Source organism: Mixophyes fleayi, chromosome 3 (assembly GCF_038048845.1).
Source record: "Mixophyes fleayi isolate aMixFle1 chromosome 3, aMixFle1.hap1, whole genome shotgun sequence".
Taxonomy (NCBI): domain Eukaryota; kingdom Metazoa; phylum Chordata; class Amphibia; order Anura; family Limnodynastidae; genus Mixophyes; species Mixophyes fleayi.
Genome location: NC_134404.1, coordinates 66,797,111 through 67,047,736, shown reverse-complemented (window position 1 = coordinate 67,047,736; position 250,626 = coordinate 66,797,111). Strand labels below are relative to the sequence as shown.

Here is a 250,626-nt window from a genome sequence, read left to right as displayed (position 1 = left end):
ATTTACTGTGGGTAGCTCTTCTTTTGTTTGCAACATAAATTTAATTTAATCATGCTGCTTTATATAATTAGACTTCATAGTTGGATTCAACATAATACACTTTTGATTTTTGTCTTTCATGTGTGGTTCTTGAATACATTTATGTTCATGTTGTTGTTGGTGCAGAAGAGATTGGCTTCTTTATCGGAAATCACAAGGCCAGACTGGGGCTATAACCTGAGCATCTTGGACTTACACCCATGCGTGTTGAATTCAGGCATTCAACAACAATGTTCTCCAATGCTGGGGCTCCAAATACTAATGTATATATGTATGCATAGACCTGTACAAACACACCTTCTGACAGGCTTTTATTAACATGGCATACATTATTACATTTCCTGCTGACTTCACACTCTGTAAAATGTAATGGCGTTATTGGGGAACACCTGATAAAACACGATGTAAAATTAGCACATTATGCTGAAGAGCAGTTATGACGCATTACTGAAGGTGTCTCAATGCTCCCCTGATGTGATGTGAAATTACCTGCCCTTCAACAAGCATGGTTTTGTTTTTGCTTTATTTGTTAAAACCCATGTGTACGTAACCTAGTGGTTGAGAAATATATTTAAATGAACCAAAAGGTAACAATTAATTGCTATAAATTATCTAAATATAGAATGATTATTGCTATAAAATAAAGCTATGCAGACTTTCTAATACTACTACTTTAGTAAGTGGTTTAAAAAGGAGTATACAGCCATATAACCACAGGCAACTGCACATTTACCAATTCACATTATAAAAGTTATTTGGATCCTGTTTAAGACAACTAGAGACATTACAAATTCAGTTTGAATATGATTTATTATAACCAGAATGCAGTAGAATCATCAAATCAATTCACTGATGCGATTTTTTAAAAAACAATATGGATGGTCTACTCTACTACAATGGGATGGGCAATCCGTTACATTTTACCCACACATATGCCACCCCAGCAAAACATTTTTATTTCCAAATTAGTTAACGACACACTTACCATACATACCTTTTAAAATGTCTAGCTGCACCCATCAGGATGTGGCTGTTTTCTGCCCAATCTCAGACTTCGGTCTCTCAAATCAGCCGTCCTTGGTGCAACAAGAAGCAGCTCCCAAGCCATCTGACATGCTTCCAGTGTTCTCTGTCTTCTTCTCAAAGCTCTCTCTCACCTCTCACCCTCTTTTTAATAATTTAGTGGAGTTGGAGAATATTATGAAGGAACAGTTAGCAATTAATTTTGACATTACTTTATATATTGAAAATAGTTGATTCCTTGGAACATTAGGAGAAACGCGATTCTCTCAGAACGACACCTGTGTCAACTAGTTAGGCTCAAAAACATGAGTCTTCTTTTTCTGTTCAGAGAAGGATGGCAGAAAGCTCTAATATACTGTGGTAATGAATGCAAGCCCTGGTTCTAGATGTGCATTTTAAGAAAATAAAACAAAAGCATGCTAGTTTTATGGCAAGGCTGCTCTTGGTATATTATATAGCCCTCTTGCACAGTGTAAGGCTATTTCAACCCACTATCATTTTTGAGAACAACTTCATTATGGTAATAATAGTACAAGGGCTGGAACATCGATAGACACACTACTCCACTCATTTGCCGTGATGTATGCAGAAATGTTCTTATATATTCTTAATTAATTGTTCTTATTTATCATAAGGTTTTCCTGTCTCCCTATCGTCACTACAGAATGGGATTGACGAACAACCATCCATGCATTGTGGCTCTCCAAGAGCGGATCTTATTCATTGCCTATGGAACTGCCCATTGATCAGAGTTCTGGACCCAGCTCTGCAGATTTACTACTGATTTCTGGTAAAAAAAAAACAAAAAAAAAAACCTCCCTTTGACCCCGGAATGAGCCATATTGGAAATCTTACCGAGAGCTATCAAAAGGAAGAAAAAAAAAACCTCTTACTGGCAGTTTCAAGAGGAAAGGAAAAGTGTTCCCACAATACCTCCCCTTCTCTATCCTTGTTTAGGGAAAAGCTCTCTTACATATTCAGCATGGATCGTTTATAGCTTTATTATAAAAAAAAAAAAAAAACAAGAACTCTACTATCTGGTATGAAACCCATTTGTGTGCACAAGACTCAACAGTCCCTCTTTGAACCCCTTGGAGGGAGTCTCTGAGCCCCATGGTGATTCCTGCGCATCGTTACCTACGATAACATGCTGCTGGTATTCTTTCGCTTTGCACTAGTGTTTCTCTCTGTCCAATCATTTTTGATGCCACTTTGATTAAACGTTTATGTCCAGCACTGCTGACGTTTATTAAGCACCGATTTACCTAGCTGAACCATTACTATTATGTATTGTGCAATGCACATGTACACTGGGAAACCCTTTAGAATCTCTGCATAAAATGCGACTTTAAATGTGTTCACCGCAAACTCTATAGAAATCGTTTTGTAACCGTTTCAAGCCTGATGAGCCTCAACAACTTTTTCTCCTCAGAAATCTCCTATAAGCGAGGCATGGCAAACGTTCCCAAACGAGTGTTGTGAAACCATTTATGTGGTTTTAAATACGGCCCGGCCCCTCAAACTCACACTTGTCATCCATTTACACCCCCGACTTTAATTAAGCCTTTACCTGAACCAATAATCCTAGGAGGTTCACATACTTCAGTGTTGGATCATTTTGATCAATAAATAAACGATTAAGTAGATCCTTTTACGTGTAATTTGATTGATTAGGTTCTCTGTCTATTTTTAGGAGTTGGATGAAGATCTGAACACATTTAAGGTTAGGTGCAGAAAACTCTAAAGGGTTCACAAACTTTCTAGCGCTACAGTATCTTATACTGAATGCTTAAAAAAAAATAAAAAAAAAAATGGGACCCCCTCCTCTCCATACCTTATTGTTCCTTGCTCACTTTAGTGTTAGTCCCTCTCCTAACATTTCAGACTGTAACGAATCTGTTGTCTTGCCAGTATCGCTACTGACGTGATTTAACACATTCCAATAATTGCGTCTATTGAGTTTCAAACAGACAGATCATCGATCCAAATGAAGAACCACCTGTCCATGCAGCTGCAGGTTAAAGAATTCATGCATGATAATAGAAGGGTTTATACTTTACGCATCTTTTATTTACCTCAAGAAGACAAATTTTTAGTAAGGGAAAGCCCTTCGGTATTTTAAAAATGAATGGGCCTGTGAGAACGAAAAGCAGCAGAGTCTTTACTACGTTCTGCGCAGTCACCATATTTTCATCGCTCTCTTCGGAGGCGATCAGGGAACTCAGACCAGACATATGGCGCCTGATGTCCCTGCTGTGAGTATTGGTGGGTGACCTTGCCCACCCGTTATACCACTGGTAAAACCTGTCTCACAGAACACTAGAAGAGTATAACTAATGCTCACTTTATATTCAAAGTACTGCTCTGCTTACGTATAACCACTGCTGCCTCCACCATCACAACATCCATCCGACAGCAGGACATTGAAACGGTGCTGACTGGTCCATTATTTGGGGCACATTTATCATTATTCACATAAGGATTGAAAACTACTTTTCACTTTATCGCAATGATAAGGATTGAACTACTTCTCACATTTATGTACAGCCCTGCACAGAAACAGCAGTTCCCAAAAACTGCTGTTTCAGTGATAAAAAAAAAATCATACTTACCCCCCTCTTCGGAAGCGCTGTCTCCAGGTCTTCTCTTCACTCTTCAATTGCGCATGTCCAGTTCCAAGAACTGGACATGCGCACACAGATCCCCCCTCTGTCTCTGCAACGATATCCATGATATGTGCTGCGATGCCCCCTTAATAAATTTGCGGAGGACACTGTGGGACCTTAATGACCCGTTAAAAGCACTATCGTGCTTTATTAAATATGCCCCTTTGGAGTTTCTATGGGGCATATTTAATAAAGCACAATAGTGCTTTTAGCGGGTCATTAAGGTCCCACAGTGTCCTCCGCAAATTTATTAAGGGGGCATCGCAGCACATATCATGGATATCTGCTGCTTTGCATTCCTCTTCGTTTTTGGGAGCAGTCACCATTCAACAGAATGGTGACTGCTCCTGGCCGCAATCTAACAAGTCCCGAAAAAACATTTTTATCGGTAACTTGTTATGTTAATGTACGCCAGCTGCAGCTGGCGTACATCGTCCGAATTGAGGAAATCTAATGCTGTCAGCTCTGCTCCGAAGAGCAGAGCTGGACAGCGCATGTGTGGAGGGATCACATGATCCCTCCCTGTCACTCAGTGCACTCTCTCTGCAACTATCGTTGCAGAGACAGAGGGGGGATCTGTGTGCGCATGTCCAGTTCTTGGACCTGGACATGCGCAATTGAAGAGTGAAGAGAAGACCCGGAGACAGCGCTTCCGAAGATGGGGGTAAGTATGATTTTTTTTTATCACTGAAACAGCAGTTTTTGGGAACTGCTGTTTCTGTGCAGGGCTGTACATAAATGTGAGAAGTAGTTCAATCCTTATCATTGCGATAAAGTGAAAAGTAGTTTTCAATCCTTATGTGAATATTGATAAATGTGCCCCTAAGTTCTCACGTCTTTGCATGGGTTTCCTCCCACAGTTGGGTTAATGTTTGTGTGGCAGAGCGTGTATGTACACCGTACGCTCCAGAGACGCACGTCTATGATTAAAACTGTGTAAAGTGCTGTATTATATGCATTGATGCTATATAAAGCATCAACATATAATAATACCCAGTGCTCTTTCGTCACTTAGAAAAGGTCTCCTTTCACCAAAGACACTATTTCTGAAAGCTAAAGCTACTTCTGTTGCACTAAACCTTTGACGTTTTAAATGATGGAAAAGACTGAACAATGTATTAGCTTCATATATGAAAAACCCAGTTTTACTTAACCTTTTAAATTTCGGCCACTGGCCATTAGACATATTTTTAGAAATGTTTTGTTTTTTTAAAAAAAACAGGGTAAACTGTATTGAGGCTTTGTTACAAAATGAAACTTTAAATTCTTCTCAATATACACTATATGGCTAAAAGTATTTAGCCACACCTGTTAATTATTGAACTGTTGAGTGTTTCAATCAGACCTTTTGCCGAGGTGTATAAAGCCAAGCACCTAGTCATGCAGATTCCATTTACAAACATGTGTGATACAAAATGGGTCGTCCTGAAGAGCTCAGTGACTGCAAGCGTGGTACTGTGATAGGATGCCACCTTTGCAATAAGACGGTTCGTGAAATTTCATCCATGCCGACTATTCCACTTTCAACTTTAAGTGATATTAGAAAGTGAAAGCATTTGGGAACAGCAGCAACTCAGCCACAAAGCTGATGACAACGTAAAATCACAGAGCGGGGTCAACGACTGCTAAGGTGCATAGTGCGTAAAAATCGTCAACTCTCTGCTGAGTCCATAGCTGAAAAGTTCCAAACTTCCACTGGCATTAACTTAAGCACATAAACTGTGTGGCAGGAGCTTAATAAAGTGTGTTGCCATGGCCGAGCAGCTGCATTGCAAGCTTCACATCACCAAGACCAATGCCAAGTGTCGGATGGAGTGGTGTAAACCACACCAAAAGTAAATAGTAAATAGTACCGTTGAAGGCCTTGATGGGTCCAGCCCCAGTAGCCCAAGACTTAAGGCTGTGGCTAAGTCAATTATGTAATGATATAGATGCTTTAATGTCCACAGACTGCATATTATAATCTTAAATGTATTTATAGTGGCGCAAAAGAACCCCTAACGATGCACAAATATAGATGACTGCTCCCCATCTCTCAATAATGCCCTTTAGTTAACCATTGGTTTTAAGAGGTTGTAATCGTTTGTCAGCTAGCCCCAGGACAGAGGTCACATCATATTACACCTAGACAATTTATTGATCAAGGAACAAATATAACATGTTTCCAGGACCACTGCATTACTTCAATGTCATGAGGACACTGAAGTCAATTCTACAACCATTTTAAAGGATAACTTATATTTATTTTTTTAAAGACTGGTTCTAAAAACCTCAGAAGAGAAGACCAAGAACCTCACGTAACTGGTTACGGTCATTATGAATGCTGAATAAGTACGACAAGCCATGCGACGTTTAGGCTGGATGAAATCTACAGAGGAAGTTCCATGACCATCATACTCACTTTATTTTTAGACACCAACAGATACAGGATTGCTTGAAGGCATGGTAGCATGAAACCGGGACGCAGTTTTTTATTTTTATCCGAGGAGTAGCTGAAGGTTTACATATTGCAAGCATGGGCCCAACAAAGATTGCTAAGCATTGAGCTACCTTATTAAAGTGGAAATATGGAAACTAGCCTCCAAGATCTTCCACAAGGGAATGTCTGTTAGACAAAACTCTGTCCAAAGAGAGACAAACAGACTGTGATGCCATTGGAGTAAGGGTTATCATAAGCAGCCAATACATGTATCATGAAACTTCCAAAGTTTACACCTAACAGTAATATTTGAGAGAGTAATGGAAACAATATTTCAAACATTAACGTCTTTGTTTCTTTAACTCATCTCTTGGTAGACAGACTTTTAACAATTTTATTTATTCAAGGCTCAACGCCACAATGTAGAGACAACATAAAAGGACATGGTATGTCCAAACATTCAAAAACTAGAGCACGAATACAAAACAACTGTAATCAATAGGAGTGGAGACATCCAATAAACAATAGAGGGCACTCTACTAGAAGGTTATGAACAACAGGTATGAACCTGGCGTACATTAACATAACAACAGGTGATTTACCAATTGTTCAGGAGAAAGATAGAAAAAAATAGAGAGAAAGAATCGTGGAGAGAGAGGCAGTGTGGAGTGCCTGAAAGGAGGGACAGAAGAGAAAAAATAATAAAAATGGAAGAGGGATAGTAACCAGGAGGTCAAGACGGAAGGATTAAGTAGCTATAATGATAAGGGAAGTGGACATGGAAGTAGGAAGCCCATGGTGCCCATACTTTATTAAACGATTTAGATGTATTGTGAATAATGCTAGTCATGTATTCTATTTTATATGTATACCAGATTGTGCCAATGATCGTCTGTAGTGTAGGGGCAGAGGGCTGTTTCCAGTCAGCAGCGATTTGACATAGGGCCGCTAAACATTTCCATCTGATTGGTAGTAGTGGAAGGTAGGAGAAGCATACTTGCCAACTTTTGAAAATTCATTTCAGGGAAATTGTAAAAACCATTGTGGGCGTGACCAGCTCCACCCACTGGGCATGACCAGCTCCGCCCACTGGGCATGACCAGCTCTGTAATAAAGGCCAATCTCTATTTCTCTCTATGATTTCTGCAATAAAAGCACTGCTCGCTCTCCCTTCACTGTAATAAAAGCCAATCTCTCAGTTTCTCTTTGCTGTACTTAAGGTCTCTCACTTTCTCCCCACTTTATCGTTCTCCCATGTCTATAATAAAACTGCCCCCCCTTATGTCTCTCCCCCTCTCTCTGCAATAAAGACCCCCCCCCTCTGTAATTAAGGCCCCTCTGTCTCTCCACCCTCTGAAATAAAGGCCCCTCTCTCCTCTGTATAATAAAGGCCCCCTCCTCTCTTCCCTATCTATAATAAAGGCCCCTCTTTCTCCCCCCCTCTCTGTAATAAAGGCCCCCCTCTCTCTCCCCTCTCTGTAATAAAGGCCCCTCTCACTCTCCTCTATCTATAATAAAGGCCCCTCTCACTCTCCTCTATCTATAATAAAGGCCCCTCTCATCCCTCACGGCCCCCTAACTACAATAAGCATTCCTACCCCATTAAAAAGTATTAATTAATTTAAAATAAATCATCAAACAAGACAGCTTGCAGAAAAATATTGATTAATGTTTTATAGTGCTTCAAACTTACAACTGAGTTATCTGCCACCTCCGTATATGGTCCAGGTAACTCAGCTGTAAGTTTGAAGCACTATACAACATTAATCAAAATTTTTCTGCAAGCTGTCTTGTTGGAAAGCAGTATTAGATAGTAATTACCTGTTGGCTTTGTTATATATGCCTCCGAGCGCCGAGTCCTCACTTACTGGTCTCCACTCTCCAGCTGTATATATTTTATCCAGAGGGCATGTGCGTGGGAGCTCCGCGCTCCGCAATGGCCGGGGTGTTCTGGGGGAGAGGCCGCGCGTCGCGTCATCCCGTCGTCATCGGCACATGTGCAGTTTTCAATCACCGCTCCGCTGCGAAATTCGGGATTTTAGAGTACTCTCCCGGGAGTCCGGGAGATTTTCCAGTGTTCCGGGAGTCTCCCGGACGTTCCGGGAGAGTTGGCAACCATGAGGAGAAGGGGATATCAATTGCAATAACTGGGATGCAAAAATCGCACAGTTCCATCCAAAAAGGGGTCAGCTTAGGGCATTGCCATCATATATGGAGAAAGGATCCATCAGAGGAGTAACACCTGCTGGAAGAGTCCGGAAATTGTTTTTGTAATTTGGTAGGAACCAGCGATAGAAGCTTGTAAGCGTTTTATTCCAGTGTTACAGATTGAACTGGAGGCAGTGTTTGCTCTAATCTCCTCCCAGTCATTGCTATCCAGTCTCCCCTAGACCCCACGCCCGTTGGGGTTGATAGCCACATGGTAAGCATTTCTTGTTTAGAGCCATACATAGAAATCTTTTTAGATAATATTCTTCACAGATAACTTCCTTAATTAGATATTAACCAGGAAATGTCTATCTGCTGTTGATATTCAGATCCAAAGGATCCCACTCAGAAATGTATTCACTACATAAAATGAGACTTATCTACCTAGATCTAATGGTTTCAGATAACCACAAATATGACAAGTTGGTATTTGAGATAATTCTATGTAAACCAGATTTCCTAGGCATAACTCTACTGCATGACACAGTGGGAGCTTTCAGAGTTTAAAAATTATTGAAAATCAAACACTTCTGTTTGGCCATGTTAGCAGGGCACACAACATTTAGACCTTCTTGGAGCTTGTGTAATAAAAAGTGAACTGTAGAGAGCAATACATATATAGTATACATAGTATAAAGATGACAGCTACAATCAGAATTGTCGCTATATAACCCCTTTGATCTACGATAGGCCAACGTGTAGTCAGTCAGTTTAAAGGGCTATAAAGAATACAAAAAAGAAAATGGAACAGGATGGGGGAAAAAAAACCAAAACAAAAACGTGAAACAAACTTTTTTCGGTTTTATTTATATTCAGGTAAAAACATGAACCTGATTAAGTAGATTATTGCAGATCTGAGAAATCAGCACATAGAACAGGACATTGAGAACATTTGCTTTCATTTGTGTCAAAACATTTCCAACCCCCCCCCCCCCCTCCCCTCCCAAACTAGAACCAGAAAACAAAAAAAAACAAAAACCTTAAAAAAAAAATATAATAATAATCTGAAAAGAATTAAACAGGGCATTAAACTGTATTTTTATAGTCGTTTGCTTTTTTAAAATATACATTAAATTGAAATGCTATGGCTGTATTAATAGAAATACAGACCAGCCAGATTTTGTTTTTTTTATTTTATTTTTTTTAAGTTTTACATTTTAAACAAATCAAAAGAAACAAAAACACCACTCAGTTCTTTATATACTGTGTAAACAGTTTTAAAGTATCCTGTAAAAAGGCCGGTACAAACCATCCAATGTCTGCTGCCTCAGGACCGTAGCGCCATGCACTTCTGGAACCCCCTCCGGTCTCTCGCTATGCTCAGCGCCAGGGTTGCGGCTTTTAGGAAAACTAACACCGAGACTTCTTGCCATAAAGTCTGCACACGCAGGAAACTAAATTGCACATAACAGGTAATCAGGGAGGCGGTGTCAAGTGAGAAAAATACACTCAACTACATAACTAGATTTATCAAAAGAACAGGCTTTGCGTTTTCATGTACTTGTATGCAGAATCTGCTTTTGGATGGGTACAAGTGGTGGAGGGTGGCGACTTGTATATTTAGCTTGATGGATACACACAGACTGGGAATTTTAAACCGCACATCAATATTTATTTTTTTCCAGCTTCAGAAACATCCCTTTCCTTTTTTTTTTTAGACTAGTTTTGTTTAATAGCCTCCTCTTTTAAAGTCACACGGCAAAGCAATTTAAAAACTTCACTCTTCAAATAAAGTTTAAATTAAGCGAAAAACTTTCTAAACAAACTTATCGTACGAATCATTCAAGCCTGATCGGTTTTAGACGTCCGGGGGGCTGTTTAATGGATCTAGCGGTTCTCTTTTTTTGTTTTGTTATTTTTTTGTGTTTGTAATAATCTGCATCAGTTTTTTTTTCTACAATAAGGCGGAGTTTGTCGCCTTGACTCTGGTGATACATTTAGAAAAGAAAGCATGATCTGTTATCCTTTTTAAATGGGCTCCGTGGCAAGTTCCTTGAGATCAAGAAAGGTGGAATGACTGTTGTCCTTCGCGGGCAGCAATTAACAGTTTCTCACGCATAATCTCAATACTAGAATAGTCTGGCAGTTTAAGGTAGTTGACGCAAGTCATAACGGAGGGCAAGAAATCGTCCGGGTTTTCGGTAGATTCAAAAGTCTTGCGCACAATGGTGAGCGGAGGGTTCAGGCTCCGGAAGCCTACGTTAAATAAAGAAGGAAAACAGGAACATAATTGTTCGTAGCCTGCACCAACATGAAATACTTTAATATATGTTTTATTTGCCTGGAGGATCCAGCTATCAATAAACACCCCCCCCCCCTCCTCCCAATGGTAGATCCAAACCCACTGGTTCTGGAGCAACTCAACAACGCTGGTGCCATGAGTTGTCAGAAGAGTTTGAAAAGTACACAGCCGGGGCCAAATGTTGGCAATCCTGCCGGCCGATTGAGCGCGAGTTATAATCAGCTGCATTAATGCATCTTGTCCTTTCAAACTTCTCCAACATGGATGAGCAACTCCTGAATCACACAGTATCAAATACTTGGGGGAAGGGTGTGGTTAGTAATACCTTTAATGGCCTACAGTTTTCCTTTAATTAAGCACTGTCTATGCCACACAGTCTGCAGTAATAAATCCCCAAGAATACAAAAAAATGGGTCCAGCAGAGATCATGCCAATTAAAACCCCAATACTTCCTCTTTTCATACACTGTAAACAATAAGTCTGTACAACAAGCTGAGAATTTTCATGTGTTACATACTGGACCCACTCAAAATTTTCAGCTGGTGAAACAGGTATGTACAAAAGAAAAAAAATATTTTTTTTTTAGGATTTTAAAATATTAAAGAGACAAGCAGGTGACTTTGGTTGTGGGTTAACAGACTACTTTTGAAAGTAAAAGTTTTTAAAAGGAGAAAGTGACCAACAATAAGTTCTTCTACTGCTTAACACACGTGGTCTCCATTGGATACTATTGGTGGGCTGGCATAGAGGAAAGGTAGTACTCACCTCCAACAGGCAGTCGTGGGCTCCCTGTGACAAACTGGAGGAATAGTCTCTGCTGTTCGTTGTCAAAACTGCTGAGGATTTCAAAGAGGAATTTCACGGCTCGACTGCAAGAATGGAGGTTATATATTAGTTCAGCACACATCTGTGCATCTAAAGCATAGGAGTGGGATTGTGACCACTGAAATGTTCATGTTTGTATAATAAAAAAATAAATAAAAAAAAAAGTGTTGATAAACAAATACAGAAACAATGAAACTGTAAATAAAACATTCCACCTACTGACCTGTCATGGGTGTAACCATGGTCTGGTCTACAGCACTCCATCAGTGTCTTCACATCCCAAGGGTCGGCCTTGCTGCCACAAAGTAGTTGATCCAGCTGAATAGGTAAAAATAAAGATTGTGACATTTGTATTGAATAGATCACTCTCTCCATCATTTAACACACTGAATGATGGCTATAATCTAGACATTACAACAAGTTCCTTGGACACTGTTTGACCAAGTAATGACAAAAATACCAGGAGATTCAAAACAAATTATTAAAATAATCTAAGATTGAAGTATCACAGTAAGGAAAAAAACGTTTTAAATGTATTCATAGTTGAATCGTACAAAGTTTAATATGAAATTGAATTGAAACCTTAAACATACTTTGTATCTGAACATCTGACAATATTTTCATATGAACAACATAGAATAGCATGAAAAAAAATGGAGACATTACAAACCTCTTCGGGATAAAAATACTGCAGGTGATTAAGTGGGAAGACTGATTCAAAGCCATCTCTGAAGGAGTCAAACTGCCTGGAAACGCCTTCATTCAGTGCCCAATAAATTACAAGCTGCAAACAAAAATACACACAAATGATTCATATAATCCATTACAAGATTCCCAAGTCCAAGGTTCCCAAGTTACAGCTGCAACTTAATGCTAGCCGTGCCGTTATGTACATTACATCACTGACAGGTAGAGCACACATGCCTCCCAAAACTCCAGATTTGGAAGCTGGGACATGTCAGGGTACGCCCAGATCTGCTCAGACAAAAGGAATTCACACTCTTACTCAATTTTGGCTTGCAGAAAATCGGGATTGCCCCTTCTAAACTGTGTCTATTGGCAGGTATGGGATATAGCTTTTAGGATGCCGGCCCCCAAGTTCTTTAATACCGTTTCTTTGCTTTTATGTAGTTTGACTTGTTGCACTCTTTTTAGGGTATACCTTTTTGTTGCCATTTTGGCTTACATCTGTATTTTGTTGTGAAGATTTTGCTTTTAAGATATGAGAAGCACCCCCACCAATTGTTATGTACAAATGTATAATTATGCAGTTTGCAGGTATAACAAAAACTGGCACACCTGCTCATCGCCAGTTCACAATCCAATGATCACGGTTTCAAATCAAGTATACGTTTGACCGTGTCAAGATATACTTTACCTTTAAAAAGGGACCCATTACTTACTCACAGTGAAGGCAGCCATTGTGGGCGCAGTCACTAGCCATGAAAATACAGCCTATTAATTTACATTGTGCCTCATACCTCAAATATCTCTCACAAGACCCTAGTAATGCACCTTAACCATAGAATATATGGATCTATTTACCCTAGAATTGTCCGACACTAACGTTACAACAACGTCGTCACTAAAAAAACTTACCTGAACATACTGATCTAGATTTTGAATGGTGACCTGTGTGTCTTTTCCCCCCTTCTTCAGTTCAATATTGGGAAACCCCGGCAGTGTGAAGTCCAGTCCCAGATCGTCTATAGAGCAGCCACTCATATTCAGACTTTGAAGTGCAAATTGCAGAGACTCTTTGGTCTGTAAATATAGAAAACAGTGTGGGGGAGAGTGGGAAGAGCGCAAAATGCTCTCTGTGGTCAATAGGATAACATTATGGTATATACATTTGTGTGTTCACAGAAATTAGGTGTGTTTAGAAATAGACCTTATGTAACAATTTCCATCTGTTTACAATATTTAATTATAGTGAGACGTGCGCCATCTGGTGGTGGCTCTGTGTACAGTCTTCATCAATCTCTTTCCCATTACATCAGATACCGTGTCCCCTGAATGATTTATTAGCTGAACTGATGCTCCTTAAGGTCTCAGGTAGAAAAATAGAACACAAACGACAGACTAAGTCAAACCCGAATTCCAATATACAGCTATTAACACACAGACCATTGTGAACAGCAATTCGCTTTAAGCATGATTTAAATTAGCTAAATGAGCTGAAGTGATCATTGAGAGTCAATGTACTGGAAGCAGCTTCATGACATCCCATTACGTTTCTCAATGATCATGCTCCTGCCAGCACATGCTTTACCACTCTCTCATCAACACTCACAGCTGTCCAAGGATTGCCAACTCCATGCAGATGTAAAAGGATGAATACAACTGACAGTATACAGTAACATATAGTGAATGTAACATATTTAGTTCCATGTGCAGCTGTGTGTAGGTGTCAGGTCACGTATAATTTGAGCAAGGTTAAAGGGAAGTAAGAAACACACAAGTACAAATCAATGTGATGCTGAAATTGCAAAGTCCAACAATCTGACCAGTCTAAAGTTGTGTAGGAACATAGTTCACTGTGTTACAAACTAAGTTAACAGCGTTGGACTATTTCTATTGTGATGGGACGGACTGACTGAGCATCCAAAGCTTAAAGTTCCCAAAATCTGACCACAGAAATGCTGCACCATCCACATAATTGGTCAAACCATGAACCGCGTGCATCCTATGTAAAGTAATTACCTGTGCCTTATCCTGTTGCAGTCTCTTTTTCTGCCTCACAATTTCTTCTAGATGATACACAGACTTTGCCACAACTGGATCAATATTGACCAAATCATGGGAGGTCAGAGAGGATTCTTGCCGTAACATCCACTTGTAGAATGGGAGTCCAAGAGGTATGTCCACCTACGGAAACCACCACATTAGTTCAGCAGATACCAACACCAGACAGTCCAGGGATTTAGCCGATAGAACAAAAATAAGGAAACCAAAACCTCCAAAATTATTTTGTATGTGTATTTCCAAAGAATTTTACTTTTCTAATTGTCACGCTTTTCCTTTTTTTTTTTTTTTTTTTGAGAAAAAAAAAACAATGTAGTTTTTCTTAGTTAGGCCTCACTAGTACTAGCCTGTTTTTTTACATTTCAATGTTTATTATCTTAATGAGAACATGTCAATGTCTTGTGCTTGGGAGAATACATAGAAAACAGCGCTTCAAATGCAGTGACTCAGCTAGAGAGTCATGCCACACATTGCTCTACAGTTACTGCTGATTGGCCGACTCCTTATGCCGTAACCCAATGAGCACTCACAAGGCAGAAAAACGGATTAAGAGAGGATTGTCAGATTATTAGGTCGCACACAATGTGGCATACTGTCACTTTGGCATTATCACTACTGATATCCAGAGTGTGTGGCCACATTAATGTGTGAGCTATTGTATGCATGAACTAATTCAGTTAAGACAAAATAAATTGTCCAAAATACGACATGTCATTGTGTGAAATAAGCTGAAAGTCAGTAAGCACTCACCAATCTGAAGTCCATGATCGCTTTAGCCATTAATTTGCCAAGAAACCGAAACTTCATTTTAACCTTCGCAATATGTGCTGGTTTAGCCGTCCGACCAAAGGGAAGAGCAAATAGACCTTGCAGGTTATGAATGTACTTAGTCCCTTCTTGACTTCCTGGAAAGAAATAGGATTGTCAGCGGGTTTATTCATGGCTGTCCAGATACCATGGCCAGAGATTACATAATCTAGTATTTTAAATAAAAAATGCTGCTGCCATCTTTTACAGTAATCTCTAAATCGAGAACGGTTGTTTTCTAAATCTGACTAGCTAGACCTGAACTGTCAACAAACCACCACATGCAATACCCAGATGTGGACGTATTTACCTTTTGGATTAACGAGTGTGATCTCTTCACCTCTCCACAGTCCGAGGTCAGCTCTTTGTAATTCCTGAGATACAAGTGCATAAAACTCCAGCGTGGGCCCCAATCCAGTCCCAACCTAAAGAGAATACATACTCTATAATAAAACCCAGAAACAAGGGTCCAAAGAAATGGATAATCATGCAGTTCTTTTACCAATTCCATCACCAATACATAGAGAAGCAAATAAACAGAACAAAGAAACATATGGTAATAGGACTTACTTCATTCTCATACTGAATCTCCAGCATGGCTCGAGAGCTTCCCAGATCCTGCATTACAGATTCTGCCTGCTTCAGAAGCTCATCTCTATTCACAGTGCGCTGTAAGAGAAGACACATGAGTGCGGTGCTCCGGCAGCTGAAGAACTGTTAACATTAACCAGACTGGGGTTACACTACTAATCCACTTCTCACTTTTTTTCTGTCCAGCCTTGGGGCCACTCTGCTGTCCTGAGAATCTGATTGGTTGATCTCTGGGTTTGTGTCCAGCAGCCTCTGCATTGCCCGGTCTCTGTCAAATGCAGTCACGTAGAACAACATTTGCCGGGTGTCAAATGGGAAGAAAAATGGACTGGAAAGAAACAAAATAATGGATAATGTGCATCTTATTTTGCAACTTGTTCACGTTCTCATCACCATCAGATATACAATTTTGGACGGTTGGAGAATGGTTTAAAACTAAATGACAAGAAATGGGCATTCTAATATCAAGCTGTGCACCAAACAAAATGTATGTGTGCAAAACCTACTCCATAATCCATTTAGGTCTGAATGGCCCAGAATAAAAAGTAACAGCTGTTTACCAGATTAGAGTTACACATACAAGTAAACCACACGTTTTTCCTGTACAAAGAAACATCCTACTTTCCTATCTGCAGCTTTCAGAACGCATCTCCCCACCATTATAAAAGACCTGATGTTATGTAGAATTTGGCCACTGCTGGTCAGTGGAGATGGCAACTATAAGATTAACTGAGCTGCCTTCAGCTAAACAGATGATCCACAACCAAGGGATTCACCAAATACTAGATTCAGCCAAATACCAGGTGTTTTAGCACGATCTGACCAACCAAATCAGATCCATGCTTGGTAATCTGCATTGGTAGACTTGAGTTAGTACTTGGGGCACTGCGGCTTTATTTAAATTTAAAAATCAGGTTTGTATTCAGTTAGGCCTTGGCAAGATTCAGTCAAATCACATGATTTATCTTTGCACATGTGATCTTACATGCAGCTGTCACAGTAAGTGACACACAGAGAAAAGATTCTGTCATACAATTTAAGGCATCAACATTAAGTATGCGATGGCAGCCAACTCTTTGCATTGTTTCTTACCAGCTTTTCCCAAGCTCCGTTAACCAGGTGGGAATGTTCCCCGTCATAATCACCAAGGGATCTTGCAGCTGCCTGTTCGCCTTTGCGGTCAATTTGCTATTGATAAACTCAGCTGTGGGAATTATCTCTTTGCAGACCGCATTCTGAGGGGCATTAAGAAAGAAACATGTTAGATCTTAACAAAGCAGCACAGAGGGCGAGTGAACACAACACACGGAAAACTGAAGGCCGAGACACATTTGAATAATCTTTCAGTCACATCTATCCTACAAGCAGCTTTGTTTATTCTTGTTGCCTAGGTAACAGATCAGGTCTGTGCATTGTACAAACAAAGCAGCTCTGTTGTCTAACTTAAGGGAAAATAAAATAAACCACCTTATAGGGAAGATTGGCATCCACTTCCCCTTTCCATGTTCAGGACACAGTCCAGCAAGTTTAAATTAATTTTACACATACATTATACATACACACAGACACACTGGGAAGAAGGGTGTGATCAGGAGGACCAATAACGAGCTGCGATCTTATTGGTGTGTGCAGCCACACCGCCAGCCATGTGTAGTGAGCTACGGAGCCCTGGAAACCATGGAGCAGCCTCAGGGGCTCCTGTGAGGGCAGTGCTGGGTAGGGATATTTTTTTTAATTTAGCCGGAATTCTGCTTTAAGCCTTCAGCTAAGACTCTTCCTGTGAATCACCTCTTGCAACAAGAAAGATGGTCTACAAACATACAGGTCTGTACTCACAAAGCAAGCTTAGACTGGTAACAAGCAGTCAATAGGGCACTTACGTCATACAAATAAAACCAGTATCTGCTAATTGCATGGAGAACTCTCAGAAGAATCACCACATCAAGGGATGGGTCATCAAAGGTGATATTTTCAGGTGGGGAAGATATGAGGTAATTTTCTAAAGGATTTGAAATTTTTGGGCAGGCTCCATCTACATATGAAGGAAAAAATACCATCACAATGATGAAAATGACAGCAATAACAGATGAGAAGATTACGGTCACCCTTTGCATGGCTGTTCCTGTACAGGTAAACACTGCTGCCCTCATTTTACAGTGGCTTTTGTTTGTTCATGATGGAGTTAGTTTGTCTCGCACAGTTCATTCAGTACAGCGGCCACTGTGACCCTTTTCTTCCTAAAACATCCTTTAGATACTCCCAGAGATGTCCTGTCAATCTTATTGAGATGTGATAATCCTCATATACAATAGATTCTAGGCATGGCCTAATGGTAGGGACTGATGAGGTGTGATGTTACTGGAGGTGGGGTAGGACGTCATTAGGGGCATTGCCAGATCTTTAAAGGGAGGTTAGGCAAACTGATGGACAACTAAGTGTGGCCTGCAGAAGGATTACCTAACACTGTGCACAGCATATAAAATCATTTATGCAGCCACAATGAAAGACCACCCCCTGCCCCCTCTGCTATTACTATACTCACTACTAAACAGTCAGCTCTACGTGGTCAATACCCTGGAAACATTTTAATAAATAAAGGGATTGGTGCAAGTGTATCCAGTATGCCGATTGGATGGCACAAACACTGCAGTTATGCCAGGTAGGTGATGGAGAGAGACTAGAATTCATTTTGAAGCAAAGACTAGGTTTGAGGTTATAGCCCCTTTTAACATTTCAGTGCAATTTAAAGCAATACAAATACTCCAAAGCTTGTTTAAAGGGCCTGGTCACACATCAGCAAATGTGTTGTTGATGGGTAACATGCTTTCAGTGTATGGTATACAGGTGTAAAGTGCAAGATGAACCATATGGGATCATTAGAATGAACCAGCAAGTGGGGATCACACATTTCACCTGCACTAATAAATAGGGAACAGTAGAACAACAGTTTGATTTCCCCAGCTACAAGTGTAACTGAACCCTAATGCAGACATATCCCATCCTTACCATGCCACAACTCATCATGTTTCTTTGAATTCCTAGGAGATGTTTTGGTTGGTGCAGTTTGGGCACGACCTCGTTTGCCCCCTACGGTGTCCTTTGTGCTCTCTTCCTCTTCTCTAACTGGTTTATACCTATATAGAACAGAGTTATTGAATAGGTCTTTAACTTGAAAAATGAACAGCAATTTTAAAGTAACACATCTTATACATACCAGATAGTGTGGGTCTTGGTCCAGATGCCAGCTCTTCCTAGAGGATTACTTTCATCATCTGTAGACTCTCTCTCCTCCTCCGTCTGTATGCTATACTGTCTCACAGCCTGGTACACCGTCATGTTGTACGGGAGCAGGTGATCTCCTATGTAAAACTGTAGCCGGTGCCGTACATTTCCCGAATTCAAGAACTGAGCAGCCTGTGGAGAGATTGAAACGGGCAAAACACTGATAAAAGCATATAATGGAACATATCACCCAGAGGTAAATAATTGTATAGACGCATGGATAAAGAGTACAACAATTTGCCGAAATGCAAATAATTATTTTTTTTATCAGTACAAAACATTTTCTGTACAGGAGTCAAGATAACCACATATTCCCAGAAACACAAAAAAAACAAAACAGAAAACATCTAGAAAGTAACATACATTCAGGATGGATCACTCTGCTGGGTATTCTTTTTGCTCAAATGTTGTAGTTTGGATGGATTTTGCCCCTTCTTCTGATTTAGCCACTAAAGACATTATTCAATTGCAATCTACAGTTGATCTATTGTATTTTACATCAGCAGAGCAATCAATATGGCAGCTCCCACCAATATGATAAAATGCAAATGTGCAAAAAAATAAAAATAAAGCTTTGTACAGAACATGTCCACATGATAGGATTTTTAAACCAAACAGGGCCCACCAGTGTCCTCTTACCAAGGATTCATCAATCTCTTCATCAGAGCCATCATCATCACTGTCCTCATCATCTTCTCTCACTCTGCCATAGCCTAAAAACACCCGAGATTCAGAACACATTCCAAAGTACAGCTCAACAGGAACTGATCACTATACGTTAGATTACAAACTGGTGCATCTCAAAATACATTACCATATGATAAGCACTCAAGGGCTCCCACTAAGCAAATAGCGACAATAGGTCTATTTGGAGGAACACATTTACGGATAGAAGCTATTTTAGCTCCGCAGTTTAAGCAGCGTTCGGGCACTGCATGGGCCAAGGATGGTCTGATCACTGCCCGTGAATACATACTCTTACATATTCTGTTCTTAAGAAAGGTCCTACAGTTTTAGCAGTATTTATAACAAATCTGCGCAACAGACCTCTTGGGGGAAACTTTCAGTGCTAGGTGTTCCAAATTGCAATAGAAAACTGTAGTATTTGGTAATCATTTATAACAGCGAGGTATAGAAGCCATAGTACCTCCAGACAATGACCTCCGTAGAGTGCCGCTCATATCACTGGTGCAGCCACATAGGGGTCGTCAGGACACAGTTTTGTTGCCATAGTGCCCAATATTTGTCTAGCCCTGATGTACAGTATTGTTACCCAGTCTTTAGTAACCCAATGTGTAAGGGAAGGAAACCCCTAAGTTCACTGAGGTCATAAGCAATTACTAGTAAGATAATGTACACACACAAGAGAACACCATATAATCTCTGCCAACATGTATTAAGATAGACAAAAAATATTTGTATGCGAAAACAGAGCAATGTTTTCAGACAGATCTGCGATTGAGACTTACCTCTGACCACTAGATATCTCTCAATTGCTTGTACAAGAGCCAGAGGATCTATTTTAACAGGTCCGCCTTTCCATTGTTTTACATTGGTGCAGTCAGGATGTCTCTGTAGCTGACACTTAAGCTGATGAGTATTGAAAAACTTTAGAGCCTGTGACCCCCTTAAAAGAAATCGAAAGAGATTTAGACACCCCCTCGCCATGTGTCATCCATATATACCTGCACACACATATGGCCTCACATACCTGCTCCCTGTACCATTTCCACTTGGAAAATCATGTACTTTGACTGGGAACTGCTCCATCTGACTGAGGCAGTTGTTCATCTTGTGGACCAGTGCCAGCAAATGACCATTTCCTGTGGGATCTATCCTCCCAAGTGGCTCATCTCCGGGAAGCTGCGAAAAACATGTTTATTAATGGAGGCCCGTCTCACATGGACATTTGTATGTGCACCAAAATTAACAAAGTTCAACATGCTATTAAGACAAGGACGGACATTCACAATAGCCGGTTTTGGCACAGTTACATAGTGCCATTTGTGGCGATTACATCTGCGTTATTACAAAGGTATCGAAGACGTTTGTTAAATTAGAAATCCTTGGGTGAGGTAGAGCATTCTATAAAAACACTTTTTATGGCCCTCAAAATATTGAGTGTGGCCTGCAGGTAAATCCGCAGTCCGTATTATAGGTCAGTATTCTATTATCCCCAAAAAATGTATAAAAATGCTTAAATCACCCAAAAAAGTAAAAAGTATGTTGCCCAATACTTGAGCAGGAGCTCAAAAATTTTTACTGAGTCTTGTCTTAAAATGTAACTATAAAAACCTGTTTTATCTGTGTTATATTACTTATTCAATGTATAGCAATTAACAGCCACAGACTCATATACAGGATAACAATTACCACACAAGTCTAATCATTAAATCACTAAATTGTTATTTTATCACTGAACCAGACCGCAAGTCTTACAAGTTTAATAAAAGATGAAACAAGATATACAAAAGGGATAGCAGGAAACCGGAGTATTAAGTTATATATCCGATTTTTACACTCCATTGAAAAGTGAATTTAAAATTAGATACTAGATTTGATGGAATAAACCAGCTTAGCCATGAAAGCGGCAAATATTTGTTTTTAACAGTTCGATATATGTTGCAAAACATTTGTGCTGTACATACCGGGGAGCCAAAGAAGACATGTAAGAATCTTTTCAGTCGGATGTCTCGGCTCACAATGTCTTTCTCACTTTTGGAAGTCAGATATAAGAGCAGTTGTTTCACAAAACCACTGTGTTGGATTTCAAATGAGGAGACGTCAGACTCCGAGACGATGCTACGGATTTCTACAAGGCACTCAACTCCGCCATCCACCTGGGCATGTAGAGAATCACATTAGGACAGAACGTAAAAAGGCAATAAAAATAAAATTCATATATACCTACTAATTTAAAAAAAAATAAAAAAACATTAACATGTACATAGCATGGACTGCCATACATTGTTGAACAGTCAATTTATTTTCTGTGGTGGTTATATTATCTGTGATCACTAAGGGGAACCACTGTTTAAAAGTGGGGACTCTCCTCTTTCAGACAAGCCAGGATGAGAGAGACTGAGGACCATTCATGGACTCTCCATTTCCCAGCTAGTGCTGGGGGCAGTCTGGAAGCTCAGACGTCCCAGTAGTGACATCATTGTCCCCACCCTCTTGCGGAGGAAAGACACACACACTGATCCGCTGCCAAGTGATGAGTGTCCTCTCTCCCCTGAACACTACTTATTAAGAGTAGGAATCACTCTTCAGTCAAGGGGTTTATCTGCATGGACAGTCCCGCTTGCCTTAGTGAAAGTGTTAATAACCTTCAAATCACAATAATGCATTTTCCAATTTCAAAGAACACACACAGCTCCCATGTGCTTTCAGAAAAAAAAAAAAAAGCAATATTTTTCATTAGTTTGTTAACCATATCTAAAGTAGATTATTGTAATAAATGAAGTGGATATTAGAAGTCGCAAAATAGTTCCTTCCCAGTAAAAAAAGTATTGTGCATATTAGACAGGAGCCATAAAAATATTGTTGTAATGAATGAAAGAATATATAACATCATCTCTGCCTGCTTCAGCCACAAGTCCAACTGTTGGACATGGCCCAAGGCATTGACTAATTAACATAAGTATGTGTGCGTAATATATTACAGTGTTCCTATTGAAAATAGTGATTAGGCTGCTAAGCACTGACTGTACGGAAAAACATGCACCACCCCCCATCTTCCCCCAGCAAAGTAGAGTACAAGAACAAGAATTGTTAATGCAGGCTTTTCTATGTTCACGAAATTACTAATGCATTATCAAAAGACGAAGGGTTCTATTTATGAAAGTGCGGCGACAAGGCCAAGTTCTTAACGCCACTTATTGCTGCAATTTACCATTACATACACACAGACAGATGATCGATACTCCGCTGCCTCAGAGACTAGCCCGGAGTAGTAAGGGTTAAATTATCTCGTCCGGCCAGTCTGAAGAGGCATGCAGACACGTGAAACAAGATCATGCATTCAAAGTGCAACTGAAAGCCCTAACCGCCGGCGAGACCCAGCGAATTCTACCGCACTAATGTCGGAGACCAGGCTTTTCACCCTTTAAACTGTGGCTTGATGGAATGTATTGGTGTTTAAACAATTTTTATTTATTTTTTAAATAAAGAAGTGTTATTACAGCTGATTTGTTTAGGTTTCTGCACCTGAAGGTTGAGCTGCTCTGTGGCATTGCAGAGTCTCTGTAGTACATTAAGTGCAGGATTGCTGCCGTCCATGTTTTCGGAGCTGAAATATCGCTCCACAAACTTATGTGCCTGTTCCTTTATCCATCCACGGATTCTCTCTCTGATTAAGGTGGAGAGAAAAAGAAAGAAAAATGAAAACAAATACCAGAGCTGGAATTAAAAACAGATATTTAGAAGAGTTCTTACACCAAATAAAAAAATAAACAAAGTCTAGACATCCTACCTGCTTGCTGCAATACGAAATAGCTAAAACACTGCAAAGTGTACATAAGGAGAATAATAAACTGATCTTTTATAAGCTATTATACCTGTTGTTTGAGATGGTATCCTTGGAAGCGGTTCTCGCTAACCCGCTCACGCCCGCTGTTCGTGCTGGCTCTATGTTGTTGCTATTAGACTGTGTGCTCAACCTGCCCCAGGTTTTGGGGTTTAAGCTGGCCAAAAATGAGGATTTCGGGGACTGTGTGGCTGTTGGGCTTTTTGCTGGGAAAAAAAAATAGGACATGGGGGAGACAAATCAATATAGATTACATAGATGTTAAGTAAACAATGGAATGAAATAATGATAACAGAGGCAACAAACATACAAAAATTGTGGGTTTTTTTTGGTTTTTTTTTAACGCTACCTACATTTGTTACATATTGTTTATGCAAAAATGTCTAACCACTGTCCTTGGTCTATGATGCCAAATCAATGAATCAGATATGCTACTTACAAAGTGTGGGGTACCTAGGTCAGTTAGTAAATCAGTGATTTCCTAATACCAGTGTGTAAATCATGAGTGTGTGTTCATTTAAGTGACTCAGTAGGGCAGTAATGGGTATTTATAAACATAATAATTTCAGCACATAGGTCATAGAAATAGACAGAGATAGAGATAGAGATAGAGAACTGCAATAACAATAAACAAAGAGCTAGTTGTCAACTATCTCTGCCAGACTTTAAATAATCATCAACCAAGGGTAAACAAATCAAGTAAACATTATGTTAGTATTATTATTAATTTTTATTTATAGGGCGCCACTAGGTATCCGTAGCGCCGTACAGGGACAGACAGAAACACGATACAGGGTGAGACAGCACAGTACAGTTAACAGAAATCACAGTAACTCAGAAGCTCAATGAACAGCTAGATGAACAGCTAGATTAGAGGTGAGCGCCCCCAGCGGGGTAGAGACAGGGGCTGGAGGACCTCACGGAGGAGACAAGGAGCTGGAGAGCAGAGTTAAGGTGGTGGAGAACAGAAGGAGAGGAGGCCCTGCTCGGAGGAGCATACAATCTAAGGGGAGGGTAGGACGGACAGAGACACAATGGTAGGAGGAGGGAATGGGGAGAACGGAGGCAGAGACGGAGAGGGGGGGGGAGGGGGGGAGAGGAGAATGAAAAGGAGGGAAGGAGGGGGACAGGAGAGGGAGGGGGGTAGGGGGAGACTGGGAGGAGGTCAATGGGTGGGGGACGGAAGGGCTTTAAGGAAGAGGTGGGTTTTTAAGGCCCGTTTGAAGCTGGACAAGTTAGGGGAAGTTCTGATGGAGCGGGGGAGCTGGTTCCAGTGGAGGGGGGCAGCGCGGGAGAAGTCTTGGATGCGAGCATGGGAGGAGGTAACCAGGGGGGGAAGAGAGGCGGCGGTCGTTAGCCGAACGAAGAGGGCGGGATAGTACAATGATAAGTTATTTTCTCCTTTAAATGAGGTACCTAAACATGTACCTTGATTGTCTGCTTTATCTTCATCCCGAGGAGGAGAGTATTTTGGCCTTCTTGGCCCACGTTTTGGCAGTCTTTTCCTCTTCAAAACATCACTAAGCCGCCTACAGCATAGAAAAAGTACTCAATTAAGGGTTATTTTTATTGTATACAAAGTCCACACTAAACCTAGAATGTAAAACACTGCTCAGCATCATTAGACAACACCACTGTCAGGCAAACCGTGTAGAGATTTACAGTCGTGGCCAGAAATACTGGGTTCCTTTGCACTTTTTTCAAATGACTCACAATTTCCTCTAAACACAAGAAGAAATGATCAAGAGCATTTGGTCTCCATAATGGTCTCTTAATATTAGAGAACTGTTTTTTATGCTGAATTTAATAGTGTATATCCATTTAAATCAGAAAATGAAAGAATAAAAATAAAATAAATAATGTCATTTACAAAATTATTGACCTGGACTTCATCTTAGGTAGCGCAGTCAAAAAAACTGCAATCAACCGCTTTTTATAGCCATGGATGAACTTCCTGCACCTCTACTGCCAGTTTGGGCCTGCAGTGGTGCGCATGAATCTCCAGGAGAGCATCAAGAGCTCCCTGCAATGAAAGAAGCCTGGAGGGGGGGGGGGGGGGGGGGGCGTCATGCACTGGGGAGGAACTCCAATGGGGCCTCGGTGATCAGCTGTGCTAAGCGGCCACCTCGTCTTCGAGCCATAAATTTCCAGGTGCCATATCTTTGCTTCAAAGCATACCAAAGGTATTGCTTTCTGCAACCTCAGAGTGTTACCCTCATAGGGCCAGCTTTGTGATGTCCCCGTGAATGTTAGAAAACATTTTATTTTTTTATTTTTTTGTACTTGCGTTAAATACTTTTCTCAGAAGTTGTTTGGTGGACACTGGATGCCGACCCACTTGGTGTGGCTTAGATTGTTTATCTATTTTGGTCTTTCTCCCTCGTATCTTCCCTATATCTCACTCTTGTACAGGGACTGTGTTAGAAAAATAGTTGCCAGGGGATAGAGAGGGAGGAGCAGAAACTTCATTTAGAATTTCTTAAAATGCCCAAGGTCCGACACGCACCCCCATACCCCATGCTTCCAGTGTCCTTAAAATGGATGTAAAATTGAATGCATGGTGGAAACTGGAACATCAAGGTCTCTGGAAATGGATCTGTAGCCTTGAGATTGTCCATGCTTGTCTAATCATTGGACCACCTCAGACAATTCTCTGGCTTTCTTTCTGCACAGCAACACAAAACCTTCTCTATATTAAAGTTTGTTTAATGAGTGATATTTACATTGCAGGCACCTGCTACTCACCAGAGGCAAGTTCAGTTCCAACATGAAGGAGAACTACCTGCTTGAAATCTTATTATATTTAACAATTTCTAAAATTTGCCAATAATTTTGTCTGACTCGTTGAAGGATTTCTGTGTTTGATAAGCTACAACTTTTTCTGCTTTTTGTGTTTTATTCCACTGCAGACCAAAAAAAAAAAAAAAAGAAAAGATACATATGTAGATACCAAAATATTTCTCAATGTTTAAAAATTTCGGAAAGAAATGTGGTACATTAGAAAAAAACTGCAAGAGTGACAATATTTTTAGCCACTACTGTATTACCAGCCATAATGAACCCAACTCCGCTATAGAACCCTTCACATTATACCAGCTACCCCATATCAATCACATGCCTACATTAAACAACATACATGTGCCCACAGGGAGCGCAGTGCAATGTTATCAACCCTCTATCTAATACACTTTATACAGTCATGGTCAAAAGTTTGGAAAATGACACAAGTATTGGTTTCACAAAGTTTGCTGCTTCAGTGTTTTTAGATCTTTTTGTCAGATGTTACTATGGTATATTGAAGTAAAATTACAAGCATTTCATAAGTGTCAAAGGCTTTTATTGACAATTACATTAAGTTTATGCAGAGAATCAATATTTGCAGTGTTGACCCTTCTTTTTGAAGACCTCTGTAATTCGCTCTGGCATGCCTTCAATCAACTTCTGGACCACATACTGACTGATGGCCGCCCATTCTTGCCTAATCAATGCTTGGAGTGTATCAGAATTTGTGAGTTTTTGTTTGTCCACCCGTCTCTTGAGGATTGACCACAAGTTCTCAATGGGATTAAGGTCTGGGCAGTTTCCTGGCCATGGACCCAAAATTTTGATGTTTTGCTCTCTGAGCCACTAAGTTATCACTTTTGCCTTATGGTAAGGTGCTCCATCATGCTGGAAAAGGCATTGTTCAACACCAAACTGTTCTTGGATGGTTGGGAGAAGTTGCTCTTGGAGGATGTTTTGGTACCATTCTTTATTCATGGCTGTGTTCTTAGGCAAAATTGTGAGCGAGTCCACTCCCTTGGCTGAGAAGCAACCCCACACTTGAATGGTCTCAGGATGCTTTACTGTTGGCATGACACAGGACTGACCTTTCCTTCTCCAGACAAGAGTTTTTCTAAATGCCCCAAACAATCTGAATGGGGATTCATCAAATAAAATTACTTTTTTCCAGTCCTCAGCAGTCCAACCCCTGTACCTTTTGCAGATTATCAGTCTGTTCCTGGTGTATTTCCTGGAGAGAAGTGGCTTCTTGCTGGTCTTCTTGACACCAAGCCATCAACTTTAGGCGACTGTCCTGGCGCCTGCTGGACGTTCTTGGGTGCCCTGAAGCCTTCGTCACAACTATTGAAGTTCTTGATGATCCGATAAATGGCTGTTTTAGGTGCAAAACAATGATGACTGCACGTGTTTCCTTGCAGATAACCATGGTTAACAGAGGAAGAACAATGATTTCAAGCACCACCCTCCTTTTAAAGCTTCCAGTCTATTATTCTAACGCAATCAGCATGACAAAGTGATCTCCAGAGTTGTCCTTGTCAACACTCTCACCTGTGTTTAGGAGAGAATCACTGACCTCATGTCAGCTGGTACTTTTGTGGCAGAGTTGGAATAAATCATTGTCATGGCAAAGAGGGACTTTGCATATAATCCAGAATGTCATGAAGAGTAATCAGATGAATTGCAATTAATTTAAAAGTGCCATCATAATAACTGAAGTAGCAGACTGTGAAAAAAAATATTTGTGTCATTCTCAAAACTTTTGGCCATCATTGTACACTTCTGCAGTGCCATTTCCAAGTAATGGAGCAGAGAGTTGGGGAGTAAATTGGGCAGGGAAGCAGCGAGAGAAAATAAAGAAAACACAGAGCCAGGTGGAGCCACCTCCCCACAGGATGAAAATAAATAAAAGTTAAGCAGGGCACCCCATCTACCCTTAGCCGCCATTCTGCAACACACCAGACTATATAGCCTTAGTGGCCATATGAACCTTTCCTGCAGCTGCTGTGCTCGCTGCAATTTTCACTGCAGAAACACAACAGACTGAATGAACAGAGGGCTAGCATCCACTGTGGGACTGTGCCATGGCCAACTGAAGCCACGTGCCAACCGTCACACTGAGATGGACTGTCACTGTGATGTAGGAGGAGTGACGGGAAATCAGGCGCTATAGGCAAAGCGAAAATTAGGGAAGTTTTAGGTTGTTATGAGGTGTATATGTAGGCGAGGTGCGTCATTACATGTGTTATGTTGTACTGGCCGTACGTGAATGATTACAGGAGTTTCCATAGACTAAGTGGTGTCTGACATAATATGCACTTTAATTTTTGCAGTTTATATAGATCAAACAATAGATTAACAATATCTCTTATCCTGCTATCTAAACACAAACATGTACTTTCATGTGAATTAAGGTCATACGATGAACACAGAACAGTCTCAATTTCTTTTAAAAGATTTGATAAGGCGTCAAATACCACGTCCTCTTTCCTTTCCTTAGACAACCCCTTTTCCAGCCAATGCATGGATAGAGAATGTTACTTATTCATCATCTATAGCTTTACTCAAAATTCAATATCCGTATCACCCACTCTGGTTAACATTTGCTTTTGAGAGCAGATTTATTGACATTTCGTTTCGCTCACCCTTGTGGGCTAAGGTCCAAGGAGTCGTCTCGGTGCTGCAGGCTGGGTGAACCTAGGTCAGCAGCAGCATTCCCAGCTGCGGTGCCAATGCCAGTGTTTATGGTGGCTGCACCCGCAAGAGAACCAGAGCCATTGGTGCAGACCTTTGGTGGGCTTGTTAAGAGAGTCTCAGATTCAGCCAAATTCTTCACTTGGTGCATCACACCTGGGAGAAGACAGACAGACAGACAGACCTCAATACATGTATTTACATTTATTTATATGTATCACATAGTGTACACACAAAAGGAGCAAGCTTAGTATGAAGCAACAGACAGCAAACATTATCTTCACGGTCCAACAGGGCACAAGTAAATGCTATCACACACATGTAACAGGCAAAAAACACACAACATTACAAGATCATGCAGAGGAGACGCTTAGATATATTACCTTCCCTTCTGAAGTACACACTGAATATGTCCGGCAATTTCTGCATCAATATCTCTGCCATCTGCAGAGCTCCCACCACTATTTTGAGGTCCTGACTTGACAACATAGAAGCGATGTGACTAAAGGGGGGCAAAAAGAAAAAGATAAAAAAAAAAAAAGTTGTTTTCCTTTTTCTGTTGTGTACCTATCCCCTTCACACGATGGGGGCAGCCATTCTGTAGCCTCCGGCAATATTCAGTGCAGTGATAGGGCTGCATGCTCAGGACTACTGCTGGAGCACATAAAGTGGTCGCTTCCACTGTGTGTAGGCAACAGGCACATTAAAAATATAGCTAGAATAATGAAATGTGAATGTATCGTGATAATGGGCAGGGGTCTGTGGCATATTAATACATGAGGGGCGGGAGACTACCTAAATTGTATAACATATTCATTGGTTTCCTTTCTAATGTTTCAGCATCATGTACAAGCATGTGTATGGTAACTGCATGGTTACTAACAGGCCAATAAGTATATTGCTACATGAGGGCAGCAATACTAAAAGCAACGACTGGTTTTAAGGCCACATATTTCATATGATGGTGGTCATTCATCTAAAAGGCTCTTACACGTGATCAAAACTACAAGAACAGTTATACATTCATGTACTAGCTTCTTATTTGGGAGTAGTAACCCACATGATGCCAAAACAACGGAGCACAGCCTTGGCACAACTCTGGGATCTTTGCAAACGTAAGATCTGAATGATTAGCAAAGTGATCTGCCCTACCTGGACACAGCATGGTTCTTTAACACATCTTTTAGGAGCTCAGCATCAGCAAAATAAATGATCCTAAGGATTGCTCTAAGGCACTTGTGTCTGACAGCGGGCCCCGCAGAGGAGCTATACACTTCATAAAGCACTCCAAACAGGGTCTTAATAAAAGACTTGGCCAGCTCAGGGTCCTCCTTCATCAGCTGCGCCCTGGCGTCCTCTCTCTTTAGCTCAGAATGCCCACCTAGAAATATAAATAGCAGACAGTCAGGATACCTGGCTGCATGACAGACACCAAGAATGACCTGCAGAATACAGATGTTACACTCTATACATAACCAAGAAAACCATGAAAGAGTTTGATTAAAATAAAAAGAAATTGTACCATATTTCCACCCGACCAGCATATACCAACACAAATTTACAGTTTGTACCAGCTGAAGCAGGAAAATGAAAAATAAAAAAATTATAGTAGAGTAAAATCATAACTCATTACCAATTCCGCGAAGGCACGTAAAATAGCAAAATCATATTGGAGAAATACCAGAAACAAACAGAAAAAAAGTGTCTGATCTAAGTATGTATGAAATGCATATGTTTGTTTTACTCCTAAGCACAAGACAAAAACTTGGGTGTGTGTACCACTACTAAAGGGAAGACGACATGCGGCTTCAGTCTCCAACAAATAAGAAAACATTAAGACCTGGACTGGGCGTAGGATACTTACTAGTGTTCGCATTGGCTAAAGGGTTAGGTTTTCTCTGAATGGCGCGTGCAGTTCCGGTATCCTCGTTGATTTGCTGCATAGAATTAAAATCAATAGTATAAACACGCCCCAGTGTAGACAAACTTATCTCATCCTCACCAACCTGATGGGCTGCCTGAGAACACAGATATAAAACAGAGAGATAATCCTTGAATAGAAAACACAAAACTGTATCATGCACAATGTAGACCATGTTTTGTCCTCTCTGGGTGACCCAAATGGGTTCTGTATTGCAGACCCAATTTTAGTGCCAAAAAGGTTTTAAATGGATGATAAAAATGAGATAAACCAAATATATTTTGTTAAGAAACAGATGTTTCTGTGGTATCCTATGCAGATAAGCACCTATTAGCTGCATGCAAAGGATCAGAACATTAAGAATAGTGATAACTTACCTAGGCTTTTCATGGCATTTTTCCCTTTATAATAGTAGTAAATGTCGGTCATACAAGAGTAAAAATAACTGCTTAGGGGCGACTGTGGAGTTTCTCTTGTGTAATGTTAACACAAATGTTATTAATGGGTATGAGCAAAACATTGCAAGAGAAGACAAAGAAACTAAAAAAGGTGCTCTGATTAGTCTTCAAGCCCTTTATTCTTATATTAGTGGAAACTCCTAAAGCTCAGAATATGTTGAGTAGATAGTAAAGTATTACGCAGGGTTTGTGTTACTTGGATGAAACGTGGTACAGTAACGGCAAGGATTAGATATTACTGAAAGGGGACAGATATTAATCAGCACCCATAAAGGACAATACATGGCCTAATGTCATAAGAACTGCTGAACATCTACACACCTGCTTAACCAAGGCTGCATTAAAAAGATAGCTACTATGGTCATTCATTCACATACATAACACACACACACACACACACCTTGGGGACCATTTATGAAAACTGGTCCACATAAAACTCAGAGCATCCAGTTAAACAAGTATTTGCATCAAGTGGCTACAAAGTTTGGTTGCTCTGGGTTACAGCACTTTTCTTTTTTCATGGTTACTTGTGCAGCAGTTTCCATAAATGCCACCATAGTCTGTATGCATACAACGTTATACAGCATTTAACATGCATCCATCTATGGTAGGACACAAGCAAACAAAATACATTTCTGGCAGGGAAGTAGGAGCACCTACAACAAGTGGCAAATTCTAGTGGCTATCATTCCGCAAATGGACACAAACCATAATCTATATATACACAGTAACACAAATGTACAGGCCCACAAATAGATACACACTACACAAGAAACACAAAACTACAGGACAAAACAGTTACCTCTATGATACGACTGTCAATTCGACTGTATGGGTGCCAGAGACCACGATCATCCCTCCACTGCCAAATCGCCCCATCTGTGTTTTGGGCATTTCCTTTCTTTAACATTGTGTCAACAGCAAATATACCTTCCTTCGGTAAACATGGCATCAGCTCACTAGAACAGGAATGGGGAACAAATACTGAATTTTGCATCCAAAAAGAGAGATCTCTGAATCTGCACATACAGAACAATGAATAGATATCCATCTATGCATAAAAAATAACTGAAGAACTATACTGCTCTCAGTCTGCTAATATATGGGCAACTGCATCTATACAAATATATTAAACATTAGTGTTGATAAACATAAAGAAACAGTGCTCCATGAAAATAATAGAATCACAGGCAGACACATACCATATAAGAGAGGTCAGTTCATACAGCTCCTGGGGACTCCGTGGGACCAGGTCAATTTGCTCCAGGCAACTACCATTTGAGGCCCCGCACAAGAGGAAGTGAAGGGTTTCCGCTATGTCTAAAAAAGAACAATTAGTATCAGAATCATCTTTAGTGTAGCGGATACCAGTGCATGCTGGGAATTATTGTTCCACAAAAGCTGGACAGCCACATGGTGCCCAAACCTGATCTATAAACGGCAATCTCTCCTTCCACCCCTTTTATAAAACCTGTCCCATTGAATGTTTTCTAAACATATGAAAAATATATTGTATATATGGATCATCATATGCCACTTTTCTTTTATCAAGACCGCTCAGTCTTTACGACAGATTGGTATAATTAAGTGACAATATATAAAGTCTCATAAGAACCATAGGTAAAGAACATACTCTGTTTCATGAGCTGCACGGCCAGCGTGGGGCAGTTGGAACACATCAAGGAGAACATTCTGACCACCATGATGAACATGCCCGAGCTCAGGATTGGAGGAGTCACTACCAAAAGCTGTTGGATGTTGGTAAGCAGGTCTCTAGAAGCCACTTGCTGGAGCAGGTTCTGTAGAACGTGGAGAGAGCAAACATCAGCCATCTGCCTATTTATAATGAACAAGACCAATCTCAACATAATACAAATCTGGACCGACATAAATATTACTCTATCTTTAAGGAGTACCCAGGTGCACAAAGTGGAGGCCGCTATCTCCTCAGGTGAACCAATATTCATAAGACTGAAGCACAAAGTCTCATGACTGAGTGATGTCACAAGTTCCTGATGAATCAATATGCTACGGTCTCATGAATATTGGCTGGGATCCCCTGTGTAGGTAACAGAAGTATAAACACGTTTAGATTACTTCTCACAGAAGATTCAGCCGTTTACAAATGCATTAAATACAATGTAAACATGTACCAGAAGGGAGACCAGTATCTCTCTGAATGGGAAACATTACCTCTTCATGCTGAAAATTATCTACTAGACGTGCAAAACAGAGGCAAGTGCTTTCCACGGATTTCTTATCCTATAGAGGAGAAAAGAACAAATAACGGCAGATATTAGGAATCATCTCTAAAGACATCACAAGACTGTATGAATCCAACAGATGGCCTAGACAGCAGCCTCTCATAAAATATGTACCAGCAGCCCAATTCTACCACTGCCTGTTGCTGCAGGGATCACGTAAACATACGAAGGTTTTTCAAAAACAAGGTGAGAACAACGTAAATGTGACCTGTACACCATAGCAACCCAGCAAATATCAGCTTTCAGCAATCTTCTTCCAGTGCAGATAAATACATAAATGTCCGATTATCACCCAATGACTAATGCTATCATTAAGGGGTGACAAGATGTCTGTAGGGAAGGTTAGAAGTTTACATCAAGTGACAGCTCTCTATCAAAGTCATCAGGATTCTCACATACTGCGCTCACAGAAAAACGTGACATCTCTACTACAAATACACAGCAATGCTGCCATGAAAGTCTCACCTGATGGGTTAGTCTCTGTGTCAGCAGCGGAAGAGAATCAGCAACAAAGTGAAACTCGTCTGGACTGATGCTCTGGCAGCAGTTGGCTGCTATGGCTAAAGCGTTCCTCTGAGCATTGATGCTGAAGAACTCTAGATATAAGAGGCAGTCGGCAAGTCCTCCCTGTGAATGAAGAGTGCATCAATGAATTTGGATCCCTGTCTATTCCCAAGCTCAGCTAGAACATAACCGTAGGGTGGAAACAATACAGAGGACATGAGTGACAGAGTTTATAGCTTTCAGTTATACTTACAGCCTGGAGAATGGCTTTACTGTGCCTGCGGGATAACATTTCCAGAGCAGTGAGAGCCTGTTCCGCTACATCTATGCACTGAATGACCTGCAGCTGGAGGAAAGATTCACAACAGAAATTAATTTACCAGCCTGGATTCCACCGGGCACTTTATACCACAGACGCATAAAGCCAAAGGCTGACACAAATGTCTCTTACCTTCTCTAAGAACACAGGGATAGCATCAACCACCACTGCTGAGGACCGCGGAAGTGCTTCCATCATATAGGTTAAAGCTCGACATGCATGATTCATCTAAAAACAAAAATTGACTTTATTTCTGATTACTATATGGAGAATGTATGTATTATATTAAAATAAGTCCACAGCACTATCATTTTATCTTCATCATTGGTCTTAATCCGCTGACAGCTTGGCATTTACTATATTGGGATATAAAAATCAGCTATTCATTCTAGATGAAAGGATCAAGACCAGGCAACAGGAGACATCAGATAGATATACTGTATATCATAGGTTTGGAAATTATATCACTTACAATGTCAAAGTTGTGCTCCATCTGCAGCAAAGTTATCTGAAATGAGATTATAAAATTATAATGATAGATGCCAGGAGCATGGAATTACATATAGGTATACGTCTAACCCCTACACCCAGCTAGATGCTGTGTAACACAACATTATAGCACAAGGTTCATCTTGGGCCTTCGGGTTGTATCTTACCAGTGCGGGCACTACATTCTTCACTGGGAAGCCTCCAAGCGTCTCTTCATTTCCCATCACTAGCAGTTGGCACATCTCAATGACAGCTTGAAGTTGCTGACTCTCGTCTGTGGCTTGAAGACCTTGCAGCAGCTGCTGGGCCTTGGAGCCTACAGGAAGAGTGATGCGATTTGTTAAATCCTTTCCCATATACCAAGACGCTGTGTTGGCTTGCTCGACCATTAAAACACATTCAACACCGCCCTAACTATCAGTAACTGGGAAACGTTTACTTACTCGCTCCACTTCCAATTGTCCGATGGAAGAGCTGGGACATGCGAGGTCCAAGGGGTCCAAATAGGTGAGGAGGAAGACCTCGGGCCTCCAGGAGAGCTGTGCATTACACACAAAGTATAGTATAAATTGCCATGAGGTACACAGTGTAATGTATATATACGTAAGCTGCATGTATGTTTTGGTCATCTTGGCCCACTTGGTGACACTAGTCTAGATATGAGCGATGCCAAGACATAGTTTCATGGGTCACTTTCCCATAAAGTCATACATACCAGAGATGTACACATTTTAGGTTGCATTAGAATAATCCATTACTGTTGTGTGTCACAGTAAAATGGACCATTGGGTTAGCCCATTACCTCCTACTAATAAAAATGTAACTTAACGTTTATATTTAGCTTTATGCACTTCTTATCCGTTAATTGTGATCAGAGGTGCACGCAGGGTCTGTCATGTGTTACCTTGTAGCCGTCCCATTTCAGAGTCATCACTCTCACTTTCTCCAGATGTAGTCATCCCCACAGCACCAGCTACAGAGCTAGAGGCTGGAGGGGAGAGAAGAGATGAAGATCTTTCGCCTGTTGCTCCTGTTAAAGTTGTAAGTCATGCTATTACAATATAATTAAAAGCTTTGTTAGCTTATCCCAATATCCATCTATATATCTCTATCTCAATACAAATATCATGTGTATAAAGCAAGCATTTTATCGTGGTATCGAACAGGCGTTTTTCACATCAGCTCTTTCCCAGGTTCAGAATCGGATAGGCTTCATTTTTACAGCACTTAAATTGCAGCTGGAAAAGCATTTTTAAATCTCTCCACTTATAATGGGTACTTAACGCACTGCCAAAATCTACTCAAATATAATTTCGAGAGCTTTTTACTGCTTCTGTTTTAAAAACAGCTCATGAGGCCTCCTCTCTGCTTTACTCGCAGAAATGAAGGATTCAGTCTGTAGCAATTAGACGCTGCACTTTAAACGCAGGTTGACAGCGCCCAGGTGACATCACCCTCAATGTAATGTATTCTAAGTATTCAGCAATGTGTCCTTGGTAGGCAACATCACACCCGATACTTGTAACACTGTATCAAGTACATTTAATACATTTCATATCAACACAGAAGATCTGCAGCAGAAAGTTCACTTACTCTGGCTAATGTAGGACACTCAGTCAGGTGAGCGAAAAAAACACCACCTCCGATGTCCTTTTCAACACAAACCACACTTGTTTTTTAAAATGAACATTAGTATGACCAAATAATCACATGGGCATCTTCACAACTCCTGATAATGCTGAGGGATGGGGGGGGGGGGGGGCTTGTTTTGTTTCTTACACAGGTCTCTTATGTCATAAGATGATTCTTATATGTATGGTGTGAAAAACAGGTCCACTCAACTGTTATCTAAAACAGCAACATTGTTTCAAAAAAGTAAAAAGCATTATTCCTGCCTGCCAGACAATTCCTAAAGTAACAAATAGCATATGGAAGAGATGTGAAAGCTCAGACCGCTGTCTCAATGCACAAATCTGTTGAGGTCTTTGTCTCAAACAGATCGATGATAAAATAAAATAGAAAATAGCTCTGTTTTTCCAGCAGAAAGATGCAGACTAGTTACCAATGTCTTGGAGCACCTTACGACAGACTGAACAAGGAATACAGTAATACATATCACTAGATGTTACCTGCTGCTCCCTGGGCGGTCTCATCAGTGCGTGCAGCCGAAGAATTGGCGCCCTCCTGGTTATCAGGATCAGCCATCTTCTCCTGTCGGCGAGCTTCAGCTGCTGCTCGCTTGCCCAGGCCAGAGCCTCGCCGACTAAGCCAAACAAAAAGAAAACATGAGTGTAAAAGCTTTAAAACTTACAAACTGTTTGGAATGGGGAAAACATTGACAACATTTAGTAGGGCCATTGGATTGAGCAGTGAACACACACCAACCTATGCAGTACCAGAGAAAAACCTCTAACAGAGTCTGGTTCTATAGTATTATGTAAGCTGTAATGCTATAACAATTTGCCATAAATGAAAGATTAGTACTGTTCCTGCATGCTACCAATTTCTCCATGTTGTCCTGTATTTACTCAGCTACATGGCGCTGGTTAAACCCATTTGGCACAAGCTCTAACTCCGTGCACATTAAGACATCTCAGTTACAACTGTGGACCTCTTGAAAACCTACCATACTTCATTCATTCACCAGTGTCCAAATCGGCAACCTCTGTTCCTTCTACGGGTGGGGTACATTATAATTACAGTGATGAATCGGACAACACTTACCCCGACATGACGACTCTGAAGGGCTCCTTTCCGATGAGGAGCGACGACGACTGCAACCAATCCAGATGACTGAAGAATCTGCCGCGACTTGATGACGTCATTTACATTCACGACGCTGTTACCGACGCTGTTAAGGGGGTAATGTAAGTATGCGGGCATGGACAATGTACTTTACAAAGCATTTTTTATATTGTCCATGGGCATATACCTACATTACCCCCTTAACAGCGTTGTGGATGTAAGCGACGTCATCAGGTCGCGGCTGATTCTTCAGTCATCGGGATTGGTTGCAGTCGCTTCCCACAGCAGCAATCGATCCTCGTCAGAAAGGAGTCCTTCGGAGTCATCATGTCGGGTTAAGTGTTGTCGTGGTAATCAGCATCGATATGCAGACTACCACCACCTTCTACCTCTCCCTCATCTCCCACTGTTCTACTGACATAAAATGAATGGGCAGACTATTTAGCCATAAGAAACATGGCTTGTACATATGAGAAAGCTGCAACAGTTACCACACGGACATTTAAATGCTTATGCTATCAAGTTTCACAAACTCAGTCAATTATCCTCATAGGCATAAACGATCTTACTCTTTCTGCCATCAATTCTACCGCCAGCACTTCCTGCAGTTAATGAATGTTCTCCGTATTGCATACCTGGTGCTAGCACAGGAGCCCGTGGTCTTTTGTCGTGTGCTCCGCCGCAGGCTGGGGAGCTCAGCAGGTGGCGACTCACTGCGCTTCTTCGTGGACTTTCTTAAGTCTGGAATAACATGACAAGATGGGCCTTAGAGAATCTACAGTGTGGCATTAGTAGGAAAGATTATCACTGGAAATTTTCTAGTAGCGTTTAGAAAATAAAATATCGGATAAGTTGCTATCATCGTCTGCATTTATTTTTAGGGCGCCGCAAACCCTGCAGCAACGGATTGTTGGCATACAAGTAGCATGACTGCTGATTAAACATAATAGCAAATCATGAGAGATAAAGAAAGTATAACACACACAGATAAATATGCATACATATGGGAATTGTACTTGTAGCTGTGCTACAAGTTAAACATATCAAAACACACAACTCAGCAACAGAAACAAAAGGGACATTCTGTTATGACGGGTAGGACACTTGCACTGAGGTTTTCTTATCAAAAAAGAGGCTCTCATATTATGAAGTATATTTACATTACTATGGTAGCTTACATACAGTGTGCATGGTAGCTATTTGCCCCGTTCGGTATGGCGCTACCGATTTTCAAACTTGCATCACGGGTGGGACAGAACGTAGACATACCTTCTCATATAGGGAGCTATTTTATACAATCTCTGTGAATGTACAAGGTGGGCTACAATTTATAATTTACCCATTGTGAAGTAAGAACTCGGTGTAGAATATGTTATATAAAAAAAAAAAAGTATTAGTTTTATGCAAAATAATGTTTTTTTTTTTATTTTGTCACGGGTGTGACAGTGCAAAATTATTCTGAGTAACTTATTTGTTTGTAAAACAAAAACAGTGCACTTTTATTGCTATATAATCACTTTGTTATTTAACATGTTAATCTTATTACAAATATTATTGTTTAGAGTACAATTTTTTGAACTTCTAACCCTTTTCAAAACACATCTACCACAGCAGGAAACCCATAAAAAAATTCTGCCTCTCACTTTTTTTTGAGACCTGATGTAGGCAACAGCAAGAATCTAATGATTTACAAAATTAATATCATTTTCATTTGTTCTGAAAGTTTTCCATTTTCCCCAACAACCTTCAAAAACATTATTTTCACTGAACAGTCATCTTCACAGGAGCTCTGTGCACATCTCTGTGCATATCTGTAGTGAGCAGCCTTTCCGGAAAATGTTTTGAACTGTCCCTGCTGTTATATCTGCAACCTCAGGTGGCTGTATCTGAATAACTTCCAGTGGGGAGGTGCAGTCTTCAGGACTCAGGTTCAGAACCAGAGAGTCGCAGTTTGAAAACTTTGAACATTTTGTGCTCAGACTGAAAAGTGTGTCCAACAATCAGTCTGTTTGTCATGGCCCTGTAGATAGTGTAATGATGGTAAACTGTAATTGGTACTGGTGGGTTACAATCTTTAATCTAGCAGTCCCTTATTTCTTCAGAAGGGACACGTATGATCTCAACATGTATAACGATGACCGTGCTGCTGGAATAAAGTCTTTAGAATTCTCAGCCTGAAATATGCGCTGTTTTACTCTGCTCCTCACAGCACGTTTTACTACAGCTCCTGTCCCATGAACAATCCCCTCACAATGGCATGTGGAAAAGTAGCACCACATAAAAAAAAAAAAAAAAAAAAAAGATTGAACATTGTAAACCTTTTCTTAAATTAGGCTACTGCCCGATCGGAAGATAACTTGACATTTAGTAAATTTAACTCATTTGTCAATGAAGTTACAATTCTTTTCAGGTAGAAAAATACAGCATACTGGTCGTGGGCAAGATGATCAATGACCGTTACAAAGGAGCATTTTTCTTCCCTTGAAAACCATTGCACAAGCAGTACATATAGTGACCGGATTGTGGTTCCAATGCACTGACTGTATTTCATCTTGGGTCACTGCAGAGAAGTTTTCCACAATATCAATTTGGAGTACAGCCTCACCTTCCTTCAGAATTTTGACCATTCACAGACATGATTGAAAATCTAAAGGACTGAATTCTTTTAACATAAACATGAATTTTGAATTTAAGTAACTATGAAGTTTACGCAGCAATATCCATCTTCATGTGAGCCTTCAGTCTCAACTAGTTTGGGGTAACACTTTTTTTTCCATTGCTTCCAGCTAATGTTACTATAAGTGTCTATATCATCAGAAATGAATGTTCTGAGATCTGTAGTGCAGTCTTCAAATTTACCGGTCACGCAATCTTCATTTTTTTGGATCACAACTGTGACTGAATCACTTATAAATAACTTATTAATGGCTGGATCATGTAGAATTAATTTATTGTAGAAATGTATTTCAATCAGAGGTGCAGGCACCAATGTATGAATTGAAATGCACTTATGTTACATTGGGATGTGTTTTGTATAGAAGTGTCATTGTTTGAGTTTGTAACGTTGCTAGAGGAATTCTGTTTGCTGATAGCAGGAAATGCTAAGCAAGTCTTTATGTGAAGTGAAACACCCATTTGGCCTGTGTACCCAGCAGGGGGCCCGCTGCCTGGCGCGGCTGCATTTCAGATAATGCAAGCATCAAGTTTTAGCACATAACAGAATAGTGTAAATATTGTTAGCTTTGCATTGTATGTAAAGCTATGTTTGGGAAACATATATCGCATCCTGATACTAAAAATAACTCCGATCTCAGGGGGCTGGCTTACCCTGAGAGGCTGTGTCCAAACTGTATAAAGAGAGACCTTGTACACTGAAATGTATCATAATTCTTGCTCCATCTGACCTGATCACTGGTACCTTCAATCAGTGTGACTGCAAATAAACATTACTTGCTTCAAAGACCTGCTTGAAAATGTCATCCATGCTGAAAATCCTGTGACCTACAGATTAGACACAAAATCTAATCCGTCTCCAGCTTTCTGAAGTTTGGACCCAGCTTCCCAGCACCACCGCTCTAGGGTGGTGCGGGCGGTGCCGTCGCCCCGGGCGCAAACCCAAGGGGGCGCAGCAGCCGCCCGCTACCTTCCCCTCTGTGGCACTTAGTTAAAAAAAAAAAAAAAAAAAAAAATTTCAAAAAATTGTGGGGGGTGCCGCGAGTCGGGGGGAGGGGGGCAGGGGCGGATTTAAATCTATTTTCTATTTTTTTTTTTTGTAGGATAAGGACCATCATCAGCCCGAGCCAATCAGGGCCGCCCTGACTAACTAGTGGCCAGCCCCGGCATTGGTCCGCTTTCTTCTTCGTCCCTCCCCTTCCTGCTTCTTACCACTCTATTGCTACTCACTCAGCATGGGCTGTCAGTGTCTGGAGTAGCATGTTGGTTTTTTTCACTTTCCAAAGTGCTGCAGACGCTGGAAGCTCTTATCAGTGTCTGAGCAGGGAGGTCATAAAAACAAAACAGAATAGAGAGGGGGGAGAAAAAAAAAAATCACTGTTACACATCATTTTTGCCTGCACCGCCAGGGAATAGCAGGATATGCAAAGTGGGAATTGCCAGACATCCTTTTTTTCTCCTTCCCCTGCACACTGCTATGGATGACAGGTCACAGGGAACTGCAAAGTCTGTGAACAGTTCTACATGATTGACAGGGTATATGCACAGACAGCAGTGTGTTGAGAGAGCAAACAGTATACATTCAGTGGAGAAGAGGTGGATGTTATACTTAACCCTATCTTTTTAGTCTGAGTGTATGTAAGTACGTGGATTATTTACACTAAATATCTATTTTGAACTAATGTTTGTTTTCTGAGATGTTCTGGTACCAGATATTGTATGTTGAATCTGAAATCACTAGTAAAACAGATGGGGGGGGGGTCATTTATGGTTTAAAATTCAGCAGAAGAGTTGAAATATTGAGTACAAAATGTAATGCACCTGCCCTTGAACACATAGGAAGATAAAATTAGCACTGAGGATCTTCATTACTTAACCATCCGTCCATTAATAAGCCACCAGTAGAAGTAATTCCCAACAAGATGCCACCAGCAGTAGAATTATTTATTAATAAAGTTGAAGTAGTAGTAATTGCCACAATACTGAGGGAACCCTCGGGCTACTGAACTAAACCAAATGGCAGACAGTGTACCTGGTGTGCCACTAGATGTTGGTGTGTGTGCTGTGCATATATTTTTTTAAACCAGGAAGGTGGTTAGTACCCTTTCCCTGGACCAGCCACCTTCCTTCTAGTGGTCACGAATCAGTTCCTCCTCCCCCTATATGTGGCCAATCCCATAAGAACTAGATGTCACACGGGACGCACACCATGCGGCAAAAACGCGCGCGCACCACACACCCCCCGGAACCCCTGCAGCCGATCCGGGTACCGCTCACGCGCTCCGCTCCCCGTACGGGGGGAGGCGCGTAAGGTTTAGAAGTCCCGATGCGCCAAGGACCCCGCCGGAGGCGCCGGGGGGCCGAGCTGGGGATGGGGGACAGGTTCCGCCCCGGAGTCGGTCTGCCGACGCCACGCGAAGGTGTCCCCTCCGCGGGACCGAACCAAACCTGACGACTCTTAGCGGTGGATCACTCTGCTCGCGCGTCGATGAAGAACGCAGCTAGCTGCGAGAATTAGTGTGAATTGCAGGACACATTGTTCATCGACACTTCGAACGCACCTTGTGGCCCCAGGTTTCTCCCGGGGCTACGCCTGTCACCCCACCTCCCCCGCCCGCCTCCCCACCTTCCTTCTAGTGGTCACAAATCCGTTCCTCCTCCCCCTATATGTGGCCAATCCCATAAGAACTAGATGTCACACAGGACGCACACCATGTGACAGGTGCCATCGTTCCATGTGAGCAGAGAAGACAGCGCGGCTGCAAGGTAAGTGTGATGACAAGGGGTCTGGTGTCAGTGTTGTGTGTGTGTTGACAAAAGGGGCTGGTGTCAGTGTTGTGTGTGTGTGTGTGTGATGACAAGGGGTCTGGTGTCAGTGTTGTGTATGTGTGATGGCAAAGGGACTTTTAATTGAATGTGGGGCTGAGTTTGGGAAAGATGGCTATTTATTAAATGTGAATATTAATTATTTAATGCCTGGATGGTTGTGGGAAATGGTTATATTTATTAAACGTAAATGCTATTAATTTGTTGCTGGTGCTGTTTGGAGGGAGGGAAATAGGTTTATTTATTAAATGTGAACACTAGCATTTAAATGTTGGGGCTGGAGAGAGACCTAATTTTTAAATGTGGGTGCTATTTATTTAATGCCGGGAATGGTTGGAGTTTTCTAAATGTCATGTACCCATTTTTTTTTCTCTAAATAGGGCCTCCAGCATTCCAGGATCCAGACAAGTGGCAACTGAGCAAGAGACACCAGCAGCCACAGGTAGGGAAAGCAACAAGAACAGGTAGGAGAGAGCAGGACAGTCTGCCAACTGTATATTTCTACATTAGCAGTTCTTCTGCACCATGTTATTAAATAAACACGAATATGTATATATTGTTACTGGCTCACTACTGCTAAATTTATTTGCTCATTTGTCCTACTTTTTTACCCAGAGAAAAACAAAAAGCAAGGGGAGAAAAAGCATCATAAAGGGGCACAGCAATAGAGGGAAGACTCAAAGGGGAGGAAATGTATCATAAATGGAGCAGCAAAAAAAGGGAGAGAAACAGCATGATGGGCACAGTGTTATACCACTGTGTGTGTATTATGTGTGTGTGAGGGGCCACTGTGTGTGTGAGGGGCCACTGTGTGTGTGAAGGGGGGGCCCAAACCAATGTCTTGCCTAGGGCCCCATGAGGTGTAAATCCGGCTCTGATAGATATATAGATCATGCATTTGCAAATATGTGTAGCAGAATTATTTCAGTAAAGTGCTAGCCACACACCCACATTAGGTTGGCCACAGCCACTTGGCAAATGTCCCTCCCACTTCGATGGGGGGTGCCGGTGCCCTGTCTCGCCCAGGGCACTGAAATGTCTAGTTACGGCACTTGCAGGGGGGATCCATCCACAGCAACCCTGATCTATAGGAAGAGGTCAGGAGTACCAGCCCAGGCGTACCAGCGAGGGGGTACCCTAGCAGTGACAATTACCCAGAAGAAACTTGCTACTGGATGCCAGTAAGGAGTCCAGTGGTGGAAGCATTTGTAAGCCCCTCCTACTGCAGTTAGAGGGCGCAGTTGGGATAACGAAAGGGAACGGTGGCAAAGTAAGCCAAGCCAGATCCCAGCAACAACAGACAGGTGGCATAGGCGGTCCATCCTGTCACAACAAACAAATTCCAGCAGTTAACTTGTTTCTTTGGGAAAGTTCATATCTTGTTTGCCGATTGCTTTGATATTGTGCACGAAGTTTGCATGTGAAATACCACACAACATTTGTGTGTGTAAGCACACACAATATTTGGGACGCAGCTCATAGAGCTTGGAAAGTTTGACTGGACAGTTTAAAAAAGGTTAACATCCAAATAATGCAACTGTATAATTCAACTTCTAACCAATTGTACACCTAACCTGAAAACCATTATCTCATTACAAAAACTTTTGTATGTTTTTGTCACTGGCAGAACAATTAAAGCACTGTTTTTGCAAGTTAAATACTATACATAACCTTACCTTTTCAAACAAAAAAGTAAACACATTAAATAGCAACCAGACTCCCTAAGAACTCGCAGAACATAAACAGCTGATGCACATGGTAGCTACTTTGGAAACAAAACTCCTCCAGTAGGCAGCTACCAACATATGTATTTCTACCATGATTTAAGACCATAAATGGTGCTGCAAAATTATTTTTCTTTTATGGAATATTAAGTTTGAGGTATTTACTAACAAAATAATTTAAAATTGAACCTTAATAATGATTCTGAAAAAATAATGGTCATGTTCATCTTCTCATGGAATGCCCCAAAAAGAAAACGGCTGCATATGGGGTGGACAAAGAGGGTACAGTCACGAGACATAGGGTGCAATTCGTTTTATAGTCTCCAGTTTTGTTTTCTGCCCCATTATACTTTGACCAAAGCGTAGTGATTGATAAAATCAAGCAATATATAGTCTGATTGCACTTCAGTCTATGACCGATACAATATTACTTTGCCTTAGAAAATATTGTAGCTTACAAGCCACGAAAGGCAGTGATGAACTCAGACCACATATTTATATGAACATAAAATCTATGAAGATGTGTGAAGGGGGGCCCACTGTGCGCATGCGTGATGAGCATGTATGCACACACATAGTTGAACTGTGCATAAGCGACTCGCGCATGCGCAGTGCATACAGAGATCGGCGCATTCAGAGCCGCACTGCACCTGCGCCGTTACATAACAGAACCCCCACTGTGTGTGCCGACTCAAGTCAGCACACACAGTGGGGAAGAGACGTCAGGGGTGATGACATCACCACCCCTGGCCACACACACACACGTTGCCGCTGGGAAGGATGGGAATTTCCAGGTCTAGACTATAAAAGCCAGACCCGGGACTCCCCCTCGCTCTCTCTACTGCCTACCTGCCCCTGGACAACGAGTACACTACTATAGGCATACACTATTCTATAGGGAGACACTACACTACAAAAAATATATATTACAGGGATCTATAGGGATACACTACAGAAAATATATATTATACTACACTACAGGAAATATACATTACGCCCCAGAAAAAATACACTACGCTACAGAAAAGGATTCTATACTACAGGAACGTTCCCTACACTGCAAACAAAGAATTGGATACAGGATACAAGGATTCGATAATAAATATCTATAAAGCTGTATGTGTTTGTAATCCTGATTTAACTATTTATATACATATAACTGTAGCTATTGTTTCATCTTTTATCTGCAATATTTAAATAAATATTACAAATACTAATGCTTATTCAAGATACATATGTGTAAAGAAAATAGTGCAAGATACCGTCAGGAATAACTGATGAACTTAGGGTTAGTTTTATATTGATATACTAGGTTATATTGATATACTAGGTTATGTTGATATACTATGTTATGCTGTACAATGTTATGATATATGTGTGAACTGTGAATGCAGGGTTTTCGGTGTCAACAGTAACATACTTTGATTTAAATACATACATATATTGTGAGCATTGGCTATTTATAACGAATATTTATTGTGAAGTAACGCTGAGGTACAGTGGTTATTGGATAAATAATTCTGTAAAGCTAAAGGGTTATTTAGTGTGGTTAAAAGACTGAGTAAGGCAAATTGTTTTATAATGAGTGCATCTGAGAACAGAATAAGAGGATAGTGTGCGCAACGAAGGCGCCAACACAGATCCTTTTACAAGAGGCAAGACCAATATCCGCTAGGAAAAATACGAAAAATACATATTTCATTGTGTACAACTTCCTTCTGCGTGGTGGTGCACTGAAACCATATTAACCTTAAGAGTCACATCTTTCAAGTTTACGCCAGTTATTAAGGTGCAAAGTGTATAACCAACATGGTTCAAGAAGGTCTATTTGACAGACGACTCCTTATTGTATTTCATCTATGGACAGTTAAAAATACATTTAGGGAGGAAATGCTACTGTATAACCAGAGCTCAATTTGTAGATAAAAAAAAATAAGTGTAAATCAAAAACTTAGGACATATACTGGATGGAGGGGGGACGGGACAGGACACTAAAGACTATGGAGCCAAGAGAAGTTTTGCAACTACATTCCTACGTGATCAGGCAGATCATTCTGTACATATAACGGATAACGGGAGGAAACCTTTGTTAGGGAGATTTCAAGGTGTGATGAGCAGGATTTCAATAAGACTCAGTTCCCAGGATTGTCCCGGACACGACTACTGTTACGGCTTTCCTTAGAAAAGACCAATGTTCCCCAAATCCAGCCATCAGGGCCCCCTAACATTGCAGGTTTTCCAGGTCACATGTGACAGTGTTACAGATCCACATATAGGGTATAAAACTCTATCAGTCAGTAATAACTGCACCTGGGATCCAGCAAGGCGATCTGGAAAACCTGTACTGTTAGAGGGATTCTGAGGACTTGATTTGGGAAATCATGCCCTAGATGCTTTGTTATTAAAATAATTCATACGGTTTTAACTGCAGACACCTGAAAGGGTCACATAAAAGGTATCGATAATTCCTCAATTATTTTTGGGTAAATTTAGGGTACAGATAAGTGAGGGGGGGGTGAGGCGGACGATTGCCTACTTTTGGTCCTTTTCACATTACTTGTTGTTAAATGGTATTCATGACAGGCCTTAAGGTGAATCCACAATATCTAGATTATCTGAAAGTGAATAGCACAGAAAATGCTGTATGCAGACCGAGTGCACAAGAGACACAGAAAGGTCTGTAATATGTATAAAATACATGTGACAAGTGGAGAGGGCAAAAATGAGCTAACTAGAACCCAGTTTTCTATCCTTCCAAAGACTTTCTTTTAAACAAATCTATTGCTTGGCCCTTAAGAGTTAATTTTATTTTTTTAAATCATCCCCCCCCCCCCCCCCCCACAAATGCATTGAGAACTGAATGTTCTAATAAAGTGGCCTTGGTACCTTTGTGCACATATCACTGCTTTATCACACACTGTGATAACAGGTTTGGTTTAACTTTCTGAACGACATTAGAAATGACAATCTGATTTGTTACTACAAGTAACAGCATCTCTCTACACGTGACACCATGTTAATAAGGGACTACTTACTCTACTCCATAACCATATCCTTACTGAGGGAACGGCATTCTCATCCTGGAGGATTCTCAGCTATGTAAAGGATAATTACATGCTTACCATAAGTATCCAGAATTAAGCGTATGCTTAGAGTTATTGATAGCCATGTGACATACTAACCCATCTATAAAGAATGTGACTCCCCAGTCAAAATATTCTAACTGGTCTGACCGGATTTCCATCTATAAAAAGTGTTTGTTACAAATACATTAAATAACCTCATTAAAAGAAGCCAAACCTTTCCTAGCACACGTAACCAGTTAAACAGCAGGAAAATGAAATGAGTGCCACCAGACATTGGAGATGTAATACCAAGATCACCCATACTCGTAGAAATAGTAGGACTTTTGACAAAATCAAGACACCTTTGTAAAAAGCTTCCAGATCTCTTGTAAATGTATAAATAACGATCAGAAGCATTTTAAAACTCTGCACTTTTACCATCCTGTGTTGGTTGTCTCCGCTAGCAGCATAAAAGTCACAAAACCGTGCAGAAATAGAATACTACTGGCAGCAGAATTAGAATGGACCATTAGCAACCCCATGTTACCACAAACATGCTCTTTAGCCAAGACAAAACAAAAACCACATAAAATGGTTTTAATCTGAAAGACATATAAAAGTTACTCTCATCACACTGCCATTTTTTCTTTGGAAGTGCATTCCATAACCCAAATACTCTGCATCAACAAACTGCCTGTAACCAGCAATGTATAGCCCAACATGGAATCCAGAGTTATAACAGTGTTTTCTGTTGGCATAGGCTGTGTTTATACAGCAAGTACCACCAAGATTATGGCAGCTCCAATTCAGCAAAAGACGAGGTGAACATTCTCTGACTGTACAGGATCAAAAATATGTTGATACCATATAAACGGATACTAATAAAACGAACATACAAACAACTTGGAAATTCACATGTACTTTACCTAGTCTTAAAATCAGATTTATTCAGTCTCAAGAACTGGTAACACCTTGTGCAATAGATTCAGATTTTCACAACAGAGAGAACAAAATGAAAAATGTTCTACACTCATACAATCTGTGTGGAGTTTGCCTCCGGGTGCTCCCACAGTACAAAAACAAACTGGTAGGTTAGTTGGCAGCTGACTATATTAACCCTAGTGTGTGTGTCTGTCTGGTAGGGAATAAAGACTGGAAGCACCACTGGAGCAGGGATTTATATGAATGAGCTGCATAATAAGTATAAAACAAATGTTTAATAAGTAAATAATGAACATATCAATGGGGAAGGGGGAACGGGGACTCAACACTTGCAAGTGAACAGCCAGAAAATAACAAATGTATATTAAATACGAGTCTCACTTCAAGTCTCAGCTTGTCATCAAACAGACTAATATTTCACAAATGACAACACTATTCAGGCACTCTAAATACAATGTTTACTTCCAACATGCCTACAACTGTATTGTCCATGAGTAATTAGTGGATGTTGGCATTATTGCCTCTAATCCGGCAGTCATTATCCCCTTCCTCCAAATAAATCTCTGCCAGTAAAGGAAAGGTTATTAACATAACCAAACGTAACATTGTAAGAATCAAGAGATCATTCAAAAGCTGAATTTTTACCATGTAATTCCTGTACCGCTGCATGGCTTGTACACTAGACAGGATCGCTGCCGCGGAGTGTCTTGGGATGGATGTTACAGGAGCCTGTAATCCGTTCTAGTGATCTAGTTGTACAGGTTACTGTATGCAGTGTAAATGCCACATACCAGAGAGAGAGTGTGAGTCATGAACAGCTCAGATCCTCAGCAAAGTGTTTAGGCTGCACATGGGACATGAGGAGATTCATCCTCTGACAATTTATATTCCACCCTCTTTTGTACGATTAATGATCTTCAATGCCTCCACCCTAAACTCTGGCTACTCACATCTGCTGATAAATACTTTGTGTTCTTCAGATGCAGCTTCGAACACTTAGACCATGCCCCATCTGTAAGCTTACACTAATCAGTCCACTAAGCCAGGCCTAAAATAAGCTCCTGACTGCTAAATACACACACATACATACACCCTACCCACCGCCAAGCCTAATAAATCAATGTACTCTCAAATACTCCCAGGGTAAACACAGGACATAAAATGGAAAATCCTCTTCCTTCTGGCAGTAACAACTGACCTGAAAAGTTGCCAAACATGCAACACTTTTATACAGATATTAATGTAAAATACTTATATAAACAAATGCAGGTGAACAATTTTATATACTAAAATATGTTCTTCCCATCAGACAAATAGTTATACTACTTTGTAAGTTAGGAAACTTGCTACTAAAAAAGGAGGCTAGCAGGAAATGAACAACAGCTCAGGTTTGAGCAACCAACCATAGACATCGCCATCTAGTGGACAAATCACAATAAAACTTTTAAAACACTTGTCCTGCAAAAAACACCACAGCTGTCTCCACAGAATAAACATGTCCAAGCTTAAATACACAGTGTTTGTATTGAGATTTCCCCCATGGGAAACAGTGGTGGTTTAAGTTTGCTTTTATGGAAAAGAGCCATTAACTACATAGAGTAAAGGACAATTAATTATTTTATACATTTCTGGGAATTGCCATAATACTGTTGCTCAGAGCAGTGTGGATAAGTACTATGCATACCAAGAGTAAAGAAAATTGAATCTACTATACTGTTACTCTTAAAGGGTATGGCGGAAATAAAAAGCAATAATGGTATCAATAGTCTAAAGCTTATCTACACTAAATATTTTATTGCTAGGTTTCCATAGAGCATAACTGTCCACAAGTGGGTATGTAGCATCTCAAAATCCATTTGGCCAAGCTGTATATTTACAGTATCAACCTATATTTAGCATTATTTCATAACAAAATAAACAACAAACTTACTTGCTAGTTTTGCCTGTAATCCTGAGGGTCCAGGTTTTGATGTCTCAGCCTTGGAAGATCCTGGGAGGGAAAGTTTGGTTTTGGGAAGGCTGACTTTTGGGCTGAAGCGAGCCGCCCAATCAAACTTTGAGGAGCTGCTGGCTTTGGCCTGTTCTTTCTCCCGGCTGCTCCTCCGAGGGCTGGGACTGGAGGCAGAGCGGGATCGCCTGGCCTTGTTCTGGTCCTTGCCTTGTTTCACTCTCGCTCCTGGAGGGGCAGCAGAGGAGACAGAGGCGACAGCTGAGGAGGAAGAAGAGGAGGTGGAGGCAGAAGAGGACGAATCTGTAATGGTGCTACACCCAGCTTTGGCTGAGGTGGCCGATTTTGAAGCCAGCTTGGTGGGTTTTGGAGGCCTGTCTTCTGCACCAGTCGCTACTACGGCTGCGCTGCTGCTCTTCACACAAGAGGAGTTATCTGTCCTTTTCCTTTTCTGCAGCGGGGCGGTGCCGGGGACTCCACCCTTCCTGCCGTGTGCTTTGCTTGTGGATGGCAATGATGCGGGTGGAGCTGAATGCTCCTGGTCAGTCTGTCTCTTCTTAGGTTTATTATTTGGTCGCCTCGTCCCAACGGAGGGCTCAGCGTGCTGAAGTGCTTTGGGTTTCTTAGCAGAGTTAGGGGAGTTGGTCCGGCTGTAATCGGGGCTAGCACTACGTTTAACTCCACGGGAGGTTTCTTTCTTCGGCCTTTGACTTTCTGATGAGTTACTCTGTTCTGGATCCTCAGATTGTAGTATTGGATTAGAAGATGAGCTACAGCCCCTAGGGGAAATAGAAGAGGATGAATGCATGTCTGCAAAACACACAACAGAGGTACATACAGAATCAGGAACTATTCATCTTCCTAAGGTGATTATCACCTCATTCACCTTGAACAAAGTGACAGAGGCTCCGACATATTTTGAGGAGAGATTAGATTTCTGTAACCAAAAAGAATGTAAATCATTTTTAAATTAAAACAATCTATTCAGTGATTATAATGCAATGATTGTGTTTTGTTACACTCCAGGTATGAAACAATAATGACAGCTATACCTTTATCTGGCAGCAGAACGGCTATCAATGCTGTCGTACTACACTAATCCAGTGTCCACCAAAACCTAGGATCACCCAATAAAAGTAACCAAGATGTGAGATGGTAAGAGGAGACTACAATGCACAGTCACTAACATGTACTGGCTCATTGCTCCTTTGTGTTCAAAAGGAGCTCTTAACTTCACAATATCATTTAAATGGAAAGTTATGAAGTTGTTTTACCTCCAGAACAAATGGACAGTGCCATAGCCAATTTATTCAGTTTTAAAATGATAAACTCACTTAATGCAGATAATTAACTGTCTTGAAAACAGGTCCTCAGATACCAGATAACTGCCCAGGAGGCGATAATGAATCTTTTTCAAAGCCAAACATCTGACTGGTAATAGCAGCCAAATACAAAAACACAGACTAATGTTGCCTCCAACGCGTCATTTAAATTAGCATTTCACGGTTTAATGTGAAATGCTAAATCTGTGTATACATTTCCTACACCCCAGCACAGGTAACAATACAGCACAGATAATGTCCAGCCAATATATTCCGAGCAGCAAAGTACAAGGGGAGACTAGAATTTATATAGCACAAATAGAAGCTTCCCAAAGCCATCAATGGACTGGCTCAAAATCCAACCAACTAATTATATTGTAAACGCATTCATCTCAAGCTTACAACACTTGTGTATGTTTGTTTCATCTCCAAACAATGCTAATACTTTTTAACACACATTAAATTTAGCCCACAGGTTCACTATTTGTGAAGTGAAAAATATAGATGGCAGACAACCATAGTGAATTATCCAGAACATTTGACAGAAAACTGAGAAAATGTTTAGTGCATTACTCAGAAGTAAAATCCGGGTAGAAACGCAGATGGTAAGACTAACATTTCTGTGTACATGCACTGCTCACCTGACCCCTGACAGAGTCCTACGGGTCTACGTGTTGGGGGATTCTTCTCCCAGGGAACTAGCAATATTCTGTGCTACCAATATGACAACTAATACAAGTTCAAAAAGTGGTTAGTAAAGTTACCTTTTAGAGCCGAGTCCCCTGGACTGGGCAGAAGCTGTATTAGACTGCACTTTGGGGGTCTTAGAAAGTGACTTTCTGCTCTCAGGAAGGCTAAGGGTCTTATGTTCTGCCTGCTCTAACTGGGACCTGTTGCTGAAAAACCAAGAGAGAACTGCATCAGAGCATACAGGAAACAGCTCCCTCTGTTCATGTTACAGTATACACAGGAGACTGAGACATGGCCATCACAACAGGACTATTACACTAGGAATAAAATGCAACAATCCCTCATGACAATTGCTCAGCTATAGGGTCAACTTCCATCATAAGCGGTCCCAGCGGTAATGATATGTTAAAGATATGAGCTATTGCAGCGATTAAAGGGTTTGGGTTTGTAGACTCTCATAAGAGCAACAGTGTTATATTGTAAGAGTAAAGAGGTACAAGGGACACAGTGAGAAACAAGCCAGACGAGAAGATGTTCTTGGCTGTATTTTAGTATGGTTAGTATACCACTACATTATATACAAAGGTCTCCATTATGTTCACTAGCTGGAAGTGTCTTGATTGTAGAGATTCCTGGCTGTGAGGGGACAGTCTCCTTACCTTCCTCCTGCAGTGTCCTCTTGCGGCTGGGCCCCAGCAGTGTTCCTCTGTGAACGTCGCAGTGACCCCCCTGGATTGTTATTAGGCCGGCTGGACATTGGCACCTCTCTCCTGAAGGGACATACCCTTTCTAGACACTACCATTCACTGCAAAAGAAGAAAAGCTGGTTACAACAGTGCACATTACATTAAACACATTAGAGAAGAGACTTACTAGTAAGGAAACAGGTTAGATTCAGCAGCGGTTTAACGATACAAGAAGAGTGTGTAGATGTAACATTACATTAATACAGCAAACTGGATAACTACTAAACACAAAAACATTAATCTATACATAGAAATTTATCGTGTCCAACAGAAGTGCTATAGCACATACATAATATAAAGAACTCTCCCGATATCTGCAGCAGGTAGTGTAGATGCTGATTAATGTGACAATACCACAGATATGCTCTAGGATAGTGTAAACTCTGGCTCCATTCACACTACTGTAAGTACTGACTGCAGTGTGCAGGAGTAGGGCTCCAGGGCCGTCATCACATTCATGGTATAGATCTCCGTGCAGCTAGCACAATTTGGTGCCTAATTATTTGGCAGCGGGAGATTATGTAACTCAGTTTATTCTGATCACCTATTTTATGCGGATTATGGAGGCTGTACATAACTGCTTATATAATGGTTTACTTATGGCTGGGTAGATGTTCCTGGGAACGGAGATGTTGCTTTGTGTATAGATGTCTAAGCCATGTTTGTGCTCCAGTCTCTTCTATTATCACTTACTGGAACACAGTGAGCGCACTCCTGCCACTACCTGGGCAGATCATTCTGTCACTAATGCTCATGACTATTTACAGCTGCCCAGAAGTAGAACTGAATTAGAAGTACAATGCATATACGTGCTGTCTGTTTAATATGCAGTTGTGTGCAAGTCACAGATCCTCTTATGGCATATTACTTAACGGTTTGTAGGCTTAGATCATTCAAAATACATCAAACTGTCAACAAAAGTTGCCTAATGTTCCCACTAATGGTTTACTTTCGGTATAAAAATCAAACATGTGTGTCCAACATCAGCTTCCTTAATCAGGTCCTCCTGGTGTAGCATTCACAGGTAATAGGTAAATACCAGAGCTTTTAGAAAAAAAAAATGTAAGAAGGGTATCCAGTTTAATTATCAGTTTTAGTAAAATTGATTTTTAAACTGGATAACCTCTTTAGTATTGTGCTAGATATGTACAGATCCACAGGCGAGCACAAGAGCAGTGTATCATTTCCACAAAGAAAACTTCTACACTGCTGTGCAGATTGCAGCCTAAAGAGATAGGAATATGTCGTCGATAGTTTTCACCTATCTGTCACTATGCCATAGAACTGTTTTTACATAAGCGGTGAGCAGGTCTGTACCGTATAAATATGGGACTACTGATCCCTATGCTATATGTACACTGTGGACACATCCGATATACACAATTTTTAGGAGTAAATTCAAATGGGAGGTCAGCCAGTGCTGCCCTAGTCTATGCCCGAGCTGCACTCTGTTTAAATAGTATTAAACAGGGCAGAATCTACTCTGTGTAATACTATCCTTTTTAAAGCTCCAATGGATCTTTAAAACGTAATCATTGATTACTATGAGAATCCATACATGTCCACATGGTGCAATACAAGCAGAATGCTTGGCCAATGCAAGAGATAAATGTCCACAACTGACTATAGGCTGCACTGTCCCCAATACTTGCTATCTGACCACATGCCAGCTCTTCAGCGTTAAGGACACTTCATTAACAATGTAGGCTGCCCAAAGTGACAGAAAAGGATTTTACACATCAACCGAAATAGGGACATTATACAGAAATCCATAAGACCAAACCTGCAAGCTGTGTATAAATGAAATTTAGCATGAATGAGATGGGACAGACAATGTCCTGCATTGAATAAAACTGTTCTCAATATTCCATTACTGTAGCATTATACAACAAGCTGTAAACAGGTGACATCAGTATGGAACCATGGAAAAGCCCTGAAACTTCTGATTTCCAGCACACCCCAATATAGGAAATACCCTATATCTAGAAGTATGGAAATTTCTAGTATTCACAATTGAGTAAACAATATTTAAGCAGAACTCTAAATGTACAAAAATCAAATAATCACTAACAGTAAATGCAGCTTTCATTACAAGATTGGGGGAAAAAAAAAAAAAAAAAAAAAAAAGTTAAACAGGATATAAAAAAACAGTGCTAATAATTTCATGAGGGAACCCTTTAGGTAAGCACAGTACAAGGTGCAAACGTTCTTACTGCTCAGTGCAAGCAGACAACGGACCACTGGGAGGGTAATGACGACCATGGGGATACAATTAGAAGAAAGCAAAGTGACTGCCTCTCTCTTAAAAATATAAATTTTACAAACAAATTAAAACAGGCCAAAAGGCTTCTGGAAAACAATTAAATTTGTGTCAGGATTTGTGTTTATGGCTGTGATCTGCCAATTTAATTTCTTTTATTTTTATCTATTTTTTTTTTTTACAGGTGGATGTACCATAGAATTAAGGGACTATATTTTCTGTTTTAAACCCAACATTAAGAAACAATGTATTTACATCATTATTTAAAAACAAACAAAACAAAAGAGAACACCCCCAACAACCCAGGCATACAGTCTCTGCATCATCCCATCGGTATCAAACACCGTAAGCCAGGCATTAGTAGTATGGGAACGAATATTATAGCGTGCAGGACCTTGGTGGTAAAGAGCTGTTTCCCCACAATGATGTAGAAAATTAAATACTAAATGTCTATACCGTAAACCCCCTGTAGGCTTAATAAAATAATCAGACAAGGTAATTAGATAATAAGAGTAACACCCGTCCACAAATTGAAAAAAAAAAAAAAACAAACACCGAAGTTTTGTTAATATATTTGCTGGAAGGATAATTGGGAAATAGTGGGTGTACTTCCCAAACCACTATGTTGTTTTTAGAACAAGAACAGTATGTGTTCTCTTTTCAACATATGTAAAGGGGGCTTTTTAAGGTTGAAAAAAAGGTCAATATTCTAGGTAAATAAACTGCAGGAAAGTGTGCCTGTACAAGGTCACAGCAGGCCAATAAGCCCCCATTTAGATATACCTGGGTTAGACCAAAACTCACCACAATACAATACATGCCAAACAATCCATCCCCCCAGGATATTAAACATTTTACTTCTAGAAGGGTGGAGTTGAAGCACTTAATATTCATCAATTTCTGTCTGAACTAAAGCAGTTTTCTACTTCTGTTTAAAAACAACGGAGAGAGTGCAGAGGAACGTCTGCATAGGACAGCCAGTCCTCCTGGCTGGACTGCCCCAGTCAGGATTTGGAAATTAGAGCCAGTTCCAGTGCTGCCTGTTTAAAACAGGAACTTCCTGAAAAGTCCATGGCTGGGTGCAGGGAGGGAACAAGGAAGAAAGAGTCAGTCACACCCACAATGCACTGCTCTCGCAAAATGACAGAGACATGTTCCTATCACACAAAGCTCCGGCCATAATCACTACACAAGTCTGCAGCCACACCTCCGCCAAGCTGACTAATGTCAGTTTCCTTTGGCAATTACACTGCACAGCCAACAATAGCAGGGACTAGTTTAAACAAGGTCAGTCACACTATGCATGTGCATATTGGCACAGATAGTCTAAAGATACAAAATTCAATATTTGCTTTTTAAATTTATATTGGTGAGTTTTGTCAAAGACAAGAAGCCCATTTTGTGCTCATTTTACAATGTCTGATAACTACCTGAATAAGACATTTTTGAGTTTGATTTTTTTTTTTTGTTAACTACAAAATAAAACTGTCTAAGTGGACTAGTAGACCAGCAAGTTGAACTGTATTCCCCAGGGTCTTGTACAAAAAAAATAATTGTGTGTTTGTAGGCGTGTACAGATAGTTTGTAGGGTGCTCAAGTGGCTTAATCAATTACATTGTCTTGTAGACACATAGCCAACCACATTAGTACAATCATTGTGCGATACAGAAGACAGGATAACCAGCATACTGTAAATGGGTAAAGCAAAGTGGAAGATAACCATGGGCTTTACCGCTGAAAACTAAAAGTCGACTATATATAATTATCTTACAGGACTCATGTACGTTTTAAACACAACTTTAGGTGCAATGTCTAACTCTCTCTATATGTAGGTGTGTATGTATAACCACCTCGGGACACAAAGCATGTTGAATGCGTGACTCACGTGTTACTTAAACAAACAACATCCCAGCATAATCAGGACTGCACTGTTTCCTATAATTATAGCTAATATGCCTCCAAAAGGAGACTACATGGACTCAGAAAAAGGGGATTGGTCAGGAGCATCAGTGACCAAGACAGCTCACCTTGCTAAGGCCTCACAAGCAATGGCATCTAATGAAAAGTCAGCCAAGAAAGTGCAGATCAAATGACTGCAAATGTCAACCTGTGGCTGGAAAGGAAGTTTAATCAGAAAGATATGATGATGATGAGGATGAAAGATAGCTGAATGGAGCAAGGTATCATAATCAGGTTGCAACAGATCACCACAGTTGGCAATGTACATTTGTGTGTGCAAAGAGCACAGACAATGGATAATCAAAGGAGTGGAGGAAGGCAAAACGGTCAGATGAACCATTCTTCACCATGTTCTCAACAAAACATATTAGAGCACATGTGCTACAGGCCCGAGTGCTTGTTTCCAATAGTGAAGGGTTCTGCTGGTTGTCTAATGCTGTGCTGCTAATTTCCCTGGCATGGTTAAGGTACAGTCTTTTCCTTAGAACAAATGATCAATGCTAAAGGTTACTTATTGGCACTGAGTGGTCTTCCACCCATGTTATATCAGTTCTTACAGCAAGACAATGGCTCCATTTACCGAGACTGTGCGCTCACCCAATTGTATAATGTGCACGACACCAATGTTACCCATGTCATAGGTCTCTGTCACCAGATATGGGATAATCTGGAACATCTGAGACAGCTTTTTCCACGCATCCGTTAAGCAACTGCCTTGAGAATGAGTGGTGCAGGATCCCACAGACACGGCTAGCCATAATGACAGGGAGCATACAGATTATACGTGGTGGCTGTATGCCCTATTATATGATGTAAATATTTCCATTTATATGCCAAATAAGTAACACTTGAAGTCTGGGAGTCATTTCTATTGATGTCAATGGCTATACATCATCTGTGGCTCCTATATATGTGCAGGAATCACTGCATAAAATAAACCACAGGGGTCAAATTGATGTGCACACAATATTGAGACTCAAACATCTAATGATGATTTCTCATTTTGAGTTAGGAGTAAATCCAGCTTAAGGGTGAAATTTTGCACCTCGGCAAAAGGGGGGCAAATTTACAGAATATAAATTAAATGCATTTCCACCCCTTGAATCGCAATGTATTTTGTCCAGGTGCAAATTTACACCATTTACCTAGATTTCCTCCCAACTCAATTAATTTGTCTCATTACCTTCCACATTTACTGTACGTCAGGATAGGTGCATTCCCTCACAACACCACATACGCAGGTCAGTCTTCCTCAAAACCCAGATGGTATAAATGCCAGGTGAATATCAGGGGATAAATTTATCAAACCTTCCAAAAAGGAAACGTGGATGTGTTGCCCAATCATTTTCTAGACTGTACTAGATAAATAATAGGATTGGATAGAATGTTATGGGCAACAACTCCACTGTTTCTTTTAAGAAGGTTTGATAAATCTACCCATAAGTCTTCATTAACAAAACTACATGTTGTGTAGCAGTTTTCATAACATTTCAAACAAGTACTAGAAAAATGGTTCACATCTCCGCTATTGCCCAGTTTCAAAATGGGCAGAAGATTGCAGTGTTCCATAACCTATAGCAAACAGATGTACTAGGTTTGTAGAAAATGCCCTATACCTTACATTTACAGTTAGTGACAAGGGGAAAAATAGCAACAGGTGTTCCCTGCACTAAACTACACTACAAAACGTAAGTCAGAATCTTGTTTTCAAAAGCACGAGACACAGTCAGAGATTACCAATGAGAAAATGCTAACAAAAGTTGCTTTATTGTCAGGCTTGATTTTCATAGCTTATAAAATGCCCACTGATATGTTATCACAGATGTCTCTTTCTTTGATTAAATGTACTGTTTAAACTTATTACCGAGGTGAAGGGTAATGTGCGTCCCTTTTGAAGGCTATAAGGTCGCCCATGTAAATCCTGACCTCTAGCAGACTGCCTATCACTACTTTATTTTATATACAAGATAACACATCAGTCTGTAGCACAAATCTATGCTCTGTGAGCTTACTGGTTATCTTCACTTCTAGCTAGACAAAAATGAATACGGACACTGGCTTTAACTATAATGCAGCCTCAAACAAACTACAGCCTGAAAGCCCAACCCAAAATATTCCACTTGGTTTAGGTGTATCACTTCACATGTAGAGCTCGTTAAATCATGCTGTCATACATTTCCTTAGGCAGCACTATGTAATACTATGGTGTCTGTAGTTGAAAGAGTTTGTATACTGCAGAGGATCTTGCACTGTGTGTGTGAAGGAAGAGGAATGGCAGGTAGCTGGTATATCAAAGCTGTAACTAATGTATATTGCATAAATAAGAATACTGGATGATGTTCATAGCTGCCGCGTAACCTTGCAGTACTGTATTTTCATCCACTGTCCCTGGCATATATAATACTTCTCTAATTATATTGGGACGGATAGTCGTGTTTTCTAATAGGAGATCCGAACTGGAGTGAAGCCACGCTGATCAGGACGGACATAGTATTGGGCTGTGAAAAACGGTTTAATCTACTTTATGCCATTTTGCAACTTGTAGAACTGGTTATTAATTTAAGAACATTGATTTTTGTAAAATAAGCTTTACATTTTGTATTTTAAATTAAAATGTGGCTTGTTCTTTTTATTTCAACACAGTAATTTCAGTGCTGCATTATTGTGTTATATACCATCAACACTGGGTGATCCAACCTGATCACTCCTGGGACAGCAAACTGTTCAGCCATCACTAACAGATAACCCTATCTGTCCTAATAATTAACTCTCCTCCTACCAATAACTGTTTGCCCTGCACTACACTCCTGGGGCCATCTTTGGTACAGTAGTCATCCTTGTGGTTGCTAACGGAAGTGTCCAGTGTAGCTACGATATTCCTGTATAGACATCTCAAGATCAGGACCAAACTCCCTCACACTCTTCCCTCTACACCTTATCCTAACGTTACCCTGAGGTTCTGCGGAAACTTTTATATTCATAGCAAGTGCACATCAGAAAGTATTTGACCTGCGTTTCACCACAATGCACGCTGCAGGGAGTCTTTGAGATGCATTCTGTAGCACATTATATTTCAAATGCACAGTGAAAAGGAGGACTAATTGCAGGATTTTATCTACGATTTTAGCCAAAAATGTTTTAAAAAGTCCATGTGTTACGGTTTAATGGCAGCTTTTTCCCTCTTGTGGAATTCCCCCAGCAAACAGCGATTCCAGTATGAGTAATACATGTCATAATGGGCATCTCCCTCCACAGGTTTCAGTGTATAAAGCAATAGGGATAGTTCATTTACTTACTGATGTGAAGGGGAAAATAGGGAACAGGAAAAAATAAGGCAACACTTCAGAATATGCGCAATCTATTCTGTTCTATTGAATAGGATTGTATTGTTGTATTCTCCAGCAAATTAGAACAAGCCACTCAAAAGAAAAAAAAAAAAAAAAAAATCAAACGAAAAGCATATATAAAAAGTATGTACTACATAAAAGAACCCTTTCAAAACATGCAGTGTACCAACAGATTACTCTGAGCAAATCAAATACATACATACACACACATACAGTATACGACCTCTCCATGATCTTGGCATTTGTTACATGAGGGTTTGAAAGTGCTAATCAAAACAAAACCACCTTGTCTCTCTAAGCAGGACTAAAATCCCCCAAACTCTCTCTCACTCTAAACATAAAGCTCTGCCAAAACTAAAATTTGGTTTAAGAGCTGACACTCTTAGATTCCAAAATGTAATCGCAACCTGTCATTATCTGAAGACTTCCTAATTTAATCTGGGTTACAGTCAACCAAACAATTCCCTTCGTAAATGTAGTGTTCTAAAAACCATGCACATTGGACAATAAATCCTTTAAAAACACAGAACATGGAGTTTAATATGAGAATGAATACACATACACATATACATATACATATATATATATATATTTCAGATTGACATACAGAAATGTAAATGTAATAGTTTTCTTAAAATGAAACAAACAGTCACGGCACATTTGCATACTATTTGTGTAATCTATCCCCATGCAATCATTTCAGCACTTTTTAAACCTTGTTCTTTCTTGCCCAAAACTCCAATCTGTGCGACATCTTGTCAAGAGGTGTGCTGGTATGCTAATCTGTTTAATTTTCTTTTGTTCAAGAGTTCTAGTAATGACTTCTATAAATATTAACTCTCTTCTGAGCATAGAGATAGAACATTAAATCCACTAAACATGGTATGCTTTTCCACACTTACGCATATGAAACAGGATTATGTTATACAGTATCTCTATAGTTTTCTTATGGAGCCGTTATATGTAGAGGACACATTTCATGCAGCTGGTTCCAATGATTACAAGTGTATAGAGAGGACTTCTCAAACATGGATTGTGTAAAATAATGCTTTGATGTATAATGTTTCCTATAAGAAACTTTATCCATACTTGGAGTGACCCCAAATCTGTGTTTTCTAGCCAAAGAAATTTCCAAATCTTTTAACATCTGTGGGTTGGGCAATGAACACATGGTTGACTGACTGAGACCAGGGGGTATATTTACTAAACTGTCTATACAAAATGACAGCTAGAATCAGATTGGTTGCTATAGGCAACATCTCCACTTATTCAAACCCGCAGTTTAGTAAATATACCCCCAGGTATCTATGAATAAGTAATCAAAGCAATGTGACAAGCCAGCCCTATGCAGCATATATCCAAATACCTTAACCCTTTGCTTGCTTGCTTACACAGTGATTTCCCAGAAGCCATGTTAGCAAAAACATTTTTTGTGAGCCATCATGACCATATTTATATACTTTGCTAATTATACTGATTAAGTCATAATCATAACATATGATAAACATAATGCAATATATTTTTTTTCCAATTCTTTCAGTTTACTTTCAATTGCTTGTCATAGGTTTCCATAAATTGTTCTCATCCATATTGAGTATACCAGATGATCGTTTGTCAATCCTTACATTTTAGTGCAAATGTGTACAATATTTTTTTTTTAACAATACAATGAAAGCTGCACAACATGAATACATTTCCAGACCATATCATTCTTTAGAAGAGCAAAGGTTAATTCACAACAGCATGGGCCTACCATACGACAGTATCCAATGATCAAGACAGATCTGCTGCAAGTTCACACGTGGAGCATAAATATTGAATGCAGATTGTGGCTAGCTGCTCTATTTATAACACTGCAAACACCAAGGGCTTCACAGGGATTAAAGGGACAGTGGTTGAAGTGGAAACATTCCCTATTCTAAACTATGCTTTGACCAGGAAGCCACTGTGCCAAATGGGGAAAAAACTGCCAGCACCCCGTTTTGGTATTGATATTAATTAATCTCTCCTAGTTCTCTGACTTTCCAAATCATGCATGCTGCATTATTTTGTACACCCGAATCCATTCTACAAATGAAATATGCTTGGTGTAGGAAAAAAAAAAAAAATAAATAAAAAAAAAAAATCATACTATATCGACTCTAACTCTTAGTTAGTCTAGGTATTGAGTGTAGTCACACAAACACTGCTGACTTTAGAAATAAAACATCAAAATATGTATACATCATAAAGAGGCAGGAGGAATGATATGCTAAATGGAGTTAATGAAGTCAAATGTGTTTGTGTACTAGTATCTGAAACCACTACACAGTGGTGACAACAACTTTGTGGGTTGCACCAAGCACTTTAAATAAATAATAAAAAAAACAAAAAAAACAACAGCCTATCAATACACACAAAATGAGTGATATCACTGTAGCATGAAGTGATGTCACTGGTCTATAGTAAACTGATAGGTAACAGTCTTGAATACTGGATCAGCACACAAAACATCTTTCACTGTATGTAGATGACAGGTAGACTTTAATTACTACTATTCTTAAGCCAAATAAAAAATTTACTAGGCAACGCAAACTATTTTACAGTTTGATGTTGACGGAAATGAGAACGGCCTTTATTCTCAGGGTAAAATCACTGATTTGCTCTATTGGGGGCGTTCCTATTTTTCAACAAATCTCTGTAGAGATAATTTAAAAAAAAAAAAATAGTTAGCTTGTAACGTTAAATGCTTGCATTCCACTGGAGTCAGGACGGAGGTGTGTTTTTAAGAGAGTGATGCAAGAACAAGATTGATGGAAAATGTAATCCCTTTTGTAATAAAATGAAAGCACAACTTTAAAATGTATAAACAAAGATATAAAATATGTTATAAAAATGTATCATAGTAGTTACGTAGTCTAAGGTTAATTTTTTTTTTTTTTTTTACAACGTAGTTTGTGCAATAGACTGGTCTCCGGACATGGTAAGGACATGTATAATCTAATTATTGCCTGTCATTCACATCTGAGTGATAATTAAGGAGGACATGTACTTTTGGACAACCTCCCCTTATAATACCCTTGTCTGTCCCAGTGTAGCAAATGAAGGGGGAAGGGTGGTAGAATGCTATTGAAGTGGATGGACACATACTGAGATCAAAGTAGTACGAAAATTAGGATAAGTTGAGGAAACAGTTACGATAATAGGAAATTCCAAATAGTGTACAACCCCTTTCACTCACCGTTTCCTGACCGATTAAAGAAATGTCCAATCAAAATAACTTTTTAAATTCTAGATCTACTGAATTACTGATGGGTTCGCTACCGCACATATTGTATCAGTCTCCTACCTCTCTGCTGAGCCAGATATACAGCGCCTATATTCCTTTAAGTTATTGTGAATGGAAGCAAATCCTCCAAGGCTCCTTAAAAGAACTTGCTTGTGTCAAGATCTGACCAACTGCTTCCCGAGTTCTACATTATTCTGTCCTCCCCAGGATTGCTGAGCTATGCCATCCCTCGTAGCATGTATATAGCATGTGAGCCCACCTTTATGGAACATGGAGTTATAGAACCATTAAAAGCAATTGTTAGACCCACATTCTAACACTACCATCACTTCACCATGTTTTATAGGGCTTCAAAGAAAAGCCCTACAGAGGAAACACTTATACCATATCAACAGAGTGCTTCTCTTCAGCAGATCAGCCAAGCATGTAAATGCAGTTGGCTGACCAGGTTGGAATGACCCCTGATCCACTGTTTTATATCAGACTTTGGACAACTTGACCTCTTCAGATGGAGTCCAGCAGTGTTTAATGACAGCCAGATGCAGAGCACTGTTTATTCCCCCCAGTAGGGTGTTTCCTGGGTTAATCACCAAGTTGCTATATTTTGAAAAATGAACGAGCAAATTTATAAAACCTGTTTCTTGAATGATTATGACTGGGCTTGTTTATGTTCATGGAAAGTCTAAAAGAAAAGCAACCAGATAGTAGAATGCACCTCTACTGTCAGGGTAAAGCCATTCTAGCAAGGAAAGTAAACGGAAGTGATTCTGATACTAAAATGGTCCATGTGACAGACACCAGGCAATTAACTGGTTTCCAGATACAATAGGAACTACTTGCCTCAGGAGTTTTGCTTTCTACAAAAAGTAGAAAGCAAAAGATGGAACTTTGGTTTGTAATTACTCAACAGTGTAGAATGAGAATGCTTTAGAAAAAGATTGGATTACTGAACAGTTAGTATAGGCAGTGGCCGAAATTTCCAGCAATCCCAATCAAATGTTGAAGAGGATTTGTCTTAAATGTTAGCAGTCCAAATGGAGGCTTTCATACAGAGGTCGCATATACAGGGGTCTGACGCCTGTACATGCCTGGCTCTCCTCCAGATCAGTATTTGAACACATGATACTGATTTGACAAAGAAAGAAAAAGAGAAGCAGCAAATAAAATGATAAAATGAATGCGTTAAACAAAGCTTGTTTTCTGCTGTAAGAACAATAAAGTGTTGTTGAAACATGAACGTTAACAGAAGCTGTTGTTAAAGTGACAGTCAGCCAACATGCAGCTCATGTGACTTAGGTGTGCAGCTGGATGTCATGCAGGGGACTGATCTGCGAGTGGAACAACTGGAAGAGTAATAGCACAGGACACTGGTGAGGTTTAGCAGGGAGATAACCATACAGGAGTGAGGATCAGTAATTGTGTTGCATTCGTTACTGTAGTAAATAAATCAGTGCAATGTTTTCACCAAGGATCCAAATGTAGTCCAGATCAGAATTTAGTGGGGTAATTTGCAATGTGTAATAGCAGTATGTGGTATTTATTATGTGTGTATTGTGTAGAATGACCACTGCTAGTGGGCAGCTCAGCCTGAAAGCTAAACCACCACCACTCCTTACCATCTGCTCCAAATACTGATGTTGCTCATCGTTCATTAATATATATATATATATATATATAAACTGTGCAAAGCCATATTTTATACAAACAATCCATTTTTTTATTTTATAAAACCAATGGGATGGAGGGGTGGACATAAATAAAAGAAATAGTTTTGGCGCTGCCTAGTTTTTTGAGAAGGCAAACCAAGCGACACAAAGGACATTGGGAAACCCCATAATAAAGAGCTAAAATTACTACAGGGGCAATGGATCCCTATTTGCATAGATCTTCTTCTGTTATATAGTCCTGCCCCCTTTACAAATTCAATGGTCATCAGCTGTATCCCGTATCATTGGGGTCTCAGAAAAGGACCCCCACAGCATTCCACTAGTTTGGAGACACTAATCAACATCAGACCGATACAGAATTCCCCTTTAAAGAAGTTATGCTGCACATTTTTTTCTCTTCTTGTTCAGCACCTTTCCCACTGGTAGAAATGAGGGGTGCCCATGTTTGACACCCTAGAGAATGTTAAATAAATGTACAATTTAGTGCAAGATGTATCAATTATGCTGACTGGACAGCTACCATTACTCAGAGTCAAAAATTGTATACAAGTTTATAATATTATAATTATGCCCAATGCCTTCAAAAATAGCATGGTACCGCAAAAAATAGATTTAACAAATTGTTTTCTTAGGTTTAATACGTACTTTTCTCTGGTAGTTACATTCACTCACCTCACTCATACGTTCACATATAGCAAATAATGAATCTGATATATAGTACTTCACCATAGTCATACGTTGTTGTAGTTATCACATTAACACAAGTATATACATTCATCTATTAATTGTTCAACTGGCAAAAGGAGTCAGAAAAATAAACCAAAACAAGATATTCAAATCAAATGAAAACCGATGTGACATTTCCATTGTGTCACATTTGTGCGAGTGCTTTGTCTATCAGTAATACTCACCTTCTGTCAGGGCTTGTCACACAATAGCTGTGTTTACCTGAATGAAGGTATCTTTTAGCATTGCGGTGTGCCTGGGTAGGCTAACCCCAAGGACTCTTCTACTGCGCCTGTGTGCACCAGTCCTAATTAGAAAAACACCGGAAGATAGAGAGCTATGTGGTGTAGATTCTAACATGACACTGTTATAAACTGCAGCCTGACAGCATCTTTCATATCCAAGACATACAGACACCATGTCATACCATATCTGTGTCTGCTATTACAGTACACAATGCAAAAATAACCAAATAACTCTCATAACCAGCAAACTCCACACACTAAACACATCTCCATAAATCAACATAATGATGTCAGTGGCAAATACACTGTCCTGACCCCTATGACACATCAGGAACAGTCTCTTCTCTAAACCTCAGTCACCTTATAAACACTGCAAGCAAAGCTCAGCAGTGAGGAGATTGAAAAGTGGGATTTAATCAGGTACAGCACCTATAACGTCACTAGGCCAAATCCTCCAGCAAGAACAATAACAGGAAGCTGGATGTGACAAAGAACCCAGCTCCAGAGATACCCCTTAGAGGGGCACAAGATTAGGATAGGGAGAAATATGACAAATAAATCATAACTGACCACATCAAAAACTCAGAAAGATTTTATTGATGTCATGTATAACCATGACCAGTGTGGGAAAGGAAAAAATCAGTGTAATCCCATCAATTTCACATACTGTTCTAGCAAAACCATTAAATTAATACTTGGGGATCTAAACATAGACTGTCTCTTTGTTTTCAAATGTGACCAACCATAAAAGACAATATGCAATCCTTGAATTCCTATAGGAAATATTAAAACATTATGTAGAATACCGAACAAAAGACAGCCCCTGCGCTATAACCAATTTCATAATAACATGAAAATACTAAAGGCAAATATAAACTGTACTACTGGTCTGGTCCAGACTATAGATTTAAATATTTATATTAATAAAAATAGGGACACAATGATAAATAATAAAACATGCCCCTATATTAACACTCAAATAAATAACTTGTAAATATACAAACTCCTCACCCTTTAAGAAAATACCAAAAAAACAGACTAGTTACAGATTATCATCAGAATTGCAGGCCATGCTAATAGGATTTGTATATTAATCCCAATACAACATCCATACAGAGGCATTCTGTGTGTACACACGGGTTTAATTGCAACATATATGTATAGTAACATAGGCCTCTAGTTCAAACAGTTTTATCATCCCATTCCTGGGCCCAGCAATGACCTCATATGAGGCTGATACAGATAACATGGACTGTGTGCCCACACAAGGCCCCAGCACACACACAGGCAGCTGTGTATAATGATTCCTATATGGCAGCAGTGTCCTATCCTACATGTGTTATTATCCCATAAGCCAGGCTGGCGTCCCTGACTCACATTAACACGGATGTCTGAATACTTCCTAGCAGTATAACTATTACTCTCTCTTTTACGTTCATTAGGAGTCCCTGGACAGCCCAGTGATGCCCGCCCCGTATACCTCTGTCTCCGCCGCACTCCCCCCGGTGTCTCCGCTTCTTTCCGGCTCCTTCTTACCGATCAGCTGAGGACGCGAGGCCCAGATCCCTCCGCGCACTACTTTATCGCTCTGGATCTTTCCGCTACCGCACTATTTCATAATGTCAGCGTAGGCCTCGCCAGTATCCCTCCGCGAGAACTACTTTACAAAAAGGGGAAACGCAGATCCCGGGGAGAACTAACGTGTTCCTCTCCCCTCATGAGAAGGTTAATGGTGCCTTTCTCACTCTCTGGATGTTGGGATAAACCTGCTGTCCGCTCGCTGAGGGTATTTTTCTTTTATAAACCGTCTTTATTTCCGTCGGTTTCTCTAACAAAAGGATTTCTGGTACAGTTGGTTGTTCCAACAGAACCCCTCCGGTGGTTCAAACTCGGTTTATTTTCGCCAGGGTCACCCTGCCGAGTAGGCAGTTACAACACGGTGTGTCGCTCTGTGAGTCCCCCAGTCGAAGTGTTGTGTCCAGGGCTTATTGTTCGGGATGTATGCGAGGCGTAGGGATCTTAGGAGAGATTCGCCGCCTCTGCGCGCACGGATCCCTGTGGGAAGGGGGTAATCCGCCCTGGTTCCCCTAGCAACCGCGCGAGCGTCTAAGATGGCGGCTCTGTTGCCGGTGATTCTGTTCGAGTGTAACGGGCAAGCCCCGGCGCCGAGCAAAGACTTCTACCAGCTGGTCGTCTGCCGCAGCGAGGTCAGTGGCGGGGTGGGGGCCGTTCTGCGGGGGAGCAATGCAGGAGGCAAGCAATGAATGGGCCGCAGCCTGGAGAGAAATAGGACGGTGTATGTGCGTGTATAGAGGAGCAACGTGATGTGTGAGGGCGGGGGCGGAGCAACGGGCGAGGGCGGGGCTGGAGCATAGGGGTAATACAACTACAGTCAGACAGCTTGTTCCTGGCCAGCTGCTGCTGACTGTGGCACTACAAGTCCCAGCTTGTCAGTTTACTGACATATTGTGCTGTGCTTAGGGTTATGACTTGTGCTGCTGTGTATGTATATGTGACTGAGTAACAGTGGTATAACCACCACCCCTTCATCTCCATGGTGCAAGGCCAGGGTTAGGCACAAAATGGGTCCATTGTCAAAAACAAGCTAGGGGGCAGACCATTCAGATAGAAGAAATGTAAAAAAAAATTGAAACTGGGGCCCAGGGCAAAGGTACACTCTGCCCTGTGGAAAAAAAAAACCATCCATGAGTATATAAGACTTATTTTCTGGTACTTTAATAACTAGCACATGTATTGAAAAAGTCCTTAAAGTTCCAGAAAGCTATCTTCTCTCTTAAATAGTTTTATATATGTGATATTTGTATAGGTGTGTGCAGGCCTGGATTTTAATTTTCTGACTCTGTACTTGACTAACTCTGTTCATGACCACCAGTTCACTGCAGATTTACATTGTTCCAACCAACAACATATCCTGTCTGTATAAAATACATATATGTATTGTACTTGTAATTTCAAAATTAAAATGGATTTTTTTGTATACTGTAGGCAATTGAAATGTAGATCTATAAAATTAAAAAAACAAACTCAGTGAATTAAACCTAAGGTTTGAACCCTTTTTTTCTTTCCTGTAAAAATCTGGTCAGCCTATAAGTAAGGCAGTCTCATGTTCTGCTGCACCACCCACAAGTGTTCCTACCCCTGGATTATTTTTCCTGTCTTAGATGAAAAAGCTGTAAGTATAGTGTAGTACAGTAGTTTCCAAACTGTGCGCCTAGACTCCCTGGGGTGCCTCGGCGATCTCACAGGGGTGCCTCGGCCAGGGCCAGTGGTATGCAAGGCAGGGGACTACTTGGTAATTATTTTGGCTTAGCGGTGCCTTGAAAAAATTTTGGAGATCCTAAGGGTGCCTTGAACTGAAAAAGTTTGGAAACCACTGGTGTAGTAGCTTGTTGGGCCTTCTCAATTGGGAGCTAACCTTTTTCCAGGTGGTTTCGGATGGTCCCTGTGACGCACCTCTGGGAGAGCAAGAAGGGGTGGCTCCCCAGGGCACTCTAATAGCTACAGCAGTATAGCAAACACTGGGCCTGCCTTCTCTTTGGGTGTGTGGCATGGATTCCAGTTCAGAGGTCATGGGCAGGACTGAGGCCTAAAACAGCATGGGGAAACTTCAGAACTGCTTATTGTGACTTGCACCTTCAGGATATTGTCTGTAATATACTGCTGTTTGCAGGTAAGCCCCTTATTTACCTGGATGCTTTCTGCCTTTTTATTAGTCAGTTATTCTTCCTTTTCAGTGCCATTTGACAGGCTGTTGAAGGAGAGAGAAGCAATAAGTCTCATCACCGTTTTTGTGGAACATGCAGCAAACCTTTGAGAAATGTGAAGGGGCTTTCTGGTCAAACAGTAATCCTCAGATCAAAAGGTCCACTGTTCATCCTCCTGAACGGTTTGCAGAAATAATTTCCTGACTGATGTGGCCAATGAAGGAATTTTTTGTCATAAAGTAGGATTTATATGTCATGCAAGGGCTTAAAAGACCCACAAAACAGATGTGTGGATCTGGAGGATGTTGGGCCTGGTATATCTGTCCGGTATCATTGAATTCTCTGAGTGATCATGAAGGGTAATCAGATTGTGTGTCAGGGGAATTGGGATAAGATCCCAGGTTATTTAACCCTGAAATTGTAAATGTCTTCCTCAAACCTATTTATTGAACCATGGTATTGATGACCAGCTAATTCCTCTCTCCAAGATTACATTTTTTGAGGGTTATCTGCATAAAGGCAGAATGTTCCAAGTGCACAGAGTTATTATGGATCTCATCCATAAAGAATGGGAACAGCTGGACAGATTTCGCCCAGTGAAATGAAACTTGGTCAAATTATTCTTTTCAGGATAAAAGGCTGTAGTCCTGGCTGAAAGACTGGCTACTATTTCATTCGTCGATCCTGTGGATAGGAAAATGGAAAGCTGTTTCAAGAAACTCTCATATTTCCCCAGGTACCATGCTAAAGACTGACGTTCCTGCGGCCTCCGTTTACAGTGCACTCTGAGCATGGGCTGATACCCTGCACAAGGCTGTACAAGAAAAAAGCTAACATAAAATCTACTCAAAAGCCTTGATGTCATAAGAAACGTTGAGTTCCTATGTGAAGCTTCACTAGACACGTTTACCCTTTCTGCCAGAAACATGGCTTCATCTGTAAACGCTAGGAGGCTCTCTGGCTGAGTCCTTGGGTGGTGGACCCACAATTTAAAAATCTCTTTTCAAAGCCCTTTTCTCTTCAGGGATCTACTTTATTCATTAGATTATGGAGACAAATCTTATAATTTACCTCAAGTCCAGAGAACAAGAGGTTTCAGTTTCTCTTCTCAACAGCACTTCAAGGAAATGCAAAGCTATCGGACGGGAAAGCAGTAGTCTTGGCAGTATGGTGCCAGTTTGTTTGGTCATCCTTTCCGTCCTTCAGCATAGAGGCATTGGCTTAAGCACTCTCAATGACTCTTTCCTGACTCAACCTTCGAGTCCTGTGGGTGGCATAATTTCAAATTATGCAGAGGTTTAGACACTTGCCACTCAAGACTGTATGGAACCATTGAATGCCATTCTCCATGCACTGAAATCGCAAGATCTAAGTCTGCAAGATGTTAATCTTCAGTTCACCCTGTCTACATGTTCAAGATCCTTCATCATGGTGCTAGTAGTTTGCATGACTGCTCTGAAATAAACGAGAGTCTCTCACTCACTCTCTTGCTCTCGCTCGCTCCCATGGGTAAGGGGACATGTGAGGAACCTTTAGCTGGGTCTGCTTGCAGGACTACAGAGCAAAAAGCAGCTGCATGCAAACATTCAGGATATGAAGGTAGAAGATAACGTGATACACAAAGGCAATCTTAGATCGTTTTCGTCCTTTTCCCAGCTTGGTATGTTCATTTGCATATTACCTCTGTGTTCTGGTACATCTTGGTTGTTTTATTGACATCTGGGAGTGATCAGTTACTGTTGGATGTGTGTCCTCTACCTAATCCTACTGGGGGTCTCTGACATATGTCTTCGTCTGCCCAGCTCCATATTGTTGTGATAGGGTTTACATGCTAGCTTCCTGGTCCTGTACCTTCTGCTCCAGTTGGATCCTGGCCTCTGGCTCTGTATTATAGTGGCCTACGGTGTAAGGAGCCATTTCTGAATATCTATACAGACAGTGTTGGCTTTTTAATGTAAATTAATTGGTGTATTAAAGAGGGCATACACGGTGACCAATGTTTGTTGTTTTCCCCTTTTTAATTTATTTTGAGATCGCCTTAATTTCCCCACTAAAGCAGATCAAAGTGATAATCTTGCGAATGGCATGTCAAACATCTCAATATTCTGTAACTATATATGTATATCTTTGTACATACTACAAAGTCCTAAAATATGACACTAATGGTTTCATGTAACGGCACATAACAGACTACTTTTCTGTTACGTATTCAAGAAAATAAGCCAACATGAATAAGCCACATGATTGCACATGGTTCAGTAGCTTGTCTTACCACCTTTTAGAAGCAATCATTCTCTGCATCAGTTTTATTCTCTTACAAAGTATTTGAGGAATTTTGTCCCTCTCCTCTTTTGTCAACGCTGCTTTAGTGTATTGGTATTTGAGGACATTACTTTTGCCAAACATGAAGTTGTGCATTAAGATTAAGCAACTCCTCATCAGTCTTGTGTGTCCCAAAAACTTTATTTCAGAGGTCTTGTGTTTTGTTTTGATGCAGCTTACTAATTACTTTGTTGGGTTTTTGGTTTTTATTTGTTTGTTTTTATTTATTTTTGTGGTGGGGGAGACATCTACTTTCTTCTGGCTATCCTTTCATGAAAGCCATGTGGTATACTCCTGGATTTTAATACTTGTGTTGAGAGAGGCATATAGTAAGATGGCTTTCACATTGGCCTTCTCACCCCTTCAGCCTCAACAAGTGCTGCTCTGAGGCCATTGTGGATGTCTTTACACCTTGGCAAGGTATGAACACAAACCTGATGGCTCCAGACCAAACTGACAGTTTTTCTGCTTTTATATAGATGTGTATCTGTTTCTGATGATCAAATGATGAAGTGCGCTTGTTTAGCAGCTCCTGACTTCATACATATTTAAGCAGTAAGGATGTACTTTTTGACACATGACTACTTTGTGTTGGATTATTTTTGTTGAATAAATAATGACAAACTTATTTGTCACATGACATGGGATTTATATAAGTTTAGGAGTTCACGAGATGATGGTTGGATTTGTCCTGATATATTTTAGAGGGTGCACTTTCTTTTCTCTTGAACCTGTGGCGCGGATGTAGAGTCTGAAGGAAGTGATGCCGAACTCATAGGCGTAAATTACTTCCATTAGAATTATACAACTTGCATAGTATACAGAGGCACACCTATGTTAAGATAGGAGTTTGCATAGTGCTGAAATTGCCCACACCCACACTCAAAAGTAAAACTAGTGCTACCAGCCTAGGCTGGTATAGGCAAAAATGAGAGCCGGGGTTGAAAAGCAAGGGGTCCTCCTAAAAATGTCAATACCAGCACTAAGCTATGCTAGCCCGTGGCACTGTAGCAGGAAAACCTGCAGCATGGTGTCACCCTGCCATAGTACAGTGGCGCACGCAGGGGGGGTTTCTGAGTCTCTAGAAACCCCCCCCCAGCGCTAACTAAGTGGCCACTGTCCTATACAGCAGCCGCGGCACTGTCAAAGAAGCGTCCGCGGCAGTGCTGTATTGTATACAGCACCGCCGCAGACGCTTCTTAGACAGCGCCGCGGCTGCTGTATAGGACAGCGCTGGCGAAAACGGAGCTGCACAGCAGCTCTCTCTCGTTTTTTTTTTTTGGTTTTTTTTTTGGGTCGGCGGGGAGAAACCCCCCCGACAATCCTCCGTTCGCCCCTGTAGTACCAACCAAACATTAGGCCATTTTACTGTGCATGCACAGTACAGAAAAGTGCATTTTGTGCTTATGAGTTGTACTTGGTCCAAATTTACAGTAGTCTGTGTATAAATAAAAGCCTAATAATGTAGAAGGGCACTCATAAGACTTCCTAATAGTGACGTATAGTGTTTTATTACAACAATCAGATACAGGATGAATGTTTTGGTCTTAAAGGACCTTCATACATTTGTTGTATTGATTAAGGTCCTCTAAGGGGACCAAAACATCGATCCCCTTTCTTTCTGTTATAAGAAAACACTGTACTTCAGCATTAGTCACTCTCCAGGCTTCTTTTTTATGTTACGGTATATTTTGTTTTCTGTTTTGGGATTGTTGATGTGAGTGACAAATATTCTCTGTACTGTGCTGAAGAATTGGTGGAGCTATACAAGTTAAAGAGAACTAATGCTGAAGTTTGGAGGTGCACCCCAGCAACTGGATTGCATTTCTGTGAGTGCTTTCACCAACTCTGTATTTATATATTGTACATTATGCTTGGCTTTTCCTACAGGTTATCCTGAGATGGTGGAAAATCTCCCTAAGAAGTGAATTTCGCGACACGAAACCTGGGGAGCTGAAAGAATCTCACCTGGACTTTGTGGATGACACGACATTGCAAGGTAGTGGAATCTATAAATATTATAGCCAGGTGTTGTCACGTAGTTTTTAGTGGAGGATTATAAGAGTAGTTGTGGCAGGTTGATAAGACGGAACGTCCGGGAGACTCCCGAATTCCAACCTAGTGAAGTGGGTAGGACGGGAGCCTCCATCTGCGGACGCATGACCAAAATGCCGTGTTTCGCCCCACCGCTTTCTGTCTGTCCCCATGCTTTGGGATCTCCCAGAAAGTATAAAAAGTTGGTAAGTGTTCAACACACAAATATCTATGTATCCATTGTTATTCACCCCTGTTCCTTGTAAAAGCCAATAAAAAAAAAATGAAACAAAAAAAAAAAGAAAAGTAAAGTATGTGATAAGATTGGTAGTAATAGTCCTATTTCTGACGGAAGAAATACCGACACCTTTCCTGCCGACAGGCTAAATGTTGGTATATCAATTGCCCCGACACAGATAAAATGCCGACATTGTGATTGCCGTCAGTGGAAGTGCCGTCGGTCACAATGCTGATATTAAAATGACAATGCCAGCAGTAAACTATGTTAAAAATAAAGAAATGTTTAAAAAAACAAAACAAAAGAAAAACATATTTTTTCTTCTTTAACCGCCTGGCCAGGGGCGTGGGAAGAGCCCTGGTGCTGTCAGCGGGGGCCTGCATTTTTTTTTTTTTTTAACAGACCCCAACTGCATAGGGAACCGAGCCTGTGCTGACCTGGGGCTAGTTGACATTATGGCAATTGCACCCCCCTGCTGCGGGTTCCCCTACTATAATGCCACCAGCCCTGGCTGGCTAAGTTGAAGGATAAACAGGGGGACCCCACACTGTTTATCCCAACCCCTCCCTGATTTTCCTCCAACCAGCACTATGGTTAATATGACCTGGGGGAGGGATGGCACTTGTGTGTTTTTTTTTTGTTTTTTTTTAACTTTTATTTTTGCCACTGTTTACTGCCGGCGAGTCCAGCTGCATTGTGAGTTTCGGCATTTTTCTTGTCGTCAATCACAATGTCTGGGAAATTTAAATATCGTATTTAGCCTGTTGGCATTTTCATGTCAGCAGGATAAGTGTCGGTATTTCTTCCGTTGGAATTTCATACCCAATCTATAAGATGGTATTCTGGATTGCAGGAAGTCATTTATACTTGATTTAGACTTTTAGCACATGTGCTGTACAAGCATGTCGTTAGTGACCAGTTAAATATTTCCTCAGCTTATTTCACATTTTATACCATAAAATCTAATGTGTCTTTGATTCCGTTTCAATGTATATGGAAGTTACAGCACCAACTTCCTTAAACTGAATTTGTGCTAGACTGAACTCCCCATCATTCCTCCCATACTCAAACCTAAACACTCCGTATCAAAAGCACTCTGTCTGCCTTACACGCCTCCCTGCTCACATCAACAAAGTCTTTGAAAACCTATTTTCCCAGAAACATTGCCAAATACCTCCTTTCCTCTTGCAGAAATAACACCAGCCCTGACTATTACACTATAAACTTGTGACAGATTCCAAATAACTCCTTTCTCAATGACCTTTCCTTATTTGTGTAATTACAATCATTTGCCTCCTATAGATCCGATTTATAACAAAATACACCATATTTACAGGAATGAGTGTGTTTTTCGCTTTAATTTATGTATTCTTTCAGTAAAAATATGGACTGCAAAAATCTTTATATTTTTGCATATTTGGGGGTAAATGTATCAAGCTGAGAGTTTTGCGGCGGGTTTGAAAAGTGGAGATGTTGCCTTTAGCAACCAATCAGATTCTAGCTATTATTTTGTAGAATATACTAAATAAATGATAGCTAGAATCCGATTGGTTTTTCAAACCCACTGGAAAACTCTCAGCTTGATACATTTACCCCTTGGTGTTATTAATATCGTGGGAGATGCTATTTTGTGTTTGAAGCAGAATAAAGAGCTTTAGGTTGTCACCAGGAGGTAGAGATGTATGAGAATGCTGCCTACTTACCGTGATGTGACATCACTGAGCCTTGAGTCTGTTTGTGCCTCATGTCTAAGTGATTACCAGTTTCTGATAAATTCATTGGCTGGATATGAGATTATCCCACATCAAGGCTGTCCTCATACAGGGTAGGCAACAGTTACACTTCAGTAAGATAATGCAAATGTGATGTGCTGTAACCCGTGTGGTCGGACTTGTAACCTATGTGATTGGCTGCTATTTGTTACAACGCATGTGTGTTGTGAAATTTTAGAAAGTAATGATATATTGTATGACACTTGATTACCATTAAATTCATTGTGATCGTCAAAGTGCCCATACACTGGGCCGTTTTTATGTTCATTGAATACCCCCATAGTCTGTTTTTTTTGTGTGAATTTAGAGCGTCCTACCTCAATTCTAAATTGCAATGTGGAAATAAAATTGCCCAGTATTTGTCTGCTACATGCAAAAGCAGGAAGTATTAACCCTGCATTTTCCCCCACTACATCGCAGCATGGTCACTGCAGGACTAAATTTGTACCTTTCACCTGGATTTGCTCCTAACTGTATATGCATACTTTTCCTCGTTGGCTTCAGGGAGATCCCGGGGGAGGTGGGCGTGCAGGGATTGACAAATCGCATCATTTTGGCCCAGCCCTCTAAGCAATTGTCACAATTTTGGCCAATTACAGCAGGGGCCGGGTCTAAGATGACACAATATTTACGTCATTAAGCCCCGCCCCCATCATCTATTGCAGGGGCGAGAACCGGGAGGTTGCCCTGCTCTCCCAGGAGTCCTCCCAGAAATCCGGGAGTATCGGCAACTATGCGTTAAAGAAAAGCAGCTAATGAATCTCTAGAGACTGATGTATCTTTTACATTTCTGTCTCCATTACTGAAGTCATGTTGTCTTTGTCATGTTGTCAGTATTTGGTTAAATCTTGGTCTCCATGAAAATGGCCACATGCATAGGCATCGATACATGATCATAGGACACAATTTCTGAACTGTGTCATCATGCTACAGATGGCAAAGCCAACCTCGTCTTGTACTGGCTCAGCATCAGGGAAAATGCCAGACTCTTCAGGGAGTGAGGGAGATCACCCCTAGTTCAGGGAGTCTCCCTGACATACAGGGAGAGTTGGCAAGGATGTGTATATGAGGATCCATATGTATAGATGACATGCCCATAAATTCTAAAAGTTTAGTACGTTTAATCTTAAGTGTGTATTAGTAGTTACTGCATACAAAATGCCATCATACTCTACCTCATGCAGGACAGCTGGAGCATCACAGGTTACCGAAGCATGATAATAGTGGGTATGAAAAATAAAAAGCTTTATTTAAAAGGGTCTATTGTCATTATTGTTGGCAACGGTCGGACGCCTCCTCAGCGCCGCGTCCTGGCAGCCAGGCGCGCATGCGCCCTAGGGACAATCAGGCAGATTCAGCCTGTGGCTGAATTAGCAGGCATTAGCCTGCAAGTGTGGATTTCAGGGCTAAGCCCTGATTGGTCTTGCCAGCTGCTGGCAATTAGCCTGCAAGTGTGGCTATGTCTAGGGGCAGGTTCTGATTGGTTGTGGGTTGTATTTAAGGCAATGAGGTCTGCTGCCTCATTGCCGGTTATAGTCTCTGTATCCAGTCTGCTGTACCTGCTCTCTGCCTTGTTCCTGTCTATTGGACTTGCTGTTGTTTACCCGTATATGACCCTTGGCTTGGATTTGGACTTTGCTTGTGTATTCCGTGACCCTGACCTCTGGCTTGAATACCGACCTCCCTGTCTGCTCGTGACCCTTTGACCTCAGCTTGTATACTGGTATTGTTGTCTGCTGCCGGCCCCTGACCTCTGCTTGGATTCCACTCCGCTTGCTTGGGTTCTCCCTAGCCGGTACACACTTCACGACCCTTTGTCAGTCTGCAGTCCAGTCTGTCCCCACCATCAGGGGCTCCAGTGAACACCTGACTGGCAGAGTAGATTCCGGGTTGTGTCGTGCCGGCTGGAGGGGTTCCTAACATTTGTGTGCATATATTTATTATTGTTTTAATAAGTGTTGTTTGGTAATTGTTTTCTGTTATAGTACAAATAATTGACTCCTATCCAGGAGAAGTGACTTCTGGAAGCCCTTTGAGTCCGTCCCATTGGGTATTCAGAACATGACACAGGCCCGTGCTGAGCCAGAATTCCCCCTTACAACTAAAACAAAGTTGCCAGGACAAGAGCTTGCCCCTTTTTCTGTTCCCACATCTCTCACCACCTGATATCTTTCTCCTGCCTTCTCTCATCTTCCATCCCAGCACTTACCTCTGCTGTCCCACAGCCACCATTTAATAGTGGCAGGGGCAAAAATGGCTCTTTACTCTGACACTACTCTGACTGCAGAGTACACAGTCATTTAAGCCTCATGGTGTATACGGTTATCCTTGCACTTCCCCCTCTGTGACCCCTCCACCTATCATCTCTGCTCTTGTTACTCACCAGCTCCTGAAAGCTTGAAGTAGCAGCTTGAGCTTGCTGGGTTAGATATAGCTAGTCCTGCAGCCAAGGTCCCTATATTATGTAGGGTGAGCTAGCCGCATCTTGAATACTGCAACCAGTACATGTTGTCCGTTTAGCCCAGGACTTGGATCTACTCGATACAGCCATAGCTTATTTTACCAGTGAAGTTGCAGGACTGTTTGATGGGAGCTGGAATAGGTCAAAAAGATTAGTTACAGTGACATCACTCGCCCTGCCCTTGTGTATAAATCCACCAATCCACAATTCTGTAATCCTGTCAGTCACTGTGTCTGATATTGGTGAAGAACCTCCCCCCTGACATGGTAACCTGTTGCAGATGGGTGAGAGGGCATTATGGACTTTCTAGCTAGGTCTCAACACTTTAGTTGTGTCAGATGTATCCTTAAGTTCAATAATACAAACATTTTAACATATGATGTTGTGAAGGAGTTGCTTGGTTTGCTGTTTTTTTGGGGGGGGGGGGGGGGGGGTTTTATCGGAAGCTGTCATTAATTTAAAACAAGGGAATGTGTGTGAGTACACTACGCACAAATTTTCTATATACATAATATGCCATAGAAATATTCAACAGTTGAAAGTATACAGTTAATAATATGATGAAATCCCTGTAACAGAACTGGAGAATAAGAAACTAAGGAAATATTGGCTGTACACTGTAGTAACTAATGCCCAGGTCAGCAGTGACAATAAGGCACCTTTAGAATACATTACATATATCTACAGTCACTTCTCGTCACATTAATGTTTGAGTTATAGACTCCAGTTAAAAACAAACTTAGATTTGGAGACCCAGGATATCTGCTAAAGCCACTGGCATACAATAGCCTAGAGCATGGGTATTAATGTGGGTGGATGGTTGAGTCAGGGTTGCCATATATTGTAAAACTTATTTGGACAGACACTGGTGATTATTACCTTGGTCGTCTAGTTCTAGTAGAGAGCCATCGCAATGCATGCTGTGTTGGGCAGGTATAATGGCTCATGTTATGTGGTTTGTGAGTGACAAAATGGGTAAGCACCTCGCTAACCACCAGGAACATACCTGAGGGGAGATGAGTCCTGGACAGCCCATGACATTGTGTATTTAACTGTAATAGGGCCAAATAAGTAGCTAAAAAAGAGGATAGAAAGCAGCATATCCCTATGAGGTGGGCACTAGGAATGTGTTTAAAAACAAAAAAACAAAAGAAAAACAGACCAACTTCGTGCACTGTAGGGGCAGATTAACAGGATTAACATAATACCCTTCACCCCAGCCTCCATGAGCTGGTCTCATTCTCTGCCAATGAATGTCTCACATTTGCTGGTTACAGTGGAAAATATATCGCATACATCCACTAGGTGGTGCCAGCAAGCAATCTTGAGAAGCTGTCTTTGCAAGTGGAGTATTATCTTCTGTTTATAAGGCGACACAAGGCTTACGCAGCGCTGTACATAGGGGGTAGAACATACAAGTAAGAACAATGGGTACAGAATATTAAATGCATGAATTGAATTAACAGAACAAATTGGATAGTATAAAAAAAAAAAAACAGGCGAACCGTGAGGGGGGAGATAGAGCACAGACATGAGACATGGGGGTAAAGGACCCTGCCCGTGAGAGTTTATATTCCAAAAGTGACGGGGTAAGAGATGGGAGGAAATAGGAACAATAGGCAGAGTGGGGCTCACTATAGTGCCGTGGTCTGCGAGATATGAGGCCATGATGCTGCAGGGGCCAAGGTGGTCCAGAGTCCTGGAGGGTCCAGGTGGTTCCAAGGCATATTTGGGTAATGTCCAGGATAGTGCAGGGGTCACTATGGTGTCTGGGCTTTTACTGAACACAGCTGCACAGATGTGAAGCATAAGTTACAATGAGATGAGGTTCAGATTAGGAGAGGATAAGAGTTGTAGCAGCTGATGTACATACTTTTAAAACATATATTTATACAGTGTCTGTTTCACTGGTTTTAAATAGTACTCTTTTAAATATATTTGTCATCTTATTGATTGAGAGAGATTAGTTGAAAAGGAAATTAAAGCGGGCTTTAGAGCTCCTATTAAAGCTCTGTACTGTAAATAAATGTATCTGGCTATTTATTTTCTTATATTGCAGTTTCAGTAAAGTATCTCACAAGCCCTGATTTTGTAATGTCCTTACTTGACCTTGATAGAGATTTCCCAGCCTTGCAATCTGATAAGGACAGTGGGAGCGTAGACCGTTAGTGGGTGTTTGCCAGCAATCATGCTAATGAGAAAGCGATTTGACATTCACTAACATTATTTAATAGTTGTCCAGGAGACACAAGACGCATTAAAATTAAAACATGAGCCATAAGACCCTGCAGCTGTATTCTTGAGCAGATGTCACACATTTATATAGCACCAACATATTACACAGTGCTGAACACAGAATGCTTAATCACTCACATCAGTCCCTGCCCCAATAACGCTTACAGTCTAAATTCTCTACCACATAAACTCTATGATCAGTTTGTTACAAATCCAATTTGGATTACTGGAAGAAACCTACACAAACACACAAATAGAGCCATGCTTGGAATCCATCCATGATGCCTGCGGTGTGCAGAAACAATGCTAATCACTGTGCCACCATCCACCCAAGTATGTCACTGTTGTCTGGCAGAATTTACATTTGTCAATGGACAGTTTAAGGTCTTCCTTCTTTGACCAAGCTAAGACATTCATTAGTCTCTCCTCGTGCTTCCCAAGTACTATGAGGTCATCTAGGTACACTAGAAATTTTGCAGGTTCATGTCTGCTGTTGTGCATTTTATTAATCTCTGGAAGGTGGCAGGTGCACCCAACACTTCTTTCAAGATGGAAAAACCATAACGGACAGAAAAGGCCTGTCTGCTTTATCGTCTAGTCTTATACCTATCTGATAATATCTGCTCCTCAAGCCTAGGACAGAGAACCTCGTACGTCCAGTCAGATAGTGCAACATATCTACTATTCAGGATGTACTGAAACAGTCCATCAGTTTAGAGTGTGGAAGTAAATAGACATCTGCACTGACAATTTCTTTTTCGTCCCTCACCTCCACTATTGGGGCTACATCTGGGCTCTAAGACTGATATATAGCCCCTGGCCACAACTGTTTCTGTAGGGTTTCCTTGTGACTTCAAAGTTTTCTTGAAGTCTCCTGGAACTCTCTCAAACGTTTTGTGTTTGCTCAGCTGAAACTGACGCTGTCCACTTTTAGCACGTCCAACATCCCATTTATAACTGGAAAATACTGAGCAGTTCAACACCTTTTACACAATTGTGTCTCCCATTAATAGGGAACATTTGAGTCTGTTAAAATTTAACAGCTCTGCTGTTAAAGGAGTCTGCTTTGTGTCAGACTGGTTTACAGTAGACATGCATGTACTTCAGCCACATTGTCTATCAAGTTTCATAAATCTACCGGGGAGAACTTCTTAAATGTTGACTTGGGAATAGCCACTGGCCAAACCAGCAATCCTCATATAGAGTGCTCTCTCCACCCCTTCACCAAAAGGATCTCCCTCTTGCTCCATGCTGTGCCTCTTCCCATCATCAATTGTTTTGGCACTCTCCCCCATAACACTCACTTGATGCAGTTATGGGGTATCTGGATAGACTATAGCTTGGACCAATAGCTCAGGCAAGAAATCCCCTTGTGCAGAACCATTCTCACCTGAACATATAGGGACTTCTTATCACTCATTACCCACAACCCCAGGCCTTCTAATGGATACAGAAGCAGGTGAGACAAATACTTCTCATAAAAACTTTAATAGATCATTATGACTTCTTAGCCAGTAGTCATCAATGCAAGGTACTGCTCTACTGAACTTCTGTCATTTCCCACCAGCTGCCTCTGACCGTCATAAAACAACTGTTTCCTAAATCCATTTTTTCAGCAAAGTAAGGTCTTCCGTTTAGCTACTGTATTAGAAATAAGGCGATGGGCTTCAATCTGCTATGTCCACAGTGAGCATTGTGTATTGTATTGTATTGTAAACTGCTCTTCCCCTACTGTGTATATCACAAGGTATGTGAGAGTATTAAGATGTTTCCGGGGGAATAAAATGATAATCACTACATCTGATGATCACTGCACCTGTGTTATGGTGCAACAATCTTACATAAAGATATCAGCAGTGCTAACCAGTAATTAAAATATTGTCAATATCTCTATATGATAATGTCCTAAGCTCGGTAGCTTAGTGGTTAGCACTCCTGCCTCACAGCACTAGGGTCTTGAGTTTGATGGCCTTATCTGTGTGGAGTTTGTATGTTCTCCCCGTGTTTGCGTGGATTTCCTCCGTTTGCTCTGGTTTCCTCCCACACTCCAAAAACATACTAATAGGTTAATTGGCTGCGATTAAATTGACCTAAGTGTCTGTCTGTGTGTGTATGTTAGGGAATTTTGACTGTAAGCGCCAATGGGGCAGGGACTGATGTGAATGAGTTCTCTGTACAGCGCTGCGGAATTAGTGGCGCTATATAAAATAACATGATGATGATGAAACCTGATACTATTGTGAAGATCATTATCTGTATAGATTGGAAACATGAATGATGTTTCCTTGGAATAATGCAGAATAGGAGCTGCTCAGACAAAATTTACTAGAGAACCAAAGCCATTAATAGGAAAATGCATATAAAACACATTTAAATAACCCTTACTGCTAAGAATTTAGCTGTAACAGGTAACAAATGAAGAAGGGATGACGCAAAAAATATATGAATGAATATATAACTAAGATTTAGAAAATGCACAAGTTGAATTTGAATGATATTGCCTATATATTTTATATTACTTGAATATTTCTCTCTCTCTTTTTCTAATTTTATTGGGTTATCCTTCACCAGTGGGCATCTCTCACACGTGCCTTCATGGACTAGCTTCTCTTGCTTCCTTGTTATTTCTATGATACTAATTATTCAAGAGATCACCCGGCAGGAAAGTTCACACTTGCAAGTCCTCCCTTTTGGTTAAGTTGTAACCAAGCCACACTAGCTACCCAAAATGGCTGTAGTAAACCAACAGGTGGAAAAATCTATACATGTGCAAAAAAAATAAATTTAAGCCGGCAGTGCAATCCATAACACCCCCCAAAGTGTAACCCTTTATGTGATGTCCAGCTACCTCTGAGATGATGGAGCAATGGTGTTGCACTTTGTGGTAACAAATCTGGACACATAACAGGCTTCATAAAATTAATTCAATGTTATTTATGAACAATTTATTCTTAGACTTATCTGCATGAAACACAGACATAGTAAGTATGATGTATTAGTACATGTTGTCCCAAAATTTCCACTGCAGTATGTTCTGGATCATCAAAAACAGTCCTCTTTATTGCTGATGGGCATCAGGCAGCCCACTGGCACTTCACTTGTGGCCCGCAGCTCTTTTCAGCTTTGTGACCTGCCCATTCCTTTCTCTGCTTTATGCCCTCTCACCTCAGCTGTGGGTTTAAAAAAAATGGAGATGTTGCCTACCACAACCAATCAGATTCTAGCTGTCATTTTGTAGAATGTACTAAATAAATGATAACTAGAATCTGATTGGTTGCTATAGGCAAAATTTCCACCCGCAAACCAGCAGCTTGATAAATTTACCACTTAGTCTCTCTTCTATACCACACTGCACTTCCACCCCCACAGCCACTACTTTTATGAAAAAGAAATAGGGTATGCAGGTGAAGCTCGGTGGGTAATAAACTAAAGAATAATCGTCAACTTGATTTCTGTTAATTTCCTGGACATTCTTCACATCACATGACCTCCTCCGCATCACATGACCTCCTCCGCATCACATGACCACCTCCGCACAATACAGGGAGGTCACACAGCTCAAGCAGCACACCTTAGATCAGAGGAGAAAGGACATGCAGTATTGGATTGCCTATTGTTGTTCTAATAGCTCCCTTTAGGGCTCATTCCCACAGATATGCTGGGAGAACAGGATAAAAAAGACATAACAAATTATGTGCACTTTACACACATTTTACTGATACACCTTTTCATGCATTTTTTTTCCCGTTGCTCTTTCCCTAATTGTACTGGCAGTGTGCATAAACATATTAGAAATTACGCAGCTTTAATCTTTTATATCACAGTGACAGAACAAGCCCATAAGAAACCATTATTACTTTTTTAATGTGGTTTTCATTCTATGGGGTACTAAAAAGCACATTAACAGCAGATAGGTGTGAGTATTATGCTGCTCCTTATATCCATCTAGCTAAGTAAATAACCTAAAACAGCAACAGCCTCCACATCCTTCTGATCCTCATACCAGTATACTGTGCATCATCAGGTCCTTCAGAAGACAGGCCTTAGTTCTGAGAACAGGACGAATGGCTCTTGTCTGCTCTCCTCACACCCTACCAGAACACAAATACAATGGTCTTCACCCTCTAACTTGTTCAAAGTTACCTACTCTCCTGCAATGTCCAGGAGACTTCCAAATTAGGAGGAGACCTTTCTGGACTCCTGGATAGCAAGCTGAGCGGGGTCATGGCGTAAGGAAGTCCTCCAGTCTCACCCACCTCTTCTTCTCATATCTACCCTCTGCCTTTCCCAATGTAAGCTATGAATAGTCAGTATGATTGTGTGCCTCCCAATCCTGTCTACAGTGCTAAGAATATGTAACTGGCCGAAATGGGCCTGGGCAAGTTTGGACTTGTCCTGTCCTGTTATGCTGCTTGCTCAGACTTGTCTAGTTTCACTGAGTCTTTTCCTTTGGTGAATTTAATATTTTCTGGGCCAGTGATTGACCTATTTAGATTTTGTCTTGACAAATGTAGGATGTTGTTTGCTGAATACACTTGTGAGAGCACTGAAAGAGCCAAAAGATCCTCAATATGTGAAAACTAGATGCACCATCCACCAGGCAGTCCATAGAAATTAAAACAAGAACTTTCTGAGACTAAATAAAATACAACCTACTGGTTGAATTGAAAATGCTAGTTTTCTCCTCTCTCTAATATGTTCACCGGGACATACCAAATACTTAATGGGTTTCTGTATAGCAATTTTAGACTACTTACACAGTGACACTTGCAATGCGCTTTTTTTTTTTTTAAACTAATTAGTAAAGTGTGTAAACTAAACTGCTGAATGTTATTTATGTATGCCATTAATAGGTCTTTGATATGAGTTTAGGATGCATTTACAAGTGGTTCAGTTTGCGTTTTTTTAAGTATGCACCTTGATCATGTCAAACACAGATTGAAACCGCTACCTAACCTCATCCCATTGCATAGCTTTTACTGTTATGATGTGTGTCAGACACACAGAAATGGAACAAGGAGAGTTAAACAAATAAAAACATTGCAGTCAAAGCAAGTTAAATGCACAGAAATGTAACTATGTAAAAAATGTTACTTGCACATCCATTTACAAGCACTAAACAGTATAAAAAAAACTATTATTCACAATCCTATCATTGAGATTTTGTGTCTCCCTAGAACCTAACTGGAAAAGAGAATTTCATTTTTTATTTTTCATCAATACATTTTTATTGAGAAAAATAAAATTTATTTTAAATAATTATATTGGTTACTTCCTAGTACCCTGGGGATGTTTTAAGAACTGTAAGAAAATATGTTCTATTAGCTGCTAGTGACATTATGTCACTGACATACAAATCTTCTTAAAAAGTGGTGTTTAAGCATACGTACTCTGTTAGCTGCCATTTTAGGCTTTTTTTGTGGCTGCCTGTTCAGTCTTTTGTTTGTTACAAATTGCTGTTGTTTCAAATATATTTAGTTCTGACAAGTTCCCCAATTTTTTTTATATATGCATAATGGTGATTCCATCTCCAATGGACAATTTATTTTTTTTCATACTTCTCCAACCCATCATTCGGTTCCACTTGGTATACGGACATTGGATCATAAATATTTTTTTAATTCAGTGCATATTTTCAACTTGCACAAAATGGTCAAAGTTTGATCTTATACGATTTTCCACAATATCAGACGTACTGATTTTGCCAATACACAATTTATGTTAAGAATATGCATTATAAATATTTCTATTAATGCTGTAGAATTGCAGGAACAAATAGAAGTGAACATTCATAACCTAATGCACTGCAGTCATGTCAATGAGTGATAATTTGGGAGATATTCAGTATCCATGAAGTTTCCAAATCTCCAAACATGGAGCTTTTCGTTCACGTCCGAGAATTTTGGCCTAGAATCGATCAAGCTTCATTCAGCACAGCAAGATGAAAAGACATCAGCTGTGGTCGCTCCCTGGAAAGATGACGTCATTAAGTTTTCAGTTGCTCATTTGGAGAAATTCCAACCGAGAGATGATTACCATGAGCTATTGGAACTCACCATAATTTTCTTGGGAGGCATTCCTTCACGTGGAGTACATTTCATATTTCCTGGAGCTATCCATTGGGCTCGCTGGATGGCTCGGGCCATTTACTCCATCAAGATGTGGCTGTTCCGCAACTAGTACAATCCACAGCAGCCAGGGTTCAGCGAGTCATGGAAGACTCGCAGGATATCGTACTGTGACAAAGTTTGGCATCATCTGCAGGAAGTTTGTCTGTTCATTACTGCCATTTATGTGGGATACTGGTTCCAGAGCTCATCACCAACTGCAGCTCCAAGGAATCCAAACATAGAAGTTGCAACGGTAACCAAAAAGGCATTTTAACAACCATCAATGGTATCTTTCAGGAATACTGGTTGGTTTCAATTTCTTTGATGATTAAGTGTCAACAGAAAAAAACAAAACTTATTGCTGCTGCTATCAAACACTCAGATGGATCTGACAATCCTCTGAAACGTATTCCACCAGTTCTTCAGGGAGCAACAACGGATTTACATAACTTCGTCACAAGATCAACGGTGAGTTTTTCAAAATTCTTGGTCTGTCTGATGAATTCTTGGAGTATGACCCGACGGAATGGCAAAACCTTGAATCACACCAAAACAGTCAGAAGATTGCAGTGAACGTAGTAAATGATCTTGCTGAGAGAGGTATGGTGCTAATCCAAGAATTCAATGCTCCGATAACACGGAACGAGGAACAGAAGTAGTTCCCTTTGGATCATGGAGGAGCATCGCAGTAAGTTCTGCTCGCCAACAATGATCAAGAGATCATTATCAAAGTGACTAACGTAATCTTGGTGATTGTATAAAATATTTGATGAACAAACTTTGGTTGAGTTGTGCAAGTTCTAAATATAATCTGATTTCAACATAAAAATTACTGTCATGTGTTTTCACATAACGGCACATTTTGGGGGTTGGTGGTTGTCATTTTCAAACAAAGATTTTTTGGAATCACCCTAACATGTATATATTGTGAATATTAGTAGTATGTAAAAGATGAAGCGCTTGTCAGTAGAATATTGGACTGTGAAAAGTACACATACTGGTTTAATTATTCTACCAACTACCCTAGATGTAACTGTATTTTCAGTTCTGCTTCCTCAACAGGACCTGTCCCATTATGTGTTGTGATGATATTTCTAGTAGACTGTCATGCTAGGTTACATTTGATATTTACACTAGTAGTCTGAGTGTCACATAAGGGCATTTGTGCATCATAAGTTTGCTTGTATTTTAAGATGGTTACAACCTAATTCGCACCAGGGGGCTAAAAAATTCTGGAGCTCTCAAGGAGGACATAATAAATATAAATATATATATATATATATATATATATATATATATATATATATATATATATATATATATATATATATATATATATATATATATATAAAAATATATATATTAATCAGTCAATAATACATGAAGTACATTCAAAATAACATTGTTATAACAATGACTATTACAGACTTAAAAAAAGCAAGTGGGGGTGTATACGCTGTTATACCATACCGCCACTTCTCTTACTGCCTTCATTGTGGAACTACCAGATTCCATTCACTTACATTCCTGTTATATTTTTCCTAATTGTCCACTTCTACCATTGCATACAATTATGATGAGTTTTTCCAGTTTGTATTATCACTATTGCAGCATGTTCGGGACACTTCTATAATAAGTGTTTTTGACAACTGTGGGCCTGTAACTTTATAGCAATGTTGTCTTCTCTCCAGCTCAGGTTGGCATAATCTTTGGACAGAAAACCTTGCAGTATGTGATTAACCTGTGCCGAGGGCAATATGATTTCTTGGAGCGACTTCCTGAGCCATTGATATTGTACATCCTGACCTTCCTGGACCTAGAGGACATTGCTCAGCTCTCCCAGGTCTCTCATACATTTCAAAAGGTAAATATTTCATATAGGTCTTTTACTGAACGAAGTCTATTGACAAGAACAATTGGCAGAACTACGGCAAAGTACTCCATATATGCAAATGGGAGAAAATCATCCAGTTTAGCAGCGCTAAACATATGAAAAATGAATGAACAGTTCATTCTCTGTTAAACCTTAAAAGATCCTTAAAAGGTTTAGCGCAAGAGCAGAGCAATGTCTGCGTTCCTCTCTGATCTCCTGCAGCCGGAGGTGGGACTTCACAGCTGGGTAATGTTAGATTATTTTTAGCTTTATTTGCATTTTTATATGTAATTTCTATTTAATTTCCATTACATATTTAAAAATGTCTCTATAGCGCTGTAAGGTATGGTCTTTACCACTTACTCTAAGTGTTAACGCTAACTGAAAAACATACATTTCTTTATTTGTGTTGTGTATAGCAAAGTGGACATAAAAACAGACCATAACTAATTAATTGTTTGTGAAAATGACCTTGCTACAGGAGGCTGCGTGGTCCTCGGTGGTTCCTTCTCTCCCTCCTCTTTCTACTGCCAAAATTGGGACAGTTGGGAGGTATGTGTTAGGAATCTAAGAGCAGTCAGATTATTAGTTCCAATTTGCAGTGAATCTATTTGTGCTGATAATGGATAACACATATAGGGGTTATTCAATTGACGGCGGGATCGCCGAAAATCCAGCGCTCTAAAAATATTACCGTTAATACGGTAATCTGCGCGTAAATACCGTTAATACGGCAATTTACTCGCTGGATTTCACCTGAGCTGCGAGCTGTAATACAGCGAGATATTACCGTATTAACGGTAATATTTTTAGAGCGCAGGATTTGCGGCGATCCCGCCGTCAATTGAATACCCCCCCCCATAGGATTCTTCATGGCTCTTTAAATTCTTGTTAAAAACAAAAATGTAATAATAATAAATGTAATTGTACCTTGTTTCTGTCCCTCGTAATGTGTGATATTTACCGAATTTACTTCTACTCGGGCGAAGTAACTGCTTACAGATTTGGGTAAATTAACAGGATTGAACAAATTGCATGAAAGTCATTTATAGTCCTCATTTTTGAGAAAGTGATTATTTGTCTTATGTTGGTCTATTTCTACATATAATACACTCAGAGTTAAATAGTTATTAGTGGTATGGTTGAGCTCCCTTTGACATGGTATCGGAGACCCAACATAACTATCTACTTAGTCCTTTTATAATACTGCTTTATTGTCATGTTTAACATTCACAATTATCTTTGGCAATGGTAAAAATGCTACTTAGAGACCAGGGCCGTGCACCGGGGCCCATATATATATATATATATATATATATATATATATATATATGATAGATATAGATAGATATAGATAGATGTACTTGCTCAGTGACCCTTGAAGGTTTTTTTTGCAGGTTTTTTCTTTTGCAGGATTATTTATTCTAATTAAGAGCCCTGCCTATGGGGCCCCCGGGCACCTGCCCATCGTGCCCAATGGAAAAGATGGCCCTGTTAGAGACTACTAATCAGTGCTTTGGGTTAATAACCTCCTGAGACTAGAACTGTATGACACTCCTCAGTGGAGAGTGAGGTCAGCTTCAAATACCTGCGATGGCATCCTAGTAAGCACATGCTGAATGTGTGCAGTACTGTGAAATCCCTGAGCAAACTGCAGAGGAGATTGTATGAGTGAAGGCCTCTAAAGACCGTTGTGTGTTTGTGCGACTTATGATGCAAACATCCAAAAACGTCATCTTGAAAAGTCATCGATTGCTTGCATAATAATGGGCCATTATCCCTGAGTAACAGCAAACTTCCCTAATTCCGCCCTCTTTTAAGCTTAATTCCAGGAAATAACATCTGTAACATTCTGTATGGAAATCTTTGGGGATTGTCTGTTTAACTCTTCACTCCACTTGTGTGTATGCAAAGGCTACTCTGTGTAACACCATCTTGCAACACCTACTTGTATGTCAGTAGATATATCTGTGAAAACAGCTTCAGCTACTGGATGCTCCCAGGGATCCTATTGCAGTTAATGTGCTGACTGCAGGCCTCCTGCACAACGGGACACTTTGCATTTGCATTAACAGAATTGTGGAGCCACCACTGAATGATGTAATTGGTTATATTATTGCATACTATAGTAGTCCCACATCTCGACAACTGAGACCCACTTATCAGTTCTGATGGCTGGTGACAACAGCATTAAGTGTAGAACCACTGCCGATTCCCAAATGCCAGAGAAGATTTAGATATTTTCATGAATTGATTCTGAGGGCAGTACAACATTAGTGGCCTCTCGACTACTAAGGCCTAACCCAGGTTGAATGTCAGGGATCCTGACAAAACCTTAGAGTATACCTGCGGAGGACCCAGAACCTACTGTAAAAGAAGTTTTATAAATAGGGCTCCTAATTGCCTGCTCTCCCAGAATGTCTTGGAGATTCACCCAGACTTCTGTTAGAGTATCTTCATCATCATCATTTATATAGAGCCACTAATTCCGCCACACTGTATATAGAATATTTGTCATTCTCGTCAGTCCCTTACAGTTTTAATTCCCTAACACACGCACAAACTAGGGTTAATTTTGTCAGCAGCCAATTAACTTACTGGTAAGCTTTTGGAGTGTGGGAGGAAACCCACATTTAGGCCCTGTTGGGGAATCAAACTCGTGACCACAGCGCTGTGAGGCAGAAGTACTAACCACTAAGCCACTATGCTGCCCTGTAGGCCACCATCATGAGTCCTGCCCACTTCCCTAATGAATTTGGCAGTTGGGTGCTTGAAGATGTGAATCACATTATACCACCTTCTCTATTGTGCGGTGATGCGAATCACGTTGTCACATCCTCTGCATTTTCCACTGGGACCTCACCTCGGGGAATCCTGGAATTTTGTGGCACCTTTAAGCTTGTGGAACTTGGTTATCACCTTACTCTTTACTTTTCATGTTAAACATGTTGCACCTGGTTGTACTTTGAAGTAGTGAATTTCCGAGTGCACTTTGCCCAGTGTAAGAAAATAAGCACTAAACACACAAACGTGACAGGTTATAAACACAGTTCTGATGTCTCCCTCACTATCCTGATTCATTGAAAGCTGTAAATACGACTAAATTGAGCAGAGCTTAAGGAGAAAGTTTAATAATAGAAGAGGTTCTAAAGTGGTAGGAGGTTGGGCTCCTCTTCAGATATTTGTCCTTCCCCACAAACCTAGGTGCAATTCTAGTTTATTAAGGCGTCTCCCAAGCAGGGCCTGATCAACCAATAGGCTGATCAGGCTGCAGCCTGGAGCGCTGGAGTCTGGGGGGCACAGCATCCCCGAGGTTAATTTTTTTTCCCTTTCATATTTTTTTTTTTTTTTAATGGGCAGCGTTGGTGCTGAATCATCGGGACCGCCCCTTGTCTAAAGGGGGCGGCCCGACTACTAGATGACAGGCAGTCTGGCAGCGATCACTGCTAGCTGCCTGCCAGCGCGGCCGCGGGAGCTTCTTACTGTGGTCACATGAGATCAGGACTTCCACATCTCACGTGACCACAGTAAGAAGCGCCCACGGCCGCGCTGACAGGCAGCTAGCAGCGACCGCTTCCAGACTGCCTGTCATGTATAGCTCTGGAGAGAAGACTGCTGCCCAGGAACAACAGGTAAGTCCTAATGTCTGGGGGCAGAGGGGCTGGTAACAAAGCTAAAGGGGCAAGTAAAGAGGCTAATGGTGGCAGGTGACATTGCTAATGGGGGCAGATAATGCTAAAGGGGCAGGTGAAGAGGCTAATGGGGGCAGGTAACAATGCTAATGGGGCAGATAACACTGCTAATGGGGGCAGGAAAAGAGGCTAATGGGGGCAGGTAACAATGCTAATGGGGGCAGATAACAATGCTAATGGGGGCAGGAGAAGAGGCTAATGGGGGCAGGTAACAATGATAATGGGGCAGATAACACTGCTAATGGGGGCAGGAAAAGAGGCTAATGGGGGCAGATAACAATGCTAATGGGGGCAGGAGAAGAGGCTAATGGGGGCAGGTAACAATGCTAATTGGGGCAGATAATTCTAAAGGGGCAGGTGAAGAAGCTAATGGGGCAAGTAACAATGATAATAGGGGCAGATAGCAATGCTAATGGCTAAAGAGGCTAATGGGGGCAGGTAACAATGCTAATGGGGGCAGATAATTCTAAAGGGGCAGGTGAAGAGGCTAAAGGGGGCAGTTGACAATGCTAATGGGGTCAGTTGAAGAGGCTGAACGGGGCTGATGAAATGGTTGAGGGGACTATTTAAAAAAATAGAGCAGCTTTGGGGGGGCATAATCTTTGTATTGTGTGACGGTTATGAGGATGGTCTCTGTGGTTCTAGGGTCATTAGAATGCAAAATCAGATGGGGCTGATAGAGGTTTATATTTGATTATAGCTCTTTGACAACAATTTTCATATATTTTATTGCCTACATATGCCTGTGCTATGGGGTAGTTTTATATATCCATAATGGACTGTTGTGTTTTGGAGCCTAATCATTCAGGCTTTGTTAACATTTAGCATTATAATACAATTGCTGCATATTTTCAAAACAGGACCCCAACTTTCCAGAAGCAGCTAGAAGACAACAAAGCTGCAAGAACAGGGAAGAGAGAAGAGCAAGAACAGGGAAGAGAGAATGCACAATCTGTCTAATTTTGAATGCTGGCCAATTCTCCTGAATATACATATTCAGGAGTATTCCTACACACTTATATTGGGGGGGGCGCTGCAGCGGTAATAGCCTAGGGCGGCTGGAACCCTTAATCGGGCCCTGCTCCCAAGGGTGAAGAATAGGCGTGCACCTTGACGTGAGCTGGGATTTCCATTGAGCATCCAATGCTCTTCATATATTAGGTTCCCTGTGTCTGCTTTATTATACAGTGATGGACCAAACTGAATGATATTTGAATATAATAGGCATTTGTTAATATGCTACATAGGGTAATAGTCACCATCACTTTTACATTGTACCTGGTGGTTGTATTGTAAAATGGAATTAGATGGAACAAAATATATTTGTTTCATTCTAATATTTCACCAAAAGAAAGCCCAATAAAATGTAATTGGGTAGAGAACAAAGTTATTTCCGTTGTACACAAAGCATAAAAAATACATGAAAATTGGTCTGGTCGTTCAGATACAAAACACCTCCAGCTTTTGAGAGGTTTTAGTGCTGGTTGTGCACAGCTGCATAGACCTATGACTCCACCTTTTGTTACACTTTTACCAGCTTGTTTGCTTTCTGTGTTCCACCTGCCGCACTATCTGCTGTATACAGGGGGTTATTAACAGCTGTTAGTCCCTTGCTGTTATAAGGCTGGGTACACACTACAGTGATTTCAGCTGAATGTCGGGCCAGTGAAACGATAAACGACCGCTTGGCCCGATATCATATTGGTGTGTACGTCCCAACAAAGAACGTTTATTGTTCCAAAGCCCATCCCATCATTTCGTATGATTTTTAAAACCGGACTAAAATTGTTGTTCAACGATGGAACAATGTCGTTCCAATTCTGCATTGTGCATGCACTCAGGATCAGCATTGTCCATAGATCTCTATGGAGTGTGCAGTGTCACAATCGTTTCAGCCAGTGGTTATGACAGATGAAGAGCACAGATCTGAGAGTACATGGTGTAAAACATGTTTAGTGTGTACATATGAATCGGCATGCTGGTCGGAACTTTTTTTGTTTTCTATCGTTTATAAAATCGTTAAAGATGTTGCATCGGGAGAAATTGTGTGTAGTGTGTATTAATTAATTTAGCCTCTGGTATTTTCACACAAGCTATACATTTTCACTTGAGTAGTTGATTTCGCATTAGATAACCTTGAAGAGTGCTAAACTGAATGCTTCATCAAGGTTGTCCCATGCTAGCATTTGTATCTTGCTCCGAAAAAAATAAATTTTATATGTATTACAAAGCAGGCTCAGTGATGCACCATTGTTGTACTTTGCAAGGTATACCCTTGCTCCGACCAAATCTTCCCATTGATCAGTGCAATAACCTGTTTCTAAACAAACCCTTGTTTGGAGATCTAAGCACACCTGCTTCTTAGCTGTTTTGCAGGTAGTAAATGAGTCCTGCGGGTTTATTTAATAAAATTGTCGTTTTAAAAAGATGACAGAAAGGCATCAAGAAGCGGCGGTTCATTGGAGCTGCCGCTTAGTAAATATACCCCCTAGTGTCTCTTTGCCAATACTGCTATGTGGCAATAGTCCACACTAAGATATCTATAAAGGTGCAGCTGGAAAAGAGATTTGATTAATACATTGGCCTTATTGAAAAGGGGCCATTTCCAAAATTACACACTGGAATACCCACAAATGAGTTTCCACTTGGGAGCATTTCTTAAAGAAAATAGGCTTGTAAAGATGCTTTATTGATTTAGAGCAAGACGCTAGAGGACAAATATAAAACGTCTTGCTCTAAAGACACTTATATTGAGCTGGAGACAACTCTTATTTATTATGACTAGAAAACAAAACTAGCTTTTCAAAGTGCAAAAACAGGTATTTCCAAAGGGGAAACAGAACTTACCCAAAGCCCTTTGAGCGTAAAGATCTCTGACTTTCATATATACACTTAACGATGACAAAAGCAGGTCCCTTCACAGAGAGAGAGAAATTCCCAGAGCTCTTGAAATACTTAGACGATTTCGCTAAAGCGATCACTTTTGTTCAATGGAAATCACCCGATGGTAGGGGAATTGTTCAAGTGAGTTCATTGTTATGACAGTGGATGACATTCTAGTTGCGTCTGACAGATACCTTGAGTTCCCCTCCACATGGGTGAGGCGACTGGAATCTAAGGCTCTAACTCCTACGGTACTCGTGTCATCTCCAGCCTCTGATTCTTGACCTTCCCCTCAATGGATGGATAAAGAAGGTCACACTCGATCCTCCTTCTGTACATAGTATTTCCCGGGGACCCTAAACAGGGTATCCTGCTGAAATACAGTATGACCTAATATGAACTACTTGGGAAAAATCCTTCTTAATCTCCCCTACATCCTTTCCCCCTTTAAAGTTCAAAGTTCTTCCCTTCCCTGCCCAGGATACCTATGAGCTATCAGAGTTCTGATGAAATATATTGAATATAGTGATGATTATTATTTGCCCTGATCTTTGTACTTTCCATATTTTATATAAAACTGTATAATGGAAATTATTATATTGGATTACACTTCAAATTTTTCATCTTCATCAGTATTGATAAAGAATATATTTTAAAAAAATAGTCCATACTAGTGGAAGCTGAGTGATGGCCACACCTCTGGTAATTTATGTCAAAATTGGTCAGCGCACCCTTTCTTCTGGCCGTGGTGCCAGTCTCCAACTCGCAGCATTCCTGATCGCAAAACCGGCACATTCCAGATTATACCATGTACACTGTGAGTGCCTGAGCTTGTTCCTTACATTACAGAAGCTGTTGTGCTGTGAAATAGTGACTATCTGCAGTCAACACAACCTGACATAGCCGTCCTTTGTGTGCCCCGTACAAGACCTGGCAGCTGCTAACAGCATAGCGTATGCTTTATGTCATGATGTAAACTTTTCATTGTGTTTAATTCCACACTCCTGCTGGACTCACCTGTCACTGTTAGCAGTTTGCTTCCTCCAACACTAACAAACCCAGACTTGTCTCCAAGCTAGAAAATATCTGCAAGATTTTGAAGCATATTTCCATGTCGCTGTTAGAGAAGCTTAAGAAGTTGTCTTTAATATAATAGATTGATATTCCTGTTATATACAAATGTTTACCATGGTACAACAAGGATACAATATTCTAATGACCTGTTTAGCCCAAGACAACCTAGTATGTAAAACATAATCCATGTTAAAATTATTAAACCTGAACCCTGGGAGATATTACACAACTGCAGAGAACAATGCAAATTTAAATGAAAATATCTAGAGAGACCAAAACATTTCTTGATTGAATGTATAATCAGGCGAAAGCGGTAGATACATTAAATAGAAAATAAATACCTTCAAAATCAAATACTTGATAACTAAATTCTAAGGTGATCAGTAAAAATAGCCAATCCCCAAAAATAGAAAGATATGATGAAGATATTCGAGGATATAAAACTGCCCATATATGCAGCTATTCCTATAGCCAGCTTGGCCTTGGCTGCAAATTAGTGCATGTCTGGGTCCGAAACAAGACATGGTCATCAACTGGTGATCTGGGCCAAGCAGACTTTGAATGTGACTAATGGAAAATGTAGGCAGGCGATAATAATGATATGTTGGTATGATCATTGTTCCACTATACAAACTTTGTCCCCTGTGTATGGACACCTTAAATTATTAACTGCCATACACAGAAACTTTATGTTGAATGGATTGTTTACACTACAGTAACCTTTTAACGTGGTCGTATGCAGTGGACCTGAAGAAAGTGTTTGTTTCTTCTGTTGTCCAGTAGGGGGAGCAGAATTCCATGACATGCACAATTGTGTGACTTTTTCTCCTGCTTCCAGGTTACACTGAAATGAATGGGTGTTGCTAGGCTTCCTGCTACATCAAAACCGAATGTTTACATCAGCAGGTAGCAACATGCACACAATCAAAACTTTTGGCTCAGAATGTGTTAAAGAGATTACTGCCAATACTGCTGTAGCTGAGAAATACGTCCAATCCCAGGGTTTAGTTCTGGATCAGACAGCTAAAGGACTTTTGGGGTGAAATGACTAAACAGAGCTTTGTTCTGCCTCCATAAACATAATCAGTAGCTTTGAGTCATGAGTTAGGCAATCCAAAAAACCAGCCTGGCCAAGGATCCATGTCTTAGGAAACTGTTATGTTAAAGACAGAGCAGCCCAGCATCCAAGCTAGAAAAGCTGGACACTTTGATTACTCCTATTCCTTATAACATGTATTTACACTCGGCATATGGAAGGATACTTTTCACATACATCACATATGAAACAGATCTCTTTCTAAACGGAAAACACACTGCACCCAGGAGAATATTATATTCGCATAACATCCTCAAATAATTCTAATGACTAAATAATCACAAAAAAAAGTGGGCGTTTGGCATCAGAAAATTACTTTATCACTCTATGCAAAAAAAAAAAAAAAAAAGAAGTCCCCAAACAATAACTCTGGGGGGAAAATATGTTGTTAATTGTTTAAGATTAAATATAAATGAATTTCCTGGAAAGAAACTTGGAAAAGTCAGCCTTCTAGCCCATGTGCAATAAACCCAACACAATTATCTGATCCTGTATGAAAGCTAATCATAAAACACATAAGTAAATTAAAATAGCAAGTGCTACTAGCTTCCCTCAGTTCTACAGTCCAACTGTTGCTAACTGTGAGGACTGGGTGAGAGTTATTTACTAACATTGTTCAAATCTCCACTAAGAAGAAAGCTTGAAACCAGAAAGACTCTGGTTTCCTGCATATAGAGAAAGTGCCTACTTAGCCATGTACCCATGCCAGGAGGAGAGGAGGTCCTGGGCTCCCCTGGCACACCGCCGAGAGGATGCATAGCATCTGCCATGTGGGACAAGTTCATTTGCATGGGGAAAGAAGCCCCATGTGGCTGCAGAGAGGAGAGTCCCTGGATTAGGGGATGGATATTGCATAGCAGAGTCCTTGGACTGAATGAGATGACGGTTTTTTCAAAGGAGAAAAGTACCTGTATGAGGGGATGGTTATATCACAGAGGAGGACAGTCCCTGGATGAGGGGATGGTTACTTCACAGAGGAGGACAGTCCATGGATGAGGAGATGGTTAAATCACAGAGGAGGACAATCCCTGGATGAGGGGATGGTTATATCGCAGAGAAGGATAGTCCCTGGATGAGGGGATGGTTATATCACATAGGAGGACAGTCCCTGGATGAGGAGATGGTTAAATCACAGAGGAGGACAATCCCTGGATGAGGGGATGGTTATATCACAGAGGAGGACTGTCCCTGGATGCGGGGATGGTTATATCGCAGAGAAGGATAGTCCCTGGATGAGGGGATGGTTATATCACAGAGGAGGACAGTCCCTGGATGAGGGGATGGTTATATCACAGAGGAGGACAATCCCTGGATGCGGGGATGGTTATATCACAGAGGAGGACAATCCCTGGATGAGGAGATGGTTATATTACAGAGGAGGATGATCCCTGGATAAGGAGATGGTTATATCACATAGGAGGACTGTCCCTGGATGCGGGGATGGTTATATCACAGAGGAGGACAGTCCCTGGATGAGGGGATGGTTATATCACAGAGGAGGACAGTCCCTGGATGCGGGGATGGTTATATCACAGAGGAGGACAGTCCCTGGATGAGGGGATGGTTATATCACAGAGGAGGACAATCCCTGGATGCGGGGATGGTTATATCACAGAGGAGGACAATCCCTGGATGAGGAGATGGTTATATTACAGAGCAGGATGATCCCTGGATAAGGAGATGGTTATATCACATAGGAGGACTGTCCCTGGATGCGGGAATGGTTATATCACAGAGGAGGACAGTCCCTGGATGAGGGGATGGTTATATCACAGAGGAGGACAATCCCTGGATGCGGGAATGGTTATATCACAGAGGAGGACTGTCCCCTTAGAAGCTATAAAAGGGTCTGTAGCGTTGGTGAGCTGAGCGAGACAGCAAAACTGTGAGTGGTTGTAGAACTGCTGCTCCCAGCATGAAAAGTGGTCTGTAAATGTCCGCTATGTAATTTGTGTTGATAAAGTACTGTGCAGGAGGAGAATGCAATTTAACATCTGCTTAAAGAACTGCTGGGGGAGTTTGGAGACCTTGCAATGTGCATGTAACCGCTATGAATTGTGCCAGAGTATACTGGTGTTATGTACATATTTGATGTTGCACTGCAGCCATTAAGATTTGTGCTGGAGGAGAAGATATGTAAATAAAGTTGTTTAATCGACGTAAGAGATGGTATAACACACTACTTTTACACACTTGTGTATTTGGGGGCCATCTGGTACTTTAATGCACACACCCATCTGATAGCCGGGACGAAGGCGAGCAAAAGGAAGGGTGGAGAGTGTCACGATTATATCCTGACACCCCAAAACCTGCACACAGTACCAGTGATACTGGGAATAAAAAGGGCTCCGCCCCCTGTATTAGACCTCGTCACCAAACACCACTCTGTGACCGCCATGTTTATTAGCCTGGACAACTCTACGTTTATATGCAGTTTCCTGCCACACAAACACTGATTAGCTCAGTGTTCATAGAGTAAAGCAGTGCTTTCTTGTCAGGAATTTCACACTTCTGTTGTCTGCTATGTGCAGGAAAACATAGCAAACAAGTGCAGCATTCCCTATGCTAATACAAATACCAATGTAAAGTTCCCATATACTGGAGGTGTTAAGGGCCAGAATCTCACCGGGCATCCTGTGCCTCCAGGCCCGGTAGCAGCTGCAAGGGCTTCTATGGCTATTCTTATGCCCTGAGTCTAACCCTATATACCCCCCATCCTCAGTTTGTGTAATTCATATACTATCATTGTCTTGGGATCAGGCCTCATTGGCAAAGGATATATGGGGCATACTTGGGGTATTGTGTCATTAGGGGAATAGTCATTTCCAGAAGGGACCTAAAATATGACAACAGAGGCTGCACATCTACATTTGTTCAGTGCCTGCTTAGAGGGATAACCATTCATTTAACCTTTACTGAGCCTGCACTGCAGAGACTTGCAGATTAAGCAGAATTTCTTGTTTGATGCTCTGCAGCTGAATTCTCTGCTGCGGTAGATAGTCTTATTTGGCTGTGTTCCACCTCACTCAAGGTTTCGCTGGGAGTTTCCAGGCATTAGCTCACAACCCAGTTACAGAAAATCTGTCCCATTTAGTAGGAAGAGATTTCACCCTTGCTGCCTTAAGGAAAATTTCAGCTTAACACACAATACCTAAGTAACTCCTATACTGCTAATAAATACTGGAAGTAGTTGTAAGCATTTCTCTAAATGTTACATAATGCTTCATGCCTGTTTCTCATAACTTCTCATGTAGCTGTGTAGTTGACATCTTCTAAATCTCTCACCTGAAATGCTATTTTCTTGCCTCTGGCATGTCTTCAGGTGCTGCAAGTCAGAGCTTGATGAAAATACTAATTGTCCCAGAATGCCTTCCTTTTACAGGCTCTGCTACATATGTTCAGGTATGAAAGCGTGGTTCTCCTGCACAGGGACTGCTATGAATTAGGGGGAAGATGCTTTAGGGGAACCAAGAAGTAGTCACTGTATTCAAGCAAGTTTGGTTGGATAGTGTGCCTGTGCATTTCGGTGTGGGCATGCTTAGCACATGCTCTTTATCAGGTATAGAGCAAAACCAAGCAGGGGGAGAGTTATTAATTCAGTACAATAAGGGCTTGTACACATAAGTTAGCACAGCACCTGGAGATAGTCCGAATGAGGCATGAACACATCCCTAGGATTCTTTGGAGGTGTATTTTTGTGAGTACTGCAGTCTTGATATAAATATACATGATGATGACACCAGCAACACTATGAAGCCACTACTTATCTGGGTACTTGCACGTTGTTGTTATTATTATTATGGTAGATATGTAAGGAGCCACAGTGTTCCGCTGCGCCGTACAGTAGGGAAAACAGGACATACATAAAAGAAGGACATCCAAGGTAGACAAAATAAATGCAGACAAAGGGTATGGAGGACCCTGCTCATTAGAGAGCTTACATTCTAAGTGGAAGTGGGCACAGCTAAAACAAGAGGAGCGAGTGTGGCTTAGGGTGGAGATTGGGACAGATAAGTTTTTAAAAAAAGAGATGAGTTTTTAGAGAACGTCTAAAGATTTGAAGGCTGTGGCAAAGCCTAATTGGCTGTTGACACCTTTAAGATGACAGTATTTCATTCATTAGCGTAGCGGCTATAATCTGTCTCTGTTCTTATGTCATTTCTATTTGTGGCTACTGCAAGAAAGGAGATTCCTACTGGATATTTATACAGTATGTTTATAAAATGGAAAACAACGGATGTGCTGGTCTTTAATTAGTTAATATGGAAATTGCTAATATTTTCTCTTGTTTATGACACTTCATTATACTGTATACAAATAGGGTACTGCAACTTTTACATTTATAACAAACTGTCAAGTCACATCTCTAGTCTATCATTGGTAATATTGTGGTAGTTTGAGTTGGACATATCTGGAGATATAAGCGATTCAACATACACACTTGAGTGCTGAGTTTTTGTGACACAATAATGTTTGTCAGTTGCGGAGCCCTGATCTAGAGGATTGTAACACAGAAAATAGACCTGCAGAACCATCTCTTATGGGCAGTGATTGTGCTAAATTGGGCACAAGTGTCTGTTTAGCAGAAAAAAACAACCTTGTTGCATCATGACATTAAATGTGTACATTTCAGTCCATATGTGTAATTTATGTAGAATTTTGTCTGTAGTCCTCATAGGTTAATGTGGGGGGAAGTAGCAGTTCTTGGCAGTATTTTATTGGAGCTATCCACCTTTATGATCTTACTACATTCAATCAGCTAACTTGCTCACTAACTTCTTACTCTCTGTAACTTTAATATGGTTCTGCTGTTGTAGACATTCCCCTATTTAACCATTGCATGCTGCTGATATTGGAGTTGTCTGTGAAGCAGCTATCTGCTTTGCTATTGTTTTCACTCTAGCTAACTGGTAAAACAGTCTGTCACAAACCAGGGATTTTAAAATACTCCTCTCAACCCACCTTCTAAATTGTCATACCCTGAGATGTTATGATTGACAGTCCCAGCACTATTGCAGGTTATTACTGAGATGGTTTATCATGAATATTAGGCACATTCAACACACTATTTCATAAAGTTTGACATCTTTAATTCATGAAAACCAAGCCAGAAATAGTAAGATATTTAAGATCTGCAGTGTGTTGTCTGTCTCAATGCAGCAAGTGCTGTATAAGCAGGACATACCGACACCCATATTCAACAAAAGACGTTTCTTAGGATCCGCTTGTAGTTGACTATGGATGTGCCTGAATTATGTACTTTTTTTTGTAAAAACAAAACAAAACAAAACGCACAATATGTTAATTTTGTGTGTGTAACAGGAAAGACTCACTCTGTATTCTTATCTCATAAATTAAAACCTTAACCTATACTGAAAATTATTAAAAGAGAAAGAGATTCCCATTGGTTTCCTAAATATCACTAGTAGCAAAATAATAAAAAAAATGAGTGTTGCGAGAATGGTGTGTGATAGAATTGTGAATTAAAATGGCAGCTTACCTGCAATGCCTCGCTATATTGTATATTTTGTGATTATATCTTATGTTGTCTCATTCTAATAATAATCAAAACACTGTATTTTTGCTGATATTTTATTCAGAGCTTGTGTTTTTTACAATCACGTTTAATAAACATGTTTCAACCACCTGTGTCCATTCAAATACATGGATGTTACAGGAGTTTATCTAATAAGGTCATCAAGTAGTTAAAACTTTGTCCTCTATGCTTTACATTGGATTTAAATAAATTGTTGTATCCTGAATTGTATGAGTCTCACAGTAATTATATCACTTAATTCTGGCGGACCAGTATTACCTATAATATTGGTTCTACTGGTTCCTTCTCATTGCTACAGTTATGGAAACGTAATTCACATACAAGAGTTGTTTATAATAAATGTTTTTCCCTTATTGTTCCATTAGAAAAACTGCCCAGTAATTTATAGATATTGGCAGGAGGATAGCTGCAAATTATAATATCAGCTGATATCAACATATATCAGCTTAACTGTTATATTACGTTCCTAGCAGTCTGTGGACTATGCCCTTCAAGGGGATTATATTTGTCAAAGAAGTTTTATCCCCTTTCTTTTAATTTCAAACTAATTTGTAGGGGAATTCTGCTCTATATAGTTTCAGGAACAAGGTGGTTTCTTAATAATAAAATTGAAGAGCAATAATTTCACATAACGCTGATGCGCGTTTCGCATACTCGCTTTAATGTATTAGACATTTTCCTCTAAAGGTATACGGCAGTCTTGTTTTTTCTGTCACGTCCTGGCAGTAAAATTACACCTGGTTCTATACAGTGCACAATAAATGTTCACAGGCAACATTAACATCTCACCTACTGGAAGAAAGAAACGATGGGCATGTCAAATTTTGCATAAATGGGATATCATTAACTATATGGTTTAATAGCCACGTAGGTGGATTTCTAAGCATATTGTTCAGAGGCCTTCCCTCCTGTATCTGTGATATGAGGTATAATACTAGTAGTAGATCATGCAGCTGAGAAGGCTTAACAGTAGACACCGTGGGCGTTCTGTATCTATAAATGAGGGCTGGTACTTCAGTGCTGCACCGTGCACTCACCATTATACTTACACTGCAGAATGTAGCCACATACAGGCAAATTGTGCTGCTGATCAGTTTGGACAGATACATGTCCCAACACACCTCTACTCCCACTTCCAGCAGAAGGACTGATATGTGCCCTAATACGTCTCTTTCCACACTTCTAGCAGAATATATTAATGCTCCAATGTGCAACTTCCCCAACTTCCAACAAATGGATTTATACATTCTCTAACATGCCTCATCTCCCCACCTCCAGCAGGAGAACACATACATTCCCCAACACTCCTCTTTCCACACTTCCATCAGAATAACATACATTCCCCAATACACCTCTTTCCACACTTCCATCAGAATAACACATACATTCCCCAATACACCTCTTTCCACACTTCCATCAGAATAACACATACATTCCCCAATACACCTCTTTCCACACTTCCATCAGAATAACACATACATTCCCCAATACACCTCTTTCCACACTTCCATCAGAATAACACATACATTCCCCAATACGACTCTTTCCATACTTCCGGCAGAATGCATAAATGCCCCAATGTGCCTCGTCCCCCACTTCCAACAAATGGACTTATACATTCTCTAACATGCCTCATTCCCCCCACCTCCAGCAGGAGAACATATAAATACCCCAACACGCCTTTTTCACCACTTCCCGCAGAAGGACTGAAACATGCCTCTTTCCCCCCCCTTCCATCAGAATAACACATACATTCCCCAATACGCCTCTTTCCACACTTCCGGCAGAACGCATAAATGCCCCATGACGCTTCAACCCCCACTTCCAAGGACAGATTCATTCCACAGTACGCTCCTTCCCCCACTTCCAGCAGAAGGACTGATACATTCTCCAACACGCCTCTTCTCCCACTTCCACCAGGAGACCATAAAAATGCCCCAACACGTCTCTTCCAGCAAGAGAACACATACATTCCCCAACACGCCTCTTCCAGCAAGAGAACACATACATTCCCCAACATGCCTCTTTCCCCCACTTTCATCAGAATAACACATACATTCCCCAACATGCCTCTTTCCCCCACTTCCATCAGAATAACACATACATTACCCAATACGCCTCTCTCCACACTTCCATCAGAATAACACATACATTCCCCAATACACCTCTTTCCACACTTCCGGCAGCATGCATAAATGCCCCAATGTGCTTCTTCCTCCACTTCCAACAAATGGACTTATACATTCTTCAACATGCCTCATTCCCCCACCTCCAGCAGGAGAACATATAAATACCATAACGTGCCTTTTTTCACCACTTCCCGCTGAAGGACTGATACATTCTTCAACATGCCTCTCTCCACACTTCCATCAGAATAACACATGCATTACCCAAAACGCCTTTTCCGCCACTTCCACCAAGAGAACACATACATTTCCCAATACGCCTCTTCCGCCACTTCCAGCAAAACGCATACATTCCCCAACACGATTCTTCCACCACTTCCAGCAGAACACATACATTCCCCAACACGATTCTTCTACCACTTCCAGCAGAACACATACATTCCCCAACACGATTCTTCCACCACTTCCAGCAGAACACATACATTCCCCAACACGATTCTTCCACCACTTCCAGCAAAACACATACATTCCCCAACACGACTCTTCCACCACTTCCAGCAGAACACATACATTCCCCAACACGACTTTTCCACCACTTCCAGCAGAACACATACATTCCCCAACACGATTCTTCCACCACTTCCAGCAGAACACATACATTACCCAACACGATTCTTCCACCACTTCCAGCAGAACACATACATTCCCCAACACGATTCTTCCACCACTTCCAGCAAAACACATACATTCCCCAACACGACTCTTCCACCACTTCCAGCAGAACACATACATTCCCCAACACGATTTTTCCACCACTTCCAGCAGAACACACACATTCCCCAACACGATTCTTCCACCACTTCCAGCAGAACACATACATTCCCCAACACGATTCTTCCACCACTTCTAGCAGAACACATACATTCCCCAACACGACTCTTCCACCACTTCCAGCAGAACACATACATTCCCCAACACGATTCTTCTACCACTTCCAGCAGAACACATACATTCCCCAACACGCCTCTTCCGCCACTTTCAGCAGAACACATACATTCCCCAACACGATTCTTCCACCACTTCCAGCAGAACACATACATTCCCCAACACGATTCTTCCACCACTTCCAGCAGAACACATACATTCCCCAACACGATTCTTCCACCACTTCCAGCAGAACACATACATTCCCCAACACGATTCTTCCACCACTTCCAGCAGAACACATACATTCCCCAACACGATTCTTCCACCACTTCCAGCAAAACACATACATTCCCCAACACGACTCTTCCACCACTTCCAGCAGAACACATACATTCCCCAACACGACTTTTCCACCACTTCCAGCAGAACACATACATTCCCCAACACGATTCTTCCACCACTTCCAGCAGAACACATACATTACCCAACACGATTCTTCCACCACTTCCAGCAGAACACATACATTCCCCAACACGATTCTTCCACCACTTCCAGCAAAACACATACATTCCCCAACACGACTCTTCCACCACTTCCAGCAGAACACATACATTCCCCAACACGATTTTTCCACCACTTCCAGCAGAACACACACATTCCCCAACACGATTCTTCCACCACTTCCAGCAGAACACACACATTCCCCAACACGATTCTTCCACCACTTCTAGCAGAACACATACATTCCCCAACACGACTCTTCCACCACTTCCAGCAGAACACATACATTCCCCAACACGATTCTTCTACCACTTCCAGCAGAACACATACATTCCCCAACACGCCTCTTCCGCCACTTTCAGCAGAACACATACATTCCCCAACACGATTCTTCCACCACTTCCAGCAGAACACATACATTCCCCAACACGATTCTTCCACCACTTCCAGCAGAACACATACATTCCCCAACACGATTCTTCCACCACTTCCAGCAGAACACATACATTCCCCAACACGACTCTTCCACCACTTCCAGCAGAACACATACATTCCCCAACACGACTCTTCCACCACTTCCAGCAGAACACATACATTCCCCAACACGCCTCTTCCACCACTTCCAGCAGAACACATACATTCCCCAACACGATTCTTCCACCACTTCTAGCAGAACACATACATTCCCCAACACGACTCTTCCACCACTTCCAGCAGAACACAAGATGCAAGATGAGGAAACTGCAAAACCACCTTGACAAGCTACCACTAAATTCCTTCTCATAATGACGATTTATTGTGGATGGTGATATGGTACCACTTACATCCATTTGCCCCCTAGACCCTGCATTGTGGCTGTGTGCCACCATCTTTGGACATACACCTAGGTATTAAAAAAAACAACAGGGTTTTCGGGCACTAGCATTAGTGTGTGTGTGTGTGTGTGTGTGTGTGTGTGTGTTAGGGAATTTAGACTGTAAGCCCCAGTGGGGCAGGGACTGATGTGAATGAGTTCTCTGTACAGCTCTGTGGAATCAGTGGTGCTATATAAATAAATGGTGATGATGGTGATGTACATCTATTGCTAATATTGTTCACAGGGAATTGAAAGAACAGCCATTATACAGTGTTAATATTATTATTTTTTTCTAACAGATCTGCAATTCCGAAAAACTATGGGAACACATTGTGGAGAGGTCCTGTGACAGGGTTACCCCCGAGATGAGGTCTCTTGCACAGGACATTGGCTGGAAACAGTTCTTCTTCACCAACAAATTGCAACTTCAGCTCCAGCTCCGGAGATGGAGAAAGAGACAGGAAGACGGTCAGAATATCCTCTTCCGCTCAGAGGATGAGCCTTTGGCAGAGGGCTGGTAGAGCAATAGGGTAATAGACCTTGGTAACAAGAAGATATGAACTGTGCAAGTGGATGATGACTCCAGCCCATTTTCCTACTTCCCCATCTAGGAATTATTTATAAAAACAATGGGCAGTATACAATAAGTGACCAAACCCGGCAGCCCTCTTACATAACCAGCTGGGAAATCCTAACAGACTTGGGTGCTAAGTGAAATGTAAAGTGTCTTTAAGTTTAGCAATAGAGTGCCAAATCTTCACCATACATAAACCATTTGTGTCCTGTTGCATTAGGTTGTTACTTAGTTAAATTTAGCATATATATATATATATATATATATATAAATGTATTGCAATCCAATTAATGAGGAATTAAAAAAAACTGATTAGTTACTAAATGTGTATAGCCAATGCCAATTGTTAGTACCATATTTTTTCTTCGGGGAAGAAGCACAGAACTGTCTTCTACCTAACAGCATGATTGGAGGTTACAGTTGATATTTCCCATATGCTCTGCTTCCAGTTAAAAGAAAATGTTTTTGTAGTATTTCATTTTGATGCAATAAAATATTTCTTTATAACGATATCTGGAATATGATTGTAAAACCAAGTTAAATCTTTCGCTGCTGATGTCACATTCCAACATCAATATCAGCAATTTGTTTCTGCAGTACCCACACAAATTATACCTTGTTTTTTTTTTTCAGAAGGATTTCTTTAAAACACTATTAGTGTTCTTATACGTCTTGATATGGCAAAGAAAATTTACCCAAAATAGCCAAAAAAGGTTGTTTTTTTTATTGAAATTGCAAGAAAGTGAACTAAAGGCAAATTCTTTTTTTCGAAACACTATCTAGGAAAACTTTGTGGTTCTTGCTTTAGCATCAATCCCCTCATTCGAATGAGGATATCCCTGATTTTATCCCAGATTATTTATTGAAGCCAAGATGGGGGATTTATTGATGCCAATAATCAGTGCTCTCCTCCCCCATCCCTGGATTTCTTGGTGATTTCTGTAGTGTAGGGTACTGGTTCCCAAACTGTGCTCCATGGCTCCCTGTGGTGCCGCACCGATCTCACAGGGGTCTCACCTTATGACTAGTCATAAACAAAGCAAGGAACTATTTGGTAATTATTTTGGTTTAGGGCTGTCTTGAAAAATATATGGAGACCCTAAGGGTGCCTTGAACTGAGAAAGTTTGGGATCCACTGCTGTAGGCCGTTATTGTCTGGTAATTACACATGAGTGGGACTCGTCCCTACTACTATAGTGGTATATGTGCAGCTTCCACTCTTCCGTACCGATGAAGGGGTTACAGAGAAGCTTACTTTTATATGCTTTTGGACTATTTTACTTGAGATGAACGTAAATAGAGCCATGCTAGTTTTAAGTATGTCTATAATGTATAATGAAAAAAGAGACTGCACAATCTAGTAGTTTTTTTAAAAAAAACATATAGCCAGGCTTGGGCATGGTGGAAGCCCCGTATCTGTAGGATGACAGGCATTGTCCCCTCCGAAACCAGCAACTGGTACACTGTCGCCGGCCAGGGGACCGTGTCTTCAGGCTACATGTCAGTCTCTTTGGATTGTCTGATGCTGAGATTGTCCACCGCTATCGGCTACCACCTCATGTCATCATGGACACCCTGCGCAACATCCCGACAGCAATACCACTGCTTACAAACTCTTGGCGGTATTGCACTTGTGTGTGTCTAGATCTTTCCAGATCACAGTGGGTGTAACGGCAGGAATTTCCCAAGCCACCTTCAGTTGTGTGCTGAAGGTTGTACTACAGGCTTTCCCTTTTGCGTATCTGGCACTTCATCCATCTGACACTCGATGAGGACTCCCTTCTGCCCATAAAGTGTCAGTTTTCCATCATGGCTGGCTTCCTGCAAGTTATGGGAGCAGTAGATGGTACACATGTAGCCCTGGTCACGCTGGGTGGGAATGTTTCTATTTATTAGAATAGAAAGCATTTCCAGTTGATCAGTGTCCAGGCTATATGTGATGGCATCTCTCCAGATTCCATACTTTGCCTTCAGGTTCTCCTGCCTTGACTGGTCTGGTGAAGCTCTTATGAAACCTTCAGCTAGTTCCAACCCATCAAATAGCACCATCCTTCCAGAGCACCAAATGGTAATGATCTGTAGTAAGCTTTCTTAAGCTATGTGAAAGGCATAAAATTATCACAAATGTTTTAAATATTTCAGTATTTAACGTAATGTGTCATTGTACATAATATGCATCAAAGGGATTGTTTAAGGAGATGCATTAAAAGTATTGAACAGGAATAGATGGTTCTCATTTTCATTATTTTAACAAGTCCAAAATGAAAGCTCCTGTAGCAGATGATTCCATCATGATCCCAAAATAAAACTTTGGGGATTTATTAACAACAGTGTGAACAATTTTTGAGATGTTTTTCCAAAAATTAAAAAATGTCTTTTTGAGAAAATCAAAATTTTGATTACGAAAATTTTACATTCTTAATTTTTATTGAAACAAGATGCTCAATCAGGTGAGCTACAAATGCAATTTAAAAAAAAAAATGTTAAAAGCAAGTTTTTTGTTAAAACAGTGCTACTTTAAAGGTGTACAACTTCAAAACCAGTGCACATTTCAGCCTAAGACTTGGGGTCTTTCTTTACATCCATCATCATCATCATCATCATCATTTATTTATATAGCGCCACTAATTCCGCAGCGCTGTACAGAGAACTCATTCACATCAGTCCCTGCCCCATTGGAGCTTACAGTCTAAATTCCCTAATGTAGACACACATAGACACAGACAGACAGAGAGGGAGACAAACAGACAGGGAGGGAGACAGACAGGGAGAGACTAGGGTCAATTTTGATAGCAGCCAATTAACCTACCAGTATGTTTTTTGGCACCATTTATTATACCAAATCTAATTGAAACTAGAGAATGTAAGGTAGATTTTTTTCTAAAATTGTGTTAATTTGATGTGGAATGACCCTAAACAAAACATTAGTCTTTGGAATTCTTTATGCAGGTATTTTGATCTGCAATTTACTTCTGGGGGATAGTGGTCTGGTTAAGGGGGGGCTTTTGTCGGTGTCTATGTGGCCCACATCCTTCAACAACTGATCAACTATGCAGGCCATTGCCGTGGTTTCCAGGGGACTAAGGTCCAAGGAAGCTGGGGGACACCACCTGATCCCCCCTAGCATGACTGTGGTGGTCTCGGAGTTTGTCCTTGAAGTCCTGTCACCAGTGTGAAATGTTCAAAGTTAATATTGTTGCAATGTATACTGTCCAAAATAGTTTCAAAATACTTGTGCATACATACATATAGGGGCATATTCAATTGACGGCGGGATCGCCGAAAATCCAGCGCTCTAAAAATATTATCATTAATACGGTAATATCCAGCGAGTAAATTACCGTATTAATGGTTTTCCCGCGTAGGATTACCGTAATAACGGTAATGTTTTTCGAGCGCGGGATTTTCAGCGATCCCGCCATCAATTGAATACCCCCCATAGATTGAAACGTATTGGGTCTAAAGGTCACATACTAATAACAGAAAGCTAAAACTTTTCTTTTTTAGGTGGCAATGTAGGATTGATAATGTACAGGTTATTAAAGATATTGGTCTGCATTACCTTGGACAATGTTTTTATGTTTTGTCAAAGTCTTGAAGAGCTGTACTAGATATGCAGAGCACAATATCATAATTTTGATCTAAAAAAATTAATAAAAAATGCTGACAGTTTTCTTTCACCTCAGTCACTGATCTTTTAATTGGAGCCACAACATTGACCTGCACAGAGATCTCCTCCCAGATCCACTGTTTAGCTGGGCAGTGTAACGATTGTCTCAGGCAGAGAGCCCTGGAGTGATGGGTACACCTGTTAGCCTGGTTTAGTGCTGACCAAACAGAGGGGCGGATGCTAACGGGTCCCCTGGTCTTCACCAAGAACCGCCGCAAGGTCAGCTAGCCAAGGTATACTGGTGGTAGCTAGGTACAAAATCAGTATGCAGAAGGGAAGTCCAATAACAAGACGGGATCTGGTACACAGGTAATAGTGCAGTACAAAATCAGTCTGAGAGAGAGTGACCAAAACAAGCAAGGACTGTTACATGAGGGGTTAACAGGCAAAAGTACTATTCAATTAGGAATCACAACAGAAGCCAAGGTCATCAGCAATACAGCAAAACTCTGCAGGTTTGAATATACCGCCTCCCAGTCACGATCATGTGACCGCCCAAACCAGAAAGTGCTGACCTCTACACTGAGGCAGAGGAAATCAGCAGCACAGGAGTGTGGAGCAGGTAACTCTTGTGACAGGTGGAGAGCTGCCGGCTGGTAGTGTGCCGCCTCTCCATCATCAGTTGTGCCAGCATTTCCACCTCTCTTGAAATAAAATCTGACTGCCTCCGCTTAGAGGCAGAGGATCCTGAGCCTTGGTTTGGGCCACGTTGCTGTGGCTCAGCCATCATTCTAAACAGAGAAGGAAGGCAGTAATTACTAGAAAGCATTTCATTATATATACACTGTCCCTATATGTCACATGCCCGTGTACTCACTAATAGAAGGAAATGGAGGACCCACAGATATAATTGATTCGTAAGCTAATAGAAGCTGTATCACAAGTTTGTGAGCACAAAATAGCAGGGCTGAATGATCCAGCTGTTATATAGTATAGCTTATGTATGAACAGCTAGGCATTGCCACCCCCCTAATTGCCTGGGTACAACTCATTATTGAGATTCACAGATTAAAGTCAGCCATTTTAGATATGGTATAGAAGGGATCCATGACTGACATTCCTATGCCCACACATGACCTGAGAGCCAATCGGGAGAATGTATTTAATTGCAAAAATACGAGCAGCGAGCTCCAGCCACATAGAGCTCAAGGCCCTTACCAGGGTAATGGACCGCTACCTTGGTCCGTCTGCTCGTTACATTAGTAATGAGCAGAAAAATGAGGCATATAGGGCTGCTAGGCTGGAGATTAGGTGGAGGATGGGGAGCTGACTCTCTATTGTGCAGCTGCAGCGAAGATGGAGCGACCTGCGGAGGCGGCAGCCCCAGGTACTGGCTGATCTGAGGGGTGAAATTGCAAGACTTAACAATACATTACAGTGTGATCTATACCAGTGTAGAAGAAAAAGCGTAGCTTGTAATCTGCCTTGTAATAACCTTCATTGGACAAAGTACAAGGCCTGCTATGTAAAAGTGATGTTTCAGTATCAGGATGTGATTACATTCACTAAGCCTCAAGGTCAATATGGAGCTTCATTTGTGGTATTTGACGATTCACTTTTAAACCTAACATTATATCAGAGTTTTGTATGTATGTTGGAGAGAGACAGAGATAACAATTATTCAAAAACTTTAATGTGTGATATTTCTCCCAACAGAACACCTGTGTCATGAATATACAACAAAATGTATGCGGCCACCTAAATAGAGGTGCCCTAAGCGTGTAGTTTGCATATATGGGAAATACAGCCCAGACGATGCATAGAATACAAAAAAGGTTCCTTAAAGTGGATTTATTAGTGAAACCACTAGATAACTTATTAAACAGGCTGTAAATTCCCTGTGCTTTAAATACTAACCACTGCTTTTGATAGTGATCATCCTGGAGTTGTTTGAAAGTCAATGCTCATAACCAATTATTGAATGCTCTGTCCAGCAGTGAACGTTCCCCATATTCCAAGCTTCCAGACAAGCCTTTTCTAAAGCAGCAGCTGGCATTTATCGCGAGAGGAGTATGCAACCTCTTTATTAATTTATCTAATGGTCTAACTAATATTGTTCACGTAAAAAGTGTCTACTCAACAAGAAATGGAGTTGAAAAAACATTGACTAGGATCTTACTGATCAGAGCAATTGCATGCACACAGTCTTGTTTTGAAAGCAGTAAGCTCCCTTAAAACAGACCTGAATCCAGGTATTATGATGTTATTTTGTTGCTTTAGTAAATAGAATCCCATTTGGAGAAAGCAATTAATTCAGCGCACTTGTTCTCCTCCAAGTAGGCTGTCTCCAGCTTGCACAGTAGGAGTGCTGAGATGCATAGAGGTAGGTGAAAACCAATCAGATTCTAGCTATCATCTTCAAGAATGTACTAGATAAATGATAGCTAGAATTATTATTATTATTATTATCATTTATTTGTTAGGCGCCACAAGGCTTCCGCAGCGCCACACATAGTACAAACAGTATACTATACAGGGTATAACAGTACAGAACAGTAAACAAAAAGTACCAATACTTCAGAAACTCCAGGCAGGCTGATGCAATAAACACGGAGCAGAAGAACGGGTAATTAGATAGGAGGGAAGAGGGCCCTGCTCATGCGAGTTTAAGGGAGGGTTAAACAGACCAGGCACAAGAAGAGCCAGTTGAGGCAATGGGAGAGAGGGGAGAATGAGTGGAGGAGATGCGGGTTAGATGGAAGGTTGGTAGGCTTTGAGAAAGAGGTGAGTTTTGAGTGCACGTTTGAAGGAGCACATAGTAGGAGAGAGGCGGATGGAGCGAGGGAGGTCATTCCAGTGAAGGGGGGCTGCACGGGAAAAGTCCTGGATTGAATCTGATTGATTGATAAATCTACCCCCTGGTATCTTTCTGAACTTTTTGGAACTGCACCTTCCATGCTCACTGGGATTAAGGGAAATATGATAAGTAGCTTTTACAACCAGTGGCGGAACTACTGCTATTACAGTGGGTGTGACCACTAAGGGCTCGGAAGTGAGGGGGGCGGTAGGCGCCACTTAGAATGGTGGGGGCCCAGAAGGATAGAGAGCCGTTCCTTTGCCTACTCCAAATTGGACTATGGGGCCCAGCGATGCAGAGTTCCTCCTCTGAGGACCTCTCCATCCGTTGTGTAGGGCAGCAGCAGCAACAGACTGCCCACTTCAGGTCCAAACGTACATCAGATACTGTGCTCTCAAATTGTATTTGCTTTTTTTCTTTTAAATAATATTGCTTCTAAATAATGGACTAACTGCCAGGCATTGCACAAGCATCATAGAGTACTTTGTGAGACATATATTACTGGGGATTTTCTTGATTTTGCCAGACTCTTGACCTTGTTGCAGAATAACTTTACAGTTAGTAAATCTAAAATCTGTGCTGAGCCTCCCACAGTGATCTAGCAGCCAAGGTAATGGGTCAGGGTCCCAGTGTGGTGGGGAGAATGCCAGAGAGACACAGCCCCTCTAGTCTAATCTCATTGCAGCAGTGTAGTCCACATGAAATCTATGTCTTTCCTTATCATATAAAAACTATTCCAAAGGGAGCAGCAAGAGTAACGTGTATGCATTAAAATGCACAGGAGAACTCACTAAAAATAAATTCTGTGTTGTAGTTTTGTAGCCTTACAAGGGTAAATTTAACCAGTGTAGTTTTTTTTTTAGTCCGCACAATATTTTGCAAATCTTAGAACTGAAAATGTAATAAACTTTGTAGAATAAGGGATACCTACTGCCATCAAAAACTCAGCCGTAATAAAAACAAAGTTGCATGGGCAGACATGGTGTGCCTCACAGTGGTAGTCACTTCAGCGACAACCCAAAATCCGACAGCACTTTAGCCGATAGCAGAACTCCGATTGTCATGTTCCCTACCTTGCTGTCACATCGACTGCTTGCAATACTGGCTGGAAACAATTGCGGATTGGCTGTGAGACATCAATTGTGACTACATACAAAGAATTTCAGTGTCGCAGTTTAAGTTGACGTCATTTTTCCACTGCGGCGTGTCCATTGTCTGCAATTGTTTCTAGCCTGTATTGCAAGCAGTCGATGTGACAGCAAGGTAGGGAACATGACAATCGGAGTTCTGCTATCGGCTAAAGTGCTGTCGGATTTTGGGTAGTCGGTAAATAGTACCCAACCAGTGCCTCATACATTAGTTCTACAAATGGAGAGTAATATCTAATATAGTTTGTACATTATTCAAAATGTGCAAATAATTGTTTTAAAAGACCCATATTTTTTCATCCTATAATGTTTATTTCAATGTATTAATAATATTTTATTTATTTGCTTTGAAATTAGACTCTGCTTTCATAAATAAAGGGCATTAAAAGGTTTTTTCGACTTTTCGCTCACATGCTACAAATCTACAGCACTAATTGCTGTACTCATAGCTGTGCTGCAGCAACTACACTGTAGGAGAATAACAATCCAACCAAAGCGCTCTTATACCTTGTTCTATACATGTAACACATAGAGAGTTTAACTGGAACGTGCTTCTTGTTGACAACTTTGTGCCAGTGATGTCATTGAAACCAGTTCTCCAGGTTCAATGTTTTTTTAGACAGGAGGGTTGTGGGGGATCCGGTGAACGCCTTTACAATACAACCACATCCTCTTTTGGTCACAGAGTTTGATTTGTATAATGCACTATAAAATGTTTTACATTTTGTCAGTCTTATCTGACATAGTCATGGTATATTGAGATGACATAAAAACCTGTCTATAAGCAGCCAGAAACTGCGACATGGCTTTATAATACGACCACAAGACAACCAGATCAGAGGCTAATTTAGCCATATATAAAGAATAAATCATCACAGATACGGTTGTCTGGTGAGCAGACAAGATTGAGAAATAGTAATTATTTGCTGACAGTCAATAACCGCACATACTGGCAAATGTGAACATTAGCTAAAAATTACCATATTATATGTCAAAATCGGTATAATACAAATATATTGGAGCTTTGTACATTATTGTATTGGAATGCAAAAAGGGTCATATTTTCTGCAGGTATTTTTTGAAAGAGAGCCTTGTATGTAACAGAAAATCCCATGATAATTTAGCATGTGATATTCCAGGGTAGACTTGTGACGTTAGGGTTGGTCAGAGGGCTGGATTACCCTGTTAACATGTGTAAAACAGCTTTATAAAAAGGGACATGTAGAGTATATCATCATCAGTACCACAGACTGACGTGTACCAGTCCTTGTAAGACCTACTTTTGGGCTAATAAATACCATTCTGCTTGGAAGAACATGTCTGACACCTATTGCCTACTGTATTCCTGTGACTGACAGATAAACTCTAATCTGTTCCTCGGCTGTCCTGTGTTGAACCTGAGTCAACGCTCTGTATGCTACCTGCAGTCCTGATCCAATGTAAGCGGTCAGGAGGAACCAGCCACATGTCACCAACAAAGAGGTGCTTCAGCAGCTGTACACTACACCCAGAAGCAAGCTGTATCAGATGCTGGTACCTGATCAACGTAAACGTTAAAATTGCTGTTTAGACTGATTTATGGCTAATATTAATCATGAGATAAGAGATCAGGGGGTAAATGTATCAATATGCGGGTTCTTCAACACCCGCGTGTTCAGCCTCTTCCGCGATTAAATTTCAAGCTGCGCTGCATTGTAAAGGGAAGTTAACCCTTTACAATGCAGCGCCGCTTGAAATTTAATCGCGGAAGAGGCTGAACACGCGGGTGTTGAAGAACCCGCATATTGATAAATTTACCCCCAGGACTGCCTTTATTATATGTGGCAATTGTGGGTGTATGAGTGAATCTTTTTGCAGTAAACTTGGAAATGTGCTTCTCCAACAAAGTGGAACATGGGGGCCTAAAACAGGTCCTATTAAAAGTATATAATAATATCCAAAGACCGTCAGCTCTGAACCTGTACAAAACTGAAGACCTTCAATGTAGTGGGAAGGCACCTTCTCCACCCCTTTACTGCATTACAATAATGTAAATGAGGCACATCAGTGCACCTTATCATCCTTAAACAGGAATACTGCTGCTCCTCCACAAGCCAACCCTCTTGTTCCATAAAACTATAGGCCCTCATGGGACACTGGGTACACTTGCACAAACTGAGGTGCATGGCTGGTCCAAAGCTGCTTTTGCACTGCAGAGCGCCCATTTTACTCTTCGTAAATGGCCTCCACAGTGTGTGGAAATTCTACAACTTTCAGGAATTGACCCTCTTAACTTTTATTTTATTTAAAAAAACAAAAAACTTGAATATTCCCATTTTCAAAAATGTCCTTTGTAAAGAGAATTTCTCCATCAGCAGTAGAGGAACACATATGGAGGTTAGTTTCATCTTTCCTCTCCCCTATAATACTTCTGCTTCCCTTCTCCTCAGTTATTTGTTAGTGCCGAGTGTAAGAGTTCAGCTTAGTGATTGCTTTTCATTCTTTTCCCCTGGAGCATGACAAGGGGGTGTTTTTTTGCCCCCTCCATCTGCTACTCCTATCCTGGGAGTCACCCTACCTGTTTTCAGCTTCAGCCATGGGACCAGTGGTGTCTTGGCTACCTAGGGTGGGGTCAGACACTGACTCCTGTAACATTACCAATCCTCCACTCCCAGACACTGCTGGGTTCAGACAGGGAGGGCTGAACGGCACTCTTGCTATCACTCTAGCATTCAACAGTCCAGTAGAGGCCTGAACTCAGATGGGAAGATGTCTTCTCAGCTGCAATGCACTACACTGCAGTCTTGGTTTAACATTCAATATGGCCACTGCCAACGACAGTGGCCACAATGCAGTGGCCGAACCTGTGGAAGCGTAAGTATACAAGGGAGCATTCCCAGGAGATTGTAGTTCGGAGGATGTAGGGGTGGTTCCTGCATATGTGACACGGACCAGCAAATAGCAGGATCACTGAGGTAATGGCACCTCAGTGCAGTCTGCATGTCTCAAGTGCTCCAGTGTCCTGTGCTACAGCCTGTCTCCACAGTGATCCCAGTTTCACCAGTCTCCGGACACACTAACATCTACCTGTACAGCCACCACAAATTAGTCCAGCCTTCTCAAGGGACACAATGGCACCTGCCCACAAGGACTGACTCCTGTTCTCCCAGTATTCCCTATTTTCAGGGAAGCGTTTTATCTTTGGGGCGGCACAGTGGTTAGCTTTGCCGTCACACAGCACTGGAGTTATGATTTTGATTCTGACCAAGGCCCTATCAGTGTGGGGTTCTCAATGTCTTTGTGTGGGTTTTCTCCGGTACCTCCCACAGTCCAAAAACATACTGAGAGGTTAATTGACTACTGACAAAATGGACCTTATGTGTGGTAGAAATTTTGACTGCAAATTCAATGGGGCAGGGACTGATGTGAATGATTAACTATTCTCTATACAGCACTGTGTATTATGGTGCCATGTACTCTTTAGCTGGCCTGGCAGGGGGAAGTGAGGCTCATTCCCCCTTAGATGGCGGCAGGGTAATACGGTCTGTGTGAACCAATGACAGAGGACAGACGGTAGGCCTAATGCAGATGTGGGGCATGTAGGTCTGTCTTATAAACTAAACAAAATACTAATTGAGAAGACACTATATTTTGTAGGATGATTCTTCGATTAAAACAAGTACATCCATCTCTCAGAGATGATTAGCTCTTTGAGTGGAATCATTTTACCTTTTGTCAATCAGTTTGGAAGATTCATAACTGCAAGAAATAAGGTTCTCTGTGTTGGACAACATCAATACAATATTATACTGAATTTCATTGACTATATCTAGAGAACAGGGAAAACTAAATCACTTTTATCTCATTCCCCATATGTTAACAATTTCTGTTTCGATATAATATATATTTGAACCCAGCCAAGATGTTTTTAAAAACTAGAAAAACACACAAATCAATTCTGATTATAATTACAGTCACTACTAATACTATTCAGGGACACAAGAGACAGAAAAACTGGATTAAACTTGAAAGGTTTTTATTTTGTTTGATTCTGTAAAAAAGAGCAATAAAGATTTGTCTCCGGAACCATATTTCATAACAGAAATGTACAAGGTTTCACCACTTGAAATTATTTGAGATGTTCACAACTAGGACGCTGAGGGTAGTCTCAGGCCGCACTGTGGCTGCCTCTTGGGTGTGATCGTGCCCTCCTCCCTGGACACCACCGTTGGACCACCGAGGAAGGACAGGACACCTTGTACCCGCCCCAACGGCCTCTTAGATCCTTTCCCCGCAAACACATTTCCAGTCACAGTGAAATAATTGATTCACTTTCATTTCCATGTCTCTGTCAGAGCCATAACTGAAGGGACTGTCTTCACAGTTTCTTCTCACTCCCGTCACAATTACAAAATTGAAAGACTATATTAATTCTATCACACCCATTCAGTGGGCAGAGGGTAGCTGTCCTCTAATATAAACATTTCCATGCTCACAAACTACGGTTATTCCTTGTGCTGTCTGAAGTGCTATCATCCTAGGCCCTGACCTTTGGTCGGCTTTGCGCTAATCGATCCCTTCATGCAAGGTTGTGTTGACCAATTATCCTACTAATCTAAAGATAGTATATTATTAATTATAATGCATCAGCTGTAACAGATATTCTGGTTGTAAATCAGGATGTGACACCGCCTATACACGCAAAGATTTGGAAAGTCAATTTGGTTGGTTTAGACAAATAGCGACAGGAAGTTCTGCATGAATGGGTGCACAACGACCAGCAGTCCCACCAACGTCTGGATAGGCAATTTTCTAAAAAGGGCAATTTATGAACCACAAAAAGTGCAAACCTGCAATGCTTTTTTATGTGCCCAAATGCATCCACTTGTATGCCTAGCGCATGTGAAGGTGCATGACCACCTCATGGGCCTTGGAACTGGCCCCAGAAAATCAGTCCAACTTTACTTCCACTTTAGAGCCAACTTATTTATTGCTTTAAAGTCTCAGCTATTGCTCTGTCTACCTTAATTTAAATGAACCATGAAAGTGAGGGGACATGAGTACTGCATTTAGTACAGTTGTAAGTGCACATGAAAATGTCCAATCTACACTACCCCAGGGGACATAACTAAGGATCATGTGTGGGGAGATAAATACTATGCAGAATCCTGGCAACCAGGCACCGCCCCCCCTAAATGCCCCTTTTCTCCCCCTTCCATATAAGCATATTCCACAAAACAACATTCTATTTCTGAATGCAGGTGCATAACTAGTGGCATTTACGTGGCCAGCCCACACTCCGCAGAGAACAAGTGCCACTTGTGTGTTTGAATCTTATTACTTAAAGCTAGAAATGTGGTTTCACGCAGACATGCAAATGGAAGGTGCAAAACCCATTCCATTAAAAATATAGACAATATCCAATCTGAGGTGCCAGAAAAATGTAACTCATTTCGTGGGGAGAAAAAGGATGTGTACTCTCCCAAAATAGGGAGCCTGTGCCCGCTCCGCACCATCATCTCATAAACATAATCGTGACCAGAAATGCAAAATCCTGTATTTGCATTTCATGTAAAAGTAAATGCACTATTGCTCCTAATCTGCAGTCGGCAAGGAACAGCCCAGGATGTCAGAACTCTTCTAATCACCTGGTGCACAGTGCTGCAGTTTCAGCAGACACTGCTATCTTGGACTGCCAATTTACTGCTCTATGTGAGTGACAATTGCACACAAGCAGGCGCATGGTGTCACAAAGGAGCAATTGCACTTCAGTTTGGTCTTTTGCAGTTCGAAAAAAAAAACTTATTTTGTGGGGTCATCAGCTGTGCAAACTAACTGGCATGAGCAGCAAGCAACCAGCAACCAATCCAATTTGTCAGGCCCAGCGACCACATTTTTCATTATATCAGCAGCGTTACTGATTTTTCACAATATAACAACTCTTGACATAAACATTCCCTAATTAAAATAACACATATTACATTGTTATGTTATGACACCAAGATGCAGCTTTTTTTATATACTGGGCAAAAAAAAGTGATATAATTAATCCTTATAATCCACAAAGGCATTGTTATAAATTATAACCATGTTTCTCACAGTGAAAATTATGTCGCTAATTTGAAAATATCATTATTTATGCTTTTTATTACTTCAACTTTACCCTGCCTCATTTTACTAGTCATTTCTTATATCCATTTAAAATGAATGTAACCAACGAGAAGGCCTGACACGTGGAGAAGGGAAAAGACACTGTGATAAAGTTAAGACACAAACCATTGTGACGAGTAATTATGTAATGCGAAAACAGCACCATCAATGATATATTAAACGGACTCTGCACCTAAAATTTCTTGGCACTTAAAGATTGTATAGATTCACCAGTGAGGTTTAATGTCCTGTAACTCAAAGCAACCAATCAGATACTTTCTTTTCTCTAGAGCAGCTTAGAAATTTAAAGCAAATCTGTGACTGGTTAAATATGCTCCCTCCAGTATTAATCTGTATTTGTACAACAGCCTCTACAGAGAGTTAAATAACTTTCCTCTATCTGCATTTGAATTTGGTATATGCATAGCAATAAAACGTGCAGTCTTATGTAAAATCGCAGTCAGCAATGACATCTGAGTTCATTTTGCAATGTTTAAACAGGTCTATCTATGCTGAGTTTCCAGTCACAGTCTGACAACATTTTATAGGACAACAGAGCCAAGTCTTAATTTTTGTCTAAAAATAGTGTGGGACATTTACTAACGGAGTTCTGAGTTAATTTTATGCCGTGTATAACATTTTAATAAATACGCCTATCAATTGGTGTTGGTGTGCATGTGGGTAAGACAAAATAGTCAACCAAGAAATGGCCTAACATAAGTCAGTTAGATGATGCAATTAATTGTCTCTTTGGTCTTATTATAGTATCCTCAAATATGTTGTCAGTTTTAAGGATTGGATTACTTTGTAACTCCGTTGATAAATGTCCCCCATACAAACAGATATTCTCTCAATAACCCATATTACACATCCAGACAGTAACAAGATGCGCACGCACACACGTGCGCACACACACACACACACACACACACACACACACACACACACACACACACACACACACACACACACACACACATCTCATTCTTCCATTATTTGCTCATACTAGGACCTGGCAGAATCTTACAGTTCTGGGACATTCTCACATGTGTCCCTTGAGAAAATCCAGAAGTATGTAAGACAGTTAGGCAACCTGTGTCTCCAGCCTTTGGGGAACTACAAGTCTCAGCTGGTAGTTCCATAACAGCTAGAGAACCACAGGTTTCCAGCCTGTCATACAAGATGGTATTTTCTATAACGTTTGACTCGGCATATCATTGTCGCAATAGCGTCAGCTATCTTCACTGTGTGTTCAGGCTTCATGGTTGTCAGTAGGTTTCTCTTGGGTTTTCTCCTTTGGTTGCAGACAGGGCTCCAGCAGCAGGCAGATAATTCCCACCATGTACAACAAGCCACACACATAGAAAGAGTAGTCGTATTTCTGAGTGACATCAAAGATCCAGCCTAAGAGAGACAAATAAAAGGGTACGTTTCATTTTAGTATACGCTTATTAGATTCCTATAGAGCAGTGCAGTAACAGTGCAGCTTATATATATATAACTATGTGTCTACATGTGGTATGCTATCAAAAACATTCTGTTGCAGGAGACACAAAAAAAGGCCTTGCCTCATCTGGACAATATCTATATATACAATATTTTTATTAAGAGAAACTCCACATCAACGGAGGTGGGAGAGCGCCTGGAGCTGACAAAGTGGGAGTAAATTAGATTTCAAGTGGCTAAAGGCTCAATTAGTCTCAAGACGAAAGAGAATGTTTTTAAGCGATTTCTTATATAGTATCATGTACCTGCCAGACTTAAACTTATGTTTCCAACAGCTTCAGACCTTTGCTAGGGGGTATACACTCGTAATGGCATGTTGTTCCATAAATGGTGGCAATGTCCTAAAGTCTTTCACTATTGAAGAGCTGTCATAGCGCTTATTAGGGGTGTAACTTCTGTTGATGCCCCTCCCCATGGCCGCCATATCAACATATTAATGACCCACATCCTAAACCCCGCTAACTACCAACTTGTGGCAGTCTGGACATCTAAAGCAAATCTCCATCTCTCCCCCTCTGTCATCAACAGAGTCTAGCGCATCTAGGGAATGGAATATATCCTTTATAACTCCTCAGTAGCCTTTAACGGAATTTGGGGACCCTGGCACAATTGTTTCACCATTGGTTTGCCCTTTACACTAAGTTTATTTCTCTTACTTTCTCATGTAACCAGTATGTTGCGACAGCAGTGTACCGGGCATCACGAATAAAGGTTATTATATATTGCTACACTTGTTTTTACACATTTACATTGTGTCCCTTAAATGCTGCTATATTCTCTAGATTCTCCAATATGTTCCCTAAAAGAGCCGTTGTCACCGTATCAGGGCACATCCAGGGCACACTCTTAAAACGTGCACCGACCGCTGACTAAAGAGACTTCGGGAATACTTCTGCTACTAGCATATTGTGCCAGAAGTGCTGCTCAGTTGTAGGACCACTTTCACTCTAAAAGTATTAAAAAGATACTTAACCAAGAGTTAGAATTTGTCGCGATTAAGAGATTTAATCGCTTTAACTTTTACTACCTGACAAATGGGTGCTCTTTGTTTTCCACCTAGCTCAGCTAGATTTCCATGAGCCTGCTGAAACCAAAGGCCTTGGGAGAAGGCTGGGGAGCCACCCTCTGATATGTAGGTACCCAATCCGCAGGGAAGTCTTATCTGGAACCAGTTCCACAAAGGTCACACAATCGTAGGAACCAGCTCAGGTTTAAAAGGTGAACTCAGCCATCCGCTGCTCTACTGACTGGGGATTACAGCTCCTGTTAGCAGGAGGACATCGGGTCTGGACCTGCCCAGCTGGCAAAGGAGTGAACAGTGTGGCTCAGTGGCTGAGATGGTGTTCCATAGCAACCAATTAGATATTTGCTTTTATTGTCCAACCAACACTAGATAGGTAATAGCTAATATCTGATTGGATGCTATGGTTTAAATGCACATTTGAGCAATGTTAGTTAAAAAAAACCAAAACCTTAATGGGTGATACATAGAAAAGGAGTGTGAGCTGAGACTGAAGAAAAGCTGGGGGAGTTTTGTGATTGAGGGTCATATGTGCAATGGTCTAAACTCATTCATTGTAATAAATATCTGACATTTTGAGACTTTCTTGTTTTTTTTCAATGCACATTTAATAGATATTGGCAAAGGAAGGAACTTGTCACCTTGAGAGTCTTACAGTTTATTACAGGGATTAACATCAAAATAATTAACAATGGCACCATGTAGAGGCATAGCTTATAATAACAGGTACTGAATAATTTAATAATTGCCAGGATAAGCTCCACCTCCTGCACGGGTGCTGTTCATTACTCTGTTGTTAAACCATGTAAGGCACATTGACAAAATCTTCAGGTGAGAGGTTCCCACTCGTGGATATTGTATTGCATATGTGATAAAGATGTATGGCTGAATACCTTGTCTTCATCTGTGGGTCCACTCCATGGCTGTGTGCAAGCCTTTCGGTTTTCTTTGACCACACTTTCTGTAACGGTGTCATTAGCGTCAAGATTTTAATTTGCATAGGGTGATGGAATTGGCTGGATGGTAGATAGACCTTATCTACCATTCAGCCAATCCCATCATCCTATGCAAATTAAAATATTGACGCTAATGACGCCGTTACAGAAAGTACATGGGGTGCATTACCTCTCTTGTCCTGTACTAGACCTGTACCCTGTTTTGTCTAGGTGCAACACAGGTCAAAATGTTATATATAAACAAAACCATCTTACTAGGCATGCTAATCTACAGGAAAGTATTTGCATTTGTTTAACAGGGTTGCCTGTCTTCAATAATATGTGCATAGTCTGTATGTGACAGAGGCAGTGTTGTCGTTTTCGCAAATAACAAAGAGTTGCTCAAATATTTATTACATGAAAGATATGTTTTTGTTTTCTTTAATATGAATTTTAACCAAATTGTGGCATTACCTGCAAATGGAGGCCCCAAAAGTGCTGATATCCCATTGGCACATATGATGATCCCATAGGCATTGGCCAGCTGCTTGATGCCCACTAAATCTTCAGTTACCACAGGCATAAGAGAGAAATAGCCACTGGAGAACCCTATAAGGGCACAGACTACAGCCAGTCCAGCATATACTTGCATAAGAGGAAGGATAAGGATGCAGACTCCCAGGGTGAAATTGGAAGCAATAAAGACATTCCAAGCACTGACACACGACAAATCTCCAAGAAAACCCAGCACAATCTTCCCAAAAATATGCACAATGGCAATAATGGAGGTCAGAGGAAAGATGTTGTTCTGCTCTGCCATGCCGTACAGCTCCACGATCTCTGGGAGGTGAATGAATGGGATCACAAAACTACAGTAGGCCAGCAGTGCCCACAAGACAAAAGCTACAAAGACCTTGTTGGTGAAGAGAGAAGCTGCCCCAAAGTAGCTAGAATACCAGGCCCAGAAGCCGGACCTCACAGACACGGTCATTCGACTCAAGGACTTCAGTATACCGAGTTTGCTCATGTCCTTTATCACAATCTCATTACTTGTATCTTCCTTGTTCCAGGAAATTCCAACGTCCATTCTAATTTCTCTTCCCTCTTCCTCATTGAATGCGCTATTAGCTTTCACAGCATCAGCTTCTAGCAGTGAGACTTCCCTGTTATCTCTGTTACCAGCTGTCCTCTCCACACTGTGGTTCTCCCTGCAGTCCACAGGCCTCATGAGGGCTCCACACACACACAGGTTGAGAGTGACTGCTCCCTGAATTATCATGGCATTTCTCCAGCCAAACTCGGCACACAAGTATTTCAACAGCACAGTGATAAGGAAAGTCCCAAACCCAGTACCTGTGGTACTCAGTCCTTGTGCAAGAGCACGGTGTTTCTGAAAATACTGGCCCACCATCACCACTGCAGGTAAATATACCATCCCGCTTCCGATCCCTGGGAAAGGAACACACAAATTCGTGATGACATTCATATAAATGTGTTACATTACATCTGTGTTTCTCATGTACTAACATTTCAGCGCAAACTTTCTGATGGTTGTTTCTGATGGTTGTGGCGTCAAAAAAGGTGGAGGTAGAAAACTTAATGCAGGTAGTGATGCAGAGTTACAATCTCAAAGACGTGTATAGATCAGTTAATCAAGAGAGAGATTCTAATATCATGACTTCTATAATGGTTTTACTTTTTTTTGTTGTTTTTTTTTACTAATTTTTATGTTTATGTTTTTATGTAAGTAAGAGAGCAGGTAAATATTGAGTATGTAAAGTTTGTTTGGCTTTTCCATGTTGGAATACTCAAGGAAAAACATTTTTAGACATACAAGAGTAAAGGATATGAAAAATATCCATTAAGTTCAGTAGGTTATAGTAGAACAGTGTTCATTTTACATAATTTTCTCCTCACACATCTATAACACAACTACAAATTACATTACGGAAAGACCATATTTAACTTACCAGCTGTAACTCCAAATGTGAAGAAGAGAAAATGAACATTAGTGGCAAAGGCGCTTAGCACCCAGCCAAGAGACGTCAGGAACCCTCCAATCATTGCAGTCTTACGACATCCACATGTGTTAATGAACAAGCCAATAAACGGACCTTAAAAAAGAAGACTGTTGCTGTTATATACATTGTCTGTGCCTACCCTGAATTATACAGCTACAGCCCTATCGAGCCCTTACAGACTGCCTCTACCACTGCTCTATATGTATATCTGTATGGACAAAGCTGAACCTTTACAGCACCAGGCCTACAGTGTGACCCCAAACATTTCTAGAACTGCACCAGGTGAACACAACAAACAGAAGATGATAGATCCCCTCATGCAGTTTCATACCTACTATCAGCGTGATCCCCATCGATAGGGAACTGACCCAGGCTGTCAGACCTCTGCTTTGATTGAACTCTTCAAGCCATTCCATGTTTAGTACCCCAAGGGCCATCTGGGATCCCATAACCAGCAGGTGGACAAGGAATGAGGACAGCACCACCATCCATGCCCACCCACCATCGATGTTGGGGTCCACCTTCTTTGTGTCCGCTCTGCCTTTCAGCTTCCCATCCAGTTCCTTCTCCATGTCTCCCTCACTGCACATCCTGGCCTACAATACAGAATAGAACATCAACAGATTAGTACATAAAACACACAAGTAAGACGTGTTATCAAGGTAACAGATCTGCATTCAGGTGTTAAAACATTGTAGAACTACATCAGCTCTAAACCTAATTTTTAAGCAATAAAAGACTCCACAAATTCCTGATTTGTGACATTATGCGGGGGCCTAGATTTTTTGTCCCTCTAGTCCTCTTCTGCTATCTCCATCACCACAGATCTTCACGGCCCCTACCTTCCCCACAACTTGACTGTGTATAAAATAAACTTAAGCAACCACCACTATGGGGTCTATTCAATTGTTGGTGTTACATGTAAAAGTAATGCGGTGTGCTCAAGGAGCTGCGAGCTGAAATCTGGCTTAGTATTACCGTAATAATGGTAATACTTTTAACACTGCGGGAAACGGCAACAATTGAATATGCCCCTACGAGTTGTACAAATAATTTAAATGAATGCTGGCATGCATACATAGCAACAAAAATGCAAATGAAGTGGTCTATTTAGTTAGAGCTACAAGAATATGAATGCAAATTGAACTACTAATTCTAGGACCACATGCCAAAATTGAACGATATTGGAAATTCCCACCATATGTGCATAAATGTGCCAATAGCCCCACAATTTCTCTAATGAAAATTGGATGCCTAGGGAGTGTAAATCTGATTTATTTTAAATATAAAAAACACATAAGGTCTTGTTTTTCAAATGAAACAAAGTACAATAATTTTGTGGTTATATACGCTCTCTAATACAGTGTATCTAATGTACTTGCATTGTAAAGAAAATAAATCCTCCCAGTGGATAAAGATACAGCATGGAGCCCACAGCCAATCACTGGCCCCTTGTCACTGGCCCCTTGTCACTGGCCCCATGGCAGCAGATATGTACAGCCAGAACATGGTTTCCTCACTATACAGCCACTGGACTAAGAAAAGGATCTTTACAGTACAGGTATATTTTAGATGCATTTTCTAGTAGAATGTATCTAACTAATATATTAAAGGACAACTGCACCTAAAACTAATAAAAAAAAACACAATTTTAATAAATTTAGATGGGTGATTCCCCAGATCTGCTCGGGTGATAGACAGAAGTAAAAGACACTTTCTATTAATATGAATGTGAGGTTTACGGGGAAAAGGTATCGACACCCTCATGGCCTGTAACAGGATGAGCAGTAAGAAGAGAGAGGGGAGGGGGACTCTTCTGGACCCCAGAGTATCAACAGTAAGTACAATATTACTTTGTTTTTTAATTCTTTGCACTCCACCCAAAATCAAAAAAGGGCACTTAGCTTACCTTGTAGGACAAAAAAAAAAGATGACCTTATAGGTTTTGTACAGTAAAATACTAAAAGACAGACATATCCTTTCAAACCATCATCTTCTCTACACCCTTAATGGTTTTATCTGCTTCAACAACGTCTCACCCAGTTTTACACTGAGTCAGCATACACACTGACAGCCAAGTCCACACTTATAACACAAATACAGGAGGTCGTCTCGAAATGTGAATTCGCATAACTGGGGCCAAATCCTACATTTTGGAGGACCTGGCCCCATTCGAGCTTTCGAATTTCCAGGGGGAGGCTGATCAACAGCTCTAATTTCTTCATGAATTGACAGATGATTGTGGACTTGGAAAATAGAGAACGAGGAATAAGCTGAGGATCAAGGAATCCATTGTTCCTGCTGATTTGGAGGCCTTTTGGTGCCCTTCCTGAGTGAAAGGCAGCTATAGACACGGCTCACCAAAGTTTGATACCTGTACCTCACAGACCAGGCCACCCCTTGAGAAGTGGATCTACCTTTAATAAAGTTTTTTTTTATAAAAAAATATGATTTTTTTTTTAGTAATTCCTAATAGTAAACCCATAATCTGTTTTATTGGAACATGAGTGCTCATTTAATCAATCTTTTGTGGTCATCTTTATGGGTAGTCCACTCTTTTATGCTTAGTGTTACTAGCTGGTTGAGCACCCCTTCACAATAGAGCCATTATGTGATTATCTAATTTTTTTTAACCAATGTGAGGTGTTCCATTCCTTGAGCGGACCTATTCTTGTTTTGTGCGTAGCTTTAAGTTTAAGAAAGGTACAAAAATTTACCTAAGATGGATAACATGGTCTTACCACTGGCCTCTGCACCACCGAACTGCCTGACACATTTACAGAGTAAAAAACCAATGTGTCTATGGAACATTGTACAGGCTAGAGACCTGCGGTGACTTGCAGTGCATTTCTTAGACTTTGTCTTGGAAAGACACAGACACGGCTTGGTAGCAGGCCCGACCTGTATCGTATTACCTAACCTGCGTTACATCACAAGTACTTCCCTCTCCATGCTGCTGAATGTAGCACAGCGCTATAGCTCAGAGATTCTGAATCATTGTCAGCCTGGCCGCTCAGTCCTCTGATAGGTTATGATAACTTTAGCCATTGGCCCGTTCAGCCCTCTGATAGGTTATTACAACTTTGGCCATTCACTAGTGAGAGTACTGTTAGTGCCGGTCACTTTGATTGCTTGTGCTCATCATCAATCAGCTTTGAGTACCACCTTATGGTTATGTCTGGAACTTCCACCAGAGAAATGGGCATCCAGGGACAGGGATTCTGTACATTGTATTCTGTCACCACAAGAGATCTGGGATCTGCATTGTATAGATATGAGGTATTCATTGTAACACCACCTCAAATATGGAGATCTGTATTGTAAATACGCCATGGACCTGGGATCTTCATAACTATCAGAGGTCTAATGGATGGTCACCCGATTTTTGGGAATCTATTGGAATGCCACCAGAGATTTGAGGGTCTAGTGCAGTGGTTCCCAAACTTTTGCAGTTCGCGGCACCCTTAGAGCCTCCACATTTTTTTAAGGCACTCCTCCAAAATAATTACTGAGCAGTCCTGTTTTAGAAGTAGTTGGGTCAAAAAATTGTAATAAGTATTTAGGTCACGACAGAAATACTTATTTAGTTGTATGCAAAAATGCCCCTCTGCATCCAGACACACTGCCCCCTCTGCATCCAGGCACACTGCCCCCTCTGCAACCAGGCACACTGCCCCCTCTCACGTTGCCCCCTCTGCCCTCTGTCACGCTGTCCCCTCCTCTGCCCTCTGTCCCCCTCCTCTGCCCTCTGTCCCCCTCCTCTGCTCTCTGGCCCCCTCCTCTGCTCCCTGCCCTCTGTCCCCCTCCTGTGCCCTCTGTCCCCCCTCCTGTGCCCTCTGTCCCCCCTCCTCTGCTCTCTGTCCCCTCCTCTGCTCCCTGCCCTCTGTCCCCCTCCTGTGCCCTCTGTCCTCCTCCTCTGCCCCCCTCCTGTGCCCTCTGTCCCCCTGCTGTGCCCTCTGTCCCCCTCCTCTGCCATCTGTCCCCTTCTCTGTCCCCCTCCTCTGCTCACTGTCCTCCTACTCTGCTCTCTGCCCTCCTCCTCTGCCCTCTGTCACCTTCTCTGCCCTCTGTCCCCCTCCTCTGCCCTCTGTCCCCCCTCCTCTGCTCTCTGTCCCTCCTCCGCCCTCTGTCCCCCTCCTCTGCCATCTGTCCCCTCCTCTGTCCCCCTCCTCTGCTCACTGTCCTCCTCCTCCTCTGCTCTCTGTCCCCCTCTTCTGCCCTCTGTCCCCCTCCTCTTCCCTCTGTCCCCCCTCCTCTGCCCTCTATCCCCCCTCCTCTGCTCTCTGTCCCTCCTCCTCTGCCCTCTGTCCCCCTCCTGTGCCCTCTGTCCTCCTCCTTGCCCCCCTCCTGTGCCCTCTGCCTCCTCCTCTGCCCCCTCCTCTGCCATCTGTCCTCCTCCTCTGCCCTCTGTCCCCCTCCTCTGCCATCTGTCCCCCTCCCCTCCTCTGTCCCCCTCATCTGTCCTCCTCCTCTGCCCTCTGTCACCCTCCTCTGCCATCTGCCCCCTCCTCTGCCATCTGTCCCCCTCCCCTGCCCTCTGTCCCCCTCCTCTGCCCTCTGCCCTCCTCCTCTGCCCTCTGTCCCCCTCCTCTGCCCCCCTCCTCCTCTGCTCTCTGGCCCCCTCCTCTGCTCCCTGCCCTCTGTCCCCCTCCTGTGCCCTCTGTCCTCCTCCTCTGCCCTTCTCCTGTGCCCTCTGTCCTCCTGCTGTGCCCTCTGTCCCCCTCCTCTGCCATCTGTCCCCTCCTCTGTCCCCCTCCTCTGCTCACTGTCCTCCTCCTCTGCTCACTGTCCTCCTCCTCTGCTCTCTGCCCCCCTCCTCTGCCCTCTGTCACCTTCTCTGCCCTCTGTCCCCCTCCTCTGCCCTCTGTCCCTCCTCCTCTGCTCTCTGTCCCCCTCCTGTGCCCTCTGTCCTCCTCCTCTGCCCCCCTCCTGTGCCCTCTGTCCTCCTCCTCTGCCCCCTCTTTACACTTTGGGAACCGCCGGTCTAGTGGATAGAACCAGATATTTGGTGTCGGTACTGCATAGCCACTAGAGATTTGGGTGATTACACTGTATAGATACCAGATTTTTGAGGTTTGTATTACATATTGTATACAGGTCACTAGTATGCTATTTGGACTGTATATTGGTCACTAAAATGCTTTACTGTATTATCAAGTGGTTGCTAAGATGCTATTAATATTATTTATTGGTCACACTTATGCTGTCTGAATTGTATATTGGTCATTTGAATGCTCCATGGATTATATAATCTCTACTAAAATTCCTCGCTATATTTTATATGGGTCACTGGAATGCTCCTTGTGTTGTATGTTGGTCACTAGAATGCTCCTTGTGTTGTATGTTGGTAACTAGAATGCTCCTTGTGTTGTATGTTGGTCACTAGAACGCTCATTGTGTTGTATATTGGTCACTAGAATGCTCCCTGTGTTGTATATTGGTCACTAGAATGCTCCTTGTGTTGTATATTGGTCACTAGAATGCTCCCTGTGTTGTATATTGGTCAGTAGAATGCTCCTTGTGTTGTATATTGGTCACTAGAATGCTCCTTGTGTTGTATATTGGTCAGTAGAATGCCCCTTGTGTTGTATATTGGTCACTAGAATGCTCCTTGTGTTGTATATTGGTCACTAGAATGCTCCTTGTGTTGTATGTTGGTCACTAGAATGCTCCTTGTGTTGTATGTTGGTCACTAGAATGCTTTCAGCGCTGGAATGTGCTCTGTGTGTTTTATATAGGTTATCAGAATACTCTCTGTATTATATAGGGGTCAGTAGAATAGGGTCTCCAGCAAAGCTTTTAAAATATTTTTTTTTAGATATTTCATTAGTTGTGTAGAACCGCAGCTACTGTCCTTTTTACCATAACTAAGGGCACACAGTAGTGTTGGGCACAACATGCGGGTATCATTGGATGCCATTTGCCTTTACCTCCAAGTGCACTATATGTGCAGCAGAAAATGTCTTGGGTTTGCACCCCTGCACCTAGATGGACTGCCCAATGGACATCAAGGTACCCACCTACTGTCTACTCTTGGGAGATGCCTCTATTTTCTGCTAACATTTATGGCTTTAATCATCATAAAAGTGTGAGGAGCAGTCTTTGTTATTTGGGTCACTTGTGTGTTTGAAGATATTTTCCACATTGGACACAGTGAACCTAGACACCTTCTAAGGTGCAAGATGCATGTCATTAAAAGTATCGAATGTAACCCGATGCCAAATAACTCAATGCTAATTATAAAATCAATTCCTTTTGCAGAGCGCATGAGACACCAGTTAAAATTCAACCTTCCCTTTATTTCAATTAAACAGTAAAAATCTTGGTTCATAAACCTCTGCGCTTTGGTGGAAATCAAGGTGGACTTGTGCAGACTGACGACAGTACTAAAGGGGATTTGGCATTGCACTTGGCTATTTTTCACTACGTAAAAGAACCCTCCTGGGCACAGGCTGTATGAATAATGATAAAACAAGATTGTTTAGGTGGGAATATAAAAATTAGACCAGCAATATGCACAAGACTTCTTTTTAAACTCAGGGGTGAGCTCCCACAGTAAGTTCCTCTGGGGAACCCAATGTACTCCAGTCCAACACTTGTCAAAGGCCCTTTTATCCCTCCTCCTAGCAGCAGATAAGTCATTGCTGAGCTGATTGTTAGTGGTTTATAGTCAGCACTGACCAATAACAATACAGGCAGAGTTTTCCTGTGTTGTAATTGGCTTTCTCTTGCTAATCCAAACACACAGGGATACAGGTAGACTGGGGTCAGGTTGCTGTTGCCCGAATATCGTGGCCCTCTTCAACATGACTGCAGAGCCACCAAGCTCCCCCTCCTGCACCACAGAAAAGGTAAAAGCAGACTGCCGGTAGGTCTGTGAGTAATTGGGGCAGGTTGCAGGTACAGGTAGAATGGGTCGTGGGGTTTTGGCTCCAGATGCAGGGACAGGTTGGGCATGGATATCCTAAAACAGACACACAAAGGTCTGTTGTTCCGGCAGTAAATCTGAAGAGATGCTAAATTAACAATAAAGAGCATTCTAATAAACTTAACAAAGTCTGTAGATATCTCAGGGAGCACTGATGGCAAAATAAACAAATGGAAGCTGCATTACAACACATAAATGCTGAAAACTTCCAGCCCTTAAAATTGGGAGGCCAACAATTACTATTTAAAAAGACCCATCTAATAGCCCATATGCAGTACATCTCATAAGGCATTGTAGATCGAGACCTAAAGCAGAGATGTATCAAGGGGTGCAAATATATAATCACTAATCTGTGGCCTGGTAACAACCGTGAGGGAAGTTTTGGGAGTGGCAGGAAAAGGGGAAGAGGCCATTCGCCTGCTATACAGTGTTCTATATTTAACGCTGTGCTGGAGCGATGTAACTGCCGGGAAGTTCCAGTTACGGAGCTTGATCATTACATAGGAACTGGCAGAATTCCATCCAGATAATGCCAGGACGGAACTGGATATCCTGGTGAGCAGAGACACTATGGGCTTGATTTATGTTTGGAAAAGAAAAAAAGCACAAAAGTATACTCAAAACGTGAATAAGTATCTCAAGATGGGTGTAAGCAGGCTCTGCCATATGTAGATACAGACAACAGACTGCAGTACATGCACAAGCGTCTGCTCGCTAAAAGGTAACATCAGAACAAATAACAACAAAAAAGTAAATGACCAATTCTTAACAGTACTATAACCACTAATGAAAATATGGATTTAAAAATATATATTTTTTTTTACAGTAAATACATAAATGAAGAAGCATTTATATAGTCAATCTTACATGCATACACATGTTCTGTGCTAGCTAGCGCATACATACGTGTAGTTTTTCATACAAAGACTATGCCGTGTCAGTCATCACCGTCGGTCGGCACTTACACCAGCCCTATAGCTGGTGAAAGTGACAAGGTTGTAACCAGACGCACTTACGAGAGACTCGTGACCTGAATCAGCTGCATCAGCATTGGCACGTCCTCAGCACGCCATCACTGTATACTACCTACGTTCATCCATCTCTTTCCACCACTATTCTGTCTCTGAAGTCATCAGTCTCATTTGCGTTCAGACATAAATTGCATGCAATTGCGTTCATTGGCGTAAGCTCTATTTCTAAACATGTGCAGAGCTGTTTCACACAAGATACGCCACGCAAACAGGACTTGAGTCAGGCTCAGTGCGTCCGTGTGTTTAGTTACATCCTTGTGCACCAAATAGTTAAACAACTAAAATTCTTTTCTATTGTACTACATACAGCACTTATCATTGTGCTTATCATCATCAACATTCATCAACATTTATTTATGTAGCGCCAGAAAATTCTGTAGCGCTTTACAATTGGGAACAAACATTAATAAGACAATACTGGGTAATACATACAGACAGAGAGGTAAGATAACCCTGCTCACAAGCTTACAATCTATGGAAGATTAAGTGCTAGTAGTAATATTTATACCCACGTGTTAATATTTAGTAAAGCCCATATAGTTTATGCAGATACCGAAGTGCCCAAGTTAATTCATATATTCCCAAGCATATTGTGTCCAGCCATACAGTATGTCTGTCTATTTATACAGTTCTCCTCCTCCACAATGGCCAGCCATATTCCCTCACATCAAATATTATATTATACTGTCCCCATGCCCAACTCACATCCAGTCTATAGGGTAAATTTATCAAGGGTTTCAAAAAAGTGGAGGTTGCCTATAGCAACCAATCAGATTCTAGCTGTCATTTTGTAGAATGTACTAAATAATTGATAACCAGAATCTGATTGGTTCATACCCCTAGCTTGATAAATTTATCCCTATGTCTAAACAGACAGGTCTCAGACATGCAAGAAACCGGCTATAACTGGCAACAAATGCAAAGTTAGTGACACACATATATATGCACCTACCTTACCCTGCTGCTGCTCTCTGCACTACTACCTAGGTAGCCAATGCAGCACCCTCACTATATCCTGATGTCACAGCCTAGGCTCACAGATGCACTCCTGCAATAATTGCTGCCATTTCTCTACAGTATATAGTATACATATTCTCTGCACTACAGTACTATAATGGGCTGTTGGTGGCTCCTGCAGCAATAAGGGGTCTGGATGGCAAATCAATGCACTGGCCAGATGGTCAGTCCACAAGCAGTGGAGCCCACCGGGTATTTCCCCGGTATCCTGGATGTTCCATCCCTACACTGTGAGAATGAGAGAACATACATTGTCCTGGAACTTAATTGTTTTGATTGTATGAAGTACTTTTGTATGTTAAAACTTTTTATTACATTGCTTGAAGTTTCCTACAGAAGTGCAATGGGAAGGTTCAAAGTGCATCCATTAAAAGTATAGTAATGATCTCTGGAGCCTCAGAATCTCCAAGTCCTTCTGCAGGGAGAATAAGGCTGTGCACCTTCACACAAAGCAGGAAACATCAGTCAGTGCAGCCTCCTCACCCCTTTATATCATATAAATAATCCTGAACCCCTCTGCACTTAGCAAGGAAAGCACCTGAACCCTCCCATTGGCTGGTGGACACTTTTGCATCCCTGCAGACACCACTATCTTAGACCACAATTCCATGCGCTTCCCTGAAAAAAGTAGTCACGTGAAATCAGAAAAGAGCATTTGCAGTGCGGCCTTAAACGTTTACAGTTCATAAATGAGCCGCAATATCTTTATGAAAACCAAAGGCTGATAATGGGACTAGGGAGGTTGCCAAGATTGACTACAGCAGCAGATAGACTTCATCCTCTTTACGTTTGTTCTGGACACACACACTGCTTCTGTGGTTCCTTTAGCTCAGGGTTGTCCAACCCGTGGCCCGCGGGCCGCATGCGGCCCAGCACGCCTGTAAATGTGGCCCAGAAGGAGTTTTGGTTGTGGCAAGGGGCAGCACTGTTAATGGAAAAAAAAAATCCTGCAAAAAAAAGAAAATAAAATACTTACCTTGCGGTCACGCGGTCACGTCAGCTGGTACTCCGGCTCCCTCCCTTGTCTCCTCCTCCGTGCGGTGCTCGCAGTGAATGTTGAGCGTGATGTCATCACGTCCAACATCCATAGCGGAGCGCAGCACAGAGGAGTCACCCGTGCGAGAAGAACAATCAGCAGCACAGAATTGGAGAAAAGAAGAAAAGAGGACAGGAGAACAAGCCGATTAAAAGGTAAGTTAAGGGGGATTTTTTTTTATTATTTCAAGGGACGCTGACCAGTGAATAAAAGTCACCTGGTCCTGGAGCATCATGGACCTTATCTCCCTGCTACATACTTCTACTTGTAATACTAATGGGGCATTATATATTATTCTCTTTGGCCCATTATAAGTTGTTATCCCTTAACTAACATAGTGATGTAATTAGCAAAACAGGTCACAATTTGGGGTCACAGTGATGTTTATGTCAGGTACCGCAGGCCTGGTCAGGGCTCCCTGATATACAATGCCTGGCTTAAATGCACTTTATTGATATTGCATCGAAACAATACAAAAAGTGATTATAGTATAATAACTAGAGAGGATTTTTTGAACAGGGCGATTGAAAGGTAAGTATAGGGGGGATTTGAAAAAAAAGTGATATATATATATATATATATATATATATATATATATATCTCACTTTTTTTCTCATATATATATATGTTAACTATGTTTTCTATGGTTTTTTGGATGATCAGCTATCGTTATTGTTAGTGTATCTTATGTGCGGCCCAAACCAACTCGTCGTCTTCCAATGTGGCCCAGGGAAGCTAAAAGGTTGGACACCCCTGCTTTAGCTACTGAAAATGAATAACGCCAACAAAGAGATCTTCCACTAGTGCTAAAGCCATCCTTACTAAATTAATTTTCCTAGAACTTTATATTCAGTTATGTCATAGTTCCATTATAATGGCTGTCGCATAGTTGTTACATGTATACCAGAATTACCAGCATGATTACCTGTAATGTTGGATTGCTGCAACATGAAGATAGAGGTGAGCACATTGTTTAAAACGGTTCCCCAACATTTTGCTTGTTTTGCAGGTGGAAATTCGCCCTGTTACCAGTCCTACCCCAAACACACAACAGAATTAATTAGCTGTCATCGTACCAGCTCTATGTATAGACTATAAATTCAGAGAAATGAGGATTTACAGCACAGAATGGCGAAGAAGTGGAGCATGAAGATTGTATCACCGGAACTTCTTTCTTTCCAGAAATTACCTGTTCTGCCACGCAACTCAATATGTGCTAGATGTTGCTGCAGCTTGGTCCTCTCTAATTTACATGCTATGATTTGTGTATGGTCACTGTTGGGAGATGAATTGCTGAATTATTCAAGAAGCTTTGTCTTCTTTATTAGGATGCAGTTCAATGTGAGGCAGCATCAGATGATCAGAGGACAAATACATGTGGACCATGAATAGACATGAGATGTGTGTGATGACTTTTGTACTATTACAGACTGTATGGATCTCACAAACATACATGTGTGCGAATCTCCCATACGAAAGAAGCAGCAAGTTATTACATTGTTATCATCATGTGAATACAATTTACAGGGACACTGCTTCTGGGCAATTTCATTTACAAGCAATACTCTAGAGCAAGAGCTTAAATAGGGAACAATGGATATGTTTTAGGGTGAATAATCCACAAACATGTTTTTTTAAATTATTATTATTTAATTATTATTATTTCCATAGTACCTTGTGGAAAAATGTAAAATGATGTTGCTATGATTATAATTGTATTACTTGTTAAAAACCAGTGCAGAATAGCATGGGGTGCTTTTGTACCCAGTCAGGTAATGTATACCTGTAAAGAACATATATACCAACATAAACTATTTGTACACTGGAAAAACAGATTGTCTGTTGTGTACCTATGAATATATTTACCTCAATATGACCTAACTACTGGTCAGGACCACCACTGTCCATGGGAATCAGAGGTAGATGGCATTTAACTCATTAGAATGAGATGACATAAAAGAGGAAACAAATCATTACCTATAGAGTTGTGTATGTGTGTAAGAGAATACCATGAATAAAATGCTGAGACACAAAGAGCACAGATTAAAGTTCATGAGGGGCTGCAATCTGTCACCTATTAGTTACTGCTTGCTTGACATTCTTGTAGATCCATACATATATCTCTACAGGCATACATACATACATACATACATACATACATACATACATACATACATAGAGACATACAGACAGACATACATACATACATACAGGCATACATACATACATACATACATACATACATACATACATAGAGACATACATAGAGACATACATACATACAGACAGACATACATATATACATACATACAGACAGACAGACAGACATACAGACAGACAGACAGACATACATACAGACATACATACATACATACATATATACATATATATATATATATATATATACAGACATGTATTCATCGCTACAGAAATATACACTTACATCTTCATTACTATCCAATTATAAAGGGCAAACGTACTGAGGCGAAGGCATTGATAGCAGTACTGTAATAGAGCAGTGTACACAAAATATATATATTTTTGCAGACTTCAACATAGAACAAAAAGATAGACAAAAAGGAATACAAAAACAAAAAGAATGTTTGTAAAAGGGTTTTAGTTATGCAAAAACAAACATAAGAGGAGGGAAACTGGTAAGGAAACTAATGGGACAAGGGGAAAAGATGGATAAATGGACTGGACTGGGAAGACAAACCCAATCCAAAATTCCAAAATTAACACAGCATCTCCAGACATATCTGAACACACACACACACACACACACACACACACACACACACACACACACACACGCACACACATCTATACACATATACAATAAATATTGTGTCTTCATACCTGAGTCAGTGTTATAGCGATGGATCCTAATGACTGGGTTGATCATCTTACAACTAATGGCTTTTCAAAGTGAACAACTTATGTAGAAGGATTTCAGTATCCTCCCAGAATTGGGGTGGGCACAGACACTGGTTCATATTGTGCGTTATATTGGAATTTACATGTTGTATAATTAGCCTGAAGGAGCAATGCTGCTTTGTGGGTATTAACACTGACAAAACCACGTCAGCAAGATGCAAAGTTCACTGTGCTTGTCTTTAATGTAGTTTTTTTTTAATCTTCTATCTCTTATGGACAAAGGGAAAATGGTTCATGTTAAAATGTGACCTGCACTCTCCATATGAGAGACAAGGTATTTATAATGGTTTTCTAAACTGTTATATGTCTGTAACAACTATTTACAGTCTCTTAACTCTTATCTCTTGTGATAAACTACTTTCTGGAACCTTGTATTCCAATGGCAAAACCTATAGCTTTTGTAAAGTAATTACCATGAAGTAATTAGCATCTTATAAACATAATGTCACCGAATACGAACTCTGTAATTTTTACAGATACCAACTAATAAAACCATAATAAACTCTATACTTTTCACAGATACCAACTAATAAAACCATAATGATATGCTATGGGCAGCATGCTGGCTTAGTGGTTAGCACTTCTGCCTCACAGCAGTGAGGTCGTGGAGTTTGTATGTTCTCCCCATGTTTGCGTGGGTTCCCTCCGAGTGCTCCGGTTTCCTCCCACATGCCAAAAACATACTGGTAGGTTAATTTGCTGCTAACAAATTGACCCTAGTCTTTGTCTGTGTATGTGTTAGGGAATTTAGACTGTAAGCTCCAATGGGGCAGGGACTGATGTTCTCTGTACAGAGCTGCGGAATTAGTGGCACTATATAAACAAATGATGATGATGATAATGTATAGGAACCAGATTATCTTAACTCCTCCCATAAAGCCAGCTCCGCCCCATAACTCAATTATTCCATTTCATTGCTTTGCAATAGTTTACATTATCCCAAAATGCCTTAAATTACTCTGAAATTCTTAATTTTGCAATGAAATCTTATCATTGCACAGTAACTTTTATTAATGCAATGCGTGATATATTGGGTGATAATGTCAAAACTATTTGAATTGACACACAAATCCTAACCACCTAATTATTACATATGACAAAGAGAAGATAATTAGAGAAAAACACAACAGGCATCATCATCTGCATATACTTTCAGTAGCCTTCAGACACCCGCTAATAATGGTTTGTGAAAGGGGTATTTGTGTCTCCGTGTGAGTCTGCCTTAGCTTACAATTAAGTGAACGCTTCCTTACTGTACTGTTTGCACACCCTTTCTCCGCTACTGTTCCCCGTCTCCAAGCGTAAGGAGACGCAAGAACCAAATCGGCACATGGACACTTTTTTGGGGGCATGCACAGGACAAATTAGCAGATTTTACAACTCACAATGAGCTCTGGGGGTAAATTTATCAAGCTGCGGGTTTGTAAAAGTGAAGATGTTGCCTATAGCAACCAATTCAATTCTAGCTGTCATTTTGTAGACTGTACTAAATAAAATGATAACTAGAATCTGGTTGGTTGCTATAGGCAACATCTGCACTTTTTCAAACCACGCAGCTTGATAAATTTACCCCCTAGACCCTGAATATGAGGTCTCTTCCAGGAACACACACAATAAATGATTCACTCCTGCTAGCAATCTTCCCCCTCAGGATCAGTTATTAATTTTTATAGCACAATGCTGAAAAACAAAGCTGACCTTTCACACAGTTTCTTACTACATGGAACTCTGATCACACAGTAAGCAGTGAAACCCTGTAACAACAACATGTGGCTGTGGAGAGCACAGAGCTTAAGTAGGAGCCCACATCCCAAACGCATACTTGCCAACTCTCCCGGAATGTCCGGGAGACTCCCGCATTTTGCGAGAGTCTCCCGGACTCCCGGGCGAGTGTGGCAATCTCCCGAATTCTGCCCACTTCACTAGGAAGTGCCCACTTCCTAGTGAAGTGGGCAGAATTAGATCCCAAACGCCGCGATTCCCGATGAATCGCGGCGTTTAGCCCCGCCCCCCGCTGTCAAATGACGCGATTTGCGTCATGACGTCACAGGGGGCGGGGCCGAAATGACGCGATTTTGGCCGCCCCGCCCCCTCACGCCCCCCTCCACTGGCTGGCTCCCGGAAGGGAGCTGAAGAAAGTAGGTAAGTATGCCCAAACGTTCATGGTCCATCTGAGCATAGCCTTGCACAATGTTCTGCAGATGTTTGCACTGTGATTGATGAAATATGTATATCCAGCAAAAGTAAATGTCTTCTATCACATCGGGAACACCCAATGAACTTGAGATTACACTTATGTTTTCTCCTAGAACACTGTTCCTTTTCAGCTATGTATTACATAGTTCATAACAAACAGGGAACATCAGCACTGCCTTTTTTCAAGTGTGATATCTTTACATTTAGTTATTTTATTGACATTGATTTACATACTTGCCTACGCTCCTGGAATTCCAGGAAGGCTCCCGAATTTCGGGGGAGTCCTCCCAGACTCTCGTAAGAGTAGGCAACCCTCCCGGATCCTAAAAAGTGCCGAAATTCAGAGCATTTAATATCGGGAGCGGGACTTAATCTCGTCATTAAGCCCCGCCCCCGCTATTCAATGCAGTAAATGTAGGCATTTTATAGTGGGGGCGTGGCTATGGTGACGCAAAGACGTCACCACGCCCCCTCCTACCCCTGTCACATGACCTGTCCTCCCGGGGGAAAGGGGTGACAAAGTCGGCAACTATGGATTTTGATGCACACAATGAATGGAGCAAAAAGGACAAGACATGTGATACGGAGCTGCATTATAGGCAGGGCTACTGGAGAACTAGCCCTGGGGAACCAACACAGCAGGTACTCCCACATATTATTTGCCCCCTTGCAACGTAGCACCCGCTGCCCTCCTCATGGTATAGGCTTACTACCAGTGTGCTCACACAAATAACTGCAAGCAGACAGTGCTTGCCTGAACTGCACATAACGTGCATGAGCAGGTTGGGCAAACACTTCAGAAAATTACTTTAGTGGCAGCGGCCCCTATAGGTTACTTGACCCCCACAAATCTGAATACGGAAGAAAAGCTATATAATATATTTAGTTGGGAGAGTATTACTAATATTATTTTTATTTAGTTCTATAGTGCCAATGATATTATGCAGCTCTGTACAGAGAATATTTAGTCATTCCGATCTCTCCCTGCCTCATTGGAGCTTACAGTCTATATTTACTCTATATTTTTGGAGTGTGGGAGGAAAGTGTAGTACCCGGAGAAAACCCACACAAGTCGAGGGAGAACATACAAACTCTACACAAATAGGGCCCTGGTAGTAATCAAACTCATGACCCCAGCACTGTGAGGTAGCAATGCTAACCATTGTGCCACCATGACACAATGCTAACCACTGTGCCACCATGACACAATGCTAACCACTGTGCCACCATGACACATTGTTAACCACTGTGCACCACCCACAGGAGTAGAGACAGATCTTTATATATATATATATATATATATATATATATTTTCCTGCTTCTCAAAAAGCATCTTTCTTAAATCACCCTCATGTTCACATGGATGTATTTGCACTGTGTAAATTGCATGCTCCATTGTGTCAGCTGCATGTAAAGAGTTGAATGGTATTAGAATCCTGCTATTCTTCTAATTGAAAAAGTAGATTAAATATATAAACATATTTCGGAAGCGTTCGCCTGTTTAGCAGTCTTAGAGGTACTCACGAACTATAAAAAGTTTTGCTGACATCTGTTTTGTTCACTAACAAAGGGTTATTTGGCCTTTTTATAGACCCAAAACAGTGAAAGAGAAGAATGAAATATGGGGGAAGATATTGGGTTGCCCATAACATATAAAACCTTCATTTAAATCCAGGTACATTCTTTACAGGCAAAAGTGATATGTATTTCAATTTAAAGCAAAATATCTCTGAACTCCTAGAATTAAAAAGACGGAATAACCATGCGCATGACATAAGATTGCTGAAGCTTATGAAACGGACATAAAGGTCTCGATAAAGTCAGTCAGAGTGTGGATCAGCTAACAGCAAAGAGCCTGCAACAGAAGCACCAATGGGGGGGGGGGCAGCAAAACACAGCAAAGGTGTCTAAACTGATTTGAAAGGCTTCCATGTACAGAGGCTAGAGAATCATGTATCTGGCTTCTAGCATGGCTGTTGTTGCAATGTATCTCCAATTTGGTGGATGTGAATGGAAGTTGCATTGAAATCATTGATGTGGAAAGGTGTCCTATACACATTACATTCTTACATTTGTTTGTTCACCTGTTAGCATAGTACACTTTACTAATCCTCTTCTGAACTCCAGGTCTGTAGTTACCGTGGGACATCAAAGGCCAAGTGAGGGCTCTTTTCCTGCACACATGTATGCCAAACGCTTGCCGTGGGTTGGGCACCTTTCTCTATTCAGTCCTCATCTCCTGTTCATCTGGTATGTGACTAGATGGAAGCAGTGATCTGCATGTGACAGGTGTAAGATGTGAGCAGGGAGATGGAGGTTATATAGTGGAAGGGTCAGGGTCCTCACCAGCACAGAAGAATGATGCAAGGCTAATGTCACATTGATTGTAGAAGGTTGTGGTGTCAAATGCATTTGCATTTCTTTCATCAGTAAAGGAAAATGAGCAATAAACTTGTATGAGGAGTGGTCGTAAGAGGATTGGTTAGTGCCATTATATTCTGCTCTGTGACAGAACTGGTGCAGAGTCCTGACACTTCCCCCTTTCCATACATTAGGCCACGTCTCTGCCCCTTCCAAACCACACCCAGGTCAATCCATGCCAGTTTACCAAGCACACCCATATCTGCTATGCCAAACCCTTTATTACCTCAGAATATACAGACCGTTGAGAGGTGCGCTTTTCATTCACTATCTCTATTACATATATCGGACTCTATACACCAGATGGAGGGCACCAGAGCTTTCAGCATGGCTGCAGGAATTTATCAGAGGATATAAAAACTTTACCAACCATGAGGCAGGGTAAGACCTGAAGGGCTCTCGCTTCTCCAAACCAGGAGTGGCAGGTGGGGTGTATGACTGGGGCAGTATATATGTCCTAAGCCAAACTCGGGAGGACAAATATCTCCCATGGACACTTGGTAAAAAATATATAATAATTTCTTCTCCAGCATTTCCAACCCAGGAGAATACAAGTCCAAGCCGCTCTGTGTTACTTTATAAGGCAGGCACTGACAGACACGCAGCGCTGCACAGCCAGCGTCTATTAGAATATAGCACAGCTCTGTTTGCAGCTCATCTTCTGTCGGCTGTTGATTGGAGACTGTAGCTGCAATATTGTTGGCGATGGTGACTTCTCCCAAACTGTGGTATTTCATGGCATGAAGAGACCATACAATGCTGCTAGCCAGGGGACAGGGGAGGTTAGTAAAAAAAAATTATATTTTGGATGAAGTTAGCCTTTAAGGGCCTGAAGCAAATTTGGCCACAATTGCGCCCCAAATTGCAGGCACAATTGCACTCACTAAAAAAGCCACGGAATATGCAAGGCTGTAACTATATACTATATAGACAAAAGTATTTGGCCACACCTGGTAATTATTGAATTGAGGTGTTTCGTTCAGACCCGTTGCCAGATGTGTATAAAATCAAGCACCCAGCCATACAGTCTCCATTTGCAAACATTTCTGATACAAAATGGGTTGTCCTGAGGAGCTCAATGACTTCAAGGGTGGTACTGTGATAGGATGCCACCTTTGCAATAAGACGGTTCGTAAAATGCCATCCCTGCTCGATATTCCACGGTCAACTGTAAGTGGTATTATTAGAAAGTGATAGCGTTTAGGAACAACAGCAACTCAGCCACGAAGCAGAAGACCACGAAAAATCACAGCGCGGGGTCAACGACTGCTAAGGCGCATGGTGCGTAAAAGTCGCCAACACTCTGCTGAGTCCATAGCTGAAGAGTTCCAAACTTCCACTGGCATTAATGTAAGCACAAAAACTGTGTGGCTAGAGCTTAATGGAATGGGTCTCCATGGCCGAGCAGCTGCATGCAAGCCTCATATCACCAAGACCAATGTCAAGTGTCGGATGGAGTGGTGTAAAACACACTGACACTGGACTGTGGAGCAGTGGAAATGTGTTCTGTGGGTTGACGAATCACTCTTCTCTGCTTGGCAGTCAGATGGGTGAGTCTGGGATTGGCAGATCCCGGGAGAATGTTACCTGTCTGACTGCTTTATGCCAACTGTGAAATTTGGTGAAGGAGGGATAATGGTATGGGGCTGTTTTTCAGGGTTTGGGCTAGGCCCCTTATCTCCAGTAAAGGGCAATCTTAATGCTTCAGCATACCAAGTCCTTTTGGACAATACTATGCTTACAACTTTGTGCACAGAAACACTCCAACATCTTGTAGAAAGCCTTCCAAGAAGAGTGGAAGCTGTTATCACTGCAAAAGGGGGACCAACTCCATATTAAAGTATATGTATTTGAATACAATGACATTACAGTCCCTGTAATGGTCAAGCGTCTGAATACTTTTGTCCATATAGTGTATATATGTGCAGATCTGCACCAGTAGCATTTATGCTTTTCTTACACCAGGCACACGTCACATACACTTTCCCAACTGTCACGGTTTGACAGGACAGTCCCGAATAGGGGTTTGGGCTTTTTGGGAGAGAATATGGGCGAATCAGGGATGGAGCTTATATTGTCCAGATTCTGCATAAATCATTGTTGGGAGGTACGCTTACGCTCATGTTTATAACCATTTGTTTTGTTTGCAACAATGTATTCACTATTAATATGCACGAGCAAAAAGAAAGCACCTATCATCATCTGAGGAGCATTCGCAAACAGCCAATCACAACAGTCATCCTCATCATCCGCTATTTGCACCTGCCTTTGGCCACCCAATAATACGGTGGGCGTGTATACATCTATGTCCTGGCCTGCATCTATTTGCAGTTTGTGAGAACAGTCCTTTACTGTACTCAGCCTACGTTAGAATGCCCCTTCCCTCCCCATCCTGCCTCTCCAGGCACAAACGGGCATAAGTGTCAAAATGCCACCAATCCGCCTAGTCGTATATTGGTGCGGCCACTAGCGCAGTACTCACTCTGCATCATTATTTTATCAGAGCACTTTATATGTTATAAAACAGGATTATCCATAAAACTACATTCAGTCTTTTCTAGTAAAGCATGTATTGAATGCCCGTGTCTTTTATATGTAGTCATCATAGGTAGTGGTGAGCCTATAATAAGGCAAACTGATTAACACCTATTTATTATGGGAACAATAATGTGGATAATGAATTAATGTTAGATGTAATGTTATTTCTGGCTTGATTTAATTATGAGGGTGGTGGGACATCGGGGGTAAATGTATCAAGCTGCAAGTTTCTGTCGGGTTTGAAAAGTGGAGATGTTGTCTAGAGCAACCAATCAGGGTCTAGTTATCATTTATTTAGTACACTCTACAAAATGCTAGCTAGAATCTGATTGGTTGCTCTAGGCAACATCTCCACTTCTCCACTTTTCAAACCCGCCAGAGACTCGCTTGAAACATTTACCCCGAGGGACTGTTTTTATTACATGTGAGACTTTTTAATGTTTGAAGCTTTGTTTTACACTAGAAATGTGTTTTTAAGCCAACATGCCTTTGCAATTTGTAATATACATCCCTTTAAAAGTATAGGACTGGTGCAAAAACAAAGTCCTTTTGCAGAGTGGGAATGGCTGCGAGCCCCTCTGCACAACAAGGAAGGCCCCTCTCCAATCGTTTACCTCATTTCAATAATATCGCTGCACAGCTTGAAATGGTGTTTTTTCCACTGCTTTGTAAAACCAGGTGAACCATGGCGCCTATTCTGTACTTTGTAAAGAACTCCATCAATTTGCACTAAGCCATAGCAACCAATCAGGCACTTGTTTTCATTGTCTAACTTACACTACAGATAAAAGCTGATTGCTGATTGGTTGCTGTGGTTTGGTGCAAATTTTGCACCTAAATGCCTTGTTAATAAATGAGCTATTTTAAAAATTTTGTGTGATGTCTGTGGAGACCTGTAAGGGGGAAGGACAGTTCTGCAACAAACGGCAGAGATCATGCAAAGAGGAAGTCACAAGCCATAAATTACACAGAGATAACATACAACGATGTCTAGTAGTATATGTATTTCCGTGTACTAGAGGTTGTAGCGTCTTTTAGCAAATCATGAACCTCTGTATGTCTCTTCAAATGGTTTGGACCCCTTAATTATACATTGTAGGCTATCTACAAACCTATCTGCTCATATAGTTGTGAATGTGTTAGGAAAGAAGAGTATGCAGCTCACAAGTCCCATTTTGTAGTTAACAAACATATTATAATTGATCACTTGACAGCCCAACTTGGGGTCATATGTGGACGTTGCTTCACCACCTTGGTTACAATCACAACTTTTTATTAAATGAAATCCAACCTTTCCATTGGTCAAAAACACTGGTTTATACTCCTGACGAAGTCTGTAGAACAAAACGTGTAGGGTGTTTGTCCTCACAGTTCTGAAATGTTTTAATGTTGGACAGTCTGCATTATATTTGTCAGTGTAAGACTTGTGGAACACCATCACTTTCTGCTCCAGACATAAAAAAAGTTCCTCATTGGAGTCAGTAACATTGTGGACACAGATAAGCGCTTATGTAAGGGTTTCAATTATTGTCTGAAAATATAACCTGGTGGTTACGATTTTACATATGGGCGGTCTGTATTTCCTTTCATTGCATGAATTTACTACAAGTGATTGTTGTGGATTCTTTAAGATTAGCTTCAATCAAGTTATTGACAGATAAGCCATAATTCTTTTATAAAATGTACACTGTTTTTTTTTCTAAATCTTGTTTGATGGCTTGTTCATACTTGCCAACTCTTCCTGAATGTCAGGGAGACTCCCTGAAATAGGGGTGATTTCCCTCACTCCCTGAAGAGTCTGGCATTCTCCTGATGCTGAGCCAGTACAAGACGTGGTCGGCTTCGCAATCTGTGGCATGGTGACACAGTTCAGAAATTGTGTCCTATGTCCATGTATTGATGCCTATGGAGGTGGCCATTTTCATGGAGACCAAGATTTAATCAAAGACTGACAGGTAAGACAACATGACTTCAGTAATGGAGACAGAAATGTAAAAGACACTTCAGTCTCTAGAGATTCATTAGCTGCTTTTCTTTAACGCATAGTTGCCTGCTCTCCCAGAATGTCCGGGAGACTCCTGCATTTCTGGGAGACCTCCCGGGAGAGCAGGGCAACCTCCTGGTTCTCGCCCCCTCAATAGATAAGTGGTATAGACTTATTGACGCAAATACCGCGTCATCTTAGCCAATGATGCAATATGTCAAGCCCCGCCCCTAAACACCCACCTCTCCCGGGATCTCCCTGTGCCAAGTATGGGCATGTTATATAAGTGCCCTTTTTTCCTATTTTTTTCACTACTGATTTATACTAGTAGAAATCACTGAGATTTTATTGTTTGAATTTTAACTTCATTTTTTAATCCTATTAAACCAAACAAATAGATATACAGACTGCACATATAATGTACAATCTTTATAGTCTCACATATCTGTATATGGTATTCTGATTATTAATAAAAGCTTGTACTGTACATTATTTTATTTATCAACTGATCTCATGATTGCCTTGTCATAGACATTTTATATCCACTGAGAAAAGGGATTCCCAGCCCCCTGGCTGTGTAATTGTGTTTCCAAACAAAGCTGCAGAGGCCATCAAATAAACTGTTGTATGTGGAAATAAGGTTTCCTAATCATTCTGTATGGTGGGAGGATGACAACACGCTCATGCCAGATCTCCATTCACACATCCACTGCCTGTTTTACAGCACGCATATTTGTATAGCATTATCTCTATATGCAAAAATATGAGATGGTAGGTAGGGAACTCTGCCATGTGTCATGCAAGTAAAAAAAAGCATAGAACACACACACAAAGCAGAGCATCAAACAATTCAGCGATTATAGGTATACACAAAGAGACATCTCTATACAAATGCTTATTTCAACCTATAGTAACCTCAGTCTGCTGCTCACTTATTGGATGAATGCGAAGAGGCACTTTCATCTATAATATCACACTTTCCACAATATATCATATTAAAAAGACAAATGCAAACTCCACAAGAAACAAATATTCATATAGGCTTAGTGATACAATTACATACTAATACATATATGTTACACACACACACATACTTACTGACACAATTATACACACAATGAAGTGTATCATAAATAATCACACCAATACATGTACACAATCAAGCATGTACATCCAGGAGGGCATGTTTAAATAAAAGTAGCAGCCAAAACCCTCACAATTTAAACATGTGGTAGTATATGAATATAGAAACATACTTGTAGTCATGAGATCAAAGGACACAATTAAAATGTTAAAAAGTGTAATAATAAAAACAGGTACAGTAAGGTATATGCATACATATAACTAGAGATATCCATATGCAACACAGGTGTCATTTTTTATTTTCAAAATACACAAAGAGCCATAAGTGTACAATGAGGCAGCATTAATACATCATTAGTGTGCAAACCTACAATTGTCATATACAGTTAGTGAGTCAGCAATGCTAGTAATACACACACAGAGCCACATCACTGTGCAGCCATCCATACACTCTGCAGCCATCCATACACTCTGCAGCCATCCATACACTCGCCCATCACCTTGCATGACAGACCCTCATTAAAGTTGAGACATACAGATGCAGCAGGCAATGGGGTAGACAGCTATACCTGCTCCCGGCTCTCTCCTGCTGGAGTTTCAGATCCTCGTCCATAAACAACTTGGAAGCAGCCTTGTCCCTGCACCCCCGGCCGCCCTGCTCCATCTGCTTCGGTCCATGGCGGCGTGCGGGGGGCAGGAGAGCCGACGAAGCCGCCTCAGGTCATTCTCGTCCTGCCTCATCCCCGGCTCCTCTCTTACTGCTCCGCTTTGCAATCTCTACTCTTTCATAGCCATACCGGCTAATTCTGGTTTACAGGGAGAGAGGGATCCTTACAAACACCTCACAAGCACACTCTTGTGGCAGGATGGTGTGTGCTGGAGAGCACATAGTGCCAGCAGCATATATACTTATTATATTATATATACTTATATCACTGACACTAATGTTATTATAACATGTGTTACTGCTGGAGAGCACATAGTGCCAGCATATACACTTATACTTATATCACTGACACTAATGTTATTATAACATGTGTTACTGCTGGAGAGCACATAGTGCCAGCAGCATATATACTTATTATATTATATATACTTATATCACTGACACTAATGCTATTATAACATGTGTTACTGCTGGAGAGCACATAGTGCCAGCATATACACTTATACTTATATCACTGACACTAATGTTATTATAACATGTGTTACTGCTGGAGAGCACATAGTGCCAGCAGCATATATACTTATTATATTATATATACTTATATCACTGACACTAATGCTATTATAACATGTGTTACTGCTGGAGAGCACATAGTGCCAGCATATACACTTATACTTATATCACTGACACTAATGTTATTATAACATGTGTTACTGCTGGAGAGCACATAGTGCCAGCATATACACTTATACTTATATCACTGACACTAAATAGTGTTATTATAACATGTGTCACTGCTGGAGAGCACATAGTGCCAGCATATACACTTATTATATTATATACACTTATATCACTGACACTAAATAGTGTTATTATAACATGTGTCACTGCTGGAGAGCACATAGTGCAGCATATACACTTATTATATTATATACACTTATATCACTGACACTAAATAGTGTTATTATAACATGTGTTACTGCTGGAGAGCACATAGTGCCAGCATATACACTTATACTTATATCACTGACACTAAATAGTGTTATTATAACATGTGTCACTGCTGGAGAGCACATAGTGCAGCATATACACTTCTACTTATATCACTGACACTAAATAGTATTATTATAACATGTGTCACTACTGGAGAGCACATAGTGCCAGCATATACACTTATTATAAAATATACACTTATATTTATATCACTGACAATAAATAGTGTTTATTGTAACATGTGTCACTGCTGGACAGCTGCACTCATCTGCTCATCATCTTTTATTTGCAGTGTCTTAATTTCCACAGGTCTATGAGGGACAGAGAGCTGGTAAAGGGGAAGTCACAAGTCAGAAATTACACAGATACCATAAAACTGTCTGTATGTATTTCCGTATACTAGAAGAGGTTATTTCCATAGTTGTCCTCATACACACACAAATGTTATGCATAGAGATGATTAGTGGCAGTACAAATATTGGGGTGCTCAGACACCCCCAGAACTGGCACCTATGCCTCTGTCCATGAACATATACAATGAATGGAAATTTAACTTGGCATTATGAATTTATACCTTTTGTTTTGTATCTGCTGGGAAGTGGCATGGTGTGGAGAGAGTGTGTGAGGAAATAGTTTATGTATTTATTTTGTTTTTGGTACGCTAATGACACATAGAAAACACAAAAAAAGCAACTGCACACTATTTAAAATGTCATATTCCTAAATAATATTATGAGAGGTTTGCTGATACAAATGCCATTGTTTTTTTTATGTTGTATTTCTCTGTTATGAAATATTGAAATAAGGTTTAAATACCATCTGCCTCCTGACAGGTTTTGGTGATACTGTATTTAAAATTACTTTATTACAGGGTGTTTGAAGCTAGCATAATGACTTTATTGTATACACAATGACGATCAAATAATTCAGAGATATATAGTGGTAGAACAATTGTTTTTAAGCGTAATGCAGGCTAATTTCAGATATTCTTGTTCTGTCTAAGCGGACATTTGCTCAATATTTTGCAGAATTTGTACCATAAAATAAATGTGCATGTTCAGTAAAATGAAACATGTCAAACTACTACCTATTATTACATTTTGACCAGCTCTTAATGACATTTTTCAACTGCTTGTTTGACCCTTCTTTGTGTATAAGGCAAATATGACTTTCTTTTAGCTGTCCATTTTTGAGCAGGGGGTCATTTTAACAAATGGGCTAGCTGTCCTCTGAGCAGTGTTCCTTTCATTGCCATACAGTATATACCATAAATTACCACATAGATGCCAAAGATCTGGTGTTTGTGCAAGTATAAATAATATTATATGTTTATTGTTATATGTTTTGTTAATGTCAAGTAAAAAGTACCCACATAGAGCTTTATGAGGTCTATTTATTAATATATGCAGATAGGGCTGATTTTCTTTCACCACTTATTAGGGCGATATGAAACCACCAATTAACATTATTTATTTTTAAAATCTAGCTAAGGCAGCTGAGTGATAGTCTCCTGGAGCAGGTTAAGTAAACCGCTTCGCTGGGCCAGTCTGAGGGCATATGCTCACATGTGACCCAGCTAGCTGGTTTACGCATGCACAGTGGTACTGAAAGCCTAGATTTGGGATTTCCGTTCCCCTAATTAGAAAAATAATAATAAAAATGAAATTGGAAATATATAGCTTAAAATATCTTTAAAAAATGTAAAATATTTCAAAACAATTGCAGAATGAAATGGTGGTTTAGTGGCTAGCACTTCTGCCTCACAGCACTGGGGTCATGAGTTCAATTCCCGACCATGGCCTTATCTGTGTGGAGTTTGTATGTTCTCCCCGTGTTTGCGTTGGTTTCCTCCGGGTGCTCCGGTTTCCTCCCACACTCCAAAAACATACTATTAGGTTAATTGGCTGCTATCAAAATTGACCCTAGTCTCTCTTTCTGTCTGTCTGTGTGTGTATGTTAGGGAATTTAGACTGTAAGCTCCAATGGGGCAGGGACTGATGTGAATGAGTTCTCTGTACAGCACTGCGGAATCAGTGGTGCTATATAAATGGTGATGATGATGAAATAACGCTCTATTCAAATATTAATACATATACCGTCGCAATCCTTAAATAGGCTTTTCTGTTTTAGGTTATTATAAAACTGTATAATTTATTTATCCAACAAGGATGACATGTCACTCATTCTTTGCATCGGGTGGTGACTACATTTCGACTAGCATCTGCACTACATCTGTTCTCCTGTTTTTAAACCTGCATGTGCACCTGCTGAGTGAGTCTGACCTACAGGATCCTGGGGTAGGAAAGACACAGTTACAGTCATGTTGTTGACATAAGGGTAATATCACTTATGTCAGAGTTGTCCAGAATACACTACCACAACACACCCATGCAAACCGAGTTAGAAATATATAAAGAAAAAAAACTATATATATATATATATATATATATATATATATATATATATATATATATATATATATATATAATATTCCTCCTCACAAAACAAAAGCTAGTTATTCAATTATTACCAATATACAGCATTCCAAATAGAATGCTCCCAGACTAGTACCTCATTTCCAGCTAGTCTCTCCCATCATCTACAAAGAATAAATATGGTCATTCCACAATTTATTTCATGTTTAAACACTTGTGTTTGTTGCGCATCACATCCTTATTATGCTTATATTATTACTATTTATTTTATGGCAGCTCAGTATGAGCAATGAATGTTACATATGTAAAATAATACAATCAGATCTTGGAAAAATGTCACATTTATAAACCAATAAATAAACAATAAAGCTTAAATAGCACAAAAGCAACAATGCCAATAGTGTATCTCATAGTCCTTAATTACCTTATTTAAAAATAAATAAGTAATATTTATTTTCTTAATATACTGTGGCATAAATACAGAGTTCTTTCAGCACCATTTCAAAAGTATCTCCAGTAAAATCTTTAATTTGTAATTTGGTTAATATTTTTTTGGGGTCCTTGTATTATGTGCATTTATGGTCAGTTCCCGAAAATGAAAAATGTATCTGCATGTTATAGTTATGTATAACCTAATAAAGTCAGCAGAGATGACCTCTGCCACAGTAGAGATGACGGAGGATTTTAGTACAGGGAGGAAGGGAGGGAATGACTGAAAATGCTGCATGATAATGATCAATATCCTTACTATACTTGTGCCACCTCACTATACCCCAACTCCTCTGGCCACACCACTCCTGATGGATGGCTGTGTTGAGTGGCAGATATGAATGAAAGGCGGGAATGCACTGCTCTTTCCTCCATATTTGTCTTATATATAGTATATTAAAAAAAAAAACAAGAATGTGTTTCACCTACTGGAATGACTATACTTAAATCTATTCTTTGCCGAGCTGACATATGTAAGCTGGCCTATTTAAAGGGACAAGACACCTAGGTGAAGATTGGATTGTTTTGCCAAACTAAAAGTACAGGGTGAGCTGCTGCATAAGGAATTAAATTCAATATAACTAGAAAAATAAACCAAAGAGTTAGTTAAATATCAGAAGAAACATTATATTTTTTTGGAATAGTTGGATTGGGCTGTAGCTGAATTTTTGTGTGTGAAAATAGCTTGGAGGGCATGTATGATCTAATAACCTCTTAATTCTACTGTGAGAAGATAATCCGGACCCAAGTGCAAAAGCAAAATAATGCTGACTGAGCAAAACATCTGGGCTTCTCTGTTTTGGAGGAAAGGACACAAGGTTTTATAAACACTGGAGTAACACGAAGTTTGCCAAGAATACAATCAATGTTATTGTTCTCATGCTCTTCATAGACGAGGGGCATTTTCTGCACAAGCTAAAATCGATAATTGCGTAAAAGCTGCAAATACACAGTTTTCATATCACTGTGCCCATGATTGCAGCAGGTTAAGGCTTGGGTATAGAAATGACAGCATATCCAGACAGGTCAGATAGAAGCAGTCAGTAGGTGCAGTGTCGGACTGGGGCATGAATGTCCCACAGGGAGAATAAAATGGTAGAAGCCCACTAGAGAGGATGTGGCCAATCAATAGAGAGGCGTAACCAAACTACTAGAGGGGGTATGACAAGGACAGCTAGCACCATAGTATAGTATATAAAGAATGCAGTGTGTATATAAAGAGCACACAGTCTTGGCCTGCCGCTTAGATTGGGCAGAACAGTCACCAAAAATTGTGATTGTCCCACTTGAATCAGAACAGTTGGCAGACTGTCCTGCTCTCTCCTACCTGTTCTTGACACTTTCACCACCTGTGGCTGCTGGTTTCTTTTGTTGCGGCTTGTTTGGATCCTGGAATGTTGGGGGCCCTATTTGGGGAAAAAAGGGGCACATTTAGAAAATGCCAACCAACCCTGGCATTAAATCAATAGCACCCACGATTAATAGTTAGTTCTTCTTCCAGCCCCAACATTAAAATAATAGTATTCCCATTTAGTAAATAAACCTATTTCCCTCCCTCCAAACAGCCCCAGCAATAAATTATTAGTATTTACATTTAATAAATATACTTATTTCTCGCAACCATCGCTTGCCATTAAATAATTCATATTCACATTTAATAAATAGACCTCATTCTCCCCAAACTCATCCCCACATTCAATTAATAGCTCACAAACCACCCCATCTTAAATTAATTGTCCATACTATTAAATTAAATTGCCCCATCACCCCGCAAACAAAAGAACACTTATTAATTAGCCACCACCTACCACATACACATTACATTGCCACAAGCCCCCTGTGCCATCACACTCACACACTACATTGCCACAAGCCCCATGTGCCATTACACACTACATTGTCACAACCCCCCTGTGCCATCACACACAAACTACATTGCCACAAGCCCCCTGTGCCATCACACTCACACACTACATTGCCATAAGCCCACTGTGCCATAACACACACACACATTCCATTTCCACAAGCTCCATGTTCCATCACACACACATTCCATTTCCACAACCTCCATGTGCCATCACACACACTACATTGCCACTAGGGGAAGGCTGGCAAATTTCAGCCCGGGGGGCAAGACTCGACTCAGCAGCCTATTTTAAAGGAAAAAAATGCAGGTGGCCCAGAGACCCAGCCCAAGGTAGTCCATTATGCAATCGGCCAAGGGGCAGATGCCCACCTGCTCCCCAGCCCAGCCTGCCCCTGATTGCCACAAGCCCCATGTGCATTCACACACACTAAATTGCCACAAGCCCCCTGTGCCATAACACACACTACATTTCCACAAGTCCCATAACACACACTACATTGCCACAAGCCCCCTGTGCCATAACACACCCCCCCTCCCCCCCCCCTCTTCATCACTATGTGCATCCTGTTTTCCTCCCCGTGCCTCCATTCCTTTACTTACCTTCCTATTGACTTCGTTCATCTTTTTTCTTCTCTTGTCTTCTGTCTTCTGACTTCTTTCTTATGTGCTGGCTACTCTCTGCGCCGCTTCTCACTGAATGTCGGGCGTGACAGGATGACGTCTGTTGTATAAGTCTATAAATTACATGTGTAGTGTTTGTGTGTGTACTGAGTAGAGGTTGAGGAGTAGGGGTTTGGTATTGCAGATTGCATTATGGGAGAGGTTGATGCAGAGGAACCCAGAGACTTTATATACACTACACATCCTCCCTAGTGAAGGGTATGCTATTATGCCACAACAGCTCAATATAACCATGAACAAGGCAGACTTTCAGGAGGTCATATATGCCTGTTATCTAGTCACACTAATGCCCAGCTGGGCAGTACAAGGGGAGGGGAAAGTGTGACCTGTAATGGGCAATTCTTGTCTGTGGGGCTGTGATGACTCTGGACAAATGGAAACTGAATTGTTGTTTTACATTTTGGCTAAACTATTTGTTAGCCAATTGGTGGCTGTATCATATGCTGGTCAATATGGTATTAACTGTCTGTACTCCAGTGTTTTAGAGGAGTTGGTTTATCTGCTGACCAATTAGTAGGGTGGTGTCTTATTTGCAGTTCAACAGTTTATTGGGACTTTATTAAATGCTGGAAAATTTGGGTGACTTTATAATACTCTTAACACTAGGACTGTCTTGTATACCAGACAGTTGGGGTAGTATTATATGTAATGGTGTGGATAGGACACCTTGGTGTTCCTACACACAGGGCCACAGTTAGAGTTAGGAGTGCATCCAATTTTGCACCTTGGTACTACACTGCAGGGAGATGGGGAGCAAAGTGTGGATTCAGATTTAGGGGTCTATTTATCAAATAGGGAAAATTCATAAATCAAGGAAACACAGGAGCTTTGGTCAGATTTAGGGCTTCACCCAGTTTAAGAAGCTCTCCCAAGGATGACAGCTTTCACCGGGTCTGTCTGTGCTTTGCATAGGGAAGCCTATTTAACATGGACAATACTGGGTCCAGCACAGCCGCTGTCCAGGGGCCCATTTAGGGGGTCTCTGGTCGGCCAAAATGCTTGAATCATGATATTCATTCTCCAATAGTTCCTTCCAGTCTGTCTCCAATATAGGAGCCATTTTAGTTGTGCCAAGAGCATAGTGTTTAATTGACTTGAGCTTCCAAAAAATGGCTGCTGCTGCAAGTAAACAAGAGACACCTTTTCAGTAGTAGTAGATTAAGCCTGTGCTTGAGTAGTAAAGAGGCAGCGACACTGGCTGCTAGCTCTAACTGCTCACCTCCTGCACATTAAGCACTCAGGAAAGTGGAAGCTATAAACATAACCAGGTAAACACATTGTTGCGCACAAACACTGCTGTAAGAGCTCAATTTTCTTTTATGTGTTCCATTTTTAGTACACTCTATGTCCTGCTGCAATACACATATAACCACATAACTTATAAGTCATTAGATTATTAGATGCCAGAGTCAGACTGTTGTTCTCCAGCTGCTATGGAGCAATGAGTTTAACCATATTTGCATGCACTGACAGTTTATTGTAGGACTACAAGTCCCAGAATGCCTTGCCATCCAGAACTCAATAAGCTGATGAAGACTGTACTATAAATTGTAATCGGAATATATATGCAGCATCACATAAGGCTGTCACTATAATTTATCTACAAAATTGATAATTTACATATAGCTGGAGGAACCCAATTATTATCAGTTGATTATAGTTACTTTTCGTAATTATTAAAGCGGCCAAATTTATTAATAGTCCAGTGGGGATTCTACCCCCTGAGTCACTGATATCATGTCATACTCTATTGGATAGAAATACTCCTTAAGATGTTTGGAGGAGTAGTCTTACTCCATAAGTTGTTTTTTTTTTTGCTTTGTTAGAAAATCAAGCATTTGGAAAACCCCTTCTAGAAATCCTGAGTTCCGGGCTGGCTCTAACACTATCACCATCCCGCAGTGGAGATAGCAAAGAGACAGAACAAGAAACAATATTTTATTAATAAAATAAAGCATGTTTGTTTTTTTACCTCCAAACCACAGTAATTACTATCAAGCAGTTTGGAGGTTGAAAACTGAAACCGCCGGTGATATATGCTGATGTTTGGTCTAAAAAAAAATTCTCATAGGCATTTGACAATTGCCCCTTAAAACCCATAAGATCTTGACCTCAGAAGCCCTCTAAAAATGCTGGACCTTTCCTCATTAGCTTTGGTAGGGGTCTGAGGAACTAGGTGTTAGGAGCGGAGCATTTGAGGGTCGGATGGCAGTGAGTTTGAAATTTGAGATTGTTGAGAGTTGTCTTGTCCTATTTTGTGTCACCCATCCATATTTGACTGTTTTTTTTTTGTTTAAGTCTTGTGGCAGTTAGGTCTGGAAGGGCCAGGTCAGGAGAGGCAGGTTGCTAAAACCAAGTCTGGCAGAAATACACACGTTTCTATGTGTGCTTGTAAGGATGATTATCCCCTGTTATGAGCAGATCTGTCACTCACCGGACCGTGAGTGCCTCTTCTCGGACATTTAGGAACCGTGGCCGTCCGCCATCCTGAGGGTCTGCGCATGCGCAGCCCTTTCCTATACTTCAGTGTATGTCCCTTTAACTCAATTGGCAGATCAGGCAACACTCCCTATATTAAGCACCTGTGGTCAACACCACGTTGCCTGATCTTGGAGTCTCATTCCCCATGAGTCTCTGAAGGTGTTCCTGTATTCCTCGTGTATTCAGCGCTGCTGATTCCTGTGGTTTCCAAACCACTTCTACCTCTGTGGTTTCCAAACCACTTCTACTCCTGTGGTTCCCATACCACTTCTACCATCAACTGTATCATCGTGACTGTTTGCTGATTCCTATCCGCTGCCTCCGTGCACTACAGTCTTCTAAATCACTTCAACGCTATTATTACCATTGTGGCTGTTTGCTGATTCCTATCTGCTGCCCCCGTGCACTCCAGCCTTCACTTCACATCCACTCACCTGATCATCATCAAGTTCCTGAGCTGACTCCTATTCGCTGCTTCCGTGCACTACAGTCTCCAGCTTGCAACTCGTCTGTGTGCATCCTCGTGACTGTTAGCTGATTCCTATCCGCTGCCTCCGTGCACTACAGCCTCCAGCTTGCAACTCGCCTGTGTTCCTCACCGTGACTGTTAGCTGATTCCTATCCCTGCTTCCGTGCACTACAGTCTCCAGCTTGCAACTCGCCTGTGTTCATCCTTGTGACTGTTAGCTGATTCCTATCCGCTACCCCTGTGCATTGCCGCTTCATCTCAGCTCTCCTGTGTTTCCAGTCTACTGCTCACGTTGCCATCCGCTACACTCCTGGATCTACAGCTCCTGGTCTCCTCTGCCATCCCGTGTTCCATCACTGTGGGTCCTGTTGGTTGCCCCTGGTTACCTCCGTGGGCGCAGAGTCCTGCTGCTGCTGTCTGCACTATCGTCCATCTCCTGCTGATCCGCTCTCCACGCCTTCACGTGTCCCGCTGGTCTCTACCCTCCTGTCAGCATTGGATTCGTATCTCATCTACTACTCCTCTGCTGGATTATCTCCATTCTCCTGGGTCCTCCATGAGTCCAGTTCCACGTGTTACTGATTCCTGTGGATTCGTGTCCCTGTTGTCATGGTTCACCTCCTACCTTGCTGACCGTTCCTTCTCTGTCTCCACCTCTGGATCCCTCTCCCCCCCCTCTTCCCTTCCAGTAGGGGTCCCCCAAGGCTCTGTTCTCGGACCCCTACTCTTCTCTCTTTACACCTCTTCCCTGGGGAAACTCATCAGCTCTTTTGGTCTCCAGTACCACCTTTATGCCGATGACACCCAACTCTACCTTTCCTCTCCCGATCTCTCTTCCTCCCTCCTCTCCAGGGTGTCTGCCTGCCTCTCTGCCATCTCCTCCTGGATGTCCTCCAGATTCCTTAAACTTAATCTCGCTAAAACCGAACTTATTGTTTTTCCTCCTGCTCATTCCCCCTCCCCTTCCGATCTTTCTATCTCTGTCCTCAACTCCTCTATTTCCCCTGTTCCTCAACTTCGCTGCCTCGGTGTCATCCTTGACTCCTCTCTCTCCTTTGCTCCTCACATTCTCTCTCTCGCCAAATCCTGCCGCTTCCAGCTGCGGAATATCGCACGCATTCGGCCCTTCCTCTCCCAAGAGGCCACTAAGGCTCTTGTCCACGCTCTTATCATCTCCCGCTTGGACTACTGCAACCTCCTCCTTACCGGCCTCCCCCGCGCTCATCTCGCTCCCCTTCGCTCTGTACTGAATGCAGCCGCTCGGCTCATTTTCCTTTCTCGCCGCTCCTCTTCTGTCTCCCCCCTATACCAATCCCTTCACTGGCTCCCCTTCCCCTACAGAATAGTGTTCAAGCTCCTTACACTTACCTTCAAGGCTCTCTCCAACTCCACTGCTCCCTACATCTCCAACCTTATTTCCATCCACGCTCCATCCCGCCCTCTGCGTTCGGCTAATGACCGTCGCCTCACCTCCCCCCTGGTCACCTCCTCCCATGCTCGCATCCAAGACTTCTCCCGCGCTGCCCCCCTTCACTGGAACCAGCTCCCCCGCTCCATCAGAACATCCCCCAACTTGTCCAGCTTCAAACGGGCCTTAAAAACCCACCTCTTCCTCAAAGCCTTCCAGTCCCCCACCTAACCGACCTCCTTCCAGCCTCCCACCTACCGCCGTCCCTATCCTGCCCTCCTCCTGCCTCCCTCCTCTTAATTCTCCTCTCCCCCCTCTCCCTCTCTCCGTTCTCCCCCTTTCCTCCTCCCACCCTTGTGTCTCTGTCCGTCCTACCCTCCCCTTAGATTGTACGCTCCTTTGAGCAGGGCCTCCTCTCCTCCTGTTCTCCACCACCTTAACTCTGCTCTCCAGCTCCTTGTCTCTTCCGTGGGGTCCTCCTGCCCCTCTAGCTTCACCGCAGGGGGCTCTCACCTTTCATCTAGCTGTACTTTGAGCTTCTGAGTTACTGTGCTTTTTGTTAACTGTACCGTGCTGTCTCACCCTGTATCGCGTCTCTGTATGTCCCTGTACGGCGCCACGGATACCTAGTGGCGCCTTATAAATAAAAATTAATAATTAATAATAATACTTACCTGTGCGCTGCACCTACTAGACCGCTACCTCATCTATCCTGGGACTTCTCATCCAGCCGGCCTCCTGCCGCTCAGGTATCGCTGCACTCCTATCTGACTGCCTGCTTCTGAACCACGGTATGCATACTTCTCATTGACTGTGCTGGTGTATTGCATATCTTGCTGGACTGTGTTTGGTTCTCCTCTGGAGTCTGCTATCCGCTGAGTCTATTGCCATCATTGACTGTGTTAACTTGTGCTGGACTACTTCAAGAGACTTTCTATATTTGCAGATCCGTTCAGTCATTTATATATATATTGTGCATGTTACTGTGGATCGTGTATAAGGTGCCTGTGTATATCCCGTGTTGCAGTCTCTCCCCGTGCACCTCCTCACATATATATTCAGTGGTACAACTTGCTCATGACAGACCACTGATCCCTGTTTCCGGTATCACCTGTTCCAGTATCCTCTCACATAGCAGTGGTACAACTTGCTACCGCAGACCACTGACTACCCGGATACCTCCACTTGGATTCCATTCCTTCACTCAGACAGCGGTACAACTTGCTATCCGCAGACCGCTGACTCTCATCACCCCTTTGTCTCTGTTGGACATTCCTCCTCACTATAGCAGTGGTACAACTTGCTATCGCAGACCACTGACTACCTTCACGTGCCCTTGTCCAAACAGTTCCTCGTGTATTATTACCTCCATATTACCAGTGCTGCTAGTCATAGACTTTCCTGAGCATCTCATCAGTTACCATTTCCTGTTCCGTGATCACCCAGCTACCAGAGTACCCTATTACCATCTACATTGCTCTGGTAAGCCTACCACCTGGTGATCCCTGGGTAAAGACTCCTAGTGCCCGTGACAGTAAGATCAGGCCATGACAGACCCAGATACGGAACCTACTGCCAAAGAGATGCTGCAGCATCTGGTTAGCCGTGTGGAGCAACAGGATGCCCGCCAACAGCTGTTACTTCAGTGTTATCAGTCATTAACCTCCCAAGGAACATCTGGACAGACTGTGACAGCTACTACTGAGGCTTCTGTGCTTTCCTCCGTTTCCCCATTGCCATCCCAGGTGTCTACAGCTTCCACGCTTCACCTGCCTACTCCGTCAAAGTACGATGGAGACCCCAAAACTTGTAGGGGTTTCCTCAACCAATGTTCAGTCCATTTTGAGCTCCAACCTCAAAATTTTTCTACCCATCGTTCCAGAGTGGCCTATCTTATCTCTTTGTTTTCAGGACAAGCCCTGGCTTGGGCCTCCCCTCTGTGGGAGAGAAACGATCCAATACTACAAGATAGTGCCAAATTCATTTCTACATTCCGAAGTGTGTTCGATGAACCAGGTCGTGTGACCTCCGCTGCTTCCAGCATCCTCCGTCTGCGACAAGGATCTCATACAGTAGGCCAGTACGTCATTCAATTTAGGATCTTAGCCTCTGAACTTCAGTGGAACACTGAAGCCCTAGTTGCCGCCTTCTGGCAGGGGCTCTCCGATAAAATTAAAGATGCACTGACTACTCAGGAGCTTCCTTCGTCACTTGAGGATTTGATCTCTCTATGCCATCGTGTTGATATGAGATTTCGTGAAAGGGAGGCTGAGAAAACGACTTCTGCTAAAGCACCTCTTCGTTCTAACCCTCAATTTCGTCCAGTGTCACCCACGGTGATTCCCATGGAGATAGGACGTTCCAAGTTATCTTCTGAGGAGAGGAAACGAAGAGTCAAGAATAGACTCTGTATCTATTGTGCTGATTCCACTCATGTTCTCAGTTCCTGCCCTAAGAGATCGGGAAATGCCAGGCCCTAACTAGTTCTGGAGAGGTGAAGTTAGGGTCCCTGGAGTCCTCTCCATCTTCTATGAAATCGAAAATCTGCGCTTTTGATGTTACAATTTCCTTTGCTACTAAAACCTTTGAGTCACAGGCATTGATTGATTCCGGAGCAGCAGGAAATTTCATTTCCAAATCATTAGTAAAGCAATGGTCTCTACCAGTGATTACCTTAAAAACTCCCATTACTGTGACGGCTATCGATGGATCACGTCTCATCAACGGTCTCATCACCCAGAGTACGTCTCCAGTAACCCTTCAGATTGGTGCCCTGCATCATGAAGAAATATCGTTTTTAATCCTTCCTGTTACGACAAGTCCGATTGTCTTAGGCCTTCCATGGCTTCAGTGTCACTCTCCCCAGATTGACTGGCGCACCCCTCAAGTCACGTCTTGGGGGTCTGAATGTCACCATCATTGCCTTTCCCAAGTCATTCCTCTCAAAGTACAGCAATCTTCCATCTCATCTACCGCATCGGGACTCCCTCCTCAATATGCTTCATTTACCGATGTTTTTGATAAAGCTCAGTCTGAACGTCTTCCTCCTCATCGTTCTTGGGATTGTCCGATCGACCTTCTTCCTGGCAAGACTCCCCCCAGGGGCCGGGTCTATCCACTTTCGTTACCTGAGACTCAAGCTACTTCTGAGTATATACAGGAGAACCTCCAGCGTGGGTTCATTCGACCTTCCATCTCGCCCGCTGGAGCTGGGTTCTTCTTCGTCAAAAAGAAGGATGGATCATTACGCCCTTGCATAGATTTTCGTGGACTCAATGCCATTACTATCAAGAATCGGTATCCTATTCCGTTGATCACTGAGCTATTCGATCGCATCAAGGGAGCCCGTATCTTTACTAAGTTGGATCTTCGTGGTGCCTATAATTTAATCAGAATCCGTTCCGGTGACGAATGGAAGACAGCGTTTAACACCAGAGACGGGCATTACGAATATCTGGTAATGCCTTTCGGGCTGTGTAATGCCCCCGCTGTTTTTCAAGGTTTCATCAATGAGATCTTTCGGGACTTATTATATGTATGTGTCGTCGTCTACCTGGACGACATACTGATTTTTTCACAGGACCTGCCTTCTCACCACCTACATGTGGCAGAAGTCCTCTCCAGACTACGGAAAAATTCATTGTTCTGTAAATTAGAAAAATGTTCATTCGAATTACCCCAGATTCCATTCTTGGGGTATATAGTTTCCGGAGTTGGCTTGAAGATGGATCCAGAAAAAGTGAGTGCTGTACTACATTGGCCCCAGCCAACTACTCTTCGTGCTATCCAGCGTTTTTTAGGTTTTGCCAATTACTATAGACGCTTCATTCAAGATTTTTCCTCCATTGCATCTCCTATTGTGGCCCTGACTCGAAAAGGGGCTAATCCTAAGCAATGGTCACCTGAGGCTCTCCAAGCCTTTCAAACACTAAAAGAGTCCTTCTCTTCGGCTCCAATCCTTCGACAGCCTGATGTGACACTCCCCTTCTTCCTAGAAGTAGATGCCTCTAATGTGGGCTTAGGAGCTATTCTCTCCCAACGCTCTGAACAGCAAAAGTTCCATCCTTGTGCCTTCTATTCTCGGGGTCTCCTGCCCGCAGAGAGGAATTATACCATCGGGGACAAGGAATTACTGGCTATCAAAGCCGCATTAGAGGAATGGAGATACTTATTGGAGGGAGCTCGCCATCCGGTGACGATCTTCACGGATCATAAGAACTTGTCATATCTCCAGTCTGCTCAATGCTTGAACCCTCGTCAAGCAAGATGGTCTCTTTTCTTTTCCCGTTTTGAATTAATAATTACCTTCAAACCAGCTGCCAAGAACAAAAAAGCTGATGCTTTATCTAGAGCCTTTGTGACGTCCTCTGATATAGAAGAGGGTTCCAACCATACCATTCTAGATCCCAAATGTATCTCACTGGCTGCTTCATCCACCAAAACACTACCATTTGGGAAGACCCTCGTGCCTCCTACTCTAAGGAGGAAAATCCTTTCGTGGTTCCATGCCTCTCGTTTTTCTGGACACGCCGGTGAACACAAGACTTTTGAGATCCTCTCTCGAAGTTACTGGTGGCCTTCAATGAGGAGAGACGTCAAAGAGTTCATTGCTTCCTGTGAACTATGCTCTCAGTTCAAATCCTCCCGTAGAACTCCAGCAGGGTTGCTACGACCACTACCCATTCCGTCCAAACCATGGACCCATATTAGTATGGATTTCGTTACTGACTTACCACCTAGTAAGAATCATAACACTATTTGGGTGGTGGTGGACAGATTTTCGAAGATGGCTCATTTCATCCCTCTGCCTGGTTTGCCTTCCTCGTCCATCCTGGCTGAACATTTCATTAAAGAGATCTTCCGTATCCATGGATGTCCGTCTGAGATTGTTTCTGATAGAGGAGTACAATTCGTTTCCAGATTCTGGCGAGCCCTTTGTAAAACCTTGGGCATACGATTAGCACTCTCATCTTCTTACCATCCGCAATCTAACGGACAAACTGAACGTGTCAATCAAGATCTTGAGACTTTTATAAGAATGTTTTCATCAGCCAATCAAGACAACTGGGTAGAGTTGCTTCCTTGGGCTGAATTCGCCCATAACAACATGTATCATGAATCATCATCCAAAACTCCATTTTTTGTGGTCTACGGTCACCATCCGTCTTTTCCGGAATTTCCTGCCCTCCCGCCCACCCAAGTTCCTGCGGTGGAAACTGTTTGTCAGACCTTTAAAAATATCTGGTCTCAGGTCAAAACCTGTTTAAAGAAGACATCTATTAAATATAAATCTTTCGCAGATAAGAAGAGGCGGGCTATTCCCCCACTAAAAATTGGAGATCGTGTCTGGTTATCCACCAAAAATATTCGTTTGAAGGTTCCATCCATGAAATTCGCCCCCCGTTTTATTGGTCCATATAGGATCATTCAAGTAATCAACCCAGTATGTGTGAAACTTCTTCTTCCTAAGAATCTTCGGATTTCTAATGCCTTCCACGTATCCTTGCTCAAACCTCTAATTATCAACCGTTTCTCAACTCCTCCCTCAGCTCCGCAGCCAGTTCAAGTCCATCAGGAGGAGGATTTCGAGATCACTGAGGTGCTAGACGCAAAAATTTTGCGAGGAGGTCTTCATTTCCTCGTTCATTGGAAGGGCTTTGGTCCTGAGGAGCGCTCTTGGATCAAGGCTGAAGATCTTAATGCTCCTGCCCTTTTGAAGAAGTTTTATGCCAAAAATCCGGACAAGCCCGGTTCCAGGCGTTCTGTGCCCACCTTTAAAAGGGGGGGTACTGTCACTCACCGGACCGTGAGTGCCTCTTCTCGGACATTTAGGAACCGTGGCCGTCCGCCATCCTGAGGGTCTGCGCATGCGCAGCCCTTTCCTATACTTCAGTGTATGTCCCTTTAACTCAATTGGCAGATCAGGCAACACTCCCTATATTAAGCACCTGTGGTCAACACCACGTTGCCTGATCTTGGAGTCTCATTCCCCATGAGTCTCTGAAGGTGTTCCTGTATTCCTCGTGTATTCAGCGCTGCTGATTCCTGTGGTTTCCAAACCACTTCTACCTCTGTGGTTTCCAAACCACTTCTACTCCTGTGGTTCCCATACCACTTCTACCATCAACTGTATCATCGTGACTGTTTGCTGATTCCTATCCGCTGCCTCCGTGCACTACAGTCTTCTAAATCACTTCAACGCTATTATTACCATTGTGGCTGTTTGCTGATTCCTATCTGCTGCCCCCGTGCACTCCAGCCTTCACTTCACATCCACTCACCTGATCATCATCAAGTTCCTGAGCTGACTCCTATTCGCTGCTTCCGTGCACTACAGTCTCCAGCTTGCAACTCGTCTGTGTGCATCCTCGTGACTGTTAGCTGATTCCTATCCGCTGCCTCCGTGCACTACAGCCTCCAGCTTGCAACTCGCCTGTGTTCCTCACCGTGACTGTTAGCTGATTCCTATCCCTGCTTCCGTGCACTACAGTCTCCAGCTTGCAACTCGCCTGTGTTCATCCTTGTGACTGTTAGCTGATTCCTATCCGCTACCCCTGTGCATTGCCGCTTCATCTCAGCTCTCCTGTGTTTCCAGTCTACTGCTCACGTTGCCATCCGCTACACTCCTGGATCTACAGCTCCTGGTCTCCTCTGCCATCCCGTGTTCCATCACTGTGGGTCCTGTTGGTTGCCCCTGGTTACCTCCGTGGGCGCAGAGTCCTGCTGCTGCTGTCTGCACTATCGTCCATCTCCTGCTGATCCGCTCTCCACGCCTTCACGTGTCCCGCTGGTCTCTACCCTCCTGTCAGCATTGGATTCGTATCTCATCTACTACTCCTCTGCTGGATTATCTCCATTCTCCTGGGTCCTCCATGAGTCCAGTTCCACGTGTTACTGATTCCTGTGGATTCGTGTCCCTGTTGGTCTACTTACCTGTGCGCTGCACCTACTAGACCGCTACCTCATCTATCCTGGGACTTCTCATCCAGCCGGCCTCCTGCCGCTCAGGTATCGCTGCACTCCTATCTGACTGCCTGCTTCTGAACCACGGTATGCATACTTCTCATTGACTGTGCTGGTGTATTGCATATCTTGCTGGACTGTGTTTGGTTCTCCTCTGGAGTCTGCTATCCGCTGAGTCTATTGCCATCATTGACTGTGTTAACTTGTGCTGGACTACTTCAAGAGACTTTCTATATTTGCAGATCCGTTCAGTCATTTATATATATATTGTGCATGTTACTGTGGATCGTGTATAAGGTGCCTGTGTATATCCCGTGTTGCAGTCTCTCCCCGTGCACCTCCTCACATATATATTCAGTGGTACAACTTGCTCATGACAGACCACTGATCCCTGTTTCCGGTATCACCTGTTCCAGTATCCTCTCACATAGCAGTGGTACAACTTGCTACCGCAGACCACTGACTACCCGGATACCTCCACTTGGATTCCATTCCTTCACTCAGACAGCGGTACAACTTGCTATCCGCAGACCGCTGACTCTCATCACCCCTTTGTCTCTGTTGGACATTCCTCCTCACTATAGCAGTGGTACAACTTGCTATCGCAGACCACTGACTACCTTCACGTGCCCTTGTCCATACAGTTCCTCGTGTATTATTACCTCCATATTACCAGTGCTGCTAGTCATAGACTTTCCTGAGCATCTCATCAGTTACCATTTCCTGTTCCGTGATCACCCAGCTACCAGAGTACCCTATTACCATCTACATTGCTCTGGTAAGCCTACCACCTGGTGATCCCTGGGTAAAGACTCCTAGTGCCCGTGACAAGATCCTGTGGAGCCAGACAGTCAGAACCCCAATTAGCAGATAAAAGCAGCAATGAACAGGAGCCTATAATGCTGTGAATACAGTGGGCCTTTAGAGGGGACTCTGTGACATTGCAGAAAAAGATTCTTAGATGTCAAGTGTCGCCTTAAGTAGAAAATTTCAAGAAATGGAAAAAAACCTTTTATGTCAAGATCGTTAAAGTACTAACTGGACGATATATTTAAAAAAAATGTGCCCAATTTGAAAATGCTAACATATGTGGTCGTTAAATCGTACATACTTACACCTATGTTTTCATTTACAGCATCATCACCAGCACCTTCCTACCAACATGAGCAGCACCCTGTAAAGGATATGTGGATGTATAAAAAGGATCACGGTAAGAAATCGGTATTGAAAAAATGTGTTATAATCAGGGCCGGATTAACCATAGGGATAACTGGGCTACAGCCCAGGGGCCTATGGCATCCAGGGGGCCCTTGAAAGTGCTCAGCAGCAGAATTGATCGGTCGGGGGCGGGGGCGTCCCCGGCGCGATCAGTGCTGCTGAGCACCTTCCCTGCAGTCCTTCCCCGGCGCGCTGTAGTCTCCTTACTGAGGAGATCTCGTGAGTCTCACTCTCACGAGATCTCCTCAGTAAAGAGCGTACAGCGTGCCGGAGAAGGAGGTAAGTGCCGGGGGGGGGGGGGAGAGGGAGGGCGGGCAGCTCGGATCACGGGGAAGGGGGGCCCTCACGGGGGAATGGAGGCCCCCTTAGCCCAGGGGCCTCCATTCCCTTAATCCGGCACTGGTTATAATTCAACTTTTATCAATCTATACAATTGGGGGTGTTACTATTTTTTAAATAAAATGTTGTCTGAGGTAATGCACTATATGCATTTTTCTTTGTCTACAGACACAATCTGAATGCAATCTGAGAATCATGTATTTCATCAAGAACAACATGTGGATATGGAGTATCTTTGATGTTGATATGCAATCTAATTATCCGTTTTGAAGTAAGCATATTCCATACTTGCCAACTCTCCCTGAATGTCAGGGAGGCTCCCTGAAATAGGGGTGATCTCCCTCACTCCTGAAGAGTCTGGCATTCTCCTGATGCTGAGCCAGTACAAGACGTGGTTGGCTTCGCCATCTGTGCCATGATGACACCGTTCAGAAATTGTGTCCTATGTCAATGTATTGATGCCTAGGAGGTGGCCATTTTCATGGAGACCAAGATTTAATCAAAGACTGACAGGTAAGACAACATGACTTCAGTAATGGAGACAGAAATGTTAAAGACACTTCAGTCTCTAGAGATTCATTAGCAGCTTTTTTCTTTAACGCATAGTTGCCTACTCTCCTGGAATGTCCGGGAGACTCCCACATTTCTGAGAGACCTCGCCCCCGAAATAGATAAGTGGTGGGGGCGGGGTTTAATGACACAAATATTATGTCATCTTAGCCCCACCCCCTGCTGTAATTGGCCAGAATTTTGCCAATCATTTAGGGGGCGAGGTAAAATTTTGCAATTCTTCAAGCCCCGCCCCTGTTTGCCCACCTCCCCAAATCTCCCTGAAGCCAACGAGGAAAAGTTGTCAAGTATGGCATATTCAGAAAAGGGAATTTTCCCCAGAAAAATTATTTTCATGAATGGTGATGGAATTTGAATTGATTATTTTAAGGTGTTTTGTGATTTGTACACTATTGAAAAAAATTGCATTCACAAACGATCAAAAGCATTGGTGGTCAGTGGTTAGCAACACACAGCCAATCACCAGGCTGCCTGTTGCTGTGCAGCAGACAGGAAGCAGGACGTCTTTACTTCCTATCTGCTCATCTGAGGAGAGGAGCGACGCTGGCACAACTACAGGTAAGTGAAGGGGGGAACTGCCCTGCATATCTATAGGGAGTGGGGGGAACTGCCCTGCATATCTATAGGGAGGGGGGGGGAACTGCCCTGCATATCTATAGGGAGGGGGGGGGGAACTGCCCTGCATATCTATAGGGAGTGGGGGGAACTGCCCTGCATATCTATAGGGAGGGGGGGGGGAACTGCCCTGCATATCTATAGGGAGGGGGGGGGAACTGCCCTGCATATCTATAGGGAGGGGGGGGGAACTGCCCTGCATATCTATAGGGAGGGGGGGGGGGAACTGCCCTGCATATCTATAGGGAGGGGGGAACTGCCCTGCATATCTATAGGGAGGGGGGGAACTGCCCTGCATATCTATAGGGGGGGGGGGGTGGAACTGCCCTGCATATCTATAGGGAGGGGGGGGGGGAACTGCCCTGCATATCTATAGGGAGGGGGGGGACTACCCTGCATATCTATAGGGAGGGAGAGGGGGGACTGTCATGCATATGTATATGGAGGGAGAGGGGGACTGTCATACAAATCTATAGGGTGGGAGGGGGGGGGGCTTATATATGCCTGTCCAATGGGGTACTTTTAGCTGGCCATAATGGAGTGTTTTGTTTTAACTAAAGGGCCTAATCGTGCAGGGTTTGCATTATAATACATTTTTGCATTTTCAAAACAGGACGCCAACTTTCCAGAAGCCAGCGAGAGGATAACAAAGTTGCAAGCGAGAAGAGCAAGAACAGGTAAGAGACGATGGCACAATCTGTCTAAATTTGAATGCTGGAGAATACACCTGAACATTCATATTCAGGAGTGTTCCTATACACCTATATATTCGGAGGAGGGGGGGGGGGGGGGGCGCTGCGGCCGTATTAGCCTAGGGCGGCCAGAACCCTTAATCAGGCCCTGGACACCAGTCATCATCATCAACTGATGATCACTGTCGTTTTAATGTTGAATAAAATATTGATATCAGCACCAGCTAACAGTCTAGGGTGGTTGCCGTAATTTCAGGGGGACAAACAGTGTGAGGCCCAAGACAAAGCTATGGTCTGCTAGGACTCCCCCGCACACCTTCATTTGCCCATTTATTATTCACCTTAATCTAGGAGAAAGTCTCTTCAGTCTTGCACCTTTTATTCCAATGCAGTGGCTACAGCACATCTCGAGGGAAAATGGCAGAATACTGCAGTGGAACCTAGTGCTTCAAAGTTATGACTTCTCTGCCAAAAAAGAGTTTAAACTCGGGAGAATGCCACCAGAGAGTGCAGGACCGGGGTTGCCTGCATGGTCAAGACGGGAAATTATTAGCTCCCCCATCCCTTGGTTTGGTAGATTATATATTTACCTCATCCCAGCACCAGAATAGTTAGAAAAAATACACTTACCTGCTGGTCTAGTTGGGTTTGACATTATTTGCAAATGTGTAGCTACCTCTTCTTCTGAGTTAGAGGACTGTAGAGTAGCAGCGTTGGACACACTTCCAGCAGCATTGACAGGGTTCTAATAAACCCAGGAAGAGAATTACCTCCTGTGAGTGGTAGAACGCTAAGCATCACAGCAAGCTCCAGACGTCAATATTATATTCTCATGATCTGGCTACCACGCTTCTGGAGAGGTGGAGCTGGACTCTGGTGATAAAACCCTGCAACTAAGTTTGGGGTGGTTTAATGAGGTACACAGATGCGTTGGCACTGTTTAAACAGTACGTAGCGTTCAATAAGGTACATGGAGGTGTTGACACTGTTTGAACAGTGCGTAGAGTGCAATAAGGTACATGGAGGTGTTGGCACTGTTTGAACAGTGCGTAGAGTGCAATAAGGTACATGGAGGTGTTGACACTGTTTGCACAGTGCGTAGAGTGCAATAGGGTACATGGAGGTGTTGGTACTGTTTGAACAGTGCGTAGAGTGCAATAAGGTACATGGAGGTGTTGACATTGTTTGAACAGTGCGTAGAGTGCAATAAGGTACATGGAGGTGTTGGTACTGTTTGAACAGTGCGTAGAGTGCAATAAGGTACATGGAGGTGTTGGTACTGTTTGAACAGTGCGTAGAGTGCAATAAGGTACATGGAGGTGTTAGTACTGTTTGAACAGTGCGTAGAGTGCAATAAGGTACATGGAGGTGTTGGTACTGTTTGAACAGTGCGTAGAGTGCAATAAGGTACATGGAGGTGTTGGCACTGTTTGAACAGTGCGTAGAGTGCAATAAGGTACATGGAGGTGTTGGTACTGTTTGAACAGTGCGTAGAGTGCAATAGGGTACATGGAGGTGTTGACATTGTTTGAACAGTGCGTAGAGTGCAATAAGGTACATGGAGGTGTTAGTACTGTTTGAACAGTGCGTAGAGTGCAATAAGGTACATGGAGGTGTTGACACTGTTTGAACAGCACGTAGCGTGCAATAAGGCATACGGAGGTGTTGGCACTGTTTGAACAGCACATAGTGTGCAATAAGGAACATAGATTTGTTGGCACTGTTTGAACAGTGCGTAGCGTCAATAAGGTACATGGAGGTGTTGGAACTGTTTGAACAGCGCGTAGCGTGCAATAAGGTCCACAGATGTGTTGGCACTGTTTGACCAGCTCGTAGCGTGCAATAAGGTCCACAGATGTGTTGGCAATGTTTGAACAGCACATATTGTGCAATAAGATAAACAGAAGTGTTGGCACTCTCTGAACATTGTGTGACATGTAACAAGCTACACAGATCTGTTGCCACTGTTTTTACAGCGTATATCATGCAATAAGTTCCATAGATGTGTTGGCACTGTTTTTACAGCGTGTAGTGTACAATAAGTTACACAGATGTGTTATCACTGTTTGAACACTACAGTGCACAGCATTCAATAAACAAATGGATTTAACAGAGTATATCACAGTGACCCTGTAGAACAGAGTAGACAGCGTATGGGTGTGCAGCTGTCAGGGTAACTGGACACAGGAGTTGAAGAAGCACCAAGAGCAGCTATACTTCCTAGTATAGTCCTGGAGCCGGAGTATCAATGTTGGACACAATTGATACTCAGGAACTTGAGTGCACTGAGCAGGTTCTTATAGTGGCTGGTTGATTGGTGATTTCCCGCATGTGTCATCAGTACTGGAGGATAGTGGTAACACCTGAGAGAGGTAATTTCTAGCCTGAGGCTGAGCCCAACTGGTTTTCTTAAGGACTTTAATTGAGAAGGTCAGCAATCAGTGGACTGCTGAGTGTTGGGGCAGGCCAGTGATGTCTAAGACTGCTGGTACTGGCAGGTCACTGTGTCTTCCAAGTTTTGGTTTACTCATCATTTTAGCTTTTTTAGTTCAAAACCCATAAGTGGCAAATAACAACGAGTTTCTCTGCTCATCAATAACTTAGTTGTGGGATCCAACTCTGACTACCTCATTGTTTTCACTTGTCTCTCTCTTGTGACCAATCAGGGGATTTTTTTTTTATATTTAATCCCCTCTATTTCATCTTTGCCCAAGCAACAGGTTTTACTTCTATTCATTTCTTTGCATTGTGTCCCTGCAGGGTGCAGTACGATAAAAGTCCTAACCGGGAAAGAGAACAGGTAATGAGTGTGGATGAGAGACACAGATCTTGGGCAGAGTGGTGGGATTGCTTGAGACATGAGAAGAGATGAATGTTGATGCATTTTAGCTAATGGCTTTGTAAGTTAGTAGAAGTATTTTATATTGGATTTGGTAGAATACAGACAACAAGTATAGGGACAGAATGGATAAGACAGTACCCTGAACACCTAGACAATGTAGTGTTGTGAGAAGTGGGTGGTGTACAGTGTTAAATGCAGTAGAGAGGTCCAAGAAATTTAGAAGCGCGTATCGACCTTTAGATTTAGGAGTAATCAAATCACTGACCACCTTAATCAATGCAGAATCTGTGGAGTGTTTGGAACATAAGCTTAAGTGAATAGTGTCCAGTAGGTTGTGTGAGGAAAGGAAGCATCTGAGATGAGTGTAGACACCCTCGCAAGAAGCTAGGAGGGGTGTAGGGCCGGTGGAAAATTACCAGACGCACAGAGATCTTACCTGATCATGAGGCAACCATGGGGCATCCACAAAAGGAATCCACAATTATCCATGAAGTCTTGTACCAGTAGTCCTTGCAGGGATTCCTCAACGTCACGCCATACTCAAGCTCTCTTCCTGTAGCCACCAATCAGAAATTTCCTGCAGGGAAAAAACCACAAGACAAACAAACACAAAGACAGGGAACAATCACCTGAAATATCCGGGTTTTCTTGATGGCTGTGTACTATATCTCAGCAGCTGTAAGGGCACACAGAGCAAACCTCTCCCCACACGGCTAACTGGCCCTAAACTCCAGTTAGTATATTCCAATCACTATAGTCTGGTTGCAATACTGCTCTAAAAACTGCACCTGGTCCATGCGTAACACTGCTGTAAACAAGGTGTAGTGCCCTGCTCGCTGTAATGCACAATGGACTGGATAGAGAAGAACAGCAGGACTGTACACAGCAAACAAGAAAACAGTTCACACAGTACAATGACACAAAGGATAAGGAACCACACCTGGCCTACCTTTAATCGGGCCTGACTATAAAATGGGCCTGTTCTCTCTGAACAGATAGCTACTCTCCTATCTGATGGCAGGCCTAGTGCTTGATTTCTACCCACAGGCCTAGCGCCTGAAACAAATGTGCCCAAAAGAATCTGCTATAGAACCTACAATTTTACAAATGGAGCCCCCAGGCTTTGTGTCCGACTATCTGCTGCACAGGTTCCCTGATTGAAGAGGGTCTGTCCTCTTTGTGCTCCTGCACCGCTCTTCTGAGCTTTTTGCCTCCGACAATGGTTTCTTCAGACCACAACCCGAGAGCACGGCTTAGTGACGCTGCAATTGGCTTGCCATGGCACCAAATTCAAACGGGCGGAAGATTCGCTGTTACCAATGCCGGGGAGCGCTGTAAAAGAAGCTGGCTTACCTGCGCTGGATCGCTGGTCTGGTGAGTAAAATCCTCTTCTTCTCTTCGCCTCCTGGCTGGCTCCATGCTCACCTGACTAGAATGGTGTCCCCCCGCTCAAGGGGGACATCATTCTACAGGGGCATGGGAGTTGAGAGATGAAACAGTTATCTGAGAAATGGTTTGTGTCAGAGTTAGATTTTTTCAGACTAGGAGTAATAATTGCATTCTTACATAATGATGAAAAGATTTCAGTCGGGGAGAGAGAGGGATTCAGATGTTAGTTAAGGCTGGGATGAGCACAGTTGGAGAGCAATCAACTTATTTGTGAGCGTATAGGTTCAAGTATAGTGATTAGAGTAGATTCACTTTGTGTGTTCAAATGAAGAAAAGATGCAGGAATGGAATTGTGTAAATTGTTACTTGGGCAATAGGGTAACATTTCATGTCGGATCTTGCACAATCTTTTCCCTGTAGTAGGAAGCAAGATCTTGGGCAGTCAGGTTTAGAAGAGATTTAAATTTCTTGGAGTTACACGCCTGAGCAGAGATCAGATATTGGTAGTATATTTCCTTGGCAGTGTCAAGATCATTTTGATAAGAGTGGTAGATATCAGGATATTTTAGGACGTCATGAGAAGTACAATGTTTTGCTAATGTCATTCTTCTTTGGGGGGGAATCATTGAAGGCAGTGGGTTTCTGTAGTGTGCCACGGTTGAGATCATGGCCAATTTTGAGAAGAAAGAGTAGCTGAAGCCACTTTATCAAGGGCTGCTGCTAGGGCTTATTAAGATGTGGTGCTGCCAGATCAGGACAGGAGAATATAGAAATTGGGAAGTGAAGTTGCTGCAGAGAGGTGGAAGTTGTTGAAAATAATTAGAACTGAGATTTCTACCTTGGAACCGTTCGAGACAACGTGGAAGAGTGACACTCAGAAGACTTTGTATAACATATATATATAACTGATCAACAATTTAACATAGGCAATAGTTATTATTATTGTTTATTTATATAGCACCACCATATGACACAGTGCATTCCAGGGGATATTGAATCATTCACACCAATACTTGCCCCTTTGGAGCTTACAGCCTAAATTCCCTACCACAAATATAGTTTCTGACAAATTGCACAGATTGCATGCAAATGCTCTGTTTAGAGTCAGGTGAGGTTCAGATATAGTAGAGGCCAATATTGGCATTATAGTAGTCTTTAAACATGTATTATTCAGAGGCGTTGATATTTCTGCAGTTAAATGGTTAAACAATATTTTCTTCATCTCCATTTGTACAGTATATACCTTTTTTCTTGGTGGTAAATAAGAATGTGACGTGTCCTCTCAGCTGAATCCACTAGAGGTCACTAATGCCACATGTTTTGTCGCTTAAACCTAGGAATAATCCACCATGACAGGCCTATCACAAATGTGTTTCAATATCCTGGTTAGGCCACGGAAAACATATCTGTAATAAATGCAGGGCCACCTTAACAACAGTATGGGCCCCCGGGCACAGCAGTGCACCGGGGCCCCTACTATACATAAATATATAATATAAGTAAAAAAAAAAAGAAAGAGGATATATATATATATATATATATATATATATATATATACCCAACTTAAACGATCCATACAATTTCAACTATAAAAGTGAAGTCATTTTTTTTTTTTTTTCAAATCCCCCTCTTAACTTACCTTTCAATCGCGATAAGTTGAATCCTCTTCTGTACTTCGTCGCTGTGCTCCTCCATGCTGTGCTCGCAGTGAATGTCTGGCGTGATGACGTCATCACGCCTGACATTCACTGCGAGCGCATCACGGAAGAGAGGACCAGGGAGTGAGCCGGATCGTCACCTGAACGGTCAGGTGACCACAAAAGGTAAGTTTCTTATTTTTTTTCTTTTTTCTTTTTTTTTCCTTCTTTACACGATTTTTTACAGCAGCAGACCTGCCAGGGCCCCCTTTCCCCCTGGGCCCCCGGGCACCTGCCCATCGTGCCCAATGGGAAAGACGGCCCTGAATAAATGTAGTGAGTGAAATACAGCTTTCTACCATTCAATGTATAAAACTAATGTACAATAACTTAGTTATATGCCTATATATTTATAACTTCTCTGCCAGGAAGGAGTTCAAGTGCTGGACTTTAGATGGAAATCTATATAGGAATATATACCCCAGCACAATTCAAATGTCAAAGGGAAAAAGTGTTTGGGAAGATTCTCCTTCCTTTCCAACTCTCTCTTAAGAAGGTTTCTCTAAATAGATTTTAGATTTTTTTTTAAATCTTAGTTTCAGTGGTTAGTCACATAATCTCATACTTGTCAACTCTCCCGGAATGTCCGGGAGACTCCCAGACTCCCGGGAAAGTGTGGCAGGCTCCTGCATCTGCCCACTTCCTAGTGAAGTGGGCAGAATTAGGCCCAAAATGCCGCAATTCTCTGGGAATTTGCGTCATTACTTCACGGGGGGCAGGTCCAAAATGACGCGATTTTCTGAGCCCCGCCCCCCGTACGCCCACCTCCCCCAGTCCCAAGAAGTTACTTACCAGAGGTCCAAGATATCCATCGGGTTATGTTGCACTCTCCTTGTTCCTGCCAACCTGGGCTTTTCTCAGACCAACAACAAGTTGCCAGTGAGAAGAGCAGCCATCGCTCTGTAAACAGATTTCGGGGACTGGCTTATTATTCTGACTACTGGACCCTGATAAGCAACCTTAGGGGTCTGGTTTGTAGTTAGGCTATTCCACCAAAAATTGAACCTCTTGTTTTGGATGGAATTATCTTTTAAGGGCCGGTCATGGATGACATATTAATGTTTGTTCTAGAGATTTCCAGAGACACTTACCTTCCGAGTACATGAGTTCACATATTCTACTAGAATATGTTATAATATATACTTATAAAGTCCAGAACTAAAACGGACAATAGGACACTAGGGCTATATTTGCTAATCTGCGGGTTTGAAAAAGAGGTGATGTTGCCTATAGTAACCAATCAGATTCTAGTTATCATTTATTTAGTACATTCTACAAAATGACAGCTAGAATCTGATTGGTTGTTATAGGCAACATCTCAACTTTTTCAAACCCGTAGTTTAGTAAATATACCCATAGGTCTTACAGAGTCATCTTTTTCTGGAGTAGTCTGGACGCTTCTCCTCTCCCTCCTCTGACTGATCTGTCTCTGCGCTTGCTTTGACCTATGACCGCACATATACAATAAAGACAACATGGCAGAAGTCAGAAAGTTCCTTCTTGCACCACTGTGATAAGCAAGTGGTGAAAGAATTGTAAACACCTTATAGTCATCGCTGGGACAGCATCTTATTGAATGCGCTGTACTGCACAACTTTTCCAATAAATAGGTCTAAAAAGGCATCCCTTGTCACTGCAAAAAGCTGTGATAAGGGATCATAACGGAAAAATTGCAATTTTTGATAAATAGGCCCTATAGTGAGCCAACCTCAGACCAACCAAAACACAAGGGGCCTGATTCAACAAAGCATGTATCTGCCAATTTTGAGCATATGGTGCGCAAAATCACGCGTGCTCAGAGCCAGCAGATACGGACAGTAAATCAGTCCTTTTTCCATTCGATAATGTACGGAAAGGGCTGTCGCTACGGCCTTTGATTAAAGGGAGTTTCCTAGGTGGGGAAAGGGCGTGTGGCCGTAGTCAATGTTCAGTCTGGGCGTGCCGAACTGGAGTGCGTGCACAGCCACGGCCATAGCCAGCACAGCCACGGCCATAGCAAGCTCCACAGCCGTGGAAGTAACCCTGTCTCTTTGCGGTATCTCTTGCTCCAGCTCTAGGGCTAGTCTAAATTAGCCGGCGGGTCATCCGGCGTTACATCGGCTGACCCACCGGCTCTATAAAGTGTTAAAAATATATATATATATTTTTTTAAAAAAAGTGTGGAGCTACCCCTACCAATGCACAGGGCTAACTTCCCTAAGGAGTGGGGTCTGCAAAAAATTTGTATGGTATCCCCCCTAGGTAGACCCAGCCCCGTACTTAAAGCAGTGGGACTCTTCCAACACCCCTGGGGTGGTGGGTGTAGGGTAACCAAGACTTCATTATGATGTCTTGGTCGGGGCCGGATTTCCCGCTAGGCAACCTAGGCAGCTGCCTAGGGCCTAGCGGTCCCCAGAGGGCCCTCCCAGAGCCGACGGTGAGCAGGGTAGGAAAGGCAGAGGGGTGCTCCCCTCCGCCTGCCATTCCCCTCTGTCTGCCGGCATAATAAACAAGAACTGCGGCCGAAAATTTATTTAAGAAAAAAAAAAAAAAGTCAGCTGACCATACACCGGCTCCCAGCAGTCTCTTCTCCTCCTCTCTCCCACTGAATGTCGGGAGTGATGTCATCACGCCCGACGTCATTTTCAGTGAAGATTCGGCGAGGAGCAGGAGCACTGCCGGAGCAGAGAGGAGGAACAGCGGCAGCGCGCCATACAGGAAAAAAGAAAACAAGACAAGAAGAACAGAACAGAACAGAAAATAAAAAAAGGCAATTGAAAGGTAAGTTAACTTACGGAGGCACATAGGGTGAGGGACAAGAGAAATGTGGAATAAGCATTAAGGGCACAAAGGGGCAAGAAAATGGTGGAATAAGCATTAAGGACACAGAGGGGCAAGAGAAATGTGGAATAAGCATGAAGGTCACAGATGGGCAAGAGAAAGGTGGAACAAGCTTTAAGGGCACAGAGGGGCAAGAGAAATGTGGAATAAGCATGAAGGGCACAGAGGGGCAAGAGAAAGGTGGAACAAGCTTTAAGGGCACAGAGGGGCAAGAGAAATGTGGAATAAGCATGAAGGGCACAGAGGGGCAAGAGAAATGTGGAATAAGCATTAAGGGCACAAAGGGTCAAGAAAAAGGTGGAACAAGCATCAAGGGCACAGAGGGGCAAGAGAAATGTGGAATAAGCATCAAGGGCACAGAGGGGCAAGAGAAATGTGGAATAAGCATCAAGGGCACAGAGGGGCAAGAGAAAGGTGGAATAAGCATGAAGGGCACAGAGGGGCAAGAGAAAGGTGGAATAAGCATGAAGGGCACAGAGGGTGAGGGGAAACAAGAGACATGTGGAACAAAAACATGGAGGGCACTGTGAGGGAAAATAAGGGGAGCAAAAATATGGAGGGCCCAGTGTGATAGTGAAGGGTGCACAGTGTGATCATTAAAGGGCAAAAGCATGATGGAGGGCACAGTGTGATGATGAAGGGAGTAGAGTGTACTAAAGGGGAAACAGTGTGAAGGAGGAACAAAAGTGATAAAGGTGGGGACATTTTTTTCTCTTCCATACTTCTCCAACTTATTTGCCAAAATAGATTTTTGTAGGAGCTACTTTTTCTTGCTTTTCTTTGTATGCGTGTTTTTACCCTTTATTATCTTTGTGTTTATGCTCTCTTTCTTACTCTGTTACTTTTTACTGCTAATCTGCTTTTTCTGTATTTCCCAAATTACTAATGCCATTCCTTGTCTGGTTTCCCATGACTGCTGTGTCTCTTCTTTGTGCCCTTTCTCTTATAAATATCTTTGTCTCTTCCTTTGCCTGTGGTTCTCTTTGTGTCCTTTTATTTTCCATACTTTGTTTTGCCATCATCATGTGTCCCATGCCTTCCTGGTTTTCTTGCCTCCATGTGCATTTCCATTAGTATATCCCTTATCCATGGATAGTTCAGTTCCTACTTGTGTGTTTTTGTTGTTCAGAGAACACAGTGTTTCTAGGAGTGTGCAGTTAGAGGTATGAAGCGCCAGCCCAGCGCTTTAAGAATTTTGCGCAACCATGCATGTATATAGTGTATATAGTAACAATCACTTCATTCTCTAATGCTAATTGAGAGTCAATTATAGGTTGATTCAATCCACATTCAGTGTATATTCCACATAGATATATTGAATCAAAGATATTCAATCCATAATCCATATTTGAGAAAACCTCTGTATAAATATAGACACTAGCCTGATAAAATGCATCAACAACATATGCAGGCCTCATAAGGATCCTATGGGATAATGTTTCTCAACAATATAATGTAATCATGTTTCATATGTATATGTGTCAAAAATCATACCATGCTTCATGAATGTTAGAGATATATATTTATAAACATAAAAGTCATTAAGGGGGGGCGTGGTCTGGACGCTATCTTGGGAGGTTGGAATTCCTAGGAGCTCCGTTCCAACTCCTCAATTAAACAAATTAAAGAGGGAATATACCCTGCAAAAGACAAAAAGCAGAACATATTTCGGAGGCTGAAACATCCAGGCACGAGTGGGGCATATAAAAATGAAACAAAGCGGACCCTGAGCGGAGATATCTGTGAACGCTCTGTCAGGCGGGCTGTCCCCCGGGGCTGCATCGCCGCGGAATCTACACGGCCACGAAAAAGGTGACTTCTAGCAAATGAACCTCCATCCTACCTGTGCCTGGGGAATCTCCGGATCCTCCGGCGGGAGGCCCGCGATCTGCGGCCTGTCTGTGCCCCTCTATTCACGGCTGTGGTTTCCCTTAGAAGCGCGAGTGCCACGACTTCCGGTTTTCTGGTCGGCGGCAGGAGAACGGAGGGGCACACTCTCAAGTCTCGCCCCGCAGCACATAAATTAGAGAGGCTCATTGCCCTATAAGGCCTGACATTGCCTTGCAGTAAGCACCCCCTTTGTAAGAGGTAGGACACAGCCTAGAAGGATCCTGTTAGCCATAAAACAGGTCATCCATGCAGACTCACATTAGGTGCTGACTGGATGCCTTGACGGTGGTTCCTAGTGTTGCGACCTGCTGTCCCCAGGGATACAAGTTCCAATATTAGCGCACGTCCCTCAACGGGAACGGCATCAGAATGGTGTCTGTTACCCCTGTGATCCAGTGGATGCGTGGTTGCTGAGGATCACCTGGCAACTCATGTTATGCCGGCGCAGGCACACCTCCTGTATTCTTGTATCTGACATGGCTGTCTAGATCTCCAATGGGGGGACGGGTCTAGTGACGACGCATCTATATGCTAAAGTACTGCTGAAGAAGATCAGTTCTTGTAACCTACCAAAGGTATTTGCTGGAGGCCCAGATGGGCAAAGATAAGAAAGGCTCCACTAAGAAAGCCCCTAAACAACCTGTGGCTACAACTCAGCGCTCAAATTTACGTGCCTTCCTGACATCTCCAATCGGAATTGAAGCAAGCGACATGGCTTCATCCACCAACCATTCTCAATCATCTTCGCCTGGCTCCCAGGTAGTCGCGTCCCAAGTTGCTGCGACCTCTCCCATCAAAGATCAGTTAGAACTATCCCAGATTATGAGCATGCTCCGGACGCTGCCAACCAATCAAGTGGTCCCTTCCAAAAAGGACTTTGAGACGCTGGAGACCAGATTGAAGGAGGTGGTCCGTCATGAGGTGGCCACTCTGCAAGCAGATTTGGCGCACCTGGGGCACCGGCTGGTGGCCCTAGAGGAGAGCAAAGAGGCAAAGGAAAGCCGATTTACTACTCTTGAATCCACGGTGTCAGCCCAGGGAAAGGCTTTACAGTGGATGTACTACAAGATGGACGACATGGACAATCGTGGCCGCAGAAATAACCTGAGGATAAGGGGCCTACCTGAGGATGTTCCTATACAAGGTCTGGTGGATGCCCTTACGAAAATATTCAACGACGTACTAGAGATGCCACCAGAGAATGTCATCACCTTTGATAGAGCACACAGGGCATTGCACCCACGAGGGACCCCCTCAGAAAGACCTAGGGATGTCATCTGCCGCTTGCATTACTTCACACAAAAAGATGAGATTTTGCGGAAGCTGCGTCGTTTGGATTATTATTATTATTATTTATTTATAGGGCGCCACTAGGTATCCGTAGTGCTGTACAGGGACAGACAGAAATGGAGGGCATATGGATGGTCTTCAATTTAATGGCCAAGAGATCCAGGTCTTCCAGGTCTTATCTTGGCACACGCTTCAGCAAAGGCGGATGTTAAAGCCCCTTACAGAAGAACTACGGAAGAATAACATGAAGTATCGCTGGGGCTTCCCCTTGCAGCTGCAGGGGGTCCATGAAGGTAAATCGGCTGTTCTGGTTGAGCCAGCAGGCCTTTCGGACTTTTATCATCATTAGGTATCCCAAAGGTCATACTCCCTGAATGGCAAGAGTCTTTCTCACATCTGACACTGATGGATGCCCCTCAAGGGGTGGAAAGGTTTCGACAAGTGGGCAGGACGAAGAAGACTCCTCAAAAGCGCCAAAATCAGCCAAACCAAGAGAACACATGATCAACTAACAACGGTCTCAAGAGACTTGATATTGTAGGGAAACGACTCAAGAAGGCATATGTCGCGGCCGGTCTTCCGTTATTACACATGGGACACAGTAGAGTGGCCTTGCAGATAAGCTATTTGCCCTTCATGTTCTTTTGTCTCTCCTTCCTATTGCACTATCTCCCCCTCCCGGTATTTGTCTCCACAGGTGGACAGTGTTCGACTGTCAAGAGAACGGTCGTAAAGCCACTGAAGAGAAGGATCAGTTTCCTGTGGTCTGTGTAGCATGGGTCTTTCCGTGTCTTTTCATTGTTTTACCTCTGAGGGGTCGGGGGGTGGGGAGGGGGCCGCTCCCTGAGGCCAGTCGTTGGTTAAAACATTAGTAAAGTTAAGTTAGTTAAAAGCATAGCCAATGTTTTGCTCACCTGTATCAGTTTTGGATATGTTAGGTTACATATTATTCCTGTAATAAGTTGAAATAGCAGTACAGAAGAAGTTTATTCCAAAGTTGTCACTGACATTGTATCCCCCCAGTACCCTCTGAACCGCAAGAGTTCTTCCGAGGCCTGAGGGATATTTGGTCCCTCATGGTTCCCCGGAGCGGTCTGTTATTTTTGTTTAAAGTACCTAAAGGTTATTTTCAAATGTTACTACTATCTGCATATTTTCTCCCCATGTCCCTCTTTCCCAACTCCCTCTTTCCCTCTTTCCACCCTATCCCACTTCCATTGCTTTGGGCTACATGAAAAAAGCATCACACAGAACAGTAGCTCTACCAGCATGTACTCCTTTCACAAAATAGATGACAAGGGATAAACTTAAATGTATGACCCTTAATGTTAAGGATCTCAATATACCAGAGAAGAGATCTAGGTTAATAAGGGATCTCATAGCAGCAAAAATAGATGTGGCTTTTTTACAAGAGACACATTTTAAGCTGGGCGCAGAACAGCGCCTCCGTAGCCAACAATACCCAGACAGTTTCACCTGCAACAATCCTGATGGCAAGACACTAGGGGTAGCTATTCTTCTTTCGAGACGACTGCAGATTAAAGATATAGTAACCCACAAGTTGCAAGCGGGTAGGGGTCTAACTTTGACCTGCAAAATTTTTGACCAGCCCTTTACCTTGGTGACCTTATATGTGCCTAATCATAATCAACCTGTTTTCCTAGAAGCCATCCTGGACAAAGTGGATCCGTTGAGGGAAGGTATTCTCGTTCTAGGAGGAGACTTCAACTGGGTGCTTCATCCTGCCGTCGATGCCTCTTCCGGGTTGACCAGGTATTCTGGTAAACTTTACCGCAAGGTGAGACGTACCATGCATGGACACCAGCTGGTCGACACATGGAGATTCAAACACCCTACAGAAAGAGATTATACTTTCTTCTCCCACCCCCACAATATATACTCACGATTAGACTACTTTTTCTTATCACACAACCACCTAGACCTGGTAAGGGAAGCAACAATAGGCCAAGTCACATGGTTAGACCATGCCCCAGTGTTATGAGCATTTCCTCGCTATCCAATAACGATTGTCGAATCTCGATTTGTGTTTCCAACGCACAAATATTTATTCTCAAAAAGTAGCAGAATAATTCAAGCGAAATAATAATAAGTACAGCCGTTACTTATCGCAGGCGCTCTGGATCCAGTGTACAGTCATTCAGGTCTGAAGTCTGTTGTCAAGGTGACTGAACACTACATGAGAGCTACTGCTTATATGCAAACAGAAATACAGTGAAACAATGAAGGTGGTATAGCTTGCTTCTATTGGTCCAGGCATCAGGAGGGTCCAGGGGGTTACACATCATAGGCTGATTCAATCTAAGGAATCCAAAGGTGGGGGTCTCTCCAGGGGATGAGCTCTGTTCTTCCCGCCAAACTGCTCTGTTCTTCCCGCAACACTCCAATTACAATCAGTCCATTTACATTTGACAGTTAATATCATATTAAAGGTTTATTCCCTAACATCAATAACTAGAGTATGCAATGTGCGATCTCTTCGCCGAATGCACCGAACAGCTGCTGATGTAAAGGGGATTAATATGATATTAGACATGACACATTTCTTTTAACCTGAACCATATGTATCACTAATATGCATATAACTTATAATATTACATATAAACACTACTATATTTCGACATAAATAACTATGTGTTGCAACTACCATTAATGTGTACTATATTACAAATGTGTGTGTTGGTGCGAATGTATGTAAAAGCGTAAATACTGTTGTTGCCACGTGTTGCAGCTGCGTACGCCCTTCCACGCCGTAGCGTGCCATACGCATCTTTTCAGACAAAGACAACCAAGTTTGCTCGATTTTAATTGAAATGACTTTATCCAATTTGCTGACTTCGACACTAGTATACTTGTCTCTTTCACTACCCCAACCTGGCCATAAACCATTTACTTGGAGGCTAAATGAGCTCCTGATTCAGGAGAACTACAGTAAAACACAAATCGAGACAGTACTAGATGAATATACACTACTTAACGACCCCCCCGACATATCAAAAATCTCATTATGGGAGGCCCACAAATGTGTTATTAGGGGAAAGATGATTCAATTAGCTGCATTCATGAAAAAAAGAAAAGATAGCTTACCGAGACCTTCTCTATGAAAAAATCAAATCCCTTGAAATGAGACACAAAGTCTCTAGAGAATCAGAAACCCTGGCTAAATTGGCGGAGGTGAGAAAGACTTTAAACCAGCTGACTATCGCAAGTGCCGAAATAAATTCTTCCAGTGGGGTGATAAACCCGGAAAGCTTTTGGCCCGAGCCCTTCGAGCTCAGAGAGCTCAGCTGCATATATCACACATCAAATCAGATACCAGGAAGCTCTGCATCACTTCCTCAGGCATAACTAGGACGTTCCACGCGTATTACTCAAGTCTTTATAATCTTAATAAGAAGATATCGCTGGCAGAACGCTCTGCTAAACAGGAGCGCATAGCGAACTACCTTGAGAGGGTTCAATTTCCCAAACTAGACACAGACGCCATACAATTGCTGGAGGCCCCTTTCACCCCTGAGGAACTAGAGGAAGCAATCAAAACAACAACCTCAGGGAAGAGTCCTGGGCCAGACGGTTTCACAATATTCTATTATAAAACCTTTAAAGCCAAATTGATGCCGCTCATGCTCCAGGCCTTCAATGCGATCTAGTGACAATACTACTAAAATAATTGATTTGATCCAGCATGCCACTATTATCAAATCTTCCACCGTTTTATTATCTACAGATGCGGAAAAAGCCTTCAATAGAGTGGATTGGGATTTCATACAGGGAACACTTAGGGCTAGATTTACTAAGCTGCGGGTTTAAAAAAGTGGAGATGTTGCCTATAGCATCCAATCAGATTCTAGCTGTCATTTTGTAGAATGCACTAAATAAATGAAAGCTAGAATCTGATTGGTTGCTATAGGCAACATCCCCACTTTCTCAAACACGCAGTTTAGTAAATCTAGCCCTTAGTCATTTGGGTCTGGGACCGGTGGGGTTGGCGAGAATTCAAACATTGTACACACATCCAACGGCAAGAGTTAGAATTAACGGGGACCTATCAGAACCCTTTAATATAGCTAACGGAACGAGGCAGGGCTGTCCCCTTTCTCCCATGATATTCATCCTATGTATGGAGGCACTCGCGCGATCTATTAGAGCAAACCCAGACATTTCAGGGATTCGGGTGGGAGAGAGGGAATTCAAATTAGCCCTCTTTGCGGATGACCTTCTAGCCATCCTTACGAATCCGACCATCTCAATTCCGAACCTGGTGTCGGAATTTCGTGTTTTTGGAGAACTCTCTCATTTTAAAATTAATTATTTAAAGTCAGTGGCCCTTAATATTTCCTCCCCACCCAACATAATTGAAAGTCTGAAGTCGGCTTTTCCCTTTGTCTGGCACCCCACACACCATAAGTATTTGGGGGTGATCATAAACAAAGACAATTCAAAAATATACGCAGATAACTTCCTACCTATTACTGCGACCATACGCTCCAACCTGAGGGATTGGCTTCAGAAGGACTTTTCCCTTATAGGTAGAGTTAATGTTGTCAAAATGAATTTACTCCAGAGAGTGTTATACCTACTGCACACGCTACCAATTCAGGTGCCCACCTCATGGTTCAATGAGTTACATAAGGCCATTAGACAATTTGTTTGGAGGGGTAGGAGACCTCGCTTTAGACACAATATATTATATAAACGCAAATGTGATGGTGGTCTGCAGCTCCCACAATTTTCAACATATTACGACGCTGTTATGCTGAACAGGGTGCTAGACTGGTCACGAGGAGGAGGGGACAGACAGTGGGTTTGGATTGAGGATTATGCTTTAAAGACAGCGATTGATCTTGTCCTATGGCAGCCTTCGCTTCCCTATTGTTAAACACCCGACTATATCTCCCACCCTGACCAGATGGTCAAAGATGCGCCATATCCCAAACATCTCCACAAAGCACTCACCCTTGACGGCACTTTTTGATAATCCGGACTTTCCCCCCGGCTTATCGAGACAGTCATTTAAACATTGGATCCAGGCAGGGATAACTTGTGTCGGCCAGCTGGTGGGCAGGTCTGGGGTCATACCCTTCGCTGAGATACAGGCAAATTGGGGTCTACCTAATGTGGAAATTTGGAGACATATCCAGTTGAGACACTTTGCCTGCTCCAGGGGAATCCATGAGGAGGCTGGCAGGACCTGCACACAGTTTGAGGCCCTTTGCATTTCAGCACACCGCCCTAAGCATACCCTATCATCTATTTATAAGATTTTGATCAAACAATCATCCAAAGCCCTACCTAAATTCTCAAGGGACTGGGAGCGGGAGCTAGACATAGTCATACCGGAATCAGAATGGGGGAACATATTTCAACGTACCCATGTTAGTTCAGTCAGTGTGAGAGTGGTTGAAACTCATTTCAAGGTACTGACTAGGTGGTACCGTTGTCCCAGTCTCCTAGCAAAAATGGTTCCCAGGGTTTCGGATCTATGCTGGAGATGTCAGGGAGCGTTGGGCACTCCATTACATATCTGGTGGAATTTCCCGGCAATCAGACCCTTTTGGGATACGGTTATTCTCATCTCCAAAACGATTGTGGGAACTGAACTATTAAACTGCCCAAGGTTCTGGCTACTTAACGACACTAATATGCCAGTCTACAAATATAAAAAGTCCTTGGTAAAGTATCTTAATGGCGCTGCAAAGGCGGTGATTCCGGTACACTGGAGGTCACCGCTGGTCCCTACCATAAAAGAATGGTTTACACGGATAGATTTCTATATGGTAATGGATGAAATAATTTATTCGGCAGAGGATAAAAATAGAACATTTTACATACTATGGTCGGAATGGATTGAGTTTAAAAATAAAGTGTTGTTCACTCAGTGGAATGTATGAAACTCATCACATACCCCCTTTCTCTCTCCCATACCCACCCTCCCCCTCTTTCCTTCTAACTCTTTACTCCCCTTTTTCACAATTATCTCACCTTATTTTATTGTATTTTCTCCTTTGAGAAAGAGTAAGCAGATGTACCTCACTATGGGTGAACACGCAACTGCCGAAGTGCAATGTAAAGTCTGAAGTATTGGATTTTTGATCTAATGTTATTGCATATACTTGTATACGATGTTAAACCTCAATAAAAACAGATTATATAAAAAAAAAAGTCATTAAGGAACGTAATGGTCGTTATTTTAACATCCGCATGTAAATCCACTCTGTATACCTTCGTAGTCAACAGGGAACGGATCTCAAGATACGTGTGTTGTTGACTATGGGTGCATTTTTTACTCTTCTACATTACACACTGCAGGATACATATAATTTCCTGCAACAACAGCCGGCAGACCCAGCGGCATGACAGCCACTGGACCTGCTGTCACTATACAGTGAGAAAATAAGTAAAAAAGTTAAAAAACAACTTCCTCCCCCAGCAAATTAACCCTAGTGCTGCCACTATTGTGAGGTCCCCATGATCTTATTACAAGCAGTACTATGCTTAGTCAGCCGAGGCTGGCACTATCAGAGCCAGCACGTAGCTGAATTCCCTAGGGAGTTGGGGACGGCAAAAAAATGCAGACCTCTTCCCTAGATGTGCACAGCTCGGTGCTTAAAGCACTAGGGCTCTTCCCACTGGATGGTGAGTTAGTGGATAATAAAATAGATTGCAATAAAACAGATTTAATAAAGAAACCATTTTCTGTTGGTGCACTACAGGTCACAGCAAGTCCAGGCTGCCATTAACAATTTGGCCATGCTGGTGCTTATAGTACTACAAACACCAGCATACCCATGGCAGCCAGGGCATATTGGCACTTTGAGAATCACAAATGCCAGCAGACCTAGCACCTAGGGACCATTGGGACCCAACACAGCAACACAAATTTTAAATTAACCACACACCTCCTTTTACCACAAAATTTATTAAAAATTAAAAAAACCTGTAAGCCTCACTATATATATATATATATATATATATATATATATATATATATATATTAGAACTTCTGACACTTTGAGACACTGATACCCCGCATAAGTCAAACACCAACATCTTCTTGCTTGAAATAAGTGATGCTTTATTATTCTTATCACAATTGTGGCATACATTCTTGGCAGTATGGCTAGGATTCTTGTCAGTAATGCTAGCTATCACGGTGCATCTCTCTAGCCACTGGCCAACTTGTTTAGCGTCAGTCACAAACATAGCTGCACAGGTTTAAATAACATAAACCCCTCCCTTTAATCTAATTACCTCATTAGGTTAGCTTTGCAAATATTTAGTCCTACAGATTCCACGGGAAGAGATGTACGCTGATCCTCGTGTTTCGGTTTCAAAACTGGTGTTGGTTCTAAATAATGGCATTTTAAGCAGGATTTGCTCCTATATTACTATTTATAGCATTAACATTCATTTACAGTCATATACAGTATATTTTCTAATGATCCCTTCACAACGGTTCCGATTTTCACCAATTTTGACCAAAGTCTGCAGTAATCTGGCTGGCTAAAATTAGTGACAGAGTCGTGGCACAAAATATATTGCACAAATATATGGCCGTTTAATAAAAAATACAAGCCCTAAACTAGGGGATAAAATAGATGATCTGGCCGTCTTGCAAAAATGCACTTTAGAGATCATAAGTCTCAGGCGCCGTCTCCGCCCTGGCACTAGGTGCAGGAGACGGGCGCCTGCGCCCCTCCGACAGCCGCAACGGGACGCTCTCTTGTTTCCTTTCACGCTGTGCATGCGCATGCCCCGCGTCCCAGTGCTAGACAACGGGACACTCTCCCCGCTCCCCGAATCTCCTTCACCCAATCAGGGTGCACCTTACTGTTTATATAGCACAAGTTAACCCGTGCATGATACTCATGCATTTTTTTGTCAAATAATGTCAGTATACCAAATTTCAGGTCATTCGGATGAGCCCTTTCTGAGAAAGTAGTTTTTTCCACAGACACACACACACTAACACACGCCGCTACACATGCATGGGCGGATCTAGAAAATGTTTGTTCCCTGGGGGGATGTTAGGGCGGGGCGATTTAGGCCCCACCCCCTTTTCGACTTCTGAGGCTGCCGGGGGCTGCACACTATGTGCAGGTCCGCTCGGCAGTGACAAGCAGGGACAGTGTGCTGCCCGGCTGCTCTGATTGTGTTTAAAACACTTTAGAGACTTATGATCTCTAAAGTGCATTTTTGCAAGACGGCCAGATCATCTATTTTATATGATGGCGAACCCAAGAGATGTCATAGGTTCCTCAACCAGTGCACTATTCAGTTTAAGCTTGCTTCGGAAAATTTTGCCTCCGAGAGGACCAAAGTGGCTTATATTATTTCCCTCCACTCTGGTCAAGACTTCGCCTGGGCATCTCCCCCTGGGAACAGGTAGATCCTACGCTCCAGGATTTTTCCACCTTCATTAAGAGTTTTCGAAAGGTCTTTGATGAGCCCGGACGTGTTTTTCCACCACCTCCGGCCTATTAGCTCTCCATCAAGGTTCACTCATTGCTGGGCAATATGCAGTGCAGTTGCGTACTTTTGCCTCAGAACTTCGCTGGAACAACGAGGCCCTGATAGCCACTGTTTGGCAGGGGTTAAACGACCGCATTATGGACGACCTGGCCTCCCGTGAGCTTCCGTCTAGTCTTGATGATTTAATTTCTCTTTGTGTTAAGGTGGAAATCCGTCACAGGGAGTATGTCAGGTTAGCTCACAAATAATTGAGTGAGATCCTGCTGTCTCAATGAATATTGACTAAACTTCCCTGGAGACGCGGAGTCTAACAAAATGGTGTTCACCAGGGATTCCCGCAAGGGAATATGGGCTTCTGCGGCTCCCACCTTGCAGGTTGCGGCCCTCCAGGAAAGCTCCCAATGGGACAGCTAGAGAACAAGTTACATAGCAGGAGAATGATCCAAGTCGGGTATCAAATGGTGGTAACAAAGATTGCCATTTTATTATAAAACATTAATACAAGGGTTCTATGAAGACTTGAGTAATTTGCAAATGATGATCACGAAGACATGCAAGAATAGTAACTGTCAGCAACATTCATTAATACAAGCTGCACATGTAATAACCAGAGTCTCTGGGCCTGATTCATTAAGGATTTTAAATGAAGAGGTATCTTATTTCAGTCTCCTGGACAAAACCATGTTACAATGAAAGGGGTGCAAACTAGTTTTCTGTTTTGCACATAAGTTAAATACTGACTGTAGAACTCAAATACTTGATAGCTTATTTGTACACTGAAATTTAAAGTTGATATTTGTGTGCTACATGAAAAAACAGTCAGTATTTAACTGCCAGAAGGGCCGATGGCCAGATGGGCCGGTTGCTAGCTGGCCGGCCCCATTGCTCAGCGCACAGACTGTCATGCCGAATTCTTGCATGACAGTCTGTGCGCTGAGAAATGGGGCCGGCCCTACACTTACTTCCCGGTGGCCATGCGTCCCCTCCTCCTCCTCTCCTCTTCTATGAATGGATCTGGCGGTGTCACATGGGACGCGCACCATGTGATAGGTGCCGTCCCATGTGATGGGAGAGACTACACAGCGCGCCGCGGAGCGCACAGGGTAAGGAGGGGGGGGGGGTGTGTGTGTGTTGTTTGTGTGAGTGTGATAGGGTATGAATATTAATAGGAATATAGGTAGGATAATATTATACTACATCGTTTATGGTCAAAGACTCTGCATGTTGAGTATGTAGTTACAGCGCATACATCAGTATTTGTTATACTGCCGTTTTATACTGTTTCACTGGCCAGTGATTGTTGTATGTATCGCTACATCTTATAAATAAATTGTTTATATTTTGTTTATATACCTCACGGATCAATTAATGGGTATGGGGTGTACTTGCTATGAATATAGTATGTGTGTAACTATAGTATGTGTGTGTGGGCCAGTGTATGACTATAGTGTGTGGGGGCCAGTGTACTACTGTAGTGTGTGTTTGGGCCAGTGTATGACTGTAGTGTGTGTGTGGGCCAGTGTATGACTATAATGTGCGTGTGTGTGGGCCAGTGTATGACTATAGTGTGCGTGTGTGTGGGCCAGTGTATGACTATAGTGTGCGTGTGTATGTTTGGGCCAGTGTATGACTATAGTGTGCGTGTGTGTGGGCCGGTGTATGACTATAGTGTGCGTGTGTGTGGGCCAGTGTATGACTATAGTGTGCGTGTGTGTGGGCCAGTGTATGACTATAGTGTGTGGGGGCCAGTGTATGACTGTAGTGTGTGTGTGGGCCAGTGTATGACTATAGTGTGTGTGTGTGTGTGGGCCAGTGTATGACTATAGTGTGCGTTTGTGTGGGCCGGTGTATGACTATAGTGTGCGTGTGTGTGGGCCAGTGTATGACTATAGTGTGTGTGTGGGCCAGTGTATGACTATAGTGTGTGTGCGTGTGGGCCAGTGTATGACTATAGTGTGTGTGCATGTGGGCCAGTGTATGACTATAGTGTGTGTGCGTGTGGGCCAGTGTATGACTATAGTGTGCGTGCGTGTGGGCCAGTGTATGACTATAGTGTGCGTGTGTGTGGGCCAGTGTATGACTATAGTGTGCGTGTGTGTGGGCCAGTGTATGACTATAGTGTGCGTGTGTGTGGGCCAGTGTATGACTATAGTGTGCGTTTGTGTGGGCCAGTGTATGACTATAGTGTGTGTGCGTGTGGGCCAGTGTATGACTATAGTGTGTGTGCGTGTGGGCCAGTGTATGACTATAGTGTGCGTGTGTGTGGGCCAGTGTATGACTATAGTGTGCGTGTGTGTGGGCCAGTGTATGACTATAGTGTGCGTGTGTGTGGGCCAGTGTATGACTATAGTGTGCGTGTGTGTGGGCCAGTGTATGACTATAGTGTGCGTGTGTGTGGGCCAGTGTATGACTATAGTGTGTGTGTGTGTATGTTTGGGCCAGTGTATGACTATAGTGTGCGTGTGTGTGGGCCGGTGTATGACTATAGTGTGCGTGTGTGTGGGCCAGTGTATGACTATAGTGTGTGTGTGGGCCGGTGTATGACTATAGTGTGTGTGTGTGTGGGCCGGTGTATGACTATAGTGTGCGTGTGTGTGGGCCAGTGTATGACTATAGTGTGTGTGTGGGCCAGTGTATGACTATAGTGTGCGTGTTTGGGCCTGTGTATGACTATAGTGTGCGTGTGTGTGGGCCAGTGTATGACTATAGTGTGTGTGTTTGAGCCAGTGTATGACTACAGTGTGCGTGTTTGGGCCAGTGTATGACTATAGTGTGCGTGTGTGTGGGCCAGTGTATGACTATAGTGTGTGTGTGTATGTTTGGGCCAGTGTATGACTATAGTGTGCGTGTGTGTGGGCCGGTGTATGACTATAGTGTGCGTGTGTGTGGGCCAGTGTATGACTATAGTGTGCGTGTGTGTGGGCCAGTGTATGACTATAGTGTGTGGGGGCCAGTGTATGACTGTAGTGTGTGTGTGGGCCAGTGTATGACTATAGTGTGTGTGTGTGTGGGCCAGTGTATGACTATAGTGTGCGTTTGTGTGGGCCGGTGTATGACTATAGTGTGCGTGTGTGTGGGCCAGTGTATGACTATAGTGTGTGTGTGGGCCAGTGTATGACTATAGTGTGTGTGCGTGTGGGCCAGTGTATGACTATAGTGTGCGTGTGTGTGGGCCAGTGTATGACTATAGTGTGCGTGTGTGTGGGCCGGTGTATGACTATAGTGTGCGTGTGTGTGGGCCAGTGTATGACTATAGTGTGCGTGTGTGTGGGCCAGTGTATGACTATAGTGTGTGTGTGTATGTTTGGGCCAGTGTATGACTATAGTGTGCGTGTGTGTGGGCCGGTGTATGACTATAGTGTGCGTGTGTGTGGGCCAGTGTATGACTATAGTGTGTGTGTGGGCCGGTGTATGACTATAGTGTGCGTGTGTGTGGGCCGGTGTATGACTATAGTGTGCGTGTGTGTGGGCCAGTGTATGACTATAGTGTGTGTGTGGGCCAGTGTATGACTATAGTGTGCGTGTTTGGGCCTGTGTATGACTATAGTGTGCGTGTGTGTGGGCCAGTGTATGACTATAGTGTGTGTGTTTGAGCCAGTGTATGACTATAGTGTGCGTGTTTGGGCCAGTGTATGACTATAGTGTGCGTGTGTGTGGGCCAGTGTATGACTATAGTGTGTGTGTGTATGTTTGGGCCAGTGTATGACTATAGTGTGCGTGTGTGTGGGCCGGTGTATGACTATAGTGTTCGTGTGTGTGGGCCAGTGTATGACTATAGTGTGTGTGTGGGCCAGTGTATGACTATAGTGTGCGTGTGTGTGGGCCAGTGTATGACTATAGTGTGTGTGTGTGTGTGGGCCAGTGTATGACTATAGTGTGTGTGTGGGCCAGTGTATGACTATAGTGTGTGTGTGTGTGTGGGCCAGTGTATGACTATAGTGTGCGTGTGGGCCAGTGTATGACTATAGTGTGCGTGTGTGTGGGCCGGTGTATGACTTTAGTGTGCGTGTGTGGGCCAGTGTATGACTATAGTGTGCGTGTGTGTGGGCCGGTGTATGACTTTAGTGTGCGTGTGTGGGCCAGTGTATGACTATAGTGTGCGTGTGTGTGGGCCGGTGTATGACTATAGCGTGCGTGTGTGGGCCAGTGTATGACTATAGTGTGCGTGTGTGTGGGCCGGTGTATGACTATAGTGTGTGTGTGTGGGCCAGTGTATGACTATAGTGTGCGTGTGGGCCAGTGTATGACTATAGTGTGCGTGTGTGTGGGCCGGTGTATGACTATAGTGTGCGTGTGGGCCAGTGTATGACTATAGTGTGCGTGTGTGTGGGCCGGTGTATGACTTTAGTGTGCGTGTGTGGGCCAGTGTATGACTATAGTGTGCGTGTGTGTGGGCCGGTGTATGACTTTAGTGTGCGTGTGTGGGCCAGTGTATGACTATAGTGTGCGTGTGTGTGGGCCGGTGTATGACTATAGCGTGCGTGTGTGGGCCAGTGTATGACTATAGTGTGCGTGTGTGTGGGCCGGTGTATGACTATAGTGTGTGTGTGTGGGCCAGTGTATGACTATAGCGTGCGTGTGTGGGCCAGTGTATGACTATAGTGTGCGTGTGTGTGGGCCGGTGTATGACTATAGTGTGTGTGTGTGGGCCAGTGTATGACTATATTGTGCGTGTGGGCCAGTGTATGACTATAGTGTGCGTGTGTGTGGGCCGGTGTATGACTATAGTGTGCGTGTGGGCCAGTGTATGACTATAGTGTGCGTGTGTGTGGGCCGGTGTATGACTTTAGTGTGCGTGTGTGGGCCAGTGTATGACTATAGTGTGCGTGTGTGTGGGCCGGTGTATGACTTTAGTGTGCGTGTGTGGGCCAGTGTATGACTATAGTGTGCGTGTGTGTGGGCCGGTGTATGACTATAGCGTGCGTGTGTGGGCCAGTGTATGACTATAGTGTGCGTGTGTGGGCCGGTGTATGACTATAGTGTGCGTGTGTGGGCCAGTGTATGACTATAGTGTGCGTGTGTGGGCCGGTGTATGACTATAGTGTGCGTGTGTGGGCCAGTGTATGACTATAGTGTGCGTGTGTGTGGGCCAGTGTATGACTATAGCGTGCGTGTGTGGGCCAGTGTATGACTATAGTGTGCGTGTGTGTGGGCCGGTGTATGACTATAGTGTGCGTGTGTGGGCCAGTGTATGACTATAGTGTGTGTGTGTGGGCCAGTGTATGACTATACACAAATAAAAAAAGATAGAAAAAAAGCGCAGACTAAGACATAAGGCTGCCCGTGTACGGATACTCCTATCCACAATGGAGTATACACAAATATCATAAAACCACAAGCCCGTCACATATGGCGCCTAATACCAAGATGTCATGAGGACATATAATGAGTCCTCTCGTATAACAATTCAAATAAAATGTGTGTGAGACATATACATGTAAGCAGTCCAGTATGGTGAAAAACTTCTAGAGGCAATTTCTTCAAATGGATAGACTCTTTATCATATATTCATCTTATTCCATCTGAATTCTCATGGAAACCCCTTAGGTAACTGCACTTACCGGACATCGGTAGTACAACAGCGTGTAAAGCTCCCCAGCGATCGCTCCGTTCGTTTGGTGATCACCTCAGCGTGGGATAATCTGGGTGACTCCTTTTCGTGTAACTCCGATTATCAGACAGGAAACAACCAAGGGGGATGGTCACTCCCTCTGACTCCTCGCCGATCCACGATCCTATGTACTTAGCAGCGATTTTCCTTTTACGGATAACTCCGATATAATCCTCCAGTGATCTTTTTCTGGGATTCAGATGTATCAGATGTCTCGTAATAGAGACCCGCCAGATATCGTGGTAGACAGGAAAATATAAGAAAATGCTAATAGTGCATTAACTTTGACATTAAAAGGGTTTATCTAATAAAAAGGACATACACGTTATGCAATGTAGCAAAATAAAATATAATCTCCTCATCCGATGTGCCCTTACCCGCATATGATGGAATATTTGCAATATATATATTATCCACGGAATCGCCTGCAACTCACGGGAATAGTAATATATGGTAAGAGACACCCGCTCCTAAACCTCCAGCCAACGCGTTTCGATTCGGAATGAATCTTTCTCAAGGCTTATGGGAGGTGGGTTCTTTCTTTCTATTTAAACTGTTTAAAGCAACAACTTTGGCGCGCTAGTTTCTTAAGTAACAGACGCTCTGTACAGACTACAAACCTGCAATTTAAAGTCAGTGTCAATACTTTATAATGGACTTTGCTTCATATCAGTGGCTAAGTGGTTAGCACTTCTGCCTCACAGTGCTGGGGTCATGAGTTCAATTCCCGACCATGGCCTTATCTGTCTGGAGTTTGTATGTTCTCCCCGTGTTTGCGTGGGTTTCCTCCGGGACTCCGGTTTCCTCCGACGCTCCAAAAACATACTAGTAGGTTGATTGGCTGCTATCATAATTGACCTTAGTCTCTCTCTCTGTCTGTGTCTGTGTGTGTATGTTAGGGAATTTAGACTGTAAGCTCCAATGGGGCAGGGACTGATGTGAATGAGTTCTCTGTACAGCGCTGCGGAATCAGTGGAGCTATGTAAATAAATGATGATGATGGTGATATATGAACATTTACATTTTGCAGATTTAGTTGTCCTTAAATTGCAGGTTATCATGTAACTATGAATCCAGTTTCTTTTGTTGTCTAGTCCCTTGACACCGTTTTAATGCCCCATGTTGTCCTTCAGACAGGAACCCATGTATTTTGTGATAAGCATAAATTCTGGTGGCTGGATGACACAATGATGACATGAGTGCACAACAGCTACATTCAGTACTGTGCCATGATACCAGAATGTGCAACAAGCATCATGATCTCAGCTGCACATATAAAATGTCTATCATTGCTTGGTTATGCCCTGCTGTTCCCTTAAACTGGTGGTAGGGGCACTAGCAGACTGCCCAATATCTGTTAATTATTAATACATGTGCTGCACTGCAACATTATTTAGAAGGAAGAAGACAATACAGTGAACAAAAGCAGAAATAGGCACACACACACACAGGAAGGATTCTGTAATATAACAGGATGACTGCATTAATGAAACCACAGTACTTACCTCAGTCATCAGGACATACACTTGCTTATTTCATCATTAGATACACTGGACACATTCAAGATGAACAGCAATCAGTGAATAAGAGGTAAGTGTCTGTCCTTTTACTTGTTTAATTAATGGAAGGTTTAAATTGGACATTCTGGATATGATAAAGTAGGAGAAAACAGGTGGAAACCCATATATACATATATATGTGAGATAAAGCACTTACAATATATAATACTAGCACATGCACCCGATAATGAATGTATATGGGGTTAATATCACTAATAGGGTTATAGTAGGAGGATGTTTATAGTTTATTAAAAGATAGGAATAATGTAGGCAGATTGTTAGTGTAAAATATATAAGGTCCAATGTTGCAGTCAGTACAGCACAATAAAATGACTTACGATAAAACCTTCACTGGATATAAAATAATAGATAAAATATGATGAATGATTTAAAAGAAACTAGATAAAGTAAAGTGAAATAGAGGGAGAGAGAAATAAAACATGTAAAATAGAGTGAGAGAGAAGGAAATTGTAATCAGATAGAACAGTGATATAGTGATTTACTGACCACACTTAGGCAATGTTTAGTAGTTCGTTCCTGGAACTTGTTCCCCCTTTCTCAGAGTCAGGGATGGAAGTTGTATCTTACCCTAAACCAGCTAACACTAAGCCGTCCCGTGGTCTTTTCTTTGGAGTTTAGATGTTGGTCGTCTGTAGAACCATCTCCTTCTGTGATTGGAGCACATGTTGGACCACATAATGTACAGAAGCCGGTGGGGGACACTCAGGGCTAGATTTACTAAGCTGCGGGTTTGAAATAGTGGGGATGTTGCCTTTAGCAACCAATCAGATTCTAGCTTTCATTTATTTAGTACATTCTACAAAATGACAGCTAGAATCTGATTGGTTGCTATTGGCAACATCCCCACTTTTTCAAACCCGCAGCTTAGTAAATCTAGCCCTCAGTGTTGTGTTGTGAACTTTTCTCCAACACGTTTCGTCTTCCCTGCTGTTAATAATGGGGCTATTAGAAGTCACAGACAACTTCTAGAACAAAATAAAAGCAAAAGGCTGTAGACATAGTGCTTTATACAGATCTCAGAAATCCAAGGTGAATTTTTATTAAATAATAATTTAAAGTAGGGGGGAACATTATTAATTTATACTACACACAATTTTGTAATGAGCACTAAGGTAATGACTTCAACACGTACTGGTTCTAAGTGATCACTGTTTATATGGATATTATTTACAGCAGTTAATGCATATGTTTACACCACTTGTATATTATAGAATTATTATATATAGATTAAACATGTTATTTAACTATTGATGCATAATAAATCCCTATAGCTGATATTTGAGCAAATACTGCTTCAAAGAGCTAAGCAGTCATTACATAGGATCTATTGGACTTATATGTCATTTTACCACTGCCAAACAAGCATTATGAAATCTATTTATGTTAAGCAGATATGTAGAGAAACTAGGGTCTCAGGGGCCAACGCAGGATTTCTAGAGGTGGGTTTCCAAATGTTTATTTTTGAACAATGCAAAAACAAACTTTCTGCAATAAATTGGAAACACACTTTTTATGTAGTTGTATTGTTTGACTGTAAGTAAAAAAGAAGTTTGGTTGAGTCACAGGGGTATATTTACTAAACTGCGGGTTTCAAAAAGTGGAGATGTTGCCTATAGCAACCAATCGGAATCTAGCTTTCATTTATTTAGTACATTCTACAAAATTACAGCTAGAATCTGATTGGTTGCTATAGGCAACATCTCCACTTTTTCAAAACCGCAGTTTAGTAAATATACCCCACAGAGTATAAGATGTATTCAAAGAACTGGTGCAGAAGCAGCTACTGAGAGGAGTTTTGCACCACTGTTTCCACTTGCCGGTTTTCTGAAAATTTGACCCTTATAAGGAAATTTTCGTGAAACCCCGATAGTTCTAACTTATTTAAATATTTAAAGTTTAACTTTATTTTTTTTTATTTTTAATTTAAAAAATATATGTCATCAGACACTTTTGGCGGTGCAAGGGCAGGGGAGATTTTCCTAAATGTAGAGCATGAGAATGACATAAAGAGAAGTGGTACTATGAGCGTCCATATGTACAGTGTTATGTGCGTATTGTCGCTAACCAATAACGATTGTCGAACCTCGAGTTGTGTTTCCAAAGCACAGAGATTTATTCGCAAATAATAGAATATATATATATGCTCAAGCGAATTAATAGTAAATACAGCCGTTACTTATCGCAGGCGCTCTGGATCCAGTGCAGTCATTCAATCCTGAAGTCTGGGGACAAGATGTCTGCATGCTGGATCACAAGCTGCTGCTTATATACACAATCAAATACAGTAATACAATGAAGATGGTATATCTTGCATCTATTGGTCCAGGTCTCAGGAATGTCCAAGGGGTTGTCAATCATTGGCTGGTTCATCCTAAGGAATCCAAAGGAGGGGTCATCTCTGCAGGGGGTATGCTCTGCTCTTCCCGCCAAGATTCCTTAGTCTTAAGTAGTTCATAATTCCCTATCATTCATAACTTGTGTATGCACTCTGCGATTCCCTCGCAGAGTGAACCAAACAGTAGGATATGTAACAAGGTTCAGTATGATACCACTCATGATGTTATTCCTTCAACCCGTTCCGTGTATTTCACTAATATGTATGTAACTTTGATATAACATATAAATACTACTATATTTCGACATAACTGACTATGTGTTGCAACTACCATTAATGTGTACTATTTTATAAGTATGCGTGTGTGTGCGAATGTATGGTAAAAGACCGATTACTGTTGCTGCCACGTGTAGTGGATGCGTACGCCCTTTCACGCCGTAGCGTGCCCTTGTCCGTCGATGCGTACCGTACGCATCTTTTCAGACAAAGACAACCAAGTTTGCTAGACTTTAATTGAAATGACTTTATCCAATTTGCTGACTTCGACAGTTTCACCCTTTGATAGTGTAATAAACTATCACCCAATCACCGTTTCAAGTTCAGGATTATACAATACTTCTTCACAGACCATGATCTCGGTATCTGGTACCACCCTTTCAGTCTCTTTCTCAGTGTCACTCCTATGAGACCATTTTCCACACTTCAACACAGTAGGAACACATTTGACAACTAAACCAATTGCTAAGATGACAACCAGTATAAGGAGGAGCTTACCTACACTCGCAATCATTTCCTGTACCCACTCCCCCAGACCGGAGAACCATTTTGCTGGGTTTAACCATGAGAACCAACCCGCCACCTTTTCCCCGACCTCATATAACGAAGAATTATGGCTCTTTCGAAATTCCCATTTCAGCTGCAAAATTTCATCCATCTTTCGGTCTATAACCTCTTTAGGGTCATCCGTATTATTAGTAATGTACGTGCAACATTTGACACCAAAATGGGTGGCCAGTGTCACACAGTACCCACCAGTAATAGAGGTGAGATAATTTAGTACCAGTCTATGTTGCACCAACTCTTTCTTGTATGCTTGTAGCTCCCTTCCAGTATACCTGAAAGTGTCATCATACATCTCTGTAATATTATCTATTAATTTAGCTAGGTCTTGGATATATTTAAAGTTTAATGTTCCCCGAGCGGTCCTGGTGAGATCTAGAGCAACCATAACTTGGAAACCAGCAGTTTCACTAATCAATTTTGTAGCTATGGGTTCTTCACCAGGAATCATATTTCTCTTGCCACTGTGTTCATACTGTGTGTGTATGTATGGTGGTGATGTAGTCTTGTGAATATCAACCATTTCTTCATTAATAATAGTCATGATTTCAGGAACCAGTTTAGCTAGGAAACACAAGCCCTTGGAACTCGGAGTTACCCAGGAATAAGCTTTTCTTCCACAAACAAAATACACATCCTCAGGGAGAACATAAGGAACAGTATGTCCATGAATTATATCACACAGAGTTTTGATAAAACTACCCATGCCCAGTGTCTCCATCTGCTCTAGACACGTGTCGGCATTAATGACATTTTCACATTTATCTGTAGAGACTATTCCAATGGATACCTTCTTATGTTTGGTTATACGCCCAAACTTGTGACTTCCATCAACATTCCTGCCTAGTAGTGACCTTGTGAGTCTTCCTCTAAAATGAGTGTGGCGAGCCATTGTCTGATCTTATAGGTCAGCCTCCCAATTCTCCAGGCGCTTTGCATGAGATATGTTTAGGCACAGCAAAGATCTGCCTATGGAGTATTGTCGAAGCGTCAGACTAGGGGACCTAGTGTTATTGTACCTCCCTTCTATGGTCCTCCCACCCCTTTATTCGAGTACTTCGGATATGTTTAGAGGGAATGGCACTAGTCCTATGTTATGCTGCCCTTGAGGCACGTGAGAGCACACCCAACACTCGGTTTGGTTTAGCACCTTACCCACCAGGGAGTAATAATCCTCCAAAGGATGCCCGCCTATATTCAGAGTACTGGGGGACTGGCATCGTTGGATGCATCTCTCATCCACTAGGGAGTCGCAGAACTTGCAGATACAATACTCAACAGACAATAGCCCCTCACACTGCCTCCGAGTTCTTGAGCTAGCAGACCTTTTCATAACCCCTGGACCAAGTTTGATAATGGGCTGTTCAGAGTATCCTATTAACTTTTCTTCGGCCTCCATTTCATCCGTATCACTCCCAGAACTCTCCTCCATCCTCCATTCTCCTTCACAAAAATAGAATGTCCTAGAAAAAGTAAAAACAATGAAAATCCTGGAACAAAAGAAAAACAAAAACCGCCACTCCATCGCTGGAAAGATAGTTCTGAGGCAACGTCTCTGGTTCAGGTGTCTCAACTGCAGGCTTTAGGTCTCCCGAACAGGCTCACAAGTGACAGCTCTATGTCGTCGGTCTGAGTTTTGTCTTGCACTTTCTCCGGATTATGGACTCTCCTGCAGTGGGTGGAATGGACCCAAGTGTCTCTCTCTGCAACCTTCAGTGATGTAGTACTGGTCAGCAGCACTTGGTACGGGCCTTCCCAACGGTCTGTTAAACAACCTGAACGTAAGAAATTGCGGATCATAACATAGTCTCCAGGTTCAACATCATGACAGTTCGTCTCTGGCATACCAGGTGACAGCATTTTTAGTTTTTGTTGTTGTTTCAGCTGTCTACTCATTCTTATAAGATATTGTACAGTCACTTCATTATTACACTTTAAGTCGTCTTGTGGACTCACGATCAAATGAGGTTGTCGTCCGAACAGTATCTCAAAGAGGGACAGATTAAGAGGAGGTCTAGGAGTGGTTCGAATGCTATGGAGGACCAACGGCAAAGCCTCAGGCCATGCCAACCCAGTTTCAGCCATTATCTTACCCAGTTTGTTCTTTATAGTACCGTTTACTCTCTCCACCTTACCACTGGCTTGTGGTCGGTAAGGGGTGTGAAGTCTGCTACTGATTCCCATGAGTTTACACATATTTTGGAAGATATCACCAGTAAAATGGGTACCCCTATCACTTTCAATGATTCTAGGGATACCGAACCTACACACAAAGTCTTGTACAATTTTCTTTGCAGTGAACACAGCAGTATTAGTGGCTGCCGGATATGCTTCTACCCAACCGGAAAACACATCAATACACACTAACACATACTTTAGATTCCTGCACGGTGGTAATTGGATATAGTCAATTTGTATTACCTGAAAAGGTCCATCTGTCGGAGGGATGTGGGATGGCTCAGTTGGAATAGTTTTCCCAACATTTTTCCTCAAACAAGTAAGACATGACATTGCTTTCTTACCAGCTTGAGAGGAAAATCCGGGAGCACACCAGTATGCTCTCACCAGTTTGCACATACCTTCTTTACCCAGGTGAGTCAGGCCGTGTGCTGCTTCAGCCAGGCTTGGATAGTATGTTCGGGGAGCTACAGGCTTACCTTGTCCACCCCTCCAGAGTCCTGAGGACTCTTGACCACATCCCTTCGCCTTCCAGACCGCCTTTTCCTGCAGGGAACACAAATCTTGCATTTCAATTAATTTCTGCATGTCTAATGTCTGAAAAACCATCATAGTCTCGGTCGATACAGTCATAGGTTGCCCTGCTGCCCATTTAGCAGCTTCGTCTGCCCTGTTGTTGCCCAATGACACTGGGTCTTCTTCAAAGGTATGGGCTTTGCACTTTATGACGGCTACTGTTCTGGGTAACTGTATCGCTGTCAGAAGTCCTTTTATGTGTTGTGAGTGCGCTACTGGTGTACCTGCTGCTGTCGTAAAGTTTCTAAGATGCCAAAGGGCCCCAAAATCGTGCACTACCCCGAAGGCGTACCTAGAGTCAGTATATATATTGGCTGATTTACCCTCTGCCAATTCACACGCTCTCCTTAGTGCTACTAGTTCCGCCACCTTGGCTGAGTGAGGTGGGCCAAGGGGTTCAGCTTCTACCACATCCTGGTCGTCTACGACAGCGTAACCAGTACATAGCTCTCCTGTCTCTGTCTGTCTATGGCAACTTCCGTCTGTATAAAACGTAAAATCTACATTTTCTAAGGCGGTGTCACGTATGTCGGGCCTTGCAGTAAAGGTCTGATTCAGGTGTTCCATACAGTCATGCGTGTCAGTATTCTTGCCTAACTCATCATCAACCAGGGTCTCCTCACCTCCCACCCTTTGTGTCTCTTGAGACACATACGGAAGGTATGTAGCTGGATTTAAGGTGCTACATTGTTTGATGGTGATGTTTGAAGGTGCCATTAGGGCTAGTTCCCATTTTGTGAATCTAGCTGAAGAAACATGTCTGGTTTGGGCTGAATTTAACAGAGCTGATACAGCATGGGGTGTATAGATGGTTGAATTATGACCTAATACTACATCCTCGCTCTTACTTACTAGAAGGGCCATTGCTGCTACACTTCTGAGACATGTTGGGAGTGATCTTGCCACATTGTCTAATTGTGCACTGTAGTATGCTACCGGTCTGCTAGCGTCACCATGTTTCTGTGCGAGGACACCTGCTGCACAGCCATCAGCTTCTGTACAAAATAGCTCAAAAGGCTTTTCATAATCAGGTATTCCCAATGCAGGTGCTCTTGTTAGACTATCTTTAAGATTAAAGAACGCTTGCTCTGACTCTTCTGTGTGTACAACACGTTCTGGTTTTGAGGAAGAGACTAGCTCCTGCAATGGTAATGCCAGAATAGAAAAACCTGGGATCCAGGACCTACAGTATCCACACATCCCCAAGAAAGTACGAATCTGCTTCTGGCTCTGTGGCAGGGTCATGTGTTGTATGGCCTCAATTCTGTCGGTTGTCAGGTGTCTTAGCCCCTTAGTGAGGCAGTGTCCTAAGTATTTGACCTTAGTCTGACATGGCTGTAATTTATCCTTTGCCACCTTGTGCCCTGTTTGTGAAAGATGAAGCAACAACAATTTAGTATCATGTAAACATGACATAAAAGAATCAGAGCACAACAACAAATCGTCCACATATTGAATTAGAACAGACCCATTGTGGGGTTGAAAGGATTGCAAACAGTCATGTAAGGCTTGGGAGAAAATACTGGGGCTGTCAATGAACCCCTGGGGTAGTCTGGTCCATGTGTATTGCACTCCCCTGTAGGAGAATGCAAAAAGGTATTGGCAGTCAGGGTGAAGAGGGACTGAAAAGAAAGCAGAACATAGATCAATGACAGTAAAATGACTGGCAGACGGTGGAATCTGCATGAGGATGACAGCTGGATTCGGCACTACGGGGAATTGGCTCTCAACAACTTTGTTAATTCCCCTTAAGTCCTGGACTAATCTATAGCCCCTCCCCCACTCTTCTTCACAGGGAAAATGGGACTATTTGCTGTACTGGCTGTACGGATTAAAATCCCTTGTTGTAACAGCCTCTCAATAACAGGATATACCCCTAGTTCCACCTCCGGTTTTAATGGATACTGTGGGATTTTTGGAGCTATCCTACCACTTTTTAGATTGACCATGACAGGGGCTACGTTTGCCATCAGTCCAGTGTCCTGTCCATCTCTGGTCCATAGGGAACCTGGTATTTCCAGCAACATCCCCTTTACTTGAGATGGACTTTGTTCTATAACAGGAGAGTGTAACATTAACCTTTGAGGGGTGTCCAATATATCCTGTACCTCATGTGCGACCTTCTCCGGTATATCTAAGAACACACCATCAGAAGTACAGTATATGACACATCCCATTTTACATAACAAGTCTCTCCCTAGCAAGTTAGTAGGAGCCGCTGCAGCTAAGAGAAACGAATGCTTAGTATGCAGAGGCCCGATAGTAACTTCGGCGGGTTTAGTTAGAGGATAATGTAACACTTTTCCCGTTACCCCCATAGCTGGAATGGTTTTACTGGTCACCTGTAGATTGAAAGGAGAGGTTATCACAGATCGGGCCGCCCCTGTATCTACAAGAAAGGTTTGTTTCCTACCAGCTATGTCAACTATCATTGTTGGTTCTTCACTCTGACTCTCAGTTAACCTCACTGGCTGTAGACTACAGGTATGACCTGACCCCTAGCGCTGACTATTGATTTCCCGCGCAGCATTTGCTGCTGTAATAAGCGCGGGTAAATGTGAGTCTTCTAGTCTATGTGAATCCCTCCTTGGAGGATATCTATGTGACCCTTCATTAGGATTATACCTTCCCTTTGTACAATATTTTCTCATACGTCCTTCTTCTTTGCAATTGTAACATCTGAACATTCTGCGTTTGCTGTTATGTGGGTTATATGCTGGTGGTCGTGTATGCATTTCCCCTAATGCCTGTATACTCACCGTCATCAACTTGTCACTCTTCTCTTCCCTTTTCCTAAAGATATTTTTGTCGTGTTCCACAGCAACTTCTCTAAGAGAATCTACCGTGCTGCCTCTCCAACCAGGGGTTGAGGTTTGTACTCTTGTTTTTAGATTTTCCTTTAAACCATCCATCAGTACTGTTACCGCTACTTCCCTATGATGTGGGTTCTCCCTTATATCTGATATCCCCGTAAACTGTGTCATTGATGCAAGAGCTCTACCAAAATAATCCGCTGCAGTTTCACTGTCTTTTTGTTTTATGGTGAAAATCTTACTCCAATTTACCACTACTGGAAAATATATGGCTAAGTGTTTGACAATTCTTTCTATATTCTTTTGGTTAATCTCATCAGTCAAGGTGTCATCTTCCTCCAACAAACAATCTTCAATAAATTTTTGTATGTTAGTATTGGGAGGAAGACACGCCCTCAACACTACATGCCAATCCTTATTGGTTGGTTCGTGGGCATTTCCTAAGTCTTTAAGAAATTTCTGACATTTAGCTAACTCCTTTCTAGGATCTGGGAATTCAGTCATAATGGAACGTAATTCTGATCTAGTCCAGGGACAATGCATTGTAACATTTCTTAAAGGAACTACACCATCCTTATCCGGTTTCCCATTGGGAACTGATATTGTGCGGACTGGGAACGCACCCTCTGGTACACTGACTTCAGGGGACACTATAGGATTTGCTGGTTCTAGATTTAGAACGCTTTCACTCCTAGTGATCACGCTACTCTCACCTATCTCAGCCATTTTCTCATACTTGCGCTGAGCCTCTAGTACACTAACGGCATGGGCAATGGCCGAAATCACAGTGGGTTCATCTTCATTTTCAGATACACTTGATTTAAACTGGCTTAAAACAGGATACAACTTAGCAATTTTTCTATTTTCAGTTTTAACAACGGCTGTACTTACCCCTCCCGCCACATAAGGTGGCGGGGGCGCGCTTGCGCTGAGTTCGCCACGCTTCTCGACGGTTACTTCCGTTGTGCGCGTGCTTTTAGCCACGCCTACTTCCGCTTTACATTCGCTGCTGTGCCACGTGTTACCTTCCATTTGCCATAATTTTAAACAATCATTATGTTTATTCCTCACTTTCGTTGAGGTAATCAACCATACTTTATCTTTTACAGTATTTAGTACCTGTGCATTAAAACTCCCTATTGTTGGGAAAGGCCTATTACAAACTTTGGTCATCTTGACCCACGTGTCGCAATACGCAGTTGCGTATGCACCATATTTCTTACACATAAGAAATCTCGCTAAACCAATAGGACCTTCCTTAGGCAGTACCTTGGCCTTCTCTAGCGTTTGCTTAGCACCCATATTGAACAATAGGGTCCCAGAAATATCACAATATCCTGCCACAAAGGCTTCCAGAAATAACACAATATTCAGCCACTAATTTTCAACACTACCACTAGAAATATTTTACCGGCCTGTGGACGTATTTGCTACAAGCCGCGTCCACTCGCTTGCTCTTGTATTAAACAAGGACCCCTAATACAGAAATATCAATGCGGACTAAAGGGTTATCAGCTCCTCGATTACCCCTGACTCTCCAACAAAATCTGTTGAGTTTATTACAACTGGTAGCATCCGGTAAAGTCAATTACCAGCCTTACCAACGTAATTCCTCCCCGTTACCCCCAAGTCGCAATCACGGCTTTCCTTGCCGTGCGGTGCAATCGCAACGCTTAAAGCTAGTCTGTAAGCGATGCGATTACCCTTGGGTGCACGTCGCGAAAACTTATTCAGTTTCCGCCCCCCGGTATACCTGCCTTGTATACCGTACACCAGTTGGGCACCTGCCTTGTCAAACAGCAACTGACACTCTATTTTGCAATAGATAAACCTTAGTGTATTTAAAGTCAACAAATCACACGACATACACCTTTTCTGCGCAGAAAATAAAAGAATTCCCAACAATAGTAATAATGTCCCAGAGGTTTTCACAAGTAATTATATTATGCACATATTATAACTATCAAGACGATTGTTTAACCACGTGGAAAATCTACCGGAAGTTCGCGTACGCACAGCAGGAAATACACATACGCTAAGCAATGCAATACAGTTAAAACGCACAATGACAGAAAAAAGAAACAGTTTTCTCTTTTGTCCCTAGGTTCTAGTTAGCGTGCCCTAGATAATGCAAAACGGACATTCGGTTTCACAACACAGAGTAAAATTCAGGTTTTGAACACCATGCGTTCTTACCCGTTTATGACGCGTCTCCACCCTTTGTTGAGGAACCGAAATCCGTTGGTCTTGCGTATCATCGGCAACGAAACCTCCAAAGCTCACGAGCCCCCAAATTGTTATGTGCGTATTGTCGCTAACCAATAACGATTGTCGAACCTCGAGTTGTGTTTCCAAAGTACAAAGATTTATTCGCAAATAATAGAATATATATATATGCTCAAGCGAATTAATAGTAAATACAGCCGTTACTTATCGCAGGCGCTCTGGATCCAGTGCAGTCATTCAATCCTGAAGTCTGGGGACAAGATGTCTGCATGCTGGATCACAAGCTGCTGCTTATATACACAATCAAATACAGTAATACAATGAAGATGGTATAGCTTGCATCTATTGGTCCAGGTCTCAGGAATGTCCAAGGGGTTGTCAATCATTGGCTGGTTCATCCTAAGGAATCCAAAGGAGGGGGTCATCTCTGCAAGGGGTATGCTCTGCTCTTCCCGCCAAGATTCCTTAGTCTTAAGTAGTTCATAATTCCCTATCATTCATAACTTGTGTATGCACCCTGCGATTCCCTCGCAGAGTGAACCAAACAGTAGGATATGTAACAAGGTTCAGTATGATACCACTCATGATGTTATTCCTTCAACCCGTTCCGTGTATTTCACTAATATGTATGTAACTCTGATATAACATATAAATACTACTATATTTCGACATAACTGACTATGTGTTGCAACTACCATTAATGTGTACTATTTTATAAGTATGCGTGTGTGTACGAATGTATGGTAAAAGACCGATTACTGTTGCTGCCACGTGTAGTGGATGCGTACGCCCTTTCACGCCGTAGCGTGCCCTTGTACGTCGATGCGTACCGTACGCATCTTTTCAGACAAAGACAACCAAGTTTGCTAGACTTTAATTGAAATGACTTTATCCAATTTGCTGACTTCGACAACAGCATGAACATGACATAAATAGAAGTGATACTGTGCAGCATATATATGTATAGCATTAAAATGACATGAAGAGAACTGATACTGCCTATAGATTCAGCATAATAAAGCAATTCAGAATTGTATACAAAACAGAATTAAGCAGTAGTGCTGTATTCAGATATGAAAACTAGAATTAGAACAGTGAAATGTACATAAATGTCATAAAAATGTTACATAAAAGATAATGAGGCATAAAGTAAACTGTACAATAATGTGAACACTGCTTAAAATAAATCTGACCATCTAATATTATTGTACAAAACTGAAATAAATCTCCTCTCACACCCAATTAAAATAAAATCTATTACAATAAGTATAGTTACCCAATGCTGCCCATCAGACTGTATTTTCTATGTCAGACAAACACTAGAGCCCTAGCTACATATTGATGCTGACTACTCCGACAACACTTACCCCGACATCTTCACTCCGAACGTCTCCTTCCTTCGCATTATCAATGACAACTGTTCTGAAATGCGACTTGAACCAATCGCGATGTAGGAAGAAGCTGGCGCCACTTAATGACGTCACTGAGAAACACGATGGTATTATCGCTGCGGTTAAGGGTGTAATGTAAGTATGCAGCAATGTACAATGTAGAAGCCATTGTAAACTACATTGTACATCACCGCATACTTACATTACCCCCTTCACAGCAGCGATAATACCATCGCCTTTGTCACTGACATCATTCAGTGGCGCCGGCTTCTTCCTACATCGCGATTGGTTCAAGTCGCATTTCAGAACAGTTGTAATTGCCAGTGCAAAGGAAGGAGACTTCGGAGTGAAGATGTCAGGGTAAGTGTTGTCGGGGTAGTCAGCATCGATATGCCGTACCCAATCCATACAAACTAAAAATAATACACTAGAGACAAAAGTGACAGTGGCCATTTTGTTGAGGCCAATTTTCATGAAAACCTATGCAGATGCTTATGGAAATGTTTCCTAGACTGTGTGTTATAGTTAATGTAATAATCCTACTAACTAGGAGGTTCCATGACTAGATAAAACCCCCTCCTGTCAATGTAGAATGACATATACAATTATGATTTACTGAAAAATTTAATGGGATAATCAATGTTATCTCCCTCAAATTAAATTATTTTTATTTGGTTTATTTGAGTTGTAATTATATTCAATGAGATACACTATATGGCCAAATGCATGTGGACACCTGAACATCACATCCATATGTTCTTGTTGAACACCTCATTCCCAAACCATGGACATAATATGGAGTTGGTCCCCCTGCCGCTGCTTTAATAGCCATCACTCTTCAGAGAAGGCTTTCCACTAGATTTTGGAACATGGCTGCAGAGATTTGCATCAATTCAGTGACAAAAACATTAGTGAGGTTGTGCACTGATGTTGGGCGATAAGGACTGGGGTTGTGGTCAGGACAATGTCCAGTGCAGTCAAGTTCTTTTACACTAAGTTGAGAGACTAGCCTTTGTGCATGATGCATTGTCATGCTGAAACAGGAAAGAGACTTCCCCAAACTGTTGCGGAAACACACAATTCTCTAGAATGTCATTGTATGCATTAGGTTTAAGATTTTCGATCACTTGAACTAAGGGGCCCAGGACAAACAGTGAAAAACAGACCCAGATTACTTGTCATCCACCAAACTACAGTTGACTGTACGCATTTGTGTTACGTCTCACGGGAGACTCCTATTAGTCAGAGTTGACCCAGGGTGCGGAGTCTAATTGACCCCCCGGACTTCACCAAGAACCGACGCAAGGCGGGGTGGGTTCTGCTGCCGGAGGCCCGCAGGTCGCGGCCCCTAGGTTAACCCCCAGACGTAATCGGTGAGAAACTGTAGATGAGAGATCTGGAGCAGACTCTGAAGCAGTAAGCAGGGCAGGATAATTAGTTGAAATGGATTCCTGACACGTTTCAGTGGAGCACCGCATAGGATACACTAAAGTGATAACACAGTAGGAAAGTCGCAGGGTCGGATACACAGGAGCACAGCCGGGTTGGATACACAAGGGCATGGGCAGCAGAGTAGTCAATGTGAACAGCCGGGTCGGATACACAGAATGTCAGCCAGGTCGGATACACAAGGGCACAGGCAACAGAATAGTCGATGTGAACAGCCAGGTCGGATACACAGAATGTCAGCGGGGTCGGATACACAAGGGCACAGGCAGCAGAATAGTCAAATATGAATAGCCGGGTTGGATACACAGAATGTCAGCAGTATAATCCAAAAGCAGTGGTCAAACAAGGCAGAGGTCATACACGGAGGAAACACCAGGAGTCAGCACAGGATACATAGAGGGAGAGAGCCAGACACCAAGCTATAGCTTGTTGCTCTGACACAGGCAGTGTGTCACAACAAGCATGATATAGGGGAAGGGATTTCAAATTTCCCGCCTGAATGTCATATGACCGCAGCCGCGCGCCATCCGGAAGAACAGAGCATTGGCTGTGATCGAGAACAGGAACGAGGAGAGGTAAGTTTCTTACAATTTGTGCAGGAAGCTTTCTCTCAGGATCTGCCAAACCCAGATTTGTCCGTCAGATGAAGCATGATTTGTCGCTCCAGAGAATGTGTTTCCACTGCTCCAGAGACCAATGTCGGTGTGCTTTACACCACTCCAGTCCACATTTGGCAATATGCATGGTGATCTGAGGCTTGTGTGTGGCAGCTCCGTCATTTAAACACAATCCTAGAAGCTCCAGAGGAACAGTTCTTGTGCTGACAGTTTGTAACTTGCTAGTAAGTGTTCCAACTGAGGACAGAGGAGTTTTATGTGCTTCAGAATTCTGTGGGTCTGTTATGTGAGTTTGTATGGCCTACAGCTTCCTGGCTGAGATGTGGTTGCTCATAGATGTGTCCACTTCACAATAACAGCACTTACAATTGCCTAGGGCAGTTGTTGGAAAGGTGGCATCCTATGAGAATGCCACGTTGATAGTCAGTGAGCTCCTCAGTTCGACCCATTTCGTTGCTAATGTTTGCTGTGGAGATGCATGGCTGTATGCTTGACTTTATGCACCTGTTAGCAATGGGTGTGGCTGAAATGACCAAACACACTAATTAGGTTTCTAAGGGGTGTCCACTTACTTTTGGTCATGTAGTGCATATGTTGCACAATAATAATCTAAAACTATGATGTAGCACAAAAGATTATAAAGACATGTAGCTGTCTATATTTGATAATTTTGATAATCAATTACTTAAAAAATATTGCATCACTGTGAAGACACATTGAACAATTATAATTAAGTACTTTGTCTCAAAATCTAAATTACATTATATTTAGACTGCTCTCTGTCTACAAATCATTTAAGGAAAAGAAAATTCAATATTAGATTGTTCAACTAAAATCAATGAAATGTTGTCATGTGGACAACTTTAATTAATGTTTACCATGTAGTAATTCCTTTATCTTCTGTACCTGTTGAACCCAGTTACCTTTTGCTGCATGAATATATTCCTTAAGAGCTCAAGATAGCTTTTAAATGCATATGTTACATATATAACGCGGGCCACCCTATAGCAGTTGCATGAACTATGCCTCTAATTACACTTATGTGTCTTAGCATATATCATCATATTCACTTGGAAGTCCCAATGCTATCTAAGGCTCAAAATATCCAAAACAGAGCTTACAATCTTGCCCTTTCCCAGAGTCACCTCCTACCCTCAAAGCTTCCTCAATCTCCCAATCCGGCTGCCTTGGTGTCACCTTTTACTCTACCCTCTGTCTATCGTGCAGTCCTGATGCCTCCACCTTTGAAGTAGTGTTACAATATGCCCTTTTCTTACTCAAAATACAATCAAAACATTTCATTATTTCCTATCTCAACTACAGCAGGCATCTTATATCTGGCATTACTTAGAGCTATCTCTCCCCACTTCAATTCATCCTTAATGCTGTGGCAAGATTGATCTTCCTCTCTCGCGGCTCCAGCATTCTGCTAATCCCTGAACTGGATCCCTGTGTCCTCCAGAATCTAATTCATCCTCATCTGTAAAGCCCTCAACAACACCACCCGTTGCTATATCTCAAACCTCATCTCAAAATATTCTCCCCCACATCCTTTTAGATCTGGCCCTGACCTCACTATCTCCCACTACCACCTACTAGGCTTCTCCGATACCGCTATCCACCTATGGAATTCCCTGCCAAACTCACCTCCTTTTAAGCCAACCATACTCCTACTTATAGTACTCTCACCGGTACTTCCCCCAGTTTTCAGTCTGAGACTTATTCTCTCTTCTTTCCCACTAACATGTAATTCACGAGCAGGGCCCTTCCTACCCTTTGTTTTAATGTCTTCATTTATGTTGTGTTGTATGTTCCTGCTTTATATATACTATGTTTTCCCCACCAGTGAGAGCACTATGGCACCTTAGAAGTGAACAATAATTTTAGTAAAAATAATGATATTGCAGGATCCTGTGACCAGATTTATTTAAATAGGGTTACAGAACACTGGAATTATTACTTTGTTATGATGTTTTCACTCTAAGTAAAGGGGCTATGGACAGTCTTAGTCATGGACTAATCCTCTTCAGAAAAGGATTTAGCAACAACAACAACATCTGCACGCCATAAAAAGGTACTGTAAAATATATTAAAACAGAAGGCACACCATAAAAACACTTGTAATAAAAATTGTTACTATTAAACCAACACATTTATTTAATTAAATTACATTTTAGCATTATAATGTATGGGATTATTATACTAAATAGGAGCATTCTAAAAATTCTACCTGTAAAAAAACCTAAATTTAAATGTTTTCAAGTGAAACCAAGATGCACTTTCAGTCAGCTTTAGGAACCCCATTCAACCATCCTTCAGTCCTTGGGATCGTTGGACTCTTTGTATAAGAACTCCCAACATCATTAAGAGTCCTTACTTCTTCTCCAGAGCCTGCTTGGTGATAATGAAGTTCACTAGACATATCATTATTAATCACAAAACTTAAAGAGCCACGGAACATTATTTATCTGCATTTAACAATAAAACACCCAAATCTGTCACTAACTAAAACTAAGCAATAGCAATCACTGTGACCCTATGACTTCACATATGAATAGTCTGAACACAGCGATTTAACAACTGTCCCTCTGTTGGAGAGATATAGTCCATCTTTTAGCGACCAACCCCTCTCATTTGCATATATTTATTTAAATGTCTCCAATTGCCTCTACAAACCCTCTGGCTACTAAATATATAATCACATCCAGCTTCTGTTACTCTGTGTTGTGGTTCTTGTGCTGTTTGCAGTTGTGTTTGTAGTATAATAATGTATTGTATGATAACTTGTATGCAAAAATGTGCCCTGATGTATGTGCATAGCCGAGAAAGCAAGAAAAATGTTTTGTAATAAAAATATGTAACTATCATTTTTAAGGTCAGTTCCAGTTTCCATGGAAACATTGCATGCATATTGAAAGATGCATACGTGTGTGAACAGCACCCTGTCTGGAACACTCTGGGTCAGCTGTGTGAAGCCAGTTCCCCACCTACACTTCTTATTCACACACAAAGCAATAATACTAGACAATATGAGATACTAAGAGCTAACCAAACATAGACATGTGTTCATTAATAGAGTGTGCTTTATAACACTGTATACAGAAGCTATGAGAAGGTATTGACATGGCATTATTGCTAGGTAAGTGGTATCACATTACTTCTATAGTCTTTAACAGACTATGATTTACGTATCCCTCATTCAGGGGCATCCTGTGATCCTTCTTAGCTCCCTCCTGCTTACTGCATCTGAAGTATTGTTGATTTGTCATAATTCACCAGAATAGCTCATAGTTTGGGTAATTGCGAACTTGGAAAGCATACCATGTATGTATAGAGAGCAATACCTGGATACTATTGTCTGGGGTACGGGGTACAGAAGGAGGAAACAGGGTGACATAACAAGGGGACACAATTATGATATTCAAATGTGATTGATTTACCAAAACCTGAAGAATCAATGTGAGAAATTAATATTCAAACATTTTCCTGTTATTGCCTTGTATGTCAAGCGTTTGAACAAGTTTGTCTTGGTCCTTATGAAGAGGAGGAAGGAAGGGGAGGGGTGAACACACTTACACAGCGATCCCACAGACAGATATAGAATGCGGTGACGTATGATGATAATCTATATACCAGCATGGTTCCTACCACTCTCCACTTATGTGGCATTGGAGGATTTTCTATGTTGATAATCAATGGGTGGGTCCACTATTAGGTTTCTGATTCTGGACCATGTCACGTTTAGGAAACATTTTTTAATTTGGGATTTGATGTCATTGGGTGGTGGGTGTATACAGCTCTCCCACTCCTTAAAGACGACTTATAAATACGTCCCCTTATAGTCGTCTTCAACCTATTTTGCATAAATATGCACATCTGTCTCTGAAGAGCAAGAGGGAAGGTGAGCTATTTGTATCTGTGCTTGCAATATACATTTTTGGTAGGTGATAAGATTATTAGGATATGTTTTCTGCTGCCTCTTGTGAGTTTAAGGGGCCTATTTATCAAACTGCTGGTTTTGGAGGATTAATGCATTGAAATAGTAACAAGGCTATTTATTAATAGAGGCTCCCAGCCTCTTCAATCGCAAACCCAGTCTTCAAAGGTGTCTGTTTTTAACCAATAAGTGGCAGTTTGGCATGTGGTTTGGGACAGTTTACCATAGATGTATGGGACAGTTTACCATAGATGTATGGGACAGTTTACCATAGATGTATGGGACAGTTTACCATAGATGTATGGGACAGTTTACCATAGATGTATGGGACAGTTTACCATAGATGTATGGGACAGTTTACCATAGATGTATGGGACAGTTTACCATAGATGTATGGGACAGTTTACCATAGATGTATGGGACAGTTTACCATAGATGTATGGGACAGTTTACCATAGATGTATGGGACAGTTTACCATAGATGTATGGGACAGTTTACCATAGATGTATGGGACAGTTTGTATCCATCCCATGTATAAAAATCGGGATTGCTGTTTGCAAAACTGGAGTTTTTAAAAATGCGCTTTGGTGTGCGGCGTGTCTACATTTTGAAAATGGACATCAAGGCTTCAAACACCATTCAGTTTTGCAGAGCCCTCCAGTAAATCTACTCGTATGTTTGTTTTTGGGAAGAAGTATATCAAATATGTCATGTATTGTTTTATCCAGGTGAGAGGAATTGTTTTTAGTTATACAGAGTTATTGAGTGTCAGTGTGACTGACTTGTCTATATTGGTGGAGATTCCTGATACTGAGCCAAAATGTTTGATAATATAAAGCAGGGGTTGGCAACCTCTCCCTATCAGTGTGCCTGCTACAACCTAGTCAAGCCCAGGTGACAGTTGGATGTGTATATATATATATATATATATATATATATATATATATATATATATATATAAATATATATAATTAATAATATGCCACATAGATGTGCCCCTCAATTCATAATATGCCACATAGATGTGCCCCTCTGTTTCAGGTTGAATGAGGTTCTTTCGGTTTCAAAGAGTTAATGACTCATGAATGTAAGATTTATTGTGACGTTTACCTTTATTTTTACAATAAACATACTATAAAAGAAAACGTAAATCAAATACTAGGCTTCTAGTCAATTTCCAGTACCCCTCGTTCACATGAAAGCTGGAAAAACAATAGGCACCTTTCTTCATCAAGGTCCAGTAATGATCCTGGCTGCATTCCAGTTTTATACTCAGAGAACAAAGGGTCTTGGAATCAACTTACATATAAGGGTATGAATATATTTTCAGACTTTGGTACATTACTGATAAGAAATAATATATTCTCGCTCATGTACAGAAGCATCTGAGACAAAGCCCTGGCATTATATGTGGAGATGTCTCGGCCTAGCCTTTGATCAGATAAGCATTTTACAATACACACAGAAAAGTATGAATACAACAAAATGGAGCTCAGTAGCCATTTTGATAGGCCTGTTACACCCTCAGTCCATAATATGCCACATAGATGTGCCCCTCAATTCATAATATGCCACATAGATGTGCCCCTCAATTCATAATATGCCACATAGATGTGTCCCACATTTCATAATATGCCACATAGATGTGCCCCTCAATTCATAATATGCCACATAGATGTGTCCCCCATTTCATAATATGCCACATAGATGTGCCCCTCAATTCATAATATGCCACATATAAGTGTCCCTCATTTCATAATATGCCACATAGATGTGCCCCTCATTTCATAATATGCCACATAAATGTGCCCCTCATTTCATAATATGCCACATAGATGTGCCCCTCATTTCATAATATGCCACATAGATGTGCCCCCAATTCATAGTGTTCCTCATGCTTACCTTCGGAATCAGTTACAACTACTTTCCCAAAAAGGGAATAAACTCCAGCACTTGTGGAAAGGATGGATTTCACCGTATAACAAAGGGGATTTTTTTCTTTAAATGTAAAAATAGCTCATGTACTACAAACAAATATATATATTTGAAGTTAATTACAACACTTCGGAGGGATTTTGAACAAGCATAATGTAGTTGCAGGTGCTGAACAAGTTTGCCTGTCCATAAGTTGCCTGTCCACTTTACTTGATTGCGTGTATAATGTGTTTCCTTAATACGTGTCTGGTGGGGAACAGAGAGAGAGAGAGAGAGTAGTTTAGTTCCGCTTAAACCACAGTGCTCTTGAAAATGGAATTGAAACTAGCGATCTGTAAGCCTTAGCCGATACGTCTCTTTCTGTATTGCTCAAGACTTTCTCAAAGCTAGTCACAGAAAGTAAACAGCCCATAGATAAAGACCATGGCCTTGTCTGTGTGGAGTTTGTATGTTCTCTTCATGTTTGCGTGGGTTTCCTCCGGGTGCTCCAGTTTCCTCCCACACTCCAAAAAAATACTGGTAGGTTAATTGGCTGATAACAAATTGACCTTAGTCTCTCTCAGTCTGTCTGTGTGTTAGGGAATTTAGACTGTAAGCTCCACTGGGGCAGGGACTGGTGTGAGTGAGTTCTCTGTACAGCGCTGCGGAATTAGTGGTGCTATATAAATAAATGATGATGATGATAATAAAGGTGGCATTCTTAAAGAGACTTAATCAATTAAGAGAAATTAGAACAAAATAACCCTCATACAAGAGGGAACACATTCCCCATAGTGATTAGCATAAAAATTCTCATGTATATATACCAGATTATGTAGAAAAATAAGAATCAATATAAACACATATGTGTATAAATATAACAATTAAAACATTTATATATATATATATATATATATATATATATATATATATAAAGCATACAAATAATATGTCAGTTACTCAGGGCTAGATTTACTAAGCTGCGGGTTTGAAAAAGTGGGGATGTTGCCTATAGCAACCAATCAGATTCTAGCTGTCATTTTGTAGAAAGTACTAAATACATGAAAGCTAGAATCTGATCCCACTTTTTCAAACCCGCAGCTTAGTAAATCTAGCCCTCAGTTTCTATAAGAGACCTATCTCATCTTTTTTATCCCATCCAATTTATTCGTACAGATATAGTGATGCAAAAATGACTCCCCCTTAATATAGCAATTGTAAAACAATCCAAATAGCTCAAAATGTAACACTAAGCGTCCTGTTAATAGTAAAAATAAAAATAATCATATGATAATCATAAAACTAATAATATTTTTTTTATCATAATCATAATAATGGCGATAGTATGACTACTACTACTACAACTACTACTACTAACAATAATAATAATAATAATAACAAATCTCATACAATAAAGGGCCTAAACTGATTAAAATGACAACAAATTTAGTAATAATGATGATAATAATAAAAAATACAAATAAAAATGAATTGATTAAAACAACATAAACCAAACCAAATCAAATCAATAATCCAGAAACTATAATAAGACACTCAAATACCATGAATAATATTATTTTTATTTACATTTATATTTATTTTTATATATACCTTTGGAGACACATCTTCCATGCCAGAAACCTGGTAGCTACTTCACTAAATGAGCCAATGACGGCTGAAACTGAGCTGCTGCGCTTGCGCAGAAGCACCGTTTCGCCCATCATCAGCTGCTTTAGAGAAGTGGTCCGCGTGCCACGTCTGGCATTTGTGCCGGGGCTTGCCGACCCCTGTTATAAAGTATAACGAGTATATTTAGGGTTTGATATGTAAACTAATAAGTCACCTACAAATGTTGTGAGTTTTATAAAGGTTTGACCTATGTGAATTCCCTGAAATATTTCCCATTCGTAGAGGAAAGAATAAATAGATCAATTGCAAAGTTAAATGATAGCGACAGTGGACGTCCTTGTTTGGTTCTTTTGGACATACTTAACGGGTTACTTTTTTGTTGTTGAGTATAAGTGAGCTGTGTGACTCATTATATAAATATTTGATAAAGTATACAAAGGTGGTGTCACAGTGTTAGTAGCTCCAAGGAAAGAGACACTTGGCTGGGGTAGCTTTCAGAGACACACCACGTCTGGCTACGCCGCTTAGACTTGAGGGGACTGGTTTTAAGATACAGGCTGTAGTAATAGGATTGTAGAAGGTAGAATAGTGAGGGATGAAGCCAAAATCAAAGAATTGGAGAAGGAAGCATTGTGATGTACAAACAAAACACGTCTTCTTCAAAGCACAAGCAGAGAAATCCAAAACAAACTTTTCTTTTGCAAATATTTGCTAGAACTGGGGGACTTATAAAGGCTACAGGTGAGATGAATTGTTCTGATTCACTTGACATTTTCACTGAAGGGCTGATTGTAGGGTAAATAAAGCTGTTCAGTACTACAGGTGAGGTGACTTGCCAGATTGCTCTTCTTAGCAGAGTGCTGATTACAGGTGTTTGTAGTTGTCATTGTGAACTGTATTCTGACAGCTGTATTCTCGAGCTAGTTTTGTGAATCCTCATTGTAATTGTTTTCTAACTGCTGTAATCTGGAGCTAGTGTTGTGAATCCTCACAGGTGGCACCAAAGGAGCGTGCTTCAAATGTTTTACAGGAATGACCATGACATCATATGAAATGCTTTTTCTAAAATTAAAATTATATTCTGTGTTTTTTTATATCTTGACATGCAGTCAAAGATATTGCAGTCCAGATACCTTTGACTGCTTGTCTGCCATAAGGGAATCCTAGTTGGTGTTGTGTGAGTATGGCATTAGTGTTTGAAGCCTGCTTGCCATAATCTTAGCCAATAATGTAAAATCTTCTTTCAGTAGCTTAATAGGTTGGTATGAGGAGACAATGTCTGGAATATGTTGTGTTGGAATTAATGTTTCCCTTGTTCCCTGGTAGTGATTTATGTTTTTGTTTTCTGTGGCATGTGTGCTAGGATTTTCATTGCCTTATTAGCCCATCCGTAGAATTTATTGCTGTCATAGTCGATCCTGTATGTTGCCTGTTGTAAGAGAAAGGTCTCCAGAAGCTGTTTACTTTTGTTGTATCCATCCAGATTTGAACTTGTAGAATGTTTTTTTAATAAATATTGTAGAATTGTTTTTGTAGCTGAATGAAGGTTGTTGTATTATTCTTTGTATGCTTTATTCTTCCTTACCAGGTATGCTATTATATGACCTCTCACGACCGCATTTCACACGCCCCCCAAAATAGAGCTTGGTTATCCAAGTGTTTGATTTTATTGACAACATATTCCATCCAATTTGTATTTAGGTAGTCCTTGCTTTTTGAATGGTAAGTAGGGAAACGCTACAGGAGCTCTGTTGCTATTGACTCCTTCCTAGATATGTGGGAAGTGTGATAGGTGCGTGGTCATAAATTAGGATACTTCAAATACTTCTATGCTTAATTCTTGTAAGCTGTATGTTCAATGTTCATATATAGTGAATACGTGAAAGTAAATGATCGGTATAATATTTGTTGATATCATTTTATAATCTCAAGTCATCTACTAGACCACAGTGTGTATCTCTTCCATGTCTTTAGGTACTGTGTTTGGTGTTGTACTTCATTTAACAAGGATTTGGTTATCTGTAGAATTAAAATCTGCCCCTACTATTAAATTGTGAGCATTGTTCTGCATTAGTATTAGGGAGATTTTGGAATAAAAGCTTGTGTTTAGTACATTGTAGATAATTAGTACTGTAAATATTTCACCATGTTTGGCAATATTTAATAGGATATATCTACCCAGGTCCGTGGGCACTTTGCCCTTTGTGCAATGAAAGTTTTCACTGACCAGAATTGCTACACCTCATTTTTAGCATAGGAAGTTGATATGCATTCTTGTATCTAGTTGCACTTCTAAGATGATTGAGGGGGTTATGCCAGGGACTCTCTTGTAACAGGACTATAACTGGGTGGAAGGATTTGAGGTGTATGAGAAATTGGTTTCTCTCTAAGGGGGATTTAATTCCTGCCACATTCCATGACTGCATGTACATTTTGAAGAATTGTGATAATGTGAGATTGTGTTTATTATGTGTTTTTGTCATCGCAAACCTTTACAATGAGATATATCTAGGCAGTGTTCAGTTTTGTTTTTGGGGCTTCAACCCACCCCAGCCTGCCCAGTAAAGCCCCTGATCTTCAGAACTTATGAGCAGATCCAGGGAACGAACAGTTTCAAAACTAAGGACTAGATTAATCTGTCATGCTTCAGTGGAAATCACAGCTATAGAGCCTGGGATGTGATGAAAGCACAAGGTGTTTATTGAGCAGGTTTTAATCAGAAAATACAGAAAATAGTATGAGCCAAATATTGCTGATACTTCGCAAGGATTTCTGAATACGGCTGAATACTGGTAGCGAATGTCTGCAGCAGCAGTAGCATGTGAAAGTCCCAGAGCACAGGAGAACACTACCATAAGGAAAGCCAGCAAAACAACAATGACCAGCACAGAAAATAGAGAAGGGCAGGTATAAATAGGGAACCACCAGGTGCAGAAGATAATTAGTGCAATAGGTTAACCCATAGCAATGAGAAGGAGAATAGGCACAATAGCAGCACCTCTGGTGAATAGAGGTACTGCCAGATAAACATTAATGTAACAAGTCCAAGGTCCTGGAGGCAGGGGCTGCCAATACAAAGCAGCATGCAAGGCAGAAAGCTGCAGGCAGATCCTGACATTATCAAATGTCTAAAAAGGAAAGATATATTCTAGCTATCATTTATCTAGTAGAGCGATGGGCAACAGTCAGCTGCATTAAGGCTGCATAAATCCTACCAAGCCTTCACCTGTGGCTCCCAGCTATTTCCTGCTTTATTGTCAGATGTTTGTTATAGCTTGTAACCCTTGTTTAAAATACCTGCTGATATGTTATTTAAGATAGGTGTCAGTTTTTTTCATTAAATGTAGTGATTACTGAGATTAAGGCTAATGTTCGGCCCTTTTGTAGATTAGAGGGCGGCACCATGCGACCCTTAAAGTGCATCACTGATCTGTACACGCTAGCTAGAATCTGATAGCTCGCTATGAGCAGAACCTCCACTTTTCCTTTTTAGAAGTGTTAATAAATCTACCCCTAAATGTGTTACATGTGTGGTGATGATTTGCCTGTGGACAACCTAATTAGGTTTATTAGTTTTGAAGACTCTCTAGATGTTGCAAGACCATTGAACTAGATTGGTTTGCCATGGATAATGACCTTTAATTTTGTAGGGCAAAGAAGCACAAATTTAAAATTGTGATTATACAATGCTTTGCATAAGAGGGTAAATTCCCTTCTCTTCTGGATATAAAATATTTGACATATTTTGAGGGAGCAGATTTGTAAAGGCCACTATAGTATTTTCTGTGTCTTTGAAATTGAGAAATGTTGTGATGATTGGTCATGGGCCATTTTTTTATTAGCCCTTAATTGTGGGACATTTATAGTGTTAATTAAATCAGCCCTTCTGAATTCTAGAAGCTGCATACTCTGGCTACTCACTGGCAAACCTGTCACTTGAGAGGATCAGTGTGGTCACACACACATAACATCTGTGGGCTCTGTTAATATGGTCAGAAGATGACCGCTCAAACAATCAATAGCTACAAAATGCATGATTATGACCTAATCGATTTGAGGTAATATTCTTATTTTTTGGCTACTGTCACGAACACCCAGCCTGTGCCAGACACAGCAATCTGAACAGCTGGCCGTGACTAGTGTCACCTTAGTCACTTAGCGATGAATACACCTTTTCTGCCACCACGAAGGATTTTTATGGGCTAGAATGTCAGCTTGCTGCTCTAGCTGAGAGTCAGACAGCTTTTCACTGCAGTGGGTGTCTGCTAGGGACCCTGCCTCTTTATCAGCAGTTGCTAAATTACCAAGGGGTCAGACTCCTGATTGCTCTCAGGCAAGCTACACACAGCTAATACACAAGCTTCCCTGTCATGATAAGCTTTGAGCATGTTGATGTGATATACCTTCTGCCTCTTTTGGCCCTCATCCTTTGCCACTACATAATTGACATCATTAAGTTGCTGTTCTATGGTGTAGGGGCCCTCCCAGGCAGCCTGCAACTTGTTCTGCCGCATAGGGATCAGAACCAAAACCTTTTGCCCCACCTCAAACATGCGTTCATACCACAGCTTCTGTTTTGCCTGCGCAGCTTTCAGGTTGCTATGTGCCAACCCCTTTAAGGACTTCAATTTTTCCCTGAACTGCAGTACATAGTGTACCACTGACATTTCTGGGGTGATCAATTTCCCTTCCCATCCTTCCCTAACCAAATCTAATGGGTCGCGCACCCGGCGCCTTTACAGGAGTTCAAAGGGTGAGAAGCCAGTGGATTCCTGCGGTACCTCGCTGTATGCAAAGAGGAGATGTGGAAGGAACCTCTCCCAGTCTTTTACCTGCGACTCCACAAAAGTCCTAAACATTTGTTGTAGGGTGCCATTAAGGTGTTCGCACAGCCCATTGGCCTGCGGGTGATACGGGGAAGTTGACATTTCTTTTGGGAACCCCAACCTGGAGAAAATAGTTATAAGGGCATCTGCTACTTTGTCTGAGCGAATGGAGGAAAGAGCTACTACTTCTGGGTACTAAGTAGCATAATCCATTACAGTCAGAATGTATTCTTTCCCTGAGCTACTGGGAATGGCTAAGGGACCCACAATATCCACAGCAACCCGTTCAAAGGGTTCTGATATGACGGTCAGGGGAATGAGAGGGGCTCTCCCCACATCATCAGACTTCCCAACAACCTGGTACACATGGCGTGAGCGACAGTACTTGGCCATGCCAGTCAGCATGCCAGGCCAGTAAAAATTATGTACTAAACAAGCTTTCCTATAGGTTTGAGGTACAACTAGTTGCCTGGCAACAATTACATCTGGATGCATACTTGTGACACTTTTCTCTCTGTACAAAAGGTAATTTCCCCAAAAAATTATATCTTTCTTATTGTCAAGATAGGACTGTATGACTCTCCCCCTTACTGTCGATAAACTGGGATCAGTGTTTTATTTTGTTTTAAAAGTGCCACTTCCAGGTTTGTCAGTGTTGCACACAGCATGAGTTTGTTCATTCAAATCACTGCCTGAATCTGCAGCTTCTACAGTGAGGGAGGGGGGTGGAGGGGGATTCTCCAGGATGTCTCTCTTTCCAGTTTGTCCTGGCGCTCCCTAACTCTTCTTCGTTACAGGAGCCCTGGTAACTGTGTACTTGTTAGCCAGGCTAGGAGCCGCTTGCGCTGACTTAGGGTCACCATCCACAACCCATTCCCTCATCTCAGCTGCTCCTGGAGAATAAGATCCTTTAGCTTATCATAGTCCAGTACTTGCAATCCCTCAATCCATTGATGCATCATTGATGATAATTGCGCTAACAGTCTGGCATAGGTATCAGAGGGACTGCTCCTTGAGTCTCGGAATTTCCGCCGATAAGCCTCAGGAGCTATGTTGAGACGAAGTAAAGCTTTCTTAATTGCGACATAATCACCGTCCAGTTCCTGGGGAGGTTTGCAAACGCTTCCAAAGCTTTCCCTCTCAGTCCAGGGGTTAAATAGCTGGCTCAGTGGGTCCAATTCAAACTGGGGTCCACTTCAAACTGTCTGGAAGTCCTTTCAAATCCCCTCAGGAACGTATCAAAGTCGCCTTTTTTTTCCAACACCGGGAATTGGTCGTGCCTGGGTTTTTCCCCACCCTGACATCGGTCCGCCGACTGGCTGTTGAGCCTTGCGAGCTCCAGCTGTTGTTCACGTTCAGCCTATCGCTCTGCCACCTCCTTGTCTACAGTGGCTTGTCTCCATGCAGCTTTCCGGTCTGCGCGGCGTTCGGCAGCCTCCCTGTCTGCTCGGCTTTCTGCAACCTCTTGGAGTTGCTGGATCAGCCGCAGTGATGTGGCAGGAGCAGCGTTCTTCAGCTGTTTGAGAGCAGTGTGAAGGTAACTGTCCAGGGTAAACTCCTCACTTGGTTCAACAGAAGTATATGTGGTAATGTCCAGTGCTGACTGCTCCACTGAAGCAGAGAGGTATTCTCCACTGCCTCCTCCGACACTTAGCTTCTGATCAGCCTCCATAAATGCTTGAATCAGTTGCTCTAACTTCCTGCCGGGGACGACAACAAGTCCTCTTTCGATACACAAAGCCAAAAGCTCATCCTTTTTCATCTGTTTATAGTCACGGGCTATGCTGGACCTCACACTTCCACAAAATAAAAAATAGAAAAAGAAAACAAGAAACAGGGGGAACATAAACTATATGTCCAGTATGTCCTTTAAAATTTTGTAAGTCTTGAGAGTAATCTCAGGTCAGTTAGGATGCTGACTCTCTCTAGAATCACACACCACTAATTCACTTAAATTCTTATGATAAAAAGAAAAATATTATCAATCCCACCAAGCTGCCAACCAGTTTGTCACGAACGCCCAGCCTGTCCCAGATACAGCAATTTGAACAATTGGCCGCGACTGGCGTCACCTTAGTCACTTAGCAATAAATACACCTTTTCTGCCACCACAAAGGATTTATTATGGTGCCCATACGTTCACCAAAACCACTTATTAATGTTTCACACTTAAATCACATACACATGTAGCATGAGCCTCCCTGGGCTTTGTAATTCACAAAGAATCACAGAGAACACACTAGATGAAATTAATTTAATCTGAAAAATTGTTCGAAGGCTTAGTTACAAAAATTAATAAAAAGAAATACAATATATTGCACAAATAAGTTTCAGAAAATAAAATCGGAAATAAAATCAGAGTCACTACTTACTAGTTAAGACCTGGGGATAGATTTATTAAACTGCTGGTTTGAAAAAGTGGAGATGTTGCCTATAGCAACCAATCAGATTCTAGCTGTCATTTTGTAGAAGGTACTAAATAAATGAAAGCTAGAATCAGATTGGTTGCTATAGGCAACATCCCCACTTTTTCAAACCCGCAACTTAGTAAATCTAGCCCCTGGTGTGTGAGGGAACACAATTGAGAAATATGCGACAAATCAGTTTTGATAGACCCCCCCTCATGAAAATGCACACTGTAATGTCTAAAGGAAAGATTTTAAACCATTCTTACAGGCTCCTCCCCCCTACCTTAGGAATTACATTTTCAATTAAGTTAGATCGATTCCCAAAATGACACAGGTTTCCAAAGTAAATTATCTATCACTAAGATATATGTTTGGGCACCTCAGAGAATCTCTCACCTCTGCTCGAGTGGCTAGATGGTTTACAACTTTGGTGCTTCAAATATACATTGTCATAGATGAATTCAACAGAAAATAACAATCAGTCATTAGATATACTACATAATCGTCACAGCTACAAATGTTACCTATTAGCAACTGTGATATTGCAGTCTGTCTAGCCAGCATTACACCCACAGTGAGAATATACGATTAACAGGGGAAACGCCTGTCTCAGACACAGAGAAGTCTGTCATTGTAGTAATGATTTTTGAATGCTAGCCACCACTATGCTGTGCATTGTACATTAGCCACCAGATTAGCCCTGCTTTCTACACTTCCTATATTAAGGAAGGGAGTGCTTTTTGGCACCTTTGTTTTGGGTGCCTAAGTCCCTTGACTTGCTACTGGTTGTATCAGCCCCAGACCAGCCTGCACCCTGATCTGAGAAGCTCTGTGGCCATGCAGTCACCTTTGGTTTTAGCTCAGTTAAATATCACTATCACACATTGCTATTTCAATTTAGTGTTTTCACACTACTCCAGATACACAACTAATGCCATAACCCCTAGGGCATACTTATCTACTTTTGTCACCAGCCGTCCGGGAGGGGGTCCGTCGAGGGGGCGTGGCCACATGCGGTGCGCCGTTAGGCCCCGCCCCTGTCAATCTTAGGAGATTCTGGCCAATCGTAGCAGGGGGTGGGGCCACGATGCTGCGGTTAGCCCCGCCCCCGCTATTTCCATCAACGGGGAGATGCTGGATCTGGGATTTTTGCCTACTCTCTCGGGAGTCCGGGAGAACTCCCAAAAATTCGGGAGTCTCCCGGACATTCTGGGAGAGTAGGCAACTATGCCATAGGGCAGTTCATCTGCTCATCTCTCCCCTGTGCAACTTGGAAGAAATCAACAAGGTTTACGCATGGTCCACAGAGTCAGGAGGACGTGAACAGAAATTTGGAATATGACAATCTGAATGGTAAACTTTGACAAACATACTGCGCTGTGCTGGCATGTTATAAAATAGTCTTTGACTAAATATTAACATTCATGTAAAATGATTATGCAGTCTTGCAGTTCTAGACAGTGGCAAATTATTATGATAAAAGGAGGAATGCATGCATGGCACAGAAACCCCCCCCTTCCCCCCCCAAATCTTAAATGTGGAAGTACCTTTGTTTAATTTGGCAAGGACAGACCTAACAAACATATTCAAAAGCAGTTTTAAGAGTTTATTTATTAACTGGTGAAAACCCAGGTGTTGTCACTGGAGACAAGGCATCGCCTTGACAACAAGGGGTAGCCCCAACTGAGGGTAATGTTCTCTGCAATTCTCTATATGGAGATAACAGAAGATAAATCAATGAAAAAATGCTTTATTATTTAAATAAAGCATTTTTTAAATGTGGATATTTTCAAAATACTTTAATATTTTAAATCTATTCTTATCTATTTTATTTATTTATTTTTTCCACCAAGCAAAACTGAAACCCCAAGTCAAGGCGTTCAGTTTCATTGATCCGGCAGACAGATTTAGAATGGAGAAGGGACATACCCTATCTCAACTGTAATTCTAAAAATCAAAGTTGTCCAGTATGTGTGTGCTATATGCAAAAGTAGTCACTATTTTTCTGAATGCAAAAAAAACCCATAAAATCATTTGCCAAACCACTTGCTATGCTTCTAACACAATGTAACACCCCTTTTCCAATCTCCTCTGGGAACTGGTATACGTAACTGGAGTTGGTGCAAGATTTCCTCTCACCTTTGTTATTTAGAACAGTGTCTCTACCCAAAACTTGATATGTGGCTTCTTTTCTGGGAAATATCCGGGACCACGACCACCAAGTGAAAACTTGGGGGACCCCTTACCAACCACTATAAATATGACCACAAACTCGAAAATAATTTAGTGGGAGACAAGGATGGTATAGAAGCCATCATGGCACATTTATTAAAGGATTTGGGCAGCAACCACTTTTGTATGTTTTACAGCAAAAATACACTTTTGATGTGACATAATGAAAGAGACCAAACAATTCAACATACAATATTAAAGGTTACTTGAATATTAGATATATAACATAATTTCCCGTCTTGATTACTGTAACCTGCTCCTCACCGGCCTCCCTCACTCCCATCTTGCCCCCATTTGCTCTATTCTCAATGCGGCTGCCAGACTCATCTATCTTTCATGCCGCTCTTCCTCTGTTTCCCCTCTCTGCCTTGCCTTACACTGGCTCCCTTTCCCCTAGAGAATCTTCTTTAAACTCCTCACCCTCACCTACAAGGTCCTCTCCCGTTCCACTGCCCCTTATATCTCTTACATTCTCTCCATCCACACTCCCCCCGTTCCCTGTGTATGGCCAATGACAGTCGCTTCTCCTCCGTACTGATTACCTCATCCCATGCCATAATTCAAGAATTCTCATGCTGCCCCTCTCCACTGGAACGACTTTTCTCGCTCCAGCCGTCTGTCCCCTAATCTGAGCACCTTCGAACGGGTTCTCAAAACCCATCTGTTCCTCAAAGCCTACCAGCCATCCACCTAACCTTCACCATCCTTGTTCTCCTCACCTCCCACTTCCTGCTCCTCTTGCCTTTGATCCCTCCACTGACTCCACTCGTGCCTATGGTCTGTTTCCCCTCCCTTTAGTATGTAAGCTCTTACAAGCAGGGCCCTCTTCTCTTCTGTCTCAATACCGTTTTTGTAAATTGTACAATTTGTGTATTAGTGACCAATTCCTTAGTCTATATTTTTTTCCATAATGCAGATATTTTAATTAATTTAAGGAGTAAATTTATTTTCACAGCGCATATTTTTGTTTTGTATGTGGACTTTACACAGGTTATGCAATAATTTTTACAGTACTTTACACATTGTACCCCACCCAAACCCTTTAAACATGTAAATTGACAATAATACTTTTAGCTCTCTTGTTGGTGCATCCTGGTGACCCGTGATTTATCACAGTCTATGTATATGCCTAAACTTGGCAGAGAATCCTTGAGATGAACACAGTACTTTACACAGGTGCATTTAAATTGGGACCTCTTACATCCCTGACAAACCAATTTATATCTATTCTCTAGAAACAATAGCACAATTGTACACTCTCACTCTATGGTGATGAACAATGGGAATATAAACAGTCACTTGAATAAATGATGTATAACACTTCACTACTAGCCACCCCCTCCCAAACAAGGAGCAATATCCTCTAATTATGCTTTTCTGAGGACTATTTTAGATCATACTAATGTTAATTCAGGTCTGGGTAGGTGTTGATCTACTTTACCCAATTGACTGAGGAGTTGTTGTTGAAGGCGTTAGCTACCTCGATTAAACTTTTTCCATCCTCCACATATGCTGAATGTTTTACACAGAGGATACCTATCACCACATCGCAGACATACAATTGGTCTCTCTGATGATTCTAGATGCCCTAAATGTAATGAATCTCAGGCCGATCTATATTACTGTCTATGGACCTGTCCTGTAATTAAGGCCTTCTGAACTCGCATATGGAGATTCGCAATGACAGATTTAGTGAATTATTTACCACTCACTCCTGAGTGGCCAATATTGGGTGTACTCCCTCCTGATATGCGGATCACTGCAGGGGGAAGAAGACTGCTGATGGCAATCTCTGCTGCAGCCAGGAAAATCATTCTCCATATGTGGATACAGAACTTCCCTCCAACGCTAGATCTGTTCAAGGATAAAATGTTTTTCTCCTGTGGATGGACTGGCTGGAGGCATCATTGCAGAGGGGCACATTAACCCACAAGTTCTTTGAAACCTGGGAGAGTTATATCAACATATTGCCTATTACTCTATGAGTACAGCTTCGAGAATGTTTCTACCGAACACTCTGGTACGGAACCCCAGAGTGGTCCTTCAAGATCCTCCAATATCATATAGAAGACTGTGTGAACTCTCATTCCTCCTCTGGCCCCTCCGCACCTGAGGTTCTCTAGGTTTTCTCTTTTCCTTTTGATATATGTGTGGGATTGGGAGAGCGGAGCTCTTCATTTATTCCTTTCTCTTGTGACACCATAATTCTTAATAATAACCATGATTTAGATATGCAAAGTTTCATTGCTGGAATATGATGTGACTTCCTACATCCACAAACTTGGACTGTTGTATCTGAAGTTGAGAACAAAACTAAATATTACTATGTCTCTCTTGTTGCACCTATAAAACATGTAATAATATATATGTACATGTATGTTCATTGAATTTGAAAATGGTTAACAACGTTTATCGTATATCTGTCAATTGTACATTTCCGAACTTCTTCAATAAAATTGTTTGAAAAAAAAATATGATGTGTAATCACACAAAGCAGGTAACGGAATAAATCTTTTTACTCTAGAATAAATGCAGCTACAGATTTCCATAGCAGTTAGCACAACTTCCTCTGTAATCTAAAAATGGCAGCTCCTCATGGCCTGAATTGCATTCAAACAAAATAGTGGTTGGCAAACTCAGCTTTATTTTTCCATGCAAAAAAATATCTCAGTCCAGCACTAGCAAAAGCGGAAAACACAAATCCACATCTTCGGGACTCCCCACACTATCTCTAATTACTTCACTCTAAGAGTATTATCTCAGTCCACCAGCAAATAATACAACTAGGTATACTTATCTGGAATTCTTTCACTCCAAAGTTCCTTGTCTAAACTCTCCTTTTATGGCAGCTGAAGCTGTTTTCCACTCTTTCCCAGTCAGAAGCCTCTGACTCCTGTTCCTTCTCTCCTCACTGTGTCCCTCTCACTGCTTTGATACTATTTCTCTGTGCTTCAGTTCTGTTTTCTCTCCTTTCACAAACTCAGTGCCTTCCTCCCTCAACTTCTCTGTCTTCACACATTTTTCTCTCAGACCTCTTCATAGACTCTGACACCATCCCCATACTTTGGCACTTTTTTCTCTCCCTTTGAGCAGACATATACACTGGGCTGACTCAACTCCTCCTCTAGCATCTCCCCTGCAGCAGTGATGCTTACTGGGAGATGTAATTTTTCTCCTATCCTGTCGCATGTGCTGTTGCACACAGTTGCGCCAATGGCTCATCTAAATGAGGCCCTTTAAGTTTTTGATGGAACTTTCACAATCTTTATGTAAACTTACTACAGTATGCAATTGTGTCCACATCTTGAAGACTCATCACAAAACCTTTGCTTGTAAAGCCCTAACCATGTCCTGCAGCAATGTACAGTGGGAAGATAATACAGATAAACATTATTTACAGTACAGGAGTATACGGAGACCAAAAAAACTGAAGACACTCCTTTAAAGAGCTCAGAGTCCAATAACGAATAAGGAATTGACACATGTGTTAAGCAATGGACCAGCCACATATTAACATATACACCGATCAGCCACAACATTAAAACCACTGACAAATGAAGTGAATACCATTGTTTAGTTCATTACAATGTCACCTGTCAAGGGGTGGGTTATATTAGGAGGCAATTGAACAGTCAGTTCTTGAAGTTGGAAGCAGGAAAAAAGGGCAAGCCTAATGATCAGATCAACTTTGGGACCAAATTGTGATGGCTAAACGACTAGCATCTCCAAAACGGCAGGTCATGTAGGGTGTTCCTGGTATGCAGTGGTTAGTTCCTACCAAAAGTGGTCCTAGGAAGGAAAACTGGTGAACAAGCGACAGGGTCATGGGTGCCCAAGGCTCATTAATGCGCATGGGGAATGCAGGAATACAACTAAGGAGCCATGAATAAGGTGAAAAACATTCAATGTTTATTTGCTGAAGAGTGTAAACAGAAGGTGTAATAATGAGCTTTGCAGTAATTACCAGATACACGGCTGTTGCAGGTGAACAGCAGGTATGGAGAGATCCCAAGCAGCAAATGCAGGGAAATGCAGCGGTAAATACCAGGTTCACAGATGATGCAGGTAAGCAGAATGTATGGAGAGATCCCAAGCAGCGTAAACCCAGGAGCACAGCAGGAGGAAGTAACAACAATGTAACAACAGGATGTGACAACATTAACCAGCAATGTATGCTGGAAGCGACAAGTATACATAAGGGAAAACCCAGGTGTAAGGAATAATTAGTTCCACAAGGTTAACTCTTAAAGCACAAGAAACAGGCACAATAACAGCACCTCTGGTGATCAAAGGTACTGCTGCTGACACATAAAATGAAACACAGAAAAAGTCCAAAAGTCCAGGAGGCAGGGGCTGTCAATACAAAGCAGCAAGCTTGTAGGCAGGTCATTACAGTACCCCCTCCCTTAAGGGCGGATTCCAGACGCCCAAATCACCAAAAGTGATTGAAAGTCTCAGAGTCATAGTCCAGAATTGGACATTTAGAAGGAAAATCCTCATCCATGGACAGAGAAGGTACGGGAACCATGTCCAAGGAATGCAGGGGTCATGAAGTCACACTTCTCTTCTTTTTATCTTTCTTTTTCTTTGCTTTCTCTTTAGGGACACATAATTGCTCAAACTGAATAGAACATGCAGGTAGCCTCAAGGGTTGGGCCACTGGAGACAAGTTGGCACAGAAGACATGCAGGGAGTACGACCGACAAGTGCCAGAGCAAATTCCTTGATCACTGCATCTGTAAAAAGCTGTAAATCAGACAAGATGGGATCTTTGGCTTCAATGAAGGAGCTTGCCCATTCCAGAGCTTTCCATGAAAGTTAGATAACAGGTAAAACACTTGCTTTCATTGGGTATCTAGGAGGTCGGGTACAAAGGGAAAATAAGAAATACAAAATTTAATAAGAGCATTAAATTGCTGAATATCCCCATTGAAGGTAGGTGGTCGGAAGTCTGGAACAGAGGATGAATTTGAATTAGCACGAGACTTGGTCAGCTCGGGTTGAACATACGTCCCTGTGGACTCGGACAGGACACCTTTGGCAGAAGACAACCCGGACTGGGCGGATGACTTGACCGGGAGCCCGGATTGGGCAGAAGGCTTGTCAGGAGGCCCTGATTGGGCAGAAGGCTTGGCAGCAGGCCCGGAATGGGCGGCAGACTTGGCAGCAGGCCTGAACTGGGCGGCAGACTTGGCAGCAGGCCCAGACTGGGTGGCAGACTTGGCAGGGATAGCGCTGTGAGACGCCTCAGAGCAGACAACGCTGTGAGAAGCCTCAGAGCAGACAGCACTGTGAGAAGCCTCAGAGCAGACAGCACTAAGTGGTAACTCAGGCTGAACCGCATAGAGTGGCAACTCGGGCTGAACCGTATAGAGTGGCAACTCGGTCTGAACCGCATGGACTGGAAACTTGGGCTGAACCGCATGGACAGGCAACTCGGGCTGAACCGCATGGACTGGCAACATTTCAGGAGCGGACTGGAGGGACAAGACCCCCTCTGGAGCAGGCATTAAGGGCAGCGCCCCCTCTGGAGCAGGCTTTAAGGGCAGCGTCCCATCTGAAGCAGGCTTTAAGGGTAGCGCCCCATCTGAAACAGGCTGTAGCTCAGGAACAGAGACAGCATCTGAAGACTCGGAACTGGAGACAGCGGCTGAAGACTCGGAACTGGAGACAGCGGCTGAAGACTCGGAACTGGAGACAGCGGCTAAAGACTCGGAACTGGAGACAGCGGCTAAAGACTCGGAACTGGAGACAGCAACTGAAGACTCGGAACTGGAGACAGCGGCTGAAGCCTCGGAACTGGAGACAGCGGCTGAAGACTCGGAACTGAAGACAGCGGCTGGAGACTCAGAACTGGAGACGCCATGGCTGGAGACTCGGAACCGGACACCCTGGCTGGAGACTCGGGACCGGACACCCTGGCAGGAGACTCGGGACCGGACACCCTGGCAGGAAACTCGGGACCGGACACCCTGGCAGGAAACTCGGGACCGGACACCCTGGCAGGAAACTCGGGACCGGACACCGTGGCAGAAGACTCGGGACCAGACACTGTGGCTGATGATGACACCTCGGAGCTGGAGGCAGAGGCCGGGACCTCGGAATAGGAGGCAGAGGCCGTGACCTCGGAACAGGAGGCAGAGGCCATGACCTCGGAACAGGAGGCAGAGGCCGGGACCTCGGAACAGGAGGCAGAGGCCGGGACCTCGGAACAGGAGACAGAGGCTAGCGCCTCAGGACAGGCGGCTGGAGTTGGTGCATCAGGACAGGCGGTTGGAGCTGGCACCTCAGAACTGGTAACTGGGGTTGGCAGATTGGGCCTCATCCCAGGGAGCAGAACAGGTGAAGTGTAAACAAATCCGGAATGCGGAGAGGAAACAACAGAAGATGGTAGAGTAGACTGTCGTGGTCTGCGGAGAGGACAGTCCTGTAGGAAGTGTACATTGCTGGCACAGTAGAGACACAGTTTGTTAGCTATTCTGCGCCGCCGCTCCTTTCGGTCAGATGGGGGCGTGGACCACCTGTGAACCAGGAATTTGTTAGTTCTTAGTAAACAGTAAATTTGTAGAAGAACATTTAAGAGGTGCTGTTTGCACAGATTCCACAGCAGAGAAGGTTGGTTGAGACAAATGACTAGGAGAGACAGAATCTGACAGTCTCCTGAGTGGGTCCACAAGTAAAGCGGAAAATTTAGCAAGCTGAGAACGTAGCGAGATAATGCCATTTGCAAAGTCTGTAGTAGTGGCAATTCCAAGATTGGTAAAACAGACATGTTGCAAAAAACAATGAATTGCAGAAAAAAGGTCCCAGATAAAATCTTTCACAAAACTCCTAAGCTGTTTTTTGTAGGCTGATTATACTGTTACGAATCAATGCAGGAATACAGCTAAGGAGCCACGAATAAAGTGAAAAACATTCAATGTTTATTTGCTGAAGAGTATAAACAGAAGGTGTAATAATGAGCTTTGCAGTAATTACCAGGTACACGGCTGTTGCAGGTAAACAGGAGGTATGGAGAGATCCCAAGCAGCAAGTGCAGGGAAATGCAGAAGTAAATACCAGGTTCACAGATGATGCAGGTAAGCAGAATGTATGGTGAGATCCCAAGCAGCATAAACCCAGGAGCACAGCAGGAGGAAGTAACAACAATGTAACAACAGGATGTGACAACAATAACCAGCAATGTATGCTGGGAGTGACAAGTATACATAGGGGAAAACCCAGGTGTAAGGAATAGTTAGTTCCACAAGGTTAACTTAAAGCACAAGAAACAGGCACAATAGCAGCACCTCTGGTGATCAGAGGTACTGCTGCTGACACATAAAATGAAACAGAAAAAGTCCAGGAGGCAGGGGTTGTCAATACAAAGCAGCAAGCTTGTAGGCAGGTCGTTACAAGACTGTCCAGAATGCCCATGTTGAGCCCTGTCCATCATCAAAAGTGCCTACAATCGGCATGGGAATGCCAGAACTAGGCCATGGAGTAATGGAAGGTGGCCTATTCTAATGAATCACATTTTCTTTTACATCATGTGGATGGCCGGATGCGTCATTGGGAAGAAGGCAAGCAAGCGGAAGCAGTGTGATGCTCTGGGAAATTTTCTGCTGGGAAACTAGGGTCCTGGCATTCATGTGTATGTTTCTTTGACACGTGCCACCTACCTAAACATTGTTGCAGACCAAGTACAACCCTTTCATGACAATGGTATTCCCTGAAGGCCACTGGAGAAGGAGATACTGGTGTTCAGGTATAGTAGATGGAGTGCAGGTACAAGGATGTCTGGATTGCCAGGTTAAGCTGGGAAACTGAAGACTCTGGTTTTCCAAGTTTGATAGGTGACTGAGGGGCCGAATGTCTGGATTGTCAGATAAAGGTTAGAAGCGGGAGGCTCTGGTTTTCCAAGTTAGACAGTGGACTGCAGATATTGGATGTCTAGAGGCACAGGTTAATTCAAGGTAGAATCAGTCAAAAGGAGAGTCAGGCAAGCCAGGGTCAGAAGCCTGAAGATCCACAAACAATACCAGGGAGTAGACAGGAGCAAAATCTAATGAATGGGTTTGGATTATAGAAAAAGGTGCAAACGGTGGAACAGGCATAAGTCAGATAATCAGGAGAACAACAGGCACAATTCATAGGAGTACTGACAGGGACTGGAAACAGGGAACAATTGAGGAACTGCAAGGAGCAATGTTTTGGGCGGGTATATAAGGTAGTGGACCAGGTGCAGGTGATGATCAGGGAAGGAGGAAAACTCCTTCAGGCAAGGTGAAAATGTTCAATGGCAAAACAGCAGCTCCTCTGTTAACATAGAGGTACTGCAGGCCAGATACGAATTACGATCAGAGACCTAAGCTAAAACAGCAGCACCTCTGGTAGCATAGAGGTACTGCAGGCCAGATACGAATTAGGATCAGCGTCCTAACAGGAACATGACAAAGAGCTCAAGGTGTTGACTTGACCTCCAAATTCTCCAGATCTCAAACCAATCGAGCATCTGGGGGAAGTGCTAGAAAAACAAGTCCGAGCCATGGAGGCCCCATTTCACAATTTATAGGACTTAAAGGAACTGCTGCTAACATCTTGTTGTCAGAACTGTTTTGGCGGCACAAGGGTGACCTACACAATATTAGGCAGGTGGTTTTAATGTTGTGGTTTCTGCCTCTGCACAGAAAAATTATGCTTTAGGTGATAACACCAGGGGAATTAGTACAGAATATAGTAAAGTGGGTATTGTGTGCAGATAATGGCAAGGGAAAAGATGAGATATAAGATTTATTTGTGAGACCGTTATTACTCTTTACTTATGTAACACCAACATATTATGCATTGATTTATGAAGAATGTTTAATCATTCACATTGGTCCCTGTCCCAGTCAAGTGTACAGTCTAAATTATCTATCACACAAACATAAACTACTAGTATATTATTTGGACTGTGAGATGAAACGAACTGGGCGAAGAGCATACAATCTCCACACAGATATTGTCTTGGTTGAAATCAATGGCAGGGCCCAATTATTTAACGACAGCAATGCTAATCACTGTGCCAAGTTACCGCCCCATATTGGAACTGCCACAAATATGATTTTTTTTTCCCCTATGTATTTGTAATACATATTATAAAGCAACCGTTAGTGAATTTAGTAAGATATAAATGTATAACTTTAGTAGGTTAGGAATTCCACTTCTTGGAATATATAAACATATATATTTTCAATCTGTATAAATATTTGTGAATAAGGTGAAGCAGAGTAATCTTGTGTCCCAAAGCAGCCGCTGCCTGGGGCTCCCCCCACCCTGGCTGCGCGCAAGGAGGGAGAGTTCAGATCCCCCCCAACATCATTCCCTATCATCGCATCAGTTTCCATCTCCCCCAATGCTTCCCTGCACTTAGCTTATCTCTTTAATCTGTCCCTGGCACATGCCCTTCTTTCTTTACACATGTGTTCATCTCTCCAATGCTCACAAAACCATGTTGCCTTCCCCTCCTTCTCTTTTCATCCAAACTCAGTGTCTTGTGTACAGCAGCCTGACCCACTTTTTCACTGCTCATGTCCTAATAGAACGTCTGCAATGAGGGTTCTGCCCCCTACACACTGAAACTGCTTTCACCAATGATCAACTCATGGCTAAGTTGAAGGGTCCCTTATTTATCTTTCTTGACCACTCTGCAGCTTACTGTACAGTCAACTACCTTCTTTTCCTGGACACACTTAATTCTCAGGTCATTTCTGAATCAGGCTTGCAAACATTGCTATTAGTGTGTATGCTCTCCTTGCTGAATAGTGGGATCTGAGAAACTGACCATAATTCTGGCTGTTGGGTTACAGTGCCAAACCAACAGCTTCAAGAGCTTCAACAGCTTCTCGAACATGGTTTTCTTGTTTAATCCACAAAAAAAAGGCAAGTAAAATAAGTATTTTTAGGACAAAGTATGTTTCATGGAGCCTAATTAATGCTGCGTGTGAATTTAACATTTTAAGTAACAACTAAGCATGAGCACTTGATGATTTTCTAACTTTTGTTGCATTTGGAAAACAATATAGTCCTCCCCATCTCTGACAATGTATAGCATGGTTTAGGTGGTGTCAAACAAAGGTTGCAGGAAAGTATTTTGATGCTATAGAGCAGATTACAGAATAGGTTCTAAATTATTTAAATAACAAATCCATGGAGCATAATTTGAATGTAGCATATGGCAGCCAACTACCTGCATGTGTGAGATACTGGAAGAAAAGTAAAACGATGAGAGAAAGACCCCCGGAATTTAAGGGTGGGGAAAAAAGGATGGAATTAGTTGGACAGGTTGGAAGGAAATTAATATTAAAGTGACTGATACATTTAGAGGAAGGAGTAGGGAATTGTAGGGAATGTGGATTATTTGTAGAGATCAGAATACGGTATGGGGAGATAAAATGAAGTGGAGGGGAAGGGAGGCTGAGCTGAATCATAAGAAGCATTGCACTAATCAGAAAAATAATTTGGAAGGAAAGCGGGTGCAAAAATATCTGACATAACTGGTCACAAAGACTAAATGCCGCCCTGAGTAGTCCCACTGTAGTATGCATGGCACTGCAAATGAAAACACAAGATACCTCAGACATAACTTGTGGTGTTGGTCAACTTATTTCCACATCGCCGTAGAAACATCTGTTTCCCTCTGTTATGAAGCAGTGATTGGTGATATGGCAGTTTACAGTAGCTATGAACAGCACATGCCTGCAAGTTTGATTTGTGTTTGCCAATACTGTTATCTAAATTTGTTTCCACAATATGCTCAGTCTCCCTGAGCAAACAGTTCAATCAGCCCCTGCTCCCATCATATATACACCTACAAAACCTTTTATCCCAAAGTTTATTAACCTTGATCGTAGCAATACACAGCTATAGTGAAGGCTTTATAGCTTAATGGACAACAATTTGCTTTAATTCACCAATTAGAAAAAAGTTACAAGCTTGTTATTCTGTTTACCACTAGGTGTTCAGAAACTCAATGCATACCATGTTTACTGTTCAGAGTAACTATGCTTAAATACATTATGGGCCCCCGGGCAATGCAGTGCACCGGGGCCCCTAAATATAAATATATATATATATATATATATATATATATATATATATATATATATATATATATATTTATTGTGTTTGTGTACAAAAATATATGTATGTAAAGAAAGTGATTATATATATATGTATATATATATATATATATATATATATATATATATATATATATATATATATATATTTTACATATATATGGGGGCCCCCTTAACTTACCTTAAGTCCGATCCCCTTCTTCTATTTTTTCCGCGCTGAGTCTCTTCTGCGCTCCTCCGTGCTGTGCTCGCAGTGAATGCTGGGTGTGACATCATGCCCAACATTCACTGCGAGCACAGCATGGAAGAGGGGACCAGGGAGGGAGCCGGATTGCCAGCTGACGTGACCGCAAGGTAAGTATTTTCTTCCTTTTTTTTTTGCAGGGTTTTTTTTTTTAGTGCTGCCTCGAACGGGCCCCCGGGCACCTGCCCATTGTGCCCAATGGAAGAGATGGCCCTGCTTAATGGTGCTAACAGCGTGATCTAACATTTCACTAACCCTGCACACTCTATAGTATTACTATGTGAGTGTGGTGCAGCCAGAGGTGGGTGGCACTAATGGTGAGCCCATAGAAGATGCTTAGTTATGCCAGTAGCTAAACTAGACTTTGCCCCATCAGCTTTTCTCTATATTCAAGTAAATAGCTCTATTCAATGTGCCGTATCTCAATCAAAGCAGAGACAAAAGATGTAGAATCTTTAACTTCTTATTAAAAATGATGTAAACGTGTGAACATACCAGGGGGTTTATTGTAAACCTGATGGGCTTTGCCTTTAGTAAAATTGCCAGTTTAAAAAATATGGCAAATTGCAGAGAATTGGTGCTTGATAACTATAACCCCCAGAAGTCAGTATGACAGAAGCATATCACAGTGACCAAGCTGTAGACTGAAGCCACATTTTGGTCTACTACAAAAAGGCAGCTGCAGTGTACAGCTTGATTACCGTGATATGCTCATGTCAGATTGATTTCTGGTATATTTGCATTTTAAACATGTTATAATGTCTGACAAGATCTAAAAGGACTACTTAGGACAGTGGTTCCCAAACTTTTGCAGTTCGCGGCACCCTTAGAGTCTCCAAATTTTTTCAAGGCACCCCTCCAAAATAATTATTGAGCAGTCCTGTTTTAGAAGTAGTTGGGTCAAAAAATTGTAATAAGTATATAGGTCAGGACAGAAATACTTATTTAGTTGTATTCAAAAATGCCCCCTCTGCATCCAGACACACTGCCCCCTCTGCATCCAGACACACTGCCCTCAGGCACTCTGCCCCCTCTGCATCCAGACACTCTGCCCCCTCTGCATCCAGACACACTGCCCCCTCTGCCCTCTGTCACGCTGTCCCCGCTCCTCTGCCCTCTCTCACAATGTCCCCCTCCTCTGCCCTCTCACACACTGTCCCCTCCTCTGCCCCCTCACATGCTGTTCCCTCCTCTGCCCTCTCACGCTGTGTCCCCCTCCACTGCCCCGGTGTGCCCCTCCTCTGCTCTCTGTCCCCCTCCTCTGCCCCGCTGTGCCCCTCCTCTGCTCTCTGTCCCCATCCTCTGCTCTCTGTCCCCCTCCTCTGCCCCGCTGTCCCCATCCTCTGCTCTCTGTCCCCATCCTCTGCTCTCTGTCCCCATCCTCTGCCCCGCTGTCCCCATCCTCTGCTCTCTGTCCCCATCCTCTGCCCCGCTGTCACCATCCTCTGCCCCGCTGTCACCATCCTCTGCTCTCTGTCCCCATCCTCTGCCCTGCTGTCACCATCCTCTGCCCCGCTGTCACCATCCTCTGCTCTCTGTCCCCATCCTCTGCTCTCTGTCCCCATCCTCTGCCCCGCTGTCCCCATCCTCTGCTCTCTGTCCCCATCCTCTGCCCCGCTGTCACCATCCTCTGCCCCGCTGTCCCCATCCTCTGCTCTCTGTCCCCATCCTCTGCCCCGCTGTCACCATCCTCTGCCCCGCTGTCACCATCCTCTGCTCTCTGTCCCCATCCTCTGCCCCGCTGTCACCATCTTCTGCTCTCTGTCCCCCTCCTCTGCCCCGCTGTCACCATCCTCTGCTCTCTGTCCCCCTCCTCTGCCCCGCTGTCACGATCCCTCTTACTGTGCCCCGTGCCAGCCATAAAAAAAAACAAAAACACAAAAACTTACCAATCTGTCGGGTGCTGGGACCCTGCAGGGACTCCCACAGCTTGTTACTGACGTCGATATTCAGTGACAGCTGCGGGAGAGAGGAGGCTGCTGGGTCCCAGCGCCCAACGGATTGGTAAGTTTCTGTGTTTTTTTTTTTTTATGGCTGGCCCGCGGCACCCCAGTGACAGCGGTTCCCAAACTGTGCGCCGCGGCTCCCAGGGGGGCCGCGGCGCACAGTTTGGGAACCGCCGGGCTAAGGCAAAGCACTTAACCTCATACTTGGTGCAATATTTGGTATATAAATATTACTATACATCAACAAAATAATAAGCCATTTAACAAGCACAGATACCTGTTTTTTGTTTTCTCTTTTAGATCTGAATTTATTATCTTCAGACTATGAACATCACCATTGTTACAAACTCAAGTCAAGTTCCAGAAACAATAAAAGCGTCTATCTACCTGGTGGATTTCGTCACCTGCTTTGCCTTCACCATCTTGATTACACAGACTGTGTGGAGAGACAATGGACTGAAGAAGGAAGTACGATACTTTCTCTTGTGCCAACATCTGGTGTGCTTGACTTTATTCTTTGGCATTGGAACTATATTTAGCTACATACGAGCTTTCCAAGTGAATGCCCCAGTGCTTGTTTGCTGGATCATTTTTGCATTGCAAATAGTTATTGGAAGGGGACTTCAGATGACTCTTGTCTTAATGTCATTGAACACATGCATTGCTGTTTGCTGGCCTCTAAAATACCTGACATTTGTTCATTCTGTAAAATTTAAAGTAAGTGTGTGCTTGTGGATTATTGCACTTCTGGATCCGACAGTGTCACTCATCTATGAAGGTATAGACAGAGGCCCAGAGTTCGTTGTCAAACTGGATCCAACATGTCCAACCACTTTATCAAATACATTAGCAAGAATATTTGGAGTAGTTTTCATAATCTTATTAGTTGTTCTTATCTTGGTATCCTATATTATTATGTTTAGAGAAGGTACAAGAGCTGGACATTTTACTAACGCCAACCGCCAGGCCAGGAAAACTATCATTATTCATGGACTACAGATTGCTTTACACATTCTACCAACATTTGTGAGCATTTCTATAGGTGGTACCAGAAAGTATATAATTTTGGAATTGATTACTTTTATTATTTTCTCAATTGCTCAGTGTGTCAGCCCTGTTGTATATGGATTAAGATGTACAGAACTAAGGCACAAATTTATTGAAAGACAGCTCTGCTGTGCAGAAAATGCATCAGTCAGATATGGTGGATAACATTTTTAAGTGCATACACTATTCAGGGGCAAACGCAGGATTTGTAGAGGGGGGTTTCCACACCACGTCACCAGTGGGCATGACCAGCATGCATGGGGGCGTGGCTATAATTTTAATCAGTGCTTGGCTGCTCTCCAACTCTTCCTATCACCATAATATACATGGGCAATGTTGTGTGGACTAATGTTAGGTGCACGCAGCTCTCCCTTTTCAAGCAGAGTCGTGTGAAGCAGGGGCAGGGTCCAGCCACCTCAACTATACAGTGCCCCAGGATTGGAGGGGGGTTTCCAGGCACTAGGGACCCCTCTCCCCCCATAGCCAATACAGTTCTGTGTGACATTACAGAGAGAGAGGAAAAATGCTTCAATGACACATCTACATCTACTCTGAAGACCTTGGTTACCTTCTAATCTCTAAATTTTACAATAATAAGCAATACAATTCAGAACAAACCTTACACTAAAAATCTTTTAAGTACATTCTTTTACAGCTGTCTGTCAAAAATATGAAACTATTTAGTAGAATGTTATCAATTAAATAAATATAAAGAAAACATGATTGAAAAAATGAAATGTTTTTTTCTTAGATTTCAGTTTAATTACAGCTTATAATTGTAACAACTTTACATATTCTGTTATACCAATTACTGGATGGAATTCTAAATTGCTAGTGACTCTAGCAGAGACTTTAGGGAACATTGGTGGGACTGGCTAGTATTTGTATTCTTTGTATGACTTGCTCAGGGATCTTTTCCGTAGGCCCTGCTCACATCCCGGGAACTTCACTTCTTGAACGGGTCCCTTTACATTATCTTTGCTAATGGTCCATCCTCTTTCTAGGAGGAAGTACTTTAGGTAGAGGTCATGATATTAACAATGTAGTGAAAAATCCATATTCCATTGATTACCATTCTCAAGTCTTGGTCTATGTGTATATGGCAAAGAGATGTAGTATGTAGATACCCTGAGCTAGTACATAAAAGGTATAATGCCATCATTCCTACAAAGTGCTCCTGGCTCTCTTTATTGATAGGAATAGAGAAGAAAACATTAGCTAAATGAATTACAACATGCTATTCAACTATATTTTTGAACATATACTTTACAATTTGTTTTTACTTTATTATTTTTATTAATTTTTTCAAAAACTGTTAGGTTACAGAAAAAAGGGAGAGAATCGTCAAGCTATCCTTTACATTTTAATCCATTCTGGAATATTTTTGGGGAGCTGATTTAGCAGTCTGCAGCCATTCGCAAGGTTCCATCATGTTTTTTTTTTTTATTGGAACACTGGGGCATTAAATGGATTGACTGCAAGTCTTATGATGCTGACCTTAACAACTCCACAGTGGAGCCTCCTATTTCTATGATCTTCCAGACAGTCATATTGTTTTAACCACAATTGAGCTAATGGTAGAGACATCATTTGACCTGTTGCATCACGGCCTGATTTATTTCAGATCCTCTCAAACCATGTATAAGAGTCCAATAACACACATTCTTTCCGCAGTGCCTGATTTTTTTTAAATCAATGGGACTATAGTGTATGTTTACTATTCTAAACTGCACTAAATCCTACAGTGCAAAATTCACCACACTTTCTCTGGATTTACTCATAGAATGACTTAGTTACAGATAATTAGTGAAAACCCCTATAGCCACTGCTAGTTTTTTTGATAAAAATAAACTGTTCACCCGTGTCCCAGACACGTGATAACCATGGGCCTGATTCATTAAGGATCTTAAATGAAGAGGCATCTTATTTCAGTCTCCTGGACAAAACCATGTTACAATGCAAGGGGTGCAAATTAGTTTTCTGTTTTGCACATAAGTTAAATACTGACTGTTTTTTCATGTAGCACACAAATACTTGATAGCTTATTTGTACACTGAAATTTAAAGTTGATATTTGTGTGCTACATGAAAAAACAGTCAGTATTTAACTTATGTGCAAAACAGAAAACTAGTTTACACCCCTTGTATTGTAGCATGGTTTTGTCCAGGAGACTGCCATAAGATGCCTCTTCATTTAAGATCCTTAATGAATCAGGCCCATGTCACTATGGGGTATATTTACTAAACTGCAGGTTTGAAAAAGTTGAGATGTTGCCTATAGCAACCAATCAGATTCTAGCTGTCATTTTGTAGAATGTACTAAATAAATGTTAACTAGAATCTGATTGGTTGCTATAGGCAACATCTCCACTATTTCAAACCTGCAATTTAGTAAATATACCTCTAAGTGTTAATTTATCTGCTGTCATAATTATTTCACTCAATTAGCCAACTCTGCCTTTTTTCACTGACTTCCTCTACCTCCCTGAACACCCGGATACAACCTTATGTTGCTCTATCTGCTAGACCTTCATTATCACTGTGTGTTTTATGCTTTTGAGTGATTAGAGAGCAGGCACTTTTAGTTGATTTTCCTCCTGCTCCTGCTAACCTATCTCTATGATTAGATACACTTTCTGTACAGCACATGTTACCTATTACTAGGCTATGGGGAGCCAGAATCCAGAACTAGACCAACAATGAATGGAGCTCAGTGTTCCCTCCCTCACTGCACTTTTGAGTCTAAACCACATTATACATTCTATGCAATTACAAGTATGTCTATTACTTTACAACATACTTACCTACTTTCTTCAGCTCCCTTCCGGGAGCCAGCCAGTGGAGGGGGGCGTGAAGGGGCGGGGTGGCCGAAATCGCGTCATTTCGGCCCCGCCCCCTGTGACGTCATGACGCAAATTGCGTCATTTGACAGCGGGGGCGGGGCCAAACGCCGCGATTCACCGGGAATCGCGGCGTTTGGGATCTAATTCTGCCCACTTCACTAGGAAGTGGGGCACTTCCTAGTGAAGTGGGCAGAATTCGGGAGATTGCCACACTCGCCCGGGAGTCCGGGAGACTCTCACAAAATGCGGGAGTCTCCCGGACATTCCGGGAGAGTTGGCAAGTATGCTTTACAACTGATAACAATAATGAGTCTGTTTCTTATTTCAGTTGATAACACTTATAGCAATCCTGCCAATCTACACCAAATTACCACAATATTAAAGCAGCAATCCCATGAAAAAATTAGGTGTTTTTTTTTTTTTTTTTTTTTAACAAAAATCACTGTGCAAAGCTATAAGAAGAAACAAACCACAAAATATTTCAGAGAGAGAGAGAGAATTATATACCATATATAAAAATAACTAGTTTGTGAACATGTACAAATAAATACGCAAAGGCTTGGGCTGCTCGTATCTTAGAGACTGCCATTGAGAGGCGTTTCCTATGCTGTAAGAGGCAGCTTGGCTTGGCCAGGGGGCATGGGGGGCATCTGCCCCCCGGACCGGTCCCATAATGGGCTAACTTGGTATGGGTCACTGGGCTACCTGCATTTTTTTCTTTAAAACAGGCTGCTGAGTCGTGTCTTGCCCCCCGGGCTAAAATTTGCCAGCTCTCCCCTGAGCTTGGCAATGACCTTTTACCTTGGTTTGTTTCTTCAGACTGCTATAATTGATAACTTTTCCGGTATTATGTGACTACGTTGGCATGACCAGTCACATGGCACATGATGTAGTGAGCATAGAGGCTTTGTCACACCCCTCTGAGCTCTGTTTCACTGTGTCATCCTTTGCCTCTTTCTGACATTACATGACATGCTGAGAGGTGTGAGCCTGTGTCTGTGTACCTAACTGTGTCTGCGACTGAATGTGTTTTGCGTCTGTTCCATGCACTGTGATAGCTTCCTCCTCTTTTGCCCCCTTCTTCCATCACATGACATGCTGAGAGCTGTGACCCTGTAGGAGCCGTTATTGTTTACCCTCCAGAGAGGTAATGAAAAGGAGATAATGA

The 250,626-nt window shown here is 42.0% G+C and overlaps 3 protein-coding genes and 1 pseudogene across 15 annotated transcripts; 2 read left to right on the top strand and 2 right to left on the bottom strand.

Annotated features, from left to right (window-relative positions):
- Positions 1–9,136: 9,136 nt before the first annotated feature.
- Positions 9,137–68,997, bottom strand: TRIP12 (thyroid hormone receptor interactor 12). Of its 11 annotated transcripts, none has more exons than XM_075201637.1 (43): positions 68,436–68,997; positions 53,397–53,543; positions 52,812–52,943; positions 51,612–51,662; positions 50,708–51,504; positions 38,183–38,288; positions 36,932–37,065; positions 35,707–35,832; positions 35,246–35,341; positions 34,970–35,118; positions 34,786–34,821; positions 34,446–34,541; positions 34,248–34,340; positions 33,956–34,117; positions 33,420–33,488; positions 32,860–33,025; positions 32,429–32,546; positions 32,029–32,185; positions 30,712–30,865; positions 30,000–30,228; positions 29,231–29,349; positions 28,799–29,003; positions 24,804–24,904; positions 23,407–23,581; positions 23,057–23,198; positions 21,496–21,687; positions 20,559–20,710; positions 20,317–20,474; positions 19,487–19,560; positions 18,780–18,979; positions 18,572–18,699; positions 17,446–17,597; positions 16,658–16,800; positions 15,737–15,893; positions 15,545–15,643; positions 15,285–15,399; positions 14,918–15,072; positions 14,126–14,290; positions 13,022–13,186; positions 12,093–12,206; positions 11,646–11,740; positions 11,363–11,466; positions 9,137–10,551 (listed from the first exon to the last, which is right to left on the bottom strand). In XM_075201637.1, exons 2-43 carry the CDS (start codon positions 53,492–53,494, stop codon positions 10,355–10,357), a joined length of 6,276 nt encoding a protein of 2,091 aa, XP_075057738.1. In that variant the 5' UTR covers positions 53,495–53,543; positions 68,436–68,997; the 3' UTR covers positions 9,137–10,354. The 11 variants fall into 11 exon arrangements, with proteins under 11 accessions (XP_075057738.1, XP_075057742.1, XP_075057740.1 ...); XM_075201641.1 differs by having other exon boundaries at positions 30,712–30,784; XM_075201639.1 differs by having other exon boundaries at positions 35,707–35,790.
- Positions 42,674–42,819, top strand: LOC142146855 (5.8S ribosomal RNA; annotated as a pseudogene).
- A 28-nt stretch (positions 68,998–69,025) lies between the features above and the next one.
- FBXO36 (F-box protein 36) lies at positions 69,026–109,521 on the top strand. Its single transcript, XM_075201648.1, has 4 exons — positions 69,026–69,162; positions 74,893–75,001; positions 89,544–89,716; positions 108,737–109,521. The coding sequence occupies exons 1-4, from the start codon at positions 69,067–69,069 to the stop codon at positions 108,956–108,958; spliced, it is 600 nt and encodes a 199-aa protein (XP_075057749.1). The 5' UTR covers positions 69,026–69,066; the 3' UTR covers positions 108,959–109,521.
- Positions 109,522–120,624: 11,103 nt separating this feature from the next.
- SLC16A14 (solute carrier family 16 member 14) lies at positions 120,625–152,289 on the bottom strand. 3 transcript variants are annotated; one of them, XM_075201635.1, is made up of 6 exons: positions 151,979–152,289; positions 145,468–145,659; positions 128,570–128,834; positions 128,188–128,331; positions 126,692–127,666; positions 120,625–124,159 (listed from the first exon to the last, which is right to left on the bottom strand). In XM_075201635.1, exons 3-6 carry the CDS (start codon positions 128,826–128,828, stop codon positions 124,008–124,010), a joined length of 1,530 nt encoding a protein of 509 aa, XP_075057736.1. In that variant the 5' UTR covers positions 128,829–128,834; positions 145,468–145,659; positions 151,979–152,289; the 3' UTR covers positions 120,625–124,007. The 3 variants fall into 3 exon arrangements, with proteins under 3 accessions (XP_075057736.1, XP_075057735.1, XP_075057737.1); XM_075201634.1 differs by lacking the exon at positions 145,468–145,659 and having other exon boundaries at positions 151,979–152,288; XM_075201636.1 differs by lacking the exons at positions 145,468–145,659; positions 151,979–152,289 and adding an exon at positions 141,110–141,484.
- Positions 152,290–250,626: the final 98,337 nt, after the last annotated feature.

Coding starts and splice junctions, on each gene's coding strand:
- TRIP12 (XM_075201637.1), bottom strand. CDS start 53,494: ATGTCCAGCCGGCCTAATAACAATCCAGGGGGGTCACTGCGACGTTCA. Junction 20,475..20,558: donor GGAAATGGTACAGGGAGCAG/GTATGTGAGGCC, acceptor ATTTCTTTTAAG/GGGGTCACAGGCTCTAAAGT. Junction 15,400..15,544: donor AGATTCAGTATGAGAATGAA/GTAAGTCCTATT, acceptor TATTCTCTTTAG/GTTGGGACTGGATTGGGGCC.
- SLC16A14 (XM_075201635.1), bottom strand. CDS start 128,828: ATGTGCAGTGAGGGAGACATGGAGAAGGAACTGGATGGGAAGCTGAAA. Junction 127,667..128,187: donor CACATTTGGAGTTACAGCTG/GTAAGTTAAATA, acceptor TTCCTTTCCCAG/GGATCGGAAGCGGGATGGTA. Junction 124,160..126,691: donor TTTGGGGCCTCCATTTGCAG/GTAATGCCACAA, acceptor TGTCTCTCTTAG/GCTGGATCTTTGATGTCACT.
- FBXO36 (XM_075201648.1), top strand. CDS start 69,067: ATGGCGGCTCTGTTGCCGGTGATTCTGTTCGAGTGTAACGGGCAAGCC. Junction 69,163..74,892: donor TGGTCGTCTGCCGCAGCGAG/GTCAGTGGCGGG, acceptor CTTTTCCTACAG/GTTATCCTGAGATGGTGGAA. Junction 89,717..108,736: donor TCTCTCATACATTTCAAAAG/GTAAATATTTCA, acceptor TTTTTCTAACAG/ATCTGCAATTCCGAAAAACT.